We start from the raw sequence: 273,313 nt of genomic DNA, 5'->3' as shown, positions 1-273,313 counted from the left end.
TATCTGTGGAAGGAATGGACAGGCAACATTTTGGGTCAGGACTCCTAATACAGGAAGCAAAGGGTTCCATGCCAGGACATCTGGATGTTCTCAGTCTTTAGGGAACCCCCAGCTCTCCCATCATAGATGAGACCCTCACTCGTGTCTCCACAGTGTCACGCAGCTCCGCCTTGCTCCCCCTCCCCCCAATCGCAACAGAGACAGAGTCCCCCTAGTCCTTCCTCTTCACCCCATCAGCCGTCTCATACGACACATAATCCTACAACATTTCCTCCACCTCCAACGGGATCCCACCACTAGCCACATTTTCCCATCTCCACCCCTTTCAGCTTTCCGCAGAGACCGTTCCCTCCACAACTCCCTGGTTAACTCGTCCCTTCCCACCCAAACCACTCCCCAGGTACCTTCCCCTGCAACCGCAGAAGATGCAACACCTGTCGCTCCACCTCCTCCCTCGTCCAGGGACCCCGACAGTCCTTTCAGGTTAGGCAGAGGTTCACTTGCACCTCCTCCAACCTCATCTACTGTATCCATTGTTCAAGATGTGGACTCTTGTACATCGGCGAGACCAAACGCAGACTGGGCGATCGTTTCACGGAACACCTTCGCTCAGCCCGCCTGAACCAACCTGATCTCCCGGTTGCTGGACACTTTAATTCTCCTTCCCATTCCTACACAGACCTTTCTGGCCTCGGTCTCCTCCATTGTCAGAGTGAGGCTAAATGCAAATTGGGGGAACAGCATCTCATATTTCACTTGGGCAGCTTACAGCCCAGTGGTATGAATATTGATTTCTCTCACTTCAGGTAGCCCCGGCATTCCCTCTCTCTCTATCCCTCCCCCACCCAAGTTGCACCAGCTTCTTGTTATCACCCAACAAACAGCTAACAATGGCCTGTTTCCGTTATAATCATTACTTTTTTACATATCTTTCATTCATTGTTCTTCATCTCTCCACATCACCAACTATATCTCTCGTTTCACTTTTCCCTAACCAGTCTGAAGAAGGGTCTCGACCTGAAACTTCACCCATTCCTTCTCTCCAGAGATGCTGCCTGTCCCGCTGAGTTACTCCAGCATTTTGTGTCTATCTTTGGTTTAAACAGCAGGTCCATCTGCAGTTCCTTCGTACAGCAAAGAATAATAGTTGATGGAACCATAAGGCTGTTGCTAGTGGTGTTGCTAGTGACTCCAGAGCCAACAAGATCATGGGAGACCCCTTCCACCCCAGCAACGGACTGTTCCAGCTGCTACGGTCAGGCAAGCGCCTCCGCTGCCATGCTGTGAGAACGGAGAGGTTGAGAAGGAGTTTCTTCCCAGAGGCCATTCGGACTGTAAACGTCTATCTCTCCAGGGACTAACTCTACTGAACCACTCTACTGTGTGGTGTCTTTTTAAAATTGCTGTTTTTTTCCCTTTTCTTCCCTCCCTCCCACAAATATGTAATATGTGAATATTCTGTTTGTAGTTTGTGTGTTTTTTGCACAATCCGCGAGCATTGCCACTTTTCATTTCACTGCACATCTCGTATGTGTATGTGACGAATAAACGTGACTTGACCATCTAATGAACCAGTTCAGAGAGAGTCAAGAGTGTATAGTTGTCATATGTACCGGCAACAGGCAATTAAACTAATACTTGCTGCAGCTTTACAAGCCTGTTAATGCGATAAATCATAGATACATATAATAATCGATAATATAGTACCAGTAATACTCAGTAACCACAATAGTGCTAAACTAAAGTCTGTGGTGCAAGATCAAGGATGTTGATGAAGAGATTCAAATTATTTTTTCGTGTCCATCTTCCATGTTTCAAATGTTGACCTCGCTGTTATCGTCTGTCCTGAAAAGGACGCAGGCTTCCGGCGTGAATGAGTGGGAGCCATCACTTGCTGCAGTAGATGGTGGTAGCAGAATTAGCTCGGGATATGTCCAGATTGCAGCCCCGGGACGTGGACACTTCTGCTATGGGGCCGATATTCAAACCAGAGGCGTAGATAGTCAGAACCGTTTTCCAGGGTGGACATTTTTTGACACAGAGGCCGTGGAATGCATTGCCGGGGGGTGGTGGTGGAAGCAGATAGTTTGAGAAGCTTTTAGATAGGTATATGGAAGTAAAGGAATAGAGGGGTCTGGATCATTTACAGGCAGATGAGATCAATTTAACTTGGCATCATGTTCAGCACAAACATTGTGGGCCGAAGGGCCGGTTCCTGTGCTGTACTGTTCTATGTTGAGAGCGAGATAAAGGCTGGAGCTCATTGTTTGAGTTGATGACAGGGACACGAGCGAGCACTGGAAGGACTACTGGCACAGAGGGGACAGGCTAAACGTCCTCCATCTGCCCTGGGAATTTTTTTCCGAGTCCCTGATACTTTGTACCGCCCATATATATTGTTTTTAAAAGTATTGGCGAACCGTGAGGGCAAACAGATGGAGAACTCTGCTTTGAAGGTGCGTGTAAAGAGAACTTCCGGAGCCAGCTGACTCCCCACTGCACCTGCCGCAGGATTACCGCAGAGGCAGGCTGCTCGCTCCTGCTCTTCCTCAATGCCCTCACCCTCATAAACACCAGGAAGGATTCCGCCTGCAGGATTGGCAGGTACACACTTCATGGGAGGATCACTGGGTGTTTTGTAACCAATTTACAATCAATCAAGTGGTGCGTGTTCAGTTGTTCCAAGATGGTTCTCAACTAACAAACGGCACTTAGTGATTGTAAAGCTGCTGTGGAAACTTCTGCTGCTGGGATGTGAGGCATGTACGTTATGTCAATGGTCTGCCGATCAGAGAAAATGTGAAGTGTAGGAGGAATAATGTTGTTTTAAAGAAGTTTAGAGAGCTGGGTTAACAGGAAACCACATGGTGGGTGGTGTCAGAAAATGGGCTCAGTCTTTGGTAAAATTTCCATTCTACAAAAATATTTGCCTCTTGTCTACTGACTTCAGACTCGTGAATGAGACGCAGTTGATGTATTCCTTCAGAAGTATGTTGAGGACTGGAGTATGGTACTGTACTTGTTAACAGGGGAAGGGTATTTTGTGTGAACGAGAGCTAGTTTACAGCTGGTGCACACTTCACTCCACATGCAGTGATACCGTCATTTCAGGTAAGCATAAAATGTCGCTTGTTATAGTCATAGCGTCAGTTCGCGCGGAAACAGGCCCTTCAGCCTGACTTGTCCATGCAGACCAAATACCCCTTCTAATGCCGTGGGCCCATATCCATGTGTCTGTCCAAATGATTTTTAAATGTTGCCTCAACTACCTCCTCTGGCAGCTCGTTCCACACACCCACCACCCTCTGAGTGAAAAATGGTTTCTATTAAATCTTTCTCCTCTCACCTTAAACCTCTAGCTCTTGATTCATCTATTCTAGGTAAAAGACTGTGCCTTTACCCTCATGATTTTGTACACCTCTATTGCATCACCCCTCATCCTCCTGTGCTCCAAGGGTTAGAGGCCTAACCTACCGTGCCGCTCCCTCCAGCCTAGGCCCCGGAGTCCTGGCCACACCCTCGTGAATCTTCCCCGCACCCATTCAAGCTGAACGGCATTTCCCCCGCAGGAGGGTGACCACAACTGGACACAATAGGCCGGGCGCAGAGTCATCCACAGCTTGGACAATCTCCCAACTTCTGTACTCAGCGACTTGACTGGCAAAGGGCACTGTGATCAAAAGCTGCCCTCACCACCCGATCTAGTTATGACGCCACTTGTCCTGCCCGATCCCTCTGCTCTGCAACACTCTCCAGGGGCCTAACATTCACTGTGATGGTCGTGCCCTTGTTTGCTTTCCAAAATGCAGCACCTCGCACCAAAGTACACTCCCGACAAGGCGATCATCTCCTTTTTATTACTCAGCTCCATCCTTACAGCCTCCGTGGATAAACCATCAGTAATGACATCTCAGTCTACTGCCCTCAATCAATAGAACAACTCCACCCTGTTAATTCCCTCTGGCAGACAGTGAGGTTAACATTTAGACTTCACTTTATCCAATGGTATGGATCATTATTCATGTTGAATGTGTATCTCGGTGTTTTTGAATGATGAAACATTATCACAAATGATGTTTACTTAGAAAAGAACTGAGCTCAAAGTGTTTCCAGGGAATAAATCTCAAAATATTTAGTGTCTGCCCTGAGCCTCTGATTTGTCGTCTGGTTATAAAAATACGTGAGTGAATATTTTTGATTACATCCCAGTAGTTGTTGGTGTGCCCCTGTGCTGGGGATTTAGTGAGAGGACTGGGCGGTGGTGCAGTTTACAGTGTTGTACATACACTGTAGGATTCGTAGCCTCCACTTCCCAGAACATTATGTTTAACAGTAACACAGCTGGTAAAGCTACTGCCTCACGGTGTCAGAGACCCAGATTCAATCCTGTCCTCGGGTACTGTCCATGTGGAGTTTGCACGTTCTCCCTGTGAGCGTGTGGATTTCCTCCGAGTGCTCCGGTTTCCTCCCACATCCCACAGCCGTGCAGGTTTGTTGATTCATTGTCCCTCTGCAAATTGCCCCTGGTGTGCAGGGAGTGGATGAGAAAATGGGGATAGTGCGAGCGGGTGATCGATGGCCGTTGTGGGCTCGGTGGGCCGAAGGTTCCGTTTCCATTGCTATATCTCCAAAACCAAACTGTGAACAGGCTGCCGTGAGAATCAGAGGCCACATCTCGGCTGGATGGCTGTCATTGTGTTTGTGCCGTTGAATTCATTCTAATATTACCGCCACTGGCGGTGCTGCATATATTAACGACAGTCGTGGTAAGATTGCAAAAGCGGGCTACAAAATGACAAAAAGGGATGACAAAAAGTGTTGCTTCAGTCTAATAAAGAAAGCGTACATTGTCACATTTTCTGTAGCCCACTTGCAATGATACTAATAATGTTCAATTAAATACAATTATACAATACAATTCAATTTATTGTCATTTGGACCCACAACTATGAATAAACCTGCTAAGTCATTACCTACGGATAACATGCATTGAGCCAAGATTGCTTGAACAAACGTTCGTATGTATTAAAGTGACATTTGAAAAGGAACTCCTTAGCCTCCAGTTACTTTTAAACAAAGGTTTTGTTGTGTAAAAGGCCTGGTCTGTTGCTGTTGTTTCTGAGAGTGACTTTTTTGCATTGTTTTCATTACCTAACTGTCGAACCGTAAGAAAACTGGCCGATTGGAAAACTTCAATCATTAGAGTTGACAGAAACGGAAATTGTGATCAGTAGTTGCGTTTAAAGATACAACATGGAAATAGGCCCACCGAGTCTACACCGGCCATCAGTCACCAGCTCACACTAATGCTGTGTTATCCCCCTTTCTCATCCACTCCTTACACATGAGCGACAGATTTACACAGGGCCAATTAACCTACAAACCTGCAAGAATTTCGGATGTGGGAGGAAACCAGAGCACCCTGAGGAAACCCACATGGTCACAGGGGAAGTGTGCAAACTCCACGCAGACAGCCACCGAGGTCAAGATCAAACCCGGACCTCTGGCGCTGTGAGGCAGAGCAGCTGGGAGGCACTTAGTATTTGGTTCTGTTGTCTCTTTGCAAAGATATATTTGCAAATTAATTAATTTTCCTTTGTTCCATGCGTTGCATGCTGCGGGATTCAATTAAAAGTAGAATGGTTCCAAATAGGATGAAGATTTACGGTGCCAGGGTTAGGCTGTCGCTTGTGTCGAGGGCCAAACTGTTTACAGTGCTGAGGAAGCAGTGAGCTGGAATGGCAGCTCTGCAAATGGGCTGGCTGCCTCAGCCTAGCTCTCGGATGGTAGATCAGACTGCGATAAGGTGCAGAGTAACACCATTACACAGGAAATCCACACGCTCACAGGTAGCTCCACTCATTTAAGCTACCGCAGCTCAGTAGCTTTTGAATCATTTTTAAACCACACTGAGAACACAGTGCACAGAACTAGAAATGCGTTATGCCACAAGGAAGACAAGAGTTCACACCGTTTTTAAGAAACTTTGCAATATATTGAAGCAGAATTCAGATGGGACGGGTCATTAAGTTTAGAAATACAGCATGGAAACAGGCCCTTCGGCCCACGGAGTCCGCACCAGTTCTATGTTATCCCACTTTTGCATCCACTCCATACACACTGGGGCCGCTTCTAGAGGCCAATTACCCTACAAATCTGCACGTCTTTGGGATGCGCGAGGAAACTGGAAACCAACGCGGTTATGGGGAAAACGTGCAAACTCCACCCGTAGCCAAATTCTGGATGAATGGCAAGCAATGGCAATGTACTGAAGGCAAACTATATTTGACTAATTTGGTTCGTGATCCAGTTTCCCTGAAAACTAAAAATGAATACAAATCAGGAATTTACTGCGTGGATTGTGAAGTCCAAATGTTCAGAAGGTCTTTATGTTAAACTACATGAGAATGGACTCGTTAAATGATCCTAGGCCTAGCAACCAAAGGGGCAATGAAGAGAGGCAATGACCTCGGCCAAGTTCGACATAGATAGGAACGGTTTAGTGAGATATGGGCAAATGGGACCAGCGTTGATGGGGAACGTTGGTCTGCATGGACAAGTTGGGCCGAAGGGCCTGTTTCCCTGTTGTACATCTCTAAGATGCTGGAAGCTGCCTTGTTGAAGAGCAAAGGGCAGATGCAAGAGAGGTGTTTTGTACGATATGTTGGAAGGAAGAGTGAAGGGTTAAGATGGCAACTAAATGTTCAAGACAAAGAGGGATATCGGAACAGAGATCTCAAGTGTTTTCATATTAAAAAACTTCTCAAGGTGCTAGTTTAAAGTGGAGAGCCTGAAAAGTTGAAAAGGTTACAAGGCTCTTGGCGTATAGACACAAATGCCTTGAAGTTGGACCCTGATGCGACATGTTTTAATGTGCCATGTGATCCAAAATAGGATAGAAATGAAAATCAGTGACTGCATTCATCATTAAGTCCTCAATTTTCATTCTCTCTGCGTTTCACATGGAATTTGTAATGAAGACAGCAAGTGTGTTGTTTTCTCCATTGATGTGAAGTGTGGGAGGGTTTCAAGGTTTCAAGGCCAGTTTATCGTCATGTACCAATTAAGGCACCGTGAAATTCTAATTACTATACAGCCATACTAACAAAAAAGGCAACAAGACACACAACTAGATAAAAGTTAACATAAACATCCACCACACTGGATTCCCCACGCTCCTCACTGTGATGGAAGTCCAATCTCCTTCCTCTTTTAGTCTCTCGCGGTCGGGGAAGTCAAACCATCCGTAGTCGGGGCAGTCGAAGCTCCGGCAGCCGGCGGTCGAAGCTCCGGCAGCCGGCGGTCGAAGCTCCGGCAGCCGGCGGTCGAAGATCTTGCACTTAGAGTCCCTGAAGTCGGTCTCTGACCAAAGATCGCGGGCTCCGCGATGCTAAAGTCCGCAGGCTCCCGTGGTGGAGCTCTCGAAGTCGGTCTCCAGCAAAGGCCGCCATCTCCGCGATGTCAGGCCGCAGTGCGGACGGAGATACGATACGGAAAAAAATCGCATCTCCGTCAAGGTAAGAGATTAGAAAAAGTTTTCCCCAACTCCCCCCGTCCCCACCCCACACATAAAACAAGCTAAAGAACACTAAAAACATACATTTAACACATACAAACAAACAACAGAGAAGGAAGGGACAGACAGACTGTTGGCGAGGCAGCCATTGCTAGCGCCACCTGGTGCACGAGTAGTGTTATAGTGTCCTGTCAGCTGCATCGAGCCCTGGTGAGACTGCTTTAATTCTAGCCTACTTACCTAAGAAAGGATATACTTGTGAGAGAGATTATAATGAAGCAATCCAATGGATAGTGGGTCTGAAGAAGGGTCCCGACCCAAAATGGCACTTACTCATGTCTCTCCAGAGATGCTGCCTGATCTGCTGGGTTATTCCAGCACTCTGTGATTCCTTGCATGGTGGGCTTGTTGGATACAGACCAAGCAGACCCATCTTTAGATTCTCCTGAGTTTAGAAGAGAGAGATGATCTCATTGAAAAGTACAAAGGTCAGACGAGGCTTGATGGAGGGGATGATTTCCTGATCGACCCTGTCACCCAAAGACATCTCCAACAATCAAACAACAGCCACCGTTAGACAGGACCACCTTGCCCAGCAGTCCCCAACAGCAGTTACAGTCCCATCCAGCAACACCACTCCTAACCCTCCCTCAAATTCCCAGCACACCTTCCCCACCCCACCACCAACCTGTGACCAACGCTCCCCGGAGTTTGTTATGCCGTACATTGAGAAAGGTTGCTCAGTAGGACACAGATCCTGGGTCTGTATAGGCACTTCACCACTGAATCCACTTTCAAAGGCACTGATGAAATTGGGAGTTGCTCAAAAACAAACATGTTAAGCTGTACCTTTATAGAATGTAACATGGAACCAGCTAGAATATTGTGGCCAATTCCATCTTAGTGCCGATCAAAGGTGCTGCAAAAGAATGCAGGGGAAAATAGAGTGGTCTTATGCTGAGAGAATGGAGCAGCTGGGCTTGTACACTCTGGAGTTTAGAAGGATGAGAGGGCATCTCATTGAAACACATAAGATTGTTAAGGGCTTGGACACGCTAGAGGCAGGAAACATGTTCCCGATGTTGGGGGAGTCCAGAACCAGGGGCCACAGTTTAAGAATAAGGAGTAAACCATTTAGAACGGAGACGAGGAAACACTTTTTCTCACAGAGAGTTGTGAGTCTGTGGAATTCTCTGCCTCAGAGGGCGGTGGAGGCAGGTTCTCTAGATGCTTTCAAGAGAGCGCTCTTAAAAATAGTGGAGTCAGGGGATATGGGGAGAAGGCAGGAACGGGGTACTGATTGGGGATGATCAGCCATGATCACATTGAATGGCGGTGCTGGCTCGAAGGGCCGAATGGCCTACTCCTGCACCTATTGTCTATTGTCTTGAGAATATGTTTGAAGCTGGGTGGAGATTTAGTAGATGCATAAAGTGATGAAGGATTTTGAGAATGTCAGCAGGTAAAAAACTATTTCTGGTGACAGACGTATCAGTAATCAGGGAGTACTTTGGTCATTGATCGGAGGGGATGTGAGGAATATGGTGTTTACTCCATGAGTTGTTCTGATCTGTAAAGTGATGCCTGGAACAGGAATTACAATATTCAACGATAGGGCGGCACGGTGGCGCAGCGGGTAGAGCTAGTGCCTTACAGCGCCAGAGACCCGGGTTTGATCCTGACTATCGGTGCTGTCTGTACGGAGTTTGTACGTTCTCCCCATAACCTGCGTGGGTTTTCTCCAAAATCTTCAGATTCCTCCCATACTCCAAAGGTTTGTAGTTTTAATGTGCGGGGATCGCTGGTCGGGGCGGACTCAGTGGACCGAAGGGCCTGTTTCCGCGCTGTATTTCTAAACTAAACCATTAACAGTACGTTGAATAAATACCATGGGGAACAGATGAAGCCGAAAGTGGATAGAGCAGGGAAGCTTTGATTAGATAACTCTTTCACAGAGCTATGGAAGACCTTGTGTATGTCATTTCATGATGACCCTTTTTTTTGAAGAAAACAAGGAACTGCAGATTCTGGTTTACAAAAAAAAAGGCACACAGTCTGAAGTAACTCAGTGGGTCAGGCAGCATCTGTGGAGAACATGGAAAGCGGGTCGGGTCGGCACCCTTCTTCAAACTCAGAAAAATTATTTTAGTTTTTGTTAAGATCTCCCTGTTCTTCATATTGATGTCATGTGTGCTAATCTGATCAAGGAGAAATGAACCAGGTCACATCGATCCAACCACGTTTTGTGATGGATGGCTACACTGGTTGTCAGCCAGATGTGATCAAGTCTGCGTTGATCAAGTTGAGACCAGCGAGATCAGGGAAGAGTAACAAGGTTTGTTTCTTGTGGAAATCGGGTTCACAAATGATGTGAAGAGGATGGAAAGAAGGAAATACATTCCAGGGAAGAAGCGGGGCTGTGGCTTGTTGTGGCAGCAAGAAGGAATATATGTGGTGAGATGTCAACAACTATCTGATACTAAAGCTTTGATATTAAAGGATAGACCACCACCGACCTATGGGCCTGTCCCACTGTACGAGCTAAGTCAAGAGTTCTCCCGAGTTTCCTCTGATTCGAACTCGGAGAATTACGGTAATGGCCGCTCGTCGGTGCTCGGGGCTCTCGTGGACATTTTTCAACATGTTGAAAAAACTTCACGAGCTTACCGCGTTTCCCTAGTACCCGCCGTTAGTGTTACGAGCCGCTACGAGACGTCCCAAGCTCCGACGTACCCGCTACGTACATTTCTACGTGCTTCCACATGTTTGATTTTTTTTTAAACTCGGGAGAGCTCTTGAATTAGCTCGCACAGTGGAACAGGGCCATTAGTTTGGCACATGATAAGTAAAGCTAAGCAATGAAGGCCCAACTCATCCATACAAAGCCAGATGTCCCATCCAAGATAGACCCACCCACCTAGCTGTGTTTAACATCCATGTACCTGTCCAAATGTCATTAAATGCCATATATACATAGAAGTTGGTGGTGTTTATCTGGAACAGTTTCCTAGACTGTAGAGGAATGGATTGCTTGTTTTGCAATGATCAGTCTTGTTTTTTGGATTCCACTTGTCATATTATTAAAAGTCTACACCTCTCCTTAGGCATGTTACATATTAGGTTCAATGTTCCAGGTCATATCCTGGATGGAGTCTAAACAACTAAAGGCCCTAGCGGGACTTTGTACCACCGTGCCATCCTATAGGTCCAGTGTTGGTTTGGGTTAAGAGATTTTTGGAGACAAACCTTTTGAGCTAAGCCATTTACATTTAAATAATGACCCCGTTTGTTCCCCACTGCAGCTTGTTATTGAAGAAACTAATAGCATCAGTTGGAAAAAATGACTGCTGTTCCTCATTGTGCTAACCTTACAATGTCAAAATATTTTTTGAATTCATATATACGGCATATGTGGAACAGCTATCATCTTTCCACAAACAGGCACAGAATGAGGGTATGATTCTTAATGAAACTTACCGGCTACACAGCCACAGAAAGTGATATATGAAACTGATATAGAACATGTCCAGAGAGGGGTGAAGGCTGACAATAACATGACCTGGTGGAATCCAAGACAAAAGACTGCGGAACAACACTCAATATCCTACAGTTCAGGAAACAGATCCAGATAAACACGACCAACTTCAATGTTCATACATTGCAGACAGGACAATGAGACAAGTATTAGTTCATCAGTATCGCAGAACGATCATGTTAGATTTCTCACAGGCAAGGGCCTGAGCCACTTGGGCGTCATTTGCGCCTAATTTACGCATCATTTACGTGTCACGACGCTTGACGCGCGCGTTGTGCCGCGCACGTGATGGTGCGCATTACGTGCGCATGGCGCCAGGTGATGTAGGCAGTGACGCGCAGTCACGCGCGGCGCCCCAGGATTTTGGTATTTACAAAATCTTCGCGTGACATCTGCGTGACGCGCAAATGACGCCCCTGTACCTGCAGGTTGGGCTCGAATTTCTTCCTTCAGCACGGAAACAGGCCCATTAGCCCAACTCGTCCATGCTGAACAAGATAGCCTATCTACGCTAGTCTCATTTACCACACTTGGCCCATATCCCTCTAAACCATCAATGATTCTTTATTACCACATGTCAGTGAAATTATATATTTTTTCATACAGATCAGTAAATTATTATTAGAAGCAGGTATAATCCCAAATTAAGTACAAAGTGTACAGAAATAGTCCACTGAGACAAGAATCGTCAGCTTTCAGCGCCACTTTCAAAGCCCTATCCATGAATCCTTTCCTATCCATGTACGTTCACCACTGCACCTCTTCTTATATGCACCACTAATACATTATTTGGACCAAGGGGAACATTACCTGTCATCAACCTTATGCCACTGTCTCTATTTCTGAAACATGTCCACTTCCATCATTCTCTCCTCTGGTCTTTCAAGCACCTTTCACATCCAAGGTACACAAAAATGCTGGAGAAACTCAGCGGGTGCAGCAGCATCTATGGAGCGAAGGAAATAGGCAACGTTTCGGGCAGAAACGTTGCCTATTTCCTTCGCTCCATAGATGCTGCTGCACCCGCTGAGTTTCTCCAGCATTTTTGTGTGCCTTCGATTTTCCAGCATCTGCAGTTCCTTCTTAAACACCTTTCACGTCCATTCCCTTCTGCATGAGCTGATGGGGCATCACGGAGCTAGATTTCAGCCTGTAATCCCACAGTGCACACAGGCCTAGGCCTTCAGGCTTTTTACTGCCACTCTTCCCCTCCTCAGTCTTCTGACAGTAGATTCTGGTGACATTAACACGACCAACATTAAATCAACAAACCTCCAGGTTGCTGGGGAAACGAGGAACTGCAAATGCTGGAACCTAGGCCAAACACATAGTGTTGGATGATCCCAGCAGGTCAGGCAGCATCTGTGGAGCGGTCGGCCCAATGGATACACAATGGATGTGTCGGGTTGGGACCCCCTCTTCAGACTAATGGAGTAAGGGGAAAGAAAGCTGGAAAAGAGATGTGGGCACAGGACAAAGCCTAGCAAGTGATAGGTGGATACAGATGAGAGTGGCAGTTGGTAAATGGGTGAAGTGGCAAAGGCTGGAGGTGAAAAGGAGACAAAAAGGTGTCAGATCAGTAGAGGAAAGGAGGAGTGAAATGTGAAGCTGGAGGGAGGGATTATGGGTGGAAATGTGGGACTTGAGGATGGAAGATGAGGGTATGGAGAAGGAGAAAGGAGAAGGGTGACTGGGGAGGTGGGAGATGGTGGGCAAATGTGTGCACACCAGGGTGGGCTACAGAGGAATGACAAGGGGGTAGGCATGGGGGGGTCTTACTTCACATTGAAGAAATCAATGTTCATTGCCTCTACTGTCAGAGGGAAAAAAGGTGGAAAAACAACTGAGGAAGGGTTTCGGCCCGAAACGTTGCCTATTTCCTTCGCTCCATAGATGCTGCTGCACCCGCTGAGTTTCTCCAGCAATTTTGTCTACCTTCGATTTTCCAGCATCTGCAGTTCCTTCTTAATCAACAAACTACTGTCCATGTTTTTATGTTAACAAGCCCTCTATCCTTGTGAATATATTTGTTATATATATAAAAGTTGTTATTTTAATTATAGACCATAGACAATAGGTGCAGGAGCAGGCCATTTGGCCCTTCAAGCCAGCACTGCCATTCAATATGATCATCCCGGGAATTAACCTTGTAAACCTACGCTGCACTCCCTCAATAGCAAGAATGTCCTTCTTCAAATTAGGGGACCAAAACTGCACACAATATTCCAGGTGTGGTCTCACTAGGGCTCTGTACAACTGCAGAAGAATTAATAATACTTTTTGATGGAGCTTTATAAATACTAGATTGTCAGACACCTACCTTGCTAATTACATTTTCCAAAACCTTATCATAGCCAACCAATATAATTTTCTCTTCCTACAACTATATTTCATCATACTATTTTACAAATAGACCTTCAGCCCAGAGACATTAGGTTAGATGAACTAGGTACCAATGTGTGACTATGGGAGTGTGTAGAGGGTCACCTGTAATGAACGGAATTGGGAGTCTGCCTGGTACCACCAGCTGCGTGTAGACCTGGAGGACCCCCCAAGGGGCCAAACAATGGGTGCTAAATAGATGAGTGAGGTGCCTCTTAAATCCACTACCATGGTGTGCTCACTGCCACGCCTGTATCAACAACACAAACGGCAGACATTTTTCCGGCTGCTAAAGGCCCACCAGACCCCCGACAAAAGGCCTGTAAATGTGCTAGCATATAGCATAGACGAGCATGGTACCACTCAAAAATAATGTCAAATGAACAAGTTGAGTTCATAGAGTACAAAATGGGTTACGCCAGACAAATAGTCTGCTGCACTACAGGTACCAGACACCCCAAAAATGGACACTCTAGACCCTGCTGTCCCACTAGGCTAGCCGAGATATTGTGGGTACCAGCTAAAATCAAGTTTAAATGATCTACCACACCATGTGGAATATAAAATGACCTATGACAGAACAATTATCTGCTGCAGTGGGCCTGCCAGACCCCATAAAAGGGCCCTTGGGCCAACCTAGGCTAGCCTAGATATTAAAGGTACCAGCTAAAACCAGGTTTAGATGATCAATCACAGCCTAGGAAATATAAAATGGCCCCATGCCAGGATAATAATCCATTGCCTTGGTCCTACCAGACTCCCCAAATAGTCCCTTAATTTCCCAACTGGGGGGGGGATCTGATAGCACAAGGTAACAGATAATTGCTCTGGCATCGGCCATTTTGTATTTCCCAAGGTGGGATTGATCATTTAAAGCAAACATTTAGCCCAATGGCAAACATGTGGTCCAAAATTGACATGTTGGTCACAAGCTCATTTGTATATGGCCCAATGTATTTTTAATGTTTATTATTAATGTACTAGTGTAAGGAATAATTCATTAAAGAATGACAGACTCAAATGTTAACCCGACCCCTAAGAAAATTTTATTTTGTTATGTTACATAGTTACATTAAACCTTTAAACCTTTAAATTCGAAAGATATTAACTCCAAATTGTGTAGCATATTTTGTACTTCAATATGTTTACCTGAGAATAATTCTGAAAAGAAAACTGGGTCTACCGTTACTCAGCTCTTAGATGTGGCCATTTCAAAACCAACAACTGCACCAAAAGCAGTCTGAAGTTGTCTTTAGCAAAATTGGCAAAAAGTGAACAGCTGGGACATTTTTTGCAATGAGAAAAAAATTAGCTTGATAACTGTTTCTAAGTTTTATATATGTTTTAATATAGATGATATGATCTTCACAATCATGTGGAAAATTTAGTGGGTTGCGCATCGAGATGTCAAGAAAAATCACAAATATGCACCAAAATGCTCATCTTTGCATTTATTTCTAGCTCATTGCGTGCTATAATTTCCCAGTAGTGTAATGGAATGGTAAACCATCATTACAGTTTACAGGACACTCCGTGTACATTGTCTTACTACTATAGGTTTGGTCATTTGCCCAGGATAATATTAGCCTGAACTGTACTAAAAAGCTTTTAATGGGAGAACAATGTGGACTAAAAATACTCTCCTTCAAAGCTTGTTCCTCCATTTGAATGTAGATAACTTTAAAAACCTAGGTCATCAAAGTTATTTTTATTAGTTTGTTTCAGGGTGGTAAACCTATCAAACATAAATAACAAATTATCAGTTTATGAATCACTAAAAAATTAACATTATTGTAGCAATTATCTTCTTGATCTATGAATTGAGGGAGGTAAATATTGCAAATGTTCCACTGTGATATAAGATAAGTAAATATTGCAAATGTTCCAAAATTCATACTTACAATTTGAAACACGAGACTGAATGTAATGGATGTAAAGTACAGAACAAGTATTTGCAATCTATTTGCTGACCATGTCACAGATAAAACATCCTATAGTCGCACAAATTGAGCCTGACAATAAACAACATTATTGAGTTTAATATTTTAAGCATACACTCATCGCATCACTACTGATATTGCAATTATGTCCATACTATAGGATGTCTGATACGGCTGTCCGTAGTTTTTCTTAAAGTCGGGAGATGACTCTGTAAGCTTATCAAATTAAAGTCCATCCCTATATAAGATAAATCTCCATCAAATAACATAATATTCCAGCTTAAATTGCACTCAGCCCTATAGAGTATAGTTTATTGCACCAATTCCACAGGGATTTTATATGCACTTGCTGATACTTGATCCTAACCACGTGTCAGTCATTGTCTGTACCTCTCTGTAGGCCACGTGCTCTGGGCATGGCATTGCCCCATAGCATTGGTTTTAACGTAAATTTTCAAGTGAACACTATAACTGAACCCTGCATTATAATAGCAAACTATAACTATGTAGCAAAGTAAAACAACTTACCTCAAACAGCCGTAAACAGTGATTCTTTACTGCAAAAATTCCATCCAATCCAATGTTGATATATTGTTTGGCTGCAGCTTGTCACCGCATTCAGCCAAATGGCCAAATATATAAAAAGCCAAATAGGACACTCCAACAGTTTATACCTACTATTAGCCTCTTGTCCCCCTTTTCTCATTAAAATGGGCTGATCTGGAAATGGTCGATAAAGTGGTTAAATTTTTGACATGAGTCATTTTGTATTCACTAGCCGAAGGTTGTGGTTGATCATATAAACCTGGTTCAGCTCATACCTAGACTAGCCTACTTGGGCCCAAGGACTTATTGGGGGGGAGGGGGGGGGGGGGGGGGGGGGGGCATTTTGTATTTCCCAGGCTGTGATTGATCATTTAAACCTGATTTTAGCGGGCACCTTTAATATCTAGGCTAGCCTAGATTGGCCCAAGGGCCCATTTAGGGGATCTGGTAGGCCCAATGCAGCAGATAATAGTTATATCATAGGTCAATTTATATCCCCAAGGTGTGATAGATCATTTAAACTTGGTTTTAGTTGGTACCCACAATATCTAGGCTAGCCTAGTTGGACAGCAGGGTCTAGGGTGTCCATTTTTGGGGTGTCTGGTACCTGTAGTACCAGCAGACTATTTGTCTGGCGTCACCCATTTTGTACTCTAAGAACTCAATTTGTTCATTTGGCATTATGTTTGAGTGGTACCTTGCTCGTCTATATGCTTGCCCATTTGTTAGGCCCTTTGTGGGGGGTTTGGCGGGCCTTTTGCAGCGGGAAAATGTCTGCCGTTTGTGTTGTTGATACAGGCGTGGCAGTGAGCACACCATGGTAATGGATTTAAGTGGCACCTCACTCACCTATTTAGCACCCATTTTTTGGCCCCTTGGGGGGTCCCCCAGGTCTACACGCAGCTGGTGGTACCCGGCAGACTCCCAATTCCATTCATTTCAGGTGACCCCCTACACACTCCCATAGTCACACATTGTCACCTAGTTCATCTAATCGATTGTCTCTGGGCTGAAGGATTAAAATCCCCATTTCCACATCCTTAATTTTCCTGACAAGTAGAATCATCAAGCACTACAGAATGAAACAGGCCCTTCAGCCCACCTTGTCTATGCCAGACATGTTAGCATACTGGGCTAGTCCAATTTACCTGCATTGCCCCATAGCCCTCTAATAACCTTGCGATCCATATACTGTAAATGACAAATGTCTTTTAAAAGTCATTTTTATTCCACTTCTATAGAGTTCTCAGGCAACTCATTTCAATAGATATCATCCTCTGAGTGAGAAAAATTGTCTCTGAGGTCCCTCTTAACACTCTCTCCTCAACATAAGTCTACACCCTCTAGTTTTAGAATCCTCTATCCAGGGAAAATGATTGTGAGTGTTTACTTTATCCATGCCCCCTTGTGATCTTGTATACCTCTATAAGATCACCCTCAGCCTCCTACACTAGGAAGGAAAATGTCCCAGCCTATCCAACACCTCTATAACTCAAGCCCGCAAGACCAATTGATTAGACATAGTTCTCCATTTTCTTTGTCCCACATTTCATGAATAGAATATTAATTTCTCTAAATTCAAGCTCAGTGGCGCAGCGGTAGAGTTGCTGCCTCACAGCGCCAGAGACCCGGGTTCGATCCTGACTATGGGCGCTCTCTGTACAGAGTTTGTACATTCTCCCCGTGACCTGCGTGGGTTTACTCCGAGATCTTCGATTTCCTCCCACATTCCAAATACGTACAAGTTTGTAGGTTAATTGGCTTGATATTAATTTAAATTGTCCTGACAGTGTGTAGGAGAGTGTTAATAGTAATAATAATGGATGGGATTTATATAGCGCCTTTCTAATACTCAAGGCGCTTTACATCGCATTATTCATTCACTCCTCAGTCACACTCGGTGGTGGTAAGCTACTTCTGTAGCCACAGCTGCCCTGGGGCAGACTGACGGAAGCGTGGCTGCCAATCTGCGCCTACGGCCCCTCCGACCACCACCAATCACTCACACACATTCACACACAGGCAAAGGTGGGTGAAGTGTCTTGCCCAAGGACACAACGACAGTATGCACTCCAAGCGGGATTCGAACCGGCTACCTTCCGGTTGCCAGCCGAACACTTAGCCCATTGTGCCATCTGTCGTCCCATGTGCGGGGATCGCTGGTCAGCGCAGACTCGGTGGGCTGAAGGGCCTGTTTCCGTGCTGTATCTCTAAACTAAACTAAACAAGTAACCCTTGCCTTCCCTCTCTCTCCATCCCTCCCCCATCCTTGTTCTCTGACTAATTTCACTGTCCTGATTACATTTTACAGATTGTATGCCACCTTCTGCTAACAATGAACCATTCTGCATTTCCTGATGGTCTGGTTTGTTCTGTGTTTTCACACCTTACCATTCAATATCTCTAATGTCTCCCTTTCCCCTGACTCAGTCTGAAGAAGGGTCTCGACCTGAAACATCATCCATTCCTTCTCTCCAGAGATGCTGCCTGTCCCGCTGAGTTACTCCAGCAATTTGTGTCTATCTTTGGTGTAAACCAGGATCTGTAGTTCCTTGTGTAAGAAGTCCACATCTTGAACAATGGATACAGTAGATGAGGTTGGAGGAGGTGCAAGTGAACCTCTGCCTAACCTGAAAGGACTGTCGGTGTCCCTGGACAGAGTTGAGGGAGGAGGTAGAGGTAGAGGTGTTGCATCTTCTGCGGTTGCAGGGGGAGGTACCTGGGAGGGAGTGGTTTGGGTGGGAAGGGCTGAGTTAACCAGGGAGTTGCGGAGGGAACGGTCTCTGCAGTAGGTGGAAAGGGGTGGAGATTGAAAGCTGTTACTGTTGGTGAGATCCCGTTGGAGGTGGCGGAATTTTTGGAGGATTATGTGTTGTATGAGACGCTGATGGGGTGGAAGGTGAGGACAAGGGGGACTCTGTCTCTGTTGCAACTGGGGGGAGGGGGAGCAAGGGCGGAGCTGCGGGGTACCGAGGAGACACGAGTGAGGGCCTCATCTATGATGGGAGAGGGGAACCCCCATTCCCTAAAGATTGAGGACATCTCAGATGTTCTAGTATGGAACATCTTATCTTGGGCGCAGATGCAGCGTAGATGGAGGAATTGGAAGTAGGGGATAGAGTCTGTGCAGGAAGCAGGGTGGGAAGTGGGCTTGTAATAGACGTCATTCAATAGTCTATTTCTTGTGATGGAGACTGAGATCAAGAAAGGGGAGGGAGGTGTCGGAGATGGTCCAAGTAAATTTGAGTGCAGGATGAAAATTGGTGGTGAACTTGATGAAGTCCATGAGTTCTGCCTGGGTGCAGGAGGTACCAGCGATGCCTATTCCAGACGTACACTGGCCCTATCCCCAAACTCCATATCCGTTACATGAATGACTGCATTGGTGCTAACGTTCCTTCTCTCCAGAGATGCTGCCTGTCCCGCTGAGTTATTCCAGCTTTTTGTGTCTATCTGCAGTTACTTCCTACACGAGGATGATAATAATATAATAATAATAATAACTTTATTTATAAAGCACTTTAAACAACTACAGTTGCCACAAAGTGCTGTACATGAGAACTCATGAACAAAAAGCTATTACAAACAATTAAAAACCATTAAAAACCGTAAAACGAAGGACTATAAAAAACACACTAAAAATTAAAAGACATTAAAAGCACTAAAAACAGGAGCAATGCCTCAGCCAGTGTCGAAAGCCAAAGAATAAAAATGTGTTTTTAGGGAGGATTTGAAGATGGACAGTGAGGGGGCCTGTCTGATGTGCAGCGGCAAGGTGTTCCAGAGTGCCGGAGCAGCAACAGAAAAGGCTCTATCCCCTCTGAGCTTCCGCTTAGACCTTGGTACCTTGATAATGGGTACAATTGATCTAACCCTAATGCAACATTAATCTTTCTTTACTGTGGAGATGGAAAATGATTTATCCATGTTGAAATGCCTGGGATGATCTCATTGCTGAGGGAGAAGTAACACTGTTGACCTAAATAACTTTTAATTTCATTTATATATTTCCATCCTCCCTTTTATGCAATAGAAAGGCCTCTGGAGAATGACTTCTAATGTTGATCCCATCTGAAGAATGTTTGAAACCCAGTCTAATTTTCAAAAGTAATTTATGCTCTCAGATGTAGCAGCTTTGGAGTTTCCAACCTACAAGTCCTTTAATAATTTAGCATCAATTTATTCGAGCGACAGATCAAGAGGAAAATCCCTCTTGGATTCTCACAGTTCTTAAAGTAAACAATGTTTGAGAATTTGTGAACTATTAGGGTCCACCAGTTCTATTGAATCTATTAAATAAAATTGGTTGAACGTGTGATCCATGTATTGAGCTTGCCTTGATGGGAGAATATTTCAAGGAGTTCCATTGTTTTAGCTGTTGGCTTGCACATTGACTTATTTTACTGAACCTCTTACTCCAAGCCGAGGGCTGGATTTACCTCACAATTTAAATTCTACTGGGAAGTTTAAATATGCATAATTCCATATGCATAATTAATTGTTTGTCTTTAATATTTTTACATGTGTTTTTAATTTGAGGAGCCAAGGATTTTATATATTCTATAAGTAGTTTTGTAAACTGACTAGTACACTTTGTAAAGTGAAATGCCCAGCATCCTCAGCTTTACATTTAAATAAATCTCCTTTCCGACCAAAGCTCCTATAGCGAGCAAGATAGTCCACTCGACGAAAAAGACGTAGTACGGTCATGGGCAGATTCATGGGTAATTTTCGGCCCCATTTCCGTAACCGGCTTCCTTCTCCGCACCAAAGATCCCATAGCGGAGCAAAGATAACTAGTGCGGAGACGGAAGCTGGTTACGGAAACATCCTCGTAAAAATAAAAGTTATTTGGTAAAAACCTGCTCCTAATTTTCAGAATTATAATTTATTAACACAAACTGTTCCCCGCAACGTTGATTACACTGCGAGTCGGTTCGGGTTACTGAAATGGATGAAAAAAAGGTCCATGTTCCGCTCCATTGCGTACTACACGTCAGCCCATTGCATTTAGAAGGAGTGATCTATCTTGCTCCGTCCGCTATAGGATCTTTGTTTCTGACTGAGGTTAGAATAATCCCATTGTTATTCATTCTACAGTGATAAATGGCTTACCTTTCCAACTGGAATTATAAACACTGGGAATAAAGTAATCAATGATGCTTGGAGAATCAATGTTTGGCACTCTGAGTGTAACTAATAGTCATGATGGTAATACATGCAACAGTGCCCACATACTGCGAGTGATTCCTGAATGCACTCTCTGTGTGTGACTGAGCCGGGCTAAAGGGGACGGACTTCTGCTCAGGGGTGTAGACTCCTATTGTGATAGCTGTGTTGTTGATACTCTCACTTATATGTGTTGAATAACCACACATCTTATCCATGTACAATCCTTCTCAGCGTTTTAATCGGGTCAGATGTAGCCACAATGACGTATTCATCCCAAGCATTGAACTACTTGAGTTTACATCTTACCTTCTCATGGCCCAATGTTGGCACCATTGTATAGTTGGTCTTCCTTGACATCCTGGAGAAACAAGACGCTGCAGATGCTGGTTTACAAAAGGAGACACAAAGTGCTGGAGTAACTCGGCAGGTCAAATGCCGTCTGACCCGCTGTGTTGCTCGGGCACTTTGCGCCTTTCCTTGATATCCTCTTTGGACCTGACACCTGGTGTAAACAAGCTGAGCCACGTGGAGCTCGAGTCAAGAGACCCAGTGAAGCGGAACAGGTGTGTGGTACATGCTCGCATTATTTACAACTTAAGAGAGAAGTAGCTTATTAGGTTTAGCTTTTCCATTGTCACGTGGACTGAGGTACAGTGAAAAGCTTTGTTCTGCTGCATGCCACCCAAACAGAGCAGATAATACCATACAAGCTCAAGTACATTAGACAGAGCAAAGGGGAAGATACATAGAGCATAATATAGTTCTCAGCATGGTAGCACCACAGTTCAAGAGACAAAGTTCAACATCCACAATGGGGTAGAGGTGAATCGGACATTTAGAAACATTAGTACATGCACTGACCACAGGCGAGCCACCATTAATAAGGGTCCAGTACTCCCCTTGTCCTCTAGAGGAGAGTCTTGTCGTACCTGGCTAGCAGGTGTTTCAATGATAGTTTTACAATGCTTTGCAAGGAAGACAAAGTGAATCAGCACCTAATTGGAAATATAGTTTCAGTTTTAGAGTTACAGCGCGGAAACAGGCCCTTCAGCCCACTGAGTCCGTACCGACCAGCAATCCCTGCACTTTAACACTCTCCTACACACACTAGGGACGATTTTTACATTTATACCAAACCAATTAACCTACAAACCTGTACATCTTTGGAGTGTGGGAGGAACCTGAAGTTCTCGGAGAAAACCCACGCAGGTCACGGGAGAACGTACAGATAGGCACTCGTAGCCAGGATCGAACCTGGGTCTCTGGTGCTGCAAGCGCTGTAAGGCAGCAACTCTACCGCTGCGCCACCAAGCCGCCCAGGACACAAAACATTGCAGATGCTGGAATCTTGAACAGAACACAAAGTGCTGGAGGAACTCAGCGGGTCAGGCAGCATCTGTGGAGGAAATGGGCAGATGGTGTTTCAAGTTGACATTCTTCTTCAGACTGCGGAAGTAGGATTATGGGTCCCTACCTGAGACGTCGCCTGTCCATTCCCTCCACAGATGCTGCCTGACCTGCTGAGTTCCTTCAGCATTTTGTGTATTGCTTTGGAAATATATTTGGGTAACATGCCACCTCTGCTTGTGTGGCGTACAATCTATGAGCTTCATGAGGCTTGAGGCAATAGTAAGTGTGAGAGGCTGTGATGGAAGCTGCAAACCTCAGGTAATGGTCCAGTCAATGTGAGGTCATTGGTAACTTAAAAGTAATAGCTGGCAAAAAATGTGGTGAAAAAAGACTAGTAATTGAAATTTTGATTCAAAGACACGGCATGGAAACAGACTACAGAGTCCACGCCGACCATCGATCACCCGCTCACACTAGTTATCCCACATTCTCATCCACTCCCTACACACTAGGGACAATTTACAGAGGCCAATGAACCTACAAACCTGCATGTCTTCGGGAGGTGGGAGGAAACCAGAGCACACAAAGGAAACCCACACATGGTCACAGGGAGAACGTGCAAACTCCCAAAAGACAGCACCCGTGGTCAGGATCGAGGCTGGGTCTTTGGTGCCGTGAGGCAGCAGCTCTACCCGCTGCTCCACTGTGCTCTATTAAGAATAAGGAGTAAGCCAGAGACGAGGAAACACTTTTTCTCACAGAGAGTGGTGAGTCTGTGGAATTCTCTTCCTCAGAGGGCGGTGGAGGCCGGTTCTCTGGATGCTTTCAAGAGAGAGCTAGATAGGGCTCTTAAAAATAGCGGAGTCAGGGGATATGGGGAGAAGGCAGGAACGGGGTACTGATTGTGGATGATCAGCCATGATCACATTGAATGGCGGTGCTGGCTCGAAGGGCCGAATGGCCTACTCCTGCACCCATTGTCTATTGTCTACTGCTGCCCAAATAGATTTCACAAGACGTGGATGAAGCACACGGTAGATTAGATTCACACAGCGAATCATGAACTGTGGATGGAGAGACAAAGCAAGCAGACGCAACATCTGAAACAATCGCAGACGACCTGTGGTGGTGGATGCAGACAAGACATTGAGGCTGCTTTGATGAATAAATGCATGGCTGAGAAAGCTGACAAAAGCACAAATGGTGCACAGACAGCACAAAAACATCAGAAAGGCAGTGTAGAAATGAGGGGATTCTGCTGAATCTGTATAAAGGTGGGCTCTGCCTCAAAAAGTCTATACTATCTCAGGAAAGATCTCAAGACCACAGCAAGAATTCTACAAACTGCCGGGGATTGGTGCTGAAAATCTGAGCTGCAAACATCAAATGTTGAAAAGACTCAGCAGGTCAGGCTGCATATGGAAAAGAGAAACGGAATGAATGCTTCAGGATACATCTTCAGCATCCAGATTCATATATACCTCAGAAAATCTTTAACATTATTGCAATTTGGCTGTTGATTAAAATAATATCTGGTATTAAGTCCTAGATTCAGATTCACATTCACATTTATTGTCAATTACACCAATTAATGTAAAGTGATATTTGAGTTAAACCCCTGTCCCACGGTACGGGTTCATTCCAAGAGCTCTCCCGAGTTTGCCCTGATTCGAACTCGGTGATTTACGGTAATGGCCACTCGTCGGTACTCGGGGCTCTCGTGGACATTTTTTAACATGTTCAAAAATCTTCACGAGTCTTCCTGTGCTTGCCTGCCGTTAGCGAGCCTTCCCGAGTACCTGCCGTTAGCGTTACGAGCCGCTAAGAGACGTCCCCGAACTCCGACGTACCCGCTACGTTCATTCCGTGCTTACCACGAGTTTGATTTTTTTTAAACTCGGGAGAGCTCTTGTAATTTACTCGTGCAGTGGGACCGGGCTTTGACCGTGCTGTCATACAATTAAAAGAACGATAGAACTTAACATAAACATCCACCACAGTGATCACTGTGATGGTACGCAATAAAGTTCAGTCAGTCTTCCTCCTTGTGTTCACCGTGTTTGGGGCCTTGACCCTCCGTAGTGTCCACTGTGGACGGCCCAATGTACAGGCCACCTCGTCGGGATGATCAAACTCCGACGTTGGGGTGGATGGAACACACTTCGGGGACGTCTCTTAGCGGCTTGCAGTGCCCGAACCGGCCACTTTCTTACCGGAGACCCCGCGGCTTCTCGATGTTATAGGCTGCAGGCAGTCTGGCGATCGGAGCTCTTCTACGGCGATCCCTGGCTCTGGGATGGTAAAGTCCGCTCCTCGCCTGCTGCTAGAAGCTCCGCAGACCGCGGCTTCATGATGTTAAAGTCATCAGGCTGCCGGTCGGAGCTGTGATTTTAAGTCCCCGCCACGCCTGCCGCTGAAGCTCTGGGCCGTCTCCGGGAAAGGCCGCACCAATCCAAGTTGTTAGGCCGCGAGGGCGGACGAAAATGTGACTAGGAGAAAAGTCGTATCTCTGCCGAGGTAAATGACTGGATACGATTTCCCCCCTTCCCCCCCCCCCCTACATAAAAACACACCAAGAAACATTAATTCATACATTTAGACATACAGAAAAAGTCGAAATGACAGACACACTGCTGGCGAGGCTGCTGCGCGCGGCACCACCCGATGACGATAGCGTTGGCAAAGCCGGTTTTTGTAGACAAGATGGTGCCAGTATGTATTGTTAGCAAACGTACAAGTGACCTGGCTGGAAAACAATATGATGACGTTTAACTTTTTTCGAGCCACTAGTGCCTGTACCTGCACACCGTAGAACGTTGGAGACCGGGAATTTCCACAGGAGATCATGGGCAAAGAATGAAGCAGTACTAATGTTACCAAGGCCAGTGCAGATAATTGTATTACTCAATTGAACGAGGCCATCAAAAACAAATATGCCCGAATCCACCAACATTGATTTCTGAGGGCAGTACAATCCTGTTTCAAAGAGTAGAGATATATTTCTGGCCGTTTTTGTTGAGTTGCTGAGACAATTTTTTGGTTATCTATTTTCATCCACAAGAAGAGAGAGATGATTCAGCACTCAGTCATTCAGGAGGGAAGGGAAAACTAGCCATTTTTTTCCACAACATTCAATATTGCTGCTATTCACTTGAATGGCCGTGTTTGATCTCCGCTGCGATGATTTAAGGGCCTGCCCTACTAGGCCGTCATTTGCGCGTCATGCAGATGGCGAGCGAAGATTTTGTACGTCACTGCCTATGTCATCACGCACCATGCGCGCATCACGTGCGTGTCGCGACGCGTAAATTGCGCGCAAATGACGGCCAAGTGGGACAGGCCCTTTAGTCGTTGAATAAACTGGCATTGTAGTCTCAGCCTGAAACATCGCTTGCCCATTTCCCTCCACTCCTTGAGTTCCTCCAGCACTTTGTGTTTTGCTCAAGATGTTGGGTGGCATGGTGTTGCAACACTAGAGTTACTGCCTTACAGCGCCACAGGCCCAGGTTCGATCCTGACTATGGCTGCTGTTGGTGCGGAGTTTGTACATTCTCTCTGGTGATCACGTGGGTTTCCTCCCACGCTCCAAAGATGCGCAGGTTTGTAGGTTAATTGGTTTGTGTAAATTGTCCCTAGTGTGTGCAGGATAGAATTAGTGTCCGGGTGATCGCTGGCTGCCGTGGACTCAGTGGGCTGAAGAGCCTGTTGTACCTCTAAACCTAACTAAAATGTCAGCACCCACAGTTTCAAGGGCCTGCATTTTACTGCTCCTCTGCAGAACCTCCTCAAAGTGTGGAGTTTGTATAATTAGGGAACTTTGTGTAATTCGAGTTTCACTGTACCTTAATTGGTAATAAACTGACAATAAACTGACCTTTGAACCTTTTGAACTGTGCCGACTTTGAAGAGGTTCTCCCCCTCCTCTCTCTGATGGGAGTCCTGTGACTCTCACTGCTCCCCCTCTGTGATTCATAGAAACATAGAAAATAGGTGCAGGAGGAGGCCATTCGGCCCTTCCAGCCAGCACCGCCATTCATTGTGATCATGGCTGATCGTCCCCAATCAATAACCCGTGCCTGCCTTCTCCCCATATCCCTTGATTCCACTAGCCCCTAGAGCTCTATCTAACTCTCTCTTAAATCCATCCAGTGATTTGGCCTCCACTGCCCTCCGTGGCAGGGAATTCCACAAATTCACAACTCTCTGGGTGAAAACGTTTTTTTTCTCACCTCAGTCTTAAATGGCCTCCCCTTTATTCTAAGATTCCTGCTGCTCTTCAACCATGAGCTGCATTTGCCAGGCTATGTCCCATCACTACTCATCTTTTCTAGCTTTGTCCCCTCTACTCCATCAACTCCATCAGTCTGAAGAGGCGTTGTCTGTCCATTCCCTCCACAGACGCTGCCTGTTGTTCCTCCAGCGCTAGGCGTACGCCGTCAAGACGCTGCGTACGGTGTCGAGGCGCTGCGTACGGCCTCAATGCCGTGCGGAATTTTTGGACAGTGTCAGTTTTTCGGAGCCCCGCGCGATGTCGGGAACAGCCCCACACAACTCCATACGGCTCCGGCGATCGAAGTGGGACCGGCCCCGCGAGGCCGTATGGCTCAAGCGACCACGTTAGGTCGCGCTTGCCGCATGCAGTCGCATGCTCGTGGGACAGGCCCTTAACTGTGGACGACAGATGGCACAATGGGCTAAGTGTTCGGCTGGCAACCGGAAGGTAGCCGGTTCGAATCCCGCTTGGAGTGCATACTGTCGTTGTGTCCTTGGGCAAGACACTTCACCCACCTTTGCCTGTGTGTGTGAATGTAATTATGGGTTTGGGGTCTTTGGGGTCAATGCAAGTTGACTAAAAATGTGCTATATAAATAAAGAAATTTAAAATTTAATTTAATTTAACTACCACCTCAGCAACTATGTCTTTGGTTGCACTACATACTTCAGTTTTGCACTCTTATGGTTATGAATGAATGAATACGTTTATTGTCATTGCACAATACTGTGCAACGAAATTAGTTACCTAGTATCATGGTTAATAACTCATTGTATTATTGAATATTACACACTATCTGTGTGGAATTGTGCTTACGGGCCTGTAAAGTTGCAGAGGGTAAGAATTTCATTATTCCATTGCCGGTAGATATGACAGCTTGTCTTTATGAACTCCTTAATGCATTATCAAGGTATGTTTAACCCTGACATTGGATGTCTGGGCAAATGGTAGCAGGATTTAGATCCGATTTGGAAGAGAGACACATGTACATATGTGTTTAAGAAGGAACTGCAGATGCTGGAAAATCGAAGGTAGACAAAAGTGCTGGAGAAACTCAGTGGGTTCTGAAGCATCTATGAAGCTGCTGCACCCGCTGAGTTTCTCCAGCACTTTTGTCTACATGTACATATGTACTCCTTGGACCGCAGTCACTGATGTTATGATGACATTTGTGTACAACAGTCTCCTAATGACAGCAATGATCAGAAAATCTGGATATTCAGTGATGTTAATTGATAGCTGAAATGGTCATTGCAGACAGTACATGAAGAATGCGAGGGTTCGGGGGATTACTGACATAGCCCGGGGCAGGGTCATGACAGGATTTTAAAACAACAATGACATTTAAAATGTTAGTGAACTGGGAATAAGAAGAGAACAATGTGGCCAACCGTATCTATAATAATTTTGCCAGTCAATAATATCATATTGACTGGCAAAATTATTTTAGATACGGTTAGTTTTTGTAAGAAACATAAACGGTGAGCATTGGAATAACAGCTTCATGACAATAGCATAAATGAGTGCGCCAGATAGCACAACGTATGATTCGGGCAATATCAGATGTTACGAAGTGTGAGTGTACACATTATCAATATGAACAGACCAAGAATTATCAATTAAATCATCACATTCTCCAATCAGCTTTCAATATTGAAATGAAATATAATGACATATAGCCATGGTTGTTTGTTGAAAACTACTGATGGTATACAATGGAATCGTTAAGGGGCTGTCCCACTGCGGCGACCTAATTGGCGAGTTTAGAAAAGTTTAAGAGTGTTTGAAAAAGTGCCATGTTGAAGACCTCCTTCGACCTCCGTTCGACTATGATGAAGACTATCTACGACCACCTTCGACCACCTTCGACCTCCCTCGATTACCTACGACTAACATGCCGACCTCCTACGACCTACTTCGACTAAACCTACGAGTAAAAAAAATATGGATTTTTTCCATGGCGACCTTTTTTTACTCGCGGGCATTTTGTCAGCATGTTGAGAAAAACGCCGCGACCCAGCTGAGGCCTCGAGTACGCGGAGACCACTCTCGAGCATGAAGGAGAGTTACAAAGACCTCCTAGGACCTCGTGTCGACATTGCTGAGAGGATGAGTCGAGGGCAAACTCTTCTACACTCGCCAATTAGGTCGCCGCAGTGGGACAGCCCCTTTAGATATTGTTTGGATGGGTCATTGACCAGACTTTATGTTTCCAACTTTAACAGATGCTGACACTATGGACCTGAATGACCCGAAGCTTTGTTACATCCTGGATGGAATTCTCTTTATCTATGGCATTATAATCACTGCTCTCTACCTTAAACTGAGGGTAAGTTATTGGGACGTGTTTCCAAAGTGGTATACAGATTGAAATACTGCCAGACACTATGAATAGCTATTCAGGTCCCTACATCATATTGATGAAAGGTCCTGACCCGAAACATCACCTATTCAGGTCCCCTGAGATGCTGCCTGACCTGCTGAGTTACTCCAGCATTGTGTGCCCTTTTTTTAAACCAGAATCTGCAGTTCCTTCTTTCAACAAAAAAAAAATGTTGTCGTTAAAAGACATACACGAGGTCATTTGTGCAACATTTTGTGTCTTCTGTTGTATGAATGTATTCTCTCCAAAATGTCAGAGTGTGTTCTAAAGTAGGGGGTTCTCCAATTATGGATTCTAAACCAACATGCGTGCAAATATCATTCTGGAGAGTCATGGATATGTGGCACTTGCCTGACTCTGCAATTCCTACCTAAAGAACCCTCCCATATCCACCACTTGCTCTGGTTAATCAAGACCACGGCTGAAATGACTCTATGAAATGCTATAAATTTGGGCAGCACAGTGGCAGAGTTGGGACCTCACAGTACCAGCGACCCAGGTCCTGACCACGGGTGCTGTCTGTACGGAGTTTGTACATTCTCCCTGTGACCCGCGTGGGTTTTCTCTCCCCCCCCCCCCACCCACACACTCCAAAGACCTACAGGTTTGTAGGCTAATTGGCTTTGGTAAAGATTGCAAATTGTCCCTAGCGTGTAGGATAGTACGCGTGTACAGGAATCGCTGGTCAGTGTGGACTCGGTGGGCCGAATGGCCTGTTTCCATGCTGTCTTTCTAAACTAAACTAAACTAAGCCTGCCAACACCAGGTGCCATTGGACACTGTAGCTCTGAAAGGGTTTCTGTGGGGAGTGCCTACTTTGGGCATGGTGCAGTCGTACAGCTATGGGTTGTGGAGTGGAGGAGGAGAGAGGGTAGGTTATTGGGGTGGGTACAGTCTGCGTGAGCAGGAAGGAGTGAGAGGTAGTACACCAGGGATATTAAGGGGGAATGAGGAGGGCGGCAGGACTTGGTTGGTGGGTGGGAAATGGTTGAGTGGGGCTGGTGTGGGACAGGAGAGAAGAATGGGAGGGGCAGTGAGTTGCAGGACAAACAGGGGTGCCCTGGGGGAGAATTAGATTCCTCACAGTGAGAGGAGGTGGGTGTCGAGGGGGTTGGTGGAAAGAAGAGTGGGTGGTTGAGATGGGAGTGTGGTTGTGGCAGCCACAGTGAGAGTGGAGGGGGTATTGGTGTCGGGGAAGTGTGGGGGCGATGAGCTTGGTGTGGGGGAAAGGCTGGGGCGAATGGGCATAGTGGCTAAAAATATATTCATTTCTGGCGTAGAATTGAAAACTGCAAACTTTTTTCATTTTGATTTCAAAGCTGACCAAGGCAAAAAGCAAGTTAGAAGAAACTGCTGCAAACCAACCAAACACGGAAGGACCATACGAGGTATGGAGTTATCCTGGGGATCCGGACAGTCTGGAGTATTCCACATTGCTCCTATTAATCCACCAAAATATTTAATTCACCTTTTAAAAAGACATTGCCTGTGAACCAGGTGACTTTAAAGGGGGCGCGGGAAACATAGAAAATAGGATACAAAGAACATTTATTATCACATACACCAAATGGTGTAGTGAAATTTGACTTGCCAGATGCAGCACACAAATAAAGATAAGACACAACATTAGAGAATTTAACAACATAAAAACATCCCCCCAAAATGGTTCCCACTGTGGGGGAAGGCAGCAAAGTCCAGTCCCATCCCCGTTCACCCATAGTCGGGCCTATTGTGGCCTCCGCAGCCAGTCCGAGGTGTGGGAAGAGGCCATTCGGCCCTTCGAGCCAGCACCGCCATTCATTGTGATCATGGCTGATCGTCCACAATCAATAACCCGTGCCTGCCTTCTCCCCATATCCCTTATATCCCTTGACTCCACTAGCCCCTAGAGCTCTACCTAACTCTCTCTTAAATCCATCCAGTGACTTGGCCTCCACTGCCCTCCGTGGCAGGGAATTCCACAAATTCACAACTCTCTGTGTGAAAAAGTTTTTCCTCATCTCAGTCTTAAATCGCCTCCCCTTTATTCTAAGACTGTGACCCCTGGTTCTAGACTCGCCCAACATTGGGAACATTTTTCCTGCATCTAGCTTGTCCAGTCCTTTTATAATTTTATATGTTTCTGTAATATCCCCCCCTCATCCTTCTAAACTCCAGTGAATACAAGCCTAGTCTTTTCAATCTTTCCTCATATGACAGTCCCGCCATCCCAGGGATCAATCTCGTGAACCTACGCTGCACTGCCTCAATCACAAGGATGTCCTTCCTCAAATTAGGAGACCAAAACTGTACACAATGGCGTTGTGTAATTTTAAAGGGAGCGTGGGAACGAATTGAGTTAGATACCGAATCGCTTGGATCGGAGCACATTGTCAGAGTTTAACTGCTTAAAGTAAGAGAAGATAGATTGATCCAATTATTATAGAATCTGAAAATAACAGAAGCTTCTAATCTTTACAGGCCCTGCAGAAGAAGAATCAAGAACCCTATTCAGATCTCAGGTTTAACAAACGACAGCAGGACACAGAAGCGGCAACTGGAGGCAGGCGGGTAAGGTTTCACATTTCTTCCACGAAGCAATAACACTTTCCAAAGAAAGACACAGAATATAAATTCTGTAACAGGAGCTTAATCCAAAGCGGGCCGAGGGCCCAGGGGAGTTGGATGTTTCCACCAGTGGGAGAGTCTAGGAACAGAGGGCGCGGCCTCAGAATAAAAGGACGTACCTTTGGATCGGAGATAAGGAGGAATATCTTTAGCCAGAGGGTGGTGAATCTGTGAATTCACTGCCACAGATGGCAGTGGAGGCCATGTATTTCGGTATTTTTAAACTAGAGATTGGTTGGTTCTTGATTAGTAAGTGCATCAAAGGTTATGGGTAGAAGTGGGGTTAAGAATGAAGAATAGATCAGCCATGAATGGCCTAATTCTGCTCCTATGTCTTATAGAAACATATAAAATTATAAAAGCACTGGACAGGCTAGATGCGGGAAAAATGTTCCCAATGTTGGGCGAGTCCAGAACCAGGGGCCACAGACTTAGAATAAAGGGGAGGTCATTTAAGACTGAGGTGAGGAAAAACTTTTTCACCCAGAGTGTTGTGAATTTGTGGAATTCCCTGCCACAGAGGGCAGTGGAGGCCAAATCACTGGATGGATTTAAGAGAAATTAGATAGAGCTCTAGGGGCTAGTGGAGTCAAGGGATATGGGGAGAAGGCAGGCATGGGTTATTGATGGGGGATGATCAGCCATGATCACAATGAATGGCGGTGCTGGCTCAAAGGGCTAAATGGCCTCCTCCTGCACCTATTTTCTATGTTTCTGTGTTATGGAGGATTCCAGGCAGACAAGGCAGACAAAACCAAGGGAACCGGGATCCATGGGTGTGGGTAGGATGTGATGCCGGACAATGGGTGATTGAAACAGAGAATGGACGTTGAATAAAGGAGGGCAGGATTTGTTGAGAAACTATTCCTCAGAGTGAGGAGAGGTGGGGGGACGGGGGGACGGGGGGAGATCAAAAACAGAGGACATATATTTAAAATGAGAGGTGCAAGATCTGAGTGGTGATCTTTATCACATGGAGAGAGATGGGGTATAAAGAATGAGCTGCCAGAGGAAGTAGTTGAGGCAGGTATAATATCAACATTGAAAAGCCACTTGGACAGAGACATGGATAGGAAAAGTTGAGAGGCATAAGTGCAAATGAGACTAGCTGTAGGGCCTGTATCCGTGTCGTATGATTCTATACATGTTTTCTGAGCTGCTAAATATTTCCATCAGCTGCAGTGTTTTACTTTTGTAAAGATCTTTCTCGCCTTTATTGCAAGTAAGATGGAATACAAAATCAAAAAGCTTTGGTGCCAATATGCAGGATTTTAAGACCACACTTATACAGTATTGCAAAGTCAAAATCTTGCAGATGTTGCAATTATTTTTGCCTGCCTTCGCAGCAGAGTGGGTTTACTAGATTGATCCTGGGACGGGTTATCTTGTGAGGAAAGATTTTGCAGCTTCATCTGTTTACTCGTACGCAGAAAAATTGGAGGTGATATTCTGAAACACAATCGAACCTTTAACTGTCTTGCTGCGGGAAGATGCTGGAAGAATGATGGTTCATTCTTTTTACACTTAAAACCTTGAATAGGTCAGTGTGGATATAGTTTTTAATATTGACACAGATGTTTAAACACAAAAAGTATGAATATCACCGCACGTCAGGCAACCTGCAAATCTCTGAGCAACAATGTCTGAATACCATGTGCTGTTTTGCAGCATGTTCACTGATTTACTGAGGTCTACATAGACAAGATAAATAATGCCACATGGTGACTTTTCTTTCAATTAAAATGAAAGAAAATTAAATATTACATTAGGTAATGTACACTCATTACACTCATGTCGGGCAACTGCCTGGGCGTTTCCACTAACGTAACATCACATGTCTGGCTGCTGTGGTAATGGGTTTTGAAGCTTACCCTGGAGTTCCTCCCAGTGGCTGCTTACAGAAACTGCTAGAGTCAGTGGCAGTGAGTGAAGCCCAGTTTGTAGTCATACATGCAAGCACAGTGAGGTACAAGTACGGTGAAAGTCTTGCTTGCAGCAGCATTACACGCACGTAGACTTAGACAGCGCACAAACATAAATGATACTAAGCGTGAAAAAAACTGCAAAGCAAGACAGTGGTGCAAAAACACAATTAGAAATGAGTCCATGGGGGTGCAAGAGATGGTCCGCAGTGTTCTTGTCCTGGGGTAGGATTAGGTTAGTGCGGGTGGGTTCAAGAGCCTGATGGTTGCTGGATGGTTGATGGTTCCTGAACCCGGTGGACTGGGACTTCAGTCATCTGTACATCCTGCCCTACGGCACGGCATGGATGATGGGGGTCCTTCATGATAGATACCGCCTTCCTGAGGCAGCTGATTTTGATGGTGGGGAGGGCTGAGTCCACCCCTCTCCGCAATGTCTTGTGTTCCCATGTGTTGGAGTTGCCCATAATAGGCCATGATGCAGCCAGCCAAGATACTTTCTACAGTGCATCAGTTGAGGCTTGTTAAAGTATTCGGTGACATGCCAAATCTCTTCAAATTTCTTGGTGTTGACATGCTGGCGTGCCTTCATCATGTTCACATGCTGGGTCTAGAGACATTACTGGACAGGAATATGAAGCTGCTCTCCCCACCAGTAAACGCTGGCACGAGGTGTCCTGGCTTCCCCACTAGCTGTGCCACAACCGTACACTTGCAGGTGATGGCTGGCAGCCCCTGCAGAGTTGATTTGAAACATGCCGTGTGACCACCTTCAGCTGCTTTACCTGTGGCATAAGTTGACAAGCAATTACAACCATGCAGGTCCGAGTGCTGGGACCCGGAGAGGTCTATGAGCTGGAGCTAACCCATTGAAAAGGTTCAGGCTGGGAGCTGTTCACCTGAGAAACATTTTGATCACAGGCCTGTCTAAATTTGCTGATACAAATAACAGTGTGGCTTCAGTGGGTACGTTGAACAATCCCTGTTCCCGGCGTACACTGGTCCTATCCCCGAACTCTATCTCCGTTACATTGATGACTGCATCGGTGCTACCTCCTGCACCCAGGCAGAACTCATGGACTTCATCAACTTCACCACCAATCTTCATCCTCTGTGCTCAAATTTACTTGGACCATCTCCGACACTTCCCTCCCCTTTCTTGATCTCAGTCTCCATCACAAGAAATAGACTATTGACTGACGTCTATTACAAACCCACTGACTCCCACAACTATCTCAACTACACTTCTTCCCGCCCTGCTTCCTGCAAAGATTCTATCCCCTACTCCTAATTCCTCCATCTACGCCGCATCTGCGCCCAAGATGAGGTGTTTCATACTAGGACATCCGAGATGTCCTCATTCTTTAGGGAACGGGGATTCCCCTCTCCCATCATAGATGAGGCCGTCACTCGTGTCTCCTCGATACCCCGCAGCTCCACCCTTGCTCACTCTCCCCCTAGTTGGAACAAAGACAGAGTCCCCCTAGTCGTTACCCCATTAGCCATCACATACAACACAGGATCCTACAAAATCTCTGCCACCTCCAACGGGATCTCACCACTGGCCACATTATCCCATCTCCACCCCTTTCCGCCTTCCACAGAGACCGTTCCCTCCGCAACTCCCTGGTTATCTTCCCACCCATACGACCCCCTCCCCAGGTACCTTCCCCTGCAACCACAGAAGATGCAACACCTGTCACTATACCTCCTCTCTCGACTCTGTCCAGGGACCCCGACAGTCCTTTCAGGTTAGGCAGAGGTTCACTTGCACCTCCTCCAACCTCATCTACTGTATCCGTTGTTCAAGATGTGGACTCTTGTACATCGGCGAGACCAAACGCAGACTGGGCGATCGTTTCGCTGAACACCTTCGCTCAGCCCGCCTGAACCAACCTGATCTCCCGGTTGCTGGATACTTTAATTCTCCTTCTCATCCCTACACAGACCTTTCTGTCCTCGGTCTCCTCCATTGTTAGAGTGAGGCTAAACGCAAATTGGAGGAACAGCATCTCATATTTCGCTTGGGCAGCTTACAGCCCAGTGGTATGAATATTGATTTCTCTCACTTCAGGTAATACCGGCATTCCCTCTCTCTCTATCCCTCCCCCAACCAAGTCGCACCAGCTTCTTGTTATCACCCAACAAACAGCTAACAATGGCCTGTTTCCTTTACATTCGTTACTTTTTTGAATATCTTTCATTCATTGTTCTTTATCTCTCCACATCACCATCTATATTTCTCGTTTCCCTTTTCCCTAACCAGTCTGAGGAAGGGTCTCGACTCCAAACATCACCCATTCCTTCTCTCCAGAGATGCTGCCTGTCCCGCTGAGTTACTCCAGCATTTTGTGTTTTTCTTCAATCATCACCTTCGTGTTTTGCTCTCTTTCAGAATGAAAGGGTGAATGCTGCTGCTGCCTCCAGTGACACCTATTCTGTAAGTATGGCTTAAACTCCAGGTCTTTTTGGAAGCAAAGAGTGCTTTGGTCATTAATATTGGTTGAAGGGAGGGGAAAATTAAGAGTTTGTGCCGGGTAAATCCCAAAAGATGTACTGAACATGCAGTGCAGGAGAGTCATGTGCTGTGAAACCGCGATCAACTTGGAATTACTGGTCTTGTTCTGAGTGGTAACAGACTCCAACAGCAGGAGATGGATTTACCACCCAACCCCAACTGTGTGCTTGCAGTTTGACCAATAGCTGTGTGGTATGTATTCTAATACAGAATCTCTTCCTGCTACATGACTCTTCTGTGGGTTAGACAAGACTATTCAACATAGGGAACTTATGCGGCCTTCTCCAGAAACAAGTAGGAAATGTGGAAATTAGTTTTATCTATTATTGTCATGTGTACAGACGTAGTGATTACAAAAGTCATCCACAATGTATAGATAAAGGATATAACTCTTATTACAAGTTAAAGTCCTGCAAAGTCTGATTAGAGATAGTTTGAGGTAGATGGGATGTCAGGACCACTCTCTAGTTAGTGTGAGGACTTGTTATCTTGTTCCGCAGCCCCTCTGCTTGAAGGAAGACTTGCTTCCACTCCAGGTATGGGATGGCTGGTGAGATGAGTGTGGGATCGGCAGACAAGGAGGTACTGGATGGAGCAGGTGAGGTGGTGCACTCCTCCGCCAATCTAATTGTTGGCCAAGGATTGCCATTAGCGGGTGAGAATGTCACAGGTTTTCAAGAAGGCTTTCAGAACATCTTTGGATCATTTCTGTCCTCTTGGTAATCGCTTGCTATGTTGGAACTCACTGTGCCTCGTTTGGGAGTCCGGTTCAGGGAATGTGTCTTAGGTATTACAGCCTCAATGCCAGACACATTGGTTCACACATCCTGACAGTGGACTTCACTACAATAGCAGCGGTGTTACCTCCAATACTTGAGGTGTCTGCCTAAAGTCGTGCATGGGGTAACCATGCAGGCGTTGGTGGAAAAACACTACCTGTATGGGAGACCACAAGCTTGGTATTGTGTTTGACATCTTGATCCTCCCAATACTTTCCTTCAGGACCGCCAATTTGAGTGCTGGTACACAGAAACAAAAGGTACATTTGATCACTGACACTTGCCTTCAATGAGGACTGGCTCTGGAGATCACAAAATGGTTTCCAAGTTTGTAGACACTTGCTACTTGGGGAAGATGACTGTTAGTTTGTATTGAACACGTCAATGATTACTTTGAGGTGCCCTGGGATTGCATGCTTTGCTCATCACAGTAGTAAGGCTGGTTTTGAAGTGGATTTGAAGTAGGTGGAAAAGTTTCATAATTTCTTCAATAGATTAGCCCTAATGCAAATAAACTTATTCGAGGTGAAGTGTATTATTTGGAAAGATACTCTGATAAAAATGTTGGATAAATACACTAACCTTCCTTGGACCCAGTCTGCATACAATTTTGTTTGAAGTTTTTAGGCCAAATTGTCGGATTCTTAACTGTTAATGAGAGGAGTTTGTGGATTTTAAAAGGTGCATTGGTTGTTGCTGCTACTCCCAACCTTTCTGTTGGAAGTTGCTGCAGAGTAAACATGGTGTCCATTGTGCCTCTAGATAAACAGAATTCACATTAATGTAGGAAGCAGTTCTTGTGCCTGTTGGCAAAGGGTCTACTGAGTGCGGGGCTGAAGAGCGTGCGTTGGTGAATGAATGAATAGAAACTTCTTGTCAGGGTTTGCAAACCATCTTCGGATGGTGAGACGGGGAAAATCTGAGGCACAATTAAATTTTAATTAATTGTTCTCCCCATCACAAAACATGTGCGGAGTAAGAACATTGTCCTATGAATCCTAACATTAGTAATCTTGGTATAATGAGATTCCAGGTTTTAGTCTAGTGGCATACTAAAAAGTACTGATTTTAGAAAAAAAAATTACGACAGATACTGAGCAGAATGAATTAAATTTTGCAGAACAAACAAGCTTATGCTTCTTGTTCAGTTCTCTTGCTGTTTTGGTCGCATAACAGCACTGACAGATAAAAGAATCTAAATCATCAGCTTAATAAAGGCTCCCAATTAAACGCGTTTTCAGTCCATTCCCTTCACAGATGCTCCAGATCTTTCTTTTTGCTGTAAATTAAATGTATTTTTACTCATGGTAAATTTGACTTTGTTTACAGAAACTGAATGCCAAGACAAGAAATGAAGCTTATGGTGAACTGAAACCAACTCAACAGGTACAGTGAACATGACCTGATTCAGCAGTCAATTATTATAACTTCCTGTAAATAAACAGCTCCAAATTTAATTGATTCTGGCTGTAGAGATCAGGTCAAATAATGAAATGCGCAGAGAAGGAGAAAGAGGTGCAGCACACAGGCCTTGAGCCTGGTGAGACGCAGGAGGAACCCGGCCAGGACTCACCCCACAGAGCCCAGTCCCTCTACGCACTAGAATCTCCCAACCCCTGCAGAGTAGTTATTAAGATGGCTGATCCGTGGGCGGTTGCTGCTGGGGACACAAGTCGGGGCCTGATCAACCCCGGCTGGGTCGCCTGGGCGAGGGTGTCTGATGTTGTGAGACCCGAAACACCCGATGACCCCAGGTCACATCACTGTGGATGCGTCCCAGCGCATCTAGAAGATGTATCTTTTTCACACCCTGTATGAACTAAGCAAACTGAATGTCCACCAAGGGCATAAATCTGAAGCAAACGTATGCTTTGGGGAGTAACAAAATAAATAAATAAAAGCCATTTTATCAGATGGATGAATATTGTACTTCATAACTAGTCTGTAATATTACACAGATTATTTCCCATGGAGATATGTGCATCCACTGTTAATATTGCAGCTGTCTAAAGATGTAAAGATCACAACAAAGCAGCTCAAAGTGGATGTTGCAGGAACCTTGACATTCTGATATGTCCATGTCAAACAATGTGCTGCATAGGAATACAAATCAGATGAACTTACTGCATTTTCCAGAGATGTGTACCTGATTAACATGTATTGTAGAAATAAATTAACTTGCATATTTCAATACCCCACAGAAACGAAGAGGCAAAGGAGGGAATGACATCTATCAGGTAGGAGAGAAGCGAGAGTGGTCTTCTACAACATGTACTACCCACATTAAACCAGTGTTCTGCTGGTTGTATCCTCACTCAATCCACATCTTGCTTCTACAGTGGCTTCAATTTTAACATGTTTTTAGAAAATAGAACAGTACAATAAAGGAACAGGTCCACAGTCCTCAATGTCCACGCCAAGTATGATGCCAGGTTTAACTAATCTCCTCTGCTGCACATGATCCATATCTGCCTGCCCGTGTAAAAGCCTCAAATGCCACTAACATATCTGCCTCCACCACCACCCCTGGCAGGGCATTCCAGGCACTCACCACTCCATGTCAAAAAAACTTGTTCCGCACACTTTATTTAAACTTTACCCTCTTATTTTAAAGCTATGGCCTTTACTCTTTGACATTTCCATCGAAGATCCTATAGCGAGCAAGATAGTCCACTCCTGCTAAATCCAATGGGCTGAGGTGTAGTACGCAACGGTGCGGAACGCGGGCCTTTTCTTCGGCCATTCCAGTAACCCAATCCGACTTTGTATATCCCTCTCGCAGTGCAATCAACGTTGCAGGGGAACAGTTTGTGTTAATAAATTGTAATTCTGTTAATTTTCTTTTTTATTTTCTTTTTATTAATGTTAAAAAAAAATGTTTTTAAATGGCTCATGGGCTGTGTTTTATTCAGCGACCATACAACTGATTAGATTGTGTAGGAAATAACGTACATACATGAACGTGAACATATATGAATGTGATATAGATGTATATAATCATATAACACACACATATATATTTCTCCAGATTTTTATATATAATGATAAACTTTATTTCGGACACAAGACCCAGACAAGGGACAACATTACATAAAAATACATTGTAAACCTCCCTGCAACTTTACCCTGGCGTCCCAGCCGTGCTGATCCGGGCCAGACTCCCCACACGCTGTGGAAGGAACATAGGCATCTTTTTGCTTTTTATTGGGAGGCAGAGAGGCACAAAGAAAATGAGGAGAAGTTTTTTACCAAAGATCTTTGATTTTTACGAGGATGTTTCCGTAACCGGCTTCCGTCTCCGCACTAGTATCTTTGCTCTGCTATGGGATCTTTGGTGCGGAGACGGAAGCCGGTTACGGAAATGGGGCCGAAAATTACCCATGAATCTGCCCATGACCGTACTACGTCTTCTTCGTCGAGTGGACTATCTTATAGGATCTTTGATTTCCATCCTGGCAAAAAGGTTCTGACTGTCTCGCCTATCAATGCCAGTCACAACTATATCTACTTCTATCAGTTCTTCCCTCAGCCTCTGACGCTCCATGGCAAACAATCCATGTTCATCCAACCTCTCTCTAGAGCTAATATCCTCTAATCTAGGCAGCATTCTGGTGAACCTCTTCTGCACCCTTTCCAAAGCCTCCACATCCTTCCTGTATGGGGAGACCTGAACTGCCCAATTCTCCAAATGTAGAGTAACCAAAGACCTATAAAGCTGCAGCAAGATTCCTGCCTCATATATTCAATGCCCTGACCTATGAAAGCAAGCACACGTTACGTCTTCTTTACCACTTTCATCAAGCTATGTACTTAGACCACAAGCGTCGGAAGGAACTGCAGATGCTGGTTCTGTCTATCTTTGACTTAGATCTCTCTGTACATCAATGCTGTTAAGGGTTTTACCATTAACTGTACAGTTTCCCCTTTCATTCAACCTCCCAAAGTGCCCCACCTCACACTTGTTCGAATTAGATTCCATCTGCCATTTCTGTAGCTGATGCTGCATGCTGAACCCCACTGCATATGTTGCCAGCTCTCCTCAGTCACAAACCCTCCTAATGTGAACCATCTTCCATCTCCCTACATTTGGCCTATCTTGCAAAGAATCTTTTTACTTCAACCAAGTGTTTAAGCTAAATTTGCTAAAGTCTTCAAAAGTTATTTACATCTCATATATAAGTTGTTGAACATATCATACAGCAAAACCCAGCAAAGGTTGCCATTTTCTTGCATGCCTGGTTGGTTGGGAGCTCTTGGGGAATACCTTTGATCTCTCATCTTCCACTTTGATGAAGGATGGTTAAATTCTGTTAATTTAGGAGGCAAACTGTACGCAGGAACTACACAACAGATAATCAGCACATTATTATATCTTAACAACACCTGGAATTACATGTTTTTTCCCAGAAAGGCATATACAAATTATACCTGCAGGGAAAAGTGTAGAATAGAAAAATACTTCCTTGTGATGCAGACATTTCGCTAACGATTTCAGTGGAATTATTTTGCAGGGACTGAGTCAAGCAACACAAGACCCATATGACCAACTGCCAATGCAGCCATTACCGACTATGCCCCCACCGCCACGTCGCTGACATCCTCGAGTGGATAACGTCATCCCACGACAAGCAACAGTGGACAACCTTCTAGGATCAACTCTTATTTCATCAACATAAAGTAATGCCAAATTACAAATGATCCCCTGCAATATTTACTTGCAAATATTAAAAACTCAGTTAAATTAGCATTATTATAGTACAACATGGAAGAGTCCCATTGTAATGGTGCCAATCTCTGAGTTTACAAGCCTCTAAAAACATAACTAGCTTGATATAATCTACAGTTAATGAGAAATGTAGGCTAAAGCTCATTCAAGTTTAGAAGTCAATCTTTGTTACCCGTTTGCATAAATCAAAACGAAATGCTCAGCTGGAGCTGAAAATATTTATCATTTATCCAAGTGAAAATAGGTATTTAAAAGGTAACTTCAAAATGGAAATGGAATGCACAGCATTGTCAATGGGGCATTATTTTCTTTAAATGAGAAATCACCTATATCTAGTCAGAACAGTATCTTTGAAAAATCAATTATGTAGATAAAGAACCATGTAAATAATAGCATTACAAAGCAGTAATCTTTTCTCTTTTATACATCTTTCTAATGAGCGGCTGATATTGCTGATCTCTGTAGTGTTGCACGAGTTGCAGTAATGCTACAAAAAACTATTTTTGTAAAAACTATTGCCTGTTTCACCCTGCTTGTTACAAAAAAAGGGAACTGGCATTGAGCGGTGAAGCTATTGGTTGATCTGTACCTGAATCTATAATGGTATGCCGTTACTAGGTGCTGAGCAGAAGTTACCTCAATGCTTGTCAGTATGTTTCCACTTAAGATAAAACGGAGTCCATTTTAATTCTCACCGGATTGACGATTAAAATGTTAATATAACAGTCATTCTTAATAAATATTCTTAAAAAACAGTATTTTCAGCAAATATAATTCAGTATTTTCAGCCATTCCTGGATCTTTGGGCAAATTTTGTACAGTTGTTGTCTACGTATTCAATACAAGCAATGCATATATACAGGAGGAAAAAAAGTACAATGGCTTGTTTGCCTACACGTCTATTAATTAAAAAGTTGCTATGATCTGGAGTGCAATGCCTGGAAAAATGATGGAAACTGGTTTAATTACAACAAGAAGGAATAAATGTGTGGGACTAGTTTAGTCTTCTAGCGGTCTGGTATATGTGCAAGATGAACCCTTTATTTCTTTCTATGTTGTAAGATTCCAGGATTAATAGAGTCACTAAGGTTCAAAATCCATTCAATCAGATTTTGCTTTTAAATATGTTGTACTCAAGCAAGTCAATCGTAGATGGTAACTATAGCTGTTGCTACTTCCCTTCAAGCCAGTAACAAGAATTTGTTATTGTGTTCTGGATGCTTTTGGATTAATATTAATAGCTGCAACAATCAGGGTCATGATCATTTTAGCACAATCTTCTGACCAAACAGTTCTTTATAAAAAACTGATTCCTAAACAAACTAAAAACACAAATTGGGGGGGGGGGGGGGGGGAAATAAATCAGAATATAACAAACCATCCATGACAAACTAGTGAGTATGCCAGAATTGTCTTAACTTATTTCAATATACAGAACTGATTTTGATAATTTTCTTTAAAAAATAACCACTGTTCAGTCCTACATGTTTTTTATATTTAAGCTGTTTTCTGTAATGCCTGTAAACCTTTCTGTATTAAAAATGGTAAAGGCAAGAGAGAAGTGTTTATAATCTTTTAACATGCAGTTGGAGAATCTCTGTATTAGCCCATTTTTTGCAATTAATTGGTTTATTATGTAAACTTCACGAATTATTCAATCTTAACATGTTTAAGAGGTGGTTAGCTCAATTTGCTTAGATAACTTAAATTACATCAACTCATTTAGAAGTTTAAGGTTTTCAGGGGAACTATAATAAAGAGACATTGAATATAATGGGCAGGTACACAAAAAAGCTGGAGAAACTCAGCGGGTGCAGCAGCATCTATGGAACAAAGGAAATAGGCAACGTTTCGGGCCGAAACCCTTCTTCAGACTGATCGGGGGTGGGGGGGCGGGGACAAGAAAGGAAAAAGGAGGAGGAGCCCGAAGGCTGGGGGATGGGAGGAGACAGCAGGGGGACTGAGGAAGGGGAGGAGATAGCAAGGACTAACAAAATTGGGAGAATTCGATGTTCATGCCCCCAGGATGCAGACTCCCCAAGCGGAATATGAGGTGCTGTTATGGGCTATAACGGAATATAATAGGCTGTTGTTCCAAAAAGTCCAATGCCTCCAAATAGGAAGTCAAAAGTGTTGACCATGGACAATATGGAAATAGTTCAACTACAGAAAAGTGAAGATGTATCCTTGAGTATTTCCATCCTGTTTGATGGCAAACAAAATGGATATTCTATTTCAAGAAGCAGAGAAAGTGGCCTATGATCCCAAAGGATGTCAGTCCACTAAATCTAGCAGAAGCTAGCAGGCAGACTGAATGCTGTCCAATGTTGCCACTAGGACTGAGGCGGCAAAGACAAAGTGAATTAACAGTGGCATGCTCTACCTATGCCCAGCATTGGTATCAACCAGTTGCATTTAACTGCTTGCACTGGCAAACAGTCAGAACACTGCAAACATACTTTAGAGGACTTTACAGTCAAAATGATGTGTTGAATTGTATCCTTAACCTGCTCACCTCTTCCAAGGACTTCTGCTTACACACAACATCCACCTGTGCTTGTTTCCGTCCTTGAGAAATGCAGAAATGTCAAGAGTTGGGCACGTGCTTTGGTGTTCATTGTGAATGGCGATAATTATGCACTTTCACGACAAATGTAACAAATCCTCTACATGTTGCCTGCAGCACATGCACCGCAGCTCAAAATAGGTACGAGCTGTTAGTGTAATAATGTGGTTTAGTCGCTCTTGTATGATTAACCACCAAAACATTCAAGTCCCCACTGCTTAAGTACTTGAAAAGAACGAACTGAAAAAGGTAAGCAGAAAAAAAAACTAAGTTTCCCATCAATATTTTAAGTCAGATTTTTAATGAACCAAGACGCCATTACAAAAATGAATACAAAATGATTAGATAAAATGACCACATTACAATACAAAAAAAAAATCAAGCTGCAATGGAATTATTTTGTGGCAGTTGTTGAGAACAGCTTTATCTGCAATGAGTACTATACAAAGAAATGATTTTGGAAAAGGAAATAAAAAAACCTAAGTGCCTTAATGCAGACAGAAGCAATATTGCTAAAGTTGTATTTCTAATATAACTGAGCAACTCAATTATCAAGAATACTTATCACTGTGTATCTGGTTTCATAATAAATTAGAAAAATAGGATTTAGTTTGAATATATATTTTTAAATTAAAGGGGTGGGAATAAATTAACACCTTAAAGCTCAACTAAATATCCAATGTACAGCAGATCAGACCAGCAGCCACTGGCTCAAAAACCAGGCAGCATCACCTATATGTGCAATCACCCAAACCAAATCTTCATTAAAAGTTTAAATGTAAGAAGTTCTGTTATCACGTCTTGACTGGAAAGGATTTGAAAAGTTGTGCTTAGAGTTGCCACCTGTTAGTTTAGAATGGTTTGTTTTCTGGCTCCTTTGTTAGCGTTCCCGATACAAATAGACAGTCCCAGTCCCACCTATATACAGACAGATGATTTATCTACATGTGTATGAACCAGTTTCCTAAGTGAAGGGGATTGAGGCGTTTGATGTGATAGAAACAGTTTCACTATCTACACATATTTGTTCAAATACAAAAAAAAGATGAGAATCAGAAATTCATAAACTTAAAAGGCAGCAAATATCCATAAAACCTAATTAATTTCTAGTTTGGTAAAGATAACCACAGTAGATATGAAACCCACATTTTGTCTTTTCAAATATAATGGCATTTCACCATCTTTAATTTCCAACTAAATTATTTTTCCAACTTTAATACTATTTACCATAAACATTAGCTATATTATTATTCCCATTCAACAAGATATTGATTTTTAAACTAAATTCCACAAATAGATATTTAATTAGCGATATATGACAACAAAAATGTAAAGGTCAGTGAAAACAAAGTCAATAACTGCTTCAGTGTTAATGCTGATCTCGAAGCACTGATGTTACATCAGTAATTATTCAGTGTAGAATCCCAAAAGAATAAATAATTTTTCCAAAAGTCTTATAATTTTTTTTTTTTGCAAAATTATTTTCCAAAATCATCAGTAGTAGATTAAAGTCCCCCCAATCATTGAGATTCAATTCAGTGGTTCCAGTTAATGTTATGGAAGTGAGTTGCAGGACTCAATATACAATTTTTTAAGATAACTGAGATCGGACGATGGGTAGCCACATATTCATGCGTTTCGTTGAGGAAAAGTGCGAACACTAAACAGAATATTCAGGACCAGAAAGAAGAAAACACCAAATGACATCAAATAACTACATTTGTCAAAGTGTAAAATTTAATATCCTGACAGTTTAGTCCTTACAATTTCCCAAAGGTTCATCTTTTTTCTCAAGTTCATCTTGAGCCAGAAATGATACTGTACATTGTAAGTTAATATGGTTATACCAGTACACAGCAATATGCAAACCAATGCTTAACAATAATGCCTCACTGTTGCAACGTGTCAATGTACAATATAATGAAATGTGCATTCACACCAGGTCATGTTGGAATTACTTTATACACAACAAAATGTCGCATTCATATTTTTAACCTCGTGATTTTAAATTTCCTCATTGCTACTCTTCAAAAATGTCATGCTATTCATGAAATAAATACCAGCAAATGTTGCACAACGAATGCAAGTTAAACCAAAAGTGATGCGTTAGTAATACAAGATAAACCATCTTGTGATGTTACAATTCTGGATCTCAGTGAAGATTCGTTTTTAATTAAAGAAGGCATTTGTCAGAACCTTGATGAACACAACTCATTAAGATAACTGGGGCAAAATGGCTGCAAGATTTTCCTTTCATATCCACACTCTTTTTCTTTACTTAAAAAACTGCTTACACCAAACTTTTTTCTCAATCATTTTAATGTGGTTATTGTCAAAATAGCTAATAGCTTTAGATTAGGCATTACTGCTGGGTTTGCATATACGATGGTGATGATTAATATTTAATTAAAAGGCTGCTACCTGTCAACTATTACTGATGCTTGCTGATTGACACCATCGGACAAATCAATGGGAAGGCTATGCTTTCACATTACAATAGATTTAGAAATAATAATGTTTTAATCACCCTGCAGTAACTTCCCAATACATTATAAAAAACTAAACCTGTTAATTGCTATTGAAAATAATACACAAAGTGTTCGAGTATCCATGTAGATGGGTGACGTTTCAGATTGGGACCCTTTGTCGGACCAGTTTACAAAAGTTTACTTTAATAAATCAGCGTCTGCAGTTTCTTGTTTCTCCATTTTACTGCTAATTGCTAGTATTGTGTCAGTTCTGCAAATTATTAATTAGTGGTCCCAGTGTTTCTGGCGACCTGTATTTATGTGTTATCATTCTGTGAAAATTGTTTTTCTTCCAAGAGTATTTTAACAAAAAGAGTGAATGATTAAAATGATTGGAGATACATTTTAGCTCTGTGGTTGGCTTGATAATAAAGGAATGGGAGGTAACAAATCCAATCATTTAGAGCACAAACATTTTAAGATAATAGTATTCATCTATTATTAAAAATTCAGTCAATTTATGGTGAAATCAATGTTAACTGCCCTCTGAGATGTTAAAAAAACTCAATTGAAGGACAGTTTGGGATGGATATTTATTACCTGCCATGAAAAGAATAAAAACCATCTGAAAGTAAAAAGATTTCTAAACTATCAGAATATTTCTCAAACAGAGCATTAATACTGGTTGAATTAAAATTTCCCCCAAAATATGGTAAGACTGGAAAAATGTATGAAGCGGCGTCTATCAATATGACTGTTCCGACTCAAATTTAAAATTTTAAGCATTTAGTTTGTATATCATAATTTATTTTGAAAAGGCAACTCAGAATTAGGGGCTATTAAGTTGTTATATAAAACCGATACAAGTAGGTTTGGTAACGGGAAGTAATAAGAGATTTAAAAAACATTTGCCTCGTAAGTTAATTTCCATGAATGCCTTGTCATTCAGTTCTCATAATGTTTCTTAATTAGTTAAAGGATTTACCAATTTATCTTCAAGAGTAAAACGGTTATAAGATGCCTAAATTAAGCAGACTGCAAATACCTCGAATTTATTGAATTTGGCCAGTTTTCCTGGGTGATCCTGTGCCAACATTGAAGGATTCTTAAAAAATGGATGGATTTCTTTGGAATCTATGCTGGCACTTTAATTAGATGTAATAATAGTTGCAAGTATCAATTGCAATTCATCAAGATTAAACATTTCCAATCAAGTATATTGATTTGGGCGATTTGTACAAGTTTTAAGCCATGCATCCAGAAGAACATCACAGATGGTGTACGTATTACCAAGTGGTACGATGGGCTTATTCAGAAATATACAGACTGTAGCAACTGCAAATGTTCCGTAATTATAAGAGATTTGTAACATGTATTGTTCAACTATACAATTGATATTTCTGGGGAAACCGGAATGCAAAAATGTAATTGTCCTTCGTGAAACACTGATTTATGCAATATTCCACAATCTCATAATTAGTAATGTTTTCACATTTTTTTCCTAAACCTTATTAACATTTCTGGAAAAAGGCTATTTTGATGAAAATGAGAAATAGTCTGGCGAATACATTTGTAAGCCCAAATGTTTATGCATTTTGCAATACATCCCAAATCTCTTTCAAGGACCATTCAAAAATGTTAATTGACTTTATAGTTATAGACTTGCATTGTTGCATGGTTGACATTTTCAGTTCATTTTAGGTGAACTGAATTTTGCCCCAAACACACCCTTTTAAAACAAACAAACATGGGCTGTTTGGATGCAATAAACTTAAAGTCAACAAATTTTCAACACTCAGATGATGTCACTAACATGTGCTACTTTTGTTTGCAACATTTGCACTGGTAAAAGGTTTGACAGTTTTAATCATCTATTAGATGTTTATACATAAAGAGACTTTCTGTGTATATGTGGACACACTCAACTGCAGTACTGCATTAAGGTGCACTGGATGCAGGGACGTCCGCAGGTTACCTGTGCTGCCATCTTATTGTACAGGAAATACAACATGCACATGTGCGAATCGTTCAAAGCCGCTGAGAACCATGTGATCACACTTGCCGAGTTGTTACACATCTTCGCTCAGACATAATGATCAAATCATGAAATTTACTAACACATAACAGTATTCCTTTTGATCATTAACAGAATTTGTACATAGAATCAATGTAAAAGACCACCAAAAATTATATCTACATATCTTTTTGGCCAGTATTAATTCCCACAATTCACTATTAAACAATATCATATGTGACTGGATAGAATCATCAGGTGCATTCCTCTGGAATGTATACATCAACAAAGTGATCAGTCAAATGACTGAATCATAAATTAAGTTGGACTCTATCTAGTAGGCGTCTACTGAACAATATACATGACATCTAACAGTGTAACTTCTCTGAAGGAGACTCACTGCCCGTGGAGTCCAAAGGGTGGGAAGGAAAGGAGCAAAGCTAGTACCAAGAGGCTGGAACGAACAAGATTCATTCTGCTATTTACTAGGATTTTATTTTCAATACACGTCAACAGTAGGCACATATAACCATATCTTATATTATTCCAATTGGAAATTTTGGGAAACCCACGTCTTTTTTACATATAAAAACACCAAATTATTTTGTGAACAAGCTGTATTTTGTTTAAACCGATTTAACTTTCAAAGATATTACGTAGTTATACATTTTTTTTAATATAGAAAGGAATACCGCCTATTGAAAATCTTCTTTAAAAACCTTCCAATAAATAACACATCTAAAGAATATAAGCCTGCGGACGTCCAAAATTGGATAATATGTACAGTTTTAAAACTATGAACAACTAGGCAGTGAAAAACAGTTATGTTCTCACACACAAAAACACACCCAAAACATACAAAAATACTATATCTTAAACTACCAAGAAAGACAATTTATCATCTCATGCCATGACTTATAGAGCAATACACGGAAACAAACAAGGATTTGACAACCAAAAAAAAACAAACAATTTTATCCCAGAAATATACCAAAATATACATCTAAGCTTTGGAATGACTGAGGTTAGACCTGCTGGGTAATTGCATTTAATACACAATTCTAAGGTTGCAAAGAAGAAACAAATCTTTGGTATCTGCATTAGGCGCATGTTAATATTTGTATTTTGCTTTGGGATAGAGCTTGCATGATCCTTCAACCCCCTCAAAAAAATCTCCATAACATAAAAAAATTCCTTCTCTACACAAAAAAAAGTAGAGTGTCTATCTAGCACAAGGTTGAGGAATACAATGCATAGTTGCACAGTGGTATTAATGAAAAGGAGATGAAACCTTTATACACAAGCTACATCTTTTTTAGTCTTTATTTTTCTTTCACAAAATCAATTGGCAGCATCCAGCTAGTTACAGTCAGTTCTGAAGAGCACCTCAATGTGTATAAATCCAAATTACCCAGCCCACAGGGATAAATGCCCCTCAGAAGAGCTAATCCTACCACAGGAGTCTCCAGTCTTTTCACCAATCAAATAGCACATGGCGCTCCACTTTCAGCAGTCCTCTACTGCTTTGGTAGAAAGAATGAAGCTGATTTCTTTAATTTATGCAATTCTTTAGTTACTGTAAGCAATTCACACTTTAGAAATAAGATTAGTATAGGACTGAAGACATTAAAAAATTTAGTTCATACAATCATTAATAAAGTCTTTGGTTTTATCAGCACAATGTAAGGTTGCTGTCATGTAACAAAAGCACTAAGCATGGCAGGAAAGACCATCACCGTCATTTACATTCAGAGTGATCACTATTCATCAGGGTAGTTTTTTTTTCAACGCTGGGCAACAGTACCCTTACCTGATCTGATAGAAGATTGTCAAAACTGAACAGCCTTTTGATATACAACCAGTATTTGCCCACTTGCACTCTCCTATGCAATTGCCTACTTGCACTTGGCTAACGCTGGAGGGACAAAGCTGAGGAGAAGAATCGTCACTAAATGAATCGTCACTAAATGAATCGTCACTAAATGACAACGGTATAGAATAATCAAAGAAAACATATTGTAGCTTCCAGTAAACACAAATGCACCAAGTCTGGATCTACACTTGGTAATCAAGTGCAAACTATATATTTGTATTTATGTGGGGCTTTGGAGATGTATAATAGAAGCTATGTTATCAATGATCAAAGAGTCAAAGTTAAACAATTTATGCTTAACAGAAAATTTCAGCAAGCTAAATCAAACCACCATTTTCACTTCTTCAGATCAAATTGTGTCTCGAACCCCAGAGGTGGGTTCAACTTGCTAAATATTGGGTTAACATTTAATGGGATACATTGTTTCAAGTGATGATCCACCTTAACATCTCACCAGTTTAGCTGGTTGAGAGTGGCAAGCGAGCCAATGACTTGCCCAAGCTGTCATGGAAACAACTCCGAACACAGTGCATTGGCTGTGAAGGCGATAGTTTACAGCACAGATGAGAGAAGGTTCAGCCGTTTTAGTTAAAATTCCAGTGGAGAAAGGGGCAAAGACATCAATGGCCAGGCTACAAAGCTAAGGGACAGCAAAATGATCAATTTTACTTACCCTGTCAATTGTGACTGTTGTTGCTCACTTGTCATGCTAGTGCTGATTGATACATGTACAGAAAATGGTTTTAGAAGTATCATCAGTGGCAGGTTCAGCCACTCTGAGGGACTTGGGGAGAGGAGATTAGGAGTGGTGGGGATATTAAAGTGAGTTACTCAGTCACGAGTTAGAAATGAGGTATACAACTGCTCCTGTACCTAGGATAAACGGTGACACTAGCATTTAAGCAACTGAGGAAGAAAATGAAATAATTTACATTCCGGGGACCTATATTTAAACTCCAGTAACACATCACTGGATTTGGTGTACATTTCCTCTTGCTAATTCCTGCAGCAAACACGTAAATAAGGTTTTTTTCACTAATGACCCTACTGAAAAATAAAGCAATTTCAAAGTCCACTACTAAAGTTGTAACAATCCCATGTGTGATTCAGGAATTTATAGCTTTTCCAAGTCCATAGACTAATATGGGAACTGAGATTATAATATTAATAACTGCTGACTGGACTGTACAGCAATATTTAAAAAATGCATTCCATTACACAGCAAAATATGGTGGAATACCACTACATCTTGTTACCCAGTATCAGATTTCTTTTCCTCAGGTGATTCATCTCAACAGTTCTTTAACAATTGCTCTGGTGCAATGTTAACACAACAATAAAACAATGACTGATAACTTCTGTTACAGCTCAAGATTCCTAGATTTACAGAAAAGTTAGCTTGATTGTCCTATGGTAAAAATTAAGCTTTTATGAATTGCGAGTTGACTTTAAGCAAAGGTCACTGGAAGTTAGCTGTACACATCTGTCTGGTATTCTAATACATCAGGGAAATACCTCTGACATCATTTCATTTTCTTCCTCAGAATTCCTTCATTTACTAATGTGCTATACAACCTAATCCATACTTTTGTTCCAAGTGCTCTGATATAACTGAAATGGACATATCAAGACTTTTCTTTACATCATTTTCCAAGACTGTGGAGCTCTTTACATAACCAATCACTGAAATGAGAATCAATTCTACCTTCATATCTTCAGGTAACATTCTCATGAACCTTCAGAATCAGAATTCTTAATTTGCTTTATTGCTACTTTAATTCATCTTAAATTTTTAATATTTAATAACTGAACAACTAGACTGGTTTTCCTATCCTACTCATTGACTCATAGCACAGATCTTAGCACTATTAATGGAGTTACCAATTAAGAGCGTGCAAATTTATTCTGCTTTCTTTGAGATTTTCTTGGTGGAAAACAGGAGGGGAAGAAAAGGAACAGAGTTTAAAGGCACCACTCCTGATAGCAATCATCAAAGAATCATCACTTGCCTAAATAAAATATTCGCCTAAATGTTATTAATTACATTGAAGAGTTTGATCAATTATAAATTGTGGTTCCATTCTAAGCGAAGGGAATGTTTAAATTACAGACAAACAGTGATGTTTGTTTCAAGCCCTAGCACATGAAAAAGAGGAAGAAACTCAACAAAAGGAAAGACTAAGTGATAACAGAACCATTGTAGCATTTCAAGCTGTAAATCGGACATTTCTTTCCTCAGAGGGCATGTCAAAGAAAGCATCCTAAAGCTAAATAGCCTCCTTAAATCTGAGTCAGCAGCAATGTTTTCATTGGGCTTTTCACACAGATAATGTAGAAATGGCTAATATTTTTTAAAGCTTATGTGGGATGAGCAAGAGGTTTTGGAATTTTTTGATTTGAAAGCCGGAATCCAGAAAAAGAAGTGTTTGCAAAATTGTCTGGATGCTGTAGTTCATGAATACCGTACTCCCAAGTTGCATCTTTTGATATATATTTCTTCTAAAAAAATCATGTCCTAGTACTCTAATGTGAACATCAGACCACCGGAATGAAAATGTTTCTCAGCTACACAGAAGGGAGCAAAGACCAATCCAGCACAAAGTCTGCGTATTGCCCCCTCTCACTGAGAGATATGGAAGATTCATTGAAAAAACAGTAGTATTTTTGCCATTTTGAAGGATTATTTTAAATTAATAGATTAAAAAGTAAATACTCTTGGACAGGCTAGCTGAGCTCCAACTTTTTTTGTTCATCTCAATTCTGCAGAATACAATGACTAAGTGATTTGCTATCTGTTATTTAAACATGATGACACTTGAAACATGGCAAAGGTAACTGCTTAAGAAGAACGTGTTTGATGGAAAAAACTATCTATTTTGATACTGCAGTTTTACTGTGTGGTAATGCCCATATATATAGTACCAATGGGTACTATATTCAATTCCTAAAGCAAAATGCCGAGTGAATGTCAACACTGATCAATGTTCATACACATGTATCAATAACTGACTATTGCTGCATGTGCTGACACTAAAATAGTATTTGTTATACAGACTCCAAGGTTCTTGCATGACAACACTGCAACCACCTTTGAGAAGTTCTGTCTCGTTTAGCAATAATTCTAAATAATGATATGAAACATGCTGAGGAATATACCCCATGTTAGACAATCTTTCAGAAGGTAGCATTGCAGGTGAATATTTAAGGGTGTGCAATATAATGCATTCAAAATTCAGTGATTCCATGCTGTCAAGATGTAAACGACAATATTGAAAATGTGGACTCTTTCAGGGAGCAAAAGACGACTGACCAGATTCAAAACAATAACATCAAAGTGTGATGTGACATTTTCACACCTATTTGTGATGTACCGCAAAACATTTGAGATGAGCCTGCCAATAGCAGAACAATTGAGAATTGTGAATGTGATTTTCAGATTGTAAAGCTAAGATGCATTATATTTGTAATTAACGACCAACATATTTGTACAAGTTAGGATAAAATGCCTCTTCAGAAACCAGTCAAATGTATGGAATTTTTCCAACTAATCTCACCTATGAAAAATATTGCACACCCTTAATATTAGTTATCTCAGAACAGTTAAATCATGCCTCAGATGTTAGAAATCAACTTCTGAATCAAACAGATTTCAGACATCTATGTTGACACAGGTCAGCCTGACCCATGAGTGAAATAAGGAAATGTATGCAAATTCTCACCCTCAACTGTCTGCAGGCATGAGAGCAAGGATAATCAAAGTGTTCTCTAAAGCACAAATCAGATGCCAGGAGCCAACCATAGCCACACATCTATACAACTACTCTTTGATCAGTCAAGCGGGTGCAAGGAGCAGGATATATTTTTGGTCTAGATTGAATTGTTTAGCATTGCTATCATCAACAATAATAAAAAGTTAAAAACTTGCTCAACTATTCAAATGACAAACACTATCTTCAATATACAACACAGATAAAACATTCTTTTTTTTCCTTTTTGTTTAGAAAACGCCTTTCACATAGCGGAATCCTTTCCCATCCCCTGACATTGTTAATCTAATACCTCTCTGACCAAAGGCCAGTGGAAAATGAGCACTTTGATGCTGCTTAAACACGTACAATACAAATTTCAACTAGTTTAAAAACCATGAGATGAGGCATGCTAAAACTTAGGCCACAATTTAATTGAGTTGCAAAAGGCGGCGTTTGCTTTGGCAATTAGAATCACAAACTGATTTCTTTTGTTAATTATCAAGGTTAACTTTTAAAGAACGAAACCAAATCCATAAATATTTCTAAAGCACAGAACATCATCCAAAAACTAATACTAATCTCTAAATCTACAATCATATCCCTCAGGAATAGTTTTTTGTGTTTGCAAAGCAAGCCTGTAATTGCTAAGCGATGCTGAGGTATTTATTTTTTCATAGAAGGATTGCAATGATGGGAAGTGTTGCTCACATTCTACTTATATGGTGCAAAGTATGTCTTATTTCCCGACGATAATGTTTGCACAAATATCTTAAAGCCATCTTTTTACTGGATTTTTAAAAGGTCATTATATAGTGGGTAATATTAGTAATGAATTCTCATGGAATTTCTCCTATCCCCCAAGTTATTTCACTTAAAAGACAGCATGTACAATACTTGACTTTAATTTTGGAGCTCTATCATGTACACAAGAACCATTCAGTGCCTGGCAACTTTCACACAAGACAACTGCAACTGTATGCCATGGCAGCTCCTCAGACTACACAGCGACAATTAGAATAGACCAGTGGAATATCAGTTTCCTTCTTTCCGATCAGGTGGAGCTCCCAAATGTAGTGGTCACTGTATTGTACCATGATACACCTCCCAACAACAATCAAAAACCTCACTATTTCAGCAGCATTTTAAAACATCTAGAACGGATACAGATTTGGTCATTAGCAAAATAGGGAGAGGGGAATAATTGCTTTAAAAAAATCATTAGAATAATCTTTACAAGGGAATTTGTTATCCATCAAACATTCAAGGGCTTTGGATAGCAGGTGAGTGGAACCAAGTAGAAAGGCCCATCAAAGACCATGGCGGCTGTGTGTCCCCATAGGTTCCACAAATTCAATAAAGTATTCCACATTTTGTGCTTGTGAGACAATGTAAATAAAGTAATATGGGTCATGTATATTTAACAATAAAACAGTGTGCATCTGCAGAACTTGGAGTGGTGCGATATAAATGAAGTGAATTAGTGCCACAAATCAGAAGTCAGTTTGCAGTCAATTTAAATCAGATGTTTTGGTTAAGGAAGGGGAAAAGAAAAGATACAGAGATTGTACACCTTTACAGATGAAAAATATCAATCTGTAGCAATTATGTTGCCATTGTTACTGTTAGGAGTGAATGGCCTTGATCTCAACTAAACAATTCTTATGAACACATGAGGCCTGTACGATTAGAGCCCTCACTTCAATGTGGTCAGTTTCTAAAACCAGGATACAGTGAACAGCTTAAACAACTATTGCATGAACTATGATTTGGTTGCTGTCGTGATTATTTGTGCTGTTGTTTTGTTCTAAAACATAAACGTTGATTTTTGACACACATTGGTTGTAGCCCCAGATAAGAGTATATGAAAGTTCGACAACGTGATGTCAAACTAAAGGTATACAGTTTCTGAGGCAACAAATAATGCCAACTTCATTCCAAAGACAGTTCAATTGCAATAAATCACAATAGATTAACCGAAAATCTATTTTTGGAGGCCTTTCACAGAGTTATTAGATATTAATTGATCAAGCCACCAAAAATGTGATCATGCTCATGAAATAGAACAAACCAAATCACCATGTCTATGACTCAATCTAATGTTTAAAATGAGGGATACTTGCATGTGTTCAATGTACATCAACATTATTTGGCTTCTCGAAGTGTACATATACACATTAAAATTACGTTTGAAGTTAAATAATTGTAGACCAATGTCAAAATCTGAACTTAATTCAGATTGATAATTTGGAATTTGGGGAAAAAAAACAGCTATTAGTCTTAGTAACGATGAACATTATCAGATTGTTATCTGGTCACTAACCTCCATCAGGGAAGGAACTCTGCCATGGACTATATGCTGGCCTGGACTATATGCAACTACACAGCCTCACAGAGCTCACTCAGAAATCCCCTCTGAAACGGCTTGCCAAGACACTTAGCTGCTGCTTGCTTATTACCTACTTGCAAAGAAACAAATAGTTGGCCAATAAATACTATCCTTCACAGCAATGCCAGTTCCAAAAGAAAGTGAATAAGGAACATCAAAAACATTAAATTTAAATTTGCTGAACACCTATACATATTGATGTCAACTTCTGTCATTAAAAGTAAGATTGTGCATCTTCAATGAAAATGTTGCAGGTACAGCAATCCAGTGTTAGCTCAACTGCCCAAGAAGGGTGATTTATTTGTTTAGTTTTATCTTTATTATTATTATTATTATCTTTATTCGATTACAAAAAAAAGATAACAAATTAATGTGTTAATCCTTCTGAAGTGCATTGGCTATAACATTATTCTTCCACCTGGTTAAGGAATTTTACTTGGATTTGAAAAATTAATTATTTAACATAAAAAATGTAAATCTTTTTATTTGAAAGAAAATCCTATAGCAAATTACAGAATGCAGCATTTCCAAATGTTTTATAATTTATCATCCTCATCTTATCGTAGTTAGCAACTTACTTTTAAATATTTATCAAAGCGAAAGAAATAAAATTCTATCCAACTGGATAAAATTAATTAGTGTATGGTCTAGAATATAGCCTACTTTTGAATTAATTGGTTTCCAAATAAATTACTTATTTTAGCTGGTAACTTTTATTTTTCATGTACATTCAATTTGAGAAATTTGTTAACACATCCGGCGATGTCCATTTAATGCACATAAAGCATCAGAGACTGCAATGTTGGTGCAGATGATGCAGATGTTCCCCAATTTACGCAGGAACCAAAATCATACTTGAAAGTGGAGTCACAGGTAAATAGGGTGGTCAAGGCGGCTTTCGGTACATTGGCCTTCATCAATCAGGGGATTGAGAATAGAAGCTGGGACGTTATGTGAGGCTGCATTTGGAGTATCGTGTTCAGTTTTGGTCGACTTGCTATAGGAAGGATGTTGTTAAGATAGAACGAGTGTAGAGAAGGACACAAAGTGCCGGAGTAACAGTGGGTCAGGTAGCATCATGAGGGGAATACATGGGGTGTATGCACAGAGTCTTTTACCCAGATTAGGGAGTTCAAGAACCAGAGGGCAAAGTTTTAATGTTTGAGCGGGGAAAGGTTTAATAGGAATGCGAGGGCAACTGTTTTCACGGAGGGTGGTGGGTCCATGGAACAAGCTGCCAGAGGAGGTAGTGGAGGCAGGTACTACAACCACATTTAAAAGACATTTGGATAGGTAGGATAGGAAAGGTTTAGAGGGATATGGGCTAAACATGGGCACGTGCAGATAGGACATTTCATCGGTGTGGGTAATTTGGGCCAAAGGCCCGATTTCTAATTGATGATTCTATGATTGCTTTATCTTCAAACTGCATTCCCCAAATTCATCAGGATTTTCTTGGCAAGAAACCAATCAATGATATGCTGATAGTATGAAGTAAAATGAAAACCCTTTGAGGAGAACAACAAAATTAAGCGTTTTTCTCCAACCATTTTTTGATTGTCTTATCCAGAGACAAGAAAAAGTTTGAAACTTCTAACCCAGTTGGATTCAAACCTTAAATGCAAACTGAGGTTCAACAGAAGCAGCGATAGGAGAATTTCTCAATCCATGCATCACTAACTCTGTCAACTGCCGGCACACGTTTCATTCTGCACCTAGTCTGAAGAAGGGTCTCGACCCAAAACATCACCCATTCCTTCTGTCCAGAAATGCTGCCTGTCCCACTGAGTTACTCCAGCTTTTTTTGTCTATCTTCAGTTTAAACCAGCATCTGCAGTTCCTTCTTACCCATTCTGCACTTAGAACTGAAATATTAGATATGTCTAATTTTTTCCATCAACAATTTAAAAAGAAAATTTGCTATTTTTCTTGGAGTAAATTTATTTAAACGGAAGGATCAATGTCAGCATTATCGTACCTTAATGAGCGACATTTTAAATTATTTATCTGTCAAACTAAAAGGTATACACTTCTATTTACTGGATCAATGAATTAATTGTTATGTGCCCTACTGATTTACTTAGCTTCCAATTAAAATTACAACTATTAATGGTGCAATAAAAGTTACTCAGAAGCTGCAAAAACCTTCAGTCCTTTTAATCAGTCTACTTAAAACAACATACCTCTGCCAAAAATATAGCAAAAATAGCTTGAATAATACCAACACAAACTGGCAGTTAAAACGAGCCCAGCAAACTTATTTTCTATATGCACCATTTAAGTTAAACATGGCCAATGCGCAATCAAGGCTTGAGCTATGCTGCCTCATGATATGGAGTACAGGTCATCACACCTCACTTGTAACTGAACACACAGCATCAGATTGATGGGAATTTTATTTTCCCACTGCACGGCATGTTATTATGGAATAGGACTATTTGGCATTAAGCACTATTTCATTTTTAAGTATGAAAAGTGTGACCGGTCTTTGAAAAAAAAAGGTTCATTGCATAGTTTGTATTTTTGATGTACCATTCACTCTTTCCAGGCACAAGACAGGATGTACGTTTTTGCATTTGGTTGTATATATTGGAGATATTGGATGAATTGCATATCGTGGGCATGCAAACCACAAAGAGATTGGAAGAAATGGCATCTGTGCCATAGAAGGAGGAAAGGATTATTAGGTCAGATTTAGGTATGTGCTCCAAACAATTCCCACTGGTCCAAAGCCTATAACCTACTTTAAGGACAGCAACGATATTGGATTTACAACTCCAGTCAGGATAGCAGGTCAATGAGGATACAAGTATTGCAATAGTACAATCTTGAGGACACCAGTATCATTTATCACAAGATCTATTCTGCACATTTTAACGCTCTTAGAAATTGCACGTCCTGAAACGCAACTTCCATCATACAACACTAGTCTCTGTTTAACCATCCAGTAAATTTGATTTGCCCAATGAAAACTGGTTGCTCCAAACTCTTGACAAAATGGTTACAACTCTGCAACATAAAGTCTGTGTTTAAAGATCCCTTTACCTGAAAATGTCAGTAAAAAGAAGATAGTAACTACCTGTTAAATAGTGGCAATTAAATTACTGATGCCTATTAACTGCACTCATGCAAACAATGTCATTGGTACAGCAGCTAGGTAAAATTGACTTTGGTTCAAGCTTCAATAGCTGTCCATATTTGGTAGGCAGCTATATTCATTTAATTTGCAGTTTGGTAACATACTACCACCGACACTGCAATCTTTATGTCTTGAAAAGGAGATAAATGTAGTTACTGCCAGGAAACAGAAATGGTGCCTCTCGTTCTTTGAAAATAATGAAGAAACTCGTTTAGCTGCATTCAGTTATTGTTACCAGTATAAAGAACAGTGCTAACCATGCAAATGCCAAAATTAGTTGAAGTACCCAGCTGGTTTAAGTAAATTTACACCGAGTTAGTGCAGCGGTTTGGGCAAACAACATATCAACAGTGCAGCGGGAATCTACGTGAACACTCACTTGATTCAAAACTAATACCGATGTAAGAATCAGTCATGTGTTATTCAGGGGGAAAAAATGCTTCTTGAATGAAGAAACTTATTCCCCTACAGTTATTTCCAGTGGGCTATGTAACGAGTAAATTATTGTTCATTAGCCAAAAGAGAGAGGCTGCAGTACTTAGTTATTCACTCTCTTCCTAACAAGAGCTGCAGGAAATCAGAGGCACCATTTTTGCTCCATGTGAACGGCAACATTTTACTCCAGTCCTTTAATTTTTGGTTTCAATACGCTTACAGCAATGGTTCAAGCCATACTGTGCATACTGTAAGCCTCTTGTCTCGTAGCAAACCTATTCCCTATTACTGTGAAACAAACTCCAAACTGAGGCAACATGAGATATGTTATCAAGCTCTACAGGGGAGATATTATCTAGTTTCTATAAATAAAACCATTTCTAGAAATTAGGTCATGAACTTTCCCCGTTGGAGATCCTTTTCATGGCTGGCCTGGTTTGGATTGTAGTTTGCTCGTCTCTACCATATCCCATGATGGTTCCAACTAGCTTTAGTATCTGAGCAAAGACAGAAGCATTACAAGATACTTCTCATCCACTGACTTTCACAATTCAGCCAAATGGATCAATATCTCCGACGATATGACATGAGCTAACATGCCCAGTCATTAGAGTTAGGTAGGGCAGACAAACTCAAGGAATTTTAAAAACAATCAATGTTTTTAAAACTGCCAGTTCATGAACTTTTGTCTCAATGCATCTATCTTTGAATCTTTCCTACAAAAATAACCAACAGTAAACCACTTTATACAAACGGTGCATAAATCTACAGTGTACCCGACAAGGAACAACTTTTTTTTTAAGAAAGGAAACCATTTCAAGAGACATTAGCTGAACCAAATAAAAAAAACGTAACGTAATTCTTTTAACGGTATACACAAGGAAAAAAAGATGCACAAGCATCCCAAGAACAGGCCTGCCTAAACTGTACCACGTAAAGAAACCCATGCTATTTATACATGATATAAACACCTTTATGAAACAAAGAGGCCTGTACAACAGACCTAATTAAAATAAACACACAATTAAAAAGAACTAATAAAATAGATACCAAGAGGAGACAGAACCCTTGCCTATGCATTGTTAATGACTCCTATATTGTTACGACCGTCTGAAACGATAAATATTCACGTGTATCCTTTTTGGTAAAAGTCTTTTTTTTTGTCATTGGTGACACAATCCTGAAAAACAAGCAAGTTAAAAAAATGAGGCAAACATCAGTTTTGCTTTTGCAGGAAGCAGCCGACTACACGTCCCATCACTGGATGAAATAATCCAGTCTGGGGATTACGTTTCATTGAGCCTTGGTGGTGTTGGTGGCCCCGCCTGCCGAGGTCACAGTGAACGAAGAGTTCTGGCTGGAATCTGCTGTCATTGAGGCCATCTGAAGACTGGGTGCATGTCCAGTTGTCCCGGCAGCAGATATCAGGCTTACGGCTGGGTTGCTGGTGAGTAAGGAGAGGTTCTGTGGGTTCAAAATAAGAGGGCCCGTAATGATGTTGTGAGCGCCCCCTGCACTCGCTGCATTTGCAAACAAGAGATTCCCACTGGCATCGAGGGATGTTATAGGAAGTGTCCCACTAGATGCAAGCGCTAGAACAAAAGGAGAAACAAGACCAGATTTAAATAAAAACTACTTGTGTACATTTACAGAGCAACAATTAAATAAAATGGTATTCACAGTGCTTATAAATATACATCTTAACAAAAATCAAAATATGTGAATGCTAAAATAAAGATAAATTGATGGAATGCATAAGCTAATGAGAATGTTAATGGTGCATTGTGCTCCTTCTTTCACAAGTATATCTGCCTTGTATAGAGAGACCAATGCACAGTAATCATGGCCTTATCAGGGCCCATCTAAATGCAGTAAGACACCTTCACCTTTGCATGCAAAACCTCCAATAATAAAGTCTAGGATACATTTTGTCTTATTAAAGGTACCTGAACTCCAACTTTAACTCATTCATGTACAAAGACATGCAGGTCTCTCGACACCAATACCTTTCAATCACTCACCACTCATAAAATAACCAGCCTTTATTTTTCTACCATCTGGCACACCATTTACATCTCTCTCACATCCACTCTGTGCCCATGTTTTGTATCAAAGGTAGACACAAAGTGCTGGAGTAACTCAGCAATCAGGCAGCATCACTGGAGAAAAAGGATAGGTGATGTTTCGGGTCAGGACCCTTCTTCAGACTGAAAGTTGGGAAGATGGCGAAGAGCTGGAGGCGAGAAAAGGTCGGGACCAATCAGGGGGGGCCAAATGTAAACCTTATGCAGGGCATTGCCCTATTTGGTCCTGCACCTCTTCCTCCCCCCCCCCCCCCACCGCACATTCAGTCTAAAGAAGAGATCCAACCAGAAAGTCACCCACCCTTCTTCTCCAGAGATGCTGCCTGAATGTTGAGTTACTCCAGCAGTTTGTGTCTATCTTTGCAATTCTTTGTTTCTACATTTCCAGATGGGTATCATCAGCTTTATCATTCACTTTTGACAAAGATTTCACACTTCCACGGTGGCGGAGCGATAGAGTTGCTGCCTTACAGCGCCAGAGACCCGGGTTCAGTCCTGACTACGGGTGCTCTCTGTACGCAGTTTGTACGTTCTCCCTGTGACTGCATGGGTTTTCTCCGAGATCTTTGTTTTCATTCCCACACTCCAAAGACGTACAGGTTTGTAGGTTAATTGGCTTGGTGTATGTGTAAATTGTCTTTCGTGGGTGTAAGATAGTGTTAATGTGTGGGGATCGCTGGTCAGTGCGGACTTGGTGGGCCGAAGGGACTGTTTCTGCCCTGTATCTTAAAACTAAACTAAAAAAAAAACTACCTCCACTGCATCCCATCCCAAATATGACCCGCTTCACCCTACTCTATGTTCGGTCTATTAACTAGCCCAAATGCTTTTATTAATAATTTATCTTTGTTTGACATAGTTTTGCCTCGGTGAGGAACTGCCAAAATCAGGACATGCTGAATTCCATAAGGGGGAGGTGGGACTATGTTTAAAATAATTGTTATTTAAATAATTGTTATTTAATGTTGCCCACCATTGGTATTTGACAAGGTGAAATGTATTGTATTGTATTGTATTGTATTGTATTGAATTTATTGTCATTGTCTCAATTAGAGACAACGAAATGAATTTCCCTTACAGGCAGTATCATAAAAATGTAATCGAAGGGGAAAGTTTCGCTTCAGAACTTAAGTAATTATGCACATGATTCTCGCGCCAGCTAGTCTTTAGCTCATTACTATTTTTTTGGATTCATTACGCTGGCACTAAGTTTTCCTTTTATAACACCAAGCAACATTTTTGTTTGGTTAATGGTGGTGCTAGAGCTTTATTTGTCACGTGTGTAACTGCACGGTGAAATTATTTTGCATATTTGCACAAGCAGGCACCACCATGCATTGGCACCATTTGCAAAGGTTCATCTAGTATTTCTAGTAGTCGAATATATAGTTTAAGTTTAATATCAAAGAAAATAAAAATCTTGCTTATTCCACATATAGTAGACATTTCCATTTTGAGGATGGGCGAGATGTTTAGCGCTCACATTTTTTACTTGCATTTTATTGTCCAAGACTTTCTCAAATGCAAAGTACTTCAGTTTTATAAATATTTTACAGGAGCAACAACACTATAAGCCTCATATCCCCAAAATTACATATCTAATAGCCTTTTCAATTTTAGAGTGCACAAAGACACAACATGAGCACTGAAGTTTGAAGAAGGGTCCTGACCAGAAATGTTCCCTAGCCATGACCTCCCAAGATGCTGCCTGACCAGTTCAGTTACTTCAGCACTTTGTGTTCCACCCAAGATTCCAGCATCTGCATTTCCTTGTGTCAACATAAGTACAGTTGTTTTTTTTAAGTAAAGGTATTTCTGAAGCACTTATACCCCAAGTACTTTTCATTCTTTAGAGATAATGAAGTTTAGAGGTACAGCAATGGAAGCAGGCCCTTTGGCCCGCCGACCTTGGACCACCCTCAAAATAGGAATAGGAATCTGAGGGGTAACCTTTTCGCACAAAAGGTGGTGGGTTTATGGAATAAGCTGGCAGAGGAGGTAGGTTAAGAAACAGGCAGACAGGTACATGGAGAGGAGTGGTTTAGAGGGATGTGAACCAAACGTAGGCAGGTAGGCCTAGTGTAGCTGGTGTGGGCAAATTGGGCCGAAGGGCCTGTTTCCACGCTATATTACTCTATGACTCCCGTTAAACGGGTCATCCAGGATTTAAATCCGCGATGTCTCGCAACAATCATACCCCTGGACCAACGAGCCGCTCCTTGTAAATGAACAAGTATTTATGGTAGGAAGATTGTATAAAAAGGCATTCTGGTTTTCAGAAGTTCATAATGGAGTATAAATGACTGCTGTCACTGACCTTGAATAGTTGCCAATGTGCTATTACTCATTAATGCTGGACCAAGAGCACCACCAAGACTCCCTGGATTCAGACTTAGTAAGGCACCTCTGTAAAGACAAAATAAATGTTGAAAAAAACTCATACTCCTTGTACTATGCAATGACAAAACATATACTGTGGTACAGGAGAAACTGTTTATTGTGTTGAAAGAAACACGTACATGAAAGTCAACTAAACATTTTAATGGTTTAGGATATGACAACTTTCCTGTTGAATACTTCCAATAGTATTATGACTACCTCTTATCACAAATGAACAACCAATTTTATATTGAGAAAAATATATTATTCATTAGGTTCAGGATAAGCATAAGGATTAGTTTGCAAGAGTCCATAACATTATTAAACAATTTGAATGCATGACTGTGCAGCTCCTGAGCACTATTCTTGGCTTCCTGCCATAAATTACAGGGCATATTCACAGAAGTCGTAATAATCCTAACTAGGCATGTGTCAACAGCTTCAAGATTACGGAAATCAGACGAGAATATCTTGCTCAGAAATCTACAAGATATAATTGTGCCTATTAACCAGATATTTCTGCATTTCTTAAAATGTTAATAATACAAGATGGGAAAATAGCTTCTCATTTATTTTGCTCTCTTTGATTGAGGAATCCTCACCCAATGCAATTCTCAACTGTACCTAACCCATGCTGAAATCAATGATGGAAAAGTTTCCACATCTTATTTTGGAAATGCAGCTGACGAGAACATTTGATGAAGTGGATATATCAGTCTCATTTCAATTTTATGTCTATGCAAAATAAAAATTGACCTGGCTGATCGCAAAATAAGGTACATTTAATGTTTGTAACTTGGATGGAGAATGAATTTAAACCAGGCAGAGTTATCAATTGGACTATTCATAGTAAAGCAATATGCGTATAACACTCAAGTTTTAAATGTGTTAAAGAAAGGAAGCTTTCGATCACCAAATGTTTTTTACTGATGTATTAGCCTTATTTTAAATCCATTTTTTATATATATTTAGCTACAGTAATTTAAGTACATTCTATTATTTTTGCATCAAATTCCTCTAAGATTGATTAATGTTTAGTTTAGAGATACAGCGTGGAAATTAATATATTGATTTCTTATACTATAAAATGTGAAGATGCGGGCAAACCGCCTATTGCAGGGGACCTCTATCCCAGTGACATCATTCACTAATCAAACCGAACCAGGTCAATTTTGTTTTTCCATAGACATGAAAAATAAAATATTTCCAAAGTATCGCCTCTATTCAAAATCCTCTTAACTCATCAAGAATGTTCTCCTCCGCTGCTTTTACAAAATAAGCAGCAGCTGACTATAACTGTAGTCAACTCATTATAGCTACGAGCAACAGTTATCAGACTGAAGCATTTAGTGGAAGGCTTCCTGCTAAATAATCATACTGTGAGTAAAATATTGGAGGGGGCCTCTTCAATGGAAAAACATTTTTAATACAAAATACTGTACCAGACATCTTGCAGGTATTTCAGTGCTAAAACATGTGCACCGGGCCTTTCATGATCTCAGTACACAAATCCCGTGTATGCTTTGGAATGAATGACTTAAAATCAATTTCCTTTTGCAAAGGAGGTTGTGATAAGTCATCAGATGAATGAGTTTTAAGAATTGTGGACAATGTTGGCATTTCTGCCCCAAGATGGCAAGGAAGAATTCTGGCACTTTACACTATAATTATGTGGAGGGTCTAATACGATGAACATTTTTGGAGAGAAGACAGATTTTTAAAAATGCGAAAAACAAGGGATAACTCAAGGTTGGTCAACTAACTTTAACTGGCGAATCGAAAATCTGAAATTTATGTAAATTCATCCAAATTTATATTTTGAAACAAAAAAAAATCTTTGGGGATGTTAAGACTCCACTTTGTAAATTGCTTAATGGCTTGACAGTCCCACTAAATTATCTAATCTCTCCACATCGTACAAAGATAAATAAATGCAACGAAAATTAAACGAGAAAAAGATTGTTTCAAATTCTTGTAAAAATTGAAAAAAAATATTACCTGGTAAATACAACATTCATCCTCCTGAAGAAATTTAAAAATAAAACAAAAAACCCTATAAGCATTGACATAAGCAGCATACTCAGCTGGGTACAGAACTATACAAATACACAACTATATTATCCTCAGTTTAAGATACTACTAATCAGTAGATACAGTGCATTCAGAAAGTATTCAGACGCCTGCACTTTTTCCACATTTTGTTACGTTACAGCCTTATTTTTTTAATTATAAAAGGACCGGACAAGCTAGATGCAGGAAAAATGTTCCCAATGCTTGGCGAGTCCAGAACCAGGGGCCACAGTCTTAGAATAAAAGGGAGGCCATTCTCACTGAGGTGAGAAAAAAAAATCTCACCCAGAGAGTTGTGAATTTGTGGAATTCCCTGCCATAGAGGGCAGTGGAGGGCAAATCACTGGATGGATTTAAGAGAGTTAGATAGAGCTCTAGGGGCTAGTGGAATCAAGGGATATGGGGAGAAGGCAGGCACGGGTTATTGATTGGGGACGATCACAATGAATGGCAGTGCTGGCTCGAGGGGCCGAATGGCCTCCTTTTGCACCTATTTTCTATGTTTCTATGGATTAAATTCATTTTTTTTATCATCAATCCACACACATTACCCCAGAATGAATTAAGAAGCAAAAACAGGTGTTTAGAATTTTTGCAAAGTAATAAATAACTGAAATATCACATTTACATATTCAGACCCTTTGCTATGATACTCAAAATTGAGCTTAGGTTCATCCTGTTTCCATTAATTATCCTTGAGATGTTTCTACAACTTGGATTGGAGTCAACCAGTGGTAAATTAAATTGATTGGACATGATTTGGAAAGGCACACAACTGTCTATATAAGGTCCCACAGTTGACAGGTCATGTCAGAGCAAACACCAAGCCATGAAGACGAAGGAATTGTTCGTAGACCTCAGAGACAGGATTGCGTCGAAACACAGATCTGGGAGAGGGCATAAAACAATTTCTGCAGCATTGCAGGTCCCGAAGAGCACAGTGGCCTCCGTCATTCTTAAATGGAAGAACTTTGGAACCACCAGGACTCTTCTGGCCGCCCGGCCAAACTGAGCAATCGGGGGAGAAAGACCTTGGTCAGGGACGTGACCAAGAACCCGATGGTCACTCTGACAGAGCTCCAGTTCCTCTGTGGAGATGGGAGAAGCTTCCAGAAGGACAACTTTTTTTGCAGCACTCCACCAATCAGGCCTTTATGGTAGAGTGGCCAGACGGAAGCCACTCCTCAGTAAAAGGCACATGACAGCCCGCTTGGAGTTTGAGTGGCCCAGCCAGAGCCCGGACTTGAACCCGATCAAACATCTCTGGAGGGACCTGAAAATAGCTGTGCATCGACGCTCCCCATCTAACCTGACACAGATTGAGAGGATCTGCAGAGAAGAATGGGAGAAATTACCCAGATACAGGTGTGTCCAGCTTGTAGCTTCATACCCAAGAAGACTTGAGGCTGTAATCGCTGCCAAAGGTGCCTCAAAGTACTGAGTAAAGGGTCTGAATACTTATGTAAATGTGATATTTCAGTTATTTCTTTTTAATTACTTTGCAAAAATTTCAAAACACCTGTTTTCGCTTTTTTATTATGGGGTATTGTGTGTAGATCGATGATTTAAAAAAAAAGAATTTAATCCATATTGGAATAAGGCTGTAACATAACAAAATGCGGAAAACGTGAAGGGGTCTGAATACTTTCTGAATGCACTGTATTTGCAGTGGATTCCTATCAAAGCAGTTAACAGTTTACTGATCATTAAAAAAGATAAAAGTTCACACCAAAATGGGATCAAAGGCTCAACACAGCTGGAAATGAATAATTAAGGATGTGTGCTGCTAGCGTGGAAATAGTCTTGTGGAAAAAGAGCCTTAAAGTCATACACAGCAAATCCCTGAACATCTTCCAAATTAATCTCTATGGGCAATTGTTCCCTTGGCCATTAAAGAATAAAGAAGCTAAATCATATGAGTGGGTAGTCACATGTGGTTCAAACCAAGGGTGACAGATTTCAACATTGTTCTTTACACAAAGTGCTGGAGGAACTCAGCTGGTCAGGCTGCATTTGAAAGTTGATGTTCAGTTCGAAACAGTCTCCTCCTCCCCTCCCCCCTAGTCAGAGTGGTGCAGCATTGAACCAGGCCCATCAGACCAATCGTCCATGCCGAGCAAGATGGACGAACTACAAAAATTGTTCATCCCAGTTTGGCAAAAGAATAAATCAGGGAAGGTAGTGCATCCGTGGATAACAAGGGAAATCAGGGATAGTATCAAAGCGAAGGATGATGCGTACAAATTAGCCAGAAAAAGCAGCATACCGGAGGACTGGGAGAAATTCAGAGACCAGCAGAGGAGGACAAAGGGCTTAATTAGGAAAGGAAAAATAGATTATGAAAGAAAACTGGCAGGGAACATAAAAACTGACTGCAAAAGTTTTTATAGATATGTGAAAAGAAAGAGATTAGTTAAAACAAATGTAGGTCCCTTGCAGTCAGAAACGGGTAAGTTGATCATGGGGAACAAGGATATGGCGGACCAATTGAATAACTACTTTGGTTCCGTCTTCACTAAGGAAGACATAAATAATCTGCCGGAAATAGCAGGGGACCGCGGGTCAAAGGAGTTGGAGGAATTGAGTGAAATCCAGGTTAGCCGGGAAGTGGTGTTGGGTAAATTAAATGGATTAAAGGCCGATAAATCCCCAGGGCCAGATAGGCTGCATCCCAGAGTACTTAAGGAAGTAGCTCCAGAAATAGTGGATGCATTAGTAATAATCTTTCAAAACTCTTTAGATTCTGGAGTAGTTCCTGAGGATTGGCGGGTAGCAAACGTAACCCCACTTTTTAAGAAGGGAGGGAGAGAGAAAACGGGGAATTACAGACCAGTTAGTCTAACATCGGTAGTGGGGAAACTGCTAGAGTCAGTTATTAAAGATGGGATAGCAGCACATTTGGAAAGTGGTGAAATCATTGGACAAAGTCAGCATGGATTTACAAAAGGTAAATCATGTCTGACGAATCTTATAGAATTTTTCGAGGATGTAACTAGTAGCGTGGATAGGGGAGAACCAGTGGATGTGGTGTATCTGGACTTCCAGAAGGCTTTCGACAAGGTCCCACATAAGAGATTAGTATACAAACTTAAAGCACACGGCATTGGGGGTTCAGTATTGATGTGGATAGAGAACTGGCTGGCAAACAGGAAGCAAAGAGTAGGAGTAAACGGGTCCTTTTCACAATGGCAGGCAGTGACTAGTGGGGTACCGCAAGGCTCAGTGCTGGGACCCCAGCTATTTACAATATATATTAATGATCTGGATGAGGGAATTGAAGGCAATATCTCCAAGTTTGCGGATGACACGAAGCTGGGGGGCAGTGTTAGCTGTGAGGAGGATGCTAGGAGACTGCAAGGTGACTTGGATAGGCTGGGTGAGTGGGCAAATGTTTGGCAGATGCAGTATAATGTGGATAAATGTGAGGTTATCCATTTTGGTGGCAAAAACAGGAAAGCAGACTATTATCTAAATGGTGGCCGACTAGGAAAAGGGGAGATGCAGCGAGACCTGGGTGTCATGGTACACCAGTCATTGAAAGTGGGCATGCAGGTGCAGCAGGCAGTGAAGAAAGCGAATGGTATGTTAGCTTTCATAGCAAAAGGATTTGAGTATAGGAGCAGGGAGGTTCTACTGCAGTTGTACAGGGTCTTGGTGAGACCACACCTGGAGTATTGCGTACAGTTTTGGTCTCCAAATCTGAGGAAGGACATTATTGCCATAGAGGGAGTGCAGAGAAAGTTCACCAGACTGATTCCTGGGATGTCAGGACTGTCTTATGAAGAAAGACTGGATAGACTTGGTTTATACTCTCTAGAATTTAGGAGATTGAGAGGGGATCTTATAGAAACTTACAAAATTCTTAGGGGGTTGGACAGGCTAGATGCAGGAAGATTGCTCCCGATGTTGGGGAAGTCCAGGACAAGGGGTCACAGCTTAAGGATAAGGGGGAAATCCTTTAAAACCGAGATGAGAAGAACTTTTTTCACACAGAGAGTGGTGAATCTCTGGAACTCCCTGCCACAGAGGGTAGTCGAGGCCAGTTCATTGGCTATATTTAAGAGGGAGTTAGATGTGGCCCTTGTGGCTAAGGGGATCAGAGGGTATGGAGAGAAGGCAGGTACGGGATACTGAGTTGGATGATCAGCCATGATCATATTGAATGGCGGTGCAGGCTCGAAGGGCCGAATGGCCTACTCCTGCACCTAATTTCTATGTTTCTATGTTTCTATGCCCCGTCCAAACTAGCCCCATTTGCCTGCGTTTGGCCCATATCTCTCTAAACCCATTCCTATCCAGTCCTGAAACATTGTCTCCACAGATGCTGTCTGACCCACTGTTCCTCCAGCACTTTGCTTTTTGTTTTAGGTTCCAGCATTTCTAGTCTCTTGTCACCCTGATGAATTTTACTCTAGATGTGCTTTTATGATCATTGATAATTCTATTAATCATCATTATTGGTTTGGAGTTTATTTGAATATTATTTCTCAGCTAACAAGGTGGGATTTAAATCTCTCTCTTGATTAATTGCCCAGGTCTCTGGACATCAACCCATCAACTGTACGTTAGTGTTCCTCATGCATATTGAGCACAAAATTTGCAAATTTCTACAAGAGTAATACTAAGTACTACAATTCCATCATCTAGATATCAGTGCAATAGCCCATCATTTATATGTGCCGATTGCCAATAATGCTTAGATTTTCCACTGTCTGCTGGATGTATGTACTCAACATGTACCGTTCGGAAGGCATTACTTGTGACTTGGTGACTCAAATGAAACCAACACTCTTCACACTCTTTAGCCCTGCAGAATCCTTTACTTAATAATAATAATAATACATTTTATTTATGGGCGCCTTTCAAGAGTCTCAAGGACACCGTACAAAAATTTAGCAAGTAGAGGAAAAACATGTAAGCGGAATGAAATAAATAGTAGAGACATGACTAGTACACAAATTAAAGACAGAATTCAATTCAAAACACAATATGAGGCAAATCAAGCACAGATGAAAAGGGAGGGGGACGTGGGGCTAAGGATAGGCAGAGGTGAAGAGATGGGTCTTGAGGCGGGACTGGAAGATGGTAAGGGACACGGAATTGCGGATCAGTTGGGGGAGGGAGTTCCAGAGCCTGGGAGCTGCCCTGGAGAAGGCTCTGTCCCCAAAACTGCGGAGGTTGGACTTGTGGATGGAGAGGAGACCGGCTGATGTGGATCTGAGGGACCGTGAGGGTTGGTAGGGGGAGAGGAGGTCAGTGAGATATGGGGGGGCCAGATGGTGGAGGGCTTTGTAGGTGAGGACCAGGATTTTGTAGGTGATCCGGTGGGAGATGGGAAGCCAGTGAAGTTGTTTGAGGACTGGAGTGATGTGATGCCAGGATTTGGTGTGGGTGATGAGTCGGGCGGCCCAATGATCATCAACTCTACTGCATGGAAAGGAGGGTTCAGTATTATTTTGTTCTAACACATCATCGCAGATTCTCCTTACTTACACTGTCTTCACCCCAGATGAAAAAGTCCTTTTTAATGAGCTCAGACAACTGCAACTGAACTGAAAATGGAAAAGTACTGAATTCTACTGAATGAGAAATACAATCCCAGTGAGGAACTAAGAGTTGAATTCATCGTACTTCATCCCACATTGAGCATTGCCTCAAGTTGCAAGGAGGTTTCTGCATTTCAACATGCGCTACTTTCATCAATCAATTTCTTGGTGACCGAGCCTAGGTTAACGAGCCTATTAGATTATAATAGGTAGTTACTCCATTTTGCAAGGAAACAACAAGTAAACTGAGGAGTTTGGTAGAAATATGATGGGTGTTTCTTGACCATTGAAATGTTGCAGAAATATACAAAATGTTAAAAGGTGCAAAGAAATGACGAATGTAATCTGTGTAGGAACACACATTTGTTGTTGATACCATGAGAGCAAGACTTGCTGCACACAAACATTTTGTACCTTACTGCTCCCTGACGCTCAAATATTTGTCCCCATTATTACAGGTCTATATATTAACCAACCTCTCCCCCTCTGTCAAGTTTGTACATTACTATGCCATTCAAAATGCTGAATATTATTTGACTGCCCTGTTCAATTTCTCATCAGGCCTACATTCCCCAAGTTGAATGCTCCAAATTGCCTATTTGTGCCTGGACACTTGAAAAGTGAGAAATATCTATAATATAAATGTAAGACCCCAACCCATGATAAAGCAGAATGAATCCTTTATTCAATGTCTTACATTGAAATAGTACATGTTAAAAGTAGACACTCAGACATACGTAGAGATAGAATCCATCAATGTAGTGAGGACTTACCCAGCTGCAAACTGAGGGGCTGACATGAGGCCAGGATTGGTTAGTCCTGCAGCAGCAGCCATGGCTGCCAGGCTTGGGTTGGTAGCAAGCCCGGCGCCAGTGGGTATATGTGCAATTCCTGCCTGTAGCGCAGTGCCAGCTGTCTGCAGTCCAGATGCTGACACCATGATTTGGCTTGTGCACAAAGGATTTATGAAGCCGGTTGAGGTTGTTTGCGTGGTGTTTGTATCACCGCTGCTGGACGACTCAGTCACGGAAATAGACGCTGATGGTGAAGGGGTTAGAGCTGGAGAAGCGACTGTTGACGTGGAAACTGCAGACGACAGGCCGGTGATTACAGATGCCACGTTTGTTGGAGCTGTCCCTGATGCAGTTGTACCTGGAGGACAAATAATGCTGGCATTGTAATACAATCTAGCCGTTTTATGTCTAAAATAATTGACAACATAAAACAGAATGATAAATAAAATAAGCAGCCAGAATTCATAGGATACACTAATTGAAAACAGAGAGCAGAGGGAGCGATCCAATGGTGTTCTTGAAGAATGTGAGTTTGATCGGATATTTACAAAGTGGCTGTTTCCACTTGTGGTAAAGCAAAATAAGAAGACTTCATTTAAGTGCACACTAACATAGAAACATAGAAAATAGGTGCAGGAGGAGGCCATTTGGCCCTTCGAGCCTGCACCGCCATTCAATATGATCATGGCTGATCATCCAACTCAGTATCCTGTACCTGCCTTCTCTCCATACCCCCTGATCCCTTTAGCCACAAGGTCCACATCTAACTCCCTCTTAAATATAGCCAATGAACTGGCCTCAACTACCTTCTGTGGCAGAGAATTCCAGAGATTCACCACTCTCTGTGGAATCTCTGTGAAAATTTTTTTCCTCATCTCGGTCCTAAAAGATTTCCCCCTTATCCTTAAACTGTGACCCCTTGTTCTGGACGTCCACTAATAAGATGATTAAGGGTCAATTAAAGATTTGGCAGGTAAGGTGGCGTAGCAGTAGAGTTACTGCCTTACAGCGCCAGAGACCCGATTATGATCCAGACCACGGGTGATTGTCGACACAATTTATACGTTCTCCCCATGACCTGTGCGGGTTTTTCCTGAGCTCCCACACTCCAAAGACGTACAGGTTTGTAGGTTAATTGGCTTGGTCGAAATATAAAATTGTCCCTAGTGTGTGTAGGATAGCGTTAATGTGCGAGGATCACTGGTCGGTGTGGACTCGGTGGGCCAAAGGGCCTGTTTCCGCACTATGTCTCTAAAACTAAACTAAAGTGGTAGAATGTATATTATAGTATTCCATACTCCATGAGCTCATGGAACATTGCTAAGGTAATTAGTTTATGAAAGGCTGCTGTGGAAAGAAGCTGGAGGTTATCTTTGCATTTGCAGAATGGCCATTTGGGGAAATGACAGTAGGAAGCGATGCCTCACATGTCCACCCTCCATTCCAGTCAGCCCTCTTGAACTTATGCAAGCCCACACATGCACCCACAAACTCTTACAAGAAATAGAAAATGAATCAGAACAAACTAATAAAAACACTCCCAACATGTATAATGCTTAAATAATATTTGGAATGGGGAATTAATACAAAAGCTACAAAATACTCTTCAGGTTAATTTTTAAATTATCAGTGAACGTTATCAGCCTAACTAACAAACTGAGGCTCCAGGGTGCTCAAGTATGTTCCCTTACTGTCATAGAAGCGAGATCGGCCGATTGACCAAATGGTGCCAGCACAATAACCTGGCTCTCAACACCAGCAAAACCAAGGAACTGATTGTGGACTTCCGAAGGGGTAGGATGGGGACCCACAGTCCTGTTTATATCAACGGGTCAATGGTGGAAAGGGTCAAGAGCTTCAAATTCCTGGGCGTTCATATTTCCAAAGATCTCTCCTGGTCCCAGAACACCGATGCAATCATAAAGAAAGCACATCAGCGCCTCTACTTCCTGAGAAGATTACGGAGAGTCGGTATGTCAAGGAGGACTCTCTCGAACTTCTACAGGTGCACAGTAGAGAGCATGCTGACCGGTTGCATCGTGGCTTGGAACGGCAACCTGAGCGTCCAGGAGCAGAAAAGGCTGCAAAATGTCGTAACCACTGCCCAGTCCAACGGTTCTGACCTCCCTACCATCGAGGGGATCTATCACAGTCGCTGCCTCAAAAAGACTGCCAGCATCATCAAGGACCCACATCATCCTGGCCACACACTCATCTCTCCTCTGCCATCGGGTAGAAGGTACAGGAGCCTGAAATCTGGTACATCCAGATTCAGAAACAGCTTCTTCCCCACAGCCAACAGACTATTAAACACAACTTCAAACAAACTCTGAACTATAACAGCCTATTGCACTTTATTTGTTTACTGATATGTGTATATCTATATTACTAAAAGTCTGTTCTTGACCGGTTTTGGCGAACTGTGCTGCGATTTCCGAGAGAACGCCGCCACCTACCGCCGTCATTTTTGGCCACCTCGCTCAGAGCCCCCCTCTGCCGCATGTGTGGCGAGGATTTTTCCCGTCGATTAAATATGACAGAGATATTAATGTTTTTACAAAATTCCCCATTTTCTCTGCTGCCCCTGCTGGCGGCAGGGGGGAGGGAGGGACTATAAAACCAGGAAGTGGTGTGCCTCAATTAATCTCTGGAAGATGGAGCTCTGTCAATTAGTCTCTGTCACTCTGAGCTCTGAATGACACTGAACAAATGTCTACAGCACTGTGAGTACCCTTAATTTGGTTTGAAAATGAAAATATGGTTAGAGGTAAAAAAGCACTGCCTGCAAATGGTTGTTTGGGTTTGGGTTGAAGTAAAAAGGCACTCTCTCTCTCTCTCTCTCCCCTCCTCTCTCTCCCCACCTCTCTCTCTCTCTCTCTCCCCCCCCTCCTCTCTCCCCCCTCCTCCTCTCTCCCCCCCTCCTCCTCTCTCCCCCCCTCCTCCTCTCTCCCCCCCTCCTCTCTCCCCCCCCTCCTCTCTCCCCCCCCCCCCCCCCCCCCCCTCCCCCCCCTCTCTCTCTCTCCCCCCCCTCCTCTCTCTCTCCCCCCTCCTCTCTCTCTCCCCCTTCTCTCACTCTCCCCCATCTCTCTCTCTCTCCCCCCTCCTGTCTCTCCCCCCCTCCTCCTCTCTCCCCCCCCTCCTCTCTCTCCCCCCCCTCCTCTCTCTCCCCCCCTCCTCGCTCTCCCCCCCCTCCTCTCTCTCCCCCCCCTCCTCTCTCTCCCCCCCCTCCTCTCTCCCCCCCCTCCTCTCTCCCCCCCCTCCTCTCTCCCCCCCTCCTCTCTCCCCCCCTCCTCTCTCCCCCCTCCTCTCTCCCCCCCCCTCCTCTCCCCCCCCCTCCTCTCTCCCCCCCCTCCTCTCTCCCCCCCCCCCTCCTCTCTCCCCCCCCCCTCCTCTCTCCCCCCCCCCTCCTCTCCCCTCCCCCCCTCCTCTCTCCCCCCCCCCCTCCTCTCGCCCCCCCTCCTCTCTCCCCCCCCCCTCCTCTCTCCCCCCCCCCCTCCCCCCCTCCCCCCCCCCCCTCTCCCCCCCCCCCCCCCCCTCCCCCCCCCCTCCTCTCCCCCCCCCCCCGCCCTCCCCCCTCCCCCTCCTCTCTCCCCCCCTCCTCTCTCCCCCCCTCCTCTCTCCCCCCCTCCTCTCTTCCCCCCTCTCCTCTCTCCCCCCCCCTCCTCTCTCCCCCCCCTCCTCTCTTCCCCCTCTCCTCTTCCCCCCTCTCCACTCCCCCCCCTCTCCTCTCCCCCCTCTCTCTCCCCTCTTTTTCTCCCCCTCCTCCCCTCCCCCACCATCCCTCCCCTAAACCCCCTCCCCTCCACACCCCTACCCCCTTCCCTCCACCCTCCCTCCCCGCTCCCCACCTCTCCCCTGCCCCTCATCTCACCCCTCAGCACACTCTCTCTCTCCTCCCCCCCCTCCCCTCCACACCCCCTACCCTCTTCCCTCCACCCTCCCCCCCTGCTCCCCACCTCTCCCCCTCACCCCCCCCCTCTCTCCTCCTCACTTTCACCCTCTCTCTCTCCTCCCCTCCTCCACCTTTCCCCCCTCACCCACCCTTCCTCCTCTCCTCTCCACCCCCCCCCCTCTCCCTCTTGCCCCTTTCTCTGTGTTTCTGTCTCTCTCTCTGCCCCTTCTCTCTCTGCCCTGAATCTCTACCCCCGCAACCCCCCCCCTCTAGATGTGACTGCAAGTTGGGGGCTATGCGTCAGTAGATCGGGTGGTTATGGGGTAAAAGGAGCAAATTAATAATATTAATATAATATCAAGGGGGATAATTAGCGTGAGTGCGGGGGGGGGGGGGGGGGATAGTTAGTGTGTGTGACGCTGCATGCCGCCTCCCCCCCCCACAACCGCACGTTGGGGGAACAGACCCAACGGGTCTGCACTTGGTCTAGTATATTCTATATTTAGAATATAAACTGAATTTATATTCTGTATTTATGACTCCAAAATCCTGTTGTGCTGCAGCAATGCAAGAATTTCATTGTCCTATCTGGGACACATGACAATAAACTCTCTTGTCTTGTCTTGTTAATAAGTTTCCACTTTTTATTATGGTCAACACTTTTTTATTAAGACCAGCAGCACTGTTAAGGCATACCGTTGAGAGCTGTTATCACTGTTTGATCACTGTCAATCTATAGTGGCAGAGGAGAATATTTCTCAGAGTCATTGTGTTCCTTCTGAATACAGCACAACACAGCCTACACCTAATGTTAATGTCAAATTAATAATGAATGAAAGCTGGTTAAAAACAAGGCACAGCTGTTGAGATGTGACGTTTCAAACAACCCATGTGTAATCAGATCTGTGAATAAGATCCAGGAATGTTTATCTAGCCAATTTTACAAGCTGACTTTTGACCATCATGCTTCCTACTAATTTTCAACTGATGGATTGGGGATTGCGATGAATTACAATTGGAGGAGTAGTTTCCCTTCTTGATTCATAAATCAAATGGGTACACTTATCAATAGACAATATGTGCAGGAGTAGGCCATTCGGCCCTTCGAGCCAGCACCGCCATTCATTGAGATCATGGCTGATCATTCAGAATCAGTCCTCTGTTCCTGCCTTCTCCCCATATCCCTTGACTCCTCTATCTTTAACAGCTCTAACTCTCTCTTGAAAGCATCGAGAATTGACCTCCAGTCTTCTGAGGTAGAGAATTCCACAGATTCACAACTTTCTGGGTGAAAAAGATTTTCCTCATCTCCATTCTTAATGGCCTACCCCTTATTCTTAAACTGTGGTCCCTGGTTCTGGGCTCCCCCAACATAGGGAACATGTTTCCTGCCTCTAGCATGTCCAATCCCTTAATAATGTTAAATGTTTCAATAAGATGCCCTCTCATCCTTCTAAATTTCAGTGTATACAAGCCCAGCCGCTCCATTCTTTCAACATATGGCAGTCCCGCCACTATTCACATAATTGTCTGCTTTCCTGTTTTTGCCACCAAAGTGGATAACCTCACATTTATCCACATTAAACTGCATCTGCCCACTCACGCAACCTGTCCAAGTCACCTTGCATCCTCATTGCATCCTCCTCACAGTTCACACTGCCACCCAGCTTTGTGTCATCTGCAAATTTGCTAATGTTACCCCCCAATCTCCTCATCTAAATCATCAATGTATATTGTAAATAGCTGCGGTCACAGCACTGAGCCTTGCGGTACCCCACTAGTCACTGCCTGCCATTCTGAAAGGGACCCATTAATCCCTACTCTTTGTTTCATGTCTGCCAACCAATGTTCTATCCATGTCAGCACTCTACCGCCAATACCATGTGCTCTAATTTTGCCCACTAATCTCCTATGTGGGACCTTATCAAAGGCTTTCTGAAAGTCCAGGTACACCCATGTCCATATTCTGAGTTACATCCTCAAAAAATTCCAGAAGGTCAGTCAAGCATGATTTCCCCTTTGTAAATCCATGCTGACTCGGACCAATCCTGTTACTGCTATCCAAATGTGCCGTTATTTCATCTTTTATAATTGACTCCAGCATCTTCCCTACCACAGGCTAACTGGTCTATAATTCTGTTTTCTCTCTCCCTCCTTTCTTAAAAAGTGGGATAACATTAGCTCCCCTCCAATCCACAGGAACTGATCCTGAATCTATAGAACATTGGGAAATTATCACCAATGCGTCCACAATTTCTAGAGCCACTTCCTTAAGTACCCTGGGATGCAGACCATCAGGCCCTGGGGATTTATCAACCTTCAGTCCCACCAGTCTACCCAACACCATTTCCTGCCTAATGTGAATTTCCTTCAGTTCCTCCATCACCCAAAGGCCCTCTGGTCACTAGTACATCGGGAAGATTGTTTGTGTCTTCCTTAGTGAAGGCAGATCCAAAGTATCTGTTCAACTCATCTGCCATTTCCTTATTCCCCATAATAAATTCACATGTTTCAGTCTTCAAGGCTCCAACTTTGGTCTTAACTAATGTTTTCCTCTTCACATACCTAAAAAAGCTTTTACTATCACTATCCTCCTTTATACTCTTGGCTAGCTTACCTTCATACCTCATCTTTTCTCCCCGTATTGCCTTTTTAGTTATCTTCTGTTGCTCTTTGAAAGTTTCCCAATCCTCTGGCTTTCCGCTCATCTTTGCTATGTTATACTTCTTCTCTTTTATTTTTATACTCTCCTTGACTTCCCTTGTCGCTAGTTTTAAAGAAAAATCCGCTAATAGCACGGCACCAATTAGTACTTAGAACGCAGATTTTGAATACTACTGTTAAAAAGGATTAAGATTCAAAGCTATGTTAGAACAAACGGGATCACATAACCACAAATTGATTAGCGGCACTTTCTCACCTGAAATGCTGTAGCTGGTCACACCAGCAGTGGATACAGGCATCTGCATTGCATTTACAGCCAGAGTAGTCGGTGTACTGCTTGTCACAAGGTTACTAGTGCTAGCCACCTGTTTAAAACAAAGTCATCCACACATTCAGCAACATACAATAATATTAATCTTTTGAGTAGAAGCAAAATCAGATAATAACTCGGTAATAGCATCGGCAATAAAACAGTAATAGCTTCTGGAAGATTATTTTATTAGCCAAACAGATTTGATCTTTATCACCACCAGGTGATAGATGTTCACTTAAATTTGAAGGGCAACCCTGACTTTCACAAAGTATGCATTGGTTAAAGAGAGCAATAACATTAAATAATTGCTCCTAATGTGTTATTTTCACCACCTCCCACCAAAGCTTTCCTATCCTTGTACAGTGGCCTCCATAATGTTTGGGACAAAGACCCATCATTTATTATTTGCCTCTGTACGCCACAATTTGAGATTTGTAATAGAAAATAAATCACATGTGGTTAAAGTGCACATTGTCAGATTTTATTAAAGGCCATTTTTACACATTTTGGTTTCACCATGTAGAAATTACAGCTGTGTTTATACATAGTCCCCCTACTTCAGGGCACCATAATGTTTGGGACACATGGCTTCACAGGCGTATGTAATTGCTCAGTTGTGTTTAATTGCCTCCTTAATGCAGGTATAAGAGAGCTCTCAGCACCTAGTCTTTCCTCCAGTCTTTCCATCACCTTTGGAAACTTTTATTGCTGTTTATCAACATGAGGACCAAAGTTGTGCCAATGAAAGCCATTATGTGACTGAGAAACAAGAATAAAACTGTTGGAGACATCAGCCAAACCTTAGGCTTACCAAAAACAACTGTTTGGAACATAATTAAGAAGAAAGAGAGCACTGGTGAGCTTACTAATCGCAAAGGGACTGGCAGAATTCTCTCTATAATAAAGAAAAATCCCCAAACACCTGTCCGACAGATCAGAAACACTCTTCAGGAGTCGGGTGTGGATTTGCCAATGACCACTGTCTGCAGAAGACTTCATGAACAGAAATACAAGAGGCTACACTGCAAGATGCAAACCACTGGTTAGCTGCAAAAATAGGATGACCAAGTTACAGTTTGTCAAGAAGTACTTAAAAGAGCAACCACAGTTCTGGGAAAAGGTCTTGTGGACAGATGAGACGAAGATTAACTTATATCAGAATGAAGGCAACAGCAAAGTATGGAGGAGAGAAGGAACTGCCCAAGATCCAAAGTATTCCACCTCATCTGTGAAACACGGTGGTGGGGGTGTTATCACCTGGTCATGTATGGCTGCTGAAGGTACTGGCTCACTTATCTTCATTGAAGATACAACTGCTGATGGTAGTAGCATAATGAATTCTTAAGTGTATAGACGCATCCTATCTGCTCAGTCAAACAAATGCCTCAAAACTCATTGGCCAGCGGTTCATTCTACAGCAAGACAATGATCCCAAACATACTGCTAAAGCAACAAAGGAGTTTTTCAAAGCTAAAAAATGGTCAAATCTTGAGTGGCCAAGTCAATCACCCGATCTGAACCCAATTGAGCATGCCTTTTATATGCTGAAGAGAAAACTGAAGGGGACTAGCCCCCAAAACAAGCATAAGCTAAAGATGGCTGCAATACAGGCCTGGCAGAGCATCACCAGAGAAGACACCCAGCAACTGGTGATGTCCATGAATCGCAGACTTCAAGCAGTCATTGCATGCAAAGGATATGCAACAAAATACTAAACATGGCTACTTTCATTTACATGACATTGCTGTGTCCCAAACATTATGGTGCCCTGAAATGGGGGGACTGTGTATAAACACTGCTGTAATTTCTACATGGTGAAATCAAAATGTATAAAAATGGCCTTTATTAAAATCTGACAATGTGCACTTTAACCACATGTGATTTTTTTTTCTATTACAAATCTCAAATTGTGAAGTACAGAGGCAAATAAATAAATGCTGGGTCTTTGTCCCAAACATTATGGAGGGCACTGTCGCTGTCCAAGTAACTCTTGAATATTGTGGTAACAATTAGGCATAATAGATGAGCACAAGAAGTACATGTGTGTAGATGGCACAGAATGTAACACCTCCACGCCAGTGACAGTGAAAATCAATGACTTTCCCACCCAGTTTATTGCGTGTACATGTGCATGCATGTTTATATGTTTGTGTGCCTCCATAGGTTCTTGTACATGTCCGGCTCAATACCAGCCCTACAAACAGACATCAAGCACAGCCAAACTAGTTACAGATCAACACAAGATTTGTTTAACCATTTATAAAATAAAAGGTAAATCCTTCAAAATGTAGAAACAAGGAACTGCAGATGCTGGTATATACAAAGTGCTAGAGTAATTCATCAAGTCAGACAGCATCTCTGGAGAACCTGGATAGGTGCTTTTTTTGGTTGAGACCCTTCTAATCTGAGGAAGGACATTATTGCCCTAGAGGGAGTACAGAGAAGGTTCACCAGACTGATTCCTGGGATGGCAGGACTGTCTTATGAAGAAAGACTGGATAGACTTGGTTTATACTCTCTAGAATTTAGGAGATTGAGAGGGGATCTTATAGAAACTTATAAAATTCTTAAGGGGTTGGACAGGCTAGATGCAGGAAGATTGCTCCCGATGTTGGGGAAGTCCAGGACAAGGGGTCACAGCTTAAGGATAAGGGGGAAATCCTTTAAAACCGAGATGAGAAGAACTTTTTTCACACAGAGAGTGGTGAATCTCTGGAACTCTCTGCCACAGAGGGTAGTCGAGGCCAGTTCATTGGCTATATTTAAGAGGGAGTTAGATGTGGCCCTTGTGGCTAAGGGGATCAGAGGGTATGGAGAGAAGGCAGGTACGGGATACTGAGTTGGATGATCAGCCATGATCATATTGAATGGCGGTGCAGGCTCGAAGGGCCGAATGGCCTACTCCTGCACCTAATTTCTATGTTTCTATGTTTCTACAGACTCAGTCAGAATCCTATCCATGTTCTCCAGAGATGCAACCTGGCTTGCCGAGTTGCTCCAGCACTTTGTACTCTTTTAGGGTAAATACTTCCAATATCTGTAATACCATGACGTGGCTCTTCTGGACCAATTGCAGCACTATAGGCTGCATTTTAAAAAAAAAGACACATAGTGCTGGAATAACGCAGCAGGTCAGTCATCATCTCTGGAGAACATGGGTAAATTAAGTTTCAGGTCTGGAATGGCCTGAAGAAAGATCATCACCTATTCATGTTCCCCAGAGATGCTGCCAGACCCGCTTTGTTACGCCAACAACTTGTGTCTTTTTTTTCTAATCCTGCATCTGCAACTCCTTATGCCTACAATACAGGCTGAATGATGGGTACATCTGTCTATCGCCAAGATGTATCTATGGGATGTCAAGCAGAGGAAAGCAACCGCTAAAATCCTATTCTACTGAAATCTATTTAAACAAAACGTGAATTATACCCAAGCTAATTAGACAGCGAGCATCGATGTAAGGACACATCATCTTTAACTATTTCACTGAATTTTGAACAAAGAGCCTATATACAAAAGAGCCAGGGCCGGTTGCATGCATTCACTTGCACTCAAATAAACAAGAGGCTTATTGCTGACAGCAACAGTATTAAAATAAACACAATTACCTCAATGGCTAAATGACCTAGCAAAGAATAGAGGCTTTTGGATCAGCAAGAATGGGATAATGCTTTGTCACTGAGATCCAACCTTTAATTTTCAATTTGTGTCAAATGTTTTGGGTATAAAGATTTAATTTGCAAATGATAAACAAGCACTGTAGCATGTATCTGAAAAGTGATCAAAAAGATTCCCCCCCCCCCCCCCACCACCCTGGCCCCCCGCCCCAAAGACTGCATCTTTCTGCTTACCAATTTCCAAAATAGCTTTTAAGTGGTTTTCTAGGTTCCGATCAAAATCATGTTATGACCAATGCAGTCTGCATAATACAAACTGTGTTGCCTGATCCATCAGTCGCTTTGTATCCAACTTGTTTGATGGAAACAGAAGAATTATCTGTATACATGCTTACAGCAGAATTATCTGTATATATGCTTATTTTACCATTGCCAACATTACACACACACACAATAGTCACCTTCAATCAGAACTTATTCACAACTGGAATCCCAGTTATCTAAACACGGCTGCTTGACAACACTAAAACTATCTTTGGTAGCAGTCCATCTACACAGAATTTTAGCCACAATCTGTCACGTTAATATATGCACAATATTCACATTAAGAATTTCTACTTGCAAATTTTGGTCCATATTTCATGCATTGTTTTTAAATTCCACAAGTTCACAAGTTATAGGAGTAGAATTTGACCTTTCGGCCCATCGAGTCTACTCCGCCATTCAATCATGGCTGATCTCTGCCTCCTAATCTAATTTTCCTGCCTTCTCCCCATAAACCTTGACACTGTTCTCATCAAGAATTAGTCTATCTCTACCTTAAAAATATCCACTGACTTGGCCTCCACAGCCCTCTGTGGCAATGGGTTCCACAGATTAACTACCCTTTGACTAAAGAAGTTCCTCCTCACCTCCTTTCTAAAAGAGCACCCTTTAATTCGGAGGTTATGATCTCTGGTCCTAGATTCTCCCACCAGTGAAAACTTCTAACATGCATCAAACTAAATTGCATCACAACAACAGAGTGCATCATTAATTGTTTCACAAACTTGCACAAAATTTCAATTTTCTATGCATCAAAAGCTTTGTACCCATCATTCGAGCCAAGATGCATAAAGGACATTTTGCTCATTGGGTTTAGCGATCAGCAGAAATATAAATGGCACACTGCAATAGATTACTAGGATAGTGTTTAATGGATCTTCTCCTACCATGGAGGTGGGGGTGTGAAAGATTGTTTTGGTAGTTGTGGTAGTGCCACTGTTACTGCTGGGAGGATTTATCCGCTTCTCTTTCTGGCGTCTGTTACAGAACCAGACTCTGATCACCTCCTTCTCCATCTGCAGCTGTTCGGCAATCATCATGATCTCCTCCGAGGTAGGCTTTTGGTTCTGAAAAAAAAGAGAATTTTTCAGAAAATGTCAACGTGTCAATGTTTCTTTATCTAGGTAGAGCGCATGGTGACGAGAGATTTATTTTACTGAGCCACATCCTACTGCCGTGGTGATTCATCCATGCATGCTGCTGAACTTTTGAGTGCACCCTTACTTTTTCTAAACCTGCTCGCGTCAATTTGCTGCCAGAAGCCTTCTTGGTGATTCTCAACAATGGTTTGGCCAACATAGTGCTGTCAACACACGAAAAGCAGGCCACCTATTGCCAACGGACACTGAAAATATTAAGTGTTAAAAAACAATCCTTAAAAAATTTATAAAGGTTGAATTATTTAGACATGAGAAAACATTTACCTAAAATAAGTTATAATTCAAAAATTAAAATAAATTAATACTTTTCTTACTCCCTCATAGCCTTTCCTCTCTATAAGCAGGTATAGATATTGCAGGCAGATAGAAACATAGATAATAGGTGCAGGAGGAGGCCATTCAGCCCTTCGAGCCAGCACCGCCATTCATTGTGATCATGGCTGATCATCCCCAATCAATAACCTGTGCCTGCCTTCTCCCCATATCCCTTGATTCCACTAGCCCCTAGAGCTCTATTTAACTCTCTCTTAAATCCATCCAGTGACTTGGCCTCCACTGCCCTCTGTGTCAGGAAATTCCACAAATTCCCAACTCTCTGGGTGAAAAAGTTTTTTCTCACCTCAGTCTTAAATGGCTTCCCTTTTATTCTAAGACTGTGGCCCCTGGTTCTGGACTTGCCCAACATTGGGAACTTTTTTCCTGCATCTAGCTTGTCCAGTCCTTTTATAATTGTATATGTTTCTATAAGATACCCCCTCATCCTTCTAAACTCCAGTGAATACAAGCCTAGTCTTTTCAATCTTTCCTCATATGACAGTCCCGCCATCCCAGGGATCAATCTCGTGAACCTACGCTGCACTGCCTCAATCACAAGGATGTCCTTCTTCAAATTAGGAGATCAAATACTCCAGATGTGGTCTCGCCAGAGCCCTATACAACTGCAGAAGAAGTTGTCCCAACATAACTACTTCAATGGTCAATGCTAGTCAGAAAATCCCCAGTGAACTATAAGCAATATGTTAGACTTGCCAGGCTTTGTCCCACCCCCATCTTTCTCTTCCAACCTTCTCCCCCCAACTATCAGTCTGAAGAATGGTCCAAGCTGAAATGTTGCCTGTCCATTCCCTCCCCAGATGCTACCTGACCTACTGATCTCCTCCAGTGCTCAAGGTAGGGATCTGTGCATTTTTGAGGTTGCGTTAAATTTCCCGACACTTAGAGATAAATCACAGCAGTTTGGTGCAGAACTAAAATGGTAGCGATTTCTGGCCCATTCATTTTTTAAATTATAATTCTACAATATTCCAAAAGTGGCACTGATCGTTTACATATTGTCACTTGAAACACAGTTGCTACGTGGGGAATTTAAAGTGGTGTGCCCCATTGAAATCATTGTTTTCTTTTCAAATTTAAAATGTGAAACCATTTTGAAAATAAATTTGAAATCAGTCGAAATTTCAATCATTGCAACTGTTTGTAGATTGTTCCTGGTTGACAGGTCAAAATAGGTTAACGGCAAAAGAGATTTAAATTATAATTTAAATACTATACAAGACAAAAGAGACTTTACACTAACTAGTCAAAGTTTAAGGTGAGAGGAGGAAGATTTAATGGGGGCAACTTTTTCCACACAGAGGGTGGTGGAATGTGGAACAAGTTGCCAAAGGAAGTAGTTGATGCAGGTGCAATAACACCATTTAAAACATATTTGGATAGGTATTTAGGAACGGTTTAGAGGAACATGGCCCCTACGTGAGGAAATGGGGCTAGCGTATTGGGGCATTTTGGTCGGCATGGACAAAAAGAGATTTACAAGGCAATGTTGTCCCCTCACAGAGAGTGGTTGGTGCCTGGAACATGCTGCCAAGGGAAGTGATGGTAGCAGATAAGATAGCAACTTTCAAGAGGCGTTTAGACAAAACATGTGAACAGCAGCGGAATGGAGAGATATAGACCATGTAGGCATTTGTACATTTTAAATTGACATCATAGTTGACACAAACATTGTGGGTGCAAGAGCCAGTTCTTGTGCTGTACCGTTCAATGAACGTGATACAAAAAAATAAATTAAAACAAGTAAATGCTATTTATTTAATGTGTTCAGGGCAGAGAAACAAATGCTTCTGAAACTTTATGATGCTGATAAGTACTTTCAAACAATAAGCATAATTTTAATCCCTACAAGACACTGGGAATTCTGAGATCTAGATATCTTCAACTATAAATCCCTCAAGCAATCATCTTTTATGTGGTACTGACTCTGGTGAATACATACCCTAATTCTCCATGCTTAAGTAAGTAGGATATGTTCCTGTAGAGAGACATTGCTTCAAGTAAACAGAAATCCAACTACTACAATATTTCCCTTTTGTTTGATTTGATAACCTTCAAGGAGTAGTTTGGGGTTTCTTTGCATAATAAACATCCAATTGAAGTCAGCAGAAACTTCAGAATGATATATTAATTCTGCTTTCATATACAATCACCTGGTTTGTCAATTAAATCTTTGCATGCAATGAATGCAAACTAATAAACACTCTATTTTGTATATAAGGATGCAATAATTGAGCATAACAGAGAAAAACAGGTTAATAAATATAAATTGTCTACATATTGAATTAACGGCAGATTTTAATAAAGGCAACATAATGTAGTATAAGAAACACAGATTCTGGTTTAATACCAAAAAAGATACCAGAGTAGAGATGGACACAATACTACAAATGCGACCTAACCAAAGTCCTTTAAAGCTATATCATGACTTCCTGACTATTATACTCAATGCCCCGACCAATGAAGGCAAGCATACCGTATTGCAGGAATGTATTGCAGATGCTGGCTTATACCAAATTTAGACACAAAGTGCTGGAGTAACTCAGCAGGTCAGGCAGCATCTCTGGAGAACATTGATAGGTGACATTTTGTGACAGGACCCTTTTATAATAATAATAATAATAATGCTAATTATGATTGTACTCAACAATCTGTCAGCAGCAGTAATGGCCTGAGACAGCTGACTGCCCAGATGCGATGAACTCTAACTTGATATGAGGTTGTATGAGAAAGCAAGGGGCACGGCAGCAGCAGAAGCCTTGATTCTGAATTTCACACAGAGCCCAAACCATGATTCACCTCCGACAACACATCCACTAGTTATGCTCTGTCCACCTTCTCCCTGCAGATAAGGTGTAGCAAGCCAAGAACCACAGCCTCAGTGGTGCAGGAGTGAAGCTCACTAACATAGATACATAGAAAATAGGTGCAGGAGGAGACCATTCTGCCCTTCGAGCCAGCACCGCCATTCATTGTGATCATGGTTGATCGTCCCCTATCAATAACCCGTGCCTGCCTTCTCCCCATATCCCTAGATTCCACTAGCCCCTAGAGCTCTATCTAACTCTCTCTTAAATCCATCCAGTGACTTGGCCTCCACTGCCCTCTGTGGCAGGGAATTCCACAAATTCACAACTCTCTGGGTGAAAAAGTTTTTTCTCACCTCAGTCTTAAATGGCCTCTCCTTTATTCTAAGACTGTGGCCCCTGGTTCTGGACTCGCCCAACATTGGGAACATTTTTCCTGCATCTAGCTTGTCCAGTCCTTTTATAATTTTATATGTTTCTATAAGGTTCCCCCTCATCCTTCTAAACTACTTGCACTTGTCTCTGTCAAGCAGACTAACGACAAAATAATTAATGATTACAAATTAAGAAAGTAAACTCAAATTGGTAAATATGCGTATCATGACAAGAAACTGCTGCAGCCAGTAACTCAACAGCCCCCAAATGGGATTGTAAAATGCTTTCAGCATGACCATTGACTGACCTCCAGGAAACTCTTTTCTAAGGCCACTCGAACATTGGTCTCTATGCTGGTGCGTTTCTTTCTCCTGCGGCTCAGCCCTTCGATTCCCAGACCTGGAGATGCCAGGGAACTGGGGTTTGACAGTGCAGAGTCTACCGACAAATTTTCTGTTAAAAGCAAAAACAACATTGAACAAAACAAAAAACAAACTGATTTCAATCCATTTGATCAATTCATTCAATTATTTCCGCAAATTTCGACAAATATAATGGTTATAAACAAAGTTTATTCGCAAATTGATCAACCAACCCACTGGTTATGCTTAAATGCTCAAATAGTTGAAAGTTGAGGCAGCATCCCATTGGTATATTCTTATACATCTAAAGAAATCAGTTTGGTCTATTGATTGTGGAGTCATATGTTAAGGGGACTCAGCAGGAACCTGTGGCACTTTCACCCCAACGTGTTAATATTGAGCTAAATGCATACACAGGAAGTTGAGTCAATGACACAGCGTTATAAAACTCTTCAGCAAAATAAAACAAATAAAATATCAAGTGCAGGGATAGGAATCAGGAATCTTGTTTAAGTAAGGTATCGATTGCAAAAGTGAGGAATGGCATTTTGAAAATGCTTTTAGCACTCAGAAGGTCAGGCAGCATCTGTGAATACGACCTTGAAAAAGGCCAGCAAAAAGGGCAAAAGGCACCTGCTCTGTTCGGCAACTGTGGCAGGGCTTGAAAGCCATCACCTCCTACAAGGCAAAATCAGGAAGCAGCTCAAACGACAGCGAAGCATCACTCGCTGACGAGCTCAATGCGTTCTACGCACGCTTTGATAGGGAGAATACTGATGTGCCTTCCCGAGCCCCCATTCGCCGTGATGGTATTACAGTCACAGGCAGACGCTGACGTCAGAAGATCCTTCAGGGCGGTGAACCCTCGGAAAGCGCCAGGACCTGATGGTATACCCGGTCGAGTTCTCAAAACCTGTGCAGACCAACTGGCTGGAGTTTTTGTGGACATTTTCAACCTCTCATTATTGAGGTCTGAGGTTCCCACCTGCTTTAAAAGGCCATCAATAATACCGGTGTCCAAGAAGAGCAAGGTGACGTGCCTCAATGACTATCGACCAGTGGCACTAACGTCTGTGGTGATGAAATGCTTTGAGAGGTTGGTTATGGTACATATCAACTCCTACCTTGACAAGAACCTCGACCCACTACAGTTTGCCTACCGCCACAACAGGTCAACGGAGGACGTGATCTCACTGGCTCTCCACTCCGCATTGGACCACTTGGACAATAAAAACACTTACGCCAGGCTGTTGTTTATAGACTACAGCTCGGCGTTTAATACCATCATCCCTCCAAGCTGCCTGTCCCTTTTCCGGGGATACGTCCGTGCCCGGGTGCGTATAGAAAGAGAATACGCCCTGTCTACGGGCACCCTGAGGGAGTCCCGCGACCGCTGGGCACCGAGGGGGGTTGAATGTATCCTGGACAAGGATTGCAATATAGTTGTTTAGCAGTTGCTTAGCATATTTGTTCGTCTTGTATTATGGTGGTGTTTTGTTTTATTGTATTGTAAATACTATTTTACTATTTGAATAAATATTTTTGATTTAAAAAAAAAAGAAAAAAAAAGCTGGTTACCAAGCTCACGGAACTTGCGCATCCCTCTTCAACTGGATCCTCGACTTCCTCATCCACAGACCACAGTCGGTTCAAATTGGCAGAAATACTTCATAGTCAGTCACAATTAGTACGGGAGCACCTCATGGCTGTGTGCTCAGCCCCCTGCTCTACTCACTCTATACTCATGACTGTGTAGCCAGACATAGTGCAAACTCCATAATCAAGTTTGCCAACGCGCCACTGTTGTGGGACGAATTACAGATAGTGATGAGACATAGTATAGAAGTGAAATCGACCGATTGACCAAATGGTGTCAGCACAACAACCTGGCTCTCAACACCAGCAAAACCAAGGAATTGATTGTGGACTTTGGAAGAGGAAGGATGAGGACCCACAATCCTGTTTACATCAATGGGACAATGGTGGAGAGAGTCAAATACTTCAAGTTCCTGGGCGTTACAAATTTCCGAAGATATTTCCTGGACCCAGCACACTGATGCAATTATAAAGAAAGCACATCAGCGCCTCTACTTCCTGAGAAGATTACGGAGATTCGGTATGTCAAAGAGGATTCTCTTGAACTTCTACAGGTGCACAGTAGAGAGCATATTGAGTGGTTGCATCATGGTCTGGTTCGGCAACTTGAACGTCCGGGAGCAGAAAAGACTGCAAAAAGTTGTGTCCACTGCCCAGTACATCACCGGCTCTGACCTCCCCACCGTCGAAGGGATTTATCGAAGTCGCTGCTTCAAAAATTCAGCCAATATCATCAGAGACCCACACCATCCTGGCCACACACTCATTTCACCATTGCCATCGGGAAGAAGGTACAGGAGCCTGAAAACTGTAACGTCCAGGTTCAGGAACAGCTTCTTCCCTTCAGCCATCAGGCTATTAAACACGACAACAAATAAGCTCTGAATTACAATAGACTATTATTATTATTGCACTATAATTGTTTGTTTGTTTATTGAGTACGTGTGCATGTGTATACACACAGAATGATCTTTTTTTCTTTCTCCCGTTATGTACAATACTATATTTACATATTCTGTTGTGCTGCAGCAAGCAAGAATTTAATTGTTCTATCTGGGACATAAGACAATAAAACACTCTTGACTCTTGAAGAGAATGGACGGATGGCGTTTTGGGTTGCGAACCTTCTTCAGACAGGTAACATTATAATGCTGAGAATGCTGCAAAGTGCAGAGGAGCAGAGAACCTGCTCATGTAACCCTGAAGATAACAGGTCAGGTTCGAGTTGATTAAAAAAAGCACACAAGATCCTCTCTATGAATGGCCATGACATTAAACACACAACCTGCTCCATATTTAGAGATGCTGGCAAGTATCATATCAAAAAAAATCCTTTCATGTATCTTTCACTCAGAGGGTGGTGGGTATATGGAATGGGCAGCCAGAGGAGGTAGTTGAGGCAGATACTATAACAGCATTTAGAAGACACTTGGACAGGTACATGGACAGGAAAGGTTTAGAGGGATGGCTCCAGCTTAGATGGGCGTCTTGGTCAGCATGGATGAGTTGGGCTGAAGGGCCTGTATCCATGCTGTATATGATATCAAAGTTGCAGCAATAACACTGTCCTGTGTCTGATTGGACCACGAGAGCACCATTAACATAATCTTGCCTCCAAATGGAATCCCAAGTTACTAGTTAATAGCTGTCTCTCTGAAGGATTTATAAAACATTTATCTTTTATTACGATCTTTCACAAGATTATACCCTAATTAAAATTTTATTACTGAGAAAAACAGGATCGGAATCAACTCAAAGTAATCTCTTGATACTGTGCAGTGTTAACACAGTCATTAAGCTAGTTGCTTAGTTTGCTTTTCCATTGAGTCTTTAATAATACCAGAAATAACTTTTAGTATTAGTTGAAGGGAACAGGCTTGCATTTCCATTCGGTCTTTCATCACCATAGGATGTCCCAAGGTGCTGCACAACCATTCACGAGAGTCAGTAACAGCAAAACATTTTCAATAAGCAGCAATTTGATATTCTAACAAATAATAAAATGACAATGGCCGGATAATCAGTTTTGCAATGTTGCTTACAAGTTAGATGCGTACATTAAAACCCATCCAACAACCTTATACTAGTTTGAAAAATGAAAGGATTCTTCTCTGAAGCTACAAAATGTCTACTGCAGTTCACCATCCTCAAAGATGATGTGAAATATATGCAAAGCTGATAATTGAACAATGTTTAACTGATTAACCCTTAACACAGGGTAAAGAGAAAAGGGGAGAAAAGCTCTCAAACCTGCATCATTCAACCACTTTTCAAGCAATGGTTTGAGCTTGCACATGTTCTTAAAGCTGAGGTTCAAGGCTTCAAAACGAGAGATTGTAGTTTGGCTGAAATCATTTCCATAGAGTTTTCCCATGGCAAGTCCTACATCACCCTGACAAGAGATGTGGGGAATGGAGTAAAAGTTCTTTAATACTGCAATACATTTTATACAATATAAATAGAAAAGCAATAACGCCACACCAAAATCTAAACAGATACATTTTATTTACATAGCTCAAAAGAAAATCATGGGATTAGTAGCAGCAGACAACGGAATTATATTTCCTTGGAATGAACACAATTCCCGAGAACCGGGAACAGTCAAGTGGCGGTTCGGCAGCGCTTGCGGCTGCTGGGACATGGGATTGATCCTGGTTGCAAATGAGGCGCAGTTCTGCGGATGAGAGCAGGTCCAGTTCCCCCCCCCCCCGGGTTCCCCCTAGCTTTGTGTAAACAGGGCTTTATTTCCTCCATATTTTGGATCTTTCATTATTCTAGATAGGGTTTGAAACTATTAAATAGTCACATTTATTTTGCCTTTGTACAAAGCTGCAATGTTTTTCCCGTTCTTATTGGTGAGCGAGAACGCCAAGATAAATGACACGCGTTTTTTTTCTTGGAGTGGGGAAATGAAATGTATGATTTCTATCATTTTCAATAAACTTTAAGGAGTTCTTTGTACTGATTTAAATTGCTGCAGCTACAGCAAGAGCTGCAAGTTCAGCTTTTCATCCTGTTTTTTTTAACCCCCTCTCCGTTAAAAAAATCTTCAAAGCATCGACTTTCCATGACATAAAATCTTCCAGCTTCATATCTTGGTACTTTGTATCAGCCATGACAAATACAAGCTTAAAAAAAATACAACAAATCGGATCAAAAGTATACTCACTGTATCTATAGCGCTGAGATTTATTTCCCCATTATAGCTTACGACCTTTGACAAATCCCATGAGACTCCTTGCGTTTTTCGGAATACCGAACTCACTTATTTAACATCATGTTTGCCGACAACATTGCCCACATGATTCATTGTGCAAACTATAAGAAAAACCGCAAGGCAGTTTTCCTACCTGAGTGAACCCGAGTTTGATACGTCTCTGTTTAAACGTCTTGGCAAACTGTTCAAGTTCCTCAAGGTCACTCGGTTCCTCTATATTCGGAGTATCTACGCGCTTTGGTGTCGACAGGCTCTGCTGAACCGACTGGATAGGAGCCGTTGCTATTGTTGTGCGTGTCGGTGTTGCTGGCTGAAAAGATCCAGGTTTTATTTATTTATAATAACTGAGAATTAAAGAGTTATGATAGATTATCAGTCTAAGGCAAAAAGACGTTACAATTCAGGTTGCTCTGCGCTCAGTGAAACCAAAATGTATAAAAATGGCCTTTATTAAAATCTGACAATGTGCACTTTAACCACATGTGATTTTTTTCTATTACAAATCTCAAAGTGTGAAGTACAGAGGTAAATAAATAAATGATGGGTCTTTGTCGCACATTATGGAGGGCACAGTACTTTGGCTCAAATACATCTTAGGAAGGAACTATCTTTGCTAGAAATGTCCTCAGGTACACTACAAGTCTGATCAAGTGGTGAAGGCAAAATAATTAACGTCACACAGCCCAGGTTCCGCACCAATGACTCCGTCTACATTACACGCTGCCTTGGAAAAGCTGGCAACATAATCAGATTCCGCCCCCGATCACTCGCACTTCTCCCTGCTCACATCAGGCAGAAGATACAAAAGCTTGAAAGTGCACACCACCAGACTTAGGAACAGTGTCTTCCCCTCCATTATCAGGCTTCTTGACGGTCCTTCCATACACAAGGTTACTGTCCAATTCATCTCTACCCCATTGGACTATGTGTATGGAACTTGTGGGCAACAATGCCGAGAGCTATATTCTGCACTCTATCTTCCCCTTTGCTCTACCTTTTATACTTAAGTTTGACTTGATTGTATTTATGTATAGTATATCTGATCTGATAGCATGCAAAACAAAGCTCTTCGCTGTACCTTGGTACACATGATTATATAAGCCTAAACCTAACACATTTTAACATGAGAAATTGATAACAAATATGAATTGATAACAAATATGAATAACAAATAACAAATTGGTCGGTGGGGACGCTGCGAGACGGATGCCCTGCCAGCAGCATGTTCGTCATCTCAACTTTTTTTGTATTTTTTAGTGTGTTCAAATGTGTGTTTTAATGTCTCTTAGTGTGTCTTATGTGGGGTGTGGTGAGGGGGGGGGGGGGAGGGGGGAACCGCTTTCAGTTGTCTCCTCCACGGAGAGGCGACTTTTTCCATGTTGCCTCCCTCATGGCCTAACGCCATGGATTGGTGCGGCCTTTCCCGGAGTCGTGCCCGGAGTTTCAGCAGCGGGCGCGGCGTGGACTTTTCATCGCGGAGCGGGCGAGTCCTTGCCGGGGTCGCCAGAAGGGAGTGCTCTGATCGCTGGCCCATGGACGGTTACAGCCTGAAGCCTACAGTCTGCGGAGCTTCTGGCCGCGGGCGCGGCATCCAGAGCCTGGGAGCCCTCGCTAAGGATCGCTGGAGAAGAGCTCTGACCGCTGGCCCGCGGCCAATAACATCCTGAAGCCGCGGAGCTTCTAGCCGCGGGCGTGGTGTGGACTTACCATCCGGAGCGGGATCCCTTGCAAGGGATACCTTTGGAAGAGCTCCGACCGCCGGCCTGTGGCCTACAACATCCTGAAGCCGCCGTCTTCGGTAGGGAAGCGCCGATTTGGGACTTACTGTTCCAACGAGAGGGCCTGTACATCTGGCCGCCTGCAGTGGCGACTGCTGAGGTTTATGGCCCCGACCACGGGGGAACAATGGAGGAGGCCTTCCACCACAGTGAAGAATGCTGTGGTGGATGTTGGTGTTCAATTTTTATTGTGTATTGTGTGTTCTTTTTTGATTGTGCCACAGCTGGCAAAATTCATTTCACTGCACTTTATTGTGTATGTGATTAATAAATCTGATTGATTGATTGAAACTAACATTACGTAATATCTGGCAAATGGATTAATGAGATTTAGGATGACTTAAAATTCTGAATTATACAAAAGATCTTAAATCATTATTAGTCTGGAATGTGAAATTGCATTATCAAATGTTATGTCAACTTTTGTAAAGGCAAAAACAGGATTGTTTAGTGAAACTACCGATGTCTGAAGATAATGTTAGTGCATAGTCAGTCCTATCAAACTGACCTGCGTGCTGAAGGTGATGTTTGGCTGAGCCTGCAGGAGGTTGGCTTGGCTTTGCTGAGGTAGTTGTTGTAGAAGGTTCTGGGTTTGTATGAGACCTAGCATGGAAATGAAAGGACATCATTCATGAAAATAGCCACAACACTTTAAATTTATCACATGCTCAATTGAAAGATACAGAGGCCCACCCGTTCATTGTATATGCTACGGGTATACAGTAAACTCTCATTATAACGGACCGAGGATGTGGTGGGGTGTTTGTTATTGCCAATTGACCACTAAAACCGAGTAAGAGATTATCATTGTATAAGAAGTGGAAATGTACAAGATACATAAAGGGACACAAAGTGCTGGATTAACTCAGAAGTTCAGGCAGAACCTGAGAAACTTTGGGTCGAGTCTCTTGGTCCGGCACCCAGTCACGCTGCCCACTTCGGGTGGGCGGCGCGACTCACGTCGCAGCGGCCTCTGCAGTCCGTCTGTCGTTTTTTTTTTTTTTGTCTCGTTTGTATGCCGGGGGCTTTGACTCCGACATCGGGAGGAGAACGAGGAGTGCAGGGGAGAGATAAGACTTTGCCTTCCATCACAGTGAGGAGGAGATTCACTTTGATGGATGTTCGTGTGAATTGTTTTGTGTCTTGGTTCTTCTTGTTTGTATGACTGCAGAAACCAAATTTCGTTTGAACCTCTGGGTTCAAATGACAACAAATAAATTGTATTGTATTGTATTGTATTGGAATGTAGCCATGTTGTCAGCCCAGGCCTACTGGTGCCCGGGGGAGAGGTCCACTCACTATACCCAATATCTGTTATAAAGAGGTCCATAAAGACGGGGGCTTACTGTATTTCAATTGTTAATAGGCGAACAAATTGCTTAGTTTACCAACACTGAGGAGACAAGTTTGTAGCAATTAATGAGCATCTTGTATACCATCTTGTATAAGGGGTTCTTTTCTAATTTGTGACAAACTTTTAAAGCAAATTTTCCCCAAAACCTCTAAGTTTTCCCAAAGAATACTCGATGTTTTTGGTATGCAGCTGGTATAGTACGCAGCTGTCTGAATTATAGAATCCCTTGTCCGTCAGTTGCTTTAATTCATTGAATATTTTTTGCTGATATGAACTTTTTGTTCCATTTATCGTAATCAGTCGGAACAAAGCACAAGCGCAACAGTTTAAGGCAAAACAGAACCCTCGTAACAAAGGGAACTTCAGAGGTTTGTCAGTTTTGGTTGGTTTCAAAAACTAAATCACCACAAATTAGCAGCATCACCTGCGGAAATGCTTAAGAACCTCTCTTTCAGTTCAATTTAGTTTAGTTTAGAGATACAGTAGGGAAACATAGACAATAGGTGCAGGAGTAGGCCATTCGGCCCTTCGAGCCTGCGCTGCCATTCAATATGATCATGGCTGATCATCCAACTCAGTATCCTGTACCTGCTTTCTCTCCATACCCCCTGATCCCTTTAGCCACAAGGGCCACATCTAACTCCCTCTTAAATATAGCCAATGAACTGGCCTCAACTACATTCTGTGGCAGAGAGTTCCAGAGATTCACCACTATCTGTGTAAAAAATGTTTTTCTCATCTCAGTCCTAAAAGATTTCCCCTTTATGCTTAAACTGTGACCCCTTGTTCTGGACTTCCCCAACATCGGGAACAATCTTCCTGCATCTAACCTGTCCATCCCCTTAAGAATGTTGTAAGTTTCTATAAGATCCCCCCTCAATCTTCTAAATTCTAGCTAGTACAAGCAGAGTCTATCCAGTCTTTCTTCATATGAAAGTCCTGACATCCCAGGAATCAGTCTGGTGAACCTTCTCTGTACTCCCTCTATGGCAAGAATGTCCTTCCTCAGATTAGGCCCTTCGGCCCACCGTGTCCGCACCGACCAGCGGTCCACGAGGGACAATTTTCACATTTATACCAAGCCAATTAACCTACAAACCTGTGCGTCTTTGGAGTGTGGGAGAAAACCGAAGTTCTTGGAGGAAACCCACGCAAGTCAAGGGGAGAACGTACAAACAAGCACTCATGGCCAGGATCGAACCCTGGTCTCTGGCACACTAATCCGCTGGAAGGCAGCAACTCAACCGCTGTGCCACCCTGCCAGGAAAGGATACTTGTTTGTGGTAAAAGCATTCAGAGATATGAAGAATCAACTAACTTTGTAACCCATTCTCCAAACCCAAGCTTCCTTCAGAGAGTATTTTCACAATTCCTCCTTCACTCAATGTACAAAACATTGGAGCTTTCTCTGATTTTATTTCTTCCTAGGTTAACAAACCCCTTCACCTTGCTGTCCCTGTGGAGTTTGTGAGATGATGAACTGCGTTGGTTGCAGGTTGGTGGTGATTGGGTGACCCGGCTGCACCAGGACAAACTGCTGCAGATTCAAGTTCTGTTGCTGCAACTGCTGCAACTGTTGCAGATCCTGCAAGAGAATAAAGGGTATGTTGAGAAAAGTATATTTTAAGAATAAATTACCCAGATGATTGACTTTCGGAATCATAAAACAATTATTTTAGAAGTCAATTGAAAAATTCTAAAATGCAAAAGATGATTTTGATTTGTGACAATTTGATCAAAATCTATTACTGAATAGTCAATTTGTATAGAAAGCCCCTAAAAATTCATCTAAAAAAAAATCTTGCATTAGCTGCATATGTTTGCTTTGTTCTAAGTGTTTTCATTATTAAAATAACATCGGAAGATGATGTACTGATTTGGTAACCGACAGTTTCAAATCAACTCCTTCCAAAGGCAAAGTTTCCGAGGCCATAAAACGCAGAGAAATAAAGGGTGTGCTTGCATACTTGTATTTGGATTGGTTGACCGATGGGTATTTGTGCCATAGGAGTTGCTGCCGTGGCAGAGATGGTGGCTCCTGCGGCATTATGCTGCTGATTTGCTGAGTGTTGGACTGCAGCAGCCAGTAGCTGGGCCTGCGCTTGCTGGATTAACAACTGCTGCTGCGCCGTTGTCAACGTTAACTGTAGGGGAAAAATAAATCACAAAGTAGGATTATATGGCGTGTGTCGTCCTCAACAGCACCTATTCTCATGTTCACAGCCACACATGGAGGAGTAGTGCATGTCTCTAGGCTGTTCACCTATCTGCAATATAACAAATTAAAACAGATATTCAAAGTCTTGCTGACAAATACTCCTTTAACTGCAAAATGGCGTATTGTTACATGACATTGTTTTTGTTGGTGATAGAAACATAGAAAATAGGTGCAGGAGGAGGCCATTCGGCCCTTCGAGCCAGCACCACCATTCATTGTGATCATGGCTGATCGTCCCCTATCAATAACCCGTGCCTGCCTTCTCCCCATATCCCTTGACTCCACTAGCCCCTAGAGCTCTATCTAACTCTCTCTTAAATCCATTCCGTGACTTGGCCTCCACTGCCCTCTGTGGCAGGGAATTCCATAAATTCACAACTCTCTGGGTGAAAAAGTTTTTTCTTACCTCAGTCTTAAATGACCTCCCCTTTATTCTAAGACTGTGGCCCCTGGTTCTGGACTCGCCCAACTTTGGGAACATTTTTCCTGCATCTAGCTTGTCCAGTCCATTTATAATTTTATATGTTTCTATAAGATCCCCCCTCAGCCTTCTAAACGCCAGTGAATACAAGCCTAGTCTTTTCAATCTTTCCTCATATGACAGTCCCGTCATCCCAGGGATCAATCTCGTGAACCTACGCTGATAATATAACTCAATAGAATCAACCATAGAAATTCAAGTAGGTTTGGACCTTTAAGCTGAAAACAGCGTCAACCTACCCCGGTGATCTGGCCTCCAGCAAGCATGAGCTGTGTCTGCGGTAGGACGTTCTGTAACGATGATTGAAGTGATGGCTGAGTTATTGTATGCTGGGACGAGGAATCCGATTCCTCATTTTTTACCTTAAAAATACCAAGTGGAATTGGTTAGATCATTTTTACTAATAGATTTCTTGAAAAAGTAAACCCTGAATGGGTTGACCATTGATTGAATCAATATCTAAATTTCCAATTCAATGGAACTAAAAAATATTCATGTTAATCAATGACCAAATGTATCACCATTAACTCACCTCAAAATTCCTCAACATTAGAGGTCCTCTTGTGACTGGAAGATAAAGGCCTAAACTCCCTAGTGTTCAAATTATTTTGCAATGGTTTGAAATTTGCCAATGTTAAAGTAGCTCATGAACTATTTTGCATTGATTTTCATCTTGAATTTTACCACCCACTTTCTGTCCATTAACAAAAACCCATTTCACACATGATGTTCCTTTGATGTCCATGTTAATTTGTCCAACTATCATTAGAGTTATACAGCACGGAACCAGGCCCTTCAGCCCATATTTCTTTAAACTTGCCCACACCGACCAACATGCCCCTTCAACACTAGCCCCACCTGCCTGCGTTTAGCACATATCATTCCAAACCTATCCTAAGACAAAAAGCTGGAGTAACTCAGCGGGTCAGACAGCATCTCAGAAGAAAAGGAATAGGTCCCTTTTCTCCTGAGATGCTGAGTTACTCCAGCTATTTGTGTCTATCTTTGGTTTAAACCAGCATCAGCACTTCCTTCGGACACTAAACCTATCCTGTACCTGTCCAAGTGCCTTTTTAATTTTGTTATTGTACCTGCCTCCTTATTCCTTCATTTGTAAAACAGGATTCATTTCCTGTCAGTCTGATGGGTTGCAGCTCCAGAACAAAACATAGACATGAAACAACACAGAACAGCCACAATTCAGCACCAAAGTCTCGATCTAACTGATGCAGATAAATGGCTGCGGGGGCAAATAGAAATATTCAACAAACCCCAAGTAATGATAAATTATTTATATTTTCGCTCCCATCAAAAATAAGCATTAATTAGCTCAAAAGTGAAGTAAAAATTCCCTCCTATAAATTTTGCATTTAGGTTAAGATAATGCTTAGCCTCCATTAGAAGTTGAACAATCCAGAAGAGGTCATTATTAAGTTACAAGGTTCCATTCCCGAGTACTGTTAGCAAGTTAGAAATGGATCGCCCCGCAATATGTTTAAATAAAACGTAGATCAGGCAAGGGCAATGTGTAGTCAAACCACAGCGTTTAACTCAATCAATCAGATACACCATGTGCAGGTTTTCCTCGCAGCAGGGGATGCCTGCAGCCTCTCTGCAGTTGGCGAATGCATCCCACCACTCTCCCAAATGCTCACTTGTCTGTATGGGCTGTAAATGTTGGTCATTCATAGCCTGGAGAGGACCTGGACTGACTGCAAAAATCACATGTCACAGCTGCTATTTTATTCATACTGCTGCCACCATCTGCTGGCAAAGTGAAATAATTGCAACTGTAATTCTTTCCCAGGACCAACTGCGTGGAGACTTCCCTCTGCATACCAAGATTTTACTCAAAAGTTATTCCAATCCAGCACAAAGTGGGCAAAGATAGCAAATAGTTGGAACAGATTATCGGAAAGACAGCATTAACTGAGTTGCAGGAATCTTGTCAAGGAGAGCGGGGAGAAATTTAAAGGAGTTCAGAGGACATCACATGGACGAGGAGGGCACATTTCTGTGCTGTATGTTTCTGTGACTTTATGAAGCAAGAGTTTCGGTTGAACTCTAGAGAAAAGCAATGAGGAACACGGGATGAATCAAACTGGAAAGATGCCTGGTGTGGCTACACACTGAAAAAGGCGATGTCTGGTCATAAAGTCATCTGGAATAGTAGAATTAGGCCATTTGGCCCATCCTACTCTGCCATTCAATCATGGCTGATCTATCTCTCCCTCCTAACCTCATTCTCCTGCCTTCTCCCCATAACCCCTGACACCTGTACTAATCAAGAATCTATCTATCTCTGCCTTAAAATTATCCACTGACTTGGCCGCCACAGCATTCTGTGTCAAAAGAATTCCACAGATTCACCACCCTCTGGCTAAATAAATTTCTCCTCATCTCCTTCCTAAAAGAACATCCTTTAATTCTGAGGCTGTGACCTCTAGTCCTAGACTCTCCCACTAGTGGAAACATCCCCTCCATCCAAGCCTTTCACTATTCTGTATGTTTCAATGAGCCCCCCACCCCCCCCTCATTCTTCTTCGAGTACAGGCCCAGTGCCGACAAACACTCATCAACCGTTAACCGACTCATTCCCGGTTTGACAAATTATGGACCCGCAATTCTTAACAGAGATGGAAGAATTGGCTGTGAGAGAGTTATGAATTATTTCCATTTAAGAAAATCAATTTTATGAAGCATAATTACATTTTAGAGTTCCAAATCATCCAAATCCATATTTTTTTTTAAATGAACTGATGTTTCACTTGATGTGATTCTTCATGTTTTGAACAACCATGAAGAAAAATAAGATATCAATGTGGATAAGTGACAATCAAGTAACATCATCATCATCAACAGTATTTGGTTCCTCTCCACATTACTTGCTGCTGGCTATTTCCATCATTTGCGTTTTGGTATTACATTCAGTGAGATACTATAATTAGGAATACCCACTACAGCAACAACAATCTTTTAGGGTGGAGGATCACTTTCACAGTGTTGATTTTCTTTGGTGCTTCAGTGATTAAAGGGCATGTCCCACTTAGGTGACTTTCTAGTCGAGTGCAGGAGACTTTGCGCTCGCCTCATAATCGCCACATGGTCGCTGGTGCTCTCTGGTGAGTCTCCTTCATGGTCGCGAGGAGTTCCCGCATTCTGGGAACTAGTCGCGGCCTCAGTATGGTCGCCGCAAATTTTTCAACATGTTGAAAAATATTCTGCGACCAAAAATTGGTCGCATGGAGAAAATCGATAATCCTGTAGTCTAGGTGCAGTGGTAGTGGGGTCGCCATGTCGTTGTAGGTAGTCGAGGTAGCCGTAGGTAGTTTTAGTTCATCTCCTTTGCATTTTCATTAGCTCATTGGGGGAAAAAACACGTAAGCACGAGTTTTCAGAACCAAGGAAAACCGTCCTGTGATGTTAAATGCCCGCCAAACTACACAGCTGTGTATCTCTGGCTTATTAAAAGTTGTCTGGCTTCTTAAAAGTTTCTCCACTCCTTTTCCCCTCCCCGCTCTTTTAAGGGACTTACCGTACACGGCGCTAGCCTTTAACCTTCTGTATCACCTTGGCTTTGCACCGTGAGAATTTCAGACAGCGCTCCCCCGCTTTCCCAGGCCCCCGCTGTGTGTGTGCGTGCGTGTGCGTGGGCGTATGCGTGTTCGTGTACGTGTGTGTCAGGCCCTTAAGGGCTCTGATTCCAGCGCCATGCCGGTGGCAAACAAGGTTAGGTCTCCCTTTCTTATCTACATTTACCTTCACGAACGGAGGGATAAGTTTCCTTATACAAGTAGTTCTGCTATAACATCTGATGCATTCCTAAGAAACCTTGTGTTACAGAAAATTGTGTTATAAAAGCAATTGTGTCACTGGAGAAAAGGGGGTGGGGCCATAGAGTTATAGGGGGAGGACCTGGACATGGTGAATCTCCGGAACAGTCTCGTGGGTGGAGAAAGCTGGATCACCAGAGATATTTAAAGTGGAGGTGGATAAATATTCGATAGTGGTATGGAAGAAATGGCACATAGAAGTTGAGGCAGCATATCGCAGCCCCATAATTATAATGGTAGAGCAAGCTTGAAGGACTTCATAGCTTCCTCCTGCTCCTATTTTCTTGAGTTCTTTCACCATTTTATGTGCCACCATCTCTCCTCACCCAACGCAAGCCTATAACTCCTGAGATAAGGGAACAGGCCCTTCCTATTTATTCTGGCTCATTAATTATGCCCCTCAATTTTATCTGCTTCAAGTCTCTACTTTCTTCAGTTCCAAAGGGGGAAAAAAACGTAACCTATCCAATGTTTCCTCACAGCTAAATGAGTCCAGCCATGTGTAATGCAAGGGTTAAATCAGGCTTCTCACCTGCTTGTGAGAAACCCAGCTTCTATTGCTACATCATACAATATCTGCACAATGACCTTCTGTATTCTGTCCATCAGATTCAGAATTACATCTTTCTTGTGCTTCGAATTGCACTGGAACAGTTAGTTAAGCAGCACTATACACCATTTTAGCATAACTTCCTTATTCTTATATCTGGGCTAATACTGGTGAGCATCGTGGATGTTTTGATTTTTTTTTTATAAGCACCTTACCTATCGGTCATGCTCCCTTGAAGAATTTATGAACATGCACGCCGAGGTCTGTTCCTGCACACATCTCAACACATTCTCATTTATTTCACATCCCCTCGTCTTCTCTCATCGCCACAGAGGCAACACATTAGCGACTTTTCTCGAATAAACTGCATTTATATAGGTAGGTAGGGGGCGCTGCAATGGCAGCAGCCTGTCAGCAGCGCGTTAGTTTTTTCAACTTTTTAATTTTTTTTAGTATGTTTTAAAGTATGTTTTTGATGTTTCTCGGTGTGGGGGGTGGTGTGGGGGGGGGGGGGGGTAAGGGGGAAACCGTTTCGGCTGCCTCCTCCACGGAGAGGCGACTTTTTCCAGGTCGCCTCCCCCGTGGCCTAACAGCAAGGATCGGCGCGGCCTTTCCCGGAGACGCGCCCGGGGCTTCAGCGGCGGGCGCAGCGTGGACTCTCGGCATGGAGCGAGCTGGAGGGGAGCGTTCCGTTTCGCTGGCCCGCGGCAGCCGGCAGCCTGAAGCACGGTCTGCAGAGCTCCAGCTGGCGCGGCGTCTGCAGCCCGGGATCACTCGTGGGGGATCCGGGGAAAGAAGAAGCCATCACTGCCGGCCCGCGGCCAACTTCTACCGCGGGTCCGGCATGGACTTACCATCACCCCTGGAGGGGAGCTTCGACCACCGGCCCTGCGGTCTGCGATGCTTCTGGCTGCGGAGCGGCAGGAACCTTAAATCTTCGACCGCCGGCCTGCGGCCTACACCAACCTGAAGCCGCGGTCTCCGGTGGGGAACAGCCGATCCTGGACTTACCTTGCCTTTGACTTTGTCCTTTACCATCTGGACGCCCACAGCAACGGCTGCGGAGGGTGGAGGTCCCGATCACGGGGGAAAATGGAGTAGGACTGGCCAAATGTTGTGCCTTCCACCACAGTGATGAATGCTGTGGTGGATGTTTGTGTTATATTTTTATTGTGGTTGTGTGTTCTTTATTATTGTACCGCTGCTGACAACCCAAAATTCCACCGACCCTGGTTGTGTGGCAATAAATTCTATCAATCAATCAATTTGCAAATTTGCAACATATTTGACCAGACCAGCAACATACGGCTGGAAAAAGCCATGTTTTCTTCCTCCCGGCCAAACCTACTGACAATGTTTTACCGTCAGTAAACACTCTGTCGTGCCCTCTCTAAAGTCCAAATTATTGGGCAGAACAAAAAGCTACTGGATACTGTGAACCTCTAATGGAATAGCCTTCTAGTCATGAAATCATCCATACTCACTCATTAGCTTCCACTTTCTGCTTCGAAGCCTGTTATAGATCCAATTTACTACCCTTCCTGGTATTCCCTCACTTTAGATCTTTTTTTTTTTTAAAGCAGTGCTCCAATCAGGAGCTTGTCAAAAGGCTTGAAAATATCAACATTGACCACATCATAAACTGTCCTGTTGGCTCATAAAAAATGTAATCAAGTTTAATGGACATTAACATCCCTCCAGAAATCCATTTGACTGGCCTTGATTAACCTGGGTCTTTCTAAACAAAGGTTTATGCAATTGCTCTGATTGGATTTTGATGATGTGCTTATCACCGTAATTATTTCTCCCACTTTCACGACCTCTGCCGAGTTTGCCCTTGACTTATACTCGCAGCATGGTCGTCACGAGGTCGTAGGTAGGTCGTAGCAGGCCGTGATGCTAGTCGTAGGTACTCGTGGCATCAAGTAGGTCAGGGCGTTTTTCTAGCATGATGAAAAATGTTCACGAGTAAAAAAGGTTGTGAATTAGGTTGGGAAAGTGGGACAGGCCCTTTAAGATAACACACACTTAATCCCTTCCTCTCTGTGAACGACTGTACAGATTAGAAGTTGTCCAATCGTATATACATTCCTGTGGCTGGGGATGACTGAAAAATAATGAGCACAGCTTCTGCTATTTCTTCCCTTGCTTCTGCTGAGATGTATTTCATCTGGGCTTGGTAATTTACCCACTGTCAAAGATGGAAGGGCCAGGAATAAAATTGATCATGTCCTGTTTATCAACTTTACTCCCATTTGAACTTTTTGTCCTCCGCTAACGATAGAAACATATACATGTTGCCCTTGAACTTTCTCCTGCCTATCCATGGTGCTGTGTTCTCAGCTGGTGCTGCACGCCCAAGGGGAGTGGACCTCTCTACCCATCAGAACCAACTACTGATTGAAGCAGGGAAGGCCCCAAGTCTCTTCTTAACTATCCAACTAATTTTTGTCCTTGTCAAAATATTTGCTCTCTGACTTTGCTCTCAAACAGCAGGGTAACCAAATCACACCAACAATATTATATACAAAGGAAATGCCCTGGAGTTCTCACATGGCACAAAACTTGCAAGTGATCCTACGATGCCTCTCTCTTTATTCAATTAGCTCACTTAGCAGATAAAAAGACTTTGACCGTGAAATTATTTAGTGCTTTATTCTTCTGATTCAACTTTTAATTCTCACTGTATAAAGCAAAAGCTTGTTAAAACACACAGAGCGAGCATTTTCCTCATCCTCCTGCTGCTGACTAAAACCCTTTACATTCAGCTTGTAGAAAGAGTTCTGCTTTTGATTAGACGATGAATGGTTTTGCCAGCCACAGCAAGCTTTCATTTTCTGATCCAAGACAGCCGTGACCTCAATGGTAATGCGTCCATTCCAGTTTTGATGATGACAGGTAGCAAGGCCAATGGAATCCTGGCAATCAGTGAATGGTCTGTCTGAGAGTTTCCAAGTGCTCATCTTCAGGTGTACAGGTGCAATTTATCTATGCGCTGTGCGTGGAGGTGTTCTTGGTGTAGTGAGGATGTTTCAATGTCACATTGCCACTCTGGCATTTGGGTTGCCTTCCATACTGAGAGCGATCTTTAATCTCACAAAATAGTGGTCAGTTGTGATTTGAACATGGCTCCTCTCATCATGTGTAATTTGAGCATCTTTTGTATTCTGCCTTCTAACAATGACAAACTAATCGTTGCCGATGGAGCCAAATTGTTTTACATCTACTTAATTTTAATTAATTACTTACTTCACAAACATTTAAGACATAATCTGTATTTTTGGTTCTAATAGCAATGTTTAGAATTAAATATTGATGAACTGTCTATTTACACCCAGGATAATTGCAGGATACCAAAACTGCCGGGTGGAACTAAATTTGTTTGCCATTCTGAGACTCCAAAATTGACGTTTGCTACAGCCACCCTGAATAGCTTTTGACAAAACCAAAAGGGATGTCACTATTTTGGTAGCAAATAACTTTCTGCACCTTCCCAAGCCCTTAACAAATAGGAAAGCAAGAAAGTCCCTGTTCCAACAATGAAGCAGCTAATGCGACACCATATATACCCATGACCTCACCAAACTGCATTGAGTACATGCAAGGGCAAGTAGTCCATAATAAAGTAGCCTACCTGTACATTTAATGTTTGTGACGCAGTTGATTGCAAAGTTGCTCCAGGAAGTTGCACCTGTAATATCACAGAGTAAAAAATATATTGATGAATGTGTAACATGCGACCCAATTAGGATTGCAAACTGACAATAAAAACTGGTTTAAGTAATATTAGTCTTCAAATGCCTTTGCCGATCTATGACGGGTTTAAGTTGCCAGCTTCAGTGTAAATGTGTGTCGTCCCCCCCCCTCACAACCCATTTCCTCTTTCCAGTGAGCCATCCCTCAGGTCTACCCTGTACACAAACATGAAGGAATCCCAGATAAAGCTGATGCTATAAAGTGTTGTGGCTACTGAACAGTCGGGAAAGAAATGTACCCAGCTTCCTGACTGGCTAACGGCAGTAGAAAATGTCTTCTCCCACAGGAAGATGTAATGATTAGCTTGAAAACAAAATCTGTTGTGGGAAGTATTATTCTGAATGGTTTAAAGTCTTATCTTTGGACACTGTTTCTGGGGGAAGGGTTTACCTTTGTATTAGCCGTTCCATAGAGTCCTAATTACTGCTGACTTTTAATTGAACTATTCACATGACAAACCCCTTCTCCTCACCAATTATATCGAGGATCAAATGCTTTTAATGTTGAAAAAACACAAAATGCTAATATTTCAATATTTAATTAATTCAAAAACAAGACAGAAAATGCAGGAAATACTCAGCAAGTTGGGTCATATCTGTGGAAACAGAAAAAAAAAAGCAGTGCATGCTTCAGATCGATGATCTCGCATCAGCTCTTTTGACCCAACAAATGCTGCCTGATTGCTCAGTATTTCCAACATGCTCGCTTCAGTAAGCTGCTGAGATCATCGGCAAGATGGAGAGGAGCATCAGAATGTGGCAAATGCAAGATAGCAGAGAAGGAGCCACCAAGGAGGCAGCAGAGCATCAGTAAATGGAGCAGCAAAGAGGCATCGAGGCATTTGTAGAAACAAAATCCACTTTGTGACTTTAAACTTTATTAAAAACATCTGTAGTTTGTTATATATGGTTAAAATATGTTTAAAAAACAATTCTCAGAAGTTGACCTCAAAAGTAGTTTGGATGTAGACGTGACTCTATTGCGCTGCAGTGGAGCAGCTAGTAGAGCTCCTGCCTCATTGTACCAGAGAACCACGGTTCAATCCTGATCTCAGGCGCTGTCCAGGTGGAGATCGCACCTTCTCCATATGATCACGTGGGTTTCCTCTCACATCCCAAACTATGCAGTTGGTACATTAATTGGCCTTTGTAAATTGCCCCTATTGTGGAAGTGAGTGGTAGAATCTTCGAGAGTTGGTGAGAATGTAGGGTGAATAATAAAGCTATTAATGTCGGACAAGTATAAACGAGTGATTGATGATCATCACAACACAATGGGCCAATGGGTCCACTTCCATACTTATCTCTTTATGACTATCTGCAAAAAAAATTTGAAAAATGCCTCGACACTATCCTGTTATTAAACTATGGAAATATGGGTTATGTGCATTGTGGTCCCCCAGCACATGTGTCCACATTTTGGGAGACGGGGGGAGGGAGAGGCTATTCATATTATTTCAGCCCAAGAGAGGCAAAAGCATAGTAAACCAAAGTGAAATATCCAGACTATATTAACAGATCTTATTTTATGGAAAATCTGAGTAAAAATAAATACTGCAAAATATATGATTTTACAGTGTAATAAACATTAAAGTGCATTAATTTTCCCAATAATATAATAAAATGTTTGCACATTTGATAAAAGAATTGTGTGTATGCTTGTCCATTTAGCAAGTGTTAATGTGAAAAGTTTTATAGCACAAGTGTTTTCAAAATCTTCGAGTTGTTTTGTTTGGTAAAATTTACAGTAATTGGAGGTATTTATGGTCTATATATCATTCTGCTTTTGCATCAGTTAACCTTATCAGTATAACCATATAACAATTACAGCACGGAAACAGGCCATCTCGGCCCTACAAGTCCGTGCCGAACAACTTTTTTCCCTTAGTCCCACCTGCCTGCACTCATACCATAACCCTCCATTGCCTTCTCATCCATATGCCTATCCAATTTATTTTTAAATGATACCAACGAACCTGCCGCCACCACTTCCACTGGAAGCTCATTCCACACCGCTACCACTCTCTGAGTAAAGAAGTTCCCCCTCATGTTACCCCTAAACTTCTGTCCCTTAATTCTGAAGTCATGTCCTCTTGTTTGAATCTTCCCTATTCTCAAAGGGAAAAGCTTGATCACATCAACTCTGTCTATCCCTCTCATCATTTTAAAGACCTCTATCAAGTCCCCCCTTAACCTTCTGCGCTCCAGAGAATAAAGATCTAACTTATTCAACCTATCTCTGTAACTTCGTTGTTGAAACCCAGGCAACATTCTAGTAAATCTCCTCTGTACTCTCTCTATTTTGTTGACATCCTTCCTATAATTGGGCGACCAAAATTGTACACCATACTCCAGATTTGGTCTCACCAATGCCTTGTACAATTTTAACATTGCATCCCAGCTTCTATACTCAATGCTCTGATTTATAAAGGCTAGCATACCAAAAGCTTTCTTTACCACCCTATCTATATGAGATTCCACCTTCAAGGAACTATGCACGGTTATTCCCAGATCCCTCTGTTCAACTGTATTCTTCAATTCCCTACCATTTATCATGTACGTCCTATTTTGATTTGTCCTGTCAAGGTGTAACACCTCACATTTATCAGCATTAAACTCCATCTGCCATCTTTCAGCCCATTTTTCCAAATGGCCTAAATCACTCTGTAGACTTTGGAAATCCTCCTCATTATCCACAACACCCCCCCATCTTGGTATCATCCGCATACTTACTAATCCAATTTACCACCCCTTCATCCAGATCATTGATGTATGTTGTTTCACTCTTCCTTATGTGCTTATAAAGCTTCCGTTAGTACTTCCTATACATGTGAGTTCCAAATTCTAACCACTACCAAACAAATTTCACAACATCACCCCCTTTCAATTCCCTCTTTAGCAAAGAACTCCAGCTTTTGTTTGCTTTTCTTGTGCATTTCTTAATCAGTATTGCTCCCTTTATTGATTTGCACTACAAAGTGTCTTAAATTGAAGCGTTACTATTACTCTTTCAGCAAATGTGTCCCAACTTGCTTAGTGCTTCCAACATTTTGATTTTTTTTTCCCTCCAAAATTAAGGGCTGGGCATACAATATTACTCTGTCATTTTACACCCATAAATGGATTTATGCAGTAAACGATGATGAAAAATGGAGATGAGTCTTTGCATAACCAGAGACTAGTTTATCTGTGGTTCGAGAATATAATTAAACGTCCTGTTCTCAATGTAACATGAATTGAGTTACTAGATAAGGCATTGTCTTATACCAAATATTCACTGATATGATCAATACATTGATGAATTATCCGAAAGCTAAGCAACAGTCTAAAGAAGGACCCCTACCCGAAATGTCAGCTATCCATATTCCCCAGAAATCTTACCTGACCCACAGAATTACTCCAGCATTTTGTCTTTAAGGCATTGTTGCCACATTGGATAATAAAATCCAATAAGTTCCATTTTTATTATGGAACTCAGTCCAAAACAACTCCGTATCGTCTTTTAAAGGGGTTTTGTTGTCAGCCCATTGGATAAGAAGCTTGTTTTTATTCCTAATCCTACAACTTTGTAATTACAAGCAAATCCATAAAGGGTCTAAATCTCAGTATAATATTCCTATCATTTTGTCATTTTATGCAAATCCATAAAGGGTTAAAATCTCAGCAGTTGATTTGTATCATTGTGATGCTCATTTAAAAAATCTACCATCTACAAACAGAAACATACCAAGAAAAATTCAAGTTAACATTTTCTGAACGATGCAAGAATTTCCAAATAGATCTTTAATTTTCAGTTTTGGGGTATTTTTCTTTTTTGGACTGCCACAAGCATGGTTGCACGTTAATTCCTGTTCAATGCAAGTCTCTACTCCTATTCTGACCTCTATCATCTCAGTTTCATACACTATACCACTCCAGTCCAGTGCAAAATATAAAGAAAGATACCTCAAAGTGTTTTAAATGGATCAAAAATGTCCAACCCCATCCAGAGACCAACGTCTTCTACATCACCTCCTCTGGTACCCCACAATATTTATAAACTGAACATATATATATTAGTAAATATATATATAGTAAATATATATATATAATATATTTAAATTTTTTTTTTTTTTAATTAATGTATAATGCATTCTCCATTCTACATCACCCCGTACACGCTAGTTGAAAAAACTAGGCAACTGACACCCTTTACAGATTTCTAAACTTAAAAATCAGTTCCACTATGTCAGAATACAAGCCATTTTTAAAAAGAGATTAACTGCCATGTGATAATATTCTGATACTTCCTCCATCATTTCTTCCCTTTGCTTATTACCATTCTCTTCAGGCTTGTACCTTCATCCCTCATCATTTAATCTTTCCAGATTTCTACCTCCTATCTTGCTTTCTGGTATTTGTTTCCCCACTGCTTTAATTTGTCACTTATTAAAAAAGTACATAAATAGCTAAACTGACTCAAGGTCATTGATATAATTGTAACCATTTCTCTGACCTCAAGTCTTTCTAGCATTTGGGTTATATTTACTTTTCTACATATGCACAGGGACAGTACACTGCCTCATCTCACAATGTCGTAGCCAACTGGACCACAGCTGCCAATGTCCTCAGGCTAAGGGGATCAGAGGGTATGGAGAGAAGGCAGGTACAGGATACTGAGTTGGATGATCAGCCATGATCATATTGAATGGCGGTGCAGGCTCGAAGGGCCGAATGGCCTACTCCTGCACCTAATTTCTATGCTTCTATGTCCTCTCTCTTCAACACACTCCCAATTTCAACCGCGTGACATGTTTGGCAATGATTCCTTTTATATGGACTAGAAAGCATCACCTGTGTTGTTAGTAAAACTGTACATTCTTTAACAACAGCGACCTCCAACATATTACACCATCACTAGGTGCTCGAAGGTGCGGTATGAAACAAACTTGGGCACCAAATTATACGCGTTTTGGCACAATATAGCATCCTTTGGAGAAAAGAAAACCTCAACAACTCCTTTAAAACAGATCCTGTACTAATTATTTATAGACAAACTGGCCCTTGATGCTATTGTGATCGTGAGATTGAGTTTGAGTTTAAGCGAGTTGAACCAGTATCACCGAGCCGGTTGCTTCACCCTCAATTGGAAACTTCTGATCGTACTCGCTAACTTCCCTTCACCCTCAAATGGTACCTAGACATCTACCACTTTCAAATCAGTTGCAGAGGCAACAACGGTGGACAACAATGTCTAATGTAATCATGAGGAACAACTCATCTTCCAAGCTCGACAGCTTGGGTCAGCCTCCTATCGGAGACATTCCCCCTGTTCTCTCCTCTCTGCAACTTAAATCAGAACTTGCATCGGGACTTCTAGATTCGGGTATCATACTTTATTTGATGGGTGGTAACAATTATCAAGACAATGAAGACCATGCCAAGGACTGTCAAATAAAAAGACCCAGGAAGTGATGATTAGGGAACATTAATCTCGCCTCTTCAGAAGCCTAACAGAGGAACAAAATATTGGGTGAAAAGTACCACCATGATTCTGAGAAATAATAAATAAAAGTACACATTTATCCAAATATACAAATGTGAAATCATGAAACAAACATTGTCTGTGTTAAATAAAAATAAACATTGTTGATGCTGAACTGGTGTATAATAAGTTGACACAGGTTGTAAAAAATCTTCAAACAGTAAGTGGTTAATGCAGACTAGATTGATCTTTAGAAGGCAAAAGTAAATAATCCAACACCAAAGCTTTCTGGATAACTAATAGGTAAATCATTACTATGAACCAGAAAACAGGTTTATAACAAATATTATTTAAAATACAGAAAACAAGCAAAGCTAAATACCAAGAAAAGGTGAAAAAAATGAGGCAGCCGGTACAAGATGATTGGTGGATAATATACCCATGCTAATGACATCCTAATCAGTGGTTGCCAATGTTTTGGGACATAAGGCCCCACGTGCACATTTGCTGTATTAGACGCCTTTTACACCTGCTCCTTACCACGTCTCGCTCCCCCAAAGCCCACAGACACCTGATAATAACGTTTCGGAAATAAAAAGTTGGGAGACCACATGCCAGTTTTCTTTGATGGAGAGAGCTTCAAATTCCTGGCCATTAATGTTGCGAATGAGCTGTCCTGGGCTCCATCACAAGAATATGTAATCACAAACTGTGCACCAGCGCCTCGACATTTCACTATATAGTCAAACTTCTACAGATGAACGGTAGAAAGTATCATGACTGGTTGAATCATGGCCTGGTACGGCAATTCCAACACACAAGAGGTTGCAGAGAGTGGTGGACTCAGCCTGGTCCATCATAGGCACAGCCCTCCCCACCATCAATAGCATCTAGATATCAATGGACTAAATCATTGGAACCTTTCAGCTAAATTCTCCCAGCAGATACATATTCCTGGAAATCGATATCTAATCACCATAAAAGTTAAAAGTGTTTTGAGTTTGAAATATTTTAATCATTCCTCCAATTTAACTCGTACTTCTGTAAACTATCCCATAGGTTTAAACTCAAAGGGATGCTTATTACTAAGAATTGCATATCTTAAAAAAACCCATCAAGCCACTAAACCATTTATTCATTTAATCGAAATTCATTTAATCTGAAGAAGGGTCCCAACCCTGAACATCACCGATCAATCTGAAGAAGGGTCCTGACCTGGAACATCACCCGTTCACGTTGCCCGACCCACTAAGGACCTCTAGCACTTTGTGTCTTTTTGTTCATTTAATCATTTTTACCTGTGGAGCTATGTGGTCACTTGTGGTCAGATTGGTGCTAATTACACCGAGAGAAGGGCAGAGGCCCACTTGACAAAACAGACTAGGAATGTCCCGACTGTGGCACTAAACAAGCAGTCCTGGTTTCTTGTTTCTTGGTCCTCCAAAATATTCCAAATGGAATTTAAACTGGAGGTGGTGAAGGGGTGAAGTCCTGAACAAGTCCTTCACGGATTGCATAGGAGGATGCTTTATTGACCAGAGCTATGCCCTGATTTACAATGAAGAAGACATCTCTAGCTTGGTTTATTCAGTTGACCTAATCAACAGCTTTGTACATCAGCAAGCTTTAGACAGTATTAAAGAAGAGGTGCAGAGATTGAGATTTCCTGGGCTTGTTTGCAGAATACAAAAAGATAGGGTCATCAATGTCATTTGATAACACAAGCGTAGCCAATAAACTGGTCTAAAAAAAAGATGGAATAGAGAATTAAACTATTCCAGCTGACAATTATATAATACAATCACAATCAAATAACATGGCACCCTCGGGACTGATGCTAGATTAACTGGGGGGGTTTTCAAGACTGCTAGATTTTATTCCCATTAACAATACAAGATTCTTTTATAACACTTTTTAACGAAATATTTTTCAATGCATTTAAAGGGAGTGCTGGAAACAGGGTTCTGGTGGATTTTAAAGAGCTGCTGAAAAGTGGCCCTATGTTTTACAGGGAAGATGGAATAGAGAGTCTTGCTCTGGGAAGCCAAATCAGCAAACCAAATGCCGAAGCATCAAGATCTCTGAACAATCATGTACGGTATTAATTGAGTTTTATTGTACCTTCATATATTTAATTTGTAAATAGCATCATAAATATTCTCCACATCAACCATGTAGAGGTCGTCATTACATTAAATCAACCCTTGCACCTTCTGTTTTGGTGTAACAGACTGACCAGAGGCGACATTCAGAACTTTACCATATGCCATTACAATATCAAGCTCTGATATACTCATCTTATAAAAAAAATCAATCTTCAGGATCCCTTTTTAAAATTCTAAATTGTAATTTTAAGATAGAGTCCTTCCACCCCATCCCCTTGCTTGAAAAGAACTAGGGAAAACAAATTAATATTGTGAAAGGAAAATTGCCTCTAGGGCTCGACTGAAACTTCTAAAGTGACAATTAGCGTGAGGTTTTAAAAACTCCAGTTCCACAAAATGTCCTATTTCTTCTGAAAGCATTTTATTTGTCATCTTTTTTAACGGAGTTAAGCACCAAGCACATCAAAAGTTCAAGGTTTGAATAAGATGAGGTTATTTTTGTACAAAAATATGTGGCAGGAAAAACTGTTATACAAATTAAAATGTATTTCAAACCTTGCAGGTCCAAACAAGCAACAGTGTATATAGCCCCAACCATAACCTCAATAAATGTTATAGGAGTGAAAACTCACATAAAAGCATCTGTTCGTCACATCTGACATGTAGTTAACCTAAAGTGACAAGAAAATGACAATGCAGTATACATATACAATGAAAATTTTTTTTTAATTAAGATGACAACCAGAGGAAATCAACAACAAAAAAAATGACAGATAAAAATAAATTGACTCTTGAAAAGTTACGAGTTAAAAGGCATTTAGACAAGACACTCAAATAGGCAAAGCACAGAAGGATACGGTCCAAACACGGGAAAATGGGATTAGTGTAGATGGGCAAAAAGGTCGGCATGAAGGTGATGGGCCAAAGGGCTCATTTCTGTGCTGTATGACACTATAAATGCTCTCACAGGTCACAGCAACATTTCAGAAAGTCCATGTAAACAGTTCTCTGCTAAGACCACAATTTTCACATTCATTAAAGTAGTGAGAATTGTTTGATGCTAAAACAGTACTAGGTTTTACCCCAGAGCAGCAAGATATTTTATCTCGAGGCTCATTAAACGCCAAAGAAGTTTAATACAGAACCTGACAACCTCAACGGACAACCACAAAATGCAACAAACAAGAACCCCTGAAAACTGCTACTCAAACATACCATATGCTCTACTTTTGTGGGCTACTAACAGCATTCCACCAAATTATTCCTTTTCCTTTGCTCCATAGATGCTGCCTCACCCGCTGAGTTTCTCCAGCATTTTTATCCACCAAATTATTGAAGTTCTTTATTTTGATTAGAAACAAAATTGATGTTAAATCTGAAAAGGAGCACTGCTCGTCATTTATAGTGGAATGCACTATAGCAGCATCTGCAGTGCCCTCCATGTTTGGGACAAAGGCCCATCATTTATTTATTTGCCTCGGTACTCCACAATTTGAGATTTATAATAGAAATAAAATCACATATGGTTAAAGTGCACATTGTCAGATTTTAATAAAGGTCATTTTTATACATTTTGGTTTCACCATGTAGAAATTACAGCAGTGTTTATACATAGCCTCCCCCATTTCAGGGCACCATAATGTTTGGGACACAGCAATGTCATGTAAATGAAAATAATCATGTTTAGTATTTTGTTGCATATCCTTTGCATGCAATGACTGCTTGAAGTCTGCGATTCATGGACATCACCAGTTGCTGGGTGTCTTCTCTGGTGATGCTCTGCCAGGCCTGTATTGCAGCCATCTTTAGCTTATGCTTGTTTTGGCGGCTAGTCCCCTTCAGTTTTCTCTTCAGCATGCAAATGCTCAATTGGGTTCAGATCGAGTGATTCACTTGGCCACTCAAGAACTGATCATTTTTTAGCTTAAAAAAACCTCCTTTGTTGCTTTAGCAGTATTTGGGATCATTGTCTTGCTGTAGAATGAACCGCCAGTCAATGAGTTTTGAGGCATTTGTTTGAACTTGAGCAGATAGAATGTGTCTATACACTTCAGAATTCATTATGCTACTACCATCAGCTGTGGTATCATAAGTGAGCCAGTACCTTCAGCAGCCATACCAGGCCATAACACCCTCACCACCGTGTTTCACAGATGAGGTGGTATGCTTTGGATCTTGGGCAGTACCTTCTCTCCTCCACACTTTGCTCTTGTCATCACTCTGATATAAGTTCATCTTCGTCTCATCTGTCCACAAGACGTTTTTTCAGAACTGTGTTTGCTCTTGCAAACTGTAACCTGGCCATCCTATTTTTGCAGCTAACCAGTGGTTTGCATCTTGCAGTGTAGTCTCTGTATTTCTATTCATGAATTCTTCTGCAGATAGTGGTCATTGACAAATCCACACCTGACTCCTGAAGAGTGTTTCAGATCTGTCAGACAGGTGTTTGGGGATTTTTCTTTATTATAGAGAGAATTCTTCTGTCATCGAAATGATTAAAACCGAGATGAGAAGAACTTTTTTCACACAGATGGTGGTGAATCTCTGGAACTCTCTGCCACAGAGGGTAGTCGAGGCCAGTTCATTGGCTATATTTAAGAGGGAGTTAGATGTGGCCCTTGTGGCTAAGGGGATCAGAGGGTATGGAGAGAAGGCAGGTACGGGATACTGAGTTGGATGATCAGCCATGATCATATTGAATGGCGGTGCAGGCTCGAAGGGCCGAATGGCCTACTCCTGCACCTAATTTCTATGTTTCTATGTTTCTATCAGCTGTGGAGGTTTTCCTTGGCATGCCAGTCCCTTTGCAATTAATAAGCTCACCAGTGTTCTCTTTCTTCTTAATGATGTTCCAAACAGTTTTATTCTTGTTTCTCAGTCTTACAATGGCTTCTTCTTTCATTGGCACAACTTTGGTCCTCATGTTGATAAACAGCAATAAAAGTTTCCAAAGGTGATGGAAAGACTGGAGGAAAGACTGAGAGCTCTCCTATACCTGTATTAAGGAGGCAATTAAACACACCTGAGCAATTACAAATGCCTGTGAAACCACGTGTCCCTGAAATGGGGGGACTATGTATAAACACAGCTGTAATTTCTACATGGTGAAACCAAAATGTATAAAAATGGCCTTTAATAAAATTTGACACATGTGATTTTTTTCTATTACAAATCTCAAATTGTGGAGTACAGAGGCAAATAAATAAATGATGGGTCTTTGTCCCAAACATTATGGAGGGCACTGTACAATAACTAAGTAGACATGTGCACAGCTGAATTAAACATTACATTACTCAATGCATACCTACACACGGCAAATCTTATAAAAAAGTTAGAAATTCATGACAATTCATTTTGCATTAAGCCAACTCTGTTTCAATGCAAAAACTAAACTACCTCATAGCTAATCTCAGAAGACATCTCAGAAGACAACTGTGACAGATTTTGTGTGGGTTATAAATGTCATGCATGCAATGTAGTTCAGAGAACACTGCTCAATCATTGTGCTACTTCTGTGGGACATACACAACAATTAGACTTACTCAAGTAATCATGACTTGAAATGATAAAAATTTTAATTTGAAGAAGGGTCTCGACCAGAAACATCACCTATTCCTTTTCTCCAGAGATGCGGTCTGACCTGCTGAGTTACTCCAGCTTTGTGTCTACCTTTAATAAGCGAGTTCGGTATCTCGATAAACGCAAGGAATCATGGGACTTGTCAAAGATCATTCGGGATTTTTTTTAAAGCGAACGTAGCGCTGTATAAACTGTGTATAATTGTTAACTATTTTACCAATGAATTAATCTAGAATTCTGTCAACTCAATAGCTTCTTTCCTGGTTCTGCTGTTCACACACTACTTACACAGTCCCTGTTCTAGTTCAGTTCATTAATCTGCAATTACAAGTTATTCAAAACGTTATCTCAGAGGAAAACGGAGTACAGGGTTGGCCCTGTGAAGGAGCCGCCAATCCGATATAAGCCTGCCCTTTAGTATTGGATAGATTGAGTGGAGGGTCTGTGTTGTTCAAGTTTGCGGTGGTTGTAGTACGTTTCCCCCAGCCATCTCGCCCAGTGCACGTTGACCAGCGCAGTTCACCGGCCCTTGTTAGCAGAGGCTCTTTGTGCAGGTGTTACCCGATGCCCAAAGATTTTGTGGATGTTCTGCGTTAGGATCGGGCACGCAGTCAGGTCAGATCAGCCCAGGTTATCGAGTGGCTGAAGGGCAGATTTTAATGGGTTGATATTAAACTGTTCCGTCTGTGCGGCATCGCCAGCTCTCTCTCTCTCTCTCTCTCTCTCCCAGATCCCCCACCCCAACTGTCGACAAAATCTGACTGAGAAAATGCTCCCACTCATATTACGAGTTGGCTCCGTGTTTGCCCACTCACTGGGGCAGGCGGCGCCTCTTTCAAAGAGAGCGAGAACAGGTCCTGTCAGCTGGGGAGCTGCGACCCACTCCTGAGTGAATCCTCTAGTTTGGCTGCGGTTCAAATGGCTGCAAATTCTCATAATTATCACCCCCGGTCACCCGGACCCGGCTCCCAACTGTGTGCCCTGACAGACTGGAACCAACCGCAGAGGTTAAAGCGACAGCATCTTTATTTAAGCCAACCCACCTTGAAAGTTTAAACAGCCTGTTCGAATACAATCTGAACTTTCTAACCTACCCCCCACACAACACATTCTCCTCGTTTCATTCAATCCAGGAAGGTTGTTTAGATAGGAATGTAAGGACTGTCTCAAGTTGGTTGACCACATAACTTGTAATTTGTGTAAATCAATATCGAATTTGAATGGCTGTGACTTAGGCTAATGCCAGGTATTTGATATTTGACAGGTTCGTTCCAGGCATTCTTGCGTTTTCAAGGCTGGTGCTGTATTGAGTCAATAATTTAAATAGATACAATTGTGGATTTATGCCTCCTGCAGTATGCGGTGGCTTACTGCTGACATATGATGGATACATTTATTTATAAATCTCATTGAAATGAATATGCAGGTCCGCACACATACAGTAGCTCAGCTGGCGAGAATGTTTATCCCGAATAACCCATGACCCATAATACCGAACTCGCTTATTTGCAAAGTTGTTTCACTATATCTGAGTTTTTTTTCTTAGCTTTTTTTTTATTTTTTTTAAAGGGCAGCATAATTTCAAATTAACTATAAAACAACAACCACTCATTTCATACTAAATTATCAATCTGACAGTTCAGCAAGGGACAAAATACACAAATCACACAAAGAATCTTCAAGAAATTGTGAGATTAGCTAAAGTGAAATCATGTCCAATCTTCAGCATCAACAACTTGAACTTAAAATATTTGCACAGATCAGTGCTACAAAGCTGCTTAATTCAACATGATCAACGTGACCAGAATGGAGCCAACATGGTCCTAATATTCAAACAAAAAGTTAAAATGTGCCATAATTCAAAATCTTTAGCAAACTGAAGATTTCAAAGCAAGATCATCTTTTATTTTCGATTGACTACTATCAACTTGTTCTCACTGAAGTAAATTATATTTCTGCAAAATACAAAGGGCACAACTAATTGTTCGACTAACTGCTGGCCGGGATGTTAACAATGGATTCATACAATCATGAGTACCTTTATGTGACAATCTGGGTTTAATGTGTTGCAAACCTTCCCCATAACCACCGCCGTCCATAAAAATCCCCCAAATGAGCACCAGCGACAGAAAAGCAATTTTCCAACATTGGAGCATGACCAGTCTAGTGGACAAGCATTGGTTTGGGTGGAAAGAATATTGAATTAGTGCAAGTTATCACAGATATTTGGGCATAAAAATAATAAATGCTAATCAAGCATACATTAGTCCATTCCATTCATATTACTAGAGCCAGTATTTTGCCATAAATGCCATGTGCCTTTTCATGCCTTTTTTGATTAATTCACCAGGATAATGCCTTTTTCACGAACGAGTGCCTAAATCAGCTTTTATTTGCCATTTAGCTAAAAGGTCGTGCTATTTTCTCCAGTTGTACCGTGATTACAATGACATTTTCTATGTTAACACATTAATATTAATGTTATTATTAACGTGTTAACATAGTATAACTTACAAGAAAATTTCCACCACTGGGGCAAAACCGGGGGTGCCACCGTCGGTCATTCATTCGTTTGTGCCACTGCCCGTTGGTTAAGTCATCTCCAAGATCTATTTAAGAAAGAACTGCAGATGCTGGAAAAATCGAAGGTCGACATAAAATGCTGGAGAAACTCAGCGGGTGAGGCAGCATCAATGGAGAGAAGGAATAGGCGACGTTTCAGGTCGAGACCCTTCTTCAGACTGATGTGTGGGGGGGGGGGCGGGAAAAAGAAAGGAAGAGGCGGAGACAGTGGTACTAGGAGAGCTGGGAAGGGGAGGACAGAGAAGTCAAGGGCTATCTAAAATTAGATAAATCAATGTTGATACCGCTGGGGTGTAGACTACCCAAGCAAAATACCCAAGCTTGTCTCCTCACTACATTTACTGCTGGCTCCAGTAGCAAATCTGAGTTTGAGTGATCTGTGAAAGGCATTCAATAATGCTGAAATTCCACTGTGGAAATTGGAAAACAAATCTCTGAGGTTTTTTAGAGAAATACACAGAGGAACATATACCGAGCGAGTCATCATTATGCAAACATAGAGAAACATAGAAAATAGGTGCAGGAGTAGGCCATTCGGCCCTTCGAGCCTGCACCGCCATTCAATATGATCATGGCTGATCATCCAACTCAGTATCCTGTACCTGCCTTCTCTCCATACCCCCTGATCCCTTTAGCCACAAGGGCCACATCTAACTCCCTCTTAAATATAGCCAATGAACTGGCCTCAACTACCTTCTGCGGCAGAGAATTCCAGAGATTCACCACTCTCTGTGTGAAAAAAGCTTTCCTCATCTCGGTCCTAAAAGATTTCCCCCTTATCCTTAAACTGTGACCCCTTGTTCTGGACTTCCCCAACATCGGGAACAATCTTCCTGCATCTAGCCTGTCCAACCACTTAAGAATTTTGTAAGTTTCTATAAGATCCCCCCTCAATCTTCTAAATTCTAGCGAGTACAAACCACCCGGTGAGAACGGCCAGGGACATCGGGCCTCCGTAGAGGCAACTGCGGTGGCCCCAATAGGCCTGACTTTGGGGTGAACATGGGGTGGGGACTGGACATTGTGCCTTCCTCCACAGTGCTATCCACTGTGGGGGGATGATTTTTTTTTGTCTAACTGTAGTCTTGTAGGTCTGTGTCCAAGATGGCTGCCGTGAAGAGAGAGTGGACGCTGGCACGATTTGGTTGCCGCTGCTCTCTCTTCACACTGTGTTTTTGATTTTCTGTTTTTGGATTGAATTCTGTTTTTAATTTGTGTCATTGTGATGTCTTTAATTACTTGTTTTACTCCGATTATATGTTTTTATTCCGATTACTATGTAAGGTGTCCTTGAGATTTTGTATGAAAGGCGCCCATTAAATATAAAATTTATTATTATTATTATACTCAAATCCGTTTGCTATGAATGCTAACATACCATTCGCCTTCTTCATTGCCTGCTGCACCTGCATGCCTACTTTTAATGACTGGTGTACCATGACACCCAGGTCTCGTTGCATCTCCCCCTTTCCTAATCGGCCACCATTCAGATAATAATCTACTTTCCTGTTTTTGCCACCAAAGTGGATAACCTCACATTTATCCACATTATACTGCATCTGCCATGCATTTGCCCACTCACCCAGCCTATCCAAGTCACCTTGCAGCCTCCTAGCATCCTCCTCACAGCTAACACTGCCCCCCAGCTTCGTGTCACCCGCAAACTCGGAGATGTTGCATTCAATTCCCTCGTCCAAATCATTAATATATATCGTAAATAGCTGGCGTCCCAGAACTGAGCCTTGCGGTACCCCACTAGTCACTGCCTGCCATTGTGAAAAGGACCCGTTTACTCCTACTCTTTGCTTCCTGTCTGCCAGCCAGTTCTCTATCCACATCAATACTGAACCCCCAATACTGTGTGCTTTAAGTTTGTATACTAATCTCTTATGTGGGACCTTGTCGAAAGCCTTCTGAAAGTCCAGATATAACACATCCACTGGTTCTCCCTTATCTACTCTACTAGTTACGTCCTCGAAAAATTCTATAAGATTCGTCAGACATGATTTACCCTTCATAAATCCATGCTGACTTTGTCCAATGATTTCACCACTTTCCAAATGTGCTGCTATCCCATCTTTAATAACTGATTCTAGCAGTTTCCCCACTACCGACGTTAGACTATCTGGTCTGTAATTCCCCGTTTTCTCTCTCCCTCCCTTTTTAAAATGGGAAAAATTATGTTGACAGCAACTTCAACATTGTTGTGCAGAAAATTAGAGATGAAGTTGCATGCAACAAAATATGAATCTCAATAGACAAGACAACCGATGCTGTGGGGAGATATGTTGCCAATGTGGTCATCGGTACACTGGAGGCAGGTCAACCATCAAAGGAGTATTTGTTGACATCGGAAGTATTGGAGAAGTCAAACAGCTCAACTATTGCTCAGTTGTTTACATCTTCACTTGCTGTACTTTGGCCAGAAGGTATAAAACACGAGAATGTTCTTCTGTTTGTGACTTAAAGTTTTATTCCCCAAAGTTTTGCATTTGACATGCTTAGCTCAAGAACGTCATAGAATTGCCAAGCACATACGTAGCATGTTTCCAAATGTCGATCGCCTAGTTTCCAATGTCAAGAAAATCTTCCTCAAAGCACCGTCACGTGTGCAGTTGTTCAAGGAAATGGCACCCGAGATTCCGCTACCTCCTAAGCCTGTTTTGACTAGGTGGGGTACATGGCTCTCTGCTGTACTCTACTATTCTGCAAATTTTGAAAAGATAAAAGAAATCGTCAACTGTTTTGAAGAAGAATCTGCTGCAGTCAGGATCGTCAGCGAAATCATGCAGAAAAATCCCTCCTCTGCAATCTTGTGTTTATTGCTTCCAATTTTACAAACTTCTCACAAGCTATCACTTCCCTTGAGGAACGTGGTGAAACATTAGTGAATAACTTGTAGGTTTTCAACAAAGTAACTGACGATATTCATAAAGTTCCTGATGATGTAGGTAAAGACATAAAAGGAAAATGTGAGAGAGTGATATTAGCTAACAAAGATCTTGAAGAAATACAAAATATAGCTAAAGTTCTCAAAGGTAGTTGTAATGCACAAGATGTCAACATGAAAATAGAGTCTGTAGCTTGTTTCGGGTATGCACCAGTGACCTTAGTTGAGGTAGACAGAAGTTTTTCACAACTGAGGCATATTCTGTCTGACAGACTGCATAGTTTAACACCAGATAATTTGAAAAAAAGGCTAGTAATTATGTGCAACCAGGCAACTTTGGTCATTTAATGTAGTATACCTTTATATTATTTTAAACCATATTTTGGTGGTGGAAATAAATGCCTTTTTATGCCTTTTTTTGTCCATAGATGCCTTTTTCGTGCCTTTTTTGTAATTTTAGTATGCCTTTTTGCCAGCCTATTTCAGCGTTTTTAGTGCCTAAACATCCTGGCTCTAGTTATTACCTTGAAAGAGAAATATACTGGGATTCTACGATCCCAGGCTTCATGATTCCGCTGAAATCCAATTCTCTTAAATCAGTAAATTAATATTATATGTTTCCCTCCCCCGCTAACCGTAGCACATTATACCTGCTGTAGTTGTCCAAGTAAGGCCTGAGCTGTTGTAATTGGCCCTGCTGTTGTGATGGGCTGCCGCTGGAAATCCAGTCCATTTGTTTGCACACCTGGATGAAGATCAAACAAAGAGACAAAAAAAGTGAGGAGCTGAAATTAGAGTATAAGACAAAGTCACCAACAGTGTCTGATTTTTCTCAAGTCAGCCATTATAATCTTTGCCTGTACAATGCATAGACCTAACCTCAACGTTTTATAAATCCAAGTGACACAATCGCTCATAGGAACATCCCTCAAGGCTCCACATTAGTCCTGCAATAAAGCGAGTTTGGTTTTTGCTGCATTAGTGGAAAATGACATAGTTGATTGGGAAAATACTAGGTTCTGTTGCAGCTGTGATGACAAAGATAGTCACTTCATTTTGAGGAACCTGACTGTTTGTGATAATGAGATCATGTGCTTGCGAGTCACTTGTCTTGGGGAACCTGACCTTTGCCTTTACACACATACCGTGTCATGATATGATTGGAGGACCAAGAGAGTGCACCAAATTTGCTTCTGCTTGCTACTGCTAATATACTTGTACTATGCCTATTGTAAACCACTTGCTCTGGGGAACACTTGGAACTCCACGAGAGTGACAGGTCGTGGACCAGAGTAAGTCCCCCGGGGTGACGAGTAAACATGTTGAAGAAAGAACGGTGCCGTTGGTTCAGTATATTTACTGAGGAAAGATCGTGGGGAAAAGAATCCAGTTTAACATTTGGTGTCAGAAGTGGGATCGCAACGGACAAGTCAACTCAGCATGAAATAAGTATTTGACTGATTTTGGGCAAGACTGCAGGAAAACAGCCATCGGGGTGAGTGATTTTTACCACTTCAGTTTCCTCCAGCTCCAAGCCCAATATGTAGTTAAATCATTGGCTGAGTCTTTATTGATCCCCACCAGATCCTTGGGTCAATCAACGAAGCCAACCACCGATAGAATAAAGAAAAGGTCAGGACTGATGTAAATTTGTTTAGAGGTCAGTACTGAGGGAAGAGGAGAATGGGCAATAACATATATGTTATGAGTGACCCTGATTCTCCATTACAGAGATTGTGTGAAATTTATCCCGAACGGACAAACGGGTTACGACAGTTATCAGGAAATTTAAATAAATTCCTGGGACCACATTTTGGCTTCTGGGAGGGACTAAGAAGTTAGAAATCGTTAAAAAGGCAGAATTAATAATTTGGAATAAAGGACGCAGGAAATAGGAAAAAGAGATAATTGTGTTGTGGAAAAAATATTGTCAGGACGAAAAGGATAAGTCGTTGCTGTCTAGTTGGCAGGAGAATGCTGCAAAATTAGGTATATGTTTAATGGAAGGAGGATCCTGCAAGGGAGTGGAAGTGTTAAAAAAGGAATGTGCACATGCTAAGCGAACCCAACAGGAAGTAGAGAGAAGGGAGGAAACTAAAAGGGAAGAAGTGCGCAGTTCAATGGTTGGAAAGACATTCTTGCCATGGAGGGAGTACAGAGAAAGTTCACCAGACTGATTCCTGGGATGGCAGGACTTTCATATGAAGAAAGACTGGATAGACTCGGCTTGTACTCGCTAGAATTTCGAAGATTGAGGGGGGATCTTATAGAAACTTACAAAATTCTTAAGTGGTTGGACAGGCTAGATGCAGGAAGATTGTTCCCAATGTTGGGGAAGTCCAGAACAAGGGGTCACAGTTTAAGGATAATGGGGAAGTCTTTTAGGACCGAGATGAGAAAAATATTTTTCACACAGAGAGTGGTGAATCTGTGGAATTCTCTGCCACAGAAGGTAGTTGAGGCCAGTTCATTGGCTATATTTAAGAGGGAGTTAGATGTGGCCCTTGTGGCTAAGGCGACCAGGGGGTATGGAGAGAAGGCAGGTAGAGGATACTGAGTTAGATGATCAGCCATGATCATATTGAATGGCGGTGCAGGCTCGAATGGCCGAATGGCCTACTCCTGCACCTAATTTCTATGTTTCTATGGTATGGCTTTGGCAGAAGATGAGGAGGAAGACCGTTGGCAGACCACCCGTCCCCACCCATCGCCCCCACAACAGCCCCCTCCTTATCGCAATATCTACCCAACAATGTCCCAACCCCAGAACCCTATTGAAACTCCCGAATATACCGACCCGGTGGCGACATGCACCAGAAGTTAGGGAATGCCACCAACCTCTTCCCGTAAAAACATATCAAAAAATCAAAAAGAAGATAGATCATACAAATCTAAGGCCAGGAAACCCCAAATTGTCAGGACATCCGAGGAGTTGGATGATTCAGAATCTTCCTCTGGTTCAAGCGATGAGTCGGAGCACTCATCTGACCAAAGGGAATTAGATGAAGCAATTGAACCAGTAAGAAGGACGAAGAAGATGTCCCGACAGTTCCCAGGCAGGCATATGCCTAACCTCGATGCCAGGCAAGTAGCATAACACCCCCTCATAGAAGTATACCACCCTTAAAAGCCCAATGAGATGATGGCTATTTTAGCCGACATGAACCCATAGAAAGAAGGAACCGCAGGGATTTGCCGACTTCCTCCGAACCACTATCGCAGTTTCTGCAGCAGACTCAAGAGACCTCTGATCTGTAATTCACCAGACCCTTAGTCCAACTGAGCACGCTAGATTCACAGAACAGTTTGGACACCAGACGCATGCGGCCTTAGAGACACAACACGAGTCCCCGGCCCGCCAAATCGCCATCTTAACGGCCTTGGCTACTGCCTTGCGCATGACTACGGACCTGGAAACCAAACCCAAAAAGAGAGGGGGCTGAAGAATTCCTGGAGCGCTTTGCGAAGTTTATGGGAATCAATCGCGTGACACAGCCAACAATGCAGTGCCAAAGCCATACCAACCATTGAACTGCGCACTTCTTCCCTTCTAGTTTACTCCCTTCTCTCTCCCCACAATTTTGTGCCAATTTGCTCCAATCCCTCCCTCCATTAGTGGCTAACGCTGTCCGGACCAATAATGTGAATTGGGCGGATAACAGCCGCCCGCAGATGGAACGAGCAGTAAAATATTATTGGAATGAATAAAAACCAGAAGGAGTTGCTGCTGGAATAAAACTGAATATGGGATCTGAGAGAATGAACAAGCTCCCCCCTTAAAGGAACAAGACCTCATAGGATACCAGATGGAACCCGAGTTCTGTGTACCCGGATGGGTCGATGCGAGGGGAAGGGGATAGACTCATGGAAATGGACTACTATAAATATGGGCACCTTTCTATAAAACCAACCTCAGACTTCTGCGAACACGACCGTGTTTCTAATTAAGATTCCTTCACGCCCTGATCTTACGGACCAACCGCTGCTGGACTCTGATCTCACCCTATATGTTGATGGCAGTTCTTCCATTACAGAAGGGGCACATCGTACTTCCGGCTATGCTATCGTTACTCAGGACGGTCATGTCCAGGAAGCAACATCGTTCGAAAAAACCTTCTCTGCACAACAAGTCGAACTGTTTGCCCTCACCAGAGCATGCACTCTCGGAAAGGAAAAAGAGTGTCAAGATTTACACAGACTCACGATACGCATTTAGCGTTGCCTACGACTTTGGACAATTATGGAAGAATCGCGGCTTCCTTACCTCCTCCAGCACAGAGATCTCCCATAAGCAATTAGTTATGAGTCTTCTGTATTCTCTGACTCTTCCACGAAAATTGGCTATCATGGAATGTGTCGCACATGTGCATGCGAGTTACTTGTCTTGAGGAGCCTGACCTTTGCCTTTACACACATACCATGTCATGATATGATTGGAGGACCAAGAAATCGCACCAAATTTGCTTCTGCTTGCTACTGCTAATATACTAGTACTATGCCTATTGTAAACCACTTGCTCTGGGGAACACTTGGAACTCCAAGAAGGTGACAGGTCGTGGACCAGAGTAAATCCCCGGGGTGACAAATAAACTTGTTGAAGCAAGAACGGTGTGTTGGTTCAGTATATTTACCAAGGAAAGATCGAGGGGAAAATAATCCAGTTTAACAACTAAAACATCGTTAATGTGGGGAAAAAGACAGAGTGCTGGAGTGACTTTTTGGGTCAGGATCCTTCATCTAAAGAAACGTCACTTATCCATGTTTTCATGAGGCTGCCTGACCCACTGCATTACTCCAGCACTTTGTGTCTTTTTTGTAAACTAGTATCGACAGTTCCTTTATCCTCCATAATGTTATGGAGTCTGCATCAACTTTCATCTTACCTCGACCCCCAACAGGTCGCTTACCGCCATAACTGGTCAACGAAGGATGCAATTTAATTGGCTCTCCACTCCGCATTGCACCACTTGGACAATAAAAACACTTGCGTCAGGCTGTTGTTTATAGACTACAGCTCGGCATTTAATACCATCATCCCTCCAAGCTGGTTACCAAGCTCACGGAACTGGGTCTCTGCGCATGCCTCTGCAATTGGATCCTCGACTTCCTAATCCACAGACCACAGTCTGTTCAAATTAGCGGAAACACTTCATCCTCAGTAACAATCAGTACGGGAACACCTCAAGGCTGCGTGCTCAGCCCCCAGCTTTACTCACTCTATACCCATAACTACGTAGCCGGACATAATTCAAACTCCATCATCAAGTTCGCCGACAACACCACTGTTGTTGGACGAATCACAGATGGGGACGAGTCAGAGTATAGAAGTCAGATCGACCGATTGACCAAATGGCACCAGCACAATAACCTGGCTCTTAAAACCAGTAAAACCAAGGAACTGATTGTGGACTTTGATAGGGGAAGGATGAGGACCCACAATCCTGTTCACATCAATGAGACGATGGTGGAGAGGGTCAATAACTTCAAATTCCTGGGCGTGCATATTTCCAAACCCAGCACACCGAGGCAATTATAAAGAAGGCAGATCAGCGACTCTACTTCCAGAGAAGATTGCGGAGATTCGGCATGTCGAAGAGGATTCTCCTAACAAGTGCACTGTAGAGAGCATTCTGACTGGTTGCATCATGGCCTGGTTTGGCAACTTGAACGTCCAGGAGTGAAAAAGACTACGAAACGTTGTGACCACTGCCCAGTTCATCACCGGCTTTGACCTCCCCACCGTCGAAGAGATCTATCGTAGTCGCTGCCTCAAAAAGGCAGCCAAAATCATCAAGGACCCACACCATCCTGGCCACACACTCATCTCACCATTACCATCAGGAAGAAGGTACATGGAGCCTGAAAACTGTAACGTCCCGGTTTCAGGAAAAAGCTTCTTCCCTACAACCATCAGGCTATTCAACACAACAACAAATAAGCTCTGAACTGCAAAATACTATTATTATTGCACTATATTTGTTATTATTGAACTGTTTCTTTTTGTTCCTCTTCCCCCGTTATATGCAATGTTTACATATTCAGTTGTGCTGCACAAGTAAGAATTTGATTGTCCCATCCAGGACATATGACAATAAAACACTCTTTACTCTTAATGAATGACAATTTCATTATATTTTTACCGTAGACGATAGATAAATTCTTGATTAGTACGGGTGTCAGGGGTTATGGGGAGAAGGCAGGAGAATGGGGTTAGGAGGGAGAGATAGATCAGCCATGATTGAATGGCAGAGTAGACTTGATGGGCCGAATGACCTAATCACTTATGATCTTATGACCTAGTCTAGGCCTGGTCGTGCCGATGTTAAGGATGTCACAACATTGAAGGAGGTGCATGTGCATTTTTGCCTGATTCTTAAGGGCTGTTTAGGTGCAAGAATGGCAGCGGGGGGGGGGTGTGAGGACGAGTGCTGAACCTGCTGCAGTTGCAGGGAAAGTGCTGGCATGGGGGGGGGGGGGGGGGGGGGGGGGGGGGGGTGAGCGAACCAGGGAGGTACAGAGAGAATGATCACTGCCGAAAGCAGAGGAGAGGGAAAGATGTGACTGGAGGATAATGAAAACAAGCACTAATTCTTCCACATGACGATCTTCATGACTTCAGAATATCTCCAAATAATTCCAACCAACTAACCACTTTTTCAATTCTCCACACTAAAATCTTGCACCATTCGCCTATTTCAGACTCACTACTGTATTTATTATTACTGTATGTATACTGTATGTTTAAATTAAACTCCAATAGCTTTGTTGCATGCATTGTATTGAGACCAAATTAAAAACAATTCAAACCAGCCCGATGACAAAAAAAGTGACATTTATACAAAATGGAATATGCATTGTTCCTGAAGATTTTTTTAAATCACTTAAGAGGGTAATAGATGAAAACAACCCCTACCTGTGCTCCCTTCATTACCATCCAAGGAAGGCTTGATGGCTTCTGACGGATTGCTCATTTTAGATTCTATGCAAATCAGAAGAACAGAGAGAATGAAAGACAAAATTCCAATCAGTTATTCACAACAACTTTTCCTCTCCTTTCTCCACACACTGTGTTATTTTTTTAATTGACCTTCACTGGACTTTATCTTGCACTAAACGTTATTCACCTCATCCTGTATCTGTACACTTTGGACGGCTTGAATGCAATCAAAAATAGTCTTGCCGCTGACTGGATAATACACAACAAAAAAGTTTTTCACTGTACCTTGGTACACGTGGCAATAAACAAAACATATTCATTGGCTTAATTTTTTTCTACATTATATCAATGAATATATGGTTGCTATATACATCAAATGTATATACAGTGCCCTCCATAATGTTTGGGGCAAAGACACAACATTTATTTATTTGCCTCTGTACTCCACAATTTGAGATTTGTAATAGAAAAAAAAATCACATGTGGTCAAAGTGCACATTGTCAGATTTTCCCATTTCAGGGCACTATAATGTTTAGGACACAGCAATGTCATGTAAATGAAAGTAGCCATGTTTAGTATTTTGTTGCATATCCTTTGCATGCAATGACTGCTCGAAGTCTACAATTCATGGACATCACCAGTTGCTGGGTGTCTTTACTAGGCCTGTATTGCAGCCATCTTTAGCTTATGCTCGTTTTGGGGGCTAGTCCCCTTCAGTTTTCTCTTCAGCATATAAAAGGCATGCTCAATTGGTTCAGATCGGGTGATTAACTTGGCCACTCAAGAATTGCCCATTTTCCAGCTTTGAAAAATTCCTTTGTTGCTTTAGCAGTATGTTTGGGATCAATGTCTTGCTGTAGAATGAACCGCCGGCCAATGAGTTTTGAGGCATTTGTTTGAACTTGAGCAGATAGGATGTGTCTATACACTTCAGACCTCATTATGCTACTACCATCAGCAGTTGTATCATCAATGAAGGTAAGTGAGCCAGTTCCTTCAGCAGCCATACATGCCCAGACCATAACACCCCCATCACCGTGTTTCACTGATGAGGTGGTATGCTTTGGATCTTGGGCAGTTCCTTCTCTCCTCCATACTTTGCTCTTGCCATCACTCGGATAATAATAATAATAATAAATTTTATTTATGGGCGCCTTTCAAGAGTCTCAAGGATACAAGTTAATCTTCGTCTCATCTGTCCACAAGACCTTTTTCCAGAACTGTGGTCGCTCTTTTAAGTTCTTCTGTAACTGTAAACTGTAACCCAGCCATCCTATTTTTGCAGCTTACCAGTGGTTTGCATCTTGCAGTGTAGCCTCCGTTTTTCTGTTCATGAAGTCTTCTGTGGACAGTGGTCATTGACAAATCCACACCTGACTCCTGAAGAGTGTTTCTGATCTGTCGGCAGGTGTTTGAGGATTTTTCTTTTTTTTTTAAATTATAAGAGAATTCTTCTGTCATCAGCTCACCAGTGCTCTCTTTCTTCTTAATGATGTTCCAAACAGTTGATTCAGATTCAGATTCAGATTCAACTTTAATTGTCATTGTCAGTGTACAGTACAGAGACAACGAAATACAGTTAGCATCTCCCTGGAAGAGCGACATAGAATATGATTTCAATAAATAAATCTATTTACATGCACACAGTCATAGTGTTTTTCCTGTGGGAGGAGTGTCCGGGGAGAGGGGGGGGGGGGGGGGGGGGGGGGGGGGGGGGGGGGTGATTGGCAGTCACCGAGGTACATTGTTGAGTAGTGTAACAGCCGCAGGGAAGAAGCAGTTCCTGGACCTGCTGGTCCGGCAACGGAGAGACCTGTAGCGCCTCCCGGATGGTAGGAGGGTAAACAGTCCATGGTTGGGGTGAGAGCAGTCCTTGGCGATGCTGAGCGCCCTCCGCAGACAATGCTTGCTTTGGACAGACTCAATGGAGGAGAGTGAGGAACCGTTGATGCGTTCGGCAATTTTCACCACCCTCTGCAGTGCTTTCCGGTCGGAGACAGAGCAGTTGCCATACCAGACTGTGATACAGTTGGTAAGGATGCTCTCGATGGTGCAGCGGTAGAAGTTCACCAGAATCTGAGGAGACAGATGGACCTTCTTCAGTCTCCTCAGGAAGAAGAGACGCTGGTTTTGGTAAGCCTAGGGTTTGGCTGACGTCTCTAACAGTTTTATTATTGTTTCGCAGTCTCAAAATGGCTTCTTTAACTTTCATTGGCACAACTTTGGTCCAACGGTGATGGAAAGACTGGAGGAGAGACTAGGTGCTGAGAGCTCTCTTATACCTGCATTAAGGAGGCGATTAAACACACCTGAGCAATTACAAACGCCTGTGAAGCCACGTGTCCCAAACATTATGGTGGCCTGAAATGGGGGGACTATGTATCAACACAGCTGTAATTACTACATGATGAAACCAAAATGTATAAAAATACCCCTTAATAAAATCTGACAATGTGCACTTTAACCACATGTGATTTTTTCTATTACAAATCTCAGATTGTGGAGTACAGAGGCAAATAAATAAATGATCGGTCTTTGTCCCAAACATTACAGAGGGCACTGTAGCTTTCCATTTCAATACAGAATTAAAGCAATAGAAACAATATCTTGCTGCAATGGTTGTGAGTACTGTTGAAATAAAAACATTATGTCATAAAAAATGTAAGAACCCTACATAGTTGGTATTTCTGTAATTTGGTTTACAACACAGCTATACATCTACTAGTTTTCACAGAATAGGTCTGGAATTTAGCAGCGTACTTTAGCCCACGCACAGGCATGACTATGAGATGAATTACCAAGCACTCGATAAAGTACCTTCAGTCTGGCAAGGGAAAACTATTAAAGATACCAAACAGCAAATGAGCAATTCAGGGGGTGAATTCAAATCATATATTTGTGAAATGTATGGTGAGGTTTTCAAACCTTTTTTTAAAATGTTTATTTTGGATAGTAAAATCTTCAGTTACAAAGACAATACTGGCAATTCCTTTGGTGCCATTGATCACGAAATGGTCCCATTTCCAGTTTCAGTTACCTCTTCCAGCCTTACAATTTACCACCACATACTTATGCCCTTCAACCTGCCTGTAGAAGGGCAGACCCTCTAGTTCTGAATTCTCCCCATGACAACCACCAGGTGGCGCCAACAATGGCTGCCTCTCCAGCAGTCTGTCACGTCCCTTCTCTGTTTTTATTATTTTAAGTATGTTTTAAAGGTGTGTTTCAATGTTTCTAGGTTAGTTTTTGTGGGGGGGGTCTCAGTGTCTCATCACTCCCCCCCCCCCCCCCCACATAAACTAACCTAGAAACATTGAAATCATTCAAGCTGCAGGCACAGCGCAGTCTTTTAACATCGTGAAGCTGTGTTCTCCGGTAAGAAGCGGCCAACTCGGGAACTCCAGAGTGTTCTGATCCGTCCCGACATCGGAGTTTTGATTATCCTGACGAGAGGGCCTGAACATCGGACCGTCTGTAGCCGTGTTCAAAGGCCCCGACCACACGTGAACAAAGGAGGAAGATGACTGAATTTTATTGCCTTCCATCACAGTGAAGAATGTTGATTCCAGTGTGGTGTATGTTTATGTTACATTTTATTTTATGTGGCTGTGTGTATTGTTGCTTTTCGCTTAGTATGTTTGTATGGTAACTTAAAATTCGATGTACCTTAACAGGTAAGTGACAATAAATGTGAACTTGAACGTGAATTACCCCACCATTTTATCCTTGCAAAGCTCATTAAAAATCCGTCCCTTTGACCAAGCTCTGAGTGGCTGTATGATCTTGTGAGATTTGGCACCAATGAAGCCCAGTGATGTTTGTATACAGACGCTTTTAATGGTTAACTCATGACTCCTTCTTGGGGAAATTAGATTTTGCAGGGAAATTCTTAGCCCCAGAAAAAGAGGCAAATAAAATTTCAACCCAGGTTCATAAGACATAGGAGCAGAATTAGACCAATTCGGCCCATCAAGTCTGCTCCACTGTTCAATCATGGCAGATCTATCTTTCCCCACTCAACCCCATTCTCCTGATTTCTCCCCATAATCTTGTTGGGCTTGCTTAGTGCCCTTTGTCTATTCTGATAAGTATGATTAATTACAGTTTAGTTAAAATGTGCAGATGCTCCAAATAGTGTAATCGACAGCTAAGAACAGTTTTTTCCCCCCAATCTCAAGGTTGAGCGACTAGGAGATTATGCCATTTGATGCACAAAATCCCAAAGATGATGAGATCTTATCAGAATTCTGCAGCAACTCGTTGGGCGGCACGGTAGCGTAGGGGAGGAGTTGTTGCCTTACAGCCCTTGCAGTGCCGGAAACCCGGGTTCCATCCTGACTACAGGTAATGTCAGTACAGAGTTTGTACATTTTCCCCGTGACCGAGTGGGTTTTCTCCGAGATCGTCGGTTTCCTCCCACACTCCAAAAACGTACAGGTATGTAGGTAAATTGGCCTGGTAAATGTTATTAAAAAAAAATTGTCCCTGGTGTGTGTAGGATAGTGTTAATGTGCGGGGATCGCTGGTCGGCGCAAACCCTGTGGGCCAAAGGGCCTGTTTCCACGCTGTATCTCTAAACTATACTACTCAAGACTGAAAATAGTTATAAAGATATTATTAAACTAGCTTGTATATAATACTGATTTCAAAAAAATCCCTAAACCCTTTACTGTCACTTACATAAATTAGCGAAGATGTTGATATGTGGGTAAAGATAGAGCCTGAAAGAAATTGCATACAGATACACGAACCAATGACAATTTGATTAAGGAACACGGAATCCACAGAAAAATTGTTTTAATGGACCAGAATGCTATGGATACAAATAAGAAAAAAAGTATATGTTGATGTATGTGATGAAGGGCATGAATCACGTACTAGGGAATATGCAATAAGTTTGTGCAAATGCAGAATGCAAAATGTTTTTGATAAAGATAAATGGACATGTTTTAGTCCAAACTCCTGTTTTGAACCTGTGGCATAAAAAATAAAAATACTGTCTTGACACCTGCAGGCAGCTCATTGTGCTGTGGTCTCTGATACTTCACACAAAGACATAGAAACATAGAAAATAGGTGCAGGAGGAGGCCATTCGGCCCTTCGGCCCTTTGAGCCAGCACCGCCATTCATTGTGATAGTGACTGATCGTCTCCAATCAATAACCCGTGCCTGCCTTCTCCCCATATCCCTTGATTCCACCAGCCCCTAGAGCTCTATCTAACTCTCTCTTAAATCCATCCGGTGATTTGGCCTCCGCTGCCCTCTGTTGCAGGGAATGTGGCAAAGACAACAGTTCTGCAAAATCTACTGTTGGTAAGAAAGTTAAATATGCAAAGACAACATGCAATTAGAAAAACAAACTGTCTGTTAACCTTTATTTGAAGGGGGTGGCTATCCAAGAGTGGACATCTTGCTTGAACTATATCGGACCATGATGAGACACATCTAAATTGCTGTGTGTAGTGCAGGTCTCCCCGCCCAAGATAGAGGGAATCCAACATCAGACCGATTTTAGGGTCGGTTGAACGAGGAGAAATTAAGCAGACTGGACCAATGCGTACTGTGTAGACTTTAGTAGAATGAAAGATAATCTCATTGCAAAGTTCTTAAGGGGCTTGGCAGACTAGATTTGGAGTTTATGTTTTCTACTGTTTGGCTATCTCTATCCAGACGTCAAAATCTGAAAACAAGGACCATCCATCCATTCAGCAGAGACAAGAAGACATTTCATCTCACGAGGAGTAATGAATCTTGCTGCCCGAGAGGTCAAAGATGTTCAGCTGCTAAATATAATTCCCTTAATATTCAAATTTTTGATTTCAGGTCCATGGGTTAGCGTAGGAAAGTGACACTGGGGTTAAAAACAAAAATCAGCTGAGATATTGTTGAATAAAGGAGCAGGGATGCAGGAAGGGGAAGGGGAAGGGGAAAGCTACCCACTATCTTCATTTTTTTTAACACGTTCTTATCTCTCAGCAAATGCCTAGAGTCACACATATCTTTTACAAGTGTACGGGTCCAAACATTCTGCCGGCCTCACCCTAATGTGGAGCAGCCTGCAGGTAGTGATTGTCCCTGCCAATGAGAAGTAAAACACTGCCCCCTGGCCACCCTCATGAACTTCTGAAAGCCTTTCTCACCTGTTCTGAATATCTCTGATGATCAATATGTTAAATGATAAAGTTTTTAAAAAAATGAAAAAATCACATTTAACTTGAAAATGGTAATACTAATTTAAATAAAGCAAAAAACAAACCACTTACCTTTGTAGTGAAAAATCAGCAGCCCCATTCAATGTTGCCCATTTGAGTGACTGAGGCAAGCTAGCCACAACTGAAGAGGCCAAAAATCTAGTTTACCCTCCAAAATCTAGTTTACCCTCAACCCAATGCCTAATGGAATGCCACAGTGCTCAGGGATGGGACAGCCTGCATCTGACCTCCATTTCTACAATGCTACCTCCTACCCATTAACACAATCTGATCCATTGCTATGATGCAAATAGTTTCCACTGACATCTAATGATAATAAATTCACATTGAGGAGGGCAATGAAAACACTTTGGTGTAAAAACAGCCAAATATACACAGCAAAATAAGATTTTCTATCAATGCTATGATTAGAGAGTCTTAACGGACGTTTTTAAGATTCAGATTCACTCCAAGCCACTGTTTTTTGCTCATGGGTCAAGCAAAAGATAGATCCTTGTTATCTTCAATCTCAAACAAAATATGCAAAATATAATTAGGGAATTAACAAGCTCAACAATTGATTAACAATTTCCCAAGAGTAATCGTAAGGAATGAAGTAATGAAAAATAGTCACCGATATATGAATAATTCTTCCTAGTATACACTGAATGAGGTTTTTAATCACTAGTATGCACATATTCCTGCGATTTCCATATTTTGATTAACCAATTAAGTACCACCATACAATAAATTTATCACCCTCCACTGGCAACTGCAGTTTGCACATTGTAATGGTTAAACGGTAGAAAGAGAAAGGAAAGAGAATCAGGTGGAAACAGTACCTTTCTAATCTTTGCCATGCCTTCAGTAATGTTGGCAACAAGAAACACTGCAGGACTTGACTGATTTTCAATGTCACAGCAACAGAGCCATTACAATTCTCTAATTTTGTTACTAAATGGAAATAAAGATTGCAGCCACCAATATCCATAATTAAATTTATTCAGCATAGGCTTTGTTAATGTCTCGTACAAATCTCTGTTCTACTAACAAGCTGGCAACAACTCTAATGGCCGAGCAAAACTAATTTTGCGTACAATTAAGTTTACTGTTCAGTTTGGACATCTTTATAAATATTTATCAGCATATTTGCATATTAATTGCCAAGTCTACGTGACAGTGGAATTCATTTATGTGTGACAAGAGCAACATTGTATTTGATTCCCACCCCCAATTAAGATTCTTTTAAAAAATTGCTTCTAGAAACATTGTTCCTGCACAGTATTAGGCTTACATCCCAAATGAACAATGAGGAAAACATTGTTAATTCTACAAATGCATCTTGTAAAAAAAATATTTCCCAACACCTTGAAAGCTTGCAAGATTCTCACGCCATGAAGCATTTTATAATAAAATAGCAAGATTATGTTCAACAATATACTGAGAAAATGTGTGTGTGGTATCCATCAGCTAAGAACATTTAATGATAGCAGCACCCAGACAATTGAGCACATACGGCTATCTGAACCAGGTTTCTCAAACTGGATCTGCGGCTCATTCCTTGATATTATGATATTATTCTAAGGGACCTGAAACACAATATGTTGCATTCATTGAGTGACTCTGTATGGGATCTGGTGTCAAAGGTTTTTCTCTCTTACGTCTTGCTCCCTTAAGGCCTTTTTGAGGCACTGAAAACTGAGACCTCCACGTTCAGGAACAACTTCTTTCCAACAACCATTAGGCTAATGAACACCACAATCACCAACTAAACTCCAAAATTTATTATTTGCACTAGGGACCTGGCTTTTGTTTTGCACTCATATTTTTTGCTCATTTATTGAATTTGTTTTAAAATGTTTTTGTGTTACCTATGAGAAGTGTGTTTACTGACCTGTTATACTACTGCAAGTAAGAATGTTATTGTTCTGTTTTTGGTACATATGACAATTAAGCACTCCAGACTCTTGAAATATTAAACCTTAAGTACGAATGTCAAAGCCACAAAATGCCAGTCCAGGTTAGCTCACATTAAGGCCTAGAAACTCTCACAATCTTCAGTCAAAAATATCTCACTATTCCTGCCTGCTGCTCTCTTCTTAAATTAACTGGATATACTGTTGTCATACAAGGTCATCTTTCCAACATTCAGTCCAAAATCCTCCACTCAGCATTTTGCCCCTCAGACAATCAACATGTAGTTGAGTCTCAATTATTCAGGGTAACAGAAGATTTCCTTGACGTGAAAGTCAAAAATCACAGACAATGGCAGCAGCCCAGAAACCATGGCAACAGTATTCTTTGCCTCAGTGTGTCCAATACCACCGACATTAATATTTGTTGCAACAAACAAGTCTACTGACCACACATCTGCACAAGTCCAAATATCACATCCACCATCTCGACTTTAACCCTTAGCTTCCCTCCATAACCTCAAAAAGCCACTTGCACCAGGCTTATAAATAGGTGCAGGAACCAGTGGTGGTGGCTGCCCTCCCCACCAAAGCTTACTTGCAATATAACCTCTCGGAGACACCCAACCTCGGAGACACCCAACAATATCAAAGGTCTCAGGAGTACATTCATACCTGCTTATCACACTACTTGTTCACCACCCTGTACAAAGGGAATTTCCATTGAATTAAATGGAAAGATCAAAGGTATTGTCTTGTGTTCCTCAGACAAACTCTATCCCCCACATTACCATTCTTTTCTCGGCAAAGCAGCCAGAGTCTGAGTAATACTGTTTTACAACTGCAACTTCCAATGCTTTCTCCATTGTCAAGGCTCAACTGAAACCGCCACAGTTTTGCCCATTCCCTTGCCTCAGCCTACTTGCGGTTGAAGCCTTTACCCACCTTGAATTAACTGCTCCAAAGTTCTAAAATAAAAACTTATATCTGCAAGTGTGTCTCGACCTGAAACGTCACCTATTCCTTCTCTCCATCGATGCTGCCTCACCCGCTGAGTTTCTCCAGCATTTTTTGTCTACTTTCGATTTTTCCAGCATCTGCAGTTCCTTCTTAAACAAAGTCTCAATCTAATTGGTTTCCACAACTGAGGGATTACATTGTCCAGCACCAAATGCAATATATAAAATTCTGTGGAAGTAAATCACTACATCACCTGGAATGTAAATTTGCAGCCTTGAATGATTAAAAGGGAGGAGGTTTAAAGGCAGTGGTTTAATTTCCTGCAGTTGCAAGGGCTGGTGATAAGAGGAGATGTGGAAATTGATGGAAAGAGAAGACCCAACAAAGCACCTGAGAGGGAATGTTTAAGAAGGAACTGCAGATGGTGGAAAATTGAAGGGAGACAAAAATGCTGGAGAAACTCAGCGGGTGATGCACCATCTATGGAGCGAAGGAAATAGGCAATGTTTCGGGTCGAGACCCTTCTTCAGACTTTGAAGAACATAGACAATGTTTCGGGTCAAGACCCTTCTTCAGACTTTGAGTTTTGGGTCAAGACCTTTCTTTGGAGTCTGAAGAAGGGTCTCGACCAGAAACGTTGCGTATTTCCTTCGTTCCATAGATGTTGCCTCACCCGCTGAGTTTCTCCAGCATTTTTGTCTACCTGAGAGGGAAAGGTCCCTTCAGAATGCTGAAGAGTGGAGACCATTTATCTGCTTCTGCCATCATATTGGAAATGACGAACTGAAGGAAAGTGTGGAAATTGGTGTGATGGAAGAAAAGTACAGGCAACTACAGGAGATGTAGTCACTACCTGTACACCTCCTCCCTTTTAATCATCCAAAGCGGCAAATTTACCTTCCAGTGATGCAGTGATTTACTTCCACTTGGAAAAGGTGCAGGGGAAATCCTATTCTTGTTCTGTTGGACAGAGCGGGTGAAGAAGTGACACTAACAGAGCAGAGAATCTAATCAACGATGTGGAGGGAATGCCACAGCTACGGTAGAACATAGGAGAGGCACTGGTGTGGCAGAGGAGGTGAGATAAGAGAGAAAAAGTTACGGCTTCCACTGGTGGAAGTGAAATACAATAATTCCTCAACTCTTTAGCCATTATCGTTCACTTAATTAGTATTTCGGCCATAAGCTTACATACTCAATTTACATTACCAATGGCTGGTATAAGTTTAATGATAATCAGCATTCATGATAGAGAGCTTTTTGTATACATGCCGCGCAAATGTTTGCAATCGCCCCAATATGGTTTTTTTATTCTTCCATGACAACATTACACAATGAGATAGTAACAGAGGAATCCAATTCTCACGTTTGTTATTTTGGCAGTCAATTAATGTGTCTATTACATAGTCAATTTGAGATGAATGCAGAAAATATTTTCACAAAATGTTGATCCTTTTATGTTAATAAAAGTTAAACTAAAATGTTAGATTAAAAAGTGAAAGTTACAATTATTTTATACCTAAATTAATTGGCTGCAAACAATTAGTGAGATATCTTCAAAAATTAGTGGTTTAGAGTTGTTTTGTTACATGTTCTAGGATGTGTTTTCAAACAGCATGGAAAATAATGGGCATATTTAGCACTTCTGACACCCTAATGGGAGAGGAACACATCCATTGCAGTGGAGCAGCGCTAATTTGTACTAATCACATGTACTAAACAGCTATGAACACAGCACTCGTTAATAAGTACTTGGCAAGCAAAAAAAAGTGTATTTTTCCAAACAAGTTGTGCTTTAATCAAAACAGGTGCAGCCCCATTTAACAATCTATACAAAGCCACCACGTTGCCATAATTAAACAGGCAGATGTCTTTGCTAAGGAGGTCAAAGTCACAATAAAATTTGCTACAGAACATGACCACAAAGCAAGCAACAACAATCACGGCATCTTATTAACAGTAGAAACTAACCAAAAAATCCCCTTCTGCCCCAACAGACTTTGTGGATATTGTTCATACGGCTCAGTTCTTTAGTTTCCTGTAGCACAAAAAGCAATCAGAAATGATGGCTGGTTAACATTTATCAAGAATAAAAATAACTGTTTTGTCTTAATTATAAAATAGCTATGCAATTATTCATTCTGGCAAGTTACACTTTTACCAGATTGCATAACATCTGATTGCTCATTAGTGGTTACAGGTGAAAAGCATTCAGCAGCAAAAACTCAGATTAGACAGTTTAAACGGCGAGTATAATATTACACTAGAGGATCAGTCAAGTTGGGGAGGAGAGAATCACAACTTCGGGTTATTTACGTCCCAGGATGAAAATCAAAAAGAGCAGATGCAAATGCCATCATGGATTTTTAGTTCACCCGAAAATTAATTGCAACCAACATAATGCATGTTTCTGAATTATATTTATACACACTGCTCAAAATATATTGCTAGAGATTATAATCAGTAAACAAATGGAGGAAGTGAAGATTTACATGATGCATCTTGCTCATTTTATATTGTGCTACCAGCCATTAATAACAATTTCTGTATACATTTGTAGTATGTAATGTCCTTCCTTAGGTACTTTCAATCTGAAACCAATTTCTTACAGCAAACTGCAAATGCAGGAGGCATCAGATGCATTGAGAAACTAGATTTAAAAAGATTTGACTGCTAAGCAATAAAGACTAACGTGAAGAATTCATACAAACTAGGTAGACACAAAATGCTGAGTAACTCAGCGGGACAGGCAGCATCTCTGGAGAGGAGGAATGGGTGACATTTTGGGTCGAGACCCTTCTTCAGACCTTACAAATAATATATATCCCCTTTAAACCCAAAATGCATAGACAAAGCAGCCCAGTAGCTATGTCAAAAATAATATTTTATCCACTTAAAATGTTCTTAATGTCACCAAAATCAAGAAATCCAAGGGTGAACATTTTCAACATTCAGAAAAGGAAAATCAATGCAATGATAAGTAAAGGAAAAGTAGAATATGAGAGAGGGCTAGCAAGGAATACAAGTTTCAATAGATTTATAAAACAAAGGAAAATATTAGCAAAAGTTAACATGGGTCCCTTACAATCAGAAATAAGAGAAATTACATTGGAGTAAATAGGGAAATTAAACAAACATGTTTCAACTACATTCTCACAACAAGGCATGGAAAACCTTCTGATAATGGGGAAAAAAGTGAGCAAATGTTGGTCAGAAAGGAAACAGCATTCGTCGGGAGGGGAGGGAATGCAATGGTACTGGAGAAATTGACAAGCCCAAAGACCAATTAATCCCCAAATTTAGAAGTTGGCTTTGAGATTGTGACTGGTTGTCACCTTCACAATTCAAGAACAGCTCCTCACTGGAAGTTAACAACTTTAACTAAGCATACAAGGCAGAAAGAAAATAGTTGGCCTGGTGCAAGTAACAGGGAGCGTGCTGCAACTCACTCAAAGTCAATAACATCATCCTTGGAAAATCATAGGCTTGGGCATGGATTTATAAAGGGAAAATCACATCTGACAAGTCTGTTGGAATTCATAGGTTCTATCTGGCAGAATGGGGGCGCACCAGTCAACAGGGTGCATCTGGGCTGTCATGTTGTTATGGTGGCACACAAAAAACCCCATTAAAATTACAATGAACAAAATATTAACAGAGACAGTGGGTGGGTGGGTAGCCGATTGGTATGGATTGAGGATTGCTTAATGGACAGAAGGCATTGGATTCAGACAGCTCGTTGTCTGATGTGATAATGGGATGCCACAGATCTTGGTGCTGGAGTTGCCGCTTTTCACAATCTTCACCGAGTGGGCTGGTGGAATCATGAATAATTGTATCCAAATTAGTCAAATGTTTTTTTTCTGGATTAGAGGGATTAGAGGGATTGTAGCAAACAGGACCCAGATTGATTCTTGGCATGGCGGGCTTGTCATATTTATTACATATCATATGTAGCTAACATTAATCTAAATTCATCATCATGGACAATTTAGTCTATCAAACACTTTCAAACATTGAGGATTGTGGGCGAGCCAACCAATTTTACTTATTCTTGAACAATTAATCCCATTACCTACGGCATCAAAAACAGTTTCCGTGTATTTTCCACAAAACTAAATAGATCCTAATTCATTAGCCATGTTAAAAGGTTTCAATCGAGTACTGATTTTCCAATTTATAATTCACGTGAAATATTACACTCATATATATATATACATAGTTAAATGCAACAACGGTTCTGAAATGAACAAATAACTCACATTGTACGATAAGATCAAGAGGGAAAAAACACAAACTTCATAAAGTTTATTGGTGTGTTAGTGGGAGATAATTGGATGCCACAGTGGACTTTAACTATAAAAGGTTTACTTGCAGGAATTAAAATAATTTACACATTCCTATCTCCATTATTTGAAGTACATACAGTGTAACATTGTACATCGATCAAATACATCTTGCAAAAAGAGAGGTGTATTTGAAATTTTTAGAAGGAACTGCAGTTGCTGGAAAATCAAAGGTAGACAAAAATGCTGGAGAAACTCAGCGGGTGAGGCAGCATCTATGGAGCGAAGGAAATAGGCATACATGTTTATTGAATTACTGTTTCTTTCCTACACATTTTTTGAATGGCAGACTATTTTGTATTTCACTGAAAAATTAGTTACACATTTTGAAAATAATAAAGTTTGCAAGACTGAAAAGATCTTTTTTTTTTTAAGTGCATAAAATTTTGCAGTTACTATTTCCCAGGGCACCTATTGGGACATATAATTACATAATGAAGATAGGTTCCACTAACTTTAAAACAAAATGCAGCATGTGATCTTGATTGCTTTTCTCTCGTTCTGCTCAAACTGCAGAGAAGCACATTTTAAAAATGGGAAACTTTATCAAATCTGCATTCTGAACTGACACCATAGCCTTTTCTGTGGCAGCGAGCTAGCTCTGGTCACCCAATATATATTAACTAAGGAAGATAATACTTGGATTCCCAGTCTAGTACATGCAATACCAATGTCATGATAGTGTTTTCTTGGTGGCAGGTGGGGTGCTGATTTGGAAGTGTTATTGAAGAATTAATTTCACAAACTTTTGCATCTCCAATTCTGCTATTTCGGACTCATCTCAACACTTACTAAAAAAAGGTTTTGTATTAAAACAAATGTTAGAAGGTAAGCAACATTTTAACTCAAACCTTTTACACGTTTTTAATTGCCAGTATCAGTAACTGATTCCTTCAACATTTTAGTCGATATTTGATTTAATATTAGGCATTAAGCAATTGAGTAATAAAAAAAAACCTAAATAGCAGAGAATATACCTTGCTTTATCTTTATAATTATATAGCTTAGAAATCCAGGTGCTTTTATGCTGCCTCAATAAAATTGTTTTAAATATTGGAAGATTCCTACTCTGCTCTCATAGAATTTTCTACGACACAAAATAGTGGTAAATTGTGTTTCCACTTTAAGAATATTATGAGGTAGACACTTGACAACAGCAACAAAGGTCACACAATTCCCCTCACTCTACCTCATAAAAAAATCAGCAGATTAGCTCCTGAAACCATAGCAACTCTTTTCAGCCTTTAGATCAGGGGTCGGCAACCTATGGCGCCCGGGCCGAATGCGGCCCGTAACTCGAAATCATCCGGCCCGCAGGCGGGTTTTTTTCCCCGTAGTTATCCGGCCCGTGGTCATATTTTCCCCCCCACACCTAGTTGGATTGGTGGGCGCTGTTCCACTGATCTAAAAGTGTAGTTGCATTTGCAGCGGCTGCAGTGCCTGGTGCTCAGCGTGCCCCGGAACCATTCCGGCCAGCAGGAGTATTTTTTCCCGCACCTAGTTGGATTGGTGGGTGTTGTTCCACTATTTTTGATACAATCCTATTTGATGATTCAAAAAAAAAAATCGGGACTGATGTAATCACACGAACAGGGCAAAAGGCGGACCTAGAACAAGCGCAGACAGTGAGCGTGACAAAACTACGCTTCGATCATCCTGACTAGAGGGCCTGAACATCGGACCGTCATCACAGTGGACGTTAATCTTAAATTGTGTAAATGGTTGTGTTAAATCGTTGTCTTTGCAATGTTGATTCCACTGTAGTGGATGCTTATGTTAAATTGTGTTAATGGCTGTGTTAAATTAAATCATTGTTTTTGCACTTAGTGTGGCTGTAAGGTACATATTTCCCGGCGTTGAAGACACTATTTTTTACCCCAAGGCCCGGAAATGTATCTGCGTCTTGGAGGCCGAAGATTAGATTGTTAGCCAAGAAAGATAGTCCAGTGTCACTCTTGCAGACACTTTGCTGATGGCAGCATTCTACCAGGACTCAGGTCCGGTCCCCAGGGCGGGAAGACAACAGCTTTCCTCCGGGGCAGCAGCGACAGTGGCCGTCCACTGGAGTGGAGTTGGCCGAGCAATGCCACTCTCGTAGCGACTACTCCGCAGAACCTGCCACACCTTCAACCCTGGAATTGTGTGAAGTGGGAAGCGGCTGTAAAAGGACAGCACCACTGGGGGAGGGGGTAGTTCCTTTCCACAGCGTGTGGGGAGTCTGGCCCGGGTCAGCACGGCCTGGGCTGCACAAAACAGCAAATTTGGCTGGGTCGCCAGGGGTAAAGTTGCGGGGAGGGCAGGAGCGTTGAGAAGGCGGGGGTCGAAGGAACCAGCCACGGTGTCCTTCAGCGCAGGGGCAACCGGTGGAGGTGGTGATTGGCGGGCAGCTACTGGGCAGAAGGCTGCCTGCTCCGTCCCGGGCTCTATCTCTCTCTCCCCGAGTCAGGGAGTCCCCGTCCCACAGACCTGAACCGCACAGCGCATTGTATAAATAAATATATCAAAGTTTATTTGAAGAGGCCCTCCAACCGCTCACAGGCATGGGACCCGGCCCCTATGCACAACAAGGTTGCCGACCCCTGCTTTAGATACATCTCTTAATTGCTGATAAATCAAGTTTTGATGCAGAGGACTGGACATGTGGAAGAGATAATTTTTGGTGCTATTGTGTAACCAAATTTAATTTTTCTCAGTACAAACTACTTAGAAAAATGAATTGTATGCAACCCAAGGTTCATTGGTTTATTATGTGTTCAATATAATAGTTTTAGTTCGTCATTACATTTTAATAAATCCAAGTTTTGACAGACATTTTGTCTGATGTGCCAGATTATACAGTAAAAAAGATTCAATACAGAATGTTTGAAAATGTAAATGATTATACAGGTTTTACTGATTTGCATTGCAAGTTTGTCTTAACAGTAATTTTTGGGTGTACAAAAAGGCCATGATGGCATGACGACGATACGTTTTACTGATTTGCTACCCTTTGCTTTGCTGGTTTCAGAATCCAAATCAAATTCATCAAGTGGTAACTGAATGTGGGTTATGCTGCTACACTGATTAAACGTTACTGGATGTAGGTGTTTTAGCATCTTCATAATGGAAGTGTCTGCAAACACACAGCCATTAAATAATTGAGACAAACCTTTTCAACTGAAAGCATATAATAGAATCATAGTAATTTACACTAGTAAACCAGGTTACATGGCCGTTCATGTTAATGCTGGCCAATGAAAATCTATTTATTCTAATCCCACATTTTGGATCTTAGCCCAGAATGCTATAGAATATCAAGTACTCATGCAGAAACATTTTTTTTAATGTAATAATGGTTTCTCCCATAATAAATCTTTCATGCAATGAGTTCCAAACCCCTAGTAGTCTTGGGATGATATCTCCCCGCAACTTCCCTGTAATCCTTTCCAACCTTAAATCTTACCTTAAATTTAAGCACCATAATTAGAAAGTTTTACAAGAGAGGGATTTTTATAATGTCTTGAGCTCAAATAAATTAATACACCTTGATAAAATCTTCACTCAGCTTCCTCAATTCCTGTAAGAGATATCCACACCCAGGCTTTCCTCGGAAGTGGAATTCTCTAGCCCTAACTCTATATTAATTACGGCAAGGTCTCTATCGCAGCTTTCTTATAACATGATCAACACTGTGTTAAGTAATCCAACCACTGGTGGACTAAATGGCAAATTGTATATCATTTCAATTCTTACTCTAAAGTAAGAGGATGGATGCATTTTAGTCGAGATTTTTGTTGTTGTTGATCTTTATCATTACTGGAAGTAGTGCTGAATGCATGCATACAAGCTTACTCCACATGGACACTGGAATAAAAGGAAAAGCAAGCCATTCAACACATCGCGTCGGCTCCACCATTCAATATTATGGCTGACCTTTTACCTCAATGCAATTTTCTCCCTAACCCCGCATCCCTCAATTAATTTAATATTCACAAATTAAACTATAATCTACTCTAGGAATAGACTCAGCACCTGAGCCAACACATATCTCTTAGGTAGAGAATTCCAGAAATTCATATACCCAAGTAGAAATGTATTTTCATCTCAGTCCTGAAAGGCCAACCTGTTTTGTAGAGAATTCTAGAGTTCCTAGCTAAGGGAAACATTACCCTTGCATCTATCTGGTCAAGACCCATATGAATATTGCACGTTTCAATGAGATTAATATGAATCTAATATATAGAAACTCTTAAATGTAATGAACCCCGCTCTCCTGTAGATATGCACAAATCCTAATATTCTCCGTTAAATGTGGAAGTCAGAGGGTTGGAATCAACAAAATTGATTTGTATAGTTCTAACCATCCACATTCATACACATCTTGTTAAAATTCAGATGGAGAAAAAAAATATTCCACCACGGGGGAAATGGTACCAATGTTACAGTTGTACAAGATATTGATGAGGCTACACCTGGAGTATTGTGTTCGGTTTAGGTCACCCTGCTATAGGAAAGATGCCATTAAGCTAGAAAGAGTGCAGAAAGATGTACAAGAATGTTGCCTCGACTCGAGGGCCTGAGCTAGAGGGACAGGTTGAGCAAGCTAGGACTTTATTCCTTGGAAACTTCTCATGATTTTATAATCCTCTTATAGAGGTGTATAAAGCCATGAGGCGAATAGATTAGGTGAATGCACAGAGTATTTTTCCTAGGGTAGGGGAAACAAGATCTAGACGGCATAGGTTAAATGTGAGAGGGGAAGTTTAACGTGAACCCGAGGGACAACTTTTTCCACACAGATGGTGGTGGGTATGTGAAATGTACTGCCAAAGGAAGTGGTAGAGGCAGTACAATAACACATTTAGAAGGTGTTTAAATATGTATATGGATAGAAAATGTTTAGAGGGATATGGATCGAACATAGGCAATGGGACTTGATTCAATGATCATCATAATCAGCATGACAATAGACAATAGGTGCAGGAGTTGGCCATTCGGCCATTCAAGCCAGCACCGCCATTCAATGTGATCATGTGTCTGATCATCCCCAATCAGTACCCCGTTCCTGCCTTCTCCCCATATCCCCTGACTCCGCTATCTTTAAGAGCCCTATCTAGCTCTCTCTTGAAAGTATCCAGAGAACCGGCCTCCACCGCCCTCTGAGGCAGAGAATTCCACAGACTCACAACTCTCTGGGTGAAAAAGTGTTTCCTCATCTCCGTTCTAAATGGCTTACCCCTTATTCTTAAACTGTGGCCCCTGGTTCTGGACTCCCCCAACATCGGGAACATGTTTCCTGCCTCTAGCGTGTCCAAACCCTTAATAATCTTATATGTTTCAATAGATATCCCTCTCATCCTTCTAAACTCCAGAGTATACAAGCCCAGCCGCTCCATTCTCTCAGCATATGACAGTCCCGCCATCCCGGGAATTAACCTTGTAAACCTACGCTGCACTCCCTCAATAGCAAGAATGTCCTTCCTCAAATTAGGGGACCAAAACTGCACACAATACTCCAGGTGTGGTCTCACTAGGGCCCTGTACAACTGCAGAAGGACCTCTTTGCTCCTATACTCAACTCCTCTTGTTATGAAGGCCACCATGCCATTCACTTTCTTCATTGCCTGCTGTACCTGCATGCTTACTTTCATTGACCGATGAACAAGGACCCCCAGATCCTGTTGTACTTCCCCTTTTCCCAACTTGACACCATTTAGATAATAATTTGCCTTCCTGTTTTTGCTATCAAAGTGGATAAAACCTCACATTTATCCACATCAAACTGCATCTGCCCACTCACTCAACCTGTCCCAGTCACCCTGCATTCTCATAGCAAACGCCTCACAGTTCACACTGCCACCCAGCTTTGTGTCATCTGCACATTTGCTAATGTTTCTTTGAATCCCTTCATCTAAATCGTTGATGTATATTGTAAATAGCTGCAGTCCCAGCACCGAGCCTTGGGGTACCACACTAGTCACTGCCTGTCATTCTGAAAGGGACCCGTTAATCCCTACTCTTTGTTTCCTGTCTGCCAACCAATTTTCTATCCATGTCAGCACTCTACCCTCAATACCATGTGCCCTAATTTTGCCCACTAATCTCCTATGTGGGACCTTAACAAATGTTTTCTGAAAGTCCAGGTACACTACATCCACTGGCTCTCCCTTGCCCATTTTCCTAGTTACATCTTCAAAAAATGCCAGAAGATGTCAAGCATGATTTCCTCTTCGTAAATCCTTGCTGACTCGGACTGATCCTGTTACTGCTATCCAAATGTGCCGCTATTTCATCTTTTATGATTGACTCCAGCATCTTCCCCACCACCGATGTCAGGCTAACTGGTCTATAATTCCGTTTTCTCTCTCCCACCTTTCTTAAAAAGTAGGATAACATTAGCTACCCTCCAATCCACAGGAACTGATCCTGAATCTATAGAACATTGGAAAATGATCACCAATGCATCCCCGATTTCTAGAGCCACTTCCTTAAGTACCCTGGGATGCAGACCATCAGGCCCTGGGGATTTATCAGCCTTCAGTCCCATCAATCTAATCAACACCATTTCCTGTAGATTTCCTTCAGTTCCTCCGTCACCCCAGATCCTCTGGCCACTAGTATATCAGGAAGATTGTTTGTGTCTTCCTTAGTGAAGACAGATCCAAAGTATCTGTTCAACTCATCTGCCATTTCCTTGTTCCCCATTAATAAATTCACCTTTTTCAGTCTTCAAGGCTCCAACTTTGGTCTTAACTAATTTTTTCCTCTTCACATACCTAAAGAAGCTTCTACTATTCTCCTTCATATTCTTGGCTAGCTTCATACCTCATCTTTTCTCCCCGTATTGCCTTTTTAGTTATTTTCTGTTGCTCTTTAAACATTACCCAATCCTCTTGCTTCCCGCTCATCTTTACTACGTTGTACTTCTCTTTTATTTTTATACTGTCCCTGACTTCCCTTGTCAGCCACGGTCGCCCCTTACTCCCCTTGGAATCTTTCTTCCTCTTTGGAATGAACTGATCCTGCGCCTTCTGTATTATTCCTAGAAATAGCATGGGCCGAGGGTTGTTTTTATACCGGATGGCTCTGCAGCCAGATGTTGTGTGTCCTGGGAGGCACTTTACATTCGAAAAGGCAATAATGCTAACAAGGGCTGGAGACGAATAAATAACTGGAATTATTACAATTTTATTTCACTGGTAAATAAAAATAACACTACCCCAATAAATTTTGAATGGTTTGTTACAAAATGTGGTTGACTTCCTAAGCACTAATCAATACAATTCCTTTGCTCAATAGCCCTTATTATTATACGCCCTTTTGTCAATTTTAATTCCCGAATGACAAGAAAATTATCCAAGCTGATCAAGTACACAAAAGTTTTTTTTCCTGTTCAGTTAAGTTTAGAGGTACAGCGAGTCTACTCCGACGAGCTATCCCCAAACACTAACACTATCCTACCAACATTAGAGACAATTTTATATTCAAACCAAGCCAATTAAACTACAAACCTGTATATCTTTGAAGATTGGGAGAAAACCCACGCAGGTTATGGGGAGAACAAACAAACTGCATACAGACAAGCACCCATAGTCAGGATCGACCCGGGTCTAAGGCAGTAGTTCTACCGCTATGCCACCGTGCCACCATATTGTTAATTTCTGGGAGCTATTCATAAGGAGTACAAGTTGGTAAGGAAGATACTATGATATTTTTCCAAGTTGGTATGTGGTTTGCACTTGGCAAGTGGAGTTTAAAGTGGGAAAGAAGAATTATGCTGTTCAGTAAGATGAACATAACATCTAGATTCCTCTTCTAAATGAAGAAAGATAGCAGTTAATTATAGGCAAATTGGAAAAGATTAGCAGGCAGATATAGAAAGATGGCATTGGAGCTAAATCTGATTACACAGTCATAGGTATAGAGAGAGCAGAGCAAGCACTAAGAACGCACCCACGGGGTGCCATCTTGCTAATGGTCAGCGAAGTGGCGGCATTACTGCCAATCCAGACAGATTGTGGTCTACCGATGGGGAATCGCGGTATTGCATAGGGACGAGCTGAGACCCAGTTTCTGGAGTTGAAGGTAAGTTTGGAAGGGACAATGTTTTTGAATACTAAGTTATAGTCGATGAACAACATCCTGTCCAAGGGATCCAGCGCAGAGTGGAAAGCCAGTGAGATCACATCTGTGTCGATCTATTGTGCCAGGTGACGAACTAAAGGTGGTCCAGATCATCACTGAGGCAGGAGTTGATTTGTGTCCTAACCAACCTCTTGAAGTACTTCATCACAATGGATGAGACTGCCTCTGTTCGGTAGCCGGTATAATACAAATGCAGTGTTTCAACATAATTGAAATATCAGATGTACAGGAAATGATTGCTGGCAATAATAACTCTGCTTAATGAGATTCAATAAGGGGAGTTGCAGGACGATACATATATTATAGTCATTTTTAATTAGAAATTACAAAAGGGACATGGATTAAATTAATAGATAAAATAAGAGGTCAATGGAATTTAACATGATTGGTGTGTGGTAATGCATTTAGGATCTATGAGCTATAAATTACATATTTCTATTACATTAAAATGTGTAGAGAAATTATGCTACAGCCATGTCTATGCACATAAAGCTAATGGTCGGGCAAAATTAAAATGAAAAAGGCTGGTTAAATATTAGCCTTCTTATCAAGGAGATGCAGTGCACACAAAGAGAAAGTTATGTTTATTCAGGAGGATCTTGGTCAGAACCTGGCTGGAATAATACATTGTGTTCAAAAAGGAACTGCAGATGCTGGAATATCGAAGGTAAACAATAATACATTGTTTTGAACAGTACAGGTCATGAAAGACACAGACACCGCATGGATTCACAAGAATAATACAGGGGCTTAAAAGGTAATTTTGAAGGAAAATTGCAGAAGCTTGTCTTTTCTCGTTTGATTATTTTCATATGTTGAGGGAAACAATTTGAGAAGCATGACAGAGTGAAATTGGGGTGATGAACATCCAGATGAGGAGCATGATTCAAGAGATTCAATTTAGGAATGAAATAAAGAGGACAATTACGCACAGAAGTAGTAATGATGGAGATCGGAAAGCATTCACCCAAAAGATAATGGATGTTAGATAAATGTATATTTTGAAGACTTAGATCGATAGATTTTTATTAAAAATCTCAAGTTATATACATCAATGTGTCACCTATCAGCCGCAATCCGATTGATCCCGCCTACTATCCAAGGACACTGATGCAAGTATACTTTTATGTCTCAATCATATTTCCAATAATACTTGTTGATATTACATGCAGAAGCACATTCTCCAACAGTGCCATCTTTGTATCTTACCACATGATCATCAATATATTTATAAAAATGGCACATAATACTTCTTGCACCACTTCGCATTTCTCCCTGCACTTTGAGAAAAAAACAGCTGAGAACACAGCACACAATCATGATTAATCTTCTCCTGAAAGCTAATGAAAATCTAAGGAAATGGGGAAATTCTATATTTAAGAACATGAATAGCAGCAGGTGTAGATCATATGATTACTCATACTGCCCTGCCACTCAGTAAAAGAATGAAAGATCTGATTATTAAACTTAACTCCATTTTGCGGCCTGATCCCATAACCCTCGATTTCCCTACAGACCCGGAATCTATTATAGCTTGCAATATATTTATACTCAGAAAGCACGTTACTGATGCAACTCGAGCTGGATTATCCCAGCAACCATTAAAAATAAGTTTCACAAATTGAAAAAAAAAATTAAGATTATGAAAGAAAATGTATTTCCGTAAACAGCAAATGCTAATAATGCGCTCACTGCAGACTTCAAGGAAAGCTCTCCACAAAAGTGTTTCAGTCTCTGTAACAATTTCACTATTCAATAATCTTTGCTGTCAGGCATCAATTTGACAGACCCTTTACATGTAGTCACATTAAACAATTCTCACCCAATGCAAACCAGGAGGGAAAAGAACAATCTGAAATCATATTTTAAATATGTGGTATTAAAAGACTGTGTCTTGTGTACCAGATTAAAGAATATACTCAAATATTATAAAATAAATATTGAACTCCCTTAGAATTTTGATATATGTTGAGAATCACAATATCTACAAGCTTTTTTTGCAAATTAAAACCTGTTGCTAAACAACAAGTATGATTTCATACAATATTAAAAACCAAGACTTCATACAATATTGTGCAAGAATGTAACAGGATTAGTATCTATCTATAAAGAGGGAAGGTGAAGTGGCCTGGCATGGGCCAAGCCCCGGATCTGTAGCCGGGCCCGGGCTTTGGGCACTGGTGAGCGGACGCTGACACGGACTGGGCCCTGAGCGCGGCTACGGGCCCTGGGCTGGGGTTCGAGCCGGTGTGGGGTAGCTGCTGCCCTGGGCCCGCGGGGCGGGAGAGGAGCGGAACCCGGGGCAGCAGCTACCCCGGGTTCCGTTCCTCTCCCCCCCCCCCCCCCACCCCCCCCGGCAGCCTACAACTACAACCCCATCGCCGACGTGGTGGAGCAAACGGAGTTGGCAGTGGTTTACATCGAAATCCTGGGGAGGTGAGGAGGAAGACTGGGGGGATTGAGGGAAGAGGAGGGGGTAGAGAAGGAGTGGGAGGGGAAAGTGAGGGAGGTGAGGAGGGGGAGTGGGTGGATAGATGGAGAGGAGGGAAGGTGGGGGAGGTAGGGAGTGGGGAGGGGGGAAGAGAGGGGAAAGAAGAGGGAGGGTGAAGAGGAGGGGGAGGTAGTGCTGGGGGATGAGGGGGAATGGAGGAGGATAGGGGTAGGAAGAGGGATGACGAGGTAATGGAGAAGGGGAAGAGAGATCAAGGGAGGGGGTGAGGGGAGGAAGCAGAGGAGGGTTGATGGAGGATGGGGAGAGAGAGGATTATGGAGGAGGGGAATAGGGGACTGAAGAGGGAGAGTGAGATGCGTTCACATCGATGTTATATTTTACTAGTTATTGCCATTTTAAACTTTAAAAACGTCAGCCGCGCCTGCGCAGTTGGGGGCTATGGGCGAGTGGTGGAATATTGCTTTGGGTGAATGGGCCCAACGGGTCCGCACTGGTCGTGTGTGTGTGTGTGTGTGTGTGTGTGTGTGTGTGTGTGTGTGTGTGTGTGTGTGTGTGTGTGTGTGTGTGTGTGTGTGTGTGTGTGTGTGTGTGTGTGTGTATATATATCTATCATGTACTTATTAAAAGTCTGATTGTGTGTGTGTGTGTGTGTGTGTGTGTGTGTGTGTGGCTGTCTTTACATCTTCACGAAAACACTACGCGGTAACGATTGCATTTTTACATATATCGGTTGACATTTTTCCCGTCGAGGCCTGGAGCCCCTTATCTGAACATTTCATGCTTTAATTCTCGACTCATTAATGATTAAAAGTCTTAAAAAGTCAAAAGACTGAAATTAAAACCACCAGCTTCAAAGGATGACGTCACAATGGCTCAGCTAGCAGTGCTGAGCCTGAATGAACATTTCATCCTATATTTGACACGTTATTTGTGATTAAAGCTTTATAAATGCCTGCTTTCACAAGATATTTACATATTCTGATTCACATTTTTCCCCTCTGGGAAGGGATTACTTTCACTGAACATTTTATGCTTTGTTTCTCGACTTATTACTGATTAAAGTTTTTTTTTAAAACCTTCAATTTCAACCCGCCCATCTTCAACTGATGACGTCACAATGGAAGCTTCAACTGATGACTTCACAATGGATAGACTAGCTGGGGGAGGGTGAATTGCTATTGCCCAACATGCAGGGCAAGTGCAATAGCACTTTAAATAGCACTAAGGGAGACAAGGGAAGTGCTAGAATCCTACGTTCGGGAACGGCTTGAGTTGGAGAACCACGCCTCCCGTGGAGGCTATATACGCACACACACATACATATATATATCTATCCCTTTCGACCCCCACTCCCTCTCTCCCAACCCCTCTCTACCACCCTTCCCTCTCCCTACCCCCCTCACCCTCCCTCTCTACCCCCCTCCTTCTCTGCCCCCTCCCTCTCTACCCCCTCCTCCTCCCTCCACCCACCTCCCCCCGCCCTCTCTACCACACCTCTCTTCTCCTCTGCCTCTACCTCTCTGCCCCTCCCCATTCCCTCTCCACCACCTCCCGCTACCCTCCCCCTCCCTCTCTCTCTCCCTCTCTACCAGCCATCCCTCTCTACCACATCTCCCTCTCTACCCTCTCCCCCCTCCCTCCTACTCCCCTCTCTACCCCCCCCCTTCATTTTCTGCCCCCTTCCCTCTATACCCCCCCCCCCCTTCCTCTCTAGGGAGTGGTGAGTATTGGGACCTAAGGGTGCCTTTCTGCCTCCCCCCTCTCAGCCATCCCTCACGGCCCCTCTTCCCTCTCTACCACCCCTCCCTCTCTAGGGAGTGGCGAGTTTTGGGACCTATGGGTGAGTGGTGGAGTATTGCGTTCGGGGACCAGCCCTCCTGTGAGCCCTTCCCTCTCTGCCCTTCTTCCCTCTCTCTACCCCCCTCCCTCGCTATCCCCCCCCCCCCCCCCACTCCCTCTCTAGGGAGTGATAAGTATTGGGATCTAAGGGTGAGTGTGGATTAATGCATTCGAATGAATAATATTAATATAATAACAAACGGGGGGGGGGGGTTAGCGCGTGTGTGTGTGTGTGTGTGTGTGTGTGTGTGTGTGTGTGTGTGTGTGTGTGTGTGTGTGTGTGTGTGTGTGAGTGCGTGTGTGTGTGTGACACGCCGCAGGCCGCAGGCTCCCCCCCCCCCCCCCCCCCCCCCCAAACGGGCCCCACTTGGTCTATATCTATATAATTAAAAGTCTCATCTTGACCACTTCCTGTCTGCGCTGTATATTGATTTTAGAAAAAATTCTACCATATATTGCTGGGATGTTTGGCCATCTTACTCACAGTCCTCCTCCGTTGAGCAGGCCCCGAGGATTTTCCCCATCGATGAAAAATAAAAACGTTATGAGTGTTTAAAAAACCTTGAGATCCTCTCGCCTGTCCATGGGATTCTGAATCTCATTTACATTGTTTTTTAAATCGTGTATTTAAAAAAAACTAAATTTTATTCAAATCGGTTTTCATTAAAAGCTAACATTGTGTTCAGGTTATTATAAATAAAAATTGTGATTTTCATTGTGGAGTGGTGAGATAGGGGGGAGGTTTCATTTAAAAGAACATTGTGATTTTCATTGTGGGGGGTGGGACAGGGGGGAGGTGAGGAGTGGGGGAACAGGGGGATAGAGGAAATGGAAAGGGAGGGAAGGGAGGGAAGGGAGAGGAAACTGAGGGAGGTTGGGAGAGGGGGATCAAGGGAAAGGAGGACAGTGGGGGAGGTGAGGAGGGAGAGTGGGGGGAGGTGAGGAGTGGGGGAGCAGGGAGATAGAGGAAGAAGAGGAGGTAGGGAGGGGAGAGGATTTATGGAGGGAGGGAGGAACTGAGGGTAGGGGAAAGGAGAGGGAGGGAGAGGTGAGGGAGGGAGTGGGGGAGGGGAGGAGGAGAGCGGAAAGAAGAGGGAGGGTGAAGAGGGAGGCAGGGGGATAAGGGGGAATGGAGGAGGATAGGGCTAGGAAGAGGACTGAAGAAGGGTTTCGGCCCGAAACGTTGCTTATTTCCTTCGCTCCATAGATGCTGCCACACCCGCTGAGTTTCTCCAGCATTTTTGTCTACCTTTGATTTTCCAGCATCTGCAGTTCCTTCTTGAACAGAAAATACTCAATAGTGGAATATTTTTTCTGCAATTAAGCATCAAACCCCCCCCAAAGTTATCAAGTGCCCATTTCCTTTCCTTTCCTCTTTCGCATTCCTCGACTGAATTACACTCCAAGCTCAACCTCTGAACAAGAAATGTTCCCAAATATAGTTTTGGAAGGTGCAAGTTTTGGATAAAATTTGAAATCAAGTTCAAGTTGCATTTATTGTCACATGCACCAATTGGTACAGTGAAATTTGAGTTTCCATACAGCCATACTAATAAAAAAATAACACAATACACGATAGAGTTTAACATAAACAATCCCACACAGCGGAATCAACGTTTCCCACTGTGAGGGAAGGCAATAAAGTTCAGTCAGCTTCCTCATTGTTCACCCGTGGTTGGGGCCTTCGAGCCCTCCACAGTCGCCGCTACGGACGGCCCGATGTTTCAAACCCTCTCGCTGGGTAGATTGAAGCACCGACATCGGAACGGAAGAACACACTCAGTGGCTTGGAGTTTCCGAATCGGCCACTTCCTACCAGAGACCGCGACTCCCGAAGTCCACAGGCCGAGCTGGGCGGAGATTCAACGCTGGCGATCCCCGGCAAGTGGTCCCAGGACTCGGCGATGTTGAAGTCAGCTCCGCCTGCGGCTGGAAGCTCCACAAACCACAGCTCCATGGTGTTAGTCAGCTGGCTCAACACTCCGGAGCTACACACGGCGATTCCCGTTAAGGCATTGCCCGCTCTGCAATGGAATTCAGTTGCTGCGCTGCTGCTGAAGCTCTGGCCGGTCTCCGGCAGGAAAGGCTGCGCCAATCCAGATGGTCGGCCGCTAGGGGGGGCAAAGATGCGGCTCGGAGAAAAGACGCATCCTCGACCAGGTAGTGACTGAGAAACAGTTTCCCCTCCTCCCTCTTACCACCTCCTGCATAAAAAAAGACTAAGAAACCTCCAAAAAACATACTTTTAGACAGACTAAAAATAACAAAAAGGATGAAAGGACGGACAGACTGCTGGCGAGGCTGCCCCGCACGGCGCCACCCGATGCCACACCAATCAATAATGCATTACATTTTCAACTGCAAATGAAAAAAACAGGATATCTGAAATGTAAACAGAAATGTTGGACATACCCAGATCAGGCAGCATTAGTGGAAAAGGAAACTATCAGAACTGAAGAAAAGATAAAACAAGTTGATCTTAGTAGCAGAGAAGGTTGCACGGGAGGGGGGGAGGAATGGTTAATGGGATCAATCGGAATGTGCACAATAAGGTGAAATAATGTAGTAACTAAATGGGAGATCAAGCATCTTTATCAGTGAATTATGTTGCTAATGTTGTGAAGCCTAGATAGTGTGGTATAGTCTGGTCCACTGGGACATGTCCAGAAGGCCAGAAAACACAAAAGAAAGAAAAAAAGGAATAGAATACCAGGCAAAAATGGCCAGTCTAGGTACAAAGAGAAAGAGGGTGCAAACAATCTAAAGGTGGAGGACTGAGTCCTGCAGGCTGGAACTTGTGCAGACAAAAGAAATGAAGTTGCTTGAACATGCTTTGGGCCTTGTGCAACAGTTCAGGAAGCACAATTAGAGAGGGAACAAAATGACAAACTGATGCAGGTACTCAGGAACACAAACCTTTCACTCAAAGCAAGCATCTAGTCAATTGCCAGGTATCAGTAGAACATTGAGCATACAACTTCCTGGTCCATAACCACTCTGGATTAGCAGCATTCGGGATGGCATTAATAGCATCAGGTTTAAGCACAGAAGCAATTGAAAATTGCGAATCGATGCAGAAGGAACAACCGCAGAAATCACCCAACAGCTTGAGCATCATGCATCTCCTGTCACATCAGAGGTAATGTTGCTACGTTGGCCTCTTCAGTCATCTTAAAACACACAGAATCAGAGTGGAGGCCAATCATCCTTGATATCAAGGGACTATCCAAGAAGAGTGACACACAGGAAAACCTGTCTGTTATATAGAAAGATATAATTCTGGTGATAATCCAACCTTGTATTAATAGCAGTCAAACCCATGACATCCTCTCATGGTGCATCCCCATGGCCCAAGTTTGTATGCTAGGTGTTCTCTTTGAAAAGCTTGATTAATAAGTATTATGGGTCTGAAGAAGGGTCCAGATTCGAAACGTCACCTGGCCTCATTCTCCAGAAATATTGCCTGACCCGCAGGGCTTCTCCAGCACTTTCTGTCTTTTTTTTGTAAACCAGCATCTGCAGTTCAGAGTGAATGGTATGGCCCTGGTGAGTGTGTAGAACGGAAGGATCTAGGAATACAAGTAGATATTTCCTTGCTAATGGTGGTGGCAGACTTTTGGCAGACTGGCCTTGATCAGTCAGAGAAATTAGTAAATAAATTGAGATGTTATAATACAGTTGTACAAGATGTTGTTGAGGCAGCGCTAGGAGTATTATGGTCACCCTGCTTTAGGTAAGATGCCATTAAGCTGCAAAGTGCAGTGAAGTACATCACTATCATATCACTTTTCAACAACAAATCCACTCCCAGATTTGCCAGGTCTCGAGGGCATGGTGAAAGGTTGGGTCGGCTAAGACTTTATTCCTTCGAGCGCAGGAGGCTGGAGGCTGAGTGTGATCTTAGAGCTGTATAAAATATGAGGATAGAGTAATGCAGTCTTTTTTCTGCAGGCTAGGGGAAATCAAGATCTTAATGGCATAGGTTTCAGCTAAGATGGGAAATATATAAAAGGAACCCAAGGGGCAACTTTTTGCATAAAGAGGAACGAGCTGCGTGGACAAGTTGGGACAATGGGCCATTTTCAGTGCTTTATGACTGCACGATACATTGTTTACCCAACTGATCAAGAAGTAAAACCTGAATTCAGGTAGCCTGGTACTTTAGCATCACTTCCGATTAAAACAGATTCAGTGAATCAATGCACACTGGAGAATACAACAGCCATTTTTTATTGGTCCAAAGTCAACTTAAAACTTGGTGACGTATTTTAATCATTAAGACATTTTTTACAGTCTACTCTAAATACAGAATAAAATGATGCAATATTTTGTTTTTTTCTGTTTCTATTTGTAATTATTTTTGACAGTTAGAGACTGGCCCCCTCCTTCTAAAGAAGTCCCTCAATCACAATTCCTCTCTTCCCAATTAAATGAAGATTATTTTCCCTCAATTACATTCCGATTGACCCAACTGATCTTTTTTCCCCATGAACTTTACTCCCTCGTTCCAGATACATTCTGCATGACAAAGTTTTCCTTCTAACCCCCCCTACACACTAATTATCCACTAATGGGAGTAGTTAATCGCTATTTGCCCAATTTAAATCTATCTTGACCTTGTACACCATTACCATATCACTTCTTAACATGCAATCTATTCCCAGATTCTCCAAAAACCCTTTACACAAAATCTTTCATTCCCAGAATCATTTGAATAAATCTTTTTTTACCCCTTCTCCTGGACCTTCATATCCATCCTAGAGAATACTCCAGTTGTGGCCTAACCTGTGTTTTATACAAGTTCCACATAATCTGCCTGCTCTTGCACACTCTGTTTATGGATCCCCAAATCCCATGTGATTTATTAATCACTCTTTTAAGTCCTGGAACATTCCTCTACGGCCTGTACATCTATGCAAACTGTGCTATTTAATCCATGCGATAAAGTTCATAATGAACACATTTGTACCATGACCTTTTGCTTTCCATCTCTAAGTTAACTGCTTATCCATGCAGCCACTGACCAATTTACCTATTACCCAAAATGTTTTTTTTAAACCAGTTGTCAAGTGCCTTCCAAGAAACTGAAGAAATGCTCTTTCTTTACCTCAAAACAAAAACATTCAAATCTGGCAAGTCAAACAGAATTTGTTGTCAGTGTGGAGTTTACGTGCTCTCCTTGTGAACTCGCAGGTTTTGCCTAGATATTGCAGATTCCTCCTACATCTCCAAGTTAATTGGTCATTAGAATTTGTCTCTGAAGTGTAGGTAAGTTGTAGACTCTGAGATAGTCGTTGAGAACGTGGAGTGAACAACATGGGATGAGTGTAAATTGGTGCTTGGTGGTTAATGTGGACTCAGTGGGCCACGAGACTGTTGATTTTCTCTCCCCCCTCATATCTGTGCTGGCTCTTCATTATAAACTCCTTCTCTGTGCCCGTTAACAGGGCTCGAAATTAACGGTTGCCCGGGTGCCAATGACCACTCAAAGTGCCACCGGGCAACTTAAATGACAAGTCATTTTGCCCGGCTTGGCAACTTGGTTTATACCGAAGATAGACACAAAAAACTGGAGCAACTCCGCGGGTCCGGCAGCATCTCTGGAGAAAAGGAACGTGACGTTTTGTGTCGACGGCGGATGTGGGAAAGATGCTAAGTGTGGCGTGACGGAGGGTCGGAGCTAAAGACAGGCAGCGGCGGCGGCGACGGTTCCACCACCTCCTCCTCCCGGCCCGGCCTGTTAGCGGCAACTGCTGCCACTCTGCCAACGGCACTTTCAAAACAGACCCTTGGAGGAGGGAAGTGTCGGTCAGTGGCGGAAGTAGAGTAGGGGGGGGGGGGGGGGGGTGATTGGAGGAGGGAGACGTGCCAAAACACTCTCGGCAGCCCTGCACCGCAGCCAGGATCGATCCCGGTCTCCGGCGCTGCAATCGCTGCCGAACCACCACTGGACCATCCCCGTCCCCACCCGAGCGCCTCCACAGCCAGCACAGAGAAGCAGCGTTAAACCCAGCTCACTCTGCCTGTCCCGCCAGGTTAACTAAGAGTCCTGTCTGGATTGAGACAGGGCTGTAGGCGGGACAGGCACAGTTCAGATGAATTTTGCGCTGGATTGAGCTGAAATTACCGTTCACAGAAGCCTCTGAAGCCTCGCGCGTGTGTGTGCGCATGCGCGCGCAGTCCCCTCCATATTTTGGTTGTGATTTATGTGCCTGACAGGTGTTGTCCGAGGAGCGCTGGCCTTCCTTCCCACCTCCTCTGCCCCTTGCTCTCTCTCCCTCTCACTCTCTTGTACGCCCCCCTCCATTCCCCTTATCCTGAGACCCCTCCTCTCCATCCCGCACTGATCCCCATTCCTGTCTCTATTCAGTCCTCACTGACATCCCCTGTGTGTCCTCCCCCCCCCCCCCCCCCATCTATTCATCCTGCACTGATCTCCCTAGCCACCTAATATTGATTCTCCTGCCACTCCCCATCAATCCTACACTGGTCCCCCAATTCATCCTGTACTGACCCCCTTCCCATCCATCCTGCACTGCTCACCCCTTCATCCTGCACTGCTCCTCCCCATCCATCCTGCACAGATCCCCCCTATTCAACCCCACTGACATCCCCCGCGCTCTCCCCTCATAATTTTACCTACTCCAACCAACACTCACTAATTCCCCGGCCTCAATCCATCCAATATTTCAGTTGAAATTTGAACGTTAATTTTGAAGTGGGAATGATGGAAAAAGCGTTTATCAAAATGGTGCTTACAAACTGGGTATCTTCATTGCCAGGGTACACAAAATTGCTGGAGGAACTCAGCGGGTGCAGCAGCATCTATGGAGCGAAGGAAATAGGCGACGTTTCGGGCCGAAACCCTTCTTCAGATGGCGGCGCTGGCTTAACTCTCCTCCTATCTTCATTGCCACATACATCTAATCTGAATGTCTGGTAATGTGGCATCTTGACACCTTTAAATATATTACCAAACATTTGCTGCATTTATGTCCTTTGGCCATCTCTTGTTAGTGTAATGTTTAACCTGTCAGATGGGTATAGTCAGTTTTGTCAGTTATTATCATAAAATGCCTTTAGAAAATTCCTTGCAACCTGTATATTTTGTTTAAATATTAAAACATATTTGATTGCATTCCGTTTTTCAAGATGGCGGCGCTGGCTTAACAGCTGCGGCCCACCTGCAGTCCGTCTGTTTTTTTTCTTTCGTTTTGTTCCTTGTCATGTTTTAGTTAATTTTGTTTTGTTAAGTTGTGTATGTGTATGTGTGTGGGTGGGGTGGGAGAAACATGCTTTGGTCTCTTCCTTCGAGGGATGCGACTTTTTCTTCGGTCGTATTCCCCGTCCCCGTCTGCGCCGAGGCCTAATGGCGGAGCTGGCGGCATCGGAGCTGTAGCAGCGGCAGCAGCGGCGGAGACCCGACTCGGCACCGAAGCTGTGGCAGCGGCGGCAGCAGCAGCGGCAGCGGAGACCCGACTCGGCCCCTAAGCTGTGGCGGTGGCGGCAGCAGCAGCGGCAGCGGAGACCCGACTCGGCCCCGAAGCTGTGGCGGAGGCGGCGGAGACCTGACTCAGCCCCGAAGCTGTGGCGGAGGCAGCGGAGACCCGACTCGGCCCTGGAGCTGTGGCGGCGGCAGCGGCTGCAGCAGCGGTAGTGGAGACTCGACTCGGCCCCAAAGCTGTGGCGGAGGCGGCGGAGACCTGACTCAGCCCCGAAGCTGTGGTGGAGGCAGCGGCAGCGGAGACCCGACTCGGCCCTGGAGCTGTGGCGGCGGCAGCGGCTGCAGCAGCGGTAGTGGAGACCCGACTCGGCCCCAAAGCTGTGGCGGAGACCCGACTCGGCCCTGGAGCTGTGGCGGCGGCAGCGGCTGCAGCAGCGGTAGCGGAGACCCGACTCAGCCCCGAAGCTGTGGCGGAGGTAGCGACCACCCGCGGAGTTTGAACCGTCGCCTCGGCGCAGAGGGAGAACAAAGAGGGAAGAGACAGAGACTTTAAGATTTTGCCTTCCACCACAGTGAGGAGGTGTTTGGTGAACTCACTGTGGTGGATGTTAAATTTGTGTTGATTGTGTGTTTTTGTAATTTTTTTAATTATATGTATGACTGCAGGGAAACAAAATTTCGTTCAGATCTAATCTAATCTAATGTTGTGGATAAATTATGTGGGAAGCGAGAGTGTTTCTGTACCAAAAGCAATAACGACCCATGCTATGGCCATGTCATGATAATGTTCGGTCCTTCACAGAAAACATGCTGTGCATGGTTAAGCGTATATGTTATCAAGGTCCAGGATTTATTGACACAGGTTGATCATACGCTGAATAATCCAACCACATTTTTGCTTGGAAGTGGAAAGAAATAATAAAAATTGGATTAATTGCAATGTGTAAAAAGAGTTGAGATACCGTATTATAATGTTGCTGCATGTCATTGTGGTATATATCATGTCTTGATTGGTGAATATGTTCGTTTGTGACTTTATTTGAAGCATAAAGAATATGTGAATGCATAATTCCGACTGGTAACTACGCACTTCGTCCGAGCACGCGTCATGCAAGCCATCTTAAATGACCACCTAAAATGTCATTTGGCAACCTAAAAAGCTGCCAAGGTTGACCGGCTGGCAACAGGGAAAAAAAGTTAAGCGAGAGCCCTGGTTAATATTCTTGTGATGATCCTCCACTAAGGCTCCCCCACCACGGTTAAACTGACCACACTATGGTGCGTTGGCATGTACTTTCACCACTTTGAATACGGTTATTACATTTCACATTATCTAGCCATCAGGTTATCCATGCTATCTGAGAAAGATTGAAGGATTACAGCAAACAATCACTTCAACAATCACCCCCCACACCACTCCTTTCCAAAACGAGTGAACATTTACGTCAAGCATCGTCACCCTTTCCAATTCTCTTCCTTAGCAATTTTTCACACCAGCCATTATCTACCACCTCCATTTCTGCCGAGATTTGGCAGCAGTCCTTTTTTCAGTTAAAAACCTAATTTGCATCCATTAGCAAATGCAAAAGTCAAGCTAATTGAACAGCACATGGTGCAACATTATTAGTATACTGCTCCACTGAAGTGCTCACTGAGGTCAACACGGAAAGCATTCGGATGCATTCTATCTCATGTTCAGCTGGGATGTGGAAAGCAGTCACTCTTCATTTTTGGGAATACATCACAAGAAAACCTGCTAAAAAAGTGTTTGTAGATGGGAATAAAAAAATGTCAAAGAACTAATGCTATGTTTCATCGGCAAAGAATTATTGGTGATATTTTTTTAATGATTATGTGGCCTTGTGAAAATGAATTCTCCATTTGAAAAACAGCAAGAAAAATCTGGGGGGTACAATATTAGTAAAAATCCATGATTCAGGTTGGAATTTTGTAGTTGATATTTTAAACACGTGCAGAGCAAGTTTTTGATGGTGGGGGGCTGGAATGCATTGCCAGGGGTGGTGGTGGAGGCAGATACGATAGCACTGTTTATGAGGCTTTTAGATAGGCACATGGAAGAGCAAGAAATAGAGGAATGTGAATCATGTACAGGCAGAGGGGTCAGTTTAACTTGGCAGCATGTTCAGCATAAACATTGTGGGCCGAAGAGCTCATTCCTGTGCTGTGACAAGCGTTTTGCAGGTAAACAAAAGCATTGCAGCAAGGCCCTAGCAACATTACAATTTAACAGAAATAGTCAATTCTGCAACATTAGGCATCTACTGACAACTTTTTTTAGCCTGGGCCATCAATGTTGAGTAACAGGCTGTTCACCTTTTCTCCCAAACACCAGGTCCAGAGAGATATGTGAAAGATAACAAGCACGGTGGATTGCCAGTGAGGCTTAGGAAAGGGACAGTCAGCAAAACGCTGAGACCTGTTTCTGACTCGGGTTACCTATTGAGGGCATGTCTCCCTGAGCCTTAATATGAAGTGGAACAAAGCAATTCTATTGCCTCACCAGCCCTCCAGGCCATAAGTGTCAAATGCCTTGCTGAAGAATGATTAGCTAACTCGAACTACAAACCACACCAATACTAGCAGCTTAAAAAAGTGTTTTCTGAAAAGCATACAAAAATCACATATAGTTTAAGCTCTATTCCTGACTGACTTTTACAACTTGGCGCTATTAATAACATCAATATTATTTCTCCACAATTTTCTCCACAACTTATAGGTCAATAACCTGGCAGAATGCTGGTTCACTGATATAATGATAAGCATTGGTCATATTTTATTGAACAGAATCAAGATATAAGTGTTCAGGCCAATGGATGTGTTGTAATAAGCATTTTTTATTCCAATATTACTAAAATATTACCAACAAAATACACTTTGAGAACTGGCTGTTCAGGATGTAGTATTTATTAAATTTCTGGTCATTGCTTAAACTAACTTAGACATACATAAACTTTGCAAAACAGTTTCAAATTTCCTTCATCTCCTGCAACACTTCAGCTTTTCAGGTTGGCATTTAGGGGCCACATGGTACCATTTTTACACCATTCCACTCTGCAGTATTAGTTTCCATTGTACCTCCCCAATTGGCTGTAGAATGTGCAGACTATTAAACTTGGCCCTCCACATCATGTCAGATAAGGACAGCCAATTGAGGAACATGCCACTATCACATTATTAGAGCCATGCCCTACAATTCAATGCATAGACCTCTTTTTGTTCAGCCCCACTCCTGCATTAACGTCTACAGATGATTTTGATGTTACCTTGGATAAACTTTTTTCTGCTCTCAGCCTATGACTTTCATCCTCATTATCCACCCAACATCCGATATCCATTTTTTTGTCTAAAAGATATTCCCTCTGCCAAGTAATGCGTACCGGATTGGTTTGTTTTCCTTTTCCTCTTATGGGAATTTTCCCTAAATCATATCCAAAATGTTCTTCTTTAAAAATGCATCCATTGCTCGGTTAGTTTAATCTGCCATCCTTCACTATTTAACATGGACAGGAACTCCTCTCCTCTCCATCTACTTGGGATTTCTCCATAGCTAATCTTAATTCCCACCCCACCAAGTATTCTCCCATTTGATCGACCTCATTCCACAGATCCAGCAATATTAGTTTCCACACTGGTCTAAAACAAACATACACTACTGCAACATGTTCTCCAGGATATATTTCAGAAATGACACTCACAACCATCCCACTGACTTATTTCAGCTTTACTAATATCCAACTCTGGAAATGTGCAATTATAGACAAAACCACAACTCTACCACAGAGTAACATTAAAACCACAACAAGTCAATAAAGGATGCAATCTCACTGGCTCTCCACTCTGCAATGGACCACTTGGACAATGAAAACATAATCACATAGTCGGCATTTAAGACCATTCTTCCGTTGATGCTGGTTACCAACCTCTCAGAACTCGGTCTCTGCACATCTCTCTGCAACTGGATCCTCGACTTCAACATCAACAGACCACAATCTGTACGAATTGGCAGCAACTCCTCCTCGATAACCATCAGCACAGAATAATCTCAGAGCTGTGTGCTCAGCCCCCTGCTCTACTCACTTTATACTCACAACTGTGCAACCGGACACAGTTCCAACTCCATCGTCAAGTTTGTCGATAACACCACAGTTGTTGGACAAATTACAGATGACGATAAGTCCGAGTATAGGAAATCGATTGATCAAATAGTGCCAGAACAACAACCTTCCTCTCAACATCAGCAAGACCAAGAAACTGATTGTGGACTTTGGAAGAAGGATGAGGATCCGCAAACCTGTCTACATCAATGGGATGGTGGTGGAGAGTCAAAAGCTTCAAATTCCTGGGTGTGCAAATCTGTGAAGATTTGTCCTGGACTCAGCACATTGATACAATCATAAAAAAAGCCAACCGACACCTCTACTTCCTGAAAGGATTGAGGAGACTTGATATGTCAATGAATACTCTCGTGAACATCTACAGGTGTACAGTAGAGAGCATATTGACTTGCTGCATCATGGCCTGGTTCAACCACTCAAACCACCAAGAACGAAGAAGACTGAAAACTAACATCCAGGTTCAGGAGCAGCTTCTTCCCTACAACCATCAGGCTGTTAAAACACTGCAAGCTCCAAGTAGGTTCTGAACTATATAGACTTGGGGGCATTATTTTTGAATGTTTACTATTATTCTTTATTTATCTGTTTGTTTTTATACATATATACTGAACATTTTGTTTGTTTGTTCGTGTTTATTATGTGTTTTACAGAGTACTATGCTGACATATCTGTTGTGCTGCTGCAAATAAAAATTTCATTGATCCGTTTCGGGACATATGACAATAAAACACTCTTGACTTGGCAATAACTGGTTTCATTTTTCAGAAATACTGCATCAAAAGGGATCATATTCTTTAAGATTTTAGTATCCATTATAGACATCGCAACATGCATAAAGCATCAAAGATTTCACAGAACCATATACACTGTAATATAAAAGTATAATTCACTAGAATTAGCACCAAAACCGTCAAAGTTAAACAACAGGAACAAACATTATTTTTATCTTGATAAATCAAAACACTATCGCTGGAAAGCTAAAGTTAAAATAAATACAAAATGTTATAAATAATCAGTTCAGGCAATGTCAGTGGAAAGAGACCTGCTGTGCATTTGCAACATTTCTGTTTTTTATCTCATCAAGAGTATGAAACTGAGTAGTAATATAATTGTGTTCCGAACATCAAAGGCATTTTATAGGATAAGTGCAAAGAATCCATTTTTACTGATAGCAGAATAGAAAGATAGGGAATCAAAAGCTTTGGGGCAAATGAACAGTGGAGCAAGAAGAATGTCCAAATCCTGTTCCTAATGTTCCCAGCTGACTAAATCGAAAGGTTACACAGCAATCACACCTACCCACTACCAATGGTATTGCACAGTCTAAAGCACTTAAGGCGTACGTTCAGACTAAAGAAAGTGTTAAACAAGTACTTCATGAGTAACACACAAGGATAGTTTTGATTAGGTTACATCTACATAGAAAAATGCCCCAAGTTGGTGCATACATGTACAAGGAAAATAATGGTAAGCCAAGGATAAAGAGATTTGGTGATATGAACTAAAAACTGGCTTAATTAGAGAATCAATCAAAGCAAAAGCAATTGAAGGCACAAGCATCAACGGTCAGTGCAAGTATATGATAAATTGCAATTAAGACCAACTCGATGCAGACCTTTCTGTTACATTTCTTTTTTTGAACCACTGACATTTCAGGTATTACAAAAATAATTTCATGGAGCATTGAATATCAGAGGTAAGCTGATATTCAGACTGATACCCCATTGGACTAGGGACCAACACAGGTGAACGAGACAATTTGGAAAACAGGCAGTTTTAGGTTTCTGTTGTCAGAGTCAAAGAAGCAAGTTCGTTGCACCACCCCATGGCTATACTGACCACCATACCTATCTATACTAACTCCATTTGCCTGTATGAATTCCGCTTCCTTCTGCTAGTCTGCAATGTTAATCTTGAGAATTCATGTTACCGCAGAAAAATAGTTAAAAGCAGGCCCAATCTTATGCAAAGAAAGCACATGTTCTGGTTTTTTCCCCCCAAATTGTGTTTTGTACCAAGTTTAGTTTGGTTTGTTTATTATTGGTACAGGAAAAGGCTTTTGGTTGTGTGCTATCCAGTCAAAGACTATACATGATTACAATCAAGCCGTCCACAGGTAAAGGAAAAAGAACACAATGTTTAGTGCAAGATTAAGTCTGATTAAAGATAGTTCAATGGTAGATGGGAGGTCAGAACCACACTCCAGCTGATGAGAGGACAGTTCAGTTGCCTGATAACAGCTGGGAAGAAACTGTCCCTGAATCTGGAGGTACGCGTTTTCAAACTTCTGAACCTCTTGCCTGACTGGAGAGGAGGAGAAGAGAGAGTGACTGTGGCGAGAGAGACTGGTCCTTTATGCTTGTTGCCTTGCCGAGGAGCGTGAAGTATAGATTGAAGGATGGCTGGTTTGCATGATGGACTGGGCGGCATCCACAACTCTCCACAATTTCTTGTGGTCTTAGATGGAGCTGTTCCCAAAACAGGTTGTGATGTATCCCAATAAAATGCTTTCTGTGGCGCATCGTTAGAGGTTGGTGAGGGTTGTTTCGGGGCTTGCCGAACATTCTAACCCTTCTAAAGAAGTAGCAGCGTTGGTGTTCTTTCTTGGTCATAGTTTTGACAAGACAATTCATATGAAGAATGACTGGATAGACTCGGCTTGTACTCGCTAGAATTTAGACGATTGAGGGGGGGGTCTTATAGAAACTTACAAAATTCTTAAGGGGTTGGACAGGCTAGATGCAGGAAGATTGTTCCCGATGTTGGGGAAGTCCAGGACAAGGGGTCACAGTTTAACGATAAAGGGGAAATCCTTTAGGACCGAGATGAGAAAAACATTTTTCACACAGAGTGGTGAATCTCTGGAACTCTCTGCCACAGAAGGTAGTTGAGGCCAGTTCATTGGCTATATTTAAGAGGGAGTTAGATGTGGCCCTTGTGGCTAAATGGATCAGGGGGTATGCAGATAAGGCAGGTACAGGATACTGAGTTGGATGATCAGCCATGATCATATTGAATGGCGGTGCAGGCTCGAAGGGCCGAATGGCCTACTCCTGCACCTATTTTCTATGTTCTATGTTTCTACAAGCATTACCGTTAATTTTGGACACATATGGATATTTTGACGTATGTATTTACTTTGATAAAAGTGTTTCCATTTATACAGACAAATTATTAATTGACCAGAATAAATTAGCTAAATGGACTCAATGCTTGGATCAATTAACAGCAGTGAGCAATACACATTGGGAAAAAAATCCAAAACATTAACTGGAATGTTTCATTGCTAATTTTTTTTTTTTTTTGAGTGGGTCGGAAGACAAGTACATTTTGCTTACAATTCTTTCACGTAGTTTTGGATCCTGCATTTAAAAACAACTCAAACAAGTGCCACTAAATGTGCAATTGAGTGAACAATAAAGTGTTAACTGGCACACTAATTAATTGATTGAATCAAAATGATTGATTGAATGGTATCGCATGGAAACAAACCCTTCGGCACACTGAATCCATGCCGACCATCGATCACCTGCTCACGCTGCATCTCTGCTATCCTACTGCACACCCACACAGTGTAACTTGCCCCTACACACTAGGGGAAAGTTACAGAGGCCAATTAACCTAGAAACCCGTATGTCTTTGGGATGTGGGAGAAAACGAGAATCCAAAAGAAACCCATGTGATCACAGGGAGAACATTCAAACTCCACACAGGCAGTACCCAATGTCAGGATTGCACCCAGGTCTCTGGTGTTGAGACAGCACCTCTACCACCTACACCACTGTCCAAACTATAAAAATAGAAAATAATTGAATTAAGTCACTGATTAAATCCATACAAATGTATGTCTGGAGAAGTGAAAATAACCCAACAGTTCCCACATAACCTTCCATTTCTTTTTCCTTACAAACTCTAAATTATACATTCACTTATCCCCAAAATCAAGGCTTATTCTAAAATGTATTGCTGTTTTATTCACAACACAGTGAAACTACTTTCCATCTCCCACCATCTTGCATGTTAAGGCCCAAACACAACCTCTCCATTGTGGTTACAAATTTGAAACTAACCATCCAGATGGTTCATATCTTCCTATAGCAAGATGTGAATGAAATAAATATGATACTTTTAGGCTGGCAACCCAAAATAATAACTTCTATATACACCAAAATTATGGTGCTCCTCAGTAATATTAATTAGGTCTTCCATCTATTATCCTATATGAGCATAAAGAAGTTCTTCTGCTCTCCAGGTTTAGCCTACTTGCGACTAGACCAAGTGTTGGCTTCCAAGCCTTCAGGTTGGACCTAAAGGTTTTTCAGCAAACATGGAGAAAGATTTTTACTCATAACCTTCTAAGGACAAATCAGATTGTTGAAACTTTTAAGCAAGAATGGGCAATAAATTATGTATGCTGGCATAAGCCACATGCTAAAAATATTTTTCATGTAAAGATATCCATTATGTCTATATTAACCTTTTATATCTTGGTGCTCTTTGGTACTATTAATTAGGTCTTCCCTCTATTATCCTATATGCGATAAGTAACAGCCATGCGATAAGTAACAGCCAGACATGCATCCTTCTGAAGGATCCTGACACATCTCAACACAGAACCACTTAGAAGGACAATTTGGGGAGTTAGTAAAAGAGGTATAGTAACCAATTGCATTCCATTAATAAACAAATGGCATTAGTTATGTCACTTGAAAGGACTGATTAGGGCAAGTCAGCATGGTGTTGTGCATTGAAAATACTGCCACAAATCTTTTGAAGAGGTTCCCAAGAAAATTGATGAAAGCAAGGCAGATGTGGCATTATGGACTTGGGCAAGGCTTTTGACAATGTCCTACATGGTAGGCTGGTCCAGAAAGTAAGGGCACTAGAAAAAAAAGTTTTTCAGAAACAAGTATGTCGTGATAAATGGATTCATAATCACATCTGAAGTAAATATTTCTTGAAATAGGACTAGATTCAAGGTACAATTTACGGCATGTCCAAAATTGTACATTCCCCATATTCATTCCGCATTTTATGTTTTATTATATCTATATATATCTATCTATATCTATATATGAAAGCACCAAGTTACAGGCAGACATTAACATCACCTGTGGTGGTGGTTTACTTAAATTTACCCAAACGCCATCCGATTAAAACTAACTTTATTGGATCTGTCAATATTTGATCCATGTTTTATTTTAATCCCTAAACCAGTGCCTGAAACATTATTTGTGATTACAATGAGACAAAATGTTGTACATTGTTTTGCATGTTGTTAATCATTTTCTTCCTTATAATCAAAAATGAAACGTACACCTATAAAGATAGATATACTTTTAAAATACGACCAACTGCGCACATTTATTAATAAATTAGATGAATCAAATTTACGAGACAGTTTGCTTCAATAAATGCGGGCATCACGCTTTAGAAAATAAAAGAATAAACCAAAACAACCAGTCAAGGCCTGGATTGCTCATTAAAACCTCGGGGCAAATTTTAATCAACATCTCCGCTCGCATTCGCCGTCATCCGAGCTCAGCAGCAAAAGTAATGAGGCAAGTCAAAATAGTGAACACACACACCCCAAACGTGGACGTCTGTTATTAAACCTATTCGACTAAACATGAGGGGCGTTCCTGCCATTTAAAAACAAACCCTCTTCAGCCTATATTACACATTGAGAGAGGGAGAGTTTGATGCCGCTCGCACAAGCGGTGAAGGGAATGTAGGGGAGGGAGAGAGGTTGGTTGGTTGGTTGTTGTCCGAGGGCCGAGGCTCGGCGGGCCGACCGACCGACCAGCCGCTGTGCCCTCACCAACACGGTCCACTATTTCACCCCCTTTGCCCACAGCCCGGCCGAGCATTTGATCCCGAATCACCACAGGCCGCTTTCACTCACACACCAGAAACCAAGACAAGCGGGAAGAAAAACGTAAAAGCCCGCGCCTTGTTTTGCATATTTTTTTTTTTTTTATACAGTCGGAACCATCCTCCCCCTCGCTGCCTTTTCTCTCTTATTTGTTTTATTTTTTTTTCCCTTCAAAAATTCCTGGCGGATTTGCGCTGGGTGGAAAGCGGCCGCTCTGGGCTGCGTTCCTGCCGGCAATAAATGCATTAAAGTTTTCTTTCCGCTCGCCCCGCAATCAAATACAGTAATAAGGCAAAATAAATTATGCTAAATGGAAATATGAATATGTAAAATTAGAGCCATTACCGGGCTTTTCATCTTTGGACGCTCCATCCGCCATTTTGAATATCAATTGGCTTTACCCGGCCTCCCCCGCGCTCGCAGGCCCAGCGCTCCGCTCGACAATTCCCCCCCCAACCCCCTATAACATCGCCAGCCCCCCCTCCCCCCCCCGGTGGTAAAACCGCGCCGCCGCCGCCTCTCGTCCACGAACGATTCGGTTTTTTTATTTGTTTTCCCCTGAGGCGCGCCTTTGTCGACGCTTCGACGGAAACGGACGGAGATTGACGATCTGCTCGCTGCGTGAGTAGGTGTACGTTGGGTTTAAAAAATAAATAAAGTATTTAAAACCGGTCGGTTTGCTCGCAGCGCGGCGTTTTTCCCAATGCGGCCTGAGGTAAATTTATGGATTTGCGGTGGATGCACAACGTTTGGTGTTTTCCGGAGATTGCCGAGCGGCGCTCGTCTGCTCGGCCGGCGGCTCATTAACTACATTCATTTGCTTACATTGTATTCCGCTGTTTATTAAAATTATTCCTAATCGTTTGCTGCTGGTCACAGCGGAAACGGACGGAAATTCACGAATGCAGTGAACTACTTTTGGTCGTGAGCTCTTTCTGCAGGAATTCTTCAGGGAATTGGGGAGGGGTTTCATTCAGTGCTGGCGGTTCTGTTGTCAAGTGTTCAATGGGTTTACTGCACAAGCATTTTTATACTTGGTGGTATTAAACAGTGGATGGACACACTTCTAATGAAACTAAACATTGCAACGGCGAGGTTTTCATGTGATATAATACTCCGGATTATGGTAAGGATGGCTTCATTGTGAAGTGACCCGATTTTGATTAAACGATTAATGGGAACTATTCAAGAAGTTAATGTGTGCAGATTTATACTCCTGAGGTGGAACCAATTGGCTTCAATAAAAAGTGACAAAACCAGGAGCTTCTTAAAATACAACAGTGCATAGGGATACTTAAATCAGCTCAGATCCTGGAAATAAAATGCGACTACACAAATGTTAACAACTACAAAGAGTGGCATTAAAAATAATCTTAAATTCTATCAAAACAATATAATTGTATTTTATGCCTGTTTTTTAGAGTTATTCAGTAGTCAGGATCGAAGGCCTGAGCTACAGGGAGAGGTTGAGCAGGCTGGGACATTATTCCGCAATAGTGCAGGAGGATGAGGGTTGATCTTAGAGAGGTGTATAAAATCACGAGTGGAATAGATAGGTAGATAGATTGGGCAAATGCACCTAGATCAGTGGAACCAAGAACCAGAGGACATGGGTTTAAGGTGAGGGGGAAAGATTTAATAGGAATCTGAGGGGCAACATATTTTTTATAAACACAAAGGGTGGTGGGTATATTGAACAAGCTATTAGAGGGGGTAGACAAAAATGCTGGAGAAACTCAGCGGGTTCAGTATGGAGCAGAGTAAATAGGCAACGTTTCGGGCCGAAACCCTTCTTCAGACTGGTGGGGGTGGGGGGGAGAAGAAAGGAGGAGGAGGAGCCTGAGGGATGGGAGGAGACAGCCCGAGGGCTGAGGAAGGGGAGGAGACGGCAAGGGCTAACAAAATTGGGAGAATTCAATGTTCATGCCCGCAGGATGCAAATGGTTTTGGCCCGAAACGTTGCCTATTTCCTTCGCTCCATAGATGCTGCTGAACCCGCTGAGTTTCTCCAGCATTTTTGTGTACCTTCGATTTTCCAGCATCTGCAGTTCCTTCTTAAACACATCTGAAATGTCCTAATTCTTTAGGGAATGGGGTAGTTCCCCTCTTCCATCATAGATGAGGCGGGTCTCCTCGGTATCCCGCAGCTCCACTCTTGCTCCCCCTCCCCCCAGTCGCAACAGGGACAGACTTCCCCTGGTCCTCACCTTTCTACAATTCAACCATTGCATACAACACATAATCCTTCTACATTTTCACCACCTCCAACGGGATCCCACCAGTAGCCATATAGTCCCATCTCCACCTCTTTGTGCTTTCTGCAGAGACCGTTCCCTCCGCAACTCCCTGGTTAACTCATCCCAAACCACCCCCTCCCCAAGCACTTTCCCCTGCAACCGCAGGAGATGCAACACATGGCCCTTTACCTCATCCCTCGACTCCGTCCAAGGACTGTGACTGTCCTTTCAGGTGAGGTTCACTTGAACCTCCTCCAACTTCATCTACTGTTCCAGGTGTGGTGGACTCCAATATATCGGAGAGACCAAGCGCAGGCTCAGCAATCGTTTCGCCGAACACTTCCGCTCAGTCCGCCTTGGCCTACGTGATATCCCATCTGCAAAACATTTTAACACCCCGTCCCATTCCATGTCCAGAGCCTCCTCCATTGTCAGAGTGAGGCCCAATGCAAACTGGAGGAACAGCCACCTCATCTTTCGCTTGGGCTGCTTACAGCCCAGCAGTATGAGTATTGATTTCTCTAACTTCAGGTAACCCTGGCTTTCCCTCTCACTCTATCCCTCCCCCATCGTAGGTTTCTGACTAGTTCTTCTGTCCTCCTGATTAAATATTACTGATTGTATGCCTCCTTATCATTTCCCACTCAGCTAACAATGAACCATTCTACATTTCCTGATCATCTGCTTTGATCTTTTGTTTCACACCTTGCCCTTCCATGTCTCTAGACTCCTTCTCCCCTGACTCTCAGTCTGAAGAAGGGTCTCGACCCGAAACATCACCAATTCCTTCTCTCCAGAGATGCTGGCTGTCCCGCTGTTACTCCAGCATTCAGTGCAGATGGGGCATGTTGGTCGGCATGGGCAAGTTGGGTTGAAGGTCCTATTTCCATGCTGTTTGGCTATGACTCACCTGTGACTTCGATGGCAGAACTGAAGGCTTTTATTCTGAATGTTGTAAATTCAAGGGCCATTCGAGAGCATAAAAGATAAAGCTAACACTCTAGTGAGTTATTGAAGGAATGCTTCTCTGTTGGAGGTGGATGGATTCAAAGATTTATCAGTTAAAATTTTGGACATAAATTTTATTTCACAAGTTCCTAGCCCAACCGTTAAATTCAAGACAGTGAACTAATGCTGGTCCAATGAGGAATTAGAAGATGATGAAAGAAACAGCAAGTGACAGCTGGCGTCCTGCTGCCATCGCAACGACAGCCTGGAGCTCAATGCTCTTAAGACAGTGGAATTGATAGTAGACTTCAGGAGAGCTCCCCCTCCCTTCACCCCACTCACCATCAACAACACCACAGTCACATCTATGGAGTCTTTTAAGTTCCTGGCAACCATCATCTCCAAGGACCTTAAGTGGGTGGGCTACCATCGACTCCACAGTCAAAAAGGCACAACAGAGGATGTACTTCCTGCGGCAGCTGAAGAAGCACAATCTGCCACAGACAGTGAAGGTCCAATTCTATACGGCCATCGTAGAGTCTGTCCTCACCTTCTCCATCATGGTCTGGTTTGACTCAGCCACCAAGCACGACATCCGGAGGCTGCAGCGAATCGTCCGATCAGCTGAGAAGGTTATTGGCTGCAACCTTCCCTTCATTGACGAACTGTACACTGCAAGGGCCAGGAAGCGAGCGGGCAAGATCATCTCTGACCCCTCTCACCCTGGCCACAAACTCTTTAAATCACTTCCCTCTGGAAGGCGACTCCGGATTGTCAAAGCTGCCACAGCCAGACATAAAAACAGTTTTTTTTCCACGAGTAGTTATTTAATTCACATGTTTAATCAATAATGTTTTATTATTAATGTTTTATGTATCGTTCCTAACTGTCACTGTATGTCACTTGCGGGCGGAGCACCAAGGCAAATTCCTTGTATGTGAATACTTGGCCAATAAACATATTCATTCATTCAAGATACAAAAAACTTGAGCAAAACAAAGTGCTGGAGAAACTCAGCAGGCCAGGCAGCATCTATGGAGGAGATGGGCAGACAACATTTCGGGCCGGGACTCGTCTTTAGTTGATGAATGAAACAGTGGCTGGCAAGCCTAAATGCCAGGTATTAGATGTCTAATTTTGGAAGAACAGCAGAATGTGCAGACACTGTTATGCCCCTGTCCCACTTAGGAAACCTGAACGGAAACGTCTGGAGACTTTGTGCCCCACCCAAGGTTTCCGTGCGGTTCCCGGAGGTTTTTGTCAGTCTCCCTACCTGCAACCTCTGGCAACCAGTTGAAACCTCCAGGAACCGCACGGAAACCTTGGGTGGGGCGCAAAGTCTCCAGAGGTTTCCGTTCAGGTTTCCTAAGTGGGACAGGGGCATTAGTTTGCACATTTGCCAGATCTGACGGGGAACCATGTTTTACCCAAAGACATCCGTTTAGACTCGGCACCGTCTCCCAATGCCAATTGTCCAATTGTCTTTCTGCTGACTGGTTAGCACGCAACAAAAGCTTTTCATTGTACCTCAGTACACGTGACAATAAACTGAACTGATTTGTGGCACGTCATGACTTGGCTTAGTTGCAACTTCTTCCATGCGAAGACTGGGAAGAGCATGTCATCACCTAGCCCCCAGGGTGATTTCCACACCCTCATCATCAGTTTCACTTCCCCTATTATCACCCGAGGTTGAACATTTTCATTTCCAAAATCTATCTTCTTCCATCTGTTATTTTGCCTATCTCCATCCCTGCCTCAAACCAACTGCTACTCTGTCATACGGTCTGAAGAAGGATCCATACACAAAACGTCACATATCCATGTTCTCCAGAGATGCGGCCTGATCAGCTGAGTGACTCCAGCACTCTTGCCTTTTTCTTTGCTTTGTCATCCATAGCTACATTTGTTCATCTCAACCATTGTGCACGTTTGTAGTTGGTCTCTCATCTTCCGCATTCCGTAAACTTCAGGCCTTGCAAACTGTACAGCACGTGCACAAAGTGTCTCGATCCAATATCTCACCTATCCATGACCTAAAGGTAGGTCTCAACCCGAAACATCACCTTTTCCTGTTCTCCAGAGATGCTGTCTGACCCGCTGAGTTACTCCAGCTTTTTGTGTCTATCTCCCGAGATGATGCCTGATCTACTGAGTATCTTTGTGTCGTTATGGTAAATGTACTATATCACATTGTCCCTGTCGCCAATCATCTGTTAGCTTTACCCAATCTCTATAATCTTAAGTCCCACAATTCTAAATTACCATCTCAGTAACATTCTCCAGCAGTTCTTCCTTCCATGAATTCCTGTGTCACTTGTGTATTACTATTCCTTCACCAAGTGACAATGTAGATTTGACTTTCTGCAATCCCCTCTCCTGTTCACCAGCTTCTTTTAGACATTTAATTATTTTGTAGTCTTGTCATCATCTCACCTCGTCTAATGAAGCCTCCATAAAAATAACATAACGGTTCTGGTATCTGCTTTTTGGTTAGCTGTCATGCCTATGCAGCCCATCCTCTGCTCTGCTCCCTCCATCAGAATTCCCATGGTGTCGTGATGGGTGCGTCCAATTTTCCAACTGAACTATTTGTAGACATATTTACAAGGGTGGATTTAAAACCAGAATACTTGTTTAGTCTGATAGAATGTCAAGTTTAATTTAGATATACAACATGGAAACAGGCCCTTTGACCCATTGAATCCACACAGTTCCTTGTGTCTGCACTATTAATACATTACCTGACCAGATGCAGCACAAACCTCTGATGATTTTGTACCAGCTGTAAGTACAATAGAGCACCCTCTAGTGTAACATTTATATTTGTTCCACCATGTGGATTTGCTATTTGCAAATTACTTAAATACATTGTAGTTGGAACCTGTTCATTCGGGTACCTTGGTCAAAAGGTGCCTATAGAAACGAGATGAGGAGGAATTTCTTCAGCCAGAGGGTGGTGAATCTGTGGAATTCATTGCCACAGACAGCTTTAGAAGCCAAATCAATGAGTATTTTTAAAGCGGAGATTGACTGGTTCTTGATTAGGAAGGGTGACAAAGGTTATGGGGGGAAAGGCAGGAGAATAGGGTTGAAAGAAAAAGATGGATCAGCCATGATTGAATGGCAGAGTAGACTCGATGGACTGGGTGGCCTAATTCTGCTGCAATGAGTTATGAAACTGAAATGGCCAATGGTTAATTAATTGGTCCACTGAATAAAAGGTAAAGCTGATGGTACAGTTTTGAACTAGGTCTGTTAAGTAGCAGCAAGTAAGTACCCCATTGTATTGTTATGTTCCCAGCACGTATAACAACTAAACTCTCTCGACTGATCTCTCAGTCCAGGATCAGGCCATTTAGCTACGAGACCCAACTGCTTGCATTTTAACAACATGTTGCATTTTAACAACATGCCTAACATTCCCAGCAAAGTAAATAGCTATATAATTAAAAGTGTCATCTTGACCACTTCCTGTCTACGCTGTATATTGATTTTAGAAAAAACGCTACCATATATTGCTATGATTTTTGGCCATCTTAATCACAGTCCTCCTCCGCTTAGCAAGCCCCGAGAGAACTTTCCTCGTGGGGGGGGTGGGATGAGGTTGGGGGCTATCGGTGAGTGGTAGAATATTGTGTTGGGGGAACGGGTGAGTGGTGGATTATTGCGTTGGAGAAACGGGGCCCACGTGTCCCACTTGGGTTAGTATATATTACTAAAACTCTCATCTTGGTTGTTTGTGTGCGTGATATTTCATAACCCCGCCAAATCATACACGATAGTGCTACAATTTTTGGCCCACATTACTCACCATTGTCCTGGGATGTAAAAGAAACAAGTTTCGTTAAGATTGATGTTATATTTTACAAGTTATTGCCATTTTAAACTTTACAAAAAACACTGTTCAAACCATTTTTCCACTTGCCCTGTCCATCAGCCGCGTTCGACATCACAATGGGATCCCGAATCTTATTTACATTTAAAATTGTGATTTTCATGAAATTCTACTCAATTTTAATCAAATTTTTGGGGGGGGGACGGGTGAGTGCTTTCATTTTTTTTAAATCGTGATTTTAATTGTGGGTGGTAGAGAGGGGGAAATGGGGGAGGTGAGGAGGGGGTGTGGGATAGGGGGAGGTGAGAGATAGAGGGAGAGGAGGGGGGTAGGGAGGGGAGAGGGGTTATGGAGGGAGGGAGGGATGGACTGACTGAGGGTAGGAAAGGAGAGGGGTAGGGGAGGTGGAGAGGGGAAAGAAGCGGGAAGGTGAAGAGGGGCAGGGTGTGCTGGGGGAATGGAGTAGGATAGGGGTAGGAAGATGGATGGCGAGGCACAGTTGATGGAGGGTTGCCGTGACTCGCGTCACAATGGGGATTTCTGGTATCGCAACGGAAACCCGTCAGCCGTGCCTGCGCAGTTGTGGGCTATGGGCCAGTGGTGGAATATTTCCTTGGGGGATGGGCCCAACGGGTCCGCACTTGGTCTAGTCTTAGATACTGAGGTACATGGTGTAACATTGCGCAGATCCTGAACCACAGTGTGTGCTGGCAGAAGATTCGGTCTTTCATGTCATTTACTCTGGTCTTTCAGCACAGACAATTTCCATGTCTACGTGATAGTCTACGTGTACAAACAAAATTATCCAAATTGTGATCCACATCAAATTTGGCACCTACAGTCAAGTGACCCCCACTATAAACTGTGCAGAGATCTAAAACAGGAAAATTAGTTTCACTATTATGGCATCCTGTAAAGACTACTGTTAATCTCGCTCTCTGCACTTTGTAATACAAAACTGCATTATAATTTATCTGGTTATAACCTGCAGTTGTCCTTTTATTCATTTGAGAATATTGCATTTTGGCCATGGGGCATCCGTGTGTAATGATTGTACATGGAGGATCAGGGAGAAACTTGCTTTTACTCTCTCCGTTACCAGAGGAACAGCAATAAAGCTATGGCAACACTACAAATTATCCACGCACATCCATCCGATGGGTCCAGCTCCACTGTGAAGCTGAAACTGCCTTGCATGTTCTTACTTCACATCAACAAAATTAACCAACTGTCCATTCACAAATATCTCACTCACGTCAAGTAATAAATGACATGCTTGTAGAATTCAGTAGAGGGAAACTTAACCATTGCAGAAGGCTCATTTTCAGTGACATCTGCATAGTCTTCGACAGCCTCTACACATTCTAATTAAACTGCCTTTCACTGTAAAATGGTTAAGGACATAAGAAATAGAAACAGGAGTAATCAGTTTAGCCCCTGGTAGCTGCTCTGCCAGTTGTTGAAGACAGTTGTCAAGTACATACTGACCCTCCCACCATCGAAGGGATCGGCAGGAGGCGCTGCCTCATAAAGACAGCTAACAACATCAAAGACCCACACCACCCTGGCCACACTCTCATCTCACTGCGAACATTGGGAGGTAGGTGCAGGAGCCTGAAAACCGTGATCTCCAGGTTCAAGAACAGCCTCTACCCAGGATCCATCAGGCTCTTGAACACTGCACAACACTAACCTCCGCAACTATGATCTTCTATGGACTGTGTCTTTGGTTGCACTACAGACTTTGTTTTTTGCTCTTATTATTGTCTGGTTACCTAGTATTATAAGTATTACATTATTGATTATTATATTTTTATTTGTGTGATATTGTGTTAATGGGCCTATTAAGCTGAAGTAAGTAACAATCTAATTGTTCAATTGCCAGTACATATGGGAATTACGCACTGTCAACTCTTGAGTTGACTTATTCTCTTCATTTCATGGAGCACGGCGTGATGTTAAGACCACAAGGGATTTCCTTGGAATGCAAAGGAATGCATGAAATGCTTTAGAAAATGGAGAAAAAGAAACAGTGGGTGAACTGGCCATTAGCCTTGCAATCTCCCACAGTGTGAAGGAACTGCCTGTCACTTGCAGCTGTGCTGTCACCAGGCACTCTGTTCTGTGACTCATTCCTGACAACTTAATAAACCCCCATTCCGCTCCTCCTGATCTGTGGCAAGGCTGGCAATAACCAGCTGCCCCACTGTGCTGCCCCAATCTTGCATAAAACACAAAGTGCTGGAGAAACTCAGCGGGTCAGGCAGCATCTGTGGAGGCAATGGACAGACGTTGTCTCAGGTCGGGAACTTCTTCAGACTGATTGTAATCTACTCCCCACCACTACAATCAATCTGAAGATGGCTCTTGGCCTGAAATGTCATCTGTCCATTCTCTCCACAGATACTGGGTTACTCCAGCACTTTGTGTTCTCTGCAAGATTACAGCATCTGCACTTCCTCGTGTCTCCACAGATTGCCCCTTATCAGCAACAAGCTAGTGGTTGTGCGGGCTCCCTGCTCCATTTTATGCCAATCTGAGCAGAAATGTGGAATGGACGATAAGTGATCTCATTCAGTACGAGCCTGACACTTGGAGAACATATGAAGGAAGGAACTGCTGAAGCTGGTTTATACCAAAGATATTCACAAAATGCTGGAGTAACTCAGCGGGTCAGGCAGCATCTCTTGGGAAAAAGAATATGTGATGTTTCAGGTCGGAGACCTTCTTCAAACTGAAAGTGGTGGTGGGGGTAAAAATGGTGGAATTGGAACTCTGACATTAAACACTGCTGATACATTCAACATCGGAATAGTCAGCTATGGGTTTTTTTGTTTGGTGGTTCACGCGGTAACCACTCAATCTGCTGCATTACTAGTTATGTCAGCAGGCTGCTCCAGCATTTTGCATCCTTTTGTGTAAACCGGCATCTGTAGTTCCTTGTCTCAATCAATCACCGGGTTTTATCCTGCCCCCGCCTCTCATACAGCTTTCTTTCCCCTACCCCCTCCCAGCCTGGACAAAATGTCACCTATTTATGTTCTCCAGAGATGATGCCTGACCTGCTGAGTTATTCCAGCACTGTGTCGTTTTGCGTAATAAACAGTTAGTTTAAATGATCTTGTACTGGGTCAGGCGGGACTCTCTCAGGAGGTGGGCAAGGTTGGATGCACTACTTCAACGTGAGGAACAGTCCTGCTTTTGCTGGGGTGAAGCAGGCAGATGCAGAGGTTCAGCTGCCTGAGTGCAGAAGGCCATGCTGTGCTCTGAATGGCCCGAGGGTCTGGTGGAGGCATTCAGGGGAAACCTCTGGGCCATTCACTCAGCCTCTGAAGAAATGCCGACTGTGGCCACTGGAACCCTGCACTGGCCAATAATCTTAAAAAAAAAAAAATCAGATAGCAGACCTCAAACGAGGAGGAATTTTCACTGCCTTTGCAGGTTTACAATGGTCTTTGAGTTTACTTTTAAAGATGGCAATTATTGTATCTCTCTAAGAGTCAGAGTCATGCAGCACAGAAACAGGCCCTGCGGCCCAACCATCCATGGCAATCAAGATGCCCCTTCCACGCTAGTCCCATTTGCCTGGATTTGGCCCATATCCCCCTAAATCTTCCCTTTCCATGTACCTGTCCTAAATGCCGTAATAGTCCCTGCCTCAACTATGTCATCTGGCAGCTTGTTCCATATACTCACTGCCCTCTGAGTGAAAACGTTGTCCCACAGGTTCCTATTAAATCTTTCCCTTCACACCTTAAACTGTGTCCTCTGGTTATTGATTCTCCTGCTCTGGTAAAAAAGATTGTACTTTCACCTCATCCATTTCCCTCTTGTTTTGATACACCTCTAAAATCACCCCTTATCCTCCTGCGATCCAAGGAATAAAGTCCTAGACTGCTCATCCTCTCCCTGTAGCTCAGGACATAGAGTCCTGGCAACACATTGGTAAATCTTCTCTGCACTCTTTCCAGCTTAGAAACATAGAAAGTAGGTGCAGGATTAGGCCATTCGGCCCTTCAAGCCAGCACCGCCATTCATATGATCATGGCTGATCATCCAAAATCAGTACCCCGTTCCTGCTTTTCCCCCATATCCCTTGATTCCCATAAGCCCTAAGAGCTAAATCTAACTCTCTTGAAAACATCCAGTGAATTGGCCTCCACTGCCTTTTGTGGCAGAGAATTCCACAGATTCACAACTCTCTTGCTGAAAAAGGTTTTCATCATCTCAGTCCTAAATGGTCTACCTCTTATTCTTAAACTGTGGCCCCTGGTTCTGGACTCCCCCAACATCGGGAACATTTTCCCTGCATCTAGCCTGTCCAATCCCTTAAGAATTTTATATGTTTCTATAAGATATCCTGTTATCCTTTTAAATTCCAGTGAATACAAGCCCAGTCGATCAATTCTTTCATCATATGTCAGTTCCGCCATCCCGGGAATTAACCTGGTGAACCTACGTTGCACTCCCTCAATAGCAAGAATGTTCTTCCTCAAATTAGTAGACCAAAACTGCGCACAATACTCCAGGTGTGGTCTCACCAGGGCTTAATGACATCTTTCCTATAACAAGGTGACCAAAATATTCCTAACCCAAAACATTGTCTATCCATGTCTTCCAGAGATGCTGTCCGACCCACAGTTACTCCAGCACTTTGTGTCTTTCTTGCAAGCCGGCATCTGCAGTTCCTTGTATCTACAATACTCGCAAGTGAGGCCTCACAACATATTGTACAACTGGAACATAACATCGCAACTTCTAGACTCAACATTGACTCCAAATTCTTCAGAGACGCTGTCCGACCCTACTGGTTACATCAGCATATTGTGTATTTTTTTCTAAACTCAATGCCCTGGCTAATTAAAGTTTAGCATAGTTGGAAACCTGTAGTTTTGTTTTAAAGATCAATATTCAGTTAAGGAATCAAAACCAGAATAAGTGCAGGTATTGGGCAAGAGAGCAGGGGGGTGTCAGACGATTCCCTACGCACATGGATGCTCTCAGCATGCAAGGTGGTAAATAAAGCCTCTCTGGCCGGTGTCAGAGTTACCGTTTGCATTACCCGACATTGAAGGGAGTTCACCGACTTACCTTTCCGCATCTGGCAAGAACATTCAATCTTGTTGGCACTGCTCTGCCGTACCCGCCCTGTTGCCAGTCCGAGCCGCTCCCATCTCTGTCCATGCCCAGTTGCCCGCGGCCTGGCCTGGCCTGCCTCTAGCCCTGGTTAATCTGTGCAGTCTTCCCTGTCCCTCTCTCTCCCATCAACAGCTGCAGTTCCGTCTGTGAGAAACCGCCAGCCTTTCACTCTGCTCTCTGACTCACCATCAGTTTATGAAAGACGCGTTTTCAAGAGAAAAAAAAACCTCTGGAGTGGGTTTATTTCAAGAATTCTCCAAAGGGTACTGGCTTCATAATAAACAAAATGGGATACACAGCTTCGAGATGGAGGTTTCTGCTGCCATATGTGTTTTCATTATATGTCTAGTTGGAAACATGTTAGGTTTTTTTGATGCAACATTGGAATTACTAACAAAAAACCCACTAGCTAATTGGTATCATATTAAACACAAACATATGTTTCTAAGTGTCTGAGATGTTCCCAAATAAAAATAACCTGGATTGATGACATTGTTATGTCGCTTGACAAACTACTGACAGTTCATTGACTCGTGCCATCTCATTTGTCCGAAACAGACATATCAACGACACTTTCATAATTTTTAAGCAAAGAGGCGAGATGCATTATTTAACGAAGGATGTAGCACTTTCTTCCTGGAATAATTGCTTTGTTGGAAGCGAACGAACACAAAACCCATGAACAACAACTCCCCTGTTCCATGGCAGCGCTTGTGCATGTTTGCAACAAAACCCACAGCCAGAATCTCCAACTGAAACATCTAAAAAAGAGCAATGTTCTTTGAAGTGGAAATGTAATCAGTTCCTCTTTACTCGCAGAAAAATCGATATGTCCTGTCAAAATTCTCCCTCGCAGAGTAAGAAAGCTGAAATGTGTGCCGGGACAAATTGAACAAAATCGATCATTATAGCATCTCTGGCCCTGCGAGGGCAGGAGGTTAACAATGTAGCACACTGCTCGCTCTTATTTGTTTCCCTCAAGACATTTTAATGTTTTATCAATGTACTTTACCATTCCAAAGTTATACAGCGTTTTCTCTCGCATCACGATAGTTGGCTATCTAAAAAAATAAAATGTATATGTCCCAACGCATATGATTGTCTGTATTTTATCTGTGAGTTCTTAATATTATGTCAATGGAATAATTATTAAATATATTATCTGCCATTAAATGAATGTAATTAATTCGTCTCCGTGTTGGTCTTTTGATGTTTATCTAAAGGGGATCTTACTTTGAACAGCACGTTCACTCCTGGACGTGATATAAACTGGCACATTTGGGCGGGTTGCTGAGGGGATTAGCAATTGTGAATGAGCTCATTTTGTGGCTAGGTGGCGAGAGCTTAATTTCCCAGTTGGGCCAATAGACAGGAAACAAATCCGGGAAATTAAACGAATAGATGAGAACCAACAGATTTTTTCTTCTTGCAATCCCAAGAAGGAAGCCCAAAAAAACTTCAGATGCCGGATACTTGATGAAAACGCAAAGTGCTGGAGGAATCCAGCGGGTCAGGCAGCATCTGTGGAGGGAATGGGAAGGTGACGTTTTGGTCGGCACCCTTCTTCAGACAGAAGACCCGAAGCATCGCCTATCTATTCCCTCCACGGATGCTGCCCGACCCGCCGAGTTCCTCCAGCACTTAGTGTTTCTTTCAGAATTTGGAGAGAGGGGCATGGAGTTAAGATGGTCACTGCCCCCAAAATGTTGCCGTTTTCAAATGTTTCGTTTAGACAAATGAAATGACTGATTCGTGGATTTATACAGGGACATTTTACCTGCGAATTGATGATCGGAAAGGAGAACGGCCCTGGAGCAAGTATCTGCTGAGGTACATAGAAACATAGAAAATCGGTGCAGGAGTAGGCCATTCGGCCCTTCGAACCTGCACCCCCATTCAATATGATCATGGCTGATCATCCAACTCAGTATCCTGTACCTGCCTTCTCTCCATACCCCCTGATCCCTTTAGCCACAAGGGCCACATCTAACTCCCTCTTAAATATAGCCAATGAACTGGCCTCAACTACCTTCTGTGGCAGAGAGTTCCAGAGATTCACCACTCTCTGAAGGTCCTAAAGGATTTCCCCTTTATCCTTAAACTGTGACACCTTGTCCTGGACTTCCCCAACGTCGGGAACAATCTTCCTGCATCTAGGTACGAGGGAAGGCTTTGAACTCCCTTGGAATGAGCGAGTTAGTACTGTATCCACAAATTATCACTGCTGCTCCTGCCCGTTCCTCTCCGTTCCCTTTCTTGTGAGACTACCCAAGGGCTCTAGGTTCTAGCACCGACCACCGACTTACATTGCTCCAAGGCCAGCTGCATAATCAAAGACCCCGCTCACTCCCTCTTCTCCCCTCGCCCATCAGGCAAGAGGTACAGGAGTGTGAAAACACACACCTCCAGATTCAGGGACAGTTTCTTCCCAGCTGTTAATAGGCAAATTAACCATTCTATCACCAACTAGAGAGTGGTCCTGAGCTACCATCTACCTCATTGGAGACCCTTGGACTATCTTTAATTGGACTTTACCTTGCACTAAACGTTATTCCCTTTATCCTGTATCTGTACACTGTAGATGGCTCGACTGTAATCATCTATTGTCTTTCCACTGACTGGGTAGCATGTAATAAAAAGCTTTTCACTGAACCTCGCTACACATAACAATAAACTAAAGTCTCCTGGACACTCTCCTATTAGTTATTTTGGTTTGGAAGCTAGATGATAGCATGTTGATGAGGGCATGTCATGAAACAGATGGGAAATTAAACATATGCAGCCAACCCTGAATGGACCAACTGTTTGCTAATGTTGGGTCATCGCCATCACCAGCGACGTGCCTACATGATCATTAGGGTGTGATTGCCACTATGAATAAAAGCAGAAGGTTTAGAGGGATGTGGGCCAAACGCAGACAGGTGGGGCTAGTGTAGATGGGGCATCTTGGTCAGCACAGGCGTTGGACTAAAGGTCGGTTTCCACACTGTATGACTCAAATAACTAAACATTTTAATGAGGGAATTGCAAAGGATGCATGATTTAGGGGGTGTAAGATGATGCCCAAGTGTGTGGTGACTTTGCATGCTGGTCTCAGAGAAGGATCTACTATCACTCCATATGATTGCTCTGCTCTTCTAAATCTCCTTTCTACCCTTATAATCACCAGTTCTAAATATTTTAATGATGTTTCCTGCACTCTGTGTCTTCCCCTTTGCTCTACCTATTGTACTTGAGTTTGACTTGATTGTATTTATGATGGTATTCTGCTCTGACAGCATGTAAAAGCAAAGCTTTTCAAAGTGCAAGATCACAAGAAAATTGACAAGAATATTTTGTATTGTAATGTCTGACTGATTGATTGAAGGTTAGAGCAAGGAAACAGGGCCTTTGTCCATGCTGACAATCGATCTGTTCACACTAGTTCTATGCAATGCCACGACAGATGGCACAATGGGCTAAGTGTTCGGCTGGCAACCGGAAGGTAGCTGGTTCGAATCCCGCTTGGAGTGCATACTGTCGTTGTGTCCTTGGGCAAGACACTTCACCCACCTTTGCCTGTGTGTGTCCTTGGGCAAGACACTTCACCCACCTTTGCCTGTGTGTGTGGATGTAATTATGTGAAGCACTTTGGGGTCAATGCAAGTTGACTAAAAATGTGCTATATAAATAAATAAATTTAATTTAATTTAATTTCTCATCCACTCCCTACACACTAGGGGCAATTTACAGAGGCCAATTAACCTGCAAACCTACATGTCTTTGGGATGTGGGAGGAAACCGGAGCATCCGGAGGAAACCCACGCGGTCACAGGGAGAACGTGCAATCTCCACGCAGACAGCACCCGAGTTGTGGAACAGTTCATAAACCATAATTAATCTAAATAAACTTTAATAAACTCTGGTGAAGCTTCCACTCTTTATTTTTGCCCCTTGTTATACATTCACCAGACTACGATGTTGAATCGGTAATTTTCAATAATAAAAAATCTAAAACATTTCAAGGCAGCTCGCTTATTATGTTCACCTCGTAATCCGTGTCCTTGGTTGTCAATATGATTGTTATATTACTTATTTTGACAACATCAGATTTATTATGGAAGCAGATAAATAAGTATTGTCATTTGTACTATTGTGCTGCACCCCATTTGATTTCCTCAAGAAGTTATATATTGTTAAAATAAATTGAATAGCTAAATGTTGTGCTTCATATTTTCTTAGAGTTACTTTTATTAACAAAAATCTAGGAAGAAAAGTAAACTTCTGTAGATAAAAAAATTGACAAACACAACGATAATAATTGCATTTTTATCTTTATTATTTTCAAATGTATTATACATAAAGGAGAGTATTTCTGAAAACATGTTTAGAGTAGTGAACATATTTTACTAAAATATTAACTTTACCATGAAAAGATTTCAACTTCAACGTAACTTAAGAAAGCAGTACTTCATTGCATATACTTTCTAGGTTTGAACGCCATGTCAGTAGAAGAGATGGAGGAGGGGGAAAAACCACAGTTGCAGAATAAGTTCATAAGTGATAGGAGCAGAATTAGGCTACTCGGCCATTCATTCATGGCTGATTTATCTCCAAATCCCATTCTCCTGCCTTCTCCCCATAACCTTTGACACATGTACTAATCAGGAATCTAACTATCTCTGCCTTACAAAATATCTACGCACATGGCCTCCTCAGCCTTCTGTGGCAATCCTCTGACTAAGGAAATCTCTCCTCATCTCCTTCCTAAAATGCAACACCTGTCCCTTCACCTCCCCCCTCGACTCCATTCAAGGACCCAAGCAGTCGTTCCAGGTGCGACAAAGGTTCACCTGTATCTCCTCCAACCTCATCTACTGCATCCGCTGCTCTAGATGTCAGCTGATTTACATCGGGGAGACTAAGCGGAGGTTGGGCGATCGTTTCGCCGAACACCTCCGCTCAGTCTGCAATAACCTACCTGAACTCCCGGTGACTCAGCACTTCAACTCCCCCTCCCATTCCCAATCCGACCTCTCTGTCCTGGGTCTCCTCCATTGCCAGAGTGAGCAACACTAGAAATAGTAGGAACAGCACCTCATATTCCGCCTGGGTTGCTTGCGTCCTGATGGCATGAACGTTGAATTCTCCCAGTTTTGCTAGCCCTTGCTGTCTCCTCCCCTTCCTTAACCCTCGAGCTGTCTCCTCCCATCCCCCCGCCCTCGGGCTCCTCCTCCTCCCTTTTTCCTTCCTTCTCCCCCCCCCACCCCCCATCAGTCTGAAGAAGGGTTTCGGCCCGAAACGTTGCCTATTTCCTTCGCTCCATAGATGCTGCTGCACCCGCTGAGTTTCTCCAGCATTTTTGTGTACCTTCCTTCCTAAAAGAACGTCCTTTAATTCTGAGATGTTAATTGTTAGTTACAGTGATGTGCATTGATTTGGGAATGGGAATTCTCAATAACATTTGTTTATTAGCCATGTTCCTGTATTCACTGTATCTGTATACCACACCTCTACACCCAACACATCTCCCAACCCCCATCCCAACACCCTTCACACCGTCACACGTGACATACACACGTATGTCAGTATGTCAGTATGTCAAGGAGGACTCTCTCTAACTTCTACAGGTGCACAGTAGAGAGCATGCTGACCGGTTGCATCGTGGCTTGGTTCGGCAACTTGAGCACCCAGGAGCGGAAAAGAATACAAAAAGTAGTAAACACTGCCCAGTCCATCATCGGCTCTGACCTCCCTACCATCGAGGGGATCTATCGCAGTCGCTGCCTCAAAAAGGCTGGCAGCATCATCAAGGACCCACCCCATCCTGGCCACACACTCATCTCCCCGCTATCTTCAGGTCGAAGGTACAGGAGCCTGAAGACTGCAACACCCAGGTTCAGGAATAGCTACTTCCCCACAGCCACCAGGCTATTAAACACAACTCATTCAAAACTCTGAACATTAATAGCCCATTATCTGTTTATTTGCACTTTATCTGTTTATTCATTCATGTGTGTATATATTTATATAATGGTATATGGACACACTGATCTGTTCTGTATTCATGCCGTCTATATTCTGTTGTGCTGAAGCAAAGCAAGAATTTCATTGTCCTATCTGGGACACATGACAATAAACTCTCTTGAATCTTGAATCTTGACAGGTTAGACAGTCAGAACATTTTTGCCAGGGGGAAATGTCAAAGTGTAGAGGGCATGGTTTAAAGTTTAGAGGTACAAAGTTTAAAGGAGATGTGCAGGCAAGTTTTTTACATGGAGGGTGGTGGGTGCAGTGGGTGGTGATGGAGGAAGATACAATACTCACATTTAAGAGGCATTTGGATATGAAGGGTATGGAGGGTTTTGGATCACGTGCAGGCAAAGGAGATTAGTTTATCCATTCAGACCCTGAAAGTGAAGACACAAGAAACTGCAGATGCCGGGATCTTTGTCTTGACTTATCCAATCACTGAAGAAGGGTCCTTCTTGTATAAAACTACATACATTTTGGAGTGAAATCTTTGAAATTTTCACAAAATTACTTAAGATAAAACTTGAGCCTAACGCTGAATTGATTATATTCGGATTAATGGAAGACAAGAATAAATTGAATATGTTTCAAAAATCTTTCCTTAATTGTGGTTTAATAACGGCAAAAAAACTTATACTTCGACACCAACGTTTAAAATGTGGATTTCAAACATGTCGGAAATGTCGGAAGAAATGAGACTCCTCCTAATAGACAAAGCAGACCAATTCCTAAGGATTTGGTCTCCATTTGTCGACTTCTTACAAGCATATGGTGCAACACAACGTAGAAATGATCCGTTTCAGGACTGGGTGAATGGTGGTCAAGAATAACAAATAGCTATCTCTCCTTTATTCTTCTGCTTGCTACCTCTCCTTCTTTTCTCTCTATTTTCTTTTTTCTCTCTTTTTCTCTTTCTCACTTTCCGATATCACACACCTCTCTATTTCTTTTCTATTCTCTTTCTGTCTTTTTTTTTGTTTAAAAAAAAAAAGAAAAAAAAAAAGAAGGGTCCTGACCCAAAAACATCGCCCGTCCATTTCCTCCACAGACGCCTGACCTGCTGAGTTCCTCCAGCACTTTGAGTTCAGATTCTGAAAGTGCCATGCGGCTATTTTCACCTGGACAGAGTGGACGGGTGCAGGTGAAGCAACTTTCACCCTGGGTGCCTGTGTGTTCCGCAGAGATCAGCCTCCTCTCTCTCATCTTATTGCTATGGTCAGAAATTGTTTTTTTTTCCAACTAGATTGTAATGTGGTCATTTATCCCCCAGAGCTTCACAGAAGCGGTTCTACAATGAATAGACAATGCAGCAAAAGGCCATTAGTTTTGGCATTCTCGCACAAAATGCATTTTAGTTATGTAAGATAATCCTCTGTACACATTATAACAGGTCTACATTGAACCTTGCTTGTATGCAAGGGCTGTCTCATTGTAGAAAACGCACAGGGAACTTCAGTAGCCACTGAATCACAGCAGTTATTTCTCTCGGTTAAAATTCATGTTACATTCTTTGTGTGTGCCATTGATTATGAAAGACACATTCATTTTATAAAAAACACATTTCTATATTTGCTGTCAAATGTGATTCATGAAAGGGGCCGCGTTTATTTCCTCGCTGCAAAATTGCAGCACCGGCAAAAGTAAAGTAATAAACCAAATATATGAATAATTTTGTTTCTCAAATGGTATTTTCCTTGGACATGTAATGTATTATGTGATATCAGGTAATCTTACAATGGCTTGGGGCATAACTACAATTCCCCCATTAATAATGTTTGGTCCCAAGTGTGAGGGGGCTGAGTGGTTATGTCCTGGAGAGCGAGCGGTCCCCCCCAACCCTACTGCACCCCCCCCCCCCCCCCCCCACCCCGTGTCCATCGTCCAAGTACACCCCCGGGATCAAAACAAAACAAAGTGCCTTGATTATCGGTCAGATGTTCCAGAGGCAGACAAATGCTCCAGCCTTCCGTCTTAAACCACCTGGGAGCTAAACAAGCAGTCCCTTTACTAGGTGTCCTGCGCACACCTTAACATATAAAATTCTAGAATATTTCTGACTGAATAGTGGATTTTTGTTAACTGTAGGAATAAGTTTATTTCACAATTTAGAATTTCCCTATTCAAATACTCGACAGCATCGTGTTTTATCATTAAAGTCAGGTATTCGCTGTAACCTGCACAAGCACAGAGAGGTAAAGGTTCGACGAACATCTAGCTTGCAGCAGCATCACAGGCACATCGATTCGGACAGACACAACAAAAGTAAACAGGACAGAAATAGGCCCTTCGGCCCAACTCCTCCAAGGCAGGTAAGATGCCCCATCTACACTAGTCCCACCTGCCCACCTTTGGCCTTTATCCCTTTTTACCTGTGCAGGGCAAACCCAGCTCAGAAATAGCAACGCCATCTCTTCTTCTTCTGTCGTCTGTCTTTTAGACCTGCAGCTCCGTTGAGGTGAGCCAGGTCAACTTGTCATCGTCCAGGTCAATCAGACCTCGTTCACCATTCGGTGGCCGGTGTTTGGGGCAACTGGTGACTATGTGCTCCACTGTCTGTGTTGGGTCCCCACACGCGCAGGAGGCGCTGTCCACGAGGCCCCACCTCTACATCGGTACTCCATAGCGTCCGACGCCTGTCCTCAAGCGGTTGAGGGTTGTCCACTGCTTTCGGGGTAGGTCCTGGCCAGGGACGTCCATGGGGTCATCGATGTAATGGTGTAGCATCATCCATATCAGTGGAGAGGAATGGCTGCCAGGTGAATATTGGGTAATTTACAGGTTTTTAGGCTCGTTGATCTTTTTTAATTTTAAAGTTTAATAATTAAGATGTACATTTGTCAATTTTTAGTTAATTAAATTGCTAGTTAGTTAATGAACTAGTTAGTTAGTTCCTTATGTTTAAGAAGGAACTGCAGATGCTGGATAATCGAAGGTAGACAAAATTGCTGGAGAAACTCAGTGGGTGAGGCAGCATCTATGGAGCGAAGGAAATAGGCAACGTTTCGTCCCGAAACGTTGCCTATTTCCTTCGCTCCATAGATGCTGCCTCACCCACTGAGTTTCTCCAGCATTTTTATCTACCTTAGTTAGTTCTTTATGCCCCTGTCCCACTTAGGAAACCTGAACGGAAACCTTTGGAGACTTTGAGCCCCACCCAAGGTTTCCGTGCCGTTCCCGGAGGTTGCAGGTGGTTGCCGGAGGTTGCAGGTAGTGGAAGCAGGTAGGGAGACTGACAAAAACCTCCGGGAACTACACGGAAACTTTGGGTGGGGCGCAAAGTCTCCAGAGGTTTCCGTTCAGGTTTCCTAAGTGGGGCAGGGGCATTAGTTAGCTAACTAAGTAATTGGTTTGTTAGTTTGTTTGTTCGTTTATTATTGCCATTAATATTAACAAAGTCTGTATTACACTTAGAACATAGAACAGGAGAGACAGGAACAGGCGCTATGGCCCACAATGTTCGGTCGGTGAGAAGGCCTTTTTTCAGAAGGCCTTTGATAAGGTGCTGCATGTGGAGCTGCTAAGGAAGACGAGTGCACATACTATCAGAGGACAGATACTAGCGTGGATATCAGGTTGGCTGGATGGCAGAAGACAAAGAGTTGCAATAAACGGGGCCTTTTCTGGTTGGTTGCCAGTGACTAGCGGAGTTCCGCAGGGGTCGGTGCTGGGGCCGCTGCTCTAACGTTGTATATTAATGGTCTGGATGAGGGAATTGAAGTCTTTTTGGCCACGTTTGCGGATGATACGAAGATAGGTGGAGGGGCCGGTACTGTAGAGAAAGCAGGGACTCTGTAGAAGGACTTGGACAGATTGGAAGAGTGGGCGGAGAAGTGACAGATGGAATACAGCATAGCAAAGTGTTGAGTCGTGCATTTTGGTAATAGGAATAAAGGCGTAGACGACTTACTAAATGGGGAGAGAATCCAGAAATCGGAGGTGCAAAGGGACTTGGGAGTGCTGGTGCAGGATTCCCAAAAAGTTACTTTGCAAGTCGAATCAATAGTAAGGATGACAAACTCAATGCTAGCATTTATTTCACGAGGATTTGTAAACAGGGATGTGATGCTGAGGCTCTATAAGGCGCAGGTAAGGCCACATTTGGAATATTGTGAGCAATTTTGGGCACCATATCTGAGAAAGGATGTGCTGGCTCTGGAGAGGGCCCAGAGGAGGTTTCTGAGAATGATCTCAGGAATGAATGGGCTAACATAAGATGAGTGTTTAACAGCGCTGGGCCTCTACTCACTGGAATTTAGAAGGATGAGGGGGTACCTCATTGAAGCTAATGGAATAGTGAAAGGCCTGGACAGAGTGGATGTGGAGAGGATGTTTCCACTAGTGGGAGAGCCATGGACTAGAGGTCATAACCGCAGAATTAAAGGACATTCTTTTATGAAGCAGATGAGGAGGATGGAGAGAGACTGCTCACTCTCCAGGACATAAGCACTGAGCCTCCTCATACTTGGGACTGAACATTACTAATGGGTAAGTTGTAGCTATGAAGAACTGCAGATGCTGGTTTAAACCGAAGATAGACACAATAAGATGGAGCAACTCAGCGGGACAGGCAGCATCTCTGGAGAGAAAGAATGGGTGACGTTTCGGGTCAAGACCCTTCAGACAGAGGAGAGAGAGATACATAGATAAAGAAGTGTGAAGGTGTGACAGCAGGACAAAGGGAATGGTGATCAAGAAAAATGTAGAATAGATCATTGTTCGCGAAGTTAACAACAAAGCAAACGGAGATAAAATGTAGTCGGAGACAGTAAGACTGGTCGGACAACTCGGAAGCAGAGAGAGGGAAAGCAAGTGTAACGCAGTTCGAGAGGTCAATGTTCATGCCGCTGAGGTGTAAGTTGCCCGAGCGAAAATGAGGTGCTGTTCCTCCAATTTGTGCTGGGCCTCACTCTGACAACGGAGGAGGCCCAGGACAGAGAGGTCAGTGTGGGAATGGGAGGGGGAGTTAAAATATTTAGCAACCGGGAGATTGTGTAGGTTTAGGCTAACTGAGCGGAGGTGTTCAGCGAAACGATTGCCGAGCCTGCGCTTGGTCTCGCCAATATATAGTTCATACCTGGAACAGCGGATACAGTAGATGAGGTTGGAGGAGGTGCAAGTGAACCTCTGCCTCACCTCGAAGGACAAAGGACATTTATTGTCACACACACCAATTGGTGTAGTGAAATTTGAGTTGCCATTTGCAGCATACCAATAAAAATAAAACACATCAAAGAATTTAACATTGAACATAAAAACATCCCCCCATAATGGTTCCCACTGTGAGGGAAGGCAACAAAGTCCAGTCCTCTTCCTCTTGATCACCCATGGTCGAGCCTATCGAGGCCTCCGTAGTCGATGTTATAGGCCCTCGCGCCGGATGATGGAGCCTAAGCATCGGGAGAACACTCTCAGCGGCTTGGAATGTCTGGAATGGCCGCTTCCTCCCCGGAGACCGCGGCTCCCGAAGTCCACAGGCTGCGCTGGTCGGAGCTCGAACACTGGCGATCTCGGCAAAAGATCCCAGACTCCGCGGTGTTTAAACCCAGTGCCGTCCGCAGCTGGACGCTCTGCGACCACAGCTCCGCGATGTAGAAGTCGGCGGTCTCAGCACTCCGGAGCTTACTACACGGCGACCCAGGTAAGGCATCGCCCGCCCCGCGATGGTGCTTCAGCGCTGTGCTGCCGCCGAAGCTGAGGTTCTGGCCGGTCCCGGCAGGAAACGCCGCTCCAGTCCCGTTGGTAGGCCGCGAAGAAGGGGCAAAGATGCTGCTCGGAGAAAAGCCGCATCTCCGACCAGAAAGGACTGTCGGAGTCCCTGGACGGATTCAATGGAGGAGGTAAAGGGACAGGTGTTGCAACTCCTGTGGTTGCAGGGGAAACTACCTGGGGAGGGGGTGGTTTGGGTGGGAAGGGACGAGTTAACCAGGGAGTTGCGGAGGGAACGGTCTCTGCGGAAAGGGGAGATGGGAAAATGTGGCTAGTGGTGGGATCCCGTTGGAGGTGGCGAAAATGTTGAAGGATTATCTGCTGTATGTGACGGCTGATGGGGTGGAAGGCGAGGACTAGGGGGTCTCTGTCCCTGTTGCGACTGGGGGAGTAAGAGCGGAGCTGTGGGATATCGAGGAGACCTGAGTGAGAGCCTCATCTATGATGGCACTACGATCATCTATGATGACTGATGAGGAAGAATGTATTTAGTCAGAGGGCGGTGAATCTGAGGGATTCATTGCCACAGACGGCTGTGGAGGCAAAGTCAGTGAATATTTTTAAGGCAGAGATAAGTAGATTCTTGAGTGCTACAAGGTGTGAGGGGTTATGGGGAGAAGGCAGGAGAAAGGGGGATAGATCAGCCATGATTGAATGGCAGAGCAGACTTGATGGGCCGAATGGCCTAATTCTGCTCCTATCACTTATGATCTTATGTTACAGCCAGAAGGCTCGGCAGACGGCGTAACGAGGAGAAGTCGGGCTTGAGGAGCAAGAAGGGTGAACCGGGGTAACGCCTCCAGTACCTTCAGGTAGGCTGCAGGGGGCGCCCCTGGGGCACAAAGATGACCAGGAGAGGAGAGGAGAAGGAAGGACATCAGTTGGTGGGAACTGCTTCAGTACAGCAAGCCCATGGGTCGACCGGACTTTGGACTTTGAATAATGGCGCCAAGAATGGCAGCGCCCGCGTGTGTAATATGTGCAAAATGAATTTCACTGTGCCAAATGAAGCACTGTTGACTATTGATGAACGCTGGTTTAGCCCAACATCCCATTTGGTTCACAAAGCACCTGGCGCGGTGAGAGAGTTGCTGCCTTTCATCGCCAGAGACCCGGGTTCAATCCTGGCTACAGATACTCTCCGTTTTGTACGTTCTCCCTGGGTCTTGTGACACCTGGGTTTTCCGCGGGTGCTCCTGTTTCCAGCCAAACTCCAAAGACATACCGGTTTGTAGCTTAATTGGCTTTGGTAAGTTGTAAAATTGTCCCTCATGTGTGAAGGTTGGTGTAATGCGGGGGGGCTGAAGGGACTGTTTCTGTATTGTATCTCTAAAGGCTGACCGAACGTGGAATGTATCTGATGCTAACGACATTCTCAGTCCAAGAGGGACATTGCCAATGCAGTCCAACTCCAATCCCATTCAAACCCACCTTCAGCCTCAATGTACCTACAGCCGTGTTTCTTGCTGTGTGCTGCTTGCATGCAGGCCTTACAACCCAATGCCATGAACATTGGATGCTCCAATAACTCTCCCCCCTCTTTCCCCTTCCCCCCTCGCCCACCCTTCCCCCCCCCCCTCTTCCCCCTCCCTCCCCCCTCTTCCCCCCCTCTCTTCCCCCCCTCTTTCCCCCCTCTTCCCCCCTCTTCCGCACCCCCTCTTTCCCCTCCCCCTCTTTTCCCCCCCTCCTCTCCCCCCCTCCTCTTCCCCCCGCTCTTCCCCCCCCCTCTTCCCTCCCCTCTTCCCTCCCCCCCCCCCTCTTTCACCTCCCCTCTTCCCCACCCCTCTTCTCCTCCCAGTGCCCCACCTGGACGAGCACCTATTTCTCCCTTTCCCCTTCCTCATGCCCAAAGATCCTACAGCATATATATTAATATAGGATCTTTGCTCATGCCCCCTTCCACCTACAGTAACGTTGCCTATTTCCTTCGCTCCATAGATGCTGCCTCGCCTGCTGAGTTTCTCCAGCATTTTTGTCTACCTTCCATTTTCCAGCATCTGCATTTCCTTCTTAAACGTTCTGACCTGACCCGATACACGTTCTCCGGGAATGCTGCCTGACCCCGCTGAGTTACTACAGCACTCGGTACCCTGTTTCGTAGTGCAGCGTCTGCAGTCCTCAGTGTTTACATTTGTAACATTCAGAATTTGTATTAGCCTCACGCTAAAAATGTCTCCAAATGATTCATTTTCCCGGGGTGAACTGATAGTCAATTCTCTTTTCCTTTCAATTTTCTGCTTGGGAACCCTGTTTACTATTATTAAATGCAGGCACCACTAGACGATGCAGAACCTGGTGTCAATGCTGCATTTAGTTTACAACAGGTTTGCCTTGATTGATGCAAGCTGACTGAGAAAATCACTGATAAAAGATCCAAATAAAGAGGGGAAGATAGGATCACAGCAGACAAGATGTATTCAGCTTAACAGTCCGTACAGCATTGAGGCATTTAATGAAAAGATAGGTAACAACCAGCGTTCCACCATTCCACATATTCATCATTGCTTGGTTTTGCTCTGAGAAGTGTCTTGGGATATTTATTAAATGAAAGTTGTAAAATGTTATGAAAGTCAGACTGCTAAAGAATATTGTATATTCGCCACATAGTTGCAATGGGTTGAAAGACATGACCATAACTCAACACTGTACCCATGCAGACATTATGCATGTACACACTCTCCCGTCTCAAAGGGAAATTATATTCCAGAGGAACATTGACGGATGGTTTCCGATAGCCTCATAAACACGCAGTGAAAGTGAGGGAGGAGAAGGGAACCATGAATTCTACTGGGGAAAGAAACGAGAGCAGGAATGGGCCATTTTACCACTCGAGCCAGAGACGGCAGTGGCGTTTAAGAGGAGAGACACGTGGATATGCAGGGAATGGGGGGATATGGATCACGCGCAGGCAGATAGGAGTTTAACTTGGCGTTGTGTTCTGCACGGACATTGTGGGCTGATGGGCCTGTACTGTGCTGTACTGTTCTACAATGCAGATTGTGGCTGGCTGAATTATATGACATTAAAAAGGTGCATTGAGAGATATGGACGAAACGTGGGCAAATGGGACCAGTCTGGCCCTTCAGCCCAACTCTACCATGCCGTAAAAGACTGTGAGTGTTCACTTTATCCATGCCCCTCAAGATCTTGTTCACTCTTCAGCCCCCTACACTCCAAAATAAAATGTCCCAGCCTATCCACCCTCTCGCTGTAACTCAAGCCCACAAGCCCAGGTAACTGCCAATCAAAGACAACCAAACTTGCCATTTTTCTTTTTAAGTGAAAACTTGGAGTTAAGATCATTCTATGGCAAAAACAGACTAAGCGGTACTGATTTGCGTACTTTGTAGGATGGTTTTATCACAGACTGAAATCATGGGCATTTAGGCTGGGTAAGAACAGGCACTTTGCAGAGCGATCCTTGGAGAATTTATTTAGGGTCAATTAATTCAGGGTCAGAGGGGGATGGGGAAGCATTCAACCCTGTGGGTGGGTTAGGTTAGAACAAGGTTCAATAAGAACTAACTACAGACTTTGGATTTGTGTTATTGTGGTCTGGTTACCTAGTTTTATTGATTTTTAACTGATTGTATTATCAATTATTATACATTTATTTGTGAATTATTGTGTTAATGGGCCTGTAAATCTACAGCAAGTATGACTGTCATTATTGCTCTGCTGGTACATATGGAACACGGAACATACAGCACTACAGGCCCTTTGGCCCACAATGTCCATGCCAAACATGATGGCAAGTTAAATTAAACTCCTCTGCCTGCACGTGATCCATATCCCTCCATTCCCTGCACATCCATGCGCCCATCTAAAAGCCTCTTAAACGCCACTATCATCCCTGCCTCCACCAGCCGTGAGTGAGTGAACTGTGAGTCCAGAAGCCGTGAGTGAGTGAACTGTGAGTCCAGAAGCCGTGAGTGAGTGAACTGTGAGTCCAAAAGCCGTGAGTGAGTGAACTGTGAGTCCAAAAGCCGTGAGTGAGTGAACTGTGAGTCCACAAGCCGTGAGTGAGTGAACTGTGAGTCCGGAAGCCGTGAGTGAGTGAACCGTGAGTCCAGAAGCCGTGAGTGAGTGAACCGTGAGTCCAGTAGGTTCCAGGTACCTACCACCCACCATGTAAAAAACATACCCAGCATATCTCCTTGACAATTAAATACTCTTGGTTCTTGCCTGAGATTGTATCATGATTAGCAAGTTTATATGATTAGCAAGTTTACAGATGACACCAAAGTGTATGATATTGTAGAAAGCGAAGATGGTTGGCAAAAGTTGCAGCAGGATCTTGATCGGTTGGGCAGGTGGGCTGAGGAATGGTGAATGGAGTTTAATACAGATGTGCGAGGTGTTGTATTTTAGGATGTCAAACAAGGGCAGGATGGCAGTTGTGGACTAGATGGGTTGTAGACTAGAGGGATCTAAGAACGCAGGTACATTGTTTCTTGAAAGTGGCGTCACAGGTAGATAGGGTGGTCAAGACAGCTTTCATTAGTCGGAGTATTGCGTATAGAAGATGAGGGGGTTATGTCACAGTTGTTAAAGACATTGGTGAAGCCACATTTGGAGTATTGTGGTTAGTTTTAGTCACCCTGTTCTAGGAAAAACATTGTCAAGCTGGAAAGGGTACAGAGAAAATTTACGAGGATGTTGCCAGGACTCAAGGGCCTGAGCTTTAGGGAGCCAGCTAAGACTTTATTTCTTGGAGCACAGGAGGATGAGGGATGATCGTATGAGAGAATAGATAAATTAAATGCACAGTCTTTTACCCACATTAGGGGAATCAAGAAACAGAGGACATGGGTTTAAGGTGAGAGAATATGCTGAGAGAATGGAGCCGCTGGGCTTGTACACTCTTGGGTTTAGAAGGATGAGAGGGCATCTCATTGAAACATATAAGATTGTTAAGGGTTTGGACACGCTAGAGGCAGGAAACATGTTCCCGATGTTGGGGGAGTCCAGAACCAGGGGCCACAGTTTAAGAATAAGGAGTAAGCCATTTAGAACGGAGACGAGGAAACACTTTTTCTCACAGAGAGTGATGAGTGTGTGGAATTCTCTGCCTCAGGTGGAGGCAGGTTCTCTGGATGCTTTCAAGAGGGAGCTAGATAGGGCTCTTAAAAATAGCGGAGTCAGGGAATATGAGAAGGCAGGAACGGGGTACTGATTGTGGATGATCAGCCATGATCACATTGAATGGCGGTGCTGGCTCGAAGGGCCGAATAGCCTACTCCTGCACCTATTGTCTATTGTCTATTGTGAGGGGAGAAAGATTTAACAGGAACTTGAGGGCCAACTTCATTTACACAAAGGGTGGCGGGTATTTGGTGCCGGAGGAGGCAGTTGGGGCATTTGGGCCAAAGAGTCTGGTTCCATGCTGTCTGATTCTATCAGTAGAAATTGGAGGGTCATTGAGCGAGAGGGGGTGTCTTTGGTGGCAGTAAGTGCACAGCCAGGAGAATCTCTGGTGTGGGAGACTCCCTGTATCCATGTTAGGTCCGATGAGGCCACAAGAGCTACTTGTTTTGATCCTTGCTTTTCCCAATGTTCAAATGTCTTTGTCTCCACTCTGTTTCCAATTAAATGCCGGGAGGGGTGGCACAGTGGAGCAGCGATCCTGACCACCAGTGCTGTCCGTGTGGAGTTTGCACGTTCTCCCTGTGATCGCGTGGGTTTCCTCTGGTTTTCGCACATCTCAACGTTTGTAGGTTAATTGGTTTCTGTAAATTGCCCCATGTGTGTCTGGAGTGGATGAGAAAGCGGGATAACATAGAACTAGTGTGAACGGGTGATCGATGGTCGGCATGGACCCGGTGGGCCGAAGGGCCTGTTTCCCAGCTCTATCGCTAAACTAAACAAATGGTGTGAAGCATGAGGAGTTAGCTGTGAGGAGGATGCTAGGAGACTGCAAGGTGACTTGGATAGGCTGGGTGAGTGGGCAAATGTTTGGCAGATGCAGTATAATGTGGATAAATGTGAGGTTATCCATTTTGGTGGCAAAAACATGAAAGCAGACTATTATCTAAATGGTGGCCGACTAGGAAAAGGGGAGATGCAGCGAGACCTGGGTGTCATGGTACACCAGTCATTGAAAGTGGGCATGCAGGTGCAGCAGGCAGTGAAGAAAGCGAATGGCATGTTAGCTTTCATAGCAAAAGGATTTGAGTATAGGAGCAGGGAGGTTCTACTGCAGTTGTACAGGGTCTTGGTGAGACCACACCTGGAGTATTGCGTACAGTTTTGGTCTCCAAATCTGAGGAAGGACATTCTTGCCATAGAGGGAGTGCAGAGAAGGTTCACCAGACTGATTTCTGGGATGTCAGGACTGTCTTATGAAGAAAGACTGGATAGACTTGGTTTATACTCTCTAGAATTTAGGAGATTGAGAGGGGATCTTATAGAAACTTACAAAATTCTTAAGGGGTTGGACAGGCTAGATGCAGGAAGATTGCTCCCGATGTTGGGGAAGTCCAGGACAAGGGGTCACAGCTTAAGGATAAGGGGGAAATCCTTTAAAACCGAGATGAGAAGAACTTTTTTCACACAGAGAGTGGTGAATCTCTGGAACTCCCTGCCACAGAGGGTAGTCGAGGCCAGTTCATTGGCTATATTTAAGAGGGAGTTAGATGTGGCCCTTGTGGCTAAGGGGATCAGAGGGTATGGAGAGAAGGCAGGTACGGGATACTGAGTTGGATGATCAGCCATGATCATATTGAATGGCGGTGCAGGCTCGAAGGGCCGAATGGCCTACTCCTGCACCTAATTTCTATGTTTCTATGTTTCTATGTTTCTATGAGTGAAGTATAGATTTCTCCACACTCCCATCTTGGCCTGCCCTGCCATCTTGTCTTCTATCAGTGATGCTGTGTTATTCACTTGGAGTTTGCTTTCTATCTTTGCCTCGACTTTGTTGATGACTCCTCCAGGCAGCAATGACCTTGTCATCTTCATCGTCACTGTGGCCTGATGAAGCAGCAGCCTTCAACCCTCTCTTTGCGGTGGGATTCTCCCCGTCATTACCTTGCCCACCAGTCTGACCCTCCCCGGGCGCAAAGCTCTGCTGAAACGTTCTCTTGGCGTGCGTCTCATCGCTGGCTTCCGTCTCCGAGCTGTGCCACTGGGATGTCCTGGCTCGGCTCACCGCCTCATCCAACGGGGGCTGCACCTCAGCAAGGGACCTTCCCGAACACGGCCCTCTGCCACCACCCAATGGTCCACAGAAAGCAGGGTGCTCACGCTCAGATGAAGGGCTGGAGTATCTCAGTGCGCTCTCATCACCAAGGTCCTTGGATCCATAGGAAGAGGCAGATTGCCGCGATGTGTACTCTCCGGAGCCTCTGGGTGTTGACTTTAACCCATCTAGTGGAAGATACAAATCTGACCCATCTGCCCTGTTCAATGGGAACGATGTTGTTGTCTCTCTGCTCGCATCATAGGGAGTTCCAATGGTTTCCCTTCTGGTAATGGGGTCACGTCTTGTGCTGCTGACGGACGAGTCCTTGACCTCACGTAGCCACTTGTGGATACCGGGGGCTGGATCAGGAACACTTGGACCTGGGTACGGGAGACCTCCAGATACATGAGACACGACCTCAAACCTATCTGCCCCCAGGCTGGGAGAGAACCCGGATCTGGACCCCCCCTCGTCTTCCATCTGGTCTTTCCTCTTCTTCTTGAACAGGGTGCTGCGTTTGTTGTCCACGGCCACCTTCTCCTTGGTGTAGGCGTCCATTCGGCCCTTCATCTCGCTCCTCAGCTCTTGCTCCTTGCAGCTGAGCTTTTGGAGGTTGACTTGGTCGGCGAACAAGCTGTAGAGGGGCTTGCTTGTGGTGGTGACCCGCTCGGACCTGAAGCTGGCCACACTGGCGGAGGAGAGGTGGGACTGGGTGTCCAGGCAACCCCGGGGAGACGCAGCGCTCCGCAGGCTGAGATGCGACAGGTTGGCTTCCTGCCCGCCCTTCCCCCCAGCGCTCTGGGTCTGGGTCTGGGTCTGGGTCTGGCCGCTTGTGTCTACATCACCCTGACTGATGGCGATCTGCTCCCTCACCACCGTGGCTATCCAGTCCTGGATGCTGGCGAGCGAGACACTTGGGTCAGGGTTGTTGTCTAGTGGCGGTGGTGGTATGGACACAGACCTGGCCCTGGACATTGAAGAGCCCAGGCTTAGCATGGAGACGCTGTCATCGGCCGTGCCTCCGTTGGGCATGTTGGAGCAGAGGAACGAGAGGGGGATGCTGCCGCTGATGGTGCTGCCCCCCTCGCCCTCCAACAGGGACCGGCTCTCCTGTAGTGTGCGCTTGGAGCGCTCCAGTAGCTCGGCCCGTCTCTGCTGGCTCCTCCTGGACGTGGTGTCCGAGTCCACCTTGGCCAGGTCCACCACCTCCGCCTTGTTCTCGCTGCCCAGCATCTTCTGCCGCTTCAGCTTCCAGCTCTGGTAGGCGGTGAGGTCGACACCAGCCAGGGACTTCCTCTCCACCCCCTCCTCACTCACCTCCTCCTTCTCCTCCTCCCCTCGCTTGTTCCACCCGAACTGGATCCGCTTCACCCGCCACCTCTCCAGGGCCGTCAGCTTGTCCTTGTTGTTCTGGCAGAAGTTGAACAAGGAGCTGGTGTCGGAGGCCACGTCGGCCTCTCGGGTGCGGTGGACTCTGCTGAGGGAGGCCAGGCTGCTGGTGTCATCCCCTCTGGCTGCCCTCTGGCTGATCTCCAGCAGACGCTCGTCCCACGAGTCCCAGGTGCTGGCGGCGGTGGAAAGGGAGTCTCGCCGCGCTCGCTGTTGAGGCATCTCCTGCAAGTAGTCTTGCAAACGCCGCTGGAGCAGCTCGCTGTCCACGCTGTCTGAGCCGTCGGGGTCGCCGGCAGCGAACGGCCCACTCCCTGCATCCACACAGCCCTCACCTTCTCCGCCCTGGTCCTGCTCCACCAGGAACCTCTCGTTCTTCCTCTGCCATTCTCTGATCCGCCCGTCCGCACTCTGCTCGCCCTCTGGAGGTCCGGCTCTACCCTCGCCTCGTCCGGCGGCAGCTTCTGCCCACGCCAACCCTCGCTGCGACCTCCGCTCCTCCTCCACCGGCTCCTCCGCCTCTGGGTCGATCAGCGTGTCCCTGCTCCGGGCCAGAGAGGGCACCAGACTGGCCACGTCCTCCTGCTCCTCCACCACGATGGAGTGCACCTCGGCCCCCAACACACTCGCTGCCTCCTCCCCGGCCCACCTAGCCTCGACCACCGAGCACTGGCTCAGCGCCTCTAAATCCTCCTCCTCCTCCTCCTCCTCCTCCTCCTCCTCACAGCCGCTCCGCTCCTCCAGCAGCTTCTCGTTCAGCTGCCTCAGCTGCTGGATGAAGCCCTCGTTCGGGTAGACGGGCCGCTTCCTCCTCACGGTCATCAGGGCGTCCAGGATGGTCTTGTGGTGGAAGATCATGAGGTAGGCAGCCACCAGGGCAGCGGGACGGCTGGTGCCCATCACACTGCACACCACCACCTTGCCTAGACACAGGGAACAACATGGGCGTTAGACTCTGTTACCCACCCCTGCCTTTCATGCAGTCACAGAGTGATACAGTGTGGAAACAGGCCCTTCGGCCCAACTTGTACACTTGTCCCATCTACACCAGTCCCATTTACCTGCATTGGGCCCATATCCCTCCAAACCCGTCCTATCCACGTACCTGTCCAAATCTTTCTTGAACGTTGAAACATTCCCAGCCTCAACTACCTCCGCTGGCAGCTCGTTCCATACACCCACCACCATTTGTGTGAAAAAGTCACCCCTTGGATTCAGACTAAATCTTTCCTCCTTCCCCATAAATCCTCTGGTTCTTGATTCCCCTACTCTGGGCAAGAGACTCTGTGCGTCTACCTGATCTATTCCTCTCACGATTTCATCCACCGTTATAATAACACCCCTCATCCTCCTGCACTCCGTTTCACCATTCATCTCCACCCGAGACCCAATGTCACAAAGATTTAGGCTTAGAATTATTATTGTCACCTGCCCGAGGTACAGTGAACAGATTTGTCTTGCACGCTAACCAATCAGAGCAGATATACCATACATAAACACAATCAAAGATAGACACACCATGCTGGAGTAACTCAGCGGGTCAGGCAGCATCTTCGGAGAAAATGGATGGGTGATGTTTTGGTCCTGCCTCAGTGTAAAGAATGGTCCCGACCCGAAACTCCTTTTTCCTCCAGAGATGCTGCCTGCCGCACTGAGTTACTCCAGCACTTTGTGTCTATCTTCGGTATACAGCAGCATCTGCAGTTCCTTTCGACACATCCGTACAATCAATATGTGTAGCAGGCAACCGCAGATGCTGGTTTACACCCAAGACAGACACAAAATGCTGGAGTAACTCAGCGGGTCAGGCAGCATCTCTGGAGAGAAGGAATAGGGGATGTTCTGGGTCGGTACCCTTCCTCAAACTGGGGCTAAATACAATCAAGTCAAACTCAAGTACAATAGCAGAGGGGAAGAGTGCAGAATATAGTTCTCAGCATTGTAGCGCACCAGTTCCAGTCCAATTCCAATGTCCGCTATGGGGTAGAGGTGAATCGGACATAAAGAGGGCTCGATGCATCACTGACAGTGTTTCAGGAACTAGAGGAAATTTGTCAAAGGACTTCAAAAGGTGTCATGGAACATAGAACAGTACAGCACAAGAAGTGGCCCTTTAGCGCGCAATGGGTGTGCCAAGAACATGATGCCAAGCTCATCTCATGATCCATACTCCTCCTTTCCCTGCATCCCAGTGTGTCAACTCCTGGATTGCTGCTGGAGTCATGTGCTGGGATGGGGCAGGAACAACAAAGTTAACAAAGGCTACGAGTGGCCGGAGAATTGAAGTAAGATTTCAGCTCCCTGGGATCTGGGACATGCACACTTGCCAACCTTGAACCAACACCACACAGGGAATGACAAGTTAGCTGGTGAAGGACACAGCGTGAGCTGCCAGTGGGAGGTCATTTGGGGGCTGACGAGATGATGCAACACAAAAAGACACTGGCGTACTGGTTCAGATATAGGACATGTACGTGGTTAGGTAAGGTTCAGAGGGATATGGGCCAAACGGGAGTAAACGGGACCAGCTTAAATGGGGCATCTTGGTCACCAGGGACGAGTTGGGCTGAAGGGCCTGTTTCTGAGCGGCGTGATCTGTCAGAGGTAAGGATTGAACCGGTGACTGGAGCTGTGAGGTAGCAGCTGTAGCAGCTGGACTACTGTGCTGTCCTCTGGTAGATCTGTCCAGCTCCCCTTGTGCCTCTGCCCTTCCCGAAGCCCCTGACATTTTACAACAGCCATTAGTCACACTTATCCAATGTCACTGCTGGCTGCGTTTCAATCATGGCATTCCACAACACAAACTTCTCTGACAAAAATAATCCCTCGTACTGTCTTTAGTCTATGGTTTCTGCATCATCTCGCAATGTTTTAGGATGTCGTCAAGCTGGAAAAGTTGCAGAGAAGATTTACGAGGATGTTGCCAGGACTCGAGGGCCTGAGCTACAGGGAGAGGTTGGGCAGGCTAGGACTTTATTCTTTGGAGCGCAGGAGGATGAGGGGTGATTATAGGGGTGTACAAAATAGATAGATAGGGTGAATGCACAGTCTTTTACCCAGAGTAGGGGAATCAAGAACAAGAAGACATAGGTTTAAGGTGAGAGGGGAAAAGATTTAATAAGAACTTCGTAAAGGATGTCACAGAAAGTTAAGGCAGGTACTGTAACAACATTTAAAAGACACTTGGACAGGTACATGGATAGGAAAGGTTTAGAGGATTTGTGCTAAATGCAGGCAGATGGGACTAGCTTAGATGGGGCATCTTGGTCACCATGAATGAGTTGGGCTGAAGGGCCTGTTTCCGTGCGTTGCCTCTATGACAGTTGTCAAAAGCCAATCATAACTCTGAACACTTCCATCAGGCAAATTATGAAGGGGTGCAAGGTCTAGAAAAAGGTGAATTTAAACATTTGAAATATAGTTTGTGATTATTACAGTTACGATGAGCAAAGAGGGGGAGAAGTTCCTGAAATATGTTCCCGAGAACTCTCTCCATCTCTGTGTTTCCAACCCAGCGAGGAAAGCAGCGCTGAGAGATTGCGGGGTTAATATTTGGTACGTTTCTGCCACTTTATTAAATGCACTGGCAAGGCCACCATTAGAGATTAGTTACCTACAGGAGGGAACCCAGCAAGATGTAGGAAGACCTGGCGTAGAATGGCCAACTGATTAACACCAGAGGGTCTGCACAATGGGGTGGGCTGACCATTGGCTTCAGGGAGCCCCGTCATTACTTTAGCTGCCTCGACTCATAAAGGATAGGGGTGGTAAATTGGACTGCGAGTCGCTATGCGGAGTTATTCGATGCCTAGTACGACTTGGGTAGGGGAGGGGTGGAAAGAGGGGGGGATGCAAGGGGGGGCAGTCAAGGTGGCGCAGCGTAGAGTTACTGCCTTACAGTGAATGCAGCGTACGAGACCCGGGTTCGATCCCGACTACGGGTGCTGTCTGTACAGAGTTTTTACGTTCTTCCCGTGACCTGCGTGGGTTTTCTCCGAGATCTTCGGTTTCCTCCCACACTCCAAAGACGTACAGGTTTGTAGGTTAATTGGCTTGGTAAATGTAAAAAATTGGTCCCTAGTGGATGTGGGATAGTGTTAATGTGCGGAGATCACTGGTCGACGCGGACCCGGTGGGCACAAGGGTCTGTTTCCATAAACTAAACTAAACTAAAAGGGTTACTTGAAGTTAGAGAAATCAAAATTCATGCCACTGGGTTGTAAGCTGCCCAAGCGAAATATGAGATGCTGTTCCCCCAATTTGCATTGGTGAGGCCAAACGCAAATTGGAGGAACAGCACCTCATATTTCGCTTGGGCAGCTTACAGCCCAGTGGTATGAATTTTGATTTCTCTAACTTCAAGTAACCCTTGCATTTCCTCTCTCTCTATCCCTCTCCCGCCCAAGTCGTACCAGCTTCAAAGTAATCTTGTTGAGTCTCATTGTCTATAACTCTTTTTCACCTAGCTCACCGTTAACAATGGCCTGTTTCCTTTAACATCTTGACTTGTTTACATCTTTCATTCATTTGTTCTATATCTCTCTATATCACCGTCTAGATCTCTCGTTTCCCTTTCCCATAAGTCTGAAGAAGGGACTCGACCCAAAAAGTCACATTTTCCTTGTCTCCAGAGGTGCTGCCTGACCCGCTGAGTCACTCCAGCTTGTTGTGTCTATATCTTCAGTTTAAACCAGCATCTGCAGTTCCTTCCTACACATTGTTCAGTATCTGTTTGACCTGGTCCTTACAATGTATCAGATCCAGGTGAAAACATGCCAAGTGGTGCTTAAAGGTGGGGGCGGGTTGGGGGATGAAAAGGTAGGTTTATTATCTCAATGGTAAAGACTCAATGGAGAAACACGGAGAGATCGAGGTGTTCTAGTGCATGATTTTTGTGCAGTTAGCGGGCAGGTCCAACACTAATTAGGGCACATGGCATGTTGGCCTTTGTCATGAAAGGGTTGGAGTTGAGAAATAGGGAAGTTTTCACAGTGTACAGGGTGTTGATCAGACTGTAGCTTTGGTCCCACTTAGAGTCATAGAAACACACAGCACGGAAACAAGCCCTTTGGCCCAACTTGCCCGTGCCGACCAAGATGCCCCATCTACACTGGTCCCATCTGCACATGTTTGGCCCATATCCCTCTAAACCCGTCCTATCCATGTTCCTGTCTAAATGTCTTTTAAATATTGTTATTGTACTTCATACAAAACTAGAATTATAGGCAGTCCAGAGTTGCCCTATCAAGAGGATCCAAGAGGATCTGTATTCCTTGGAGCTTTGGAGAACAAGTTGTATACAAGTTGTATCTGGTGAGACCACATCTGGAGTATTGTGTCCAATTTTGGTCTCCGAATTTGAGGAAGGACATCCTTGTGATTGAGGCAGTGCAGCGTAGGTTCACGAGATTGATGCCTGGGATGGCGGGACTGTCATATGAGGAAAGATTTAAAAGACTAGGCTTATATTCACTGGTTTAGAAGGAATGAGGGGGGGGGTCTTATAGAAACATATAAAATTATAAAAGGACTGGACAAGCTAGATGCAGGAAAAATGTTCCCAATGTTGGGCGAGTCCAGAACCAGGGGCCACAGTCTTAGAATAAAGGGGATGCTATTTAAGACTGAGGTGAGAAAAAAACGTTTTCACCCAGAGAGTTGTGAATTTATGGAATTCCCTGACACAGAGGGCAGTGGAGGCCAAATCAGTGGATGGATTTAAGAGAGAGTTAGATAGAGCTCTAGGGGCTGGTGGAATCAAGGGATATAGGGAGAAGGCAGGCACGGGTTATTGATTGGGGAAGATCAGCCATGATCACAATGAATGGCGGTGCTGGCTCGAAGGGCCGAATGGCCTCCTCCTGCACCTAATGTCTATGTTTCTAAGGGCGATCGTATTGAACGTATCCCACCCTGAGGGGGCTCAACAGGGTAGATGTTGAGATGCTTCCTGCAATGGGAGAGTCTCGGATGAGGGAACATGGTTTCAAGATAAGGGGCTGCTAATTTAAAACAGAGATACATAGAAATTCTTCTCACAGCTTGTGGGATCTCTGGGAATCTCTACCCCAGAGGGCTGTGGAGACTTGGTTTAAGGTAGAGGCAGATTTTTGAACGATTAGAGAATTTGAGGTTAGGGGGGGTGTTGAGAGATGGGGTCAGGGGGTCACCTGCTGGGTCGTTAACTCCAACCAGGGCAAGAGTGAGGGGCCAGGTGGTCTCCTCCCCTGCTCTTAATTTCATGCCTTTAGTTAGATACAAAACGCTGGAGTAACTCAGCAGGACAGGCAGCAACTCTGGATAGAAGGAATGGATGACGTTGTGGGTCGAGACCCTTCAGACAGTAGAAGGATCTCGACACAAAGGGCCACCCATTCCTTCCATCCAGAGATACCGTCTGTCCCGCTGAGTTACTCCAGCGTTTTATGTATCTTTGGTGTAAACCAGCATCTGCAGTAGCTTCCTACACACTTCCTACCTCTACACGTCAACAGGGCTTCGTCCATGAACTCTGCAGCTTTACGGAAATACTTGGACAGGTCAAAGTCAGGGAAGTCATCAGCCTCGATTCCGAGGTACTCGATATCCATTCCGGTGTAGAAAGCCTTGGAGGTGTAGACCCCGGTGCCGTGGGCAGCGTTGAGGATGTGCGTGATGCCCAGTCGCTTCAACCGACCGTTGTTTACAGCCACACTCCTGCATAAACAAAGACACAAAGTGCTGGAGTAACTCAGCGGGTCAGGAAGCACCTCTGGAGGACATGGATAGGTGGCATTTTGGGTTGGGACCCTTCTTTAGGCCACCTTTGACGTTATTTAGATAGGTACATGGATAGTAAAGGTTTAATAATAATAATGGATGGGATTTATATAGCGCCTTTCTAATACTCAAGGCGCTTTACATCGCATTATTCATTCACTCCTCAGTCACACTCGGTGGTGGTAAGCTACTTCTGTAGCCACAGCTGCCCTGGGGCAGACTGACGGAAGCGTGGCTGCCAATCTGCGCCTACGGCCCCTCCGACCACCACCAATCACTCACACACATTCACAAGGTTTAGATAGATATGGGCCAAAAGCTGGCAGTTGTGACTAGTATGGATGGGGCATCATGGTCCGCATGGATGAGTTGGGCCAAAGGGCCTATTTCTGCTCTGTGTGACTCTTCAGTGTAAATACTTCACGGAACAATGAGGTCATTGAAACCTCATCTACAGAGGCAGCAGAGTGGCGCAGCTGCTAGAGCCACTGCCTCACAGCGCCGGGGACCCGGGTTCGATCCTGACCTCGGGTGCTGTCTGTGTGGAGTTTTCACGTTCTCCCTGTGACCATGTGGGTTTCCTCCGGGTGCTCCGGTTTCCTCCCACATCCCAAAGACCTTCAGGTTTGTAGGTTAATTGTCCCCTAGTGTGTAGGGGGTGGATGAGAACGTGGGATAACATAGAACTAGTGTGAACGGGTGATCGATGGTCAGCGTGGACTCGGTGGGTCATGGGCCTGTTTCCGTGCTGAATCTCTAAACTAAACTGGTTGTGCCCAGAGATCACAATGTTCTGGGTGTCACAGACGGACTCCAAGTTACCCGTCCACAACTTACTTCTCAGCTATGTAGACATTAGGCCAGACCTCATCGATCAGCTCCATGGGAGCCTCCATCTTCTGCATCAGAGCGTGCTGGATGTCCATAATACAGGGCGTGTGGAATCTGCCGCTGTTGTCAATCTTCACCTTCACACGGTTGTACAGGTCTTCCACAAGTAGCTGCTCTGCTGACTCCAGCAGCTTGGGCGACATGGGCTCAAATTTTATTTCTCTGGGTTTCAGTTCTTGACATACATGGAAAAGAAAGACACAATAGACAATAGGTGCAGGAGTAGGCCAATCGGCCCTTCGAGCCAGCACCGCCATTCAATGTGATCATGGCTGATCATCCCCAATCAGTACCCCGTTCCTGCCTTCTCCCCATATCCCCTGATTCCGCTATCTTTAAGAGCCCTATCTTGCTCTCTCTTGAAAGCATCCAGAGAACCTGCCTCCACCGCCCTCTGAGGCAGAGATTTCCACAGACTTACAACTCTCTGTGAGAAAAAGTGTTTCCTCATCTCCGTTCTAAATGGCTTACTCCTTATTCTTAAACTGTGGCCCCTGGTTCTGGACTCCCCCAACATCGGGAACATGTTTCCTGCCTCTAGTGTGTCCAAACCCTTAACAATCGTATATGTTTCAATGAGATACCCTCTCATCCTTCTAAACTCCAGAGTGTACAAGCCCAGCCGCTCCATTCTCTCAGCATATGACAGTCCCGCCATCCCGGGAATTAACCTTGTAAACTTAGGCTGCACTCCCTCAATAGCAAGAATGTCATTCCTCAAATTAGGGGACCAAAACTGCACTTAATACTCCAGGTGTGGTCTCACTAGGGCTCTGTACAACTGCAGAAGGATCTCTTTGCTCCTGTATTCAATTCCTCTTATTATGAAGGCCAACATGCCATTCGCTTTCTTCACTGCCTGCTGTACCTGCATGCTTACTTTCATAGACTGATGTACAAGGACCCCCAAATCCCATTGTACTTCCCCTTTTCCCAACTTGATGCCATTTAGATAGTAACTTGAGAGAGCTAAGCTTTTCCCACTTCCTCAAGTTACAGGTCAACAAGGGCGCTTCGAGATATCATTGCTTGAAATTCAATGCAGACATCCAGGAAAGATGGCATTAAGCTGGAGAAAGTGCAGAGAAGATTCACAAGGAAGTTACCAGGAATCGAGGGCCTGAGCTACAGGGAGAGGTTGGGCAGGCTCGATATTTAATCCTTGGAGTGCAGGAGATTGAGGGGTGATCTTGTTGAGGTGTATAAGATCATGAGGGGGGTAGATAGAATGAATGCACAGAGTCATTTACCCAGCGTAGAGGAATCAAGAAACATAGGTTTATGGTGAGAGGGGAAAGATTTTATAGGAACCTGAGGGGCAATGTTTTCACACATTGTATGTGTGGTGGTGTGTGTATGGATGTATGTGTGGGTGTATGGAACGAGCTGCCAGAGGAGGTAATTGAGACAGGTACTAAAAAAACATTTACAAGATATTTAGACAGGTACATGGGTAGAAAATGTTTAGATGGATAAGGGACAAACATAGGGGGCATCTTGGTTGGCATGGACGAGGTGGGCCGAAGGGCCTGTTTGCGTGCTGTATGAGTCTCTATGGCTCTATCATGTCGCTATGATGATTAAAGTACTGTGAGCCTGTTACTTGGTCTGGGGTCAGTCCACAACTTATCCACACAGATCCCAACTGGAATGATGGCGTGGGCCAGGGATACCGAATTAGATGGTCTTCTGGAGAAGATCTGGGAACATCAGACATTACCTTCGTTAATAATCTTGGTTGCAGCAATTGCAGAGGAGAGATGTATGGGTTCCATGAAGATGCTCTCCGTATCCGCATCCGAGATCATCGAAAATCTGCCCGTGACAAGAAAGGACATTGTTTATTATCGCTGCTTATCATTAAACTAGTCATCATTTGTACAGGGCCCTAGTGAGACCACACCTGGAGTATTCTGTGCAGTTTTGGTCCCCTAATTTGAGGAAGGACATTCTTGCTATTGAGGGAGTGCAGCGTAGGTTTACAAGGTTAATTCCCGGGATGGCGGGACTGTCATATGCTGAGAGAATGGAGCAGCTGCTAAACTCTGGAGTTTAGAAGGATGAGAGGAGATCTCATTGAAACATATAAGATTGTTAAGGGTTTGGACACGCTAGATCCAGGAAACATGTTCCCGATGTTGGGGGAGTCCAGAACCAGGGGCCACAGTTTAAGAATATGGAGTAAGCCATTTAGAACGGAGACGAGGAAACACTTTTTCCCACAGAGAGTGGTGAGTCTGTGGAATTCTCTGCCTCGGAGGGTGGTGGAGGCAGGTTCTCTGGATGCTTTCAGGAGAGAGCTAGATAGGGCTCTTAAAAATAGCGGATTCAGGGGATATGGGGAGAAGGCAGGAACGGGGTACTGATTGTGGATGATCAGCCATGACCACATTGAATGGCGGTGCTGGCTCGAAGAGCCGAATGGCCTACTCCTGCACCTACTGTCTATTATTGAAGAATAACACAGATCATCCTTGAGTATTAATCATTGCTTTTGGTTCCATATTCATCTTCCAGGAACACATACTAGCATTCTCACCAAACTTCACATATCTTTAGAAAGGAGATGAGGAGGGATTTCTTTAGCCAGAATGTGGAGGGTGGAATTCATTGCCGCAGATGGCTGTGGAGCAGAGATTGATAGGTTCTGGTTTAGTAAAGATGTCACCGGTTATGGGGAGATGGCAGGAGAATGGGGTTGAGAGGGAAAGATACATCAGCCAGGATTGAAAGGCGGAGTAGACTCGATGGGCCCAATGGTCTAATTCTGCTCCTCTGACTAATGAATTTCTGAACTTCACGACTTTGCGATGATATTCTACGTTGTCGGTGATTACTTACCCTCTTCAGAGATATGATCACATTATCTCAAAGGGTTTTTTTGCAGAGGAGCCTACAGGTATGTTGCCCTGGCCTAATCCCAGCATTTACCTACGTTAGAATCGCACCGCAACGACTGGAGAAGCAATAACTGAGATTTCCCTAGACTGTTCACAGTCTGTACTCAGAGACACTGCAGCAAAGGCAGCAAGCACATTGTGTCGGCACTGAGTTGGCCTTCACAAAGCTCATCGCAGAGCTGTGGGTCTGTGCAGTGTCAGTCACTGGCAAGAAAGGTATTGATTATTTTGGTAGAAATCTGCCAATATAGGTAGGGTGAGAATCAGAAGGGGGAAAGATCTCATTTCTTGCAAACCTTTATTTTTTAAGTATCTAGAAGTAAGAAGATAGCTCTAATTATACCTAATCTCAACATCTACCATTGAAGCTAATCGTACTGTAAAGTGCTGGAGGAATACAGCAGGTAGGTCAGCATCTGTGGAGGGAATGAACAGATGATGTTCAGAGTGTGAAGAAGTGTCCCGACCTGAAACATCATCAGTCAGCCTGAAGAAGGGTCCTGGTGTGAACTGCCATCTGGCCATTCCCTCCACAGTTGCTGCCTGGCCCGCTGAGTTCCTCCAGCACACTTGATGGATGCTTGGCAGAGAATAATGTTCAATGCTATGGGTTGATGAGATTGGTCTACTGGATGCCAGGGTTGAATGGCCTCTTGTGCCATGCCCATGCCGTGACAATTTACTACCAGGGTCAAGATGGAGTGTGGGTTGGGGGGGGGGGGCTTGGGACTCTGTCTGTACTGGCTTGGTACGTTCTCCCCATGACCGCGTGGGTTTTCTCCGGGTGCTCCGGTTTCCTCCCACACTGCAAAGACCTGCGGGTTAATTGGCTTCTGCAAATTGTAAACTGTTCCTAGTGTGTAGGATACAACTAGTGTAAGAATGATCACTGTTTGGCATGGACTCAGTGGGCTGAAGGGCCTGTTTCCGCACTGCATCTCTAAAGTCTAAAGTTGCTGCAGGATATTTAGCAGATGCTGCACCCTGCATCAGTGTTGAAAGCCCATGTACTCCAGTGTTGCTATCAGACCCCTGAATGTACCCATCATCAGTTATGGGAGCGGGAGTCAGTTTAGCCAGAGTTTTGTCGCGCACAGTGGGGGCCCACACTGGGGACGGCTCCACGCTCCCCACGTCTAATGTTGGCGCATTCATCGTTGCATGCTCCTCACCTGCTGGGTGAAGGGCTACGGAGATACCGAGCCTGCACCGAGAGGACATTGTTTTCACCGCCATCTCCTGGTACAACCTGCTCACTGTTGGTGTCTTGAGCAGCGGCCATCTTTGTTTCCCAGCCCTGTACGTGGACACAGAGAGCCGGCGCTTTGACATAGACCAACATGGAACTAGGAAACACGTACAGATTCAACACAATAGAGCACGGAAACAGACCCAGTCAGCCCAACTCATCCATGCCGACCAAAATGCCCCATCTAAGGTAGTTCCTCCTGCTTGCCCGAGTGGAGGAGAATAGTGGACACTGCCCGGTCTATCACCGGTACTGACCTCCCCACCAAAGACATCTATAGGATGCCCTGCTTAAAAAAACAGTATCATCAAAGACCCACACCACCCTGGCCACGCTCTCATCTCACTGCCACCGTACAGGAGCCTGACAACCGTGATCTCCAAGTTCAAGAACAGCCTCTTCCCAGCAGATATTGGGCTCTTGAAAACAACACAACACAAACGTCAGCTACCATGATCTTCTATGGACAACAACAGACTTTGGTTTTGCAGTATTATGTTTGCCTAGTTATTAACTTAGTGCATTATTGACGATTATACATTATTTGTGTGTTATTGTGTTTACGGATTTGTTATTATTCACATTATTCTGTTGCTGGTACAGGTAACAATAAAACACTCTTGTGCCTCTTGACTGGAGGCCCATGGAACACCACACGGTCAGCAATAACACACACTCTGCTTTACACCACTTACTGTCAAACCTCCTTCCTATGACACAGCCACCAGAGAGGTTAATGTGTAAACATGTTTGTGGACAAGCATGCGTGTGGTGGTGACAAGTGATCAGTGTCTATTACACGTTTTATTTACCAACGATGAACGCAAGTGGTCACATCTGAATCCCCATCGGCCTATGTGTTGGGACTGACCAAACTATCCAATACTCTGGATTGGAAACATTACTTAGTGGAAACATGAAGGATGTAAAAGCTTAGTTACAACAGGTTTAAAAAGCCGGGACATTATTATTGCTGATTAAACTGTGAAGTTATTGTGCGTATAGTTACATTACTGCTCGCTGCCCCAATCATTTATCAATCTGTCCCTTTCCCAAAGTCATTGTATTCAAAGTCCTAATTACTTGTTCGGACCAGCCATCCTCTATATTCCTGAGCTAATTTTCCCTCTGTGAAACTTTTCAAAGATTACATATGTAACAACATGGTTGGAGGTGTACGCTGGAAGTTAGAAGCTGCCTTTTGACCGGGCGAGAGAGGGACTGGGCTGAGCGGTTATTTTAAGGCCGGCGACAGCTGCAGACAGCGGCTCCCCTCAGCCACGGGGAATGTGCCCTTTCACGGCAATCCCCAGGCACTCACACTCACTCGCTTATCCCACACGTTAACAAACAAACTTCATCACTTCGGCCAAAGAACGTCAAATTCACCATCCATCAAGAAATGTGAAGGTGCTGGAAAAATGTTCAAACCTACCTGGAATAAGGAACTACTACCGCCCAGATCAGTAGTCACCACAGTATCCCCGAGCTGTGGAAGGACGGGGAGAGAGTGAGAGAGGGACCTCTCCTGGAATGTGAGACATGCTGATGACAGGCTGGACAAAAATAACCTGTCCAGCTCCTCGCCTCTGACTGTGGGCCGTGTCAGAGTCAGCTGAGGAACAACAGACCTTGTTATTTCACTCATGGCAGGAGTCCAAGTGGATATACACATAAAAAGCTGGAGTAACTCAGCGGGTCAGGCAGCATCTCTGGAGAGAAGGAATAGGTGGCGTTTCTGGTGGAGCTCTTCTTCAGACTGCTGGTATCAGTGGTATTTTAATCAGCGTTTGATAAATAAATCACAGATTCAATATTGCCATGGGCTAGCTTGAGATATAATGCAAGTTTGTCAATATTGTTTTAAGAACATTTTATATTTGTTTTGCAGATAAAAGCATGAGTAACACCAAGATTTAGTGTTGTAATATATAAACAGTAAGAAACAAGGAACTGCAGATGCTGGTTTACACAAAGTAAAGTAAAGTATCCTTTATTGTCATTCAGACTTTTCAGTTTGAATGAAATGTCGTGCCTTGCAGTCATAACATAGAATAAAATAACAAAACACACAATAAACACAGATTTAACATCCACCACAGTGAGTCTACCAGGCACCTCCTCACGGTGATGGAAGGCAAAAGTCTTAAAGTCCTTGTCTCTTCCCTCCTTGTTCTCCCTCTGCGTTGAGGTGATCCAGGCTTCCGATGCGGTGACCCCGCCGGGTAATGGTAAGTAAGTCCCGCGGCCAAATCCGAGCTCCGCGAACGTGCCGGTTCAAACTCCGCGGCCCGGGGCGGTCGAAACCACCCTCCAGTACAGCGGACGAAGCTGTTGTTGCGGGAGCTCCGGAGACTCGGTCACCAACCTGGGACCTGCGAGCTCCCGACACTGTCGTCCACTGGGCCGGCGGCCGAGCCTCCGATGCTCCGAAGTCGGGTCGGAAGTCGGGCCGCTGCCGCAGCGCCACCACAGCCCCGAAGTCGGCCAGCCTCGCGTTGGTAAGTCCTGGCTCTGCCTCCGGAGCCTCGAGGTCGGCCCCAGTTGGAGGCCGCCAGCTCCGCCATTAGGCCTCAGCGCAGACGGAGACGAGGGATACGACAAGGAAAGGTTGCACCCCCCCCCCCCCCGAAGGAAGAGACTAAAAACATGTTTCTCCCACCCCCTCACACATACACAACCAAAATAAACTAAAATAAACTGAAACAGGACAAAAAGAAAACCAAAAAAAGAAAAGACAAACGGACTGCAGGCGAGAGGCAGCTGCAGGGCAGAGCCGCCATGTAGATCAGCATCAGTTATAAAATAATCCAGTTGTAGATCAGTTATAAGAAGACGTTCTTATAAGAATCTGAAGAAGGATCCCGATCTGAAACATCACTCATCCATGTTCTCCAGAGATGCTGCCGGACTCATGGAGTTGCTCCAGCACTCTGTGTCCTTTTATAATTTAAAGTAAGGTGATGTCATGAGCATCAGAGATTGATAAGGAGAGACACAAGCAACTGCAGATGCTTTTCGCAAGATCCCAGTTGCTTGTGTCTCTCCTGAGGCAGGGGTTCACTTGCACCTGCACCAACCTCATTTACTGTATCCGTTGTTCAAGATATGGACTCTTATACATCAGTGAGACCAAACGCTGACTGGGTGATCGTTTCACTGAGCACCTTAGCTCAGTCCAACTGGAAGTTGTCACGGATTTCCTAGCAACACTAGCCGACAACATCGTCCCCACGGTAAGGGTTAGCTTCTTTCCTCACCAAAAACCCTGGGTTGACAGATCCATTCACGTCACTTTGAATGCTTGCACCGCTGCTTACAACTCGGGCCTGGCATCCTGCAACATGGATGACTACAAGGCAGAGTCCTATAGACTGCGAAGGGCGGTGAAGGACGCAAAAAGGGGGTACAGGGACAGGATGGAGTCGCAGATGGAGCAGCGGGACACCAGACGCCTATGGCAGGTGCTACAGACTAACTAACTACTAGAGCAGCCCCCCCTCATCCGGGAGTGCCGGCACCTCCTTAGCTGATAACCTGAACTCTTTCTACGCACGATTCGAGACGGGCAACATCACCCCTAACTCACCGGCTAACGACAACACCGTCAGCGTGCTGGCTAGCGAGGTTGAGGAAGGCACACATTCTCGGTGTCCGAGCACTACATAAGGAGGGCTCTGACGCGTGTGAACACAAGGAAAGTTGTAGGCCCAGCTGGTATATCTGGGCGAGTATTAAAGTCTTGTGTTACTCAGCTGACTCCAGTGTTCACCACAATATTCAACCTCTCCCTGGCCAAGTCTGTGGTCCCTGCCTGCTTCAAGCGATCCACTATTGTCCCAGTGCCTAAGAATGCCTCTCCAGCCTGCTTGAATGACTACCAGTGGCCCTCGCCTCAGTAGTTGTGAAATGCTTCGGGAGGCTGATCAAGAACCACATCTGTGCCTTCCTCTCTCGCACCATGGACCCGCTACTGTTCGCATACCGTCCAAACAGATCCACGGACGATACTGTCTCCCAGGTTTTGCACACCGCTCTCTCTTACCTTGACACCCAGAAGGGAGGCTATGTGAGGATGCTGTCATTGATTTGAGTTCAGCTTTCAACACCATAGATGAAGCTGCTGGAACAGGGGCTGAACACTCCCCTGTTTCCCTGGGTCCTGGATTTTCTCACCGACAGGCCCCAGGTGGTCAAGATGGGGAGACATACCTCCAACCCCCTCACCCTGAACACTGGATCCCCCCAGGGTTGCGTCCTCAGCCCCCTACTGTGCTCCCTGTACACACATGACTGTGTGGCCAGGTTCAGCTCCAACTCCATCATCAAGTTTGCTGATGACACTGTGGTGGTGGGCCTGATCTCAGACAACGATGAGAAGGCCTACCGGGAGGAGGTGGCTGATCTGGCACTCTGGTGTCAGGACAACAGCCTCCTCTTGAATGTCACTAAAACTAAGGAGCTGATTGTGGACTTTAGAAGGGCTCAACATCCGAGGACGTACACGCCACTGGAGATAAATGGGACTACTGTGGATAGGGTGAGCTGCTTTAAATACCTGGGAGACCACATCACAGAGGATCTGACATGGACAACACACGCTGCCGCACTGGTGAGTAAGGCAAGGCAGCGCCTTTACCATCTCAGGCAGCTGAGGAAATTCAGAGTCTCTCTTAGAATCCTTCAGTGTTTCTACTCTGGTGCTGTAGAAAGCATCCTGACTGGAAATATATTGATCTGGTTTGGGAACAGCTCTGCCCAGGACAGGAAGGCTCTGCAGAGAGTAGTGCATTCGACCAAATGCACTATGGGAACTACACTCACCCCCCTGCAGGAACTATACACCAGGAGGTGCAGATCCACAGCCAGCAAGATCATGAAGGACCCCAACCACCCCAGCAACGGACTGTTCCAGCTGCTACGGTCAGGCAAACGCCTCCGCTGTCATGCTGTGTAAACAGAGAGGATGAGACGGAGTTTCTTCCCACAGGCCATCAGGACTGTAAACTCTGATCTCACCGGGGTGTAAATAATGTTGCGTCTTCTTTTTTTAATGTAAATACTGGTTCTGTTCTGTTCTGATGTTTTGCGCAATCCGCAGGCATTGCCACTTTCATTTCACTGTACATCTTGTATGTGTATGTGACAAATAAAGTTGACGACTTGACCAACCTGATCTCCCAGTTGCAAACACTTTAATTCCCCCTCCCATTTGTCACCGGGTGGTGCCCGTAATGGCCGCCTCGCCAACAGTCTGTCACGTCCCTTCTCTGTTTTTATTATTTTAAGTATGTCTTTTTTTTAATTATTTTTTTTTAAATTTTATTTATTAGAAGTAAGTACAATACAGAGGTACCTTTTTTCAGGTGCCAAATATGTTAACATGATACATTCTCTGTTTAACTTGATTTTTTTATTTTTTTTTAAGAGAGAAATGAGAAAGAAAGAGATAATAGAGAATAAAAAAACGTGTAGTGTGTATAAAACGTGTAGTGTGTATAAAACGTGTGGTGTATAAAACGTGTAGTGTGTATAAAACGTGTAGTGTGTATAAAACGTGTAGTGTGTATAAAACGTGTAGTGTGTATAAAACGTGTGGTGTATAAAACGTGTAGTGTGTATAAAACGTGTAGTGTGTATAAAACGTGTAGTGTGTATAAAACGTGTAGTGTGTATAAAAAAAGGGATAATGAGGAAGAGAAATAAGAAAGAAGAAAGAGCAGGAGAGAAATTAGAAAATAGGCGATAGGAGATTAGTTTTTATATTGTTGATCATCTTTCACCCAGACCTGAAACAGTTGTTTTTTACGATACAGTTGCACCACCAATAAATCAATAAATGGAGACCAACTCATTAAGAATTGGTCTTGTTTATCTATTAGGAGGAGTCTCATTTCTTCAAGGTGTGCTGTGTCCAACATATTATTTTAAGTATGTCTTAAATGTATGTTTCAATGTTTCTTGGTATGTTTTATGTGGGGCGATGGGGGTGGGGATCCGGGGAAACTTTATTCAGTCACTTACCTCGACGGAGATGTGATTTTTCTCCGTGTCGCATCTCCGTCCCCACTGCGGCCTAACAACATGGAGTGGTGCAACCTTTCCTGGAGACTGGCCCGGAGCTTGAAGCCGCGGGCACAGCGTGGACTTACCATCGCAGAGCCTACGATCCTTTGCAGAGGACGCCAGCGAAAGTTCTCCGACCGCGGGGCCTGTGGACTTTAACACCGTGAAGCCGCGGTCTCCAGTAAGAAGAGACCGACTCGGGAGCTCCATGCTCTTTGAGTGTTCCGATCCGTCCCGACGCCGGAGTTTCGATCATCCCGACACCAGGGTTTGGACATCGGACCATCGGCAGCGGCAAGTGCGGAGGGTTCGGCCACTAACCACAGGTGTAAAAAGGAGGAAGATGACCGAACTTTATTGCCTTCCATCACAGTGAGGAATGTGGATTCCAATGTGGTGATGTTTATGTTAAATTTTATTTAATGTGGCTGTGTGTGTTGTTGCTTTCACTTAGTATGGCTCTATGGTAACTCAGATTTCACTGTACCTTAATTGGTTAAGTGACAATAAACTTGAACTTGAACTTGAACCATTCCCACAGTAACCTTTCTGTCCTGGGCCTCCTCCATTGTCAGAGTGAGGAACAGCACCTCATACAGTATTTCGCTTGGGCAGCTTACAACCCAGTGGTATAAATTTGATTTCTCTAACTTCAGGTAACGCTTGCATCCCCCCTATCTCTCTGTCCCTCCCTCACCCTAGTCGTTGTCAATGTCGTCCTGGTGAGTTTCATTGTCTGTAACTCATTTTCACCTAACCCACAGCTGACAATGGCCTGTTTCCTTTATCATCGTAACTTTTTTGCATATCTTTCATTCATTTGTTCTTTATCTCTTATATCATCATCTATATCTGTTGTTTCCCTTTCCCCTGGCTCTCAGTCTGAAAAAGGGTCTTGAACCGAAACATCACCTAGTCCTTTTCTCCAGAGATGCTGCCCGGCCCGCGGATTTACGCCAGCATTTTGTGTTTCTTCTGCCATGAAGATCGTGCCCAGCAGAGGGTGCTACTGGCCAGTGTAACAACCAAAGATACTAGAGGAGCTCTCTTTGGTTACATGCATCTCAATAAATGGTGCTTTGTTCAACATGAACACTTTAATTCAGAAGGAGACACAAGGAACTGCAGATGCTGGGATCTTGAGCAAAACACAAAGTGCTGGAGGAACTCAGTGGGTCAGGCAGCATCTGTGGAGGGAATGGAGACACGACGTATCAGATTGGGATCCTTCTTGTGACTCATTAAGTTATCTGTTGTTTAGTTCAGAAGTTGGTCTGCATGAGTTCAGTTTAATGATATAGCTGGGAAACAGGCCCTTTGGCCCACCGAGTCCACGCTGACAATCGATCGCCTGTTCACACTAATTTTATATTATCCCACTATCTCATCCACTTCCTCCACAACAGGGGCAAATTACAGAGGCCAATTAATCTACAAACCCACACCGTTACAGGGAGATCATGCAAACTCCACACAGACAGCACCAGAGACCCAGGATTGAGCTGGGTCATCTTCTACTAGTGTGTCAGCGTGTCTGACAGTGTGTTAGTGTGCCACCTGTATAATTGTCTGATCTTTTTTCTCAATTGTCCGACAACGAAAAAGCTGGACTAGGAATACCAGAGAGCTCCGTGTCAGGGAATTGTGATGGATGGTGAAACTGTGAATCTGAACAAATGCCTAAGCAGCAGAACCAGCAAACGATGCTGGCATTTATCGTAAAATTCATCACAATTTCCTGAGAATCTTTCTGTCACGTAAAATGATTAACGCGGCTAAAACCAATAAAAACAGAGAGAGTGTGGAGTTCCCACCAGGGCCACGTGTTAGAGTCACAGAGGTATACAGTGTGGAAACAGGCCCTTCATAGTCACAGAGTGACTAACAGTGTGGAAACAGGCCCTTCATAGAGTCACAAGAGTGATACAGTGTGGAAACAGGCCCTTTGGCCCAACTTGCCCACACCGACCAACATTTCCCATCTACACTGGTCCCACTGACCCATATCCCTCCAAACCTGTGCTATCCATGTACCCATGTATCAAAACCAGGAGCCACCGTTTCAGAATAAGGGGTGGGCTATTTCGAACGGAGATGAGGAAAAAACTTTTTCACTCAGAGAGTTGTGAATTTGTGGAATTCTCTGCCTCAGAAGGCAGTGGTGGCCAGTTCTCTGGATGCTTTCAAGAGAGAGTTAGATAGAGCTCTTAAAAATAGTGGAGTCAAGGGATATGGGGAGAAGGCAGGAACGGGGTACTGATTGTGGATGATCAGCCATGATCACGGTGAATGGCGGTGCTGGCTCGAAGGGCCGAATGGCCTACTCCTGCACCTATTGTCTATTGTCTAAATCTTCCCCCTCCCCTTCACCTTCAACCTATGTCCTCTGGTTCTTGATTCCCTACTCTGGGTAAAAGACTTTGTGCGTTTACCCGATCTATTCCTCTCATGATTTTATACACCTCTATACGATCACCCCTCGTCCTCCTGCGCTCTAAGGAATAGGAACACAGCCTACGCAACCTCTCTCCATAGCTCAGGCCCTCGAGTCCTGGCAACATCCTCGTAAATCTGCAATTGTGGGTGGGACTTGAGTGGAAGTGTCAGCGTTTGGTGCTGGCACCGTACAGCTCACATGGACTTCCCCTGTCCCTCGTCACACCTGGAAACCCAGAGGTGGGTCTCAGTGAAACACTGCTCCCCTACACACAGAGCCGGGGAACTCCTCACAAGTATAAATCCTACCCACACCACGGGATTGAGAAGGAATAGAGAGGGTAAAGGTGTATAAAACCATGAGGGGAATGGATAGGTGAATGCACAGAGTCTTTTACCCAGAGTAGGGTATAGGTTTAAGGTGAGAGGGGAAAGATCTAATAGGCACTGGAGGAGAAACATTTTCAAACAGGGTGTATGGAACGAGCTGGTGCTAGTTGAGGCAGGTACTGCAGCAACAGTTAGAAGACATTTGGACAGAGGCAATACAGAGTGATACAGACCAAATATAGGCAGGTGCTGGTTTAAACCGAAGATAGACACAAAAAGCTGTGAAATCCCAGTCCCCACTGTATCGTTACACTGGCGTCATCTCTCCTTTCCAGCTTTCTCCTCCCACTACCACATTAGTCTGAAGAAGAGTTCCGACATGAAACCTCGCCTGTCCATTCCCTCCTTAGATGCTGACTGACCCGCTGAGTTGCTCCAGCATATGTCTATGTATCAGATGGCTCTCTGGCTAGGGTCTCACTCATCCTGCTGTTGGCTGTGCTTGCAAGCATCTGTGTTCGATTTGGGCCTAATTCCTGCAAGACTTCACATCAGTGGGAGAACTGTACAACTACAGCGGAGAGGAATAGATCAGGTAAATGCACAGAGCGTTTTACCCAGGGTAGGGAATCGAGAACCAGAGGACATAGGTGTTGAAGGTGAGGAGGGGGAAGATTTAATAGGAATCTGAGGGGTATCTTTTTCACACAAAGGGTGGTGGGTTGCAGCAAGAGCAATACTTCAGCAGCATGCGCTGACAACAAATCAGAGATTAAATCAAACAGTCATGGACCTTGATCTTCCTGCAGCAGGTTGAGAGGGAGCACCCGGATGCTGCTGTCAAATGTCAGCTGTGGAAAGAGTTTAAACGTACCAGACCGAGTGCCACGGACAAGATGGGTAATGTCTCTGTGCACAAGATCAATATTTCACACACCAATGGAGCAGAGAGTTGTGGATTGTAAATGGTCACTCATTGTCGGGGAGGCAGGAACTTCCACACAGTTTGCAGAATTGGGATTGGGATTAGTAAAGAATTGGGATTCTAATTCACTGCTGATGAATGTATTTTAATGCTTTGTATTTGAATTGCTTTGTACGATTGGAATGCCAGGGCTGACTGGTGGAAGCGGGAATCTGCCCGGAGAGGAGATAGAGGGAGATGGCGGCGGTCGCTGGACGAAGGGCCCGGTAGGAAGAACCGGGGGGGGGGGGGGGGGTCTTACCTTCCGCACCTTCATCAGTCGCAGTATAGAGGTTGGGAGGTCATGTTGCAGTTGTATAAGACGTTGGTGAGGCCACATTTAGAGTATTGTGTTTAGTTCTGGGCACCATGTTATAGGAAAGATGTTGCCAAGCTTGAAAGGGTACAGAGAAGATTTACAAGGATGTTGCCAGGACTAGAGGGTGTGAGCTAAAGGGAGAGGTTGAGTAGGCTGGGACTTTATTTCCTGGCGAGCAGGAGGATGAGGGGTGACCTTGTAGAGGTGTACAAAATCATATGAGGAATAGATCAGGCAGATGCACAGTCTCTTGCCTAGTGTAGGTGAACCAAAGACCAGTGGACATAGGTTTAAGGTGAAGGGGAAAAGATTTAATAGGAATCTGAGGTCACTTTTTCATACAGTGGGTGTATGGAACAAGCTGCCAGAGGAGGTAGTTGAGGCTGGGACTATCCCAACGTTTAAGAAACAGTTAGACAGGTACATGGATAGAACAGGTTTGGAGGGATATGGACCAAACGCAGGCAGGTGGGACTAGTGTAGATGTGGTCTGATGGAATCTCAGATGTACAGGGACAATGTTTCACCAAGATAGACACGAAAGGTTCGAGTAACTCAACGGGTCAGACAGCATCTCTGGAGAAAAGGAATAGGTGATGTTTCAGACTGAAAAAGAGTCTCCAACCAAAACATCACCTATTCCTTTTCTCCAGAGATGCTGCCTGTCCCGTTGAGTTACTCCAACTTTTTGTGTCTATCTTCGGTTTAAACCAGCATTTTGCAGTTCCTTCTCACATAAACAAAGTTTCACGTCTAGGTCCAGAGCCAGTTGTATTTTACTTCACTAGTGATTACGGAACAGTACAGTCTGGAACTTTGCAATAATACAATATAATACAACATAATACAACACAATAATACTTTATTAGCCAAGTATGTTTTGCAACATACGAGGAATTTCATTTGCCAAGTCAGTCATGCAAATAAAAAGCAACAGAACACACAAAATACATTTTAACATAAACATCCACCACAGTGACTCCTCCACATTCCTCACTGTGATGGAAGGCAAAAACCAAACAAAAACCATGATGCAGGTCTGTTTCTCCCAGGGTAGAAGATTCTAAACTAGAGGACACAGGTTTAAGGTGAGAGGGGTGAGACTTAAGTGGGACCTTGGAGGCAACTTTTTCACTCAGTGAGTAGTCCGTGCTCGGAAGGAGTTACCAGAGAATGCTGTAAAGCAGATACAATTATGACGTTTAAAGGACATTTGGACAGATCTATGGATATTTACTTACTGCCTATTGTGCCTCCTGGCATGTAGGGCAGCAACGAAGGTCCTCCAATCAGTAGTGTTGATCCCTTCAGTTGCTGTTTCCGTAACGTATTTGTTTTACGAGACTGGGTTGTTAGCCCTGTGTTCAACCTCCAACCTGGAGGACAAGTGGCTCGCTCTTCGTCTCGCCTCTACCCTTCGACCTGTCCAGCATGGGAGACCCTAACAGGAGACAAATCTCCCGCTGGCATAGCTCTAGGGGTCACTGAGACACACAAGCCCCCCCGACCACGACAAGGTTGCAATCCAACGGGGAGGATCTATGGATAGGAAAGGGAAAATGGGCTAAATAACCATATAACAATTACAGCACGGAAACAGGCCATCTCGACCCTTCTAGTCCGTGCCGAACACGTATTCTCTCCTAGTCCCATATACCTGCGCTCAGACCATAACCCTCCATTCCTTTCCCGTCCATATAACTATCCAATTTATTTTTAAATGATAAAAACGAACCTGCCTCCACCACCTTCACTGGAAGCTCATTCCACACAGCCACCACTCTCTGAGTAAAGAAGTTCCCCCTCATGTTACCCCTAAACTTCTGTCCCTTAATTCTCAAGTCATGTCCCCTTGTTTGAATCTTCCCTATTCTCAGTGGGAAAAGCTTATCCACGTCAACTCTGTCTATCCCTCTCATCATTTTAAAGACCTCTATCAAGTCCCCCCTTAACCTTCTGCGCTCCAAAGAATAAAGCCCTAACTTGTTCAACCTTTCTCTGTAACTTAGTTGCTGAAACCCAGGCAACATTCTAGTAAATCTCCTCTGTACTCTCTATTTTGTTGACATCCTCCTTATAATTAGGCGACCAAAATTGTACACCATACTCCAGAATTGGCCTCCCCAATGCCTTGTACAATTTTAACATTACATCCCAACTTCTATACTCAATGGTACACAAAAATGCTGGAGGAACTCAGCGGGTGCAGCAGCATCTATGGAGCGAAGGAAATAGGCGACGTTTCGGGCCGAAACCCTTCTTCAGACTGATGGGGGGTGGGGGGGAGAAGGAAGGAAAAAGGGAGGAGGAGGAGCCCGAGGGCGGGGGGATGGGAGGAGACAGCTCGAGGGTTAAGGAAGGGGAGGAGACAGCAAGGGCTAGCAAAACTGGGAGAATTCAACGTTCATGCCATCAGGACGCAAGCAACCCAGGCGGAATATGAGGTGCTGTTCCTCCAATTTCCGGTGTTGCTCACTCTGGCAATGGAGGAGACCCAGGACAGAGAGGTCGGATTGGGAATGGGAGGGGGAGTTGAAGTGCTGAGCCACCGGGAGTTCAGGTAGGTTATTGCGGACTGAGCGGAGGTGTTCGGCGAAACGATCGCCCAACCTCCGCTTAGTCTCCCCGATGTAAATCAGCTGACATCTAGAGCAGCGGATGCAGTAGATGAGGTTGGAGGAGATACAGGTGAACCTTTGTCGCACCTGCTTGGGTCCTTGAATGGAGTCGAGGGGGGAGGTGAAGGGACAGGTGTTGCATTTCTTGTGGTTGCAACGGAAAATGGCCGGGGAGGGGGTGGTACAGGAGGGAAGGGAAGAATTGACAAGGGAGTTGCGGAGGGAGCGGTCTTTGCGGAAGGCAGACATGGGGGAGATGGGAAGATGTGGCGAGTGGTGGGGATTATTTGTTGTATTTGCCGGCTGGTGGGGTGAAAGGTGAGGACTAGGTGGACTCTGCCCTTGTTGCGAGTGCGGGGATGGGGAGAGAGAGCAGTGTTGCGGGGTATGGATGAGACCCTGGTGCGAGCCTCATCTATGGTGGCAGAGGGGAATCCCCGTTCCCTGAAGAACGAGGACATTTCCGATGCCCTGGTGTGGAACGTCTCATCCTGGGAACAGATGCGTAGTAGGCGGAGGAATTGGGAGTAGGGGATGGAGTCTTTACAGGGGGCAGGGTGGGAAGACGTGTAGTCCAGATAGCCATGTGAGTCAGTTGGTTTGTAGTGTATGTCGGTCAGAAGTCTGTCCCCTGCGATGGAGATGGTGAGGTCAAGGAATGGTAGGGAAGTGTCGGAAATGGTCCAGGTGTATTGGAGTGCCGGATGGAAGTTGGTGGTGAAGTGGATGAAGTCAGTCAGTTGTGTGCGGGTGCAGGAGGTGGCCCCAAAGCAGTCGTCAATGTAACGGAGGTAGAGGTCGGGGATGGGGCCCTGGTACGTATTGAACAAGGATTGTTCAACGTACCCGACAAAGAGGCAGGCGTAGCTGGGGCCCATGCGTGTGCCCATAGCTACGCCTTGTGTTTGGAGGAAATGGGAGGAGTCAAACGTAAAGTTGTTGAGGGTGAGGACCAACTCCACTAGACGGAGGAGAGTGTCAGTGGCTGGGTATAGGTTGCTCCTCTGGTCGAGGAAGAACCGGAGGGCTTTGAGGCCATCCTGGTGGGGGATGGAGGTGTAGAGTGACTGGACATCCATGGTGAAGATGAGGGGGTGGGGGCCTAGAGTGGAATGCGCGGAGGCGGCGGAGAGTGTCTGAGGTGTCTAGAACATAGGTGGGAAGGGATTTGACCAAGGGGGATAGTATGGAGTCAAGGTATGTGGAGATGAGTTCGGTGGGGCACGAACAAGCAGAGACAATGGGTCTGCCGGGAGAGCCGGGTTTGTGGATTTTGGGGAGAAGGTAAAAACGGGCCGTGCGGGGCTGGGGAACGATGAGGTTGGAAGCTTGGTCTGGCAGGGTGTGGGAATTGATGAAGTCCGTGATGGTGCTAGATATGGTGGCCTGATGCTCGTCAGTGGGGTCATGGTCCAAGGGTAAGTAACTCAATGCTCTGATTTATAAAGGCCAGCACACCAAAAGCTTTCTTTACCACCCTATCTACATGAGATTCCACTTTCAGGGAACTGTGCACAGTTATTCCCAGATCCCTCTGTTCACCTGCATTCTTCAATTCCCTACCATTTACCATGTACGTCCTATTTTGATTTGTCCTGCCAAGATGTAGCAACTCACACTTATCAGTATTAAACTCCATCTGCCATCTTTCAGCCCACTCTTCCAACTGGCATAAATCTCTCTGTAGACTTTGAAAATCTACTTCATTATCCACAACCCCACCTATCTTAGTATCATCTGCATACTTACTAATCCAATTTACCACACCATCATCCAGATCATTGATGTACATGACAAACAACAGTGGTTCCAACACAGATCCCTGTGGCACCCCACTCGTCACTGGCCTCTAAATGCAGGCAAATGGGACTAGCCCAGTAGAGGTGTCCTTGTACACCAGTCACTGAAAGTTGGCGTGCAGGTACAGCAGGCAGTGACGAAAGTTAATGGAATATTGGCCTTCATAACAACAGGATTACATTATAGGACTAAAGAGGTTCTTCTGCAGTTGTATAGGTATCTGGTAAGACCACATCTGGAGTATTGTGTACAGTTTTGGTTTCCTAATTTGAGGAAGAACATCCTTGTGATTGAGGCAGTGCAGTGTAGGTTCACGTGATTGATCCCTGGGATGGCGGGACTGTCAAATGACGAAAGATTGAAAAGACTAGGCTTGTATTCACTGGAGTTTAGAAGGATGAGGGGGATCTTGTAGAAACATATAAAATTATAGAAGGACTGGACAAGCTAGATGCAGAAAAAATGTTCCCAATGTTGGGCAAGTCCAGAACCAGGGGCCACAGTCTTAGAATAAAGGGGAGGCCATTTAATAGTGAGGTGAGAAAAAAAAAAAAATTCACCCAGAGAGTTGTGAATTTGTGGAATTCCCTGCCACAGAGTCACTGGATGGATTTAAGAGAGAGTTAGAGCTCTAGGGGCTAGTGGAATCATGGGATATGGGGTGAAGGCAGGCACGGGTACGATCAGCCATGATCACAATGAATGGCGGTGCTGGCTCGAAGGGCCGAATGGCCTCCTCCTGCACATATTTTCTATGTTTCTATATTTGAGGGGCCTGTTTCCGTGATCTGTGGCTTTATGACTTCTGTCATAACTTCTGGCCTGTGCGGTTTGAATAATTCGGGCCCACGCTATTTTTAACCCACGAGCTGACATCTTCACCACACCTCCCACAACTGGTGCTCAGGATTCTTTCAAAACATGTTGGTGCCTGCAGTCTTGGCGGCTCTGGTGTGTGAAATGAAGTTGTTTGGTAACTCACAGGGTAAGGGAATAATATCCACAGGACAGATAGATAGATGTCCCATTACTCCCCTATGTCCATTCAGAACATTCAAAAATGGATAAAACAATGTTTATTCTTCAGAAGAAAACACATATAAAAATTGAAAGATATACCTTTGATCACCTGTTCACAGTAAAAGGCCTGGCCCACTTGCGCGTCATTTACGCGACATCCTAAAAATTGGTTGCCGCGTGGCGAGGCGTGGTGGCGTATGCAGTGACACGCGGTACTTCCCTATCGCCCCAGGATTTTGGAATGTTCAAATTCCTCGCGCGCCACCTGCGTGACGTATCCCTTGCGCACGCTGACGTACTGATAGCGTACGTGTAGCGCGTGGTGATGCATGGTGACACACAAACATTGCCTATGCTAATTTATGATTTCGTTTTTTTTTATTTTATTAGAATCAATTGTTCAAGGATAAGACGATCGCCATAACAATTATTGTACAGCTTCATTTTTAACCTTATATTCTAAATCAAAAAAAAAGAAAAAAGAAAAAAAAAGGAAAACAAAGAAGAAAGAAAAGAATGAAGAAAAGAAATAAGAAAGATGGAGATATACTTTTCCCCTCCCCTCCCCCCACCCCACCCATCCCTGGCGTCGGATTTAAATTTAATTTTGTGTTTAACCATTCTATTATTGCAGAAATATAGTAAAAGGTAACCATGTTTAAAAAAATTGATCTGGTTTTTCCGCCAAGTCAAGCCTAACCTATGCTAATTTATTATGCGTCACTGTACGTCAACGTCCGTAACCATGCGTTGCCGCCCGTACGCTGTTAACGTGCCATTCGAGCGTCATTTGAGCGCCGCACAACGTGATCACTCGGGTATAAAGCGCGCTGAGTTTTGAAATTTTTTACTGGAAAAATACTTGCCATGGAGACTGGCGCTACTTGGCGCGCGACTGTTGTACTGCTAGACGATTTTCATACGACAGTCACTGCCGGCCTGTCCGGTAAATGACGCGCGAATGACACCGAAGTGGGACATGCGTTTATTGACCTTCACTTAGTGCAGAGTTTGAAGAAGGGTCCCGACCCAATACATTACCCATGCTTTTTCTCCAGAGATGCTGCCTGACCCTCTGAGTTACTCCAGTTCCTGCCTACTCATTGATATTGCTATTGTTATTGTTTGAATGCCTGGGATTGTGTGATCACACACTGTGGAGGCAGTAGTTTTGCATCCACGCCCAATACAACACACTGTGATCTCTACCTCACCTACTTTTACAGACTGTGTCATAACTCAGTCAAGCTGATATTTTTGTGCAAGATGTTTTAGAAACCAGAACCGCCCACACTTTCACCCTTGTTTGTAAGTTGATTTTGCCATTATTATTCATGGACATCACCAATGATGGGGAGCTGGCATATTAAAGCTGAATTGGTCAATAAAGTCAGTCCCTGATGCTTCAAGATGAATATTACACTCAGCATTTCCTCATGGCCCGTACCTGACACAGAGGAGTTGTGTCTTCCACTAAATCATTGCTCCCCCTGCCTAAGCACAAAGTGCTGGAGGAACTCAGTGGGTCAGGCAGCATCTGAGGAGTGAATGGACAAACGGCATTTTGTCTTGGAACCTTTCTTCAGACTGATAATTGGGAAAAACGTAAACAGGTTGCTTTTCGAATGGCAAGTTGGGTCAAATGGATTACTCCTATTGTGCTAAGTTTTTGGAAATCTTTATATAGTAATAGTTTTAGTTTGTGAGATACAGCATGGAGACAGGCCCTTCGGCCCACTGAGTCCATGCCAACCAGCAGTCACCCATTCACACTAGTTCTATGTTATCCCACTTTCACATCCACTCCCTACATACTTGGGGCAATTTACAGAGGGTTAATTAACCGACAAACCCGCATGTCTTTGGGGTGTAGGAGGAAACTGGAGCACCCAGAGGAAACGCACAGACAGTACCCGAGGTCAGGATTGAACCTGGGTCCCTGCCGCTGTGGGACAGCAGCACGACCCACTGCGCCACTCTGCTGCCCTGGATCTATGAATACCAGGACAAAATGTCCATCATATTAGCTTCATTCAAGAGTCAAGAGAGTCAAGAGGGTTTTATTGTCACTCATACTAGACCAAATGGGAACCGTTGGGTCCCTGTCATATGGGAGGCCTGGTCCCACAACACAACCCGTTCCCCAACGCAATCTGTTCCCCAACGCAATATTGCACCACTAACCGGTAGTCCCCATGGGAGGCGTGGTTCGCCAACTCAACCCATTGCCGAACGCAAGATTCCAGCAAACCCCTGCCTCGCCCAGCACTGGACTTGAAAAAAAATTGCAATTGCACTTCGCAAATTGCAATAGCAATTCACCCTCCCCCTCCTGTCCTGCCAGCAGCTGGAGTAAGTGTTGTATGATGGCAACATTGTTGCAAATGTCGAGTGGAGGACTGTGATATCCCATTCAGGTTGGTGGAAGGTCAGAGTGTTCCTGTATTGCAACTTTGTATCGAAGCTTGTTGGAAGCTGGCAGGAAGGATTTTAACAGTTAAAAACCTTGTTAATGTTGCTTTTTTTAAAGCTTTAAATATCAATAACGTGAAATACAACATCAAACCTGTAGTTGATTAGACTGACGATGGGTAAAAGCTGAGTAAGATTCTGCAAAGATTTTAGCGCTATAGTGTACCGTTTTGGCGAAAATACAATCACACAGATGGACACACACACACACAGAAACAAGACAATAATTTTAGAATATATAGATAGATGTCCCGGAAAGAACAATGATATTCTTACTTGCAGCAGCACAACAGAATATGTAAACATAGTACATTGTAAACAATATAATAAAGGTTCAGTGTGTATACATGTGCACATATACAAACATGTACATACACACCTATACACACACACACACACATATATATACACATAAAACACGCAAAAAATAATATTGCAAAGCGACAACACCAATTCCCCAAGTGCATGTAGCTCAGAACTTATTTGGTGGTTGTAGTGTTTAATAGCCTTGTGGTTCCATCACCTCAAGCCCGGCTGTTGTGGTAGATTATCGTGCTCACCATTATGGGAGTCCAGTTCCCTGTACGTACCGGACCATATGGGAAGTAGTACGTTTCTAGATCAGTTGCCATGGGTTACCTTAAAACCACCAACAGTTTCAGCAGAAAGGCACGCCATGGAAATGTGGAGTAGAGTAGAGCTGCATAATGTTCTCGCTGGTTCTTCCTGAAAAACAACAGTTGTAATTGTAAATCCAAACCACTGAAGAAATCGAATGGATATCAGAAATTTGCCGCTACAAATGTTTAATTGAGTTTAGTTTAGTTTATTATTGTCACGTGTATCGAGATACAGTGAAGCTTTTGTTTGGTGCTGTCCAGTCAGAGAAAAGACAACACATGAATCTTCATCCTTTACACACAAAGCATTGTTTGGAGATTTTAAACAGTGACTGTTTATTTGCCCATGTCCTTAATCTGTAGAAGGGTCTCGACCCGAAACGTCACCCATTCCTTCTCTCCAGAGACGCTGCCTGTCCCGCTGAGTTACTCCAGCTTTTTGTGTCTATCTCCCATTCATCTCTCCTTAGTTCAAAATTTTACCTGAAATTGTCCTGAAATTGAATGATGGAAGAGTAACTTAGGATCGAAAATGTGTCACAGGCATCACAGGTTTTTACCCATCTGGCAGGGAGATAGGCAATGAATGGTTTGTACAGCAGTTGGTAAAGCTGCTGCCTTACAGCGCCAGAGACCCGGTTGATCCAGACCTCGGCTGTTGTCTGTGTGGAGTTTGCATGTTCTCCATGTGACCGTGTGGGTTTCCTCTGGGTGCTCCAGTTCCCTCCCACATCCCAAATGCGGGTTTGAGGGACAATTGCCCCTAGTGTGTAGGGACGTAGAGAAACTCAGTGGGACAGGCAGCATGTCTGGAGAGAAGGGATGGGTGACGTTTCAGGTGGAGACATGAACAAGGGTCTCGACCCAAAACGTCACCCATTCCTTCTCTCCAGAGATGTAGCCTGGCCCGCTGAGTTACTCCAGCTTTTTGTGTCTATCTTCGGTTTAAACCAGCATCTACAGTTCCTTCCTACACCTAGTGTGCAGGGAGTGGATGAGAAAGTGGGATAACAGAATTAGTAGATCACACGCTCTTCGTCTCCTCCATGTCTTCCGTTTTCTAGGCCCCCACTCCCTCATCTTCACCACGGATGTCCAATCACTACACCTCCATCAGGAGGGTGTTAAAGCCCTCCATTCCTTCCTCGACCGCAGAATCAACCATTCCCCGTCATCCTCACCTTCCACCGTCACATACAACAGATAATCCCCCGACATTTTCGCCACCTCCAATGGGATCCCACCACTGGCCACATCTTCCCATCTCCTCCCCTTTCAGCTTTCCGCAGAGACTGCTCCCTCCGTAACTCCCTGGTCAATTCGTCCCTTCCCACCCAAACCATGCCCTCCCGGGTAATTTCCCTTGCAACCGCAGGAAATGCTACACTTAGAATTAGTATGAACGGGTGATCAATGGTCAGCATGGACTTGGTGTGCTGAAGAGACTGTTTCCATGCTGTATCTTTCAATGATTCAAGCAGTAACACCGGCTTCCAGCTCTTCCAGTTTATCACAACAAATAATATTAACTATAGATTTTACACATTATAAGGGGGAAAAAACACAAAGTGCTGGAGTAATTCATTGGGTCAGGCAGCATCTGTGAAGAACATGGATAGGTGAGAAGTGGAAGGCTTTAACAGCTGATGTACAGCTCTGATGTACAGTTCATTTTACCTGATGCCCTGATTATCTTCAGAAAGGTCCTGACCCGAAATGTTCTCCGGAGATACTGACTGACCCGCTGAGTTACTCCAGTGCGTCGTTTTTGTAAACCAGCGTCTGCAGTTCCTCGTATCTCTTGTAACTTTGTCTGAGCCAATTACGTGGCCACCCTTTGCGTACTTTGTGCATTGTATGCAAAAACAAGGAGTTTCAGTGTACCTGTTTAAGAAGGAACTGCAGATGCTGGAAAATCGAAGGTAGACAAAAATGCTGGAGAAACTCAGCGGGTGCAGCAGGGGGGTGGAGTGGGGGAGGGCTGGAAGAAAAATGGGGTGGGACAAAGCCTGGTGGATACAGGTGAGGGGACGGGGTTGATAAACAGGTGGTTGGACAAATTGCATATTGTGAAGCCAGAGGAAGGGGAGGGGTAGGTGCGAGAGGGGGGGGGGGGGGGGGGATGGAGAGAGATAGGGGGTAAAGGACAGGGGAGAGATGGGGAGGAAACTTGTACACAACAATCTCTTCTCGTTCATCTAAGCAAATGAAAACGTCCTTGTGCAGGAAGGTACTGCAGTTGCCGGTTTACTGGGGTGACGCAGCGGGACAGGCAATATCCCTGGAGAGGAGGAACGGGTGACGTTTCGGGTCGGAGCTCTTCCTCAGACATTCTTTATTGGTTTTCATAAAGACCGTTTTTATAATGACCCCGGGGCACCAGCGGCCGCTGAGAGGGAGGACCCCGGCTCACCTGGAACCGGCTCACCTGTGCTTCCTCTGCCTGTCCGCACGGAGAGTACAGGAGGGGAGAGGTAGAGATAGAGGGGGCAGGACCGGGGTGTGTCTGAGCCCAATCACCGCGGCGGGGAGGGTGGTGGAGGTGCTCTGATTGACACAATCCCCGTTTTCCGGGTGGAGGGGAGAGTCGCGGCTCTGCTTACCTGTGCCCGACCCCAGCTCACCTGGACCCGGCTCACCTGTGCCCGACCCCGGCTCACCTGGACCCGGCTCACCTGTCCTCCCTCCCTCCCTGTCGGGGCGAAGCTCCCGCGGTCGCTGCTCTCGGCGCAATGAGCGGCGCCGCGCTCCTCTACCTGCTGGCCGGTAAGTGTGGGATTTGGACCGGGCACACCTTGCACACTCGCCCTGCTCACACCCACTCCCCCCGTTCAGCCCACACAAGGGTCTGGGCTCACACCGAGCTGCCGGGACATTGCAACCTGTAGCACCTTTACCTGGTCGCCCGGACATTAACTTTCAAATGGTGAAAGTCTCCAAAACTCCGAGAGTTGTGCACGGTGTAAGCACAGCCGAGACTGGGAGAGTTGGTAACTTGTACAGTTGGGCCTAGTTCATCTATCATTATGAATCTCATCTTTAAAATACCTGGAATCATTGAGTCATAGCTTGTGGAAACTGGTCCAACTGGCCCGCACCGAGCAACATGTCCCAGTTACACCACCGCCTGCGTTTGGCCCGTATCCCCCAAACCCTGTCCTATCCATGTCCAAATGTTTCTTAAACGTCGCGACAGTGTCTGCCTCAACTGCCTCCTCCGGCAGCTCCAACATTATATCCACCGCCCTTTGTGTAAAGTAATTACCGCTCAGGTCTCCATTAAATCGCCCCCCCGACTCAAAAGGTGCACCTGGTTGGATCTTGTTCTGAACTTGGGTCGTGTTGGCAACTGTGCGGGAATTTGTGCGGCCACATTTGGGGCTTGGAAACATGGGTTGGGTTTCCGCGAGGAGACGGAGGGAACTGCAGATGTTGGTTTGGGGGGAGGGGGGGGGGGGGGGGGGGGGGGGGAGGGGAAGACACAAAGTGCACAAAAAAGACACAGATTGGAGGAATGTTGGAGACCAGTGTGAAGAATGGTCCCGACCAAGAACATCACATATCCATGTTCTCCACAGATGCTGCCTGTCCCGCTGGGTTACTCCAGCACTTTGTGTCTTATTCAGGATCTCCATGAACTGGGATTATTTTAGATGGCGTATCTCGGTCGGCATGGACTGTTGGGCCGAAGGGCCGGTTCCCCTATTTCTTCTCTCGAGAGATGCTGCCTGTCCCGCTGGGTTACTCCAGCGTTTTGTGTGTGACTGTCTGACCGTCCGGTTTCGGGGTTGGAGTTGGCCTGCGTTTAACGGCGGGTTGTGTGGTGGTGGGGTTTAGTAATGTCAGTGTTTAACCCCCAACACCCGGCTGCCCGCTCCCTGTCACGTCTCCGGCAGCTCAGTCTAAACCCAACCGCACCGGGCCTGCCTGCCCGCACCGCCCGCTTTGTTTATCGATATTCCCATTACATGTACATTTCAAATCACTCCAGGTGGACAAAATGCTGGAGTAACTCAGCGGGACAGGCAGCATCTCTGGAGAGAAGGAATGGGTGACATTTCGGGTAGAGCCATTTCCCCTCATCCTTACATTCAGCTCTCACCCCCAACGACCACATCTCCCTTCACCCACCCCCCTCTCATCCCCTCTCCCTCCCACCCATATCCCTCCTTCCAGCTCCACTCCTCCTCCTCTCTCCTTATTTGACATTCTTTTGGTTCCGTAGTCACTTACCCCACCCACCAGCCGATCACCCCCTCACCTGTATCCACCTATCACTTGCCAGGCTTTGTCCTGCCCCCTTCCCTCCCCCCACCTTTCTTACCCCCCTTACTCCATCAGTCTGAAGAAGGGACCCGAAACTAAACGTCACTGGTCCATTCCCTCCATAGATACGACCTGACCTGCTGAGTTCCTCCAGCACGTTGTGTTTTGCTTTAGAAGAACTTTCTTTTTAAAATGTTAAAAGACTCTTCATTTCTTGTGAGTGGGTCGTTGATTAATGGTCTGTACCAAGAAAGCACATCACCGCCTCTACTTGCTCAAGAGACTGAGGAAGTTTGGCGTGTCTCCAGTGGCTCTTACAAACTTCTACAGATGCAACACAGAAAGCACAGTCGAGTTGCATCACAGCTTGGTTTGGAAACAGCTCTGCCCAAGACCGCAAGAAATTGCAGAGTTTTAGATGTAGCCCAGTCCATCACACAGACCCAACTCCCCACCACTGACTATCTAATCCTCATGCTGTCTCGCAAAAGCTGCCAACATCATCAAAGACTTCTCCTGCCAGAGTAATTCCTTCGTCTCCTCGCTCCTGTCCGGCAGAAGGTACAGAAGCTTGAAAGCGTGCACCACCAGACTCAGAAACAGCTTCTTCCCCTCTGTTATCAGGCTTCTGAACTGTCCTTCCATGAGCTAGAATACTGTCTGATTCACCTCTACCCCATTGCGGACATTGGACTTTGTCTCTGGAACTGGTTTGCTGCCATGCTGATAACTATATTCTGCATTCTGTATCTTCCCCATAGCTCTATCAATTGTACTGGAGTTTGGCTTGACTGTATTTATGTGTAGTATTATCATAGCAAGCAGCATTTTTTTTCATGCTACCTCAGTACAGTTGACAATAATAAACCTAAACCTAACTCAGGCCAAAGCTGACTTGGAACAAGCTGCCAGAGGAGGTAGTTCAGGCTGGGACTATCCCATCTTTCAACAGTAGCACTGCTGTGGGTAATTGCCACTTCCTTCTCCTTGTCGCAGAGCTGTTTCATGCAGAGGTGAGGTGTGCCATGCCAGAAACTGGGCGTGCCTGAAACCTGTGCCACAATTGTGCAATAAACAGGCCGTTGGAAGATACAAACAATCCTTCTTCCCAACCTGTGATCAAAACACAACTTTGTTCATCATCATTTTGTCTACATTATTAATGTGAAATGAAACTTGCAAATCGAATGTGTTAATCACAAAATGACACAGGGCAGCAAAGAGTTATTTCCAGCATTGTTCTGACACAGGTATACACTGGGGTACACAAGAGTAACTGCGTGGCCCCATTCTCTCGCTCTTTGTCCCTTGCCCGGCACGTTATGCATCCACAGATGCATATCCAATCCTGTTTGAAATCGCCAATTCCATTTTCGACATCAGGGATCATAAAAGCTCTTTGACTAAAAACAATTTCCCCCCCTAACTCCATCTCAATCAGCAACAGTCCTCTCCTCCTCCATCAAACCACACCACAAAACTTTCTTTACCTGAGAGAAGCATATGAAATGATGAGAGGCAGAGATAGAGTAGACAGACATCAACTTTTTCTCAAGGATGAGTTGCACCCTGGCCATTCCTTCTTCCCCACTCTCCCATCGGGCAAAAGGTATAGATGTGTGAAAATGCACACCTCCAGATTCAGGGACAGTTGAACCATCCTACCACAACCATAGAGCAGTCCTGAACTGCTATCTACCTCATTGGTGACCCTCAGACTATCTTTGATTGTGCTTTACTGACTTTATCTTGCACTAAACGTTTTTTTTTAAATCTATGAGAGGTGTATAAAATCATGAGAGGAATAGATTGGGTAGATGCACAAAGTCTCTTGCCCAGAGTAGGTGAATTGAGGACCAGAGGACATAGGTTTAAGGTGAAGGGGAAAAGATTTAATAGGAATCAGAGGGGTAACTTGTTTACACAAAGGGTGGGTGGGTGGAACAAGCTGCCAGAGGAGGTAGTTCAGGCTGGGACTATCCCATCTTTTAAGAAACAGTTAGACTGGTACATGGATAGGACAGGTTTGGAGGGATATGGGCCAAACGCAGGCAGGTGGGACTAGTTTAGCTGGGACATGTTGGCCGGTGTGGGTACGTTGGACCATGCTGTATCTCTTTATGACTCTATAACTCCCTTATCATTTATCCGTACATTGGGAACGGCTCGATAGTAATTGTGTATTTCTGCTGACTGGATAGCACACAACAAAAATGTTTCATTGTCCCTCGGTACACGTGACAATAAACTAAACTAACTAGGGTGGAAAACTCAAATATAAGGGGAAATAGCTTTAAGATGAGAGGGACAACATTTGAAAGATGTGCAGGGCATGTTTTTTTACACAGAGGGTAGTGGAGGCCTGGAACGCACTGCTGGGGGTGGTGGTGGAGGCAGATATGATGATGGTGTTTAAGAGACTTTTGGATAGGTGCATGGACATGTATAGATCACATGCAGGCAGATTAGTCTTGGTCTTGTCATCTGGTTTGGCAAACATTGTGGGCCGAATGGCCTGTTCTGCTGCTGTACAGTTCTATGTTCTCCTCCAATGAGATAGATCAATTGGTTCTGCCCTTGTTCACTCTATCGTACGGCCTGTCCAGATTTTCTCCCTTTCCCAATCTCCAAAGATCTGTTTTTTGAAACGGTCCACATGGTTCTTTTTTGAGTGTTATTCACGATTCCCTTTAGCAGACTGTAGGTGAGTGACTTCCTCAATCATTAACCACTACTTTATTTTTGTTTTTGCTGACCAGAAATATGCATTATTTATCCAGTGAAATAGTTGCTGCTTTTGAATGTACTTCCAATCTCCCGACTAATGTTCTCTGAAGGAGTTTGTTTTCCTATCATTTGATCGTAGGGAGAAATGCTGAAAACTAAGGATCTTTGAGGCAGCTTCTGGTTCTGGTACCTTTGGCCTAAATCAGTCATTTTGTGAATGGAAACTTTTAAATCAATGCATTAAGCTGTCTGTGTTGTTTGGCCCTCCGTTGTCACCCAGAATATCGGTGTGCTGAGCTAATCATTTGGGGAAAACGTACATTTTGGTGACTTATGTCAAATAGTGAACAGGGTATGGGAAGGTGATTGAGAACCTCGTAAACTGGTGCCGAGACAACAACCTTTCTCTCAATGTCAGCAACACGAAGGAGAGGATGCGACTATTCTCCGAGTCGCGTCCTCGCCCTACCACCTGGATTGGAGCGGCCTTTCCTGCCGGGGACATGGACCAGAGCTTCAGCAGCGGCAGCGCAGCGCTCGATACATAGCGGAGCGGGCGATTGCTCACCTGGATCGCCGTCGAAGCTCCGGAGTGTTGGGCCTGCTGCTTCTACATCGGAGCTGCGGTTTGGAGAGTTCCCAGCGTGGGCGGCGCTGACTTCAACACCGCGGAGTCCTAAGGGCCTTTGCCGAGGGCCGCCTGCGTTGAATCTCTGCCCATTGCGGCCTGTGGACTTCGGGAGCCACGGACTCCAGTAGGAGGTGGCCAATTTGGATGTCCAAGCCGCTGAGGATGCCCTCCAGTCCCAACGTCGGACTTCCATCGCCCCGTCGAGCGGGCCTGAACATCGGGCTGCCTGTAGCGGCGACAACGGGGGGTTCGGGAGCCCCCCGACCACGGGAGGACAAGAGAGGAGGATTTTGGAGCCTTCCCTCACAGTGGGAAACTTTGATCCCACTGTGTGGGGATGTTTGTGTTAAAGACTATTATTATTCGTATGGCTGTATGGCGACCACACATTTCACTGTACCAATTGGTACATGTGACAAATAAATGTATGTTGTATCTTGATAGTGATCAACTTCAGGAAGCGAAGCGGTACTCACACCTCGGAATACATTGATGGCACCATAGTAGAGATGGATGAAAATATCATGTTTCTAGGAGTAAATATCACCAGCCATTTGTCCTGCACCAGCCATATCGAAGCAATGGCCGAGAGAGCCTCGACTTCCTTACTAGGCTGAGGAAGTTCGGCAAGTCCCCAACAACTCTCACCAACTTCTACAAATGCGGTGTAGGTGGTATTTTATCAGGATGCTTCACAGCATAATTTGGGAACAGCTCCATTGAAGACCTGTAGGGGGTTGTGGACGCTGCCCAGACCATCACACAAACCAACCGCCCTTCCACTGACTCCATCTTCACCTCACGCTGCCTCGGCAAGGCCACCAGCATAATCAAGGATCAGTCTCACCCCAGTCACTCCCTCTTTTCCCCTCTACCTTCAGGCAAGAGGTACTGACGTGTGAATACGCATACCTCCAGATTTAGGGACAGTTTCTTCATGGCTGTTAGCAGGCAACTTAACTATCCTATCACCACCTAGAGAGCGGTCCCAACCAACCATCTACCTCATTGGAGACCTTAAAATGATCTTTAATCTGATTTTGCTGGACTTTACCTTGCACTGAACATTATTCCCTTTATCCTGTATCTGTACACTGTGGACGGCATGATTGTAATCATGAATCAATTTGCTGACTGGATAGCATGCAACAAAAAAAGCTTTTCACTTTACCTCGGTACATGTGACAATAACCATATAACAATTACAGCACGGAAACAGGCCATCTCGACCCTTCTAGTCCGTGCCGAACACATATTCTCCCCTAGTCCCATATACCTGCGCTCAGGCCATAACCCTCCATTTCTTTCCCGTCCATATAACTATCCAATTTATTTTTAAATGATAAAAATGAACCTGCCTCCACCACCTTCACTGGAAGCTCATTCCACACAGTCACCACTCTCTGAGTAAAGAAGTTCCCCCTCCTGTTACCCCTAAACTTCTGTCCCTTAATTCTCAAGTCATGTCCCCTTGTTTGAATCTTCCCTACTCTCAGTGGGAAAAGCTTATCCACGTCAACTCTGTCTATCCCTCTCATCATTTTAAAGACCTCTATCAAGTCCCCCCTTAACCTTCTGCGCTCCAAAGAATAAAGCCCTAACTTGTTCAACCTTTCTCTGTAACTTAGTTGCTGAAACCCAGGCAACATTCTAGTAAAACTAAATTTAATATCATAAAAACAAAGCAATAAAAGTTGATATCTAATAAGGGGCCACCAAATGCTGACCTGGGCTTGAGTTACAGGGAGAGGTTTGATAGGCTGGGACTATTTTGTTTGAAGCGTAAGAGGCTGGTGCGGTGGACAAGATCATGAGGGGTACGGATAAAATGAATTCTCACCGGCTTTTCCCCAGCGTATAGGATTCTTAATCGAGAGGGCACAAGGTTTAGGTATGAGGGGAAAGATTTAATAGGAACCTGAGGGGCAACTTTTCACTCAGAGGATGGTGGGTGTAGGGAATAAGATGCCAGAGGAGGTAGTTGAGGCAGGGACTATAACAACATTTAAAAGACACTTGGACAGATATGTGGATAGGATAGGCTTGGAGGGATATGGGCCAAATGTAGACAAATGGGACTGGCTTGGATGGGGACCTCGGTCGGCATGGATGAGTTGGGCTGAAGGGTCTGTTTCTGTGCTGTTCGACTCTATGAAGGTGTCTCCAACCTTAAGCTACACACAACCCAAGATAACTTGCTCAGCTATCTGTAACCTACATTAGAAATTCAAAGTGCTGGAGTAACTCAGTGCATCAGGCAGCATCTTTGGAGAACATGGATAGCTGGCATTTCAGGTCGGGACCCTTCTTCAGACTGAACTTCGAACAGCAGCCCTGAAGAATGGTCCTGACCTGAAATGTCACCTATCCATGTTCTTCAGTGATGCTGCCTGACCCACTGAGTTACTCCAGCACTTTGTGTCTTTATTTGTAAATCAACAACTGCATTTCCTTGTGCTCCTGTTTACATTAGAGATTATTAAAGTACAATCTTATTTACGAGTATGTTCAAAACTTTAAATTAACCAAACCTTATCACCATTCTGTACTGAGGATTTTTTTCAATCCTTACAAACAGGGAGAGGATGTTCAAATCATTTATGTCAGCAAAGAGTCTGTTTGCTGACAAAACATCTTCAGATATCAAAATAAACTTTTGCAGTCAACTAACTGTCACAGTCTAGAAAAACACAAAGTGCTGGAGGAACTCAGCGGGTCAGGCAGCACTTGTGGGAGGGATGGGCAGACAATGTTTTGTGCTGGAACCCTTTTTGAGACCATCGGTCTGAAATCAGTTGTAGGGAAAGGTTGGATAGGCCGGGACCTTTTATTTTTGAACGTAGGAGACTGTGGGCTGAGCTTGTGGAGGTTCACAAGAACATGAGCAGGACGGATAAAGTGAATGCTCACAAGCTTTTTCCCAGGGTAGAGGATTCCATAACTAGAGGGCATAGACTTAAGTCGAGGGGACAGTGAAAATCTTGCAGCAGCATTTAGGCATATGTGATGCAGTGGGTGGAAATGCTGCCTCATACCATCAGAGACCCAGGTTGGATCCTGACCTCATGCTGTCTACGTGGAGTTTACACACTCTCTCCGTGACCACGTGGGTTTCCTCTGGGTGCTCTGGTTTCCTCCCACATCCCAAAGACGTGCGTGTTTGTAGGTTAATTGGCCCTCTGTAAATTGCCCCTAGTGTGGAGGAAGTGGATAGGAAAGTGCGATCACATAGAACTAGTGTGAACGGGTGATCGATGGTGGGCCAAAGGGCCTGTTTCCATGCTGTATCTTTCAATCAATCCAAATAAGTGGTACAGTGGTATTCTGTAGGGAGGTTGGATTAAAGTTGCCTGTGTCTGATGTAGGAAAGTTGCTGTTCCTGAACCTGGAGGTGTGGGACTTCAGGCTTTTGTACGTCCTGCCCGACGGTAGCAATGAGAAGAGGGTACGGCCCGGATGGTGGGGATCCTTCATGTAGGGTTGCCAACTTTCTCACTCCCAACTAAGGGACAAAAGGTCAAAATATGGGACAAATTCCCTGACGGCAATTCATTGACTGACTCGCCGTGGCTGGGTGTATCAGTTGGCCCGGGTGCTGGACTGCACACAAAGCCCAGCCCAGTTGAGGAGTTTTGGCCCAGGCCACGCAAAGTCCGGCGCCCCGTCCAACTCATGAATTGATGATGAAGGAGGCCATGAGAAGGAGAGGTGGTGGTGGTGTCGGCGGTAAGCGAAGGTCCAAAGGCCGGAATACTGAACGACGGGGCCACGGGCAAGGAGCTGCTGCTGCACTCCATGGGCTGCACTACATCGGGATGGGTGAGGCGGGGCCAGATGAGGAGCTCTGACCCGACATTCCCCTCGAGCCGAGTAGTAGTCAAATACGGGACAAGGGCGGTCCCGTATGGGACAAACCAATATATGTGATGTCCCGGCTAATACGGGACAGTTGGCAACACTACCTTCATGATAGATGACGCCTTCTTGAGGCAGCGCCTGTTGTGGCTGCATTTGATGGTGTGGGCTGGGCCTATTTTTTAAGTTAAAAGACTTCACACAATGTCTTTATAGATTATTCAGCTCTCAATCTCTTCCCAGTTACCACCATTCTGTTTCACACTGCCGGAGAAGGCATCCCGGTCCACTTGCACTTGTCAGGGTCATAGTTCTCAGAGAGAGCTGACTATACCAAATGTATTTGTGTGTCAGGCAAGCTGGTGGGACGAGAATTCTAATCAGGATTGTGGTGTCGGAGCTGTATGTAGATCACAGATGATTTGAGAGAATGGTAATTGATGTTTTTGAGATTCAGTTGGGCCTATAATTTGGCTAACATTTTTTATTCTCTTTTTTAAAATCTAAAGCACTTACATCCTTGAATGCAATGATGGTCAACGTGAAGGTCCCACACATGGAAATAGCTCGAGGAGATGCTTTACATTTACAATGTACCTATCAAACCACCGCATCAACTAAAAACAATCTTAACATTGAATGGATTCTAGTCGAAGAAGTAACGGTAAGCATTTGTCTCTGCGGTAGTACTTCTTGAAATGACATGCTTACAAGTACTATTAATGGTGATGTCCATACACTCGAGATGGCCAGTCAATTCACAAGTTCCGTCACTCAGTGAGTAGGTATGTTACAATACTTACCTTCAGCGGCGTTGCAATTCTGCCACTGGCCGTGTGCGCGATTTTGGCGCGTTTGAGGGGGGGGCGGGGTTAAAACGCGTTTTTTTTCCGACCTGTTTCTGGATTATATTTGTTGGAGTGCAAGATTTTGCTAAAGAATCGTTCTGACGGCCGTTCTGTGTGTTTTTTAAAAAAATTTGCCCGACAAGTTAATCGCTGGAGTGATTTTAAAATCAGCTTCTGAAGCCGTCAACGCCGACAACGGGGCCGGATTTTATGTAGGGGACAGGTAAAAGAAAGTAGTTTATTTTTATGTATAAAAGTGTTTCTTAAGATGCATTTAATTCACATTTTAAGTTGCGAAACGGTGATTTTTTTCCCCGAAGAACCGGCAGTGTATTTGCTGCCGATATGGGGAATAAAATCACCGCAAGCCTCAACGTTCCAAATGGTCGCGTTCCAGAAAACCCACTCGCAAGCTGATTTAAATGGCCATTAATTTACAGGTATTAAACATTAAATTCCTTCCATTTGGCCTATAAACCCATGACAATGAGATTTAAAATTATGTTATATTCTGAATTCTTGTGTGAATGTTATTTGGACACTTAGGCTATTTAAAAATGTTAATCTATTCTTAAGAAATGGATAGATGTTTAGATCTAGTAATTGAATTTTCTAATTAGCTCCAATTAGGGAACTAACTAACTATATGATTTAATTTCAAGTCATCTAAGTAAGATTGTTTCATATTTGTTTCAGAATGCTTCAATCCATAATAACTGAAAATGTCTTTCAGTTCACTTAAATTTTAAGAAAGTTATCGGCTTTTAAATGTCCTCGATCACAGCTTTTGTGTTAAGTCAATGAAAAAGCAATAGGGAACAAGATGCCAATTTCCGAGTATGAAAATGGCCATAACTTTTTTAATACTGAGGATATGAAAGTGAATTAGGTGTCAAATTAAACTTCTTTTTATGCTTTATCTGATGGGATAAATTAAAGACTTGATTTTTTAAATCTCAAAATGTTGTAACATTGCTACAGTGAGATTGTCTGTAGCCTACAGCACCCTGCTTGTGCCTTATTTCTTAAATATCTTTGGCGGGACAGTGGAGTTTACACGTTCTCCCTGTGACCGTGTGGGTTTCCTCCGGATGCTCCGGTTTCCTCCCACACCCCAAAGACTTGCGGGTTTGTAGGTTAATTGGTGCTCTGTAAATTGCCCCCAGTGTGTAGAGAGTGGATGGGGAAAGGGAGATAACATAGAACTGGTGTGAACAGGTGACCGATCGATGGTCGGCGTGGACTCGGTGGGCTGATGGTCCTGTTTCCATGCTGTGTCTCAAAACTAAACACATATCCATTGCTTTTAGTCATAAAGGATTTTCAAGTTGAATTTATTTTTGTATGGGTGCAGTCTGTTTATGCTGGAAAGGTTCAGTGTTTTGTAACTAGCAGAGTGGATAAGGGAGAACCAGTGGATGTGTTATATCTGGACTTTCAGAAGGCTTTCGACAAGGTCCCACATAAGAGATTAGTATACAAACTTAAAGCACACGGTATTGGGGGTTCAGTATTGATGTGGATAGAGAACTGGCTGGCAGACAGGAAGCAAAGAGTAGGAGTAAACGGGTCCTTTTCAGAATGGCAGGCAGTGACTAGTGGGGTACCGCAAGGCTCAGTGCTGGGACCCCAGCTATTTACTTTTTTTATTAATGATCTGGATGAGGGAATTGAATGCAACATCTCCAAGGTTGCGGATGACACAAAGCTGGGGGGTAGTGTTAGCTGTGAGGAGGATGCTAGGAGGCTGCAAGGTGACTTGGATAGGTTGGGTGAGTGGGCAAATGCATGGCAGATGCAGTATAATGTGGATAAATGTGAGGTTATCCACTTTGGTGGCAAAAACAGGAAAGTAGACTTTTATCTGAATGGTGGCCGATTAGGAAAAGGGGGAGATGCAACTAGACCTGGGTGTCATGGTACCCCAGTCATTGAAAGTAGGCATGCAGGTGCAGCAGGCAGTGAAGAAAGCAAATGGTATGTTGGCATTCATAGCAAAAGGATTTGAGTATAAGAGCAGGGAGGTTCTACTGCAGTTGTACAGGGTCTTGGTGAGACCACACCTGCAGTATTTCGTACAGTTTTGGTCTCCTAATCTGAGGGAAGTCATTCTTGCCATAGAGGGAGTACAGAGAAGGTTCACCAGACTGATTCCTGGGATGGCAGGACTTTCATATGAAGAAAGACCGGATAGACTCGGCTTGTACAATACAATACAATTTATTTGTTGTCATTTGAACCTCATTGAGGTTCAAACGAAATTTGGTTTCTGCAGTCATACACACAAGGAAAAGAACCAAGACACAACGCAATTTACACAAACATCCATCACAGCGCATCTCCTCCTCGCTGTGATGGAAGGCAAAGACTTATCTTTCCCCTGCTCTCCCCATTCTCCTCCCGATGTCAGTCAAAGCCCCCGGCGGGCGATGGTAAGTGTCCCGCGGTCATTAAACCGCGCCGGGCGATGATGTAAGGCCCCGCTCCAGATAATCTTCAACCCCGCAACTCGGGCGGGTGAAGTCGCCGTTGCGGAAGCCCCGAAAAGCGGTCTCCCAGCAGGGACCCGCGGGCTCCCGGTGTTACTGTCTACCAGACCTGCGGTAAGCCTCCGAATCCCCTGGGTCGGGTCGCAGCCATGCGCCACCACCGCTCCGAACTCGGCCAGCTCCGCGATGGTGAGTAGGTCCGCAGGCTCCGTGACTGGAGCCCCAGGTCGTTCCTGCTGGAGGCCGCTCCACGGTGCTAGGCCCCAACGACAACGGAGACCCGACAGAGAAAAGGTCGGGTTCTCCTTACAGGGAAAAGATTTAAAAAGTTTCACCGCCCCCCACACACATACCCCACACACATACCCAGTTAAAAAAAAAAAAAAACTACATTCAAACGAGACAAAAAATAATAAAAAGACAGACGGACTGCAGAGGCCGCTGCGACGCTAGAATTTAGAAGACTGAGAGGGGATCTTATAGAAACGTACAACATTCTTAAGGGGTTGGACAGGCTAGATGCAGGAAGATTGTTCCCAATGTTGGGGAAGTCCAGAACAAGGGGTCACAGTTTATGGATAAGGGGGAAGTCTTTTAGGACCGAGATGAGAAAATCATTTTTTACACAGAGAGTGATGAATCGGTGAATTCTCTGCCACAGAAGGTAGTTGAGGCCAGTTCATTGGCTATATTTAATAGGGAGTTAGATGTGGCCCTTGTGGTTAAAGGGATCAGGGAGTATGGAGAGAAGGCAGGGATGGGATACTGAGTTGGATGATCAGTCATGATCATATTGAATGGCGGTGCTGGCTCGAAGGGCCGAATGGCCTACTCCTGCACCTATTTTCTATGTTTCTATGTATCTCAGAACTGTCAATAAAGATGGGCAGGAGTGTGTCCAATGTCCGCCCTCACATCCAGCGGCTGTTCTCACCACCTCCACCCTGGGAACCAAGAAACTCTGACCCAGGTATCCCATCGGTCGAGCACCTCTTGGGTGGCAGTTAAGCCTCAGGATCCACTTCAACCTTATTGAGGTCTACAAGATCACGATGGGCATGGAGAGAGTGAACGCTCACTGTCTTTGTCCCAGGGTAGAGGATTCTAAATCTAGAGGGCACAGGGTTAAGGTGAGAGATTTAAGAGGGGTAACCTTTTCACTCACAGTGTAGTCCTTATCTGGACTGAGCTGCTTATGGAAGCTGCAAATGCAGGCAAAAGAGGTTAAGTAGGGACAACTTGGTCATGATGGACAGGATATGCCGAAGGGTCTCGACTCGAAACGTCACCTATTCACGTTCTCCACAGATACTGCCTGACCCACTGAGTTACTCCAGTACTTTGTGTCTTTTTTTGTAAACCAGCATCTGTAGTTCTTTGTGTCTGCTTTGTCCAATACTAAGTTCTACTGTTCTTTTAAGATCGATGTAATCCAGTACTTCTACGACGGATTATACAGCGTTGGAAAAAACTACAAGGGCAGAGTAAACTTTACAGGAAATGCCAACGGGGAAGATTGTTCAATAGCGATCCAGAATGCGCAGATAACTGACACTGGAACCTACGTGGTAGAAGTCACAACACCTTATGACTTGGTTGGTACGCGGAAAGAAACAGTGGATGTGACTGTATTGGGTAAGGACTTCGGAAAATATTTCTATGCAGATTTCAGCTTGCTTAGTAGTAATGTGTCATTACTAGCTTTCATGTAAAATGTCCAGGTCTTTGAATGCGTTTTTAAATGATACTAGACTAAGTGTTCACACGGGAGGGCGGGTCCCCCAACGCAATATTCCACCTCTCCACCAATTCCAATATTGGTGGCCAGTGGGGGGGCTTTCCTGAGTGCTGGTATGGGTTCTTGGGGTGGCATCTCAGTCCCTCAAGCCTGATCTGCTGGAAGCTCACTCATGGCTGGTGGGCTGGCAGTTGACTCATGACTATTCCTTGAAATTCCTTTTCAAGCAGGGTGCAAGGCCTGTGTGGGAATGAGAAGGAGAATTAAAGTGTCCAACAACCGGGAGATCAGGTTGTATTAGAAATATTAGAAATGCTGCTGTGACCTTGTGTGTGACTGAACAACAAACATTGGAAATGTCTCCAGTAAGACTCTATCTTACTTGACAGTAACACCACAAACTTTGAGTCGCAGATTTTGCCGTGAATATTAAAATGTAGTTTGAGGTTGTTGTTATGTACCGTCATAAGAGGTTTGTGCAGAGCGAAGAAGGGTCCTGACCCGAAACGATGCCTGTCCATTCCCTCTGCAGATGCTGCCTGACCCGCTGAGTTCCTCCACCACTGTACCTTTTATTCAGGATACCAGCAGCTGCAGTTCATTGCAGGCCCGTCATTTTGTTCTTCCCTTCTAATAACACCAAACTTGGTTTCATAAGAGTCAAGAGTGTTTTAATTGTCATCTGTACCGAAAACAGGACAATGAAGTTCTTCCTTGCAGCAGCATAACATGCCTGCGAACACACTGCTCATGGAAAATACAATAAACAATAGAAAGTTAAATACATTAAAACTAACCCCAATATTAGCGCAAACCCCCCCCCCCCCCCCCCCCCCCCAAAGTCCCAAGTGCAACCATTACAAGCTTCTGAAATGCAATTTAGATATTTTACTACATTAAAGGCACATTACAAATGCAGGATGTTACATATGGTTCCACAGGAAATGTCCCATCCCGATGCATGACCCTATACTGGAATTAGTAAGATTGGCATGAACTTGCCGCTCGAGACAGGCAATTGAAACCTTCACGTTGTACATCAATGATTTGGATGATGGCTTTATGGACAAGAATGCAGATAATACAAAGATAGGTGTAGGGGCAGGCGGTGTAGAGGAAGCAGGGAGTCTGCAGAAGGACTTGGTCAAGTACGGAGAGTGGGCTAAGAAGTGACGAAGATATCCGTGATGTCCTCATTCTTTAAGAAACGGGGGTTCCCCTCCCATCATACATATGACCCTCAATCTTGTCTCCTCGTTACCCCACAGCTCTGCCCTTGCTCCCCCTCCCCCTAGTCGCAACAGAGACAAGAGTCCCCCTAGTCCTTACGTTCACCCCATCAGCCGTCGCATACAACACATAATCCTCCAAAATTTCCGCCACCTCCAACTAGCCGCATTTTCCCATCTCCAGCCCTTTCCGCCTTCAGCAGAGACTGTTCCCTCCACAACTCCCTGGTTAACACATCCCATCCAAACCACCCCCTTCCCAGGTACCTTCCCCTGCAACCGCAGAAGATGCAACACCTGTTCCTACCACCTCCTCCCTTGACTCTGTCCAGGGACCTCGACAGTCCTTTCAGGTTAGGCAGAGGTTCACTTGCACCTCCTCCAACCTCATCTACTGTATCCGTTGTTCAAGATGTGGACTCTTGTACATCGGCGAGACCAAACGCAGACTGGGCGATCGTTTTGCTGAACACCTTCGCTCAGCCCGCCTGAACCAACCTGATCTCCCGGTTGTTGGACACTTTAATTCTCCTTCTCATTCCCACACAGACCTTTCTGGCCTCGGTCTCCTCCATTGTTAGAGTGAGGCTAAATGCAAATTTGAGGAACCGCATCTCATATTTCACTTGGGCAGCTTACAGCCCAGTGGTATGAATATTGATTTCTCTCACTTCAGGTAATACCGGCATTCCCTCTCTCCATCCCTCCCCCAACCAAGTCGCACCAGCTTCTCATTTTCACCCAACAAACAGCTACCAATGGCCTGTTTCTTTAGCATATCTTTCATTCATTGTTCTTTATCTCTACATCATCGTCTATATCTCTCGTTTCCCTTATCCCTAACCAGTCTGAAGAAGGGTCTTGACCTGAAACGTCACCCATTCCTTCTCTCTAGAGATGCTCCAGAGGTGATGAGGATCCACTCCAAAACCAGCAATACTTTCCTTATGCACAGCACTGCTCTAGAGGAGGTAGAAACATTCACATACCTAGACAGTGTTGTGGACATCACTGGAGGGGCTGAGGCAGACATAAAAAGTATAATCAATAAGGCTAGCGTGATGGTTAACATGGTCAGGAAGATCTGGAGCTCAAAACACATCTCAATCACCAGCAACATACGCATCTTTAACTCAAATGTGAAACAGGTGATGCGGTATGGATCAGAGACATGGAAAACCACAAAACACACTGCAAACAGGCTACAAACATTCATTAACACCTGCCTTAGGAGAATACTTAACATCTGCTGGAGAGACAAAGTAAGCAATGTGGACCTGTGGAAAAGAACAAGTCAGGAGCCCATTGACTTACAAATTCGAAGGAGAAAATGGAGTTGGATTGGACACACCCTCAGGAAACCTGCCACAAACATCACCCGACAAGCCCTGAAATGGAACCCCCAAGGAAAAAGGAAAAGAGGTTGCCCCAGGAACAGCTGGAGAAGAGGTGTCCAGGCAGACATCTCAACTGGGGAGATCTCGAAAGAACTGCCAACAACCAAGTGAGGTGGAGGACATTTGTCAATGGCCTATGTTCCCTAGAGGAGCAAAGGGCTTAAGAAGAAGAAGTAGAAGAGATGCGGCCTGTCCCGCTGAGTTACTCCAGCTTTTTGTGTCTATCTAAGAAGTGACAGATGGAATACAACGTAACAAAGTGTGGAGTCATGCATTTTGGTAGTAGTAATAAAGGCGTAGACTATTTTCTCATTGGGGAGAGGATTCAGTAATCAGAGGTGTAAAGGGACTTGGGTTGGGAGTGCTGGTGCAGGATTCCCAAATGCTCATTTGTATCGGTGGTAAGGAAGGCAAATGCAATGTTAGCATTTATTTTGTGAGGACTTGAATACAAAAGTAGGGATGTAATGAGGGTTGCCAACTGTAGATTGGTTTATGCATGACAACCTATCATATAGGTTAGCATCACTAACCCCACCTTACTGTGCCATTTATATTAACACCCACTTCCTACACTGCTCAGTTCTGGAAGCAGTCAGGATGCTCTGACAACTAACAAGCTACTGTACTGCTATAGTTTGCATATCGATTAAAGATGATCTTGGATTACATATCGTGTGGATCTCTTGTTTACACTCACTCCCAAATAAGGGACAAACGGTCAAAATAAGGGGCAAATTCAGACAGCAATTCATTGATCGACTTGGCCATGGCTGGGTGAATGATGAGTTAGCCCGGGTGCTGGACTGCACACAAAGCCCAGTCGGCGGACCAGCTGAGGAGTTTCGGCCCGGGCCGCGCGACGTCGCACGCAAAGTCCGGCACCCCATCCAACTCATGAACCGATGTATCTGTGGTGTCAGCGGTAAATGAAGGTCCGAAGGTCAGACAGTTGGCTGGGCTGCCGACCGACGGGGCCATGGGCGAGGTGCTGCTGCTGCACTCCATGGGCTGCACTACGTCGGGACGGGTGAGACGGGGTCGGACGCGGGGTTTGGGCACCATGTCTGAATAAGGAGTCCTGAGGAAGGCACCATATCTGAGGAAGGAGGCCAGAGGATGTTTACAAGAATGATCCTGGGGATGATTTTGGTTAACATATGATGAGCGTCTGACAACACTGGGCCTGTACTCGCTGGAGTTTAGAAGGATGAGGGGGCACCTTATTGAAACGCACCGAATAGTGAAATGCCTGGATAGAGTTGATGTGGAGAGGATTTTTACACTAGTGGGAGATTCTAGGTCCAGAGGGCACAGCCACAGAATAAAAGGATGTACCTTTAGAAAGGAGATGAGACATTTCTTTAGTCAGAGGGTGGTGAATCTGTGGAATGACCTCAGATGATGGTGGAAGTCAAATTGTTCGGTATTTTTAAAGCAGAGATTGGTAGGTTCTTGGTTAGTAAGGGTGTCAAAGGTTATGATGAGAAGGCAGGAGAATGGGGTTGGGAGGGAAGGATAGATCAGCCATGATCATCAGTCTGAAGAATGGTCTCGACCCGAGACGTCATCCATTCCTTCTCTCCAGAGATGCTGCCTGTCCCGCTGAGTTACTCCAGCACTCTGTATCTATCTTTAGCCATGATCGAAATGCAGGGTAGACTATGGGCTGAATGGCCTAATTCTGCTCCTATGACATGAATAGTGCCATAAGCTCAGGATTGAGGAGCACTTCAACAACAACTCCGACCCCCGACGCATGTGGCAAGGCATCCAGGCCATTACGGACTACAGACCCTCCAACACCACCCCCACATCCAGCGACGCCTCCTTCCTTGAGGATCTTAACCACTTCTATGGCCGCTTCGACAGGGACAATCTAGAGACAGCCATCAAGGCTGTGCTACCTGCCGATCACCAACCCCTCACACTCACCCCCTACGACGTATTCGTGGCACTGAGTAGGACTAATGCATGTAAAGCTGCTGGCCCTGACGGCATCCCCGGGTGCGTGCTCAGGGCCTGTGCTGCGCAGCTGACAGACGTCTGGACTGACATCTTCAACCTGTCACTTGCCCAAGCAGTTGTCCCCACGTGCCTTAAAACCACCTCCATCGTGCCAGTGCCAAAACACTCCACTGCGGCAAGCCTCAACGACTTCCACCCAGTTGCACTTACCCCCATCATCACCAAGTGCTTCGAGAGGCTGGTCCTGGCACACCTCTCAAAAGCTGCCTACCCCCCACACTGGATCCCTATCAGTTTGCCTACCGCAAGAACAGGAGTACGGAGGATGCCATCTCAACGACACTTCACTCCGCCCTCTCCCACCTCGACAACAGAGACACTTACGTAAGAATGCTGTTCATCGACAGACACTGTTGTGTGGACTTACCTTTCAAACAAGAAAGTGTTAATCAGCCAAATAATCGTAGTATGGCAGAGCAACGTACCCAGACTTTGAAACACAAGTTTGGCGAGAAGAGTAAATTTCATGAAAGAAGAATCTCTTTGAAGAATAATTTCTACAAGGATGATTGCTTAAAATCCAGGTCTACTGAGCAGAAAGCGATTCTACCAATAGAACATTTGACTTCTCTTTGCAATAAGGGAGGATTCACACTTTCTAAGTGGAACAGTGACAATTGTGAAAGCATTCCACTAGATGATAGAGCCAAAGAAACCAGAGAGTTGGATTTGGACAAAGACGATCTGCCAATGGAAAGAGCATTGTGAGTTACAACTGTGGTGCAACTGAAGTATGTTGACACAGAAGAAAATTCTGCAAATGAAGTTTCCAGAGAATTGACAGTGAACCGTTTCTTAAGCAAGAAGAAATGGATCAATGAACTAAAATCTCTTTGCAAGCCAGACAGAGAATGGCCAAAGCTTGAGCTGGGATTTGAAATCTTTGCTAATGACTCGGACATTAAATCAAACTTAATGGTGAACTTTATTGCTAAAGATCCTGTTATTCCCTGTCCCGCCTGTAACTGGTCCAAACCGCCGCAGCGAGACTCCTGACGGGCACCCGAAAAAGGGACCACATCACCCCGATCCTGGCCTCTCTCCACTGGCTCCCTGTGTGGTTCCATATACATTTCAAGATCCTCCTCTATGGCTACAAAGCCCTCAATGGGCTTGACCCCACCTACATAAAAAGTCTTCTCAACCACCACTCCACCTCCAGGTCCCTCAGATCGGCCGACTTGGGGCTGCTGAATATCCCGCGGTCTAGGCATAAGCTCAGGGGTGACCGCGCCTTTGCGGTTGCAGCCCCTAGGCTGTGGAACAGCATCCCCCTTCCCATCAGAACTGCCCCCTCCATCGACTCCTTTAAGTCAAGACTAAAATCTTATCTGTACTCCCAAGCATTTCCTGACGTCCACTGAGCGAGGGCTATATGTATATATGTATGTAGTTTGTTTGTTTATACTATTCTTATAACAAATGTAAAGCACTTTGGCCAACGAGAGTTGTTTTTTTAAATGTGCTGTATAAATAAATGTGACGACTTGACTTGACTTGACTTGACTTGACTATTCTTTTGAAGGATTTTCACGCTTCAACTTTACTGTTACAACACATCAATGAGTTGATCGGACATGGAGGAAGACTTTTCATGCTATCAAAGGTTTGGACTATTATCTTTTGGACCATATACTGGGTATCATGCCTGATTTTAAGGGTTTGGTATGCACGATACGACTTTGAACTAAAACCACTGTTGTAATAAGATTAATAACCAAGTTGTGCTTGCTTCTAGAAGGCGAAAGTGAAGATGGAAGAGTCGATGAAGAATTCTGATTGCGGATTTAAAGTGCATGCTATTTTTTTCCTCGTTAGTAGAGTGATTAGTATCCCTGCCTGTCACGCGGGAGACCGGGGTTTAATTTCCCGACGAGGAGCCACAGGGTTTTATTCCCTGACCTTTTGATTTTGATATATGTTAAGCCTTCATGGATACTTTTTAAATGTTTATTAGTAATTGCCTCGTTATATACTTGGAACAATTAGGGGCCGGTATTGAGTGGCCATTTGGCCTGTTTTGCCCGTCATTAGTGATGGCATGTGCCTTTAAATTTTAGACTGCCCGTTATATTGTGGGTGGGATTTATGACGAGTTCTTGGGTGTGTTTGGAACTTAGATGCTTAAGCAGAAGTGATAAGCTGGAGTTCGAAGAAGATTGTAATAACGAGTCGAAAAAAGTTTGGATGTATCTTACTGTTTTCTATCAACAATAAAGCATTTATTCATCAAAAGACTGTGTTTTGAAGAGAAGCTCTGAAGGTCTCTGTGAGTGAGCTCGCATGCGTTTAGAAGACACCCCCTTCAACCATTCTCATTCATTTAGTGGCTAGGGTGCTAATTACCTGAAAGATACGAAAATATGCCGCTGCATTAAGGGCGGTGGGTTGCAGCAAGAGCAATACTTCAGCAGCGTGCGCTGACAACAAATCAGAGATTAAATCAAACAATCATGGATCTTGTTCTTTCTGCAGCAGGTTGAGAGGGAGCACCCGGATGCTGCTGTCAAATGTCAGCTGTGGAAAGAGTTTAAACGTACCAGACTGAGCGCCACGGACAAGATGGGTAATGTCTCTGTGCACAAGATCAATATTTCACACACCAATGGAGCAGAGAGTTGTGGATTGTAAATGGTCACTCATTGTTGGGGAGGCAGGATCTTCCACACAGTTTGCAGAATTGAAAAAAAAAGGGATTTTTTTCAAGGGATTGGGATTAGTAAAGAATTGGGATTTTAATTCACTGCTGATGAATGTATTTTAATGCTTTGTGTTTTAATTGCTTTGTACGATTGGAATGCCAGTTCTGACTGGTGGAACCAGGAATCTGCCCGGAGAGGAGATGGCGGCGGTCGCTGGACGAAGAGCCCAGGAGGAAGAACCGGGGGGGTCTTACCTTCCGCACCTTCATCAGTCGGAGTATAGAGTATAGAAGTTGGGAGGTCATGTTGCAGTTGTATAAGACGTTGGTAGAAACATAGATACATAGAAAACTAGACTAAGTGGGACGCGTTGGGTCCCATGTTCACACGGGAGGGCTGGTCCCCCGACGCAATATTCCACCTCTCCACCAAATCCAATATTGGTGGCCAGTGGGGTGGCTTTCTGGAGCGCTGGTATGGGTTCTTGGGGTGGCAGCTCAGTCCCTCAAGCCTGATCTGCTGGCAGCTCACTCACGGCTGGTGGGCTGGCAGTTGACTCATGACTATTCCTTGAAATTCCATTTCAAGCAGGGTGCAAGGCCACCAAATTCAAGTGCAGTTTCCAACCACTTCAAGCAGGGTGCAAGGCCACCGAAATCAAGTGCAGTTTCATACCACTTCAAGCTGGATCCAAGGCCACCAAATTCAAATGCAGCTTCATACCATTTCATGCAGGGTGAAACCACACAAAACACCAATCTCACAGTTCAGTAGGCATTTAGTGTGTTCAGTAGTTTCACAGCTCAGACAGAGTCATGACCTCTCCCTCCCCCATCATGCAGAGACTGAGCCACATCCACACTTCCGGGTTTTATAACCCCTCCCCCCCCACCGGAAAAGGTGTGGCTTTCACGGCGTGATTGACAGGAGAGAGATTCTCAACATTTTTTAAACACTAATAACATTTTTATTTTTCATTGATGGGAAGAATTCTCTGCACCTGCTCAGCGGACTGAGTAAGATGGCCAAAAATCACAGCCGTAAGTGGTAGCGTTTTACCTAAAATCAATATACAGTGCAAACAGGAAGTAAGTGCATTTGCAGTAGTGCCTTTTAACTTCAAGCCAAAGCACCCAAGCCGCCATTTGCTGTAAGTAGTGCCTTTCAACTTCAAGCCAAAGTACCCAAGCCATCATTTGCAGTAAGTAGTGCCTTTCAACTTCAAGCCAAAGCACCCAAGCCACCATTTGCAGTAAGAAGTGCCTTTAGAAACATAGAAACATAGAAAATAGGTGCAGGAGTAGGCCATTCGGCCCTTCGAGCCTGCACCGCCATTCAATATGATCATGGCTGATCATCCAACTCAGTATCCTGTACCTGCCTTCTCTCCATACCACGCGATCCCTTTAGCCACAAGGGCCACATCTAACTCCCTCTTAAATATAGCCAACGAACTGGCCTCAACTACCTTCTGTGACAGAGAATTCCAGAGATTCACCACTCTCTGTGTGAAAAATGTTTTCCTCATCTCGGTTCTAAAAGATTTCCCCCTTATCCTTAAACTGTGACCCCCTTGTTCTGGACTTCCCCAAAATCAGAAACAACCTTCCTGCATCTAGCCTGTCCAACCCCTTAAGAATTTTGTACGTTTCTATAAGATCCCCCCTCAATCTTCTAAATTCTAGCGAGTACAAACCGAGTCTATCCAGTCTTTCTTCATATGAAAGTCCTGACATCCCAGAAATCAGTCTGGTGAACCTTCTCTGTACTCCCTCTATGGCAAGAATGTCTTTCCTCAGATTTGGAGACCAAAAATGTACGCAATACTCCAGGTGTGGTCTCACCAAGACCCTGTACAACTGCAGTAGAACCTCCCTGCTCCTATACTCAAATCCTTTTGCTATGAATGCTAACATACCATTCGACTTCTTCACTGCCTGCTGCACCTGCATGCCTACTTTTAATGACTGGTGTACCATGACATCCAGGTCTCGTTGCATCTCCCCCTTTCCTAATCGGCCACCATTCAGATAATAGTCTACTTTCCTGTTTTTGCCACCAAAGTGGATAACCTCACATTTATCCACATTATACTGCATCTGCCATGCATTTGCCCACTCACCCAGCCTATCCAAGTCACCTTGCAGCCTCCTAGCATCCTCCTCACAGCTAACACTGCCCCCCAGCTTCGTGTCATCCGCAAACTTGGAGATGTTGCATTCAATTCCCTCGTCCAAATCATTAATATATATCGTAAATAGCTGGGGTCCCAGCACTGAGCCTTGCGGTACCCCACTAGTCACTGCCTGCCATTGTGAAAAGGACCCGTTTACTCCTACTCTTTGCTTCCTGTCTGCCAGCCAGTTCTCTATCCACATCAATACTGAACCCCCAATACCGTGTGCTTTAAGTTTGTATACTAATCTCTTATGTGGGACCTTGTCGAAAGCCTTCTGAAAGTCCAGATATAACACATCCACTGGTTCTCCCTTATCCACTCTACTAGTTACATCCTCGAAAAATTCTATAAGATTCATCAGACATGATTTACCTTTCATAAATCCATGCTGACTTTGTCCAATGATTTCACCACTTTCCAAATGTGCTGCTATCCCATCTTTAATAACTGATTCAAGCAGTTTCCCCACTACCGAAGTTAGACTAACTGGTCTGTAATTCCCCGTTTTCTCTCTCTCTCCCTTTTTAAAAAGTGGGGTTACATTAGCTACCCTCCAATCCTCAGGAACTACTCCAGAATCTAAAGAGTTTTGAAAAATTATCACTAATGCATCCACTATTTCTGGGGCTACTTCCTCACGTACTCTGGGATGCAGCCTATCTGGCCCTGGGGATTTATCGGCCTTTAATCCATTCAATTTACCTAACACCACTTCCCGGCTAACCTGGATTTCACTCAGTTCCTCCATCTCACTTGACCCCCGGTCCCCTGCTATTTCCGGCAGATTATTTATGTCTTCCTTAGTGAAGACAGAACCAAAGTAGTTATTCAATTGGTCTGCCATGTCCTTGTTCCCCATGATCAATTCACCTGTTTCTGACTGCAAGGGACCTACATTTGTTTTAACTAATCTTTTTCTCTTCACATATCTATAAAAGCTTTTGCAGTCAGTTTTTATGTTCCCTGCCAGTTTTCTTTCATAATTATTTTCCCTTTCCTAATTAAGCCCTTTGTCCTCCTCTGCTGGACTCTGAATTTCTCCCAGTCCTCTGGTAGGCTACTTTTTCTGGCTAATTTGTACTCTTCATCTTTTGTTTTGATACTATCCCTGATTTCCCTTGTTATCCACGGATGCACTACCTTCCCTGATTTATTTTTTTGCCAAACTGGGATGAACAATTGTTGTAGTTCATCCATGCAGTCTTTAAATGCCTTCCATTGCATATCCACCGTCAACCCATTAAGAATCAATTGCCAGTCTATCTTGTGCAATTCACGTCTCATACCCTCAAAGTTACCTTTCTTTAAGTTCAGGACCCTTGTTTCTGACTTAACAATGTCACTCTCCATCCTAATGGAGAACTCAACCATATTATGGTCACTCTTGCCCAAGGGGCCACACACAACAAGACTGCTAACTAACCCTTCCTCATTACTCAATACCCAATCTAGAATAGCCTGCTCTCTCGTTGGTTCCTCTACATGTTGGTTTAGAAACCTATCCCGCATACATTCCAAGAAATCCTCTTCTTCAGCACCCTTGCCAATTTGATTCACCCAATCTATATGTAGATTGAAGTCACCCATTATAACTGTTTTACCTTTGTTGCACGCATTTCTAATTTCCTGTTTGATGCCATCCCCAACTCCACTACTACTGTTAGGTGGCCTGTACCCAACTCCCACCAGCGTTTTCTGCCCCTTAGTGTTTCGCAGCTCTACCCATATCGATTCCACTACTCCAAGCTAATGTCCTTCCTTTCTATTGCGTTAATCTGCTCTCTAACCAGCAACGCTACCCCACCTCCTTTCCCTTTCTGTCTATCCCTCCTGAATATTGAATATCCCTGGATGTTCAGCTCCCAGCCTTGGTCACCCTGGAGCCATGTCGCCGTGATCCCAACTATATCATAGTCATTAATAGCTATCTGCACATTCAACTCATCCACCTTATTACGAATGCTCCTTGCATTGAGACACAAAGCCTTCAGGCTTGTTTTTACAACACTCTTACCCCTTATACTATTATGTTGAAAAGTGGCCCTTTTTGATTTTTGCCCTGGATTTGTCTGCCTGCCACATTTCACCTTGCTACCTATTGCTTCTACCCTCATTTTACACCCCTCTGTCTCTACGCTCACACATTTAAGAAATCCTTTCCCTTTAACTCCATCCTCAACTATCCCATTCGACACCCCACCCCCCTTATTCAGTTTAAAACCACCCGTGTAGCAGTGGCAAACCTGCCTGCCAGAATGCTGGTCCCCCACCTGTTAAGATGCAATCCGTCCCTTTTGTACAGTTCCCCCTTACCCCAAAACAAATCCCAGTGATCTAAGAATCTAAATCCCTGCCCCGTGCACCAGTTCCTCAGCCACACGTTCAGGTCCCGTATCTCCCTGTTCCTGCTCTTGCCAGCACGAGGAACTGGAAGCAAACCAGAGATAACAACCCTGGAGGTCCTGCTTTTCAGCATTTTTCCGAGCTCTCTAAAGTCACGCTGCAGAATATTCATCCCTTTCTTTCCGACATCATTTGTGCCGACATGCACTACCACTTCCGGCTGTTCACCTTTGCCCTTGAGGATTTTCTGCACTCTGTCCGTGACATCCTGGATCCTGGCACCAGGAAGGCAGCACACCATCCTCGCATCCCGTCTGTTGCTGCAGAAACCCCTGTCCGTACCTCTCACAATGGAGTCTCCCACTACAATGGCGTTGCCTGCCTTAGGCCTTTTTGGTTCTGGCTCAACAGCCCTATTCGCATCGCAAGCCAGTCCGCCTCTCGGTATAAACACGTCTTCTGTCGCGACAGCTTCTAAGTGGGTGAACCTGTTCGCAAGAGGTACAACACCCGGGGACGTTGGCATTCCATGCTTCCCTCCCTTTCTCACTGTCTCCCACCTTCTCTCTTCCAGTACCTGAGGTGTAACAATCGTACTGTAGGATTTGTCGAGGAACGACTCCGTTTCTCGGACGAACCGGAGGTCATCCACTTGCTTCTCCATTTCCCCAACACGGTCCTTCAGGAGCTCTACCTGGATGCACTTCTCGCATTTGTAGCAGCCAGAGGCACCAGCGGTGTCCTAGACCTCCCACATACTGCAAGCATCGCACTGAATCAGCTTGCCTGACATCTCCTTCTTTCGTCTCTACCTCTCAAGCGTATTGCGTAGTCTCCTCCCCTCCGAAGACTCTCGAGCCAAAGACTCACACTTCCCTCACAAGGCCGCACCTCACTGCCGCTCCCCAAGAGCAGTCTTGCTTATATTGACTGATAAATTGCCTAATTTACCAATTTACAAACCAAATTCCTCAGTTTTCAACTGTTTTCCCTGCACACACACTTCTCTCCTCCCACTTGGCTAGAGCCAATCAGTCTTATCTCTTGCTAAGCTGCTCCTGCTGTTGCTTCCAAATCTACAGCAGCTCTTTCAACTCCAAGCCAAAGCACCCAAGCCACCATTTGCAGTAAGTATTGCCTTTCAACTTCATGCCACCATTTGCAGTAAGTAGTGCCTTTCAAGTTCAAGCCAAAGCACCCAAGCCACCATTTGCAGTAAGTAGTGCCTATCAATTTCAAGCAATGCACCCAAGCCATCATTTGCAGTAAGTAGTGCCTTTCAACCTCAAGCCAAAGCACCCAAGCCACCATTTGCAGTAAGTAGTGCCTTTCAACTTCAAGCCAAAGCACCCAAACAACCATTTGTAGTCAGTGCCTTTTTACTTCAAACAAACCATATTTTAACTACTTACATACTTTAACCTTAAACTTACTGTATGTCCTCTGGTCCTCGATTCACCTACACTAGACAAGAGACTGTGCATCTACCTGATCTATTTCTCTGATGATTTTGTACACCTCTATAAGATCACCCATCTTCCACCTGCTCTCCAGGAAATAAAGTCCCAGCCTACTCAACCTCTCCCTATAGCTCACATAGTCCTTGCAACATCCTCATAAATCTTTTCTGTACCCTCTCCAGCTTGACAACACCTTTCCTATAACATGGTGCCCAGAACTGAACACAATGCTCTAAATGTGGCCTCACCAATGTGGCCCCTTCTGCAGTTGTATAGGGCTCTGGTGAGACCACATCTGGAGTATTGTGTACAGTTTTGGTCTCCTAATTTGAGGAAGGACATCCTTATGATTGAAGCAGTGCAGCGTAGGTTCACGAGATTGATCCCTGGGATGGCGGGACTGTCATATGAGGAAAGATTGAAAAGACTAGGCTTGTATTCACGGGAGTTTAGTAGAATGAGGGGGATCTTATAGAAACATATAAAATTATAAAAGGACTGGTCAAGCTAGATGCAGGAAATATGTTCCCAATGTTGGGCAAGTCCAGAACCAGGGGCCACAGTATTAGAACAAAGGGGAGGCCATTTAATAGTGAGGTGAGAGAAAAAAACTTTTTCAGCCAGAGAGTTGTGAATTTGTGGAATTCCCTGCCACAGAGGGCAGTGGAGGCCAAGTCAATGGACGGATTTAAGAGAGAGTTAGATAGAGCTCTAGGGGTTAGTGGAATCAAGAAATATGGGGTGAAGGCAGGCACGGGTTAATGATTGGGGACGATCAGCCATGATCACAATGAATGGCGGTGCTGGCTCGAAGGGCCGAATGGCCTCCACCTGCACATATTTTCTATGTTTCTATATTTGAGGGGCCTGTTTCCGTGATCTGTGGCTTTATAACTACTGTCATAACTTCTGGCCTGTGCGGTTTGAATCATTCGGGCCCACGCTATTTTTAACCCACGAGCTGACAACTTCACCACACCTCCCACAACTGGAGCCCAGGATTCTTTCAAAACATGTTGGTGCCTGCAGTCTTGGCGGCTCTGGTGTGTGAAATGAAGTTGTTTGGTAACTCACAGGGTAAGGGAATAATATCCACAATACAGATAGATAGATGTCCCATTACTCCCCTATGTCCATTCGGAAAATTCAAAAATGGATAAGATAATGTTTATTCTTCAGAAGAAAACACATATAAAAATATGAAAGAAATACCTTTGATCACCTGTTCACAGTAAAGGGCCTGGGCCACTTGGGCGTCATTTACGCGTCATTTACGCGACATCCTAAAAATTGGTTGCCGCGTGGCGAGGCGTGGTGGCGTATGCAGTGACACGCGGTGCTTCCCTATCGCCCCAGGATTTTGGAATGTTCAAAATCCTCGCGCGCCACCTGCGTGACGTATCCCTTGCGCACGCTGACGTACTGATAGCGTACGTGTAGCGCGTGGTGGCGCACAGTGACACACAAACATTGCCTATGCTGATTTATTATGCGTTACCGTGCGTCAACGTCCATAACCATGCGTTGCCGCGCGCCGGCCGTACGCTGTTGTCGTGCCATTCTAGCGTCATTTGAGCGCCGCACCACGTGATCACCCGGGTATAAACCACGCCGATCACTGGGAAAATATTTGCCCCGGAGACCGGCGCTATTTGGCGCGCGACTGTTTTACTGCTCGACTATTTTCGCACAACAGTCACTGTCGGCCTGACGGGTAAATGACGCGCTAATGACACCCAAGTCGGACAGGCCCTTTAGTGACCTTCACTTAGTGAAAATTATGAAGAAGGGTCCCGACCCAATACATTACCCATCCTTTTTCTCCAGAGATGCTGCCTGACCCCCTGAGTTACTTCAGCATCTGCAGTTCCTGCCTACTCATTGATATTGCTATTGTTATTGTTTGAATGCCTGGGATTGTGTGATCTCACACTGTGGAGGCAGTAGTTTTGCATCCACGCCCAATACAACACACTGTGATCTCTACCTCACCTACTTTTACAGACTGTGTCATAACTCAGTCAAGCTGATATTTTTGTGTAAGGTGTTTTAGAAACCAGAACCGCCCACACTTTCACCCTTGTTTGTAAGTTGATTTTCCCATTATTATTCATGGACATCACCAATGATGGGGAGCTGGCATATTAAAGCTGAATTGGTCAATAAAGTCAGTTCCTGATGCTTCAAGCTGAATATTACACTCAGCATTTCCTCATGGCCCATACCTGACACAGAGGAGTTGTGTCTTCCACTAAATCATTGCTCCCCCTGCCTAAGCACAAAGTGCTGGAGGAACTCAGTGGGTCAGGCAGCATCTGAGGAGTGAATGGACAGACAGCATTTTGTCTTGGAACCTTTCTTCAGACTGATAATTGGGAAAAACGTAAACAGGTTGCTTTTCGAATGGCAAGTTGGGTCAAATGGATTACTCCTATTGTGCTAAGTTTTTGGAAATCTTTATATAGTAATAGTTTTAGTTTGTGAGATACAGCATTGAGACAGGCCCTTCGGCCCACTGAGTCCATGCCAACCAGCAGTCACCCCTTCACACTAGTTCTATGTTATCCCACTTTCACATCCACTCCCTACACACTTGGGGCAATTTACAGAGGGTCAATTAACCGACAAACCCGCATGTCTTTGGGAAACCGGAGCACCCAGAGGAAACGCACAGACAGTACCCGAGGTCAGGATCGAACCTGGGTCCCTGCCGCTGTGGGACAGCAGCACGACCCACTGCGCCACTCTGCTGCCCTGGATCTACCAATACCAGGATAAAATGTCCATCATATCAGCTTTCATTCAAGAGTCAAGAGGGTTTTATTGTCACTCATACTAGACCAAATGGGACCCGTTGGGTCCCTGTCATATGGGAGGCCTGGTCCCGCAACACAACCCGTTCCCCAACGCAATATTGCACCACTAGCCGGTAGCCCCCACGGGAGGCGTGGTTCCCCAACTCAACCCATTGCCGAACGTAAGATTCCAGCAAACCCATGCACTGGTCTTTAAAAAAAATTGCAATTGCACTTCCCAAATTGCAATACCAATTCACCCTCCCCGTCCTGTCCTGCCAGCAGCTGGAGTAAGTGTTGTATGATGGCAACATTGTTGCAAATGTCGAGTGGAGGACTGTGATATCCCATTCAGGTGAAAGGTTGGTGGAAGCACAGAGTGTTCCTGTATTGCAACTTTTTATCGAAGCTTGTTGGAAACTGGCAGGAAGGATTTTAACAGTAAAAATCTTGTTAATGTTGGATTTTTTAAAGCTTTAAATATCATTAACTTGTGAAATATAACTTCAAATTTGAAGGAAAGTTGATTAGACCGACGACGGGTAAAGCTGGAGTAAGATTCTGCAAACAAATTAGCGCTACCGTGTACCGTTTTGGCGAAAATACAATCACACTGATGGACACACACACATAGAAAAAAGGATAATATATAGATAGATGTCCCAGAAAGAACAATGATATTCTTTCTTGCAGAAGCACAACAGTATATGTAAACATAGTACACTGTAAACAATATAATAAAAGTTCTGTGTTTCCATCACCTCAAGCCCGGCTGTTGTGGTAGATTATCGTGCTCACCATTATGGGAGTCCAGTTCCCTGTACGTACCGGACCATATGGGAAGTAGTACGTTTCTAGATCAGTTGCCATGGGTTACCTTAAAACCACCAACAGTTTCAGCAGAAAGGCACGCCATGGAAATGTGGAGTAGAGTAGAGCTGCATAATGTTCTCGCTGGTTCTTCCTGAAAAACAACAGTTGTCAGTCTGAAGAAGGATTTCGGCCCGAAACGTTGCCTATTTCCTCCGCTCCATAGATGCTGCTGCACCCGCTGAGTTTCTCCAGCATTTGTGTGTACCAGTTGTAATTGTAAATCCAAACCACTGAAGAAATCGAATGGATATCAGAAATTTGCCGCTACAAATGTTTAATTGAGTTTAGTTTAGTTTATTATTGTCACGTGTATCGAGATACAGTGAAGCTTTTGTTTGGTGCTGTCCAGTCAGAGAAAAGACAACACATGAATCTTCATTCTTTACACACAAAGCATTGTTTGGAGATTTTAAACAGTGACTGTTTATTTGCCCATGTCCTTAATCTGTAGAAGGGTCTCGACCCGAAACGTCACCCATTCCTTCCCTCCAGAGACGCTGCCTGTCCCGCTGAGTTACTCCAGGTGTTTGTGTCTATCTCCCATTCATCTCTCCTTAGTTCAAAATTTTACCTGAAATTGTCCTGAAATTGAATGATGGAAGAGTAACTTAGGATAGAAAATGTGTCACAGGTATCACAGGTTTTTACCCATTACTGGCAGGGAGATAGGCAATGAATGGTTTGTACAGCAGTTGGTAAAGCTGCTGCCTTACAGCACCAGAGACCCGGTTGATCCAGACCTCGGCTGTTGTCTGTGTGGAGTTTGCATGTTCTCCATGTGACCGTGTGGGTTTCCTCTGGGTGCTCCAGTTCCCTCCCACATCCCAAATGTGGGTTTGAGGGACAATTGCCCCTAGTGTGTAGGGACGTAGAGAAACTCAGTGGGACAGGCAGCATGTCTGGAGAGAAGGGATGGGTGACGTTTCAGGTGGAGACATGAAGAAGGGTCTCGACCCAAAACGTCACCCATTCCTTCTCTCCAGAGATGTAGCCTGGCCCGCTGAGTTACTCCAGCTTTTTGTGTCTATCTTCGGTTTAAACCAGCATCTGCAGTTCCTTCCTACACCTAGTGTGCAGGGAGTGGATGAGAAAGTGGGATAACAGAATTAATAGATCACACGCTCTTCATCTCCTCCATGACTTCCGTTTTCTAGGCCCCCACTCCCTCATCTTCACCATGGATGTCCAATCACTCTACACCTCCATCAGGAGGGTGTTAAAGCCCTCCATTCCTTCCTCGACCGCAGAATCAACCATTTTCACCACCTCCAATGGGATCCCACCACTGGCCACGTCTTCCCATCTCCTCCCCTTTCAGCTTTCCGCAGAGACCGCTCCCTCCGTAACTCCCTGGTCAATTCGTCCCTTCCCACCCAAACCATGCCCTCCCCGGTACTTTCCCTTGCAACCGCAGGAAATGCTACACTTAGAATTAGTATGAACGGGTGATCAATGGTCGGCATGGACTTGGTGTGCTGAATAGCCTGTTTCCATGCTGTATCTTTCAATGATTCAAGCAGTAACACCGGCTTCCAGCTCTTCCAGTTTATCACAACAAATAATATTAACTATAGATTTTACACATTATAAGGGGGAAAAAACACAAAGTGCTGGAGTAATTCATTGGGTCAGGCAGAATCTGTGAAGAACATGGATAGGTGAGAAGTGGAAGGCTTTAACAGCTGATGTACAGCTCTGATGTACAGTTCATTTTACCTGATGCCTTGATTATCTCCAGAAAGGTCCTGACCTGAAATGTTCTCCGGAGATACTGACTGACCCGCTGAGTTACTCCAGCGCGTGTCGTTTTTGTAAACCAGCGTCTGCAGTTCCTCGTATCTCTTGTAACTTTGTCTGAGCCAATTACGTGGCCACCCTTTGCGTACTTTGTGCATTGTATGCAAAAACAAGGAGTTTCAGTGTACCAGTTTAAGAAGGAACTGCAGATGCTGGAAAATCGAAGGTAGACAAAAATGCTGGAGAAACTCAGCGGGTGCAGCAGCATCTATGGAGCAGTGGAAATAGGCAACGTTTCGGGTTGAGACCCTTCTTCAGAATGATGTGAGGGTGGGGGCGGGAAGAAGAAAGGAAGAGGTGGAGCCAGTGGGCTGAGGGAGAGCTGAGAAGGGGAGGAGAAAGTATGGACTAACTGAAATTAGAGAAGTCAATGTTCATACCTCTGGGGTGCAAACTGCCCAAGCGAAATATGAGGTGCTGCTCCTCCAATTAACGGTGGTCCTCACTCTGGCCATGGAGGAGGCCCAGGACAGAAAGGTCGGATTCGGAATGGGAGAGGG

General features: G+C 44.0%; 3 protein-coding genes and 1 long non-coding RNA gene across 10 annotated transcripts in view; 2 read left to right on the top strand and 2 right to left on the bottom strand.

Annotated features, from left to right (window-relative positions):
- Positions 1–42,219, top strand: part of cd247 (CD247 molecule) — a 96,807-nt gene extending 54,588 nt beyond the window's left edge. Inside the window, exons 1-8 of one of the 2 annotated variants that reach the window (XM_033033405.1) lie at positions 2,924–3,111; positions 28,940–29,043; positions 30,417–30,485; positions 31,558–31,647; positions 36,022–36,066; positions 38,253–38,309; positions 39,125–39,160; positions 41,435–42,219. In XM_033033405.1, the coding sequence (XP_032889296.1) occupies positions 28,951–29,043; positions 30,417–30,485; positions 31,558–31,647; positions 36,022–36,066; positions 38,253–38,309; positions 39,125–39,160; positions 41,435–41,518 (474 nt within the window). In that variant the 5' untranslated portion in view covers positions 2,924–3,111; positions 28,940–28,950 and the 3' untranslated portion in view covers positions 41,519–42,219. Of the gene's footprint in view, positions 1–2,923; positions 3,112–28,939; positions 29,044–30,416; positions 30,486–31,557; positions 31,648–36,021; positions 36,067–38,252; positions 38,310–39,124; positions 39,161–41,434 lie in introns of those variants that run through there. The other variant, XM_033033404.1, reaches the window with a different exon arrangement.
- Positions 42,220–58,617: 16,398 nt separating this feature from the next.
- On the bottom strand, positions 58,618–175,070 carry pou2f1 (POU class 2 homeobox 1). 5 transcript variants are annotated; one of them, XM_033033398.1, is made up of 18 exons: positions 174,966–175,070; positions 142,376–142,442; positions 131,316–131,381; positions 125,053–125,147; positions 115,983–116,021; positions 107,661–107,717; positions 99,883–100,005; positions 98,912–99,088; positions 98,391–98,529; positions 96,099–96,193; positions 93,946–94,122; positions 92,846–92,987; positions 88,945–89,090; positions 84,850–85,029; positions 79,965–80,073; positions 73,132–73,510; positions 64,681–64,769; positions 58,618–61,871 (listed from the first exon to the last, which is right to left on the bottom strand). In XM_033033398.1, the coding sequence occupies exons 1-18, from the start codon at positions 174,990–174,992 to the stop codon at positions 61,573–61,575; spliced, it is 2,406 nt and encodes an 801-aa protein (XP_032889289.1). In that variant the 5' UTR covers positions 174,993–175,070; the 3' UTR covers positions 58,618–61,572. The 5 variants fall into 5 exon arrangements, with proteins under 5 accessions (XP_032889289.1, XP_032889290.1, XP_032889293.1 ...); XM_033033399.1 differs by lacking the exon at positions 115,983–116,021; XM_033033402.1 differs by lacking the exon at positions 131,316–131,381.
- A 54-nt stretch (positions 175,071–175,124) lies between these two features.
- LOC116980808 lies at positions 175,125–187,970 on the top strand. The gene is made up of 2 exons (XR_004414068.1): positions 175,125–175,241; positions 187,341–187,970. It is a non-coding gene; the product is annotated as an uncharacterized LOC116980808 (long non-coding RNA).
- A 17,337-nt stretch (positions 187,971–205,307) lies between these two features.
- On the bottom strand, positions 205,308–220,648 carry styxl2 (serine/threonine/tyrosine interacting like 2). Of its 2 annotated transcripts, XM_033033397.1 has the most exons (7): positions 220,307–220,647; positions 218,795–218,919; positions 216,443–216,537; positions 214,669–214,897; positions 213,551–213,768; positions 207,421–207,995; positions 205,308–207,390 (listed from the first exon to the last, which is right to left on the bottom strand). In XM_033033397.1, exons 1-7 carry the CDS (start codon positions 220,544–220,546, stop codon positions 205,378–205,380), a joined length of 3,495 nt encoding a protein of 1,164 aa, XP_032889288.1. In that variant the 5' UTR covers positions 220,547–220,647; the 3' UTR covers positions 205,308–205,377. The 2 variants fall into 2 exon arrangements, with proteins under 2 accessions (XP_032889288.1, XP_032889287.1); XM_033033396.1 differs by having other exon boundaries at positions 205,308–207,995; positions 220,307–220,648.
- Between the last annotated feature and the right edge of the window lie 52,665 nt (positions 220,649–273,313).

Source organism: Amblyraja radiata, chromosome 14 (assembly GCF_010909765.2).
Source record: "Amblyraja radiata isolate CabotCenter1 chromosome 14, sAmbRad1.1.pri, whole genome shotgun sequence".
Classification (NCBI taxonomy): Eukaryota; Metazoa; Chordata; class Chondrichthyes; order Rajiformes; family Rajidae; genus Amblyraja; species Amblyraja radiata.
Note: the sequence above shows the minus strand (reverse complement) of the source record. Positions and strands in the feature narration are given on the sequence as shown.

What these genes read in the sequence shown, in the direction of transcription:
- pou2f1 (XM_033033398.1), bottom strand. Translation starts at nt 174,992, where the DNA reads ATGGAGCGTCCAAAGATGAAAAGCCCG. An exon ending in AACTCCACAGGGACAGCAAG is followed by an intron (nt 96,194 to 98,390) that starts GTGAAGGGGTTT and finishes TTTCCATGCTAG; the next exon opens with GTCTCATACAAACCCAGAAC. An exon ending in CACATTGGCAACTATTCAAG is followed by an intron (nt 61,872 to 64,680) that starts GTCAGTGACAGC and finishes CTTTTGTTCTAG; the next exon opens with CGCTTGCATCTAGTGGGACA.
- styxl2 (XM_033033396.1), bottom strand. Translation starts at nt 220,546, where the DNA reads ATGTGTATATCCACTTGGACTCCTGCCATGAGTGAAATAACAAGGTCT. An exon ending in CGTAGCCCTTCACCCAGCAG is followed by an intron (nt 216,538 to 218,794) that starts GTGAGGAGCATG and finishes TGTCACGGGCAG; the next exon opens with ATTTTCGATGATCTCGGATG. An exon ending in AGCCCTGTTGACGTGTAGAG is followed by an intron (nt 207,996 to 213,550) that starts GTAGGAAGTGTG and finishes CCCTGTGTCTAG; the next exon opens with GCAAGGTGGTGGTGTGCAGT.